Genomic DNA, 213,608 nt, shown 5'->3' on the forward strand with positions numbered 1-213,608 from the left:
AACCATATCCAGTACTACATCCAAAGGAGCATGGTCAGCAGGTAAAGGGAGGTGATCCTGTCCCTCTGCTCTGGTGAGACCCCACCTGCAGTACTGTGTCCAGCTCTGTGGCCCCCAACACAAGAGGGACATGGACCTGCTTGAGTGGGCCCAGAGGAGGGCCACAAAAGTCCTCAGGGTGCTGGAGCACCTCTGGTATGGAAACACACTGAGAGAGTTGGGCTTGTTCAGCCTGGAGAAGAGAAGGCTCCAGGGTGACCTTATTGCAGCTTTCTAGTACCTAACCAGGGCCTACAAGAAAGATGGAGAGACTTTTTACCAAGGACTGTAGTGACAGGACAAGTTTTAAACTGAAAATGGGTGAGCTTAGATTGAATATGAGAAGAAATTTTTTTACTGTGAGGGTGGTGAGGCGCTGGCACAGGTTGTCCAGAGAAGCTGTGGCTGTCCCATCCCTGGCAGGGTTCAAGGCCAGGCTGGACAGGGCTTTGAGCAACCTGGTTTAGTGGAAGGTGTCCCTGCCCATAGCAGGGGGTTGGAACTAGGTCATCTTCATGGACCCTTCCCACCCAAACCAGTCTGTGATTCTATGATCTGAGCACACAAAGAGAAAATAAAACAAACAAAAAAACCCTGTTATTAAACTGTTAAATACTGGGTTTTGCTTGCTAATTTTGAAAGTATCTGAGAATCAGGAATGAAGGAATATTTTAAATATTTTATAAAAAAAGTCTGATACAATTTATGGTCAAAAAGGTACTAACAGTGCTATTGCTAATGAAGCTCTAGCGCCATGTTAATATGCATTTTCTATAGAAAATTTTTGGAGATGGACAGTTGACTTTAAGTCAAGACACATTATAGATTACCTCTTACTGCAACTACATGAAAAGCTTCATATTGTACAAAATAAGCATGAGAGTCTTAAAAAAAATACCCCCCGCTGAAGTTGTCAACTTTTGTTGACTCAAATCTGTGACAAAATATTACTTTAAAAACTAGTGGTTCCTGATGCAGGGTGGCTGAACTCATCTCTTCTGTGGGAAACAGTTCCTGCAAGGAAGTCCTGAGAGTCAGCTTGAAAGCAAAATTGCAGAAGTTTCAGTGTACACAGGGACTTATGACTCAGTACCATAGGGGTGTTTGTGGAGTTAAAAAGAATCCCAGATTGTCTAATCAAACTTTTTCATGTCTTATTCTGTGCAAATGTTATGAGTCATGTTCACTTCAGGAGGTAAGTCGCTATTTCTGGCCATCATCGCAGGAAGAGGTTCCTCAGCCTTTGAGTGTATATATGTGTCCCAGTGATGCCACATTTAGATGGGCACTATTGTGGATGGTGGTGTGGAGCATTTGGTTCCTCAGTTACCTCATGGCCATTCCTGATAAGTACCATTTTTATTCTACATAGATTAACAGCCAGAATGTCTGATTGCTTTGAACATCTTGCACAGTAGTGGGCCCGTATGTCTGCAGTCATAATCTACAGAGTGCCCTTTGATTTCAAAGGGATAACCATATCTGAGTCAGGTTTAGCTGCTTTGGGGAGACATCCTTTGGGACAAAAGTGGGTGTGGAAGCCCTGGCACACTCCAGGAGAGCTACCAAATGAGAAAATTCATGAAAGTTGGAGAGATACTCTTTATTTGTAAAATAGTAAATGCTGTAAAGACAAGAGGACACGTGTTTGTGGAGAAAACCAATTATTTGGTCATGGCCTCACCTTGGTGACCTCGTTGTGTCAAATTATCATCAGTCAAGACAGTAGAAATACCTCTCTGAAGACTGTGGAACTGGCAAATGTACATCTTGCATCTCTGAAAGTGGATGAGGAAGCTCCAAAGGGGATGACAAAGGAAACCCTCAAGTCAGCCTGTCTAGGACTGAAAAAAAAAAAAGAATAAAAAGAAGAGAGTCTGGCATTCTTGGTAGTTTTGATTAGCCTGATATTCAAGCTGACTGCCCCAGAATAACCTCTGTATTATATGCTTCATGTGAGCACAGGACAGTTTTCAAACAGTTTCTCCATCAGGTTGAAGTGTTAAAAATAAAGGTGCTCGAAAGTGATGCTCCCGAAGTTAAAAGAACTTGTTCAGTGTGGCAGATCAGTCTGCAGTAATAAGAGGGTACCAGGGCAATAGTTATCTTTCACTGAACCATGACAAGAAATACTGTAAGAACCGGCCATGTTAGTGCTCCCAAAGTGTTCAAGTGAGAAGACAGGTAGCAATTAAGAATGTAAAGACCCTCAAATTGTAATGAGTAAGTGGTGGAAACAGGTTTCTCCATCTGAAAAGCTGCACAGGTAGGTATGCACATAAACACATTAAAAAACCCAGCACCACAAAACCAAACTGAAAAAAGAAGCCTTTCTCTAAGGCTAGAGAGCCTAAGGCTAAAACTGTAGCAGGGAATTTTGGCACCTGCCACAGGATGAGTCCAGCTCTATTAGCTCATTAAACAGACCACAGGTTGTTCTTTGGGTTCTGAAGCCAGAGTGTCCCAGCCTGCATCACAGAACTACATTTTCTTCTTCCCCCAAGAGTGATGATGTTGTCCTGGGTTCAGGAGTAGCAGTCATTTTTCTCCTTCTTGGTAGCTGGTGCAGTGCAGTGTTTTGACTTTCGGCTCGGGAACAGATCTGATAACAAGGATGTTTTGGTTTGGCCAAGGACTTTGTGAGCCTCATGCTCTACCAGGGAGGAGGGGAAGCCAGGAGGAAGCAGAGACAGGACACCTGACCCAAGCTAACCAAAGAGGTATTCCATACCACAGCACGTCATGCCCGGGATGTAACTGGGAGTGAGCCAGAAGGGCTGGGAGACTGCAGGGTTGGAGGAGGTATTGGTCAGAGCTTGGTCGGACTGGGGGGGCGAGTTATCAGTCGGCTGGTGGTGAGGTGTTGTATTCTCTTCCCTTGTTATTTTCTTTATCATTGTTATTATTGGTGGTAGCAGTAGTGATTTGTGTTATACCTTAGTTACTAAACTGTTCTTATCTCAACCCGTGGGAGTTGCATTCTTTTCCATTCTCCTCTCCGTCCCTCCAGGAGTAGGGGGAGGGAAAGAAGGGGGGGGAGTGAGTGAACGAGTTACCTGACTGGGTTTAAACCACGACAGAGGTAAAACTGTGTTTGGGAAAATAAATGGTCCCTGCTCCATGCCGTCCTCCAGTCCATGTCCAGGTACTCTCTGAGTGGTTGCCAAGAGTCACATTCCAAAACTGCCAGGTAACATGCTGACAATTCAGTTTTAACAGCTCTGCCTAGCAGTGCCCGAGTGCTCTGAATCATACCAGTGTAGATCCAGCTGATGAATCTTTCTCCAGGATTTTGGTACCTTCCAATCCAGCAGTGTGACCACAATGACCCTTCCACTGTAGGAGCAGGTACCTGCTGAGACATAGACTCACAGAAATCATAGAATGGACATCTAGCAAACTTCTTGGGATTCAGGAAATACGAGCTGCCAGGAGCCTGACAGTTACAGGAGCACTTGTGTGCAGGTAATCCAGTTTCTCTCCTTCACAGTGGCACACAGTGAAGTATTAGCCATCCTCTCCACTGTGCAGATTTATATTCTAGGGACTTCACAACTCTCTTGCAAAATTCTTCCATAGAGATGTCTGACTGGACCTGTTTCAATCAGCATTCAGCTCCTTGCCTCTGTCCTCCTGCAAGGGGAATGCCAGATGTTAGGGACTCTCTTACCTCCTCTTTGATACAATCCTGCTCAATAGTTTTCCTCTTCCAAGTGCTAATAATAGAAAAGAGAGGGGAAAGAAAAAAGAAAAAAAGAGAAACTAGAACAACTTTCCTATACAGAGATGGGCTTGAGCCTGATCTGAATGGGGAGGAGAAAAGAGGGAATACTTGTGCAGCTGCAGCATGATTTCATACTGTGAACAAATACATCACTGCCCAGGGCTAATGATCTGGCTCCAGTGCCTCCAAATCCTCTTGTAAGACTACATTTGCCGTATGCATAAAAGTGGCAGTCAGAGAGGCTTTGTTCCCATGGACTTTTCTAGGCATCTACCCTTTCTTCCACTTGAAGGCTGGCAGTGTCCTAACTCATATTTAGGGGAGATAATTTTTCTTCGAAATTGTATTTTGCTTAATTTCAGGAGGTTCTATTCATGTCCTTTTTTTTGGCCAGAAAAATATGGAACTATATGAATTTATATATGCAATCATTCATGAGCATAAAGATTCAAAAGAGAATGAGGGAGAAATACCACTTGTGACTAGGCATAACAATTCTGAAGGGGAAATTTATCCACATTTTATGGTTTTGTTTTTTAGTAAGAGGTGACATGCTGCCCTAGTGCTAACTTGTAGCAGGAGAGATTAAAAATTCTTGGACCATCAGTAGCAAGAAATCACAGGGCTGTACTTACAGAGGTCATTAACTGTCCAGACATCTGTTGGGTAACAAATTCTGCTAAACATAGATCATGAAATGGTTCTTGAATTATGCAGAAGATAATTTCACAATCCAGAAAACAGAGAATTCAAGCAGAGAAAAAGCCGTGTAAGACCTTCTATTGCTAGTTGGGGAGGAATTCACTATGATGTCAGAATTACAGGAAAGGTTGGTGCTAGTGGCAGTACTCTGCTGGACTGCTACCAGTGCAATAAGGAACAGATTTATACAGTGGTCACTGTAACAGTTACATATTCCACAGAGTAACTGACATTATAGCAATACTGGTTATATTAATTAGAGAGACACTGACAAAAGTGTCCAGATAACTAGGCAAAAGTAAAAATTCCAAATGTTTTAGTGAAAACTACTGTGAAGAGTGTTAGCACAGCAGTAATCGATTTCAGTCTAAAAAAGGGAGTTAGGAAATAATGAGTGGATGCAGCAATGGAAAAATTTATGCTACAGTGAAAACAGGCTAGATTATTCCAAACATTGTATAAATTAAAGCACAAGAGACACTAACTCCCCTTGAAAAAGGCATACTCTCCTATTCTCCGTAAGTTAACTGTAGTTGCCAGTTGGTAGAGGACCACAAGTGTGTCCAATTATGCTGCGCTGGACTATAATTTGGTTAAAGGGCTGTTACTTACCTCTGAAATGAGAGATCAAGTGGTATCTCTCAACCTTTGGAATCAGAAGCTGCTCTGGATTCAGGAGTTACCTATTAGCTGCTGCTGTCAAGCACACAGCACAACCAATCATCAAAAACACGGAGAGTGAAAACACTTGTCAGGGCAAATGAGTAGTTCTGGCTTTTTTCCCTCGGCCAGCTGAGGAGAGCAATATGAATAGCTAAGTAGAAAGAAAAAGAATTGGAGTAGAAAAAAACATAGTAACTTTTTTTTCTGAAGGAAAAAATAAGATAAAGAGAACCTGAAGTGGGAGATGTGAAGAAAAATAAGAACTGATAAAGGAAATTAAAACACAAGCCCCCCCCCCCCCCCCCCCCCAATATAATGAAAGTAAATGTAATGGATATAATAGTTAAAAGCCTGATTTTTTTGTCTTCTTTGCATTGTTAAATTTCATCTTCCTTCAAGACTCCAGTTATATAAATCACTGTTAGCTCTGTATTCACAACTCACATAAACCAGGCAACATGAATGCATATAACAGTGTCAAAGGCCTAGGAAAACAGAAATAACGGAAAATAGAAATACCTCAAAAGAGGAATGGAGCAGGAGAATCTCAGAGAAAATGCTACATTCATCATGCAACTTGTGTACACAACATACTTTGGCAAACCTAGAGAAGTGTAAACTTAGTGTCAACCTGAATTATGGAAGGGCTTTCCTGGACTTTTTATTTTGGACCCATGTTTGGAAAATAACCATAAACTATATATTGCCTTAAAAATGGCTTACCAACAGGAAAATATTAGAACGGATCCAGAAACATTCAAGGCTTTCCGACTGCAACATCATGAAATTGAAAGCCATCTCCAACAACAAAAGAACTCATCACTGACCTAAATAGCACTGCTTGGAGAAGACTGCTTTCATAAGATTACATTTGTAATTTGAGGTTCATTATAAACTGATCTCAAGTCAGTTCTCAGGTTTTCCTAATGAGAAACGCTTTTTGTAATCTCAGCTCAGTAAGAATTATCCTTCTGTGCTTTTCAAAACCGTGTTTTAAGTGTCCCTCCTTCCAAATATTTATAGAATCATAGAATCATAAAATCATAGAATCGTTAGGGTTGGAAAGGACCTTAAGATCATCTAGTTCCAACCCCCCTGCCATGGGCAGGGACACCTAACGCTAAACCATATCACCCAAGGCCTCCTCCAACCTGGCCTTGAACACCACCAGGGATGGAGCATTCACAACCTCCCTGGGCAACTGTCCTGGGTTCAGCAGTAGCAGTCATTTTTCTCCTCCTTGGTAGCTGGTGTAGTGCAGTGTTTTGACTTTCAGCTCGGGAACAGAGCTGATAAAAAGGATGTTTTGGTTTGGCCAAGGACTTTGTGAGCCTCACGCTCTGCCAGGGAGGAGGGGAAGCCAGGAGGAAGCAGAGACAGGACACCTGACCCAAACTGACCAAAGAGGTATTCCATACCACAGCACGTCATGCCCAGGAGGTAACTGGGAGTTAGCTGGAAGGACTGAGGGACTGCAGGGTTGGAGGAGGTATCGGTCGGAGCTTGGTCGGGGCTGGGGGGTCGAGTTATCGGTCGGCTGGTGCTGAGGTGTTGTATTCTCTTCCCTTGTTATTTCTTTTATCATTATTATCATTGGTGGTAGCAGTAGTGATTTGTGTTATACCTTAGTTACTAAACTGTTCTTATCTCAACCCGTGGGAGTTGCATTCTTTTTGATTCTCCTCTCCGTCCCTCCGGGAGCAGGGGGAGGGCAAGAAAGGGGGGGAAGTGAGCGAACGAGTTACCTGACTGGGTTTAAACGACGACAGCAACCCATTCCAGTGCCTCACCACCCTAACAGGAAAGAATTTCCTTCTTATACCCAACCTAAACTTCCCCTGTTTAAGTTTTAACCTGTTACCCCTTGTCCTGTCACTACAGTCTCTAATGAAAAGTCCCTCCCCAGCATCCCTATAGGCCCCCTTCAGATACTGGAAGGCTGCTATGAGGTCTCCATGCAGCCTTCTCTTCTCCAGGCTGAACAGCCCCAACTTCCTCAGCCTGTCTTCATAGGGGAGGTGCTCCAGTCCCCTGATCATCCTCGTGGCCCTTCTCTTGACTTTTTCCAACAGTTCCATGTCCTTTTTATGTTGAGGACACCAGAACTGCACACAATACTCCAGGTGAGGTCTCACAAGAGCAGAGTAGAGGGGCAGGATCACCTCCTTTGACCTGCTGGTCACGCTCCTTTTGATGCAGCCCAGGATATGGTTGGCTTTCTGGGCTGCAAGCGCACACTGCCGGCTCATGTTCATTTTCTCATCAACCAACACCCCCAAGTCCTTCTCCACAGGGCTGCTCTGAATCTCTTCTCTGCCCAACCTGTAGCTGTGCCTGGGATTGCTCCCACCCAGGTGTAGGACCTTGCACTTGGCATGGTTAAACTTCATGAGGTTGGCATCAGCCCACCTCACAAGCATGTCAAGGTCCCTCTGGATGGCATTCCTTCCCTCCAGCATATCAACCAAACCACACAGCTTGGTGTCATTGGCAAACTTGCTGAGGGCGCACTCAATCCCACTGTCTATGTCAGCGACGATGTTAAACAAGACTGGTCCCAACACCGATCCCTGAGGGACACCACTCGTTACTGGTCTCCAGCTGGACATTGAGCCATTGACTACAACTAAAACAAGACACTATTTTTCTCCACGTTGGTGCAAGACAGATTTGCTCACCATGGCATACATTCAAGTTTTCTGTAACAAATAGGTCTTATATCACAACTTCAGTGTGTGCATAAAAGTAGAAAAAAACGCCAACATTTCCCTTCATTTTAAGTGTATCTTTTGACTAACATGCTAAGCAAACAGAACCAAACACCTTGCAAAGGTGCTTGAGATCAGGGAGTAGAAATGAACAGATTTATTCCCTGGATTAAAGAGGCTTTATCAGGTTTCTTTTATTCTAGAAGACCAATATCTGTGCTTTATAGATGGCTTTTGTAAAGATTTCCAATTAGCTACTAGTTGAAATTTGATAAGTTTTCATTAACTGCTAAGTGGCAAAAGACAGGGCAACTGGTCTATATTCCCTTTGACACCAGTCATGCCAGCTGCTTTGCAGAGACCAACCAAGTGGATCTTTCTTTCAGAGCATATTTTGATTTTGGGCAAAAGATGGCAATGCATAATAATCACATTTAGAGTAAAAGCTGGATAATAAACTTCTGCAGCATGGCAATATTTTAAAGAAAGAGCTCCCAGCTCTCAAATACCACATGCAGGTGTGATACCTCAGTGGGAAGCGATTTAGGGATGTATGAATAATTCTGTCCTGTTTACCAAGACTATAACCCATTACACTGGCCATTAAAAAAGAAAAGAAAACAAGAAAAACACACCTCATTGTTTTGCCTCCCTGGGAAGTGCTTGTAGACTGTCTTCAGCTGTAACTGCTTTACACTCCAAGCTGACTGTAGCTGGAGTTGATTTCCCTTAGCTGCTCAATTAGTTAGATAAATTCTGCATGCCTGTGTCTGGGATCCATGGTAATGGAGTTATGTTGCTATGCTATAAAATGTGCGAGAGAGTCCAGCACTTCAGCAAGGATATGATTTCTGGTGCTACTGCAACTTCTTAGTGTGGGCAAGAAGGAGTGCTTGGAGGAACGAACAAAAGCCATCACTGGAACGATGACAAGGAATTGCTCAGGACAGCAGGTACCGGCCAGGAAAACTTCCCAGGGAAGGATGTAGCAACCATCTGAAAGATTGTTTAAAAGTGGTGGTGTGGGGAAAGAATACTCCAGTTCTGTTCCTGTCATCCTGAGGAGAGCCTGCATGGCAACATTGTGTTACAGGTGTTTGTGTGAAGGGCTGCATGAACTCCCTACCACACATGTGGGAGCTTTTAACCAGGGCTACAAGAAAGCTAAACAAAACCAGGGTGGCCTGCTACAAATGATCTCTCTCAAATTATAGATGTAACTATAAAGCCAGGTTGGATGGGGCTTTGATCAACCTGGTCTAGTGGAAGGTATCCCTGCCTATGGCGGGGGGGTTGGAAATGGATGATCTTTAAGGTCTTTTCCCACACATATTGTTCTATGATTATCTCTGGCCATCCTGACAAGAGAGGTTGGTTTGTTGTTTTTTCCCCCCTGGCATAATAAGCAAAGGTCTTCTCAGTCCCGTTGTTTTAGCAAATGCAGAAGACTTTGTCTGTTTTCATGGCCTAAAAGGCTGGAGGGAAGCTGAGAACTCTACCAGTATTTATCTGGGCAGTCTGTTGTTACCAGGAATCAAGTGGACTGCTGCTGCCTGCTACTACCAGCATCTCAAGGATGGGAAATAAGTTCAAAAAGAAGAAGGAAAGAAAGAAAAATAAATAAATAAATAAATAATCTCAAAACCACAGGTAAAGTCACCTTTGTATGCTAGACGGTGTCTTCTGTTCTCTTTGGGCCTTGACATGCCAGCTGAGAAACCCAAGAGAGGGAATAAATTTAAAGGCCCAGAGCTGAGATGGGTTTTTGTTCTTGACCAGAATTCTACCTTAATTGAAAAGAGCAATGTAACATATAAGTAAGCATGTATAAGAACTGCAAATCTATTTGAATTATCGTATGTGCTACCTTATTACAACTGTAATTTTGAAATGTTTGTTTTAAGCAGCTTTCTCCATGTCACATTTAATATTCCCCCATGGTACTAGATATGATAGAGGTCCTGCTCTGTTAAACACGGTGAAATACATATGAATACAACTCATAGCCAGGAAGACCTTTCAAGCTAAGGCCAGTAATACTAAGGGGAAAGCATACAGTTTGATTTTAATGACAGAAGCCTCCTTATCTTCTATTCAGGTGCCTTGCAACCTATCCATCACTAACTGACTGACTTCTGCTGTCACAGCACAGATAGTCCTCAGAGATTTGTTTTTCCTCTGAAAATAATCTTATTGTGCACTTCTATTATAACTTTATTTGGACGAATTTAAGTACTTCACAAATATTCACGAACTTGGTCTTCCAGTACCCACATTCAGCCTGTACAATTAGAAAACAATATATCAGCGTACTATAATACCCATTTCCTTGCATTTCCACATTAACTGTTCTTCCCTGGGATGGTACACTGCTGTTTGCTGCAGCTCCAACTCTTGAGCCAGGAAACAGCAAGGGATTTGGATTACTGGAGGGGTGGTAGGGAATACAAAAATCCCTAGGAAGCTTCAAAGGCTATCCTCTGGGTTTCCTGGTGGACGAACAATGGAAAGGAGGCTGTCTTTGAAGGTGGGCCAAAAGGAGACAGAATGCAACTTTCTTTTAGAGGTCATTGTTCTGCAGAGGGATGTAGTTTCACTGTGCTCTGGTGCTGGGGAAGCCAAACTACAGGCTTCTAAAAGGTGCTAGACAGTTTCAAAGGAAAACAGCTGCCTCTGGAAATGTTAGAAAAACAGGCATCCTCAGTCAAAGCCCTAGAACATAAAAACCTGAGAACATAAAAAACAGTTATCTTAATGGCACTTTTCTGAATTTTTTTGGTGTTACATCTTATCTGATCCCAGCCTTCTCAGTGATTACTCAGTCTAGGATGAGCTTTATAAGTTTAACTAAGGTACCTGAATTATAAGATTAAATCAGTTTCTCTTTGATAACAATTACAGAAAGAGAAAAATTAGGGTCAAAACCCACTGAACTGAAACTAGTAAAACCAACCAAAAAATCCCCCAAAATATAAGTGTTGTGTACTACATACACAGACAAGTGAATAACAAACTTTTATTTACAAAAAAAAGCATGTTGAATGCACAGAACTTGGCTAAAGGAAGACTAAATGGAATCATCAAATCAGAAAATCATTTAGGTTGGAAAAGACCTTTAAGATTGGGTCCAACTGTGAACATAATGTAACAGAAGTATTAAAAGATAATAAATTGAAACTCAGAATGCTGTATAAAGAGTTATACCTCAATGATAAGCAGCAACATAAAAACAGGAAATGGAAAATAAAAGACTTTCAAAGAGGGAAAAGTTCAATTATGACAATCTACAAGGCTGTGGAATGGCATTCTAAAGGAAGCTCTGATAAATTTACCTGTGTCATTAAAACTTGGACTCACCAAGATTTTGAACTATTATTTGTGAAACAAATTGAGGAGAAAGCAAATAAATAAAAAAAAGTTACACTGTCAATTTTAGTTCTCAGACCTGCTTGAAGGTCTTAACCATAACATCTTCCATTTCCACCTGCAATTTAGGACAAAATAAGGCTAACACTATGTGATGACAAAAAAATCTCACAGGTATCAACTGGGAGAAGAAACTGTTTAAGGAAAAAACCACCACAACAGCAAATTATGCCAAAAATGCTCTTCATCTTTCTCATATGATTTTTTTAGGTGCATTTTCATACGTCTATTTGATTTTTCATTTATTAATTTAGCCTTCAAATTTAAAGTGAAATTTGCATTTTAAATACTATCTTATTTGTCCCTAAATGGACACTGCCCATTCTGAAGATCATAAAAGGAGCATTCTTAGACATACATATACATTTGTATTTCCTCATGGATGCACAATAAATAACAAAACCAGTACGGAAGTATCTGGAATCTCTTGTATTGTCAGGACAGCGAAAGTATTCCTACAGACAAAGCTGTGCTGAAATGATTCATCCAGTTTTAGGAGAAAAGGTGGAACTGGCTCATTTAGACCACGCATGGGGTATAACTTTGCCCTCCATGTAAAAAAAAGCTGAAACCAAAGAAAGATGCATCTGTTTTCAGTGACAGCCTCAAGCTCTCTCCCTGCTCAGCTGTGTCAGCTCTACCAGTAATAAGCAGAAGCACTAATATCACTGGGTTTTGCTCCTTCACAGCAAATCTCCTGTACAGATTTATAAATCTGACTCTGATGGCAGCACTAGCCATTACGATTCTCACATCAAGAGGCTGATACACACTTAAGGCTTGGGTTGATTATCTATCTTTAAAAGAATCTTTCTCAATATTAATCAAATTGGCCTGCTCCCAGCAGAAAAGTACTAATGCCTACCGCAGACAACACACACCCAGCCTTGATTCTGCCCTATAGGGGATCTAATACGGATCTAATATAAGATGCACAGGAGCAGGAAGAACTGAATGTTCCAAACAGCTTCAAAGATAACAGTGAAAAGCAAATACACACAGAAAAGTGATTCTGCTTCTATAAATCCCACTGGAACTGTGTGAAAGTTTTGTTGTGGGATTTTCCCTTTAGTGATAATCACTAAGGAGACTAGGGGTACAGCAGGCCCAGCTGCTTCAGTCCCACCTTCTGGTAAGAAAATTACAGCCTACAGTTTGCAGTTTTCAAAGTTGATTCTGAATTCATGCTGGTTTTTGCCTAATTCTACCACTAAGAGATAACATGTAATCCCACCCCCCCCACCCCCCCCTTCATTTACTGGCAACAAAACTACTTGAGAATTCCAAATTACCCTCCAGGATTTATGTGAAGCCTCCATGGCCCAGGCTACCTTTTACCATGACATTTTCCTGGTACAGCAAGGACTCTAAAATGCTTTTTTTTTTACAGCACTTTGGAGAAGGAGCCATTCCAGAAGTTTCCTATTTTTAGGATAATCTCCAAGAAGATGCATGATGCTTAACACATAAAAGTAATGCTGATTTTATTAAGACAGTCAATGAAATATCAGCAACATATGAACAGGAGAGAAGGTGGTGTGTCTGAAGAAGGTGCCTATCTCAAATTTAAAAGGAAGCCAGCTAGAGGCCAGTATCATACACTCACTCAACATTATTCCCAAATGATGTTACTAATCCCAAAGCCTGATTTGTTAACGCAGCACTGCACTGCAGCCTTTACTTAACAGCTTGAATCCCACCACTTTATGGAGACAGTTACTACTCCAGTAGCAGCCAGTCTTGCTGACCTTAAGAGCTGCAACTTCTGTAGGTAGCTGAGGGGAAGAAAGGTGTTCTAAAACACCTCTGTAGAGGGAAAATGACTGTGAGCCAAGCCTGTCTGAGAGTCCAAATGTTTTATTGTGTAACGGGGGCTGGCATGCAGCTGGATTCCAGGGCAAACTGGCGGTGGCCTCTGTGGCACCTGCTGGCTTGCTTCCTCTGAGCAGGAGTTCAGACGAACCAGTAGAACATGGACCAAAACAGCACTGCTGTTGGTCACAAGACACACCATCACTGCTGGGGCTCTGACACTGAACTGTTGGAAAGATGCAAGCAGCTCAAGAGCCCCTGGGTGCACCTGGGTGAGTCTGGCCACTCTTACCACCAAAAGCATTTACACTGAGAAATACTCATAGGAAAAAATGGTGCTTCCAAAGAAACCCAGTTGCTGAATTTTAGTCTGCACTAGCTCCAAAAATGCCTTCCCAGCTCTCAGAGAATCTCCAGAGATTGGAGATTCCTTAGTGCCTTGAATGGTGAACTGGGCTGAAAGGAGGTGTCCCTGACTTCAGCCCAGTGCCTGAGAAGGGATGGCACAGGTCACAGGTGCAGTGCTGACAGGAAAGCCAAAATAAGCTGCTCACAGACAACAGAATGCATACCAATCTGTAATGGAAACAGGATTCTGTCCCTCCTTCTTCCTAGAGACTAAATGCTAATCATTCATTAGCCTAAAAAAAAAAAAAAAAAAAAAAAGCCCAAACCAGCTCTTGCCTGACAAGACATCTTGCCTGGATAACAAGATGAATCAAACCAGGACACTGCCAATTTTACCTTGAGAGAAGGAAGGAGCACAAATGGCTTCATACCTTCTAAAGCAGTGGCTGTGGGCACATATCGGCTGGATCAGGAGAAAAAAAAAATTATCAGTCAGATAGGAAGCAGAGCAATCTACTGAACAGATTATGCTAAGAAATGGCTCCAGAGTTACTGCTCCAAGGCTATGAGAGCAGAAACAGCAGACTCAACTGCTGGGGAAAAAGCAACCCAAACCACCAAATAAACAGCAGAAATCTTCGTCATTAATTGGTTGGAAACATTCCCCGATGAGACGATTTATAGGAAGTATATTTGGAGTGCCCTCACGTAACATGTATCAAAGAAACATTAGTGTTAATCTCTGGCTGTGTGCAGGGGAAAAGGTCACAGCTAGGGCTAGCCAGTACTTTGTTTTTCCTTTTACTTTATTTTTGCTTTTCTTTTTCCCTAGGCATCGAGTGAAAGGCTGGGCCACGTCTCTGGGAATTCACCATTAAATGATAACGAAACACTTTTCCACGTCCTAAACCCAGTGGATACTGCAAATGCTGCCCGCCTTGATCCAGCGGGTTTCAGGCTGCCCTGGCCGTCCCCGCTAGCCTGAGCGTCTGCGTTGGCCCCTGAGCGCCGTACAGGCCCCCGAAAAGAGGAAGGAGGAACGCTGGAGGAGAGGACAGGATCGGCCAGAGCAGGCGGGGGCTCCCCGCGGGCTGGGCACCTTCCCGCAGCCTCAAGGAGAGCCGCGGCGCCCGGTCCCCCCCTTCCTCCATCCCCCCGTGACTCACCGCCCGCTCCCAGCGGGGACACACCGCCCGCGCCGGAGTCACGGCCTCAGCAGCCGCGTGGGGGGCCGCGCTCCCCCGGGGCCTCCCCCGCTCTCTCCCCAAGCGCCGCCGCGCCCCAAAGCAGGCGACTCGGGCAGGGCGCTGCCACCATGGGCCGCGGCGCCGCAGAGCCCCTGCGCAACAGCTGAGCCCCCTCCTCCCCGCCCGAAAGCTGCCGCCTGAGGGACAGGCCTCTCCCCCACCTCGCCCGCCACTGCGCCTGCGCGGCGGCAGAACTCTGCCACCACCCACTTCCCTCAGCCGCTCCGGCTACCGAGCCCCGCCCCACCCCGGTCGTTTGAATATGCTAATGAGGCGGTTTACCGGGAGCCCTATGGCGGGGCCCAGACGTGGTCACGTGGCGCCGGGACGTGTCCTTCAGAGGCGGGCCCCGACCTGCCCAGGCTGCTTTAAAAGCGGGCAGAGAGCGAGGAAGCGCCTCAGTCAGAGACAGAAAGTGCCGGGGCGGTGGGGTTGCTGCTGCTCCGCCCGAAACTTCTGAGTAACATCAACAGGGGGAGGGGAGGGCGGGCGGCGGTGGAGGAAGGTGGTGTGGGGGGAAGGCTAGCAGCAGCGCAGCCCTATCCGCCTCTCCCTTCATAAACCAGCCTGTGTCGGGCTGAGCAGGCCCCTCACACAAAGGAGGGCAGGGCAGGCAGGGCTGTCCCCCCTTCCCCCCCGCCTCGGCAGAGGGGCAGCGGGGACGCGCCCTTGCCCGTGCACAGCACTCACAGCCACTTACTCCTCTCCTGTCCCCGTCTTCTTCTCTTCTCCCCTCCTTCCCACCCCGCCCCGCGGTTCTCCCCTCAGCCCCCCGCCCGCTGTCCATGTAGCCGCCCGGCCGCCGGCCCCTCCGCACTATGCCCATCTTACTCTTCCTGATAGACACGTCCGCCTCCATGAACCAGCGCACCCATCTGGGCACCACCTATCTGGACATAGCCAAAGGCGCTGTAGAGACTTTCATGAAGGTACCGGCTCTGCCTTGTGAGAGGAGGCGAGAGAGAGCGAGAGTGACTGCGCGGGGAGGGGAGGGGGAGGCAGGGCGCGGGGGGCTGTCTGGGCCGGGGGCGCGGGGCGAGGGCGGGCGGGAGTGCGTGCGTGTGTTGTGCGGGCAGGCAGGGACGGGAGGGCCGGGCCGAGCTGGGGGGCTCCGGCGGCGCCGCCGCCACTCGGCTCACCCTCTGCTTTGTCCCCCGCGCCGCAGCTCCGAGCTCGGGACCCGGCCAGCCGGGGAGACAGGTACATGCTGGTCACTTTCGAGGAGCCTCCCTACGCTATCAAGGTAACCCCCGCTCACTCCTCCCCACCCCCTCGCTGCTCCCCCCGGCTTCCTTCCGGCCCCTCCGCGCCGCCGCGGTCCTCTGCAAGCGTTCTCCCCCCCCCCCCCCCGCCCGATCGCGTCGCCCATGCTGCCGGCGGTCCGGGACAGCGCGGCACACACGGGCTCCCGTGGCGGCGGCGGCGGCAGCGCTGACATCAACATGGCCGACGTTTTTTCCCTGTGTGGTGTGTGCGAGCAGCAATGAACTGTGGGGGATATTTATTCAAGTTGGGAGAAGTGACAGCAACTCCAAGGAGAGTTCAGCTTGGAAGGGGCGATCTGGGGAAGCAGCAACTTCAGCCCGAAGAGTCTGGACTCGGAAGGGGACGGCACTTCCCTCAGCCCCGCCGGGGCGGGGGGCGGACCGACGTACCGCGTGGGGGTGGGGAGGGAGGAAGGGGCGGGGGGCCCGCATGACACGGGACGGTGAACCTGTTGGAGGTCGGCTCGCACCGCAGTTTGGCTTCCGTCTAGGAAAGGATGTGCGAGAGCGGTGTAAATAGGTGTGAGGGTCGTGCATCTGTGACTTCGCCGAGATTTGTCCTGTGGAACAATACAAAACCTACCTAAGTTGGATAGGTGGGGGGATCTAAGAGAAGTAAATCTTTCCAGTCCTTATGGAGCAACACTGAATGTTATTAATAACTTTTAAGGTGGTTTGTTAGCATTTGTAATGAGCTGCATGTGACAAGGATGGTACATTGTAGCCTCACAGGAAAGCGAAGCTCGGGTCTGGAGAATAAGTCTTCTCACATTTCTCTTTTCAGGCTGGCTGGAAGGAAAACCATGCAACGTTTATGAATGAACTGAAAAACCTTCAGGCTGAAGGACTCACAACTCTTGGCCAGTCCCTAAGGACAGCTTTTGACTTATTAAACTTAAATAGATTAGTAACTGGCATAGACAACTATGGGCAGGTAGGTTGACTATTAATAGGTGGAAAATTGTAAAACACAGACTTCCTAGAGAAAATAGGTAGTTTTCCTAAGTGGCATCTTCATGAAATACTCAGTATGGGGGCTTCTTCAAAAGTAAGCAGAACTCACAGTTGGAAGAAATGCAGTTGCTGGCTATAGTTCGATACCCAGCTTCCTTTTTCAAAACTTAAGTTATTCTTCAGTTTGCAAACTGTGACATAGCTCCCAAGTTGACATTCTCTTTGTCTTTTCTTTGTATGAAGACTGTGTTTCAGATCCATAGCTGGTGAGCCTGGTGGGGTAGTGAAAACTTTGCTTTCTCTATACACTGCTGTATACAGTGTGGGAGATGAGCCATTTGTCTAACAACATGGCATGTCCAAAAGTACAGAATAGAGCACAACATTTTCAAAACCTTTTCTTTCCAATGAGTTTATTGCAGCTTTTCATATATTTGTATAAACCTGCCTGTTGTATCAGTCTTGAGAAGCTGTGCTTTTCTAGTGTCTATATTGCAGCTTTCCCTTTATAAGCAGAACTTCATTTGAGGGGTGGGCCAGCATTCTCTTGCTCAGTAGTATGAGTTGCTAAAAGACTGAAACTGTAGGTGAAACATGTTTTAGGAAGTGTATCCAGTTCTTTCTGGCACTGGATCAAACCCTGGATTTTTTTATAAGGAACATTATTAGTATTGGGCAAAGTATATAGTGTATTTTTCACATGGGATGTAATAACTTAAATTTCCCAGTTTTGCTTGTTCTTATGTAATGCTCCCTCTACTATTTGAGGAGGTGTTACTGCTCCTGGTATTTAACATGGGAATAGGGTTTTGAAAATAAGTCCCCTTCCTCCCTCCACTTGTTTCCAAACCAGTCAGTTTGTGTGATAACACCGTGTTTGTTTGGGAAGGAAATTTCCGTGTCTCATGTTGCATTGTATGGCTTTGCCACCAGGTGATCAAGTGAGCCTAAATGTTTTTAAAATGCCAGTTTAGTGATGAAACTTTAGGGAAGAAAAAGCAAAGCTAGTTCCACACATGGTTGTGTTTTATTTTCTTGTTTTTTTTTCTATTACCATCTGCTGTCCTCTTTTACATCTGTGTGCTAATCTTTCCCATTTTCTGATGGTTTTGTTTGGTTACATGAGCTATACAAAGCTTTGTTGAACACATACCACTGTAGGCACACATAAAATACTTGCTCTTTCCCATTGCTACTGATAATTACAATATTCTAATTAAACCCATGTCATATAATTTCCTCCAAGTGAACCAGCTGTGCTCAGCTACTCAATCAAGTGGGCAGTTGAGTTGTCATACTGTTTTGACTCACTGGCAGTGTTCATTACTGCAGATAGCTGCTCTTTTGTCTGTGGAGCAATGATTTTGTCTGATCTTTTGGTTACAAGTCTCAGCCTGGGCTTGAACCCATCCTTGCCTATTGCATGTTTTTTGCTCTATTCCACATGTGGAACTGGCTGTTGAAGAGGTGTTCACATGTGCTGTCAGGTGACTAAATAGGATTTCTAACTCTTTTTTTAGCATCTTCAAAAATAGATGAATATATTGCAAATGCCAGGTCATCTGCTGCTGAAGTCACAGGCGCCATTTTGGCTGTACTAATCAAAGTAGCATTTTTTTGTAAACCAGATCAAATTCTGGAGCACTTAAATGTTCCTTTGGTGCTGGCAGGATGAGATCCAGAGCAGTTAACTTTCCTCAAGTTCACATTGGCCTTTGAGCATTATGTCACATTATCTTGTCAACTTGCTGTTGTTCATGTCTGCTACCTCAAATTTGCTCAATATAAATGGGTATTTAAAAGAACATGCTGTAAGAAACTTAAAAAATCAGGATAATGACAGTGACCAGAATGCTCAGTTGCATTTGAAATATTTTTCACTCAGAACATAAAGGGGTTATTCACTTTTTTTTTTTTTAAAGCAGCTACAAATGTTAGGACCATAAAATAGTAGTTAGCTAAAATACAGCAGACGTGTTTGAAGAGTGGTTGTCTTGGAGTGGGAGGAGAAGATAATTTTACAAAAAGACAATGTTTAGATGATCTTAGTTGTAGTATTATATAAAGTAGTAATAAATCCTAACTTTTCTTAAGCTTTTCTCTGGAAAATTTCTCTGGCTTAACATCTTTTGACTATCATGATTGTTTTTTGTTGTATTGACAAACTTTTGAGATATTTGCTAAGGTCCAATTGTTTCCTATGTAGAAACTGTAAAAGAGGATTTTATTATACGTACTAATGATAAGACATGATCCGAGCTTGATGAGGTTGTGTGGTTATGTCACAGAACATAAAGACACAAGCATCGTGTGTTGTCCCCCAGCTGAGTATGAACTGTTTGTTTAAATGGCAGCGTGACTCACTATACTTGATTTCTTTCAAAGTAGACCAGAGTTCTTCATCAGCTGACTTCCTGCACAAGAGTGATGGCTGAACTGTCATTCTGAAAGTGAGGAAAATCTCCTGCTTCATCTTTTCTTGCAACATTAATGTTTGGATTTTTAATATGAGTCTTTATCATACTGCTTTTTTAGTAAATAAGCACTGACTCAGTTGTTCATGAAGATTGAGTTACCAAGTGTACAGCTGTATTAGCTGGTCACAGTATCTTACATTCAGCTCTTAAAGAGATACTGTCAACACATTTAAGTTGTCAAGAACCTGGAAGACTTCGAAGTTTTTTCTGATACTAATGCTATGGTATGGTTTTATAAACCCTTTGTTGACCCTAAGGTCATTAGATCCATGTTTTTGTGAAAGATTTTTTGGCAGCAAAAGATTTTGGAAAGTGCACATGTTTTAAGGTGACTGTTCCTTTAATTTTTGCAGCACTTTCGGATAAATTCTGTATTATAATACTTGAGTCCAGCAATAGTTATAGGCTTTTTCACCTGTAGTATGCTTTGTGCTTGTTATGGTAGCAGAAGAATGAACCTTCACATAGGGTGTGAGGTTATAGCGTTTGCTAAAAATAGTGGTGCTCTTTGCTTTCTGCGTTTTTAAAGAAAGCTTAGTTAAAAATACAGGATTTGGATGTCTTCAGGAAAAAAGCAATTTAAACACATTAAATTCAGCAAGAGCTCACTGTCATATGACAAAAAAAAAAACCAACCATTGTACTTCATTAGCCCAGTTTGCACTTGGCTGATTGACTTTTCCCCAGTTCAGCTTCCCCATTGTTTCAGTTAGTCTGAAATACCAAGCCTTTTACTAGCAGATTTTCTGTCCTCTTGGAATACACTCTTAAATCTTGCAGCTATGGTTTGTTCAGCAGCACATGTGTAGTCACAATTTAATTAAATATTTTTGAGTGAGGCAAATGTGTTACAGTGGATGGAAAGGTTAGATACTAATAATGTCTTTCTGTGGAAACAGAAAACAGCTATTTTTATAGTACAGTAAAAGTGTAAACAAGTGGTTGAATTGGGCCATCTATGTACTTGAGTTATTTGCTGTTTGTAGTGAAGTTTCTAAGACTGAGCTGTGAATCTAAGGTCGGCAAATATATATCAGTGTTGTTTCGATGCATGCAAAGCATCAACACAACACTATCAAAACTTGAATCTGATGCATGCTTAAAATTACTAAAGCTCTTGATTCTCTGATGCCCCATGTATTTCACCTTGCCTTTTGTTATTTGTGCAATGAGGGTCTATTTTTTTTTTTTTTTCAGCAGTATTGGATAGAATGAGGTTTTGGAAGGATAAAATGTACTTACCTGAGCAGATTTCAAAGTGGTTCAGTTGATATATCAAGGTATTTTTCCAGAATTTTTCAGGCTGAAATTTCATTTTAGTGTCACAGCTAGAAACAGCACTGTTCAATAACATAAGCTTTTTATGAGCTTTTTATCTCACTAGGGTATCTTGCACATATTCTTCAGCATCATAATTATTGATATGGTAAAACTGGCTTAGAGATGAGTTTGACTTTTAAACAAAAGGACATGCTAAATTAGTTGCTTTGAAACAGAGAAACAGACTGTAATGTTTCTGTAATCCAAGTGGACTTGGGATAGGTTTTTTCATTCACAGCAAGGAATAAGGTCCTCTCTGGATCTGGACTAATATAAGAAACACTGTTTTGATGACTTGCCAGGCTGTGTGCAGTTTTGGTGAAAGCTTGTTTTTCTGCACTGTTTCATATACATACAAAAGCATAATTAAGGCATTTTGAGACAAACTAAAACCCAAATGGAATTCAACCAATTAAGAATATTTTAGGAACTGAAAAATAGCTAAGGTCTGGAAAGACCTATTTCTGACCTGGAAATTGGAAGGTGTCCTGTGTATAATGACATTGCCACAGTTTTTTATTTTGGTTTGGTTTTTTTTTTTCCAAGTGTTTTATTCATACTGTGTGTGACCATCAAACAGTACAATCTTAGTGTAATTGCTACTTTATAATTCTCTCTGAATATATGGTTAGACCCATTTGTAACTACAGTAGCAGTATTGCTGGTGTGTTCACACAATAAAACTTAGTGTTGGTCAGTAAACATCAGCATGCTTTCCCATGAGTGCTTAAGTACTGTAGTATTCCAAATATATGTAAATAGTATACCTAGGAGACCAAGTCTTAATAGGGCTTGCAGGCACACAGGAGCTTTGTTTTTAAGTAACACCTTGCAGACTTACTCCTTACTTATGTGCTTACATGTGTGTAAGATCTGCTGAGCTTAAAAAAAAACCCTAACAATCATACATATGAAATGTTGTTCCCTAACTTTGCACACGTTATGCTTTTGCGGTGATATGTTCTGCTTTCTTTAAACTGTTGAGCAATTTCATTTTTCCATTGTTTTTTTGAGACTTGCTGCTGGATTTCCTTGCTTTGAAAAGTCAAAATCCTTTGAGCATGACTTTTGTCTTGGCATTCTGAGGTCATAAGCATTGCACTGGAATGGCCTCTGTTGAGTGTGCATCCAAATTTGGAACCAAAGTTTAGGTTAGCATTTCCTGCTTTGTCATGCTGGCACAGTTGCACAGGGAGTTTGCTTCTCTTGCTGGTAGAGGCCGGGGTTTGCTCTTCTTGAGTAGCTCTCCTATTATCTTCCCCCTGCCCTTCTCCAACAAAACCAAATGTGAGAATTTAAGACAGTGGAAAGCAGCAAGTTTAAGCATGGTAATGGCAGAAATACTTATAGGAGGATTTCTTATAGTCTCCTGTTTTCTGTAGAATAGGAATGGTTTTCATGTAAACCTATACGCCTGTTAATGTCAAAGATCTGTATGTGAGGTGCTGGTGAAAGTCAGTCTTTCTCACCTCCTACATGACGAAATCAAGCATATTGCTTCCAATTTATACTTTTTAGGCTGTAACATTTAAACACACCATCTTGTCTACTCTTAAAATGTTGGGATTTTAGTTAGCTTTGTTTTATAGTATCCTTTAATGAAAGCTATGGCAGGCATTGCTGCAAGTGTTTTTTCATGTTATGAAGTGCAACTGCATGCCTTTCAGCTTTCCCAGCGCAACAAAGTTCATTGAAAGTCTCGGTCACATCAGACTTGAGTGTTCATAAAATCACTTGTCTACTTCTAATTTAGCATTTTTTGAAAGAAGAATTAAAAAGTTAAAACAAGCTTACAAAAGGTACTTGATTTTTTCCAATGAAAATTATTAGAATTAGCAGAAAGAAGTAAGATACTTTGTCATGTTCTGAATATCAAATAATCTTTGACTACTTTGAATCTTAAAGTGCTCAGTATTTCAATAAAATTGATTTGGAAGGGGCGGCCCTGTAGCATGTTCCTTGTGGCTTTGATTTTAGGGGTCAGGTGAGCACAGTCATGCTGCCAAAGCTTAAGCAAATTATATAGATGTCTGTTTCTGACTGATACTCTTGGATTTGCTAAAAGTCATCAGAGAAAGGCTGAGGACAGTTAGGAGTGCCACAATTTTATCCCTTGGTTTGACTTTGTATCTGGAACAGTTTAGTTGCTTCAGGCCATTATAGAGTCCTTAGATATATTAGCTTTATTTGGGTGCTTAAAGGTATGTGTTCCATAGTTGCAGTATTCTTGTCTTTTTGAATTGTATCTGCATCAACACAGTCAATTCTCAGGGAGGCAAAGCAAATACATGAAGAGCCAGGAGTTGGTTATCTTGTGAAGCCCAAGTATTTTTTATAACCCCCCCCCCCCCCCCCCCAGTATTTCCATTGCTATAGTTATTTTCTTTAGGCTAATTTTTACTTTTCTTACTGAATAGTTACATCCAGTTTTGGGTTTCTGTTGTAGACAGTCTATTTCTCTGATGTTTGAAGGGAAGAACATATTTGTATATGTGCCTGAATTTTAATTCGGCTGAGCCTCAGTTGAAACTATGATTGTCTTGCTTGAGAGTCTTGCCTGCTGTTGCTTTTTTTTCTTGTAGTTCATTCTGTACGTTTAACAGCATAGTGAGACTTCTAGTTCATAGAATATCCTCGTATGTGCATCTCCCACTTAAAGAACATATTAATATTTCCACTTCCTGTTGTGTTACTCAACATTGTGTTGTCTGTCCCTTTTTTCAGGTTGGTTTCATCTCTTGTTTATGCAACAGTTTGGAATTTAATCTCATTTGTGAGTGCTAATATCTAGCTAATGCAGAACTCTTATCAAACATCCAGTTTGCATTGTGTGGTTACGGTGCTGATTTTAATTGTCAAAAGTGTAGGCCAGTTTCACTCATTCAAAGAGAAACTGATACTGCAGATAGGAGTTAATGTTTATATGTGTATTTAGGGTAAATCTTCCATATGTATTGAAAGATCCTTGATTTTTTGAAGTGGACTAGCCTGTGAGCCATAAGAGATTTCTGGTGATCCTATGATGCCTACAAAGAATATCACACATTCATGAAGTATTTTATATGTACCAGCATATTTTTTACTATGTATATTCTGTATATTGACTACAAAGATGATTTCAGGTTATTTATTATTGCCTGTATAATTTATTAAAAAAAAAAAGGAAACAAAAATAATAGCTTTGGTACCATACAGTTGGCCCCTGATCAACTAGATTTTTCAAAAATACATTGCATAGGCAATTTCAGTCTTAACATTAAGGAGAAATCAAGTATCTGTTATCTAAGCACCTGTTTTTTTCATTCTAGAGGTAGTGTCCCAGCCTCAGTTAATTGATTTGCTCTACCTCACATAAATCTACAGTCCACTATAGATTTAAGCCTAAATTTTTCCAGTGGGGAAACTAGGTTAATGCCTACAGCTGAATTAAAATAGACGGTTAAAGAAGTTGATGGGTGCAAGTTACGACACCAGCCTTAGTCAAGAACCTTGAATGACTCAGACTGGAGCATGGAGTAGGCAAGACTTCTGGTTGTATGAGATGAAATCTTGTCCTACTCTAGTTATTCTAATATGGGTGGTAAGTGTGGATCTTGCAGCACTGTAGTGGTAGATACCTAGAATAGTGGGTAAGTAAGTGTTAATTATGTCTAGCATAGTTCCATGGTTCTAACATTGGAGGTCTTTTAGAAGACTGACCTAGCAGGAACTGCCGTGTAAATGACAGTGATTTAGGGGCATACACATTGAAGATAATGCTTACTGTCTTGTTGACTTTGCCAGGAAACTTTTACCTGTATAATCGCACTTGGTGACTGCTTAGTGTAGCCACTCCCATCTCCCTAATTTATAGTGGTTTGTTTCTTTTATTTTCTATCTACATTTAGCTGCTATTGATTGTGGAGAGCAGGATGTTAATCTGATTTTGTCTAACAATAATATATGAGGATAAATTACCTAAATACATTGTGCATTTTGTCAACATCTCCTTGAGCCAAAAAGTTACATTGAACAAATCCTGAATATTTATCATTCAAATCAGTTTAGAGCACTGACATTTTTTTTTTGTATGCTCAGCATACAGAATGAGAGTAAAGAGGCCACTGTTTTCTTCCACCATTATGCACCCACAGGTTTGAATCCCAGGATGCTGACTTGACTGTATGCATCTATATGTAAGACACATTCAGCCTAGTTGCCTACTCTGATCCTGAACTTAAGGCTTCCTGTGATCATTGTGCCAAACTTGCTTCAAGTTGTATGACTTCATGTAGTGAAATAAGTCAGTGATCGATTCAGATCCTTAATAAGCTGGACTGTGAACTGTGGTGATTCAAAATCTGTTTTAAAACAGCCAAGTTGCTCCTGATGTAGTGGTAATAAACTCTGGAAGGGAGTTGTGGGGAAGTCTTCGGATGTTATTCAGAAGAATTGGCCTATGTTCATGAGTCAGTAAGCTACTTTCAGTCAGCTTGTCAGTACTCTGGACTGATAACCCCTAAAAAGGTGGGGAGAATTTTGTATACAACTCACTCTTTGTCTTTCCCCCTCATTGTTTATTTGCTTGTTTGGTTTTTGTGTTCTCCCAAATCAGCTTGCTGGCAACTGTGACATTCATTACCCTTCTAGTTATAGGGAGAACAGAGGCCTAGCTTTGCACTGTGAATTGCACTGACTGAGCCAGGACCAGCTATGTAAAGTCATTGCTGTGAAGCAGAAAGGCTGCAGTAATTAGGGACTTGATCCAAGGTTTGACAAGGTCAGTTATTTTTGGAATAAAACATTCAGAAATATTTTTAGGAAATATGACCAAAATCATCTTTAAACCCAGATTCTTTGGGGTTGACTTTAAAGTCCTGTTTGGTGTGGATGTATATTTTAGATTTTTTTTTTCTTTTAAGCTAAATCTAACCTGTTTTTAGGAGGTTGCATTTGCTGTATTCAGTCAAATAACTTTGGAAACCACCAGGTTTTGTTGGTTGATTTATCCAATTTCAGATGATTCCAGTAGTGATTCATTTAATAATTTGTAACTAACTGATAAGTTGCATCTGTTTTTAAGTGACAATTTCTATTCACTTAAGGTGAAAGTTGTGATCACGGTTGCTTTGCTGTTTATGTATTTTAATTAATGTAAGGACAAGTTAAAATTCTTTCCTTTTGGGGATTATCATGTATCTGTCACATCAGTGCTACGTGTTTCAAATGTTTTCTTCACTTGCTGGAATTCGCTATGTATGGAGTCCATTCTATGTATGAACTTTGTTGTTTTTTCTTTGTAAGGATGTCAGGGTTGTGAAAGATTCAAGGACTGAATTGTTTTTGAAACTTACCAAGGACCTCATCTAAATTGGAGCACTTAGAAGTTAATCAAGAAGTTATCACTTATATAATACGTTATTTAGAACTCAATTAAATTTGCTCCTAGATGAAAGAAACAGGACAAACCTTTTAAACTGGTATTTTTGAAACTCAGTGACTTAGTAATGTTGGGAACTCTGTGATTCAAGCACATGAAGACATCAGTGTATCTTGATGTTTTAAGTTTGTCTTAGTAAATCCTACTATGTATTCATCATTCCTTTATTGTTCATTATGAATGTAGTCTACAAATGCTTTCTTGACACACATCCCGTCTGTTTTCACATGTGCGCTATTTGATATGGAGGTTTTGCACTCAAAAATAATGATTTCTTGCATTGAGACTCCAGGCTGCTTTGTGTTGCTTTTTTGTTGTTTTGGTTTGGTGTTTTTTCTTGTTTTTTTTTTTTCTTGCTCTTAGTTTGTTTTTGCTTTTAAGCACAAACTTTCTGACTAGAATTCCAATATGACTAAAGTTGCACAATTAAATAGTTTTTAAGCAGTACATTCAGTGCCAGACTTGGAAACCCAGAATGTGTGGTTACAAGCATCTATAAAAATGATACTAAGCACAGACAATTTTTTTTGCTGCACATTTCAAGATGGATATGCAATGAAATCATTGCCTATAGAAAACAAACTTGCAAGCTCAGGCTTGCAAGTCTGTGTTCTATATCAGCAAGCATCTGATGTGCTTAAATATATTTCTGTGATTTTCGGTTTTTGGACAAAGTTTGGTGCCTTTTGCAATTCAGATCATTGTTCTGTCTCTGTAGTATTTTTAATTATACAAGTAATATCTAACTGAATCTTGGATTCTTTGTAGGGCTTTCAGACAGGGCAGGATGAATATAAGATGACATGTTTAGAGCTTCAATAGTTGATTGAAGCTGTAAATGTTTTTTGTGATTTTTTTTTTTTTTAATATTTAAAAAAATGCTTAGGAGCAAAATACTGATGAGCAAATTGCTTTTCTATCCCATTTATTTTCCTGAATACCTTAACTTTCCTTTTCATAAATAGAATTTACATGGTCTGTGTTACAGACATGGTGTGATTTTTCAGTCATAGGTTGCTCCATTCTTATATTCTGCAACTGGTGTGGCAGGGAGTTTGATTTCTGGCTTGGCTTTGGGAAACGTCTGCTCTTTCAGTAGTCTTCTGCTTTGAAAAGCTAAGTTTCTTTTTTCTTTAAACCTGCAACTTACTTGTTCCAGTTGCCTGAAATACAGGCGGCTTCGGTTGTACCACCAAATCAGTGTCCTAGCTGCATGTGCAGAAATAATTTTATCTACTGCTAATCTGTAGTACTGGTAAGGGATGAAGCAAAAACCACATAACTGCCTTCTTATCCTCCGCAGGACATCCTGAATACAAAGCTGATCAGTGCATGTCTTGGGCATTGTAGTAACTCTTAGGTATTTGTAACATAGTTAAGTAAAGAGCTGTCTAGGACATGAAAAATTGCTTTGCGTATAGCAACCTTGCTGTAGCCTATAGGGAAGGACAGCTGTACATATCTAAATTTAAATTTTGGAATCTCCTCATGTCATGGAGGAAAGGACTTTTTTGGTAGCCATCCTTAATACAAAATCATTACATTAATACCCCGACTTTTGGAGTGTGAATGAGTGCAGGAGAAATAATGATTGCTTAAACAGTGTTTACTATTTCCTTGGGTAAAGATGGTGATTTAATGGAAGCATGAGTTTAGATCTTGATAAGTTCTAGTAGACTTTCCTAAAGCTCTTCTTTTAAGATCTTCTCCAGAAGATAAAGTAATAGGAGGTAGAATACTGTTTTTTAACTTCAAAACAAAAAGGAGTGTGTGTGTAATACAGTCGAATGTTTGTGGATGAGTCTTCCAAAAGATGGGCAGTTGGCAGCAAGAAAGGGAGAGTATATAGTATGTGCTATCCCTGGTGTCAGAACCCATGAACTGCTGGATTAAACGTAGAGTTAGATCAAGACGTTAGGGTTCAGTAATTGAATGCTTCTTATTTGTACTGGTACCATCATGTAGGGATTTTCATGTATACACAGTTTTAGAGAAGTATTTACTTGTTTCCTGAATATTTTGAGATAGCGTTCAAGGAAAGCATGCCTCACATGTTTTATCTCCTTTTTATTGGATCACCTCATACAAAGTGTAGATTTTATTAACTTGTGCCCCCTCTGCTGGCTGGTTTTCCAATTACAAAGTAAAAATAATGTAGGTGAGGTACTTTGATACACAGTTTTGGTCAAACATCAGTTTATAAAAGACCCTTTTATGGGGGTAAAACTACAGAAAAAACTCTGAGAGTCCTAATTTGTGAGAGTCAGCAATGGTGTTGAGAGTTGGTGCTTTCATAAGTGCATAGTTATTGTCTTGGGCTCAGTCAAGACTAATTCAGCATTTGTCAAACTTGTTTCTTTCCTTCATTCCTCAGTTGAAGAGACTTGGTCTTTTTACCCACCATGTGTGTGTATATTGTTTCACATACAGAGGAACTAGATCTTTATGGTTCTTGGGACTATGGAGGACTATAATTCAAGCTTCTAAAACTTGCTACTATCATCTGCAATTCTGGTAGCAGTCATTTTCCCCATAAGATATAGAGCTCTCCTCCTCTGGGTGTAGTAAGGGGCCTCCTCAAATTATCTTTAGCAGATGATTACCTGTGTTCTTCCCAAAACCTGTCTTTGCAAGTGAGGTAGTATTCCCAGCTGCCTAGCATGAGGGAGGTAGGACATAAGTCCTCCCATCTTTGATACTGCAGGGAGAGCTAAAAGGTTTCAGTGTTAGGACAGAGAATGTATGTCCATAATGCAGATGTTTGTGGACTAGAGCTTATAGTAAGAATCCTCCCCCTGTCCTGCAGTCCTTTGAGAAAAACACTGTGCATTTTTTTCTTGTTAGTAGTGTAATTCCCGGAGTAGTGTTGCATTAGGTTGTTTTATAAGATTCCAGTCTCTGACTGATCTGAGATCTGGCATCTATCTTGCCATTAATTAGGCATCAAGGGAGATTTCTGGTTTATGTTAAAATTTCTTTTATGACTTAAACTTCATAACAGAGTTCAAAACACTTCTACTGTGTAAAACTGGAACTGGTTAGTGTAGCTTTCATTGAACTTTCTTCTGAGGCTTCTGAAAGCAATCTTAAAGCATATTCACTAATCCAATATCTGATCATCTACTAGAAAGACAGAACTGCCACCACTGCAAAACTGCATTACCAGAAATGAGTTACCAACTAACTTTGTGCATGAAGCCTGACTTGCCAGAGGTCTTAATCCTGTACAGAATTCCAATATATTCTTCAGCTCTTACTCATTCATGCTAAAATTGCTAAAGTGTCTCTGACACCTAAGTGGTTCCTGTTCATGGTGTCAGTTTCTATTCTAAAACAGCTGTAACAAACAAGTATGGTCTCAAAGCTGGTTTTATCATAGGGGTTGGCTTAGTTGCGTTAACACTATGATGCAGTTCAGAGGTGCTGTGCTTTTCAGTATGGCCACAGAATCATGGAGCGCTTGTGGCATATCCTGTGAGAATTCAGGTTTATCAACGCAAATGTTCTGGTGGAACCTGATTGCCCTTGCTCTGTTTTCCTCCATCATATTCTTCCTTGTGTTTTGATAGATTAGAGTTTCCTAGCGTTTGCTAAATATTAATTAGGTGATATGCAGCATAGCTTCATGTGGGCAAGCTTCCACTTAAACTCATTTGGCCGCTTAACAACTGGTAGAAAGTATGTCCTAGTCTGCTGAAGTAGAAAGCATGGCTATTCCTGAGTGCTGTAGTGTGTACATACATCTGCATGACTACGGTGCATGTCTACATATATTTGAAAAAATCTTAAAGGTGAGGTAGTTTTTGTGAAGAGTTATGTTGCCAGTTATGAATCCACTAAAATATTATTGTGGTGCCTGTGTTTGTGACTTGGGAAACAATTGTGTGAATGCATAAAATACAATTGGTGCTTCACAACTATATTGATTGGTTCTGCAGGGATAATAGAAGGTAGTCAAAGCGGCTGATATGTGAGCTGGGACAAGTAAGAAGTTGCACTAGATGCTACAGTTCCTCTGCAGCTGACTATAAGAGGGTAGACCAGCTGTTAAATACCTCTGTATACTTGACTGATAATTTCTGCCTTGAGCAGTGAAGAGGAAAGTCTCTAATAAATGTTAAATTAATGTTTTAGACATTTCATAATTTTTCTAAAGGGTAACTTAAGTTCCCAAGGTACAAAAATTGAAAACTATGTTAGATTTCTACCTTCTGTTTTGGTTTGTTGAAATTCAAGCTGAGTGTTTTGGGTTTTTTTGGCATTTTATTTTTAAGCTGTTATAGAATTTTTGTTGTTTTGTTTTTTTGTTTTGTTGGGTATTTTTTAAGCCTTAAAGTTATTAATTATTCCATAATTCTGACTTCTAGACTTCATTTTAAACTACTGGTTTTGAACAATGGTTGCTCACAGTTTCTTGTGAGCATTTATGAGAATTTTGACCTTTCGAATTCTAAAAAAAACCCTGATTGAATCTAAAAAACTGATAGTGCACTTCTGTTTTCCTGGTCAGATGACTAAATTTACCAGCAGTTAGGCCTGATACTTCTGAAAATAAAAAGGCTCTGCTGAGAGATATAATGAATGGTGGATGAGCAATACAATTTCTGTTAAATTTTGTGATTTACTGCATTGTGAATGCATAACTTTTAGATGTGATTGTGATCTGAAAAATTAGTTTTTTTTTTTTTCCCAGTGATTAGTAATGTGTTCTGTTAAAAATATGTCAGTTTACATTTATTTTCAACTTTTAGCCTTTCTTGGGCATGAAGCTTTTGTACTACTAAATACTTCTTTTTATAGTAGTTGCATGCTGAACATGTCATTTTTAGTCTCTGACTTGGTGGTTTTTTTGGTCATGTTTCTACCTCAGCTGTTTCATAAGTTTTTCAACACCTCTGACTCTGGAATTAATATTAAAATATGTGCATTGAGGTAACAATAGTCTTAAATCAGTTTTCTCTTACTGTATGCGTAATATTGTATACTTGCACATCTAAAGGTCACAATAGCTCTTGAATTGCTTTACCTGCACACTTTGAAGAAGAAAGAATCTATGAATGTTATTCATACTGAAACTCATTGCTAAGCTCACTTGCCTACAAAAGTGAATTCTTAGTTTTGAGACTTTTAACCAAATAATAATGTGTCTTGATAATTTGATACACTTCTGACTCAATCAGATCAAGCGTCGCCTCCGAAAGCATCACTCAAGCTGGCTGTGCCTCTTTCTGTGACCCCTGGTGAGCGGTGTGGAACTCATTGGTGCTGTGAATTTGCTTTGTGTCGTCTGAGCATAGAACTGTTGTGGCTGACTGGAGAAATGGCAACCAGTGTAACTTAGTTACTTTGGGAGTTGGAACAAATAGTTGTGAAGCTGTCAAGTTGTCCAAAAGAGCGGGTGTTGTGTGTCATAAGTTAGCTTTAAGGCTTTGAGTCTCTTACAAGCTTGCTAGGCTAAAAAGGCACAAGCAGGATTGCCCTGGTATTGTTGCTGATTTTTAAATAACTTCATAAAAGAGGTGTGTTGGGGGTTTTTGTGGTCTTTATGCCTATCAGTCCTTGAAAATGCAGGTTGTAGGTGAATGAAAAAACCCTTTTGTATGACTTTACAATTTGGTGGTTGAATGGGATGATTAACCATTAAAACCTTAGGTACTTCATCCTTCTTCTGCTAGTAACCTTCAGAGTGAAAAGTGCATTATTGAAAGGAATTTGCAGTCAGATTACTATAGCAGCTATTTAGACTGAAAACGATACTAAGTGAAACAATTTGCCTACATGAGGCAATTAGCTGAAGTCGCTGTGGGAGCTAGTTGCCACTGAATTTTCAGCTGGAAAAAGAAATATTATTTATTCCAAAATTCTTGTTTAGAAGCAAATCTATTTAAAAATAAGGGTTTAAAATAAAATTTGAAAATACTTTTAAATTTACTGTAGCCTAAGTAAATTGGGACTCAAATTGCCACAGTTTAAATATAGTGGTTGAGTTTCTAGACTTTAAAATGTTTATTCACTATTAGTGGTTATAATCTGTCTGGAACAGAAGTGTTTATCCTTGTATGCTTGTTAGAATGTATATATAATATAGAATATACATAGAATGTTTTTGAACATGTTGTGTAGAAAGACTATATAATGCTAGCTTAAATTGTGAGCAATGCCCTTAATGTTTCCCAAGGTATGAGTATTGAGGCTGACCTGATCTTTACCCTACTTACTTTAAGAACTCAGGATTTCACACTTTGAATCTTATACTACCCTGTGTGGGAATGTAAAATGATACCAGCATTAGCTGCTGGATTATTTTTGCTTTTGAAATGGAAAAAAAGCTCATGATGATTAGTTAGTTGTCAGAGTAAGTTGTAAACAGGCATATTATTTACACCTTGGTATGCTGAGCTGATTTCCAGTGCATTTCAGCATACCTGTAAGCTGCCAAAGATCTGGTAATGCGTGCTCTGTCACCCACTGTTCTACTATGTAAATAATAAAATAACTAAAATAATTGAGCTGTGCTGAATTGATTTCCTATACATTCACAGTCCATGCTGCTACGTGTTTTGAAGCAGTTTTTCTAAGACATGTAATTTCAAAGTGTTTTAATAGTATATTTCTAGAGGAAAAGCAACATAAAATAATTTTATTATCATAGAATTAGATTCATTAGATTGAAATAAAGTTCTAAGCCAGTAATTGAGAAAACTGCTGCTGCTTAGTTCAAAAAGTTGGTAAGTGTAAGTCTTCTGGAATTTCATTTTGCCAAATTTACCAAAACATTTGAATTTTGAGAGCAGGTTGGGTAGGTTTTTTTTTGGTTTTTTTTTTGTTTTTTTTTTTGTTTGTTTGTTTTGTTTTTGTTTGTTTGTTTTTATTTGTTTGGGGTTTTGTTTTTTTTTTTTGAATATCTGACTTAATACTGGTTTTGTATGCCTTCATACAGCTGAGGAGTGGGGTCAAAAGAGTTAATGGTGTTGCTATAAAATTAATATAATGGAGATTCTTAGTCAAAAATGGTAAACCTCTATAATAGCTATTTTATGTGAAATTCTTCCTTGATGTATGCTAATTATGTTTCTGCTCCTTTAGGTGGAATGTAGATATATTCATTCATGTTTCTAAATTGCATGAGGCTGTGAAGCTAAGTGCAGCTAAATGAATTCAGCTCTGTTCACTTGTCTTAACAAATTCAGTGGTAAATAGTGTACTTTTGACTTGATTGCATAAATTCTTTCTAGAAAGAATAATGTTTACAGCTGTATTGATGAGTCAAGGAACTTGAGATTACTGTATTTTCACATCTAGTTAGTGAAGAAGAGATTTCAAGGGGAAACTTTGCAACAGGGCATTGCTAGTGTTTCCACAGTTATCCTGTAGGTGATAGATACGGAAATGTGGGTTACTTTGTCTCTGGCGTCAGAGGTTCTCAAGTCACTTGTTACTCTGGCTACAAATGAGTATTGTTCTAGTAGAAAGATGTTCTTGCTTTTGTAAATGTGTTGATGTGTGAGTTGATGCTTGAATTAGGATGTTGGTGATCACTGTACAGATAAAATGCTTGTGAAATTATAAAAGACTGAAGATGAAGTAATTTCTCCTTCAGACTTTTTTCTTTGAGGGGGATGGGGGAGAGGGAGCTGAAGCTTAGAATTTCTTGTTCATTATAATTTCATAGTCATTCTGAGTCCAAAGTGTTAAAATTTAAGGGTTAAATTTTAGATGGGTAAAATTGAGAAAGGTTATAGTTGAGGTACACAAAAGCATTTAAGATAGTGAGGATATCTGGGTAATAGGGGCTACTGGAGACTAAATCTTTAATAGTTAAATTTCAGGTTGGACCAGAGTATTGCATATGATAGTTTAAATCTAAAATCTTGTTATTTTTATCAATTGTCAATTTTTACAATAATTTATTAGCAATAGGATTAAAGTATTTTTATGTTCAGTATTCATGAGAAAATTTATCCTTTTCCTCTAGTTAGAAACTCAGATTTCAATATTATTTCAGTACAACATAATTAGCTTCCAGCTGATGTTTTGCAGTTGTGATGAAGTATTAGATGGCAGAATAACATACCATAACTGTTCTTCAGAATTAAATAAGGTGAAATATTCTTAGGAAATTATTTTAATTAAAATTGAGTGTATTTTGAGAGTCCTTAAATTCTTTTGACTAATTGTTTAAATTGGATTATGAACTAGCTGAGCTTTCGACGGAGAGATTGATCTTCCTTGTTTGATTTTTTTGCGTATTTTTTGTTTGTATTAACGGTATGCTGTTTTTAAAAGAAAACTTCAGGATTTTCACTAAGGGTTGAGAAGATACTGAGCAAATGAAGTTTTAATTTTTCTGTTGGATATAGTGAGTTGATCACAATAAATGTGGTGTTGCCACTTCAAATGGGATATGCCTCACCAAATATGTTAGAAATCATGAGGTGATATTTCTGTTCTAAGCACACAATCAGTAGATGATCCCTGATATTAAAAGGGTTCTAAAAAAATGCCACCTATTTAAAATGTCTTTTTCTTAAGACCTATTAGTTCTCTCCCCATATTATTAAATTGTAAGCATTTATGAGATTGTTTGTCTTCATAAGCAGAACTAGGCTGTGGGTGTGGTTGTATTTTTCTTTATTGTTTTCTGAAGAAGTAAATCAAGGCCTTAAGCTTGGCAATAGTAGAGTAGAACCTGCTAAAGTAAAGCTTGTGGTGGCTTTTATCCAGTCTTGTCTTTAACCCTGGCTAGAGTGGAGTGTGCTACCTGGCTTGGAGTAATTCATGTACATAAATTACTTTGGGATCTATTTTTTTCAGGAGGGACAGAAGTTTCTAATTTACTGACAGTAGGAAAAGAAATTCCAGTAGCAAGCCAAGGTGGTTTTGGGTTTGTTTTTTTTTGTTACAGCTAGACTATTTGAATGTCTTGGTGGCATCACAGAATGTCTTATTTGTCTACGTTTCTGTCTTAAATGGCAGAAATGTCTATAGAAAGCTTATCTATTTTTCAGATATTTATTTTTGAAGTCTTGTGTGCATGGTTGAACCACTTCAGTCAAAATGTAACTGGTACTATTCATGTCAGAGTCTTCCTTAATACATAGGGTACTAGTTCTTACCCTGGGGATCATGATCACAAGGTATTGTGCAAATGCTTTAGTTGTTCACACGGTAATTAAATCACACATAAAATCAACCCTGGAATAGGAGGAATTGGCAGTATTTCTGGTTTAAAGAGACTGTTGTTCCTCTAAACAGCTGCTGATTTGTCAGAATACTGCAGTATACATTGTTATTGAAGTTAACCATTTTTGCCGTGCTTTTGTATGCATTTATTGAATACAGAGATAGAAAGTGTCTAGCTTTACAAGGCCTAGTTGCAAAAAGACTCAGAAACCCGTAGTACATGAGAATAAATACCTCAGGCCTTGTTGTTTTGTCGGTGGGTATCAGTGGTTATTTAAGGACTGAATAGAAGCTTTTGAATTTGTTCTAACATTTTAAATGAAATGTCCTTTTTTTTTTTTTTTCCCTTCAGGGACGAAACCCCTTTTTTCTGGAGCCAGCAATAATTATAACAGTCACTGATGGAAGTAAATTAACTACTACGAGCGGGATACAGGAAGAGGTAAGATCTGACCTCTGTTTACAGTGATGTGTACTAAACCTTGTGTTAGAATACTGTATACAGTAGGAGCATAGAAGACTCGTAAAGAGTATGCTCATTAATAGCTTAAACTTGCATATTTTTTCCTTTTTACTTGAGGTAATTTTATGAAGTACTGCAAAAATCTGAATAGCTCTTTTTCCTTATCGCATATTACAGAAATATGTAGTACAACTGTTGGTCTGCTTAGTAGGCTTACTTTGCTATTTCTATCCAGAGAGTTCATGCTTTTCAACTCAACAAACAGAAGAAATGGATTTCTGTAAAGCTTGTATGTCTTTAGCTGGTCTAGATATAAGCTCTTTATGTGCAGACCCAAATTAATGTAGTGCTTTCCCAAAGGATGTGGTCACTAGGGAGTGTATAAAATATGTGGTTGTTTCACACTGGGCTCTTAAAGTGATTATAATAAAATTGGTAGTGTCCTTATCCAAGACAAGAGCTGAAGAAATATTTCTCAAATTAAGTCTGTAGATCAATTTAAAACAGTAGATCTTAACATACTGGAGTGAGTACCTGGTCAGACATCTTGCAGATTTGGAGCTACAGAAAATGTTGAGGCACTGAACTATTTTAACTTACTGGCTGTTTTGAATTCTTTCCTGAAAAAGATGAAAGAGGTCACTAGGGGTGGGGTTGGTCTGGCCAGCTCAGTACCCATTCCATGCAGTAGTCAGAAAAAGCAAACAACAATAAAACCCTAAGATCATTCCCTTTTCAGGGAAAAGGTTAATATTCAAAAGTCTGTCCTAAAGCTAAAGGGGAGGATCCAGACTTTTCCATGTGGTACAATGCGTTTGACAATATAGTCATATATTACTTACTCACATTTTTCCTAATGCTCTCTTATATCACATTATTACAGCATTTACAGAAGTTATTTGTATGAAAAGTGTTATTTGGATGCTTTTGTATTGTCTGACTTAGAGAAAGAAAGTTGAATGGCAACATAATTCTATGTGGGCTACTAACAAATAGCCATAGCCAGTAACTGAAAGGGAATGCTTGGATCCATGATACCAAGTGGGATGTCTGTATAAGACTTCACTTCCGTCGTATGTTTTTACCCACTAAGCTCTTTTCAGTTTAATCCTGTGAATGATTGGGTGTGATCCAAAATACTGAGTAGAATAGCAGCCTCATATTTACAGTGGTTGTCAGTGAGATACTGTTAATTAAACAGAGGGATAGTGTGACACTTTTAGAGCCTTCTACAACATTTAGTGCTGTTACCAGTAGAATACCGTTTTGTTTTTTTTAAGAGCTAATTGGGTAATGCCATAGCTGTGTAAGTCCTTTCTTGAGGGGAAGCAATTTGTCTGCTGTCAGGTGACATTGACATCCTGGAGTGAGAGACACGAAGATGCTCAGAGGGGCGAAGCAAATGACATCTGAATAGAGGCTAAGAACTGGGTTTAGCCTTTAGAAGAGAAGCCTGAGGGATGGGGAAGGGGGGAGTGTCTTACCACTACCTGCAACAACTTAGTGTAGGAGGGAGCCCAACTTTACTTGGAGGTACACAGGTCTGAAATGAGACAGCTGCAAATTGTACCATAGGATATAAAGAAAAAAATTTAACTTTGTGGGTGATTGAACACTGGTATAGGTTGTCCAGTGATTGTGAGATCTCTGTTATTAGAGATGCTCAAAACTGAGTTGGACAAGACCCTGAGCAATCAGAAGACTGTGGACTGTCTAACCTTCATGTGTCCCTTCTCATGTACACAGTTCAATGATTCTGCATTAGATTTCCTTTCATCTTGTTCATTTATCTGAAATGGTTTGGGTAAGAAAGCTCTATTCGCAAAGAGTCATGAACTCTTTGCTTACAGCAAGAGTCATTGTTTTCTACAGCCAGCAAGTTATTTTGTGTTCCTTTGTCTTCAAATGTGAGTACAACTTCCTCACCTTTGTCTTCCCAAGAAAACATTTTCTTATGGTTAGGCAACCATCTGGTCACACATTCACATCTTTAAATTGTTGCAACTTATGCTGAGAAAATGGGTTTTCTGGAGGCTGTTTTTCATGGTTTAAGGTGGTAACTCAGAACCACGCAGCTGCTTGCTCACTTCCCCCCATCCCCCCTTCCTCCCACCACTCCTGGAGGGATGGGGAGGAGAATCAAAATAATGTAACTCCCATGGGTTGAGATGAGAGCAGTCCAGTAACTAAGGTATAACACAAACCACTACTGCTACCACCAGTAATAATAATGATAAGGGAAATAGCAATGGAAGAGAATACAACTGCTCACCACCCACTGACTGATACCTAGCCCAGCCGAGCAGTGATCTAGCCCTTCCGGGTAACTGCTCCCAGTTCTACGTCCTGGGCATGACGTGCTGTGGTATGGAATACCTCTTTTGTCAGTTTGGGTCAGGTGTCCTGTCTCTGCTTCCTCTTGGCTTCCCCTCCTCCCTGGCAGAGCATGAGACTCGGATAGTCCTTGGTCAGACTAAACATTACTGAGCAACAACTAAAAACATCGGTGTTGTCAGTGCTGTTCCCAGGCTGAAAGTCAAAAACGCAGCTACTAAGAAGTTAAAAAATGACTGCTACTGATGAACTCAGGACACTGCTTTAACCTACTAAACTTAGGCTTAGCACATGAGTGGTGCTGGCTGACGAGTGTGTGCTATACTTGGAGTTTTAGTATCATGATTGTGACGTTGTGCCAGATCTGACACCTGCATGGTTTGATGATTAAACTGCATTCTAGAGAAGCAGATACTCTTATTAATGATAGTGGACTAATGACTTCTTCATAAGTGAGCGAACTTAAAGGCATTTTCTTCTGGAGGAGCTGATAGTGACCACTGCTCTTCCTTCCTGCAAGACAAAATGCAAGTTTCTTTGAGTGCTCTTCCATATGTGTTTACAAAGTATGTATTTCATACCCAGCAATAGATGTGGTTTGTTTTTTTCTCTCTTGCCATAGCTGTACTGGTAGGAATGTCCTTAACAGTACCAAAGAGCAGGGAAACAATCCAAAAGTGCTTCTGTCTTTCAGGGATGATCATCTACCTTAGTCAACATGTGTCCTATTGATCAGAGTTTTGATGTCGCTTGAATGTCCTTTACAGTTACCTCTCAGGTTGGACATGCAGAAATTGATACAGTAAATCACCCTGGAAATACAGAAGTCTGTTCTTGCTCCTCTGCTCAATAACAAAGCTTTTCAGTCACTTTGAAATATCTCTTCTGTTCTTTGGGTTTGACTTTGGAGAGGCTTTTCAGAGTCGGTGTTGGAAGTGATCATATCCCACTGGCTATGACAAGTTTTTACTTCCTATGTAAAAGTTCTTATGTGGTAAGGCAGTATATTTTTAGTTCTTTTAAAACTTGTGTACAAGAGAACCGACAGAACATTGGTTTTGTTCCATGTGAAGCCAGCGTGGAACCTGGAAGCAAGTTTTCTCAAAGCTTTGTCATTCAGATGGACATTTGTATTCTTACCAATGAAATCAGCTTTACCAATGTGTGAACACTGTCATTTGTCCTAGAGTGAAGCAGTCAAGCCTTTGCTTTGTGGAATTTAATATGGGTTTTGCAGATAAAGAGCCTTACCCATTCAGCACTGCTTTGTCTCTCATGGATGTAGTTCCTCAAGACTGAAGGTGGAAATGATGCAGTCTATGGAATTGTCATCTCCACTAGCACAAGTTAGTAGGATTTTCAGCCCTGTCCCGTCTGGCACTGACTCCAAATGCACCCGTGCCAATACACTGAAGAGGGCTAGTGCCAGTTCTACATTCAGTGTGGTATGTAGACCAGATTCTTCCCTGGATTCCCTTGTCCCAGTCATAACTTGAGGAAGAGATGAGCTCATTCTGTTGGAATACCATCATTAATTATTGGTTTTATGCTAGGAATTCCTCTCAGAGTGGCTTTCACTTCTGGTCTGATCCCTCAAATTTAGTCTTAGCCCTTTCCCAATCTTTCCTTTAACAAGTGTTTAACTGCTTTAGGGGATTTCTCTTTATTCCTCTTTGTTATGAAATAAAATGTCATACTTCAGTTTTGCAGCTGCTGAGCTATGTTTCTTCCTTCTACATGCCCTCTGTTTTAAAAGGAAGCATTAAACTCCTGTTTGCAAGACTGACTTGGTTATTGAGCTATCGATACATTCTGATGAATGGTCATGCGAATAAAAAGCATGGGCAATGCTGTTTGGCATCTTTATGTTGCCACTCTTCTGATCTTCCAGTTATGAGAGGTTCTTACAGAAGGAATCAGTGATTTTCTTGACTCCTCTTCCTAGAACTCTTTGGCATTGTCACATTGATTCTTCCCAGGGTTGGTCATCTTGTATCCCTGCTGTAATAACTGACAAGTGGCAAGGTCCTGCTTACTTTCAAGAGTAACCAGGAACTGTAAACGCTCCATATTTTTAATCGTTATTCCTCCAGATAAATATCTTGATTTCTAAACAAATTCTGCAAGAAATGCGTAGCAGCTCTCGTTAGAGAGCTGTATGTTCTTGTCCTTCCTTGTCCATGTTATTCCTGTAAGCAGCAGTTGCTATGATCACAGCATTTGGCACTGGGCCCCAGAGCTCGTGACATGAATTCTGTGTAACTATCAGCTCGGTGTGCGCTTGCTCATGGTTAACGCTAGTATCAGAATGGCCAAGTATAGCGTATCATTAACATGGTGTGTCAGATGACCTAGTGTGCCTCTGTGATCTGAAGTTAATTCCTGTGGAAGAAAAAACTGTGGCTTTCTGTGTTACAACTGCATACAATTGGATAGAAAAGATAGGAAAATAAAACACTGTTAACTTTAAGTAGAGTTAGTCAGTCTGTCAAGGGTTTGTTTTCTCAGCTGGGCTTGAATTTTGTTGCTATCCTTAGTCCTTCAGGATGAAATGCTGCATTTGTTTGGAATGTTAGATGTGTCTTTTTATGTGTGCCAGAAAAGCCTTCAAACAGGGTTACTTGTAGATTTTTTTTTTCTTTTTACTATTTTAGAAAAAGAAAGTCAACTTAGAGAAGTTGACTGTATGGATATTTTTGTGTGCTTAAGTGTGTAACAATCTTTTATGACATTTCCTAAGATAGAGCTGCCTGCAGTTACCTGAGTAGTAAACCTTAAGCAGTGCTAGTGCTGCCTATTGTAATGTGTAAGCTGTATGTGCAGTCATTGCCAGAATAGCTGTTCTCTTTCACCAACTACTGTGCCACTGCAGTTCTCTAATGCTTGCCTAGCTTTTATTCAACCTAGGGTCTATAGGGTTCTCAGGTTTTTGAGGATTTCAAGCTGTGTTGCTCTTTATGGTTGCATAAATGTATGTAGTAGCATGTACTCAGAATAAGCAGAAGGCCTGCTCACCAATAATAGGATTCATAGAATCATAGAATCATAGAATTGTTAGGGTTGGAAAGGACCTTAAGATCATCTAGTTCCAATCCCCCTGCCATGGGCAGGGACACCTCCCACTAAACCATGTCACCCAAGGATGTGAAGTCTGAAACTTGAATATCTTTACTGTCTCTTCTGGGAACTGAAGCGAAAAGAAATGCTCCCATGTATTGTGTGTCCCCGGATGGTATCTTCAGTATTTTGAACTAAAACTTCTGTGCAGTTCTTTCCAGACAAAGGCAACACAATGGCACATGGCAAGCAATTCTTCCGTGTATGGGTAGCCTTTTCTACTATTACATATTATCTATAAGTGAGAACTCATTTTGCATTTCAGAGTTGATTTTAATCTATGCTTTTATCTAAAGGACAGGCATGAGTTCAGTTGTGGGATATACTCAAGTTATGTAAAATCTCTGTCTTTTGATTCCTTAATATAACTACTGCATTAGTTCACTTGTTGGAGCTGAGTTCTTTGGAGTAGGGCATCCTGGCAGCTAGATTTTTTTTTTTTGAGCAACTATACCTAAGTTGTATTTCTTCCACAGGAGTCTTAGTTTAACATTACCTTTTCATTCAGGTGTGCTTTTTATCTTGGCGAATCAAGGAAAAGACTGGGCCTGTTCTGCAGAATACTGAACAGAAGAACGCTGCAGTGAAGCAGTTCTTAGTGCTGAAATTCTAAAGAAAATATTCTGTTCATTCTGAACTTTAGGTCAGGTTTAAAAAGTGGTTGTTCCCACTCAGTCTGTAACTTTCAACTTTGTGCATTACTTGGCCTTGAAATGTTTGAAGTGTTGATTAAAATACAGTACCTGAATCAAATTATAAGTATCTGTGGAGAGGTTATAAATATGTTTGTATGGAGTGAATTGCCATCACTATGTAACCTGATTTTCTTTAAAGCATTATATTCACAGATTTAAATTAATTTTCAGCTCCATTTACCTCTCAATTCCCCTCTACCTGGAAGTGAGTTGACTAAGGAACCCTTTCGATGGGATCAGAGGTTATTTGCTTTGGTTCTCCGTTTGCCTGGTATTACAGCACCAGAATCGGAGCAGATGACAGGAGTACCGGTGGATGACTCTGCAATCACACCTATGTGTGAAGTCACAGGAGGTGGGTGCCCTGGTTTCCTTTGACAAGTCAGTACTTTTGAAAATTAAAATTAATTCAATTTATTAAGTTTATTAATCACATACATGTTGTGGAATAAGTATTTCCAAGTTCTCATATTACCTGTAAAAACTCAGAACTCCAATATAATAAAATTAAAGACACTTGTTGCATTAAAGCTACAGACAGTTTAATGTAGCCTGCCTTGGAAGAGTGGGGATCTACTTTCCTTAGCTGTTTCTTAGAAGAGAAAACTTAATTTTTTCCAATACATCTTGATATCACAACTTAAAATTATAAAAATTGTTGTTTCTGCAGTATAGTTTTGCTAAATTCCTGTCATACTCTGATCTAAAGAAGCCAAAAGTGAAGGAAATGTGTTGGGTTGTTTTGGTTTTGCCCTCCTCTTCAGAACATGCAGAATGCAATGCAGAATTCCTGTAATGCAGATGTATAATAATTCTGCAAAATCAATACTTTTGTCTCCATCATAATTCATAACTGTTATTATATATCTTAATTATAATCTTAATTATAATTTTAAAAATTATATTCCAGATCAAACTCAGGCATTTATTTTATAATTTGTTTGTGAAAGTTTTTAGTATTATCAGATATTAGAAACATGACTTCTCTGTGTTGGAGAGCAAAGGAATTTAAAAAACGTTCCAAAAGGATTTCTTTCCACTGCTTTCTGATTGTCGTGTCAGGCTATACTGATGGGGCTTTGACTGAAATTCATGGACAGTTAAGTGTTTGTCACAAGGGGGAGCCCATTTTCCATGAATGCAGCCAAGAATTGGAGCTGAAGTCACCGAGGGGCTAAAACCTGAACATTTCCAATGAGGTGCATGTGACACTGTCACTGTGCCACTAGGCTGCCTTTCTGCTTAAAGACAGTGTTTGGGAGAAGCTTTAAAGGAGTGGTCCGTAGATAAATCAATGTGTACGGTGGGTGAACAGTTTTAAATGATCCAAGTTAAAATTAGGGATAGAAACCCTGAACAACTTTGATCTTGACTGTTTTATTCTAGGTCGATCATATTGTGTGTGCTCCCCAAGAATGCTGAATCAGTGTCTTGAGTCATTGGTGCAAAAAGTGCAAAGTGGCGTGGTAATAAATTTTGAAAAAGCTGGACCGGATCCCTCACCAATTGATGGTACTTGGCATTTTTTACAGTGTGGTATCAAATGGCAGGGATGACTATCAATATAACTTAGTGAACTTCATGTAATAGTTGCCAAAAGATAAAATGTTGTAATTTAAAAGACATTACTATAAAAAAGGACCTGTTCTGTCTATAAGGGTGTTGTACTTTATCAGAATTCTGGCTATAGGTGCTACACGCTATGTAAAACCTCTACATTTGGTTGTGTTGCTCAGGTAGTCTTAAATGCAGTTATTCATATCAAGGATAGTTCATGAATTTTAAGCAGTAGTTCCAGTTAGAAACGTAAAGAGCTTGATATGGAAATACTGTGGGTTTATACACATATCCTTCTGTTTAATGTAGTAAAGGGTCTGCATTAAGAGTTAAAATAGCAAATATGACTGTAGAGCCTTCACTAACTTCTAAATGGCTTCTAAGCTGGGTTCCTTTTAGGATGTTACTGTGAAGTGCTAGTGGTATTTTTTTTTTATCCTCCTTTGCTGCAATAAAAAGTCTAGTAGTATTAGTCATATATATCTTTCTTTTTTTGTATGCATGGAGATTTGAAGGTTGTCTGTTCATAATAACAGGAGGATAAAGAAACTGGTTATTAAGAAGGGCTCCAGATAATTGGCTTTTTCAGCTCTGATCCTGTAAACATTCAATGCTTATTTGGTTTCTCATGGTTTCTGGGTTTTTGCAGAAATGCTTACTGACAACTGTTTGCTATTCTTAGAAATAATATTAACTGCAGAAAGAGCTTCCCTAGGGGTAATATTTCTTAAACTTCACAGAAGTTATTTAGTATTCTGTCTGAGTTTTAACACTATTGTGACTCATAAAGCTTTTTTCTTCTGTAGATGGGCAGGTGGATATATCTAGACCCTTTGGACCCCAACCTTGGCACAGCTGTCACAAACTTATTTATGTCCGACCAAACCCTAAAACTGGGGTTCCTATAGGTCACTGGCCTGTTCCTGAATCCTTTTGGCCAGATCAAAATTCTCCAACACTGGTATGTACTGAAGTTAAAGCAAAGGACTGTGCATGGGGGAATATTTCAAGATTTCCTGTTCACCGATTTTTAGATGTTAAGATATGTGCTTCATTTTAGCAACCGTAAAAACAGTGCGACCCAAGAAGGAATGACACTTTTGAACCAGTTTTGCAGTTCAGTTGGATGAGAAAATAATATTACGGGGTTTCTTTTTAGTAACTTTAAAGCATTGAGAAACTGCCCATAACACATATGTCAACCTAGTACATGCCTACAGTGTTTCTGTTTGGACTCTGTTAAAATATCAAACCAGAAATATAGTGGCACTTTGATAATAGCCTATGAAATTCTATTGCCTCGCAGATGATACTAAGAGAGACAGTATTATCTTCCCAATTTCGAATCCCTGTGGTAGCTTTGTCTTCATTTTCCAGCAGTTGAATGTAATTTTATCTGCTGTTGTGCAGTGTAGTCACACCTTCAATTTATCCCAAGTGGAGAAACTCATCTTTTTTTTTTAAATACTGCCCACAGAATTAATTTTACTTACATTTTTCATAAAAATGTAGGCCACTGTCTTTTCTTTCGGTCTGAGAGCTAATCATTAGTATGTATTTTTGTATTTCTGCTAATCATGGAAGTCGAAATAATGAAGTTGTATAATTGTTCCCTATATTTTATGACAATTTGTATTGAATTTTTGTAGGGTTTTTTGATCTGAAATTAGTGTGCTGACTAGCAAACTGATTGGACTTTTAATAAATTTTTTTTATCTTTATTTAAAAAAAAAATGAAGTTCTTTGAAATAAGGTTGTTGAGGATTGATACAAGTATGAAATTTTAGTCATATTTACAGGTTTGATATTGCTGGTGTCTGTGGCCACATTCATTGAAGGACATGGATGCCTTCCTGAACTGCAAGTTAGCATATATCAATAAAATTAAATCTTCTATAGTAATTTAAAAAACAAAATGTCATTGTTTACTAGATACTAACAAGTTGCTCTGTATGAAAACTGTCCCTTGTGCTCCTTGTAATCACTGTCAGTGGCATATCTGCCTCCATTCACTGTAGAGTCAGTACAGTTCGCCTGCTGCTGCAGATTTTGATCGAGATTGCTAAAATAGATCTTGCCAAGTGAAGAGCTGTTGAACTCAATCTGCTAAAAACATGAGGTTGACTTGGTGAGAAGACGAGAAAAAATTCTCTCAGTTTCAGTGTGTATAGCTCCCATAACTGCATAAAGCACTGGGTTGTTGCATATGCATCTAAATTCCTGTTGACATCAATTGAAATTCCACATTTGAACCTTCCTTATGCAATGTTGGGGCGCTAAGTTTGCTGATAGTGTTGCAATACTTCTATTTCCTTAGTGTTCTGAAAATACGGTGTTAAAATTTAACATATGTTGTAACTTGTCTACTTAAGAGTCTGTAGTTAGATATTTTTCATTTCTTGCCTATTACCTGATCCACAATACAGTTTCTCAAACAGTGCTACCCCAACAACTGTTTTGTGAACTGTAGGTAATGATACTTTCAAGTATCATTGGGAGATCAACACGTAAAATGGCTGCTCCCATTGCTCTGAGGAGCAGTTGTTCTGTCCAGCCAAGAGTTATTTGACTTCTCAAGTCTTAGCACTGAACTTCTTTTGCAGCTTTTTTTATTCCTAGTATAACTGCTTCATGGCTTGGTCAAAAACTCCACCACAACTATTTACTGGAGGCATCTTCTTTGAAGAGAATTGCAGTTCCTGCAGTTGGTTTGGCCTCCTGTTTTGTATGCACTTGGACAGTACACCTTCTCAGAGTGGAGACACTCAAGGCAAGACCAACTTTATGGGCAGATAACATTTGGGTGGCCTATCCTAAAAGGAAGAGGCTGGAGCTTATAGATGTAGAAAAATTACTTTCAAGGTGAGATGATAGGAAGGTCCAAGAAACCCTGTATTTCCTTAGTTGATCTTATGTATTTATTAGCTACCTTCTTGTAAAGAGAGTAAATGGAAGGAGCCTTCCCAATTGAGCTCCTCCCCAGATTCTAGTGGCCTTGAAGGAGGCTCAGGGTAAGTATAAGAGCTTATGTTCCTCTCCTGGAAAACATTCAGTAGAAGATGTACAGCTCCAACCATCATCACACAAGAAATCAGCTTTCCCTTTCAGCTAAAGAAATGTCAACTATGTTGTTAACTTATACTTGAAACTTGAGGTACAAAGGTCTTTTCCCTTTGATTAATAAAAAGGTGAAAATCCAAGCACTTAAATTGCTTGAATTGAAATACATTTTCACCGGCTTAGTTCAAATGCAAGTTCTTCTAAAGCCTGGGGTGTTTTTTTCTAAGTTCATGCTGCTGTTGATCATTAGAATTCAGTTTGAATTTTATAACTGTTAAATTTGCCAAGAAGGAAAAGTGCTGGAGGAAGTCAGCAAATGCAGAAGTACAGTGCCTGCTTCTGTGGGAATAAAAATGGGCACGCCCCAGAGAAGCATTGAAGAGTTTTGTTGTGTTTTTTGTTGTTTTGTTTTTTTTTTTATTTTATTTTTTTTGTTGTTGTTTTTTGTTGTCCTCCCTGCAATTTAATTTCATTTGCAAAGTTTTTTATGTATATGCAAGAAGTTTTACTTGTGTACTCTGACGTTCTAGGCTTACCAGATAAAATAACTGGTGCTTATATAGAAAATAAGATTCTTTTAGATTTTGAGACAGTGCTAACATCATAAATGAATTGCTTAGGACTCATTAACAATATGTATGAATCCTGTATTGAGTTAGGCTCCTTAAATATGACTGTTTTCAAAGAACATGTATTACTTAAGTTGTCATAGCACCATTGCATTTTAATCATTGTGCAGACTTATTAACAGTGGAATGCTTATGTTTAGCCACCTCGCACATCTCATCCTGTGGTGAAATTTTCCTGTACTGACTGTGAGCCGATGGTAATTGACAAACTGCCTTTTGATAAATACGAGTTAGAACCTTCACCACTGACCCAGTTTATCTTGGAAAGAAAATCCCCTCAGACCTGCTGGCAGGCAAGTAGAGTGCATGCTGAACTGAAGTTATTTATAAAATGTTGTTTTTCATAGACTTTATTCTCTAATTAAAGTAGGAGGTAAAATTTCAGCACATATAATGTAATGTGGATTTTTTTTTATTTACATACAACATAATGTGTTTTATTGCAGGTATATGTGAGCAATAGTGCAAAATACAGTGAACTTGGTCATCCTTTTGGTTACTTGAAAGCTAGTACAGCGCTGAACTGTGTGAATTTATTTGTGATGCCTTACAATTATCCAGTCCTCCTTCCACTGCTAGGTAAAGACAACTTCATAAAAGTTTTCTTAGGTGGTAAGCAATTGAAAAATTGATCTCATCTAAGCAGATTTACTGCAACTAATGGCAGTATTAATCACACCCCTATAGAAAGGTAGCATGTTGAGCAATGTCATCAGTAACTTGTTTCACTTGTCACCAATTGACTACTCTGTGACTCAGACTCCGTGTGAGATGTTTTAATTAAAATATGCTTTGGTCTCACTTCTTCCATTATTTTAGGAGCCGTTTTTTCCCCATCAGTCTGTCTCAATTACAAATTCATTTTGATAAATAATTTATTAAGTTCATCCTTTGGCTTTTTTTTTAAACTTGTGTGTGTATATACTTAAGTCATATACATGTTAAAATACATATGTTAACTTCAGCATTGAAGAATTTGTTTCTTTGAGAGTTTCTTTTATTAGAAAAAATGATGCAGTGCTGCCTAGACACGTCTTTCATTTTGTCTCTTCTTTTTATAACCATCAGATGACTTGTTTAAAGTACACAAGGCAAAGCCTACATTGAAATGGCGACAGTCATTTGAAAGCTATTTGAAGACAATGCCTCCATATTATCTTGGGGTAAGATGACTTACTGTGTTAAAACTTCTATTTTATCATGTAACTGTAGTTATCTTTCCACTATGTGTATATTCCCTATTTAAAGTAGAATATGTATTAATAAAGAATAGCTAGACTTTGTGCATAGTGGTACTTGCTGTTTTAACTGGAGTCCTGTGGAAGTCTTGAGACTTGAACGTTATGACAGTTTCATCAGCTGTGACTCATATATAAATTATATTTCTGTTAATTGATTCTATATGAATTGCAGCAGTGCTTTAAAACAACAACAAAAAATGCTTCCCTGAAGGTCTTTGGTTTTCTGACTTTGAGGACCTCAGATTCTATTTGCAATGAATGCAAATGTTGTATACATCAACTAATGTAAAGTTAAATATGACTGTACAATATATTCATGTTTCAGCCTTTGAAGAAAGCTGTGAGAATGATGGGAGCACCGAATCTTATAGCTGACAATATGGAATATGGACTTAGTTACAGTGTCATTTCCTATCTCAAAAAGTTGAGTCAGCAGGTAATGTTAAAGCAAAAGAGCAGTAAAAGCTTATTCGAATATCAGGATGATCTTAAGATACTCAAGTTCAATGACTTTGAAGGAAGAAAGAGCAGAAATATCAAGTTAATAACTTCCCATAAGCAGTTAGCAAAAAAGGCATTTTGGTTTTCAGAATTGAAGGAAAGCTTAACATTTAAATAGGCTTTGTAGTCTGGACTATGAAGATATAGATATGGAGGTACAAATTGAGATTGGTTTGTTTGTTTTTTTTTTAAAAATAATATGTTTTAGGAGCATTTTTACTTGTACAGATGGTAACATAATTTTGTCCAAAAGAAAACATGTTGTCTTTGATGTTAAAGATGTTATAGTATTTTTTCAGAAAATAGATATTTGTACTTTGTGCATCAGAATCAGAAAATGTCTTTTCTTTGGCTTATGAAATGAAATGGAAATTGTTCAGTAAATACAAACTGGCAAAATTCAGAATCTCAAATAAGGATACAGATGTAGAAGTGGCAAGTGACTTTTTGAAATTGTTGTCTGTGTTCACAGTAGTGCCCTTATCTTTGATTAGTCTCCTGCACCAGCAAAAGCATTTCTGCCCTGCTACCTCTGCTTTTATTTTGTTGACCTGTGCATGTTAAGCTTTCTTGTTCAAAATAATAAAATGATGCAGTAGGCTTGAAACTTCAAGAAACAGCAGTGCAAATACCCATAACTTAGCTAATGAGTTCTTATGGACCAGCTTTTTCTTAAAACATTAACATATATGATTATTGGTAGAAGCAAACCTCTTGAAGTTTACAGTATATTCTGTTAAATCATAATCATACTGCTCAGTATTCTGTGAACTGATCTCTCAACTTAGGCATCTTAGACTCCTATAATGTAATAGCATGCACTGCAAATTGTACTTAAAGCTTTTCTAACTTCTGAAAGGCACTGCCAGTAGTACTCAGCAGTCTTAAAAAGTAAAATTCAGATTTTGATTAGTCTATAAATTTATGTGCATCTGTAAAACCAACATTGGCAGGTGTATTACTAAATTACTTTTGGCTCTCTGTTTAACTGTATTTTGCCAAAAATCTGGCATTTATGAACATGTTTGATTTTGGTACAAATCTGACATAATATTAGGGGTTAGATCTGTGTACTCAAACATAACTGGGTATTGTTGTGCATTTATTTATTAATGTTATGTCTATTCATATTGTGGTTTTAAAAAGGTGATTCCGTTGTGTGACTGATCACAACTATAGTTGTGGGAGAATCAGTCTTTTGAGAGTTACAGTGTTTAGCTGTTACTGTAGAAAAATCTATTAGACTAAACAGATTTGCAGAGCATTACTAGTCAGATTATGGCATTTTATGAAAATAAAAGCATTGCATGCATATTGGTGCTTAGATACCATAAAGGGCAGCAGAGGAGAAATATGCAGAAGACCTAGGCACAAACTGTTCACTATATTTAAAATTGTAGTAAGCATTAAGTGGTTATGTATTAAGCACTCCTTAAGCACTCATCCTGGTTATGGTCGTCATAGTTTATTAGCACATTGTTGAATCTTCTAGGTTGGAATTTAAAATGAATAAGTCTGACTAATCCTTTTAAGAGCATATTGTCAATTTTATTTATTTATTTATTTCAAATTAAGGCCAAAATAGAGTCCGATAGAGTCATTGGCTCTGTAGGCAAAAAGGTAGCGCAAGAGACTGGAATTAAGGTCAGAAGCAGATCACACAACCTGTCTATGGCACATAGGAACGATTTTCAACATCTGCTACAGGGGATTACTGGGGAAATTCCTCATAGACCTCTAGACCTCAATATGAAGGAGTATGCTGGGTTCCAAATAGCTTTGCTGAATAAGGTAAGCACCATTGTGTGTAATGTTGTTATTTTCAATATACTTCCATTGAAATGCTAGATATTGTTTCATGCACAGTATTAATTGGAACTTTATTTATTGGAACCATAGGATTTGAAACCTCAGAGTTTTAGAAATGCTTATGACATACCCAGAAGAAATCTTTTGGATCAGTTAACACGAATGAGATCTAATTTACTGAAGAGTACTCGCAAGTTCCTCAAAGGACAAGATGAAGGTTAGACAACAATTTATTTTTTGTCTATCTGTGATATGATTGGTGCTAAAAAAAAACCCTGAAGACAGTAACAAATAGGATAGTGCTTTAAAACTTAGTGGGTGTCTGATACTGCCATTAAACTCCATGGATACTCTAGGCTTTTCCTTAAGTAACTTGCTGGAAGAAAAAACGGGGAGGGGAGGGAAGATCGCAGGTTCACTGCTCTGTCCTTTGGTCTGTATGAGACTTGGGCTTTTACATAAGATTTTGTTCGCTGTTTTTTCCAACTGTCATGGGTATCTGAGGGAAAAAGTCACAGGGCAGTTCTGAACATTACAATCTTTCTCCATAGAAGTGTATTGCGAGCAGTGGAAAAGTAATCTTGTTCACTGGGTGCTGCCGGTGTGATCCTTTTGCCGTTCAGGCCGACAGCAAATAGTTCAGTAGTCTGCTAATTTATTCCTTTACCTTTCTACTATGTCTTCTGGTAGTGCTTTACAGCATCTAACAGATGATGATGAAATAAGTGAAGAAAATGAGAAGGGCAATGCAGGTGAAAGGCACTTGTATGCTACAGTAGTTCTGCCACTACTAAGGTCAGATTAACATCTGTGATCAAGTGACAATGTAATGTGACATGGTGAGAAGCTGCTCTTTAGGGAGGGAGTTAAACCACGTAAAACCTAATGTTATTTCTGCTATTTCTGTTAGTGTACATTTTGCTTGATCAAAGGCTTGGCAACTTTAAATCCATAACAAGTTTAGAATCAGGTCCTATGGATTTTAAGAATTGGTTGATTTCAGTGGCCAAAAATCACTGTTTCTGTGGGGAAATGCCAGTCTCAATTTAATTCTGGGTGGCTAAAACTGGAGAGAGTTATGTCAAAGCTGTATGTAGCATGGCATTGCTACTTTGCATGAATGTATCTTTTGTTTGTAGTAATGTTTTAGTTACAATTTGTTCCGTTTTTAACCCATCTACTTTGTTGAAAAGTTATGGGACATATTGGAAAACTAATATCCATGCATGACAACTATTGTTTATTTCCCTGTCATAATAATAAATATGCAAGGCATATATTTAAGCAAGTTTCCTGCACTCAAACCATGATGTTATAAATGCCAGTTAGACAAGAATAATGGCAAGTGTTGCATATCTATTTTATTAATGCATTTGATAAAAGACTGAAAACTGGAGTTGTGAAGTGGATATAGACTAAATTGTCATAAGGTGAGCAGTATAATGTATTAATAAACCCTTATGTTGTGGCAGACCAAGTTCACAGTGTACCTATAGCACAAATGGGAAACTACCAGGAGTATCTAAAACAAGTACCTTCTCCACTCCGAGAGCTTGATCCTGATCAACCACGAAGGCTTCATACATTTGGCAATCCATTCAAATTGGACAAAAAGGTAACTCTTTTGTAAAGCTTCTCAAAAAATGTGCTTGTGGGTGTGCGTGAGTGTGCGCTTCTGATTTGACCATTCAAAGAGCAATATAGTGGAGAAATACTTTCAAGTGTTTGGACAAGTACTGCTTACAAGAGAGCGTCTCAGATGTTTTTCCATCGCTAGGACCCTAAGGAAGGCAGTCTCTATTGGAAATCCAGTATTATGCCTCTGAATTATATTATAAATGAAATACGTTTGCCGCTGTAGTGTAGCTAATATCTATCTAATCATGTTTCCTTTACCAAACTTCCCCCATAAAAAGCTTTCCATAATTCTGAGAGCTTGGACTCTCCCTTCTGTCTGTATCTGTCTTTGACTTGACCACATTGCCGATATCATTTTGAGCTGCTCTTTTAATGCTTGAGTCATTTTGCAATTTACTGAAAAGAAAAGCTTGACAGCCCACTCAATTGTGTTGGCAGACTGTTGGTTGGATAAGGGCCTAAGCACATTGATTTGGTCTAGGAACGATCTGATCGACATTTAAGAGTTCAGTGCATAATGGTGTGTTGTACATAGTAAACAGCATCATATATATGGTATACAGCATGGTATACAAAGCATTAATTGTCTTTAATATGATGAGGGTTTGGCATAAGTTTTATTCTCCCCATTAATTTAATTACAGGGAATGATGATAGATGAAGCAGATGAGTTTGTATCAGGGCCTCAAAATAAACATAAAAGACCTGGAGAACCAAATATGCAAGGGATTCCAAAACGACGACGCTGTATGTCACCCCTGCTCAGAAGTCGACCACAAACTCCTCCAGTTGTGAATAATCACATTGGAGGAAAAGGGCCACCAACACCAATCACACAAGCACAGCCTGACCTTGTTAAACCTATTCCTGTTCACAAAAGTAAGTGAATCTTCATTATCTTTAGAGAGTTTGCATTTTAATTTATGCAAAAAAGTTATTTATCTAAAAATACCTTTGGCTGATTTCCCAAATATGGCTATTTTATCCCTCACTTTTGAAAATGAAGTACTTACCATCTGGAGTTAATTACAGAAACAGTTAAGATAGTCTTTCAGTCTCTTTCATATGAACTTCCCACTATAAACAGTGTGTTTCCTGTACTAAATGAGGGGACACTGTAAGCAGTTAGAAGGGTGTTCATCCTTTGCCTGGGAATTCAGATGCTCCAAAAGTATCACAACATGAACTTAATTTGAATTTTGCTGTAGCTTGGTGAATTCACTTCCCTTAGAGTGGAGTTGAGGCCCTGTGTAACAATATTGTTCGCTGTTCAGCCCTAAAGTGAACTTTGTCAGTTCAGTGTAATATGGGAAAACAGGCATGTCATAAAAGCACATTTTACAGGTGCTTTTTCTTTTGCTGGTAGTCCATATAGCAGTTTCCATTTTCATATAAAGAATATGCTTGTGATTTTTTTAAGCCATTAATTGCCAGGAGATTATAGAGATCTGCTCAGTGTTACAATTCATAAACACATTTTCTTATGCCTGGCATGTACACTAAAGTATATAAGCTGGAGTGTAATTTTATGAGACTTTAATACTGAACTGATTCATAGACTTCTATCAGATGATAATGTGAAACTGGCAAATGTATCTTTGTTTTTTTCAGCATCAGAAACAAATAATGAGGCTACAATAGATGATGTGGTTGAGAATCATGTTACAGATACACTTTCATCAGATGTTTTCCCAAATACTGTGGATTCAGAGTTTTCAACGTCCTCTTCTTTGTTCAATTCATTGGATCGACCAGCAGCTCATACAGAGGATGTAGGCCATGAACATTTAGGGAATAACATGAATGTTGATGGGTTTTTGGAGAATCATGAAGAATCAGGTAGTAAAGAACAAAGTACCGAAGAGAACTTGCCAATGTCTTCACCCAGCAAAGGGAAAAAGCCAGTGCATTGCAGAAGTTCCAGAGAGATTAATATAGAGCTAAGAGCACAAATTATGAAAGAAATCCGAAAACCAGGAAGGAGTAAGTATACAAAATCTTTCTTTCAGATGATTGGCATGAGAGTTAGACAGTTCATATTAGATCACTATTTTGGAAACATATTGAACCATGAGACTGGAGCAAAATAAATATAAAGCTGAAAAGATTTGTTCTTAAACCTCTGCTATAAACTTCCTGGATAAGTGATTAAAACATTGCTCTACCTATCAGTGTTTATGAAAGTCACATTTTTTTGTATTACTGATATTAAAATGAACTTGTTAGGTATTCCAGTAACTGCATTCCTAACTGCATTCCTAAATGCATTCCTAACTGCAATATCCTATATTTTTTGATGTTAGTGTTTATTAAACAGTATATCATTGCTACAGGTCTGGTTGATAGGTAATATATCCTAAAAGCTTACAAAAGTGAAATGAAATGTGTTGCATTTCACTCAGATCTATGACAACAGATATCTGTATAGGCATTTAAGTAACTGTGATTTTGCTCTTCTCTTTAAGAATATGAAAGAATCTTCTTTTTACTAAAGCATGTACAAGGAAGCTTACAAACCCGACTGATATTTTTACAAAATGTTATTAAAGAAGCTTCAAGGTAGGTAACTGAACTGTATTAATCTTCTAAAACTGCACCATGTACTGCCATACATAACTGCTTGACAACGATGCAGTTGTTTGAAACTTGCCATGGTGTTTTACACCACAAGTAAATAATTCCCTAGGAAATGAACAGAAACACATAAACTTCCTGATGTGTGCAGTTTGCACGACCTTACCTTTTTGCCTCAGATTTTGTCTTAATGTTAGCAACCGTAACTGCAGAATTGCCAGAAATGTAGCTGGACAATGGCATAGAAAGATAAGTTAACTATAGAAAGGGCTTCAGGTTCCAAAGTTCAGATGTGAGCATCCTGCTAATTTGAAAAACTTGGTAGAACTGAATGTTACTGTGAATTAGGCTTCCAGAAACAGTTGAAATTCATTATTCTGCATCAACTCAAAATCATGTCCTAAAATCAATTTTGAGATCCAGGTATGTTCCATAAAGATTCATCTTCAGATGATGCATTTCCTTGAAAGTTCTGTCTGAAGCTCTGGAAATGGGAGGTAGTTTGTCACTGGAGTAGAGAGAATTGCTGTGGATTTAAACCCCGTGTTGTTAATCCAGGCAGAAACTACATTACAGCATCCTTAGACTGACCATACTTGCTTGACCTTCTAGAGAAAAGAAAGGAGAAATGTGTAATTATGATTGGAACCTGCAGTGTTTGAGTTGAAGTGAACTAATAATTCCAACATCTTGCTTGGATCATAAATACAACTGTAACTTTGAGGCTTATTTCAGAAGGCCATGTAGGTCATAGTCTGTATATTATACATGCTTCCTCACTGTCTCAGCACACCAAAACAATACTGCTTCTGGAATCTGGGGCAGTCCTTAATGGGATTGGAATATTTATGCCTGTAAAGTTAGGCTCTTTAGATAATCTGTAATTCTTATCTCTGTTGCACAGCCTCTCTATTCCAATCATCCTGAGTTGAATCCCTACAAAATTTGGCAAAAGTTGAATATTGCATCAGAATTAAGTCCTACCTCCCACCATATCCAACAGTTCACTGCATCTGCTGGTAGAAAAGGCTGGCAATTCTGTTTCTGTTGAGTGTTGTTAGACTTTAAGTGTTACTGGCTGGAGTGCAGGAACAGCTTCATCTCTCCTTCCTCTTCTCTCTTAAGTTAGATTTTTATAGTGTGGTCATTTTATCTGACTGAATAACACTGTTTACAATCCCTGTGCAGTTCTCTACTGCTTTCCTTACCCAGGCAAGCCCATTTAACCAAGGTTACCTGGTCCCTGCAGAAAACATCTCTAGGCTGTCCAGAGTTGTCAAAGTCTTGTTTTGTTAACTGATAGCTGACCTTCGCAGTGCCACAGAATACAGTTCAAATTTGGGATGCCTGCTTTCTTTCCCTGCGCCAAAGATCTGTAAACTCTCAAGCATTTCAGCAACAAAGTGTGCGTATAAAACAGTCCTGGTTCAGTTTTGGAGATTAGTTCACTAGAGAGTTATGAAGAGAGAGGAGGATTTCTACAACAATCCGCAGTTTTCAGCTTCCTTTGCAAACTGACTACCTCAACAGTTCCTCTTCTGGTAGCAGAAAAGCTATCATTTTTGAGAGGCAGAAATCAAGATGAGGTAGATAATGGTTTGATGTTTTTTTTCTTACATTCTTCCATTTCTTCAATTGTGAAAATACTAAAGCTGAGGAGATAACACATCCCTATTTCAATACTTCGCTAGTCTGACAAAGGCTTTTCAAATGCTTAGTGACGCACATTTGGCTCAGTGCTTATAAAGAGTCCTTCCTGAACACAAGAGACACATCTCACCAATAGATGGCTGTAACTTTGGAGGATGAAGAGCTGTTTAGGAAGGGGCTAAAAAGAATTAGCCTAGGTAGTGGAGAAGTCTTTAGTATTTCTGCAGTTGGCATAGCAATCCATTTATGGTCCTAGCACTAAGAATAAGTTTATTTTTTTATTCTCTGCTAAACAGTATAGAGCAAAATCTGACAAAACACATATTAACATTCTCCAAATCAGCCAACTTCTCATTATAAGAAATTCAATTCCCGTTCAGTTATTCTTTAAATTAAGAGCTTTAAGCTAACAATACACAGAGCAAAGCCCAAAGTGTTTACCTAGGCAAAATGCTGAGCAATACCCACTTGTGATAAAAGTGTTGGCAAGAATTCATACAACCAATTACAAAATAGTAATGAAGCTTTAAGCGCAATAGCTACTCAAGGAAGTTCTATTATTAAGGGTACTAATATTCCTAGTAGAGTGAGCAGTTGAATTGTAGTCAGTGCTTAAATATGCTCATTATAATATTTTATGTGGTAAATTGTTTCTGCTGCCTTGAAAAAAAAGTTGTTTGCTGCAGTGTTCAGCATTTGGAAAGGAACTTTCAGTGAGATGTACTGAAGGGCTCGACATAGTGCACTGTAAACCCAAATTCTTGTGCCAACAGTAAGGTGAGAATAGTTAGCAATGTGTTTTTTCTCCACCTTCCATCATGTTTTAAGTTTGTAGGAATTATCTGCTGCTGACTTGTACAGCTGCTTCAGAGGGGCTTGAAGGTATTCTGGGAAGTAATGTTGCGCAGTCACTTGCACAGAATATGAGCATGCTAAATTTTCACTGGGTTTTTATATACTATAGCACTGCTGTTAGCTTAAGGCTTTTGCTAGAGGGAATAAGAACGAATAATTGTCTGTTTTCCAGGTTAATGCTTTTCATTAAGCAGGGAGCAGTTGTGAAAGCAATGAGGGAGAATGGAGGGGAAGCAGTAATTGATGTGTGGGATTTCCGTGGGGTTACTGAGGAGAACTGTGATGAGAAAGATGGGAAAGGGCTCAGAACACAGGTATTCACAAGATAGTATGCGCTTGGGAATGGGAGCTTGTTTCCCAATAGTTAAGCTGGGATTGTGGGGAGGTCTGTGGTCTGGGAATTAGGGGCAGATGCCATGTTTCTGTGAGACAAGAACATGGCCTGGGAGGCCTGGCTGGGACTAGAGGGTTTTGCTGGGGTTTAGAAAGGTCACAGGACTGAACTCAGTGTATAGTTCAAAATAGTACTAAGTTGAGAAAGTGGTGCACAAACGTTGCAAAGGGAGGGGAAGGCTAACTGGAAACAGCAAGGAGCTTTGTGTGCCAAGGCAGGGGTGTAAGCGAAGGTGACAAAATGGTCTGCTTTACAAATGTACGTAATCAATATGGAATAGAACTGCAGAGACTCTGGGTTTGGGTTACATCTTTGTTTTCTTTCATTTCTTTCTCAAACTTCTGATTTGTATTTTCTTGTCAGGAAATCTGCTCTGTACCCTATAATGGCCATTCCTTCACCAGTACCATCTTCACTTAACTTTGTTGAATGCACCATGAAGGCATGTAAATAATCCCTAAAAATTCTTGCCAGCTTTAAGTTTATAGTTCTTTTGACATATGTTTTACTTCTATACTTCAGAACTTCTAGAAACAGCAAACACGTGACTCTCTTTTTCCTGGATTTCTGAGGGCTGAGTGATGTTCAGAAACATGATAGAATAGATTGTGGTAAGCATAGTTTTGTATTAAATGGAAAAGCAAGTTAGGAGCTTACTAGAACTTTAAGAGACAACATATGTACCTATGATGAGATATATATCACCTCAGCATGCACAGGACCTAAAATAACAACTGAAGTTTCCAGGGTTCAATAAAAGGTTTGTGAATGATGTTTCATTTGTTACTGTGTGCTGCATCTATTATTATGCTTTCTTTTAAATGCAGGTTTAAAAAACGAATGCTGATAGAACAGCTTGAGAGTTTTCTGGAAGAAATCCATCGCAGATCCAATCAGGTCAACCATATCAACAGCACCTAAGAAAAAACTGCACATGAGAGAAAGCCACAGCAGGGCTCTGCTGTCCTTACTTGCATTCATTTTTGACATGCGCTTTTATCTCAAGTTCTTGTATCTGAAAGAATGAGAAGCTGCTCTATAAAATGAGAAAAGTATCCATCATCTTTTTTCTTCACTTCTGTTATTTTTGTAATGTGAAAAATACTACAAAAACATTCTTATTTAACTAAATGGAGAACTTCTTGCTTGTCGTGGACTTAAGCGTCACTTTCCCTCAGGTTCTATTTTTCTTAATCCAACCTTCAAAACTATCACCTCTTAAGGTTGAACTTTGCCAAAAAGTTGCTTTGTAATTTTCAAAAAAAAAAAAGGCAAAAAAAAAAAAAAGCACCTACATTAAACAAGGTAATGTTTTGTATATACAGTTATTTTGGATATATTATTGTAAGTTGTACAAATGTATTTTGAGAAATATTTAAGAAAAGCACTTTTGTTATTCCATCAATAAAATCTCTATTTTAACCTTTGTGTAGGATTGTGTACAGTTTTTATTTTATTTTGCCTTCACTTTCCACAGCTTGTATGTTCTAATATCAGTGTTAAAGAATGAAGAGCAATTTTGTATCACTGGATATTCTGTTCTTAATCAAGAGAATGAGCGAGAGGAAGCTAATCCTGAATTGCAACTACAGTAGGATGATACCTTGTGTACTCGTTGGTGACTTTGGCATAACAAAATGATATCCCATGTGCACATCTGCAGCAATGATAAACCCCACAGTTATATGAGGATACAATATAGTAAAGCAGACGTCAATAGCCTTTGAGGCTGCTGCACAGTTTTTCTGCGTCAGAAGTTTTTACGTGCTTATGAATGCAGAACAGCCAGAAGCTGCTGCTCCTTGGACACAAAGTATCACTTTATTGGCCACATTCTTCATCTGTGCTAGATGCTCTTAACTTCTGGGAAGTTTGCTGTGGTTCAGTGGGAACAGCTCCCCTCTGCTTTTCCTAGGGATCAGTGGTTTGCAGTCTTCACCCAAAAATCTTTATGGGCCTAGGTTTCCGATGTTTGTACCATGAGTTGCTGAATCTTGTACTAAAACACTCAGTGTATCCCAGTTTTTGTCAGGATGCTGGAAAAAAAGCATTTTTCTAGATGTTTTTAGCCTCATTCAGTGTTCTTTAGGAATGTCCATTCTATGCTGTATTCTCTTTAAAAAGTAAAATAAAAGGTAGTAAATGTAGTACATTTTTTAGTAATAATATTTATTTGGTCACTGATTTGAATAGGTATTTCTGCTTCCTACCTGTTCTGTCTGTCTTGAAATAGCCTCTGAACTCGATTTCACAGCATTTTGCTATTTGCTGGTTACCTTACTGTCTCAGCTGATTATAACTGAGTCTGGGACCAGGCTTTAATTTCAATTTTATTCTCAAGTTTTTTACTTTAGAACAGGGAAATAAAGATTATAACTTTTGCAAGAAAAAGCAATGTTTAAACCAGTGTTTTAATAAGTACATATAATGTAGCCTTTCATTTCATTGAAGGAAAGCGCGCCATATGAGCAACAGAAGACAGTTTGTTTGCCTAGTGTTTATTATGAAGGATTTGTAACTCTTCCCATAAAGAGTACTGAACCTGTAAATGAAAGCCATATTAACATTATTTCAGTTTGGGACTGCATTTTCAAAGTGTAGTACAGTTTAAATACATAAATTAAGCATGAAACTAGCAGATTTGTGATCATGCATTCCTTATATGGAAAAATCAGCTGCAATTGATGCTTGCCTTAGAATGATTTGAACATTTCTGTATTGAGAAACTAAAAGGCCTTTCCAAATATTGGTAGCCCAAATCAGAAATTTGCCAAAACCGTGCAACTTACTCAAACCATTGCCTAAGGAATTGCTTCTGAACTGAGCAAAACAGCCTAGTTTCATTTCGTTGTGTTGATACTGTAGTTTCAGGAGAGGTTATTACAACCCCTTGAATGAAATCACTGTTTCAGACTAATTGCATCTGTGGATCAGTTGCTTGTATTGCTGTTACCTTGCCTATCCTCCAGAGGAAATGTGTTCAAACCCAAAATTCAGATTACCCCCCCCCCCCCCAAATTATTATTTCAGGCAGAACGATGCTATTTTAAGTCCTAGAAAATATATTTCTGCTATTACTAGAAGACTGATACAGTGAAGACTTTTGGCCTTAATGAAGATTCATTGTTAAATTTATGGGGATAGTAAGTTTTAAGTACCTCTAAGTTAATAAAATCTATTACAAGCAGGCCTTATTTACCTTTTCCCCCTTTTCATATCCAAACAACTTGAGTCACTAAGTCTAAACAAACAAAATGACTGAATATTTTCAGTTTTCACTTTTTGCATTAGAAAGCTTAAATATCAGAAATGTGCTTCTGATTTTGAGTTGATTAAAAATTATATATTTTGTTATCATAAAAATCCTATTTTACAATCTGATTTCCTTCCTTTTTATATACAAAAATACACTGTAAAGTGAGCAATTTTATTTATCAAAATTCATTTGTTCTTAATCCTGAACAGTCTGTGGCTTTGGTTTCATAGATCAGCTTTAGTGCCTTTTTTTAGATTCTGTATTTGCCCAGTAAAAGTACTTCTATTCATTGAATGACAGTGATCACCAAAAGCATGCTTGAAACACCAAAGTAGTGCTTTTCTCTTGAACAAAATGCAAACACATCTCTTTTAAAACATAAGATCCAGGTTTTTAAAGCAGAGTGTTACATACACAGGTATTCACTGACTGAGAGAACAGTGGGTGTTGCTTGGCAGTGGAAAAGGAAAATGACTGTCTTTGGGCTTCTTGACAGGCCCCAGTGTCTTACTGAGTGCTATAAATGGCTGTATGTTCCCTGAAAATCTAAATAGATATGACCCCAGTTACAAGAGAAACTTGTGGTTTTGAAAGCTTTTTAGGAAAATACTTCAGGTGCAAATTTACTGCATTGCTAAGAATGGTTAAGAGCTGTTGGAGGTGGCCTGATACTCTGGAGGAGCAAGCACATGCTAAATGGTGCAATAATGCAGTTCTCCTTTATTGTTGCTAATGAGCTATATAGTGTTTTCCTTTGGCAGAGATTCTGGAGTAACTTGTATGATTGGACATTTGAAATTAGTCTATACATCTCATACTGAAGCAAGGGAGTGCTGTGATGTTTCACTTTTTCAGATGTGTTCTGCACTTCTGTTTGGAGTTTTTCTTGGTCTTGTTTTGGGGCTGGGGAAGTTCATTTGCCAGAAAAAGTTGTAAGATGCAAAAGAAATACAAGTTCTTGGGTTTTTTTTTGGTCATTTCTTTGCAAAAGTGAAGATACAAGTTAAGCTTTTTGCAGAGCCAAGTTACCTGATGACATACAGTGAATACCCGTGGCTTTTGATAACCTAAATGCTCATGAGGGTGCTAAGTAGCGAAGGGTCCAGATGTGTAAAACTATCATCTCCTCAAAGCTGCTGATATTCAAAATATGAGGGAAGAGAAACTCTTTCTGCATTTTTGTGAGCTGTAGCTAGGCAAAAGATTGTTGGTCTTCAGAATTTCTGAGTTATCCCCCTAGAAACTGCTAAGGTAGGAATTAATACAGGGTGTTTCAGGTCTTTGTGCCTAAAGGCAGAAGTCTGTTTGCTCTGTGCCATCTGTATATGCATGGATAAGTTTCATTTATAGGAAAGGATTTCTTTCTTCCGATATTAGTCTAGCTGATCTAGCCCATTTGTAATTTGAATTGCCCTGTGGAGGTCAGTCTCTAATCCTATGGCATTTAATCATAAAATGAACTAGGTTGGAAAAAGCCTTTAAGACCATCAAGTCCAACTCTTACCCCAGGACTGCCAAGTCTACCACTAAACCATATCACTCAGCATCTACACATTTTTTGAATGTTTTCAGGGGTGGTGATTCCACCACTTCCCTGGGCAGCCTGTTCCAATGCCTGACTACTCTCCCGTTGAAGTTGTTCCTAATACCCAATCTAAACCTTGCCTGGCAGTTTGAGGCCGTTACTCCTTGTTCTATCACTTGTTACGTGGGAGAAGAGACCAACCCCCACCTCACTATAGCCTTCTTTCAGATAGTGGTAGAAAGCCTTCTCTTTTCCAGACTAAACAACCCCAGTTCCCTCAGCTTGGGGATTTGTGTTCCAAGATCCTTCACCAGCCTCATTGCTCTTCTCTGGACCCACTGCAGCAACTCAAGATCTGTAAGATCTTTCTAGGCCTTATATTTGTAGTAAAAAGCTAGTTTAGCATGTACTAAACCATACTAAACCATAGATAAGAGAGGCTAACCTGGCTTCCCTGACTTCTATGACTATCATGCATTCTTTTTAAACTGTGTTCCTCATGCTTTAAAATCCCTAAGGCTACTGTTTCTGTAGTTGCTGAAATTTCCTGGACTGAAAAAGATGTCCTATTTACAAAGAACTTGTTAATTGATTTTGGTGAAGGATTCTGCTGCTGAAACACAGAGCATGCATACCTGTATTAGCTTCTCTCAGGAAAAATGTGAAAGGTCGGTCTGCCTTGAAAATAGGTGTTCGAGATCTTTTTAGTAACACCATTGCTGTAATGCAACACAGAAAATATTAGTAAAATGTGTCTATTTTCTTTCCATCTTCTGTACAGTGCCCTCAAGCTCTGATGTTTAGTACTTTGAGTTTTGCTCCTCTGCTTTAAGAATAAAACAATTTTATCCAGCAGTGAAATTGGTCTGGGTGAATGATCAAGGTAAGCGTTGTGAGGCAACGTGCAGGTGGTTTGTGTGTGTGTTGTTGAAGTGAGTCTGTCTGGCTTTGAAAAGGTAATACAATTTTTGTTGTTACCACAGCCCCAATTAATGCTGCCTCTTGGATTTCCACCTGAAAGAAAGGAAAAGAAATGGGAGAGTCCCATCTCTTGCCCTGATCTGCAGTTAAGGGCCACCAGTGTTTGCAATGTGCATGTGGAGTACATCTACAGTTGGCACAGACCAGGGAAGCAGAAAGGTGAGATATGGTTAACTATCACCCTTCTACTGTGCTGGTGTTTGAACAGCTTGAGAAACATGTTCAGCATCTCAAGAGAAGCAAGCAAGCAATGGTAATGCGTGCATAAACTACACAGGGGTCTAGGACTGCCATTGCCCTTCACACGGATTTTGCAGCAGCTCTGGAGCATCTGAGGCTTCCAAAAGGGAAGCAAAAAAGAAGGAGCTTTCCTTGATAAGGCTCATGTGACCAAAAGTAGAAGAAAAATGGGGATTGCACAGCTCAGTAATTTTAGTTTTATGGAAATTATACTGGAGAATTTCTGTTGAGATGCCATTCAGCTTGTGAGAGTCATTTATTGACTCTGAAGTCCATAGCTGAGATTTTATTCTAGATTTCCCCACTCAGCCAGCCCCAGCTGTTCACATGAATGAGCTTTTAGCAGAAGCTACTGCACATGAAGGTCACTGCAAAGTGTGTAAGAGAGAAGCCTGCCTTCAAGGAGACAAAACTTCCCCGTCGTTGCCTTTAATGCTATCAAAGAGATCATCTTCAAAATACAAAGCTTGTAACAGTTCAGGAGCTATAGATAAAATATTAGTAACCTTTTTTTATTTTTTGCTTTTATAATCTGAGCAAACAGATTTAACTGACAGAAAAATGTTTTATTTTCTCAAACTGGATTTTTTGTGGGCTGATAAAGCTGGATTTCACTTGAGTCTTTAGTGTTGGTCTGAGATCAAATATTATAGAGTTATTATGAGCAATTGCAAAGGCAAAATGGAAGTGTGTTAATTATAAAAGTTTAAATTTAGGTAGGAACACATTTAAATGCCACTATGCCTTAATAAATAAATAAAGACTAGTAGTTATTTTTGTAGTAATAAGCTCCTAAAGTGAGAAGTACAGCCTGTATATTTGATTTACCTGTAGCTCCTGATGCGTTTGTACCATCTTCTGTTATTTCAATCTCTGCTTTGTGAATAGCTTCTGAAATATAAAGATTATCTTGCTCTGCAGAAAAATACCAACCAAACCAAACCAAAACAACAAAAAAAAGCCCACCAAAAAACAAACAAAAAAAAAAAACAAACCCAGAAATGGATATTTATAGTTATTTTCTGAATTTCAGTGCAAACACATTTGTTTAAATAAGTAAATTTAAATTAATGTGGCACTGGAACAGGTTGCCTAAGGGAGCTCTGGCTGCCCCATCCCTGGCAGTGTTCAAGGCCAGGTTGGATGGGCCTTTGAGCAACCTGGCCTAGTGGAAGGTGTCCCTGCCCATGGCACAGGGGTTGGAACTAGGTGATCTTAAGGTCCTTTCCAACCCAAACCAGTCTGTGATTCTATTTATTAAAATTCAGAATGCTGTTACCTTTTTTTTCTGCAGAATCTAAGCATCACACAACTGTTAGGTATTTCAGCCAGGCAACTAATTCAATGACAACCTGAACTTCCCTAAAGGTTGGCTAAGCCAAAGGATTCCAGTCCCTTGGCATTTAGCTGGAACAGCAGCAACTGTGTCGTAACCTGATGCTGCTGGACAGATAGTATAAAAAGTAGAACAGCTGTGAATTGTGTTTTAGAGTTTCACAGAAGAAGTAGCACAATCAACTCAGAAGGCTCAGGTCTACTGGATCATTCAATGTAAGAGTTTAGAACTATTGGGTCAGCGATCATTTTTACGCAGTCAAGCCTCTTACCTGAAATGCCTTTAAAATTAGCAGTGATGGGATCAAATGCATCTCTAATTCCCAAGGCAGAAAAAACTGTCTTTAGATCAAAAAGGCTTTGGATACTGAACCTGAAATTAATAGAGAGATTTTATTTAAATGCAGGATTTGCAGTTTCATAGAGCTAAAAGGTGGAATAGATGCAGTTTATTTCAAGCCTTTGCATTTCATCTATTTCTGTATTAGCCCAATGCATTCTGTCTGATAAGTGTACTTTGCAGAAAAGCAAGTCATCTTAACCTGAAGACAATGACAGAAGGAATCCCTTGCCTTTATCTATTGCAATCAAACTGCCTCTCAGTGTTCTTGACACAGGAACTCTGCATTTCAACAGGTGTCCTCTTGTTAACAATCTTTCTGGCTGTAGCAAAGGGCCCTTTGAAACATTTGCCAAAGATTGGCTTGTAGAAAAAAAAAAATAAATTAATGTACTAATTGGTTTTCAGTGCTTCATTAACATGAGGAATGCATTGTGAGATGTATAATGTAGCCCTTCCATGCTGATCCATACAATAGGTACAGCCACAAAAGGGCTTCCTGCACCTGATGCCTCCTGCTATGTGATTTCATTTGAATAGATGGTAGAAAATACCTCCGGGATATGTGCATTTTCTAGCAGCAGCAAATGACTAAGACAGAAAACTGACGGCTGAAACTTCTGTGCACAGTTTTCTTTGTGCACAGAAAAATGGATATGACTGGTGGGGGGTCCCCAAATTCTTTGCAGAGTACTTCCGTAGTACACTCACAAGTTGTAAAAATAAGCTATTGTGTTTTCTTAAAGGTTATCTATTTATCCTTCCTTAAGCAAAGTGAAAAATGGAGTGTGGGAAAGAGTCAAGAACATTTCTCTCTTTGTAGATTCTTAAAGGATTGTTATACCCCAAACAAATGTTAAGTTAAATCTGTAGGATCAACTGAAATACTTGGTGTCTGAAACAGTGCAGAACGAACCAGCAAGTTTTGGCATTCCTAGCTCATCTCTTCATGGCTTAAGAAAGGGGTGGAGGTTTTCTGATCATGTGATGAATAATAAAATCAAAAGCACCTCCTTTGATTTTGCCTCGTACACTGCTTGTATCAGTGCTGTCACACAGAATTCTGACAACTGAAGTAGTGAAGCCACCTTGGAGTACTGACATTGCTTACCTAGGTAGAAAAATGTCCATCTTTGTTCTCTTTAAGCTGCTGGCCCAAATGGTTATGTTTTTGGCAGAAAGGTGTGACTCAATCTGGGACAAAGATGTTCTGTGGCTGGGAAGCACTAGGAACATGCTGAGTTTCTCCCCCAGGTAGGGTAATTCAACCATGCTGAAAGCCTCCAGAGCTGCTGTCTTGAACTGGCCTGTGGGTGGGCAAATACAGATCTTTATTTCATCATTCAGGTGGGTAAAAAACCCTAAAACTCACAACCTAGGCCTGGGTAAGCAGACAGTTCAGGACTGCAGCAATGGGGTATAAGAGGTTGTCTCTAGCGCATTAGCAGCCAGCTCAGGTTGCTATTAACTCACAACAGTGGCTCATCTGAACAGAGCTGATTGTGTGAAATACCTCTATAGAGAGAGATAGATACAGATACCCTAGAGAAGTCGTGGATGCCTCATCCCTTATTTGTTAATTAGAAAGAAAATCAAAGACTTGAGATGACTGAGTCAAAATATTTAGCGTTCCTTACTTGAACTAATTTGGAGCATCCCATAAGGATTATATATATTCTAAATCAGTATTCAAATATAGTTGACAAATTGCCTGGGAAAAAAGAATATGTAAAGTAGCTGCAGTACACTGCATGTATAAATAGTAATAGGCATGTTTAAACAGTAATGTTGACATTTTATTAGAGCAGTGTTAACTGTCCCCAGGCTGATTTGTTCTGTGTGGCCATGTTAAAGGGATAAACAGTGTTGTAAATGCCGCTATCTATAACAAGTCATTGCTAATCTTTCTTGGTCTGTGTTCTGGATCCTGATAGGAGACAGCTGTTTTCATTTAATAATGAAAGAAAGTTATCTCATGCCTCTCCATTGTTGTACTGGGCCTGTCTTTTGTATTAATTTCAAAATGACTTGTTAGACATGCTTCTTGCATTTCTAGTGGCAAAAACTGAATTGGCCCTATCAAATCTGACAATCAGCAAATTTTAAATGATCCCTTTTATCAAGGATAATCAAGTCACAGAAAGAAATAAAAAGTGAGATGAATTGAAATATCGGGTGTGTACCTATAGAGATTTCTCTCACCTTGATTTACCTTGGACCCATCAGCTGGAAAAAAAAATGGAGAAAGCAAAAAGATTCAGGTGTGGTCAACCTTGAGTTACCACCCTGAGCTGATTCTGTAGTGCACCATGCAAGGTATTTTTAGCAAGTCATAGAAATACTAAGAGTATTTTATTGAGCATGTATATGGGCTCATTGAAAGCATTATGGACATTGCTAGTAATTAGTTTTCAAGAAAGATTAAATTGGAAAAGTGCAGAAAAGAACTAGTAGAGAATTGGAGTATCTGAAGGGGTTGGCATCTTCAGCTTAGCTAAGAGGAAATTCAGAGGCAGCTTGGTGACTTGCAAATGCATTTAGGAGTAAATATGGAAGCTGAAGAGGAGCTATTTAACTGAAGGGATAAAGCTGGAGCAATGCTAAGAGATATAAATTGGTCTTGAAAAAAATTAGATTTGGAATTAGGAAGGTTTTTACCCAAGTGCAGTTCTGAAATCTAGCGTAGAAAGGAAAGGAGCTTTTTACAGTTTGAAAGATTGTAGGGCTAAATGGTTGAATTCCTGGTGACAGGAAATTAGGCCTACAACATGAGCCCTTCTGTCAGCAACCCACATACTCCAAGCCTTTGAAAGGAGCAAACACTATATTCACATATTACGCAAATAAAAGTTTGACCTATGTTTATACTGGTTTAAGCTTGTCCTGAGGTAATCCACTGATTGGGTATAAGGTCCATAAAACTTTCTCTCTGCTTTGTTGCATAATTTGGCCCTAAAGATCTCCAATTTTACCCTAAAGCCTTGGGGGCAGGCTGTGACCAGAGACAGGGGGCATGGGTGTGCAGTGCAGTGCAATGATATTATCCTCTCTCTGGGACTTACACACTCAATGAACAAACAGTGAAAAAGCTAAGGGGGTGGGAAATTTTTTACCTTTCCAAGCTGGGAAAGTAACACCTCTTAGTGTGGTACCTGTGGAAATTAAATAAATAAAACTTCTAAGTCATACAATAGAGCAAATCTGGATTAAGGACAGTTACCATAGTTAACTTCAGCTGTGTGATGCATCGTGGGCACTTTCAGTGTTGAGCCCTCTGCCGTGGTAAAAGACAACATCTGGGTATCCATAAAGGAAAACTTCTTTTGCCACATGTTTTTGAAGTACATGGTGCTCACCAAGGCAACCCGGCTGAGTGGCGACACAGCGCTCTCCAAGCTCATGCTGCACACATCCCTGTCTGCATGGAAAAGAGATGGGGAGGGGGACACATGTCATCCTACTCACCGAGGCCTGAAGGCCAAATCTGTGTGAGTAAATAAAGCAAGTTGGGACTGCTCTTCATCCCTAAAGGCAAGAGGCACAACTCACAAGGCACTGCTAAACCCCCTACCTTCCCCCCCCGCAACTGTACATGCACCTCACTGGGGTTTCCTGTTGATCCATGCTCTCCTCAGCTTGAGTTGGTCAGTATTGAGGGCTGAAGTTGTGCCAGGACTATGCTTCTCACTGAACAGCACAGATGACAGTAGCTCACTGCTCAGCATCATGCCCTGGCCCTAACTGCTTTTCTACCTGAAATGTGCCCATATCTTGGAGTAGCGTATCGTTAGCACCAGAAAACTCTCATGAAATGGATTCATGATGACAGGCCACTTTACAAGGTAACTAAGTCTACTGAAGCTTATATCCTAATTCTCCCCCTCTCCTATTCACTGGCCAGTTCAAATGATCCTGCTTTGGGTATCTCAGCAATTTTTGACAGTGCAATCCACTTTTAATTCACTGATATGTAGGTGAGCACCACAATATGAACTCCCATTTTAGTACCTGCTTCTAGAGCAATACTTTTCTACCATGAAGCTGTATCACTTATAACAGTTCATCTGAGAAGGATAGACCTCTTTTTTTAATAGTATCTTTAATGTGTGTGTTTAACATCACCTTGCATGTTGATGGCCAAATTAACACTCACGTAACTTAAGCTGATGGGGTAAATCAGGGATTGATTTGCTTTGTGGCTTCTAAAGACTTGCTTTTTCAATTATTTTTTTCATTAACACAGAATTTAATTTCATTACTTTCCTTGCTTGTGGAAAGTAAATTCTTTTTAGTTCACATTTTGACTTCCTCAACTCAGAGTGTGACTGCTGAGCTGATGGACCTGCACTTTCCCAACAGCAGCATGAAAGCATTCAATGGAGCAGACTCAGTCCCTGGGGAATATGGCTGCTCCTCATTAAAACTGAAAATACTGTGAAGGATTGCCATGTTAAAAATTAGAGGAACAAGGTCAAGAGTTTACCAGCTGGATACTGCAAATATATACTCTCAGATTCAGACTATTACAGCTCTTTCTTCACGTTAGAAATCAGCATTATGGACATTCCTGGCTCTCAGCCTTGGTTTGAACAACACAGTGTGGCAAAAATACTTCATACTTGGTTAAATGCAATTTCTCTCTTTACTTTCATTTTAGATTCTATTCATGTGCAGTCATTCTCATGGGTTGTTACATTACCTCCAAGGTTACCAGTGATCGAGTCCTGTATTTGAGCTGTGCTTCTGTTTGGGTCAGTGAAGTTGATCTGCTGCAGGCTGCTGTTTGCCCAGTGCACAGCACATGCAACAAAATGGGGTGAGAGCTGCACTCTGGCATCCACAAAGAAGGAACATGCCAGCTGAACCACCATGCCTTGGCTGGAGTCAGTCACTCCTTTGTACATTGCATGTAAGAACTCCTGCACACTTTGATCTGACAGGCAAGAGAGAGGGGAAAAAAATGTAATTAGTGTGTTGAGGTTAAGGAAAGCAGAGATTGCACAGCTCTCTCCAGCTCCAAACTCCAGTGCTGATGCTGATGCAGCACTGATGTTCCTCTGAAAGTTAAATCACTATCACAACTGAAGCACCCTTGACTTTATAGGGTATTACTGTCAAGTGCTGCTTTCAAGGATGGTGACGCACTGGGCATAGGAAAGCACTCTTTATGTTGCTGTAGAAATCACTCTAATGCAGATTATGTCAAGTGGCTGATTTCACATCAGGCTCACACTTCCATGCAAACACAGCCTTTACAGTTCATAAGGTAAGTAATTTTTTCTTGGGCATCTCTGAGCTTCCATTACACTCAGTGGATAAAGAACTGGCTGGATGGCTGCACACAAAGAGTTGTGTTCAATGGCTCAATGTCCAGCTGGAGACCAGTAACGAGTGGTGTCCCTCAGGGATCGGTGTTGGGACCAGTCTTGTTTAACATCTTTGTTGGTGACATGGACAGTGGGATTGAGTGCGCCCTCAGCAAGTTTGCTGATGACACCAAGCTGTGTGGTTCAGTTGATATGCTGGAGGGAAGGAATGCCATCCAGAGGGACCTCGACACGCTTGTGAGGTGGGCTGATGCCAACCTCATGAAGTTTAACCATGGCAAGTGCAAGGTCCTACACCTGGGTCGGAGCAATTGCAGGCACAGCTACAGGTTGGGCAGAGAAGAGATTCAGAGCAGCCCTGCGGAGAAGGACTTGGGGGTGTTGGTTAATGAGAAAATGACCATGAGCTGGCTTCAGTGTGCACTCGCAGCCCAGAAAGCCAACCGTATCCCGGGCTGCATCAACAGGAGCGTGACCAGCAGGTCGAAGGAGGTGATCCTGCCCTTTTACTCTGCTCTTGTGAGACCTCACCTGGAGTATTGTGTGCAGTTCTGGTGTCCTCAACATAAAAGGGACATGGAACTGTTGGAACAAGTGCAGAGAAGGGCCACGAGGATGATCAGGGGACTGGAGCACCTCCCGTATGAAGACAGGCTGAAGAAGTTGGGGCTGTTCAGCCTGGAGAAGAGAAGTCTGCGTGGAGACCTCATAGCAGCCTTCCAGTATCTGAAGGGGGCCTATAGGGATGCTGGGGAGGGACTCTTCATTAGGGACTGTAGTGATAGGACAAAGGGTAACGGGTTAAAATTTAAACAGGGGAAGTTTAGATTGGATATAAGGAAGAAGTTCTTTACTGTAAGGGTGGTGAGGCACTGGAATGGGTTGCCCAGGGAAGTTGTGAATGCTCCATCCCTGGTGGTGTTCAAGACCAGGTTGGACAGAGCCATGGGTGACCTGGTTTAGTGTGAGGTGTCCCTGCATGGCAGGGGGGTTGGAACCTGATGATCTTAAGGTCCTTTCCAACCCTAATTATTCTATGATTCTATGATTAGCTAGATCTAGCACCTCTGACTGTGACTGGCTGAGCTGCCAATGCCACAATACTGCCATCTCCTTTTCCTACCATTATCAATGCCACCCATCCCAGGAAAGGCATCTCCCTGGCTGCCCCAGGTCTGTCTCTGCTACCCTTGGCTCTGATGTGTTGTTTTGTTTCTTGAAGGATGGCATCCTGAACTAGCCTGTTATTGCAGGTGAGCCCTGGGAGTGCCAGATAGAGATGACAGGTTGCTTCATGTGTGTTAGAAGCAACTTTTCTTTTTATATGAACTCCAACAGTATCTTTTTTTTTTTTTTTTGAAGTACAATTATATTTCCCATTAATTTTATTTTTTTTTAATTCCTAGGAACCCTCAGATCCTTTCCTAAAAACACTCTTCTTTGGCCCATTGTTCCCTGATTTGAACACTGATTATTCCCTTTAAATGCAGTATTTTGCACTTGTCCTTATTGAATTATGTCCTATTCACTTCATCCATTTCTCTGATTTTCAAGGATCCTTTAAAATTCTGTTCTGGTCTTCCAAAATGCTTGTAGCAATTATGAGCTCAGTGTCATTCAAAAATTCAGTATTCTCTAGTTTGTTCTCTACCAATGAAAATAGTTGAATAATGTCCTGATCTCCTGTTCCTCACGGTAGTTCAGCGGTGGTAGCTTCTGTGATGGACACAAGGTTGAGGTGTAGGCCCAACAGGAGCATGAGTCCTGCAAACTTAGAGGCTCTCGTGTTTCTAAAATCCCACAGTTTCTAGGAGGCTCTTCCTCCATTTCTGTCTGTCATTATTTTGCTTGCTGTAATGATTTGTCATGGGATGGTTCATGCTGAGGTGACCTCCTGAGGCCTGGGACTTGCACCCAGACTGAACAATGTTTACAGGCTCTACATGAAATTAAAGGGAAGAATCACCCAGTTTCTCCAGACACCTGTGTGTGTAGGTAGGGATGGAGGGAAGTCAGACTGGACTGTTGCTTGGGACATGGGCAGCTTGGGGCAGCTAACGAGGGATGTCCATCCTGCCTGGACCAATGTGTCCCAAGCTGAGTGTCAGGTCAAGGGCAGGATCACTGTGAGCCTCTAACTGCCAGCCAGGTCATCAGGAGACTTACTGCATCAGTTCAGATTCTTGATGGGGTAAAGGGAGAGTTTCACATCCACCGGTTTCTATCACCTGAGAATCCAGTGCATGTTTTCTGACCTCACAGGAAAATCTTCTTCACAGAAAGGGTGGTCAGGCATTGGAACCAGCTTCCCAGGGAAGTGGTGGAATCACCGTGCCTGGAAGTGTTCAAAAGACATGTCGATGAAGCCCTTGGTGATATGGTTTACTGGTGGACTTAGCAGTCTTGGGGTAATGGTTGGACTTGATCCTAAAGGTCTTTTCCAGCCTAGTTGATTCTATGATTCTGTAGTGCTCCTTCAATAATGTACAGAAAGACTAATCACCCATGGGAAGTTTGGTATTGAAATTTAGATCTATTACTCTTTAAGGGATAAACTATTGAACTCCTTGAGCAGATGACAAGAAAACTCACACAGTCTGAGGTGTAAAGTGCTTTTCTCGTGTGTTTTTCATTAGTGCTGGAGCATTTGGCAAGCTCCCTCTGGAGGATGTGGGAAACCAAAGATGGTAAATTGGAAGCAGATGTTAACGTGAGGTGTGGTATCCTGAGCTTGTAACTTCAGTCATATCAAAGTGCTTAGCTAACCAAAGTCCTGAACTCTTACTTGGAGAACAGTTCAAAATTGCTTTAAAATACCTTCAATAAAATAAAGCAGCAAGGAGAAATCATGTTAAAGCATGTGATTTTGTCTGTGCTGTCTAGAGAAACATCCCTTTCAAAATGGTTCTTGTTAGTACTAGAATAAAGGTGAACAAGACTTCCAAACATTAAAAGATTACAAGTGCATGAAAGAGCGGATTCTCCATGAATAGTGAATGAACCATCAATGTTTTCATTGTTTTCAACCTGTTAAGTTTTTAACCACATCCTTCACTATTGTTCAAGACAGACCATCAGAAACATTAATGCAAATATCTAATGGAAGAAAGGAATTTTATCAGATATGCATATGTATGTGATTTAGTTTTACACATCTGATAGGAAATATGATCTTTTTGATGTATTTATTTGATTTAAACCATTTAAGGAAGTTTTCTTCTCTATCACTGGAAATGTGCTACTCTAACCAATTGCAATAGATCCCATCCTATTTTATCTTCACATTCATGCATTAATATTACTGAAAGCCAAAGCTCATGTGCCTTGTGCCACAGACAACTAAAATGGATATAAAACATCTGCTTGGTATGGTGTGCCACATGGGAAGTAAGGCAGCAAAAAAGAGCTATCAGGTCATTAACAACCCCTGCACTTCATTGCATTTTGTGTGGAGATGTGTGCCTGAATTTCACTGTGCAATATTATTTTTAGGATTCTTTCTTACTACCTGAACCCCTGATGAACAGAATTGTCAAGCAAGCTATAATCCCTGTATGAATTAATGTTATTTAAAATTACCCTACTGAATTTACAGAAACGGGAGTCTTATAGGCAAGACTTCATTGTATCAGTTGCTCTTGATAGAGATGCATTGTCCTTGTGTCAGTACATGCAGCTGTATCTGTATATATCAGCCAGAGGTAGCTCTTACCTCTGTGTGGTTTTGAATATCAATGCTATACAGAATGGTAATGGTGACTAAGGCAGTTACAGCACAGGCCAATGAAATTGCTGTAGGTTTTGTCTTTAGTCTTCATACGCTGAGAGTAAATCTCATGCCGAGAAATAGCAGTGTCATCTCTATACATAAGTTTTGTATGTAAGCTGCAAATTTTGAAGATGAGACAGTCATCTGCTTTTCATAAACATTGTGCCCATAATGTAAAATAGTTTTTGACGTGTGATGTGAGATGGTAGGATAATCCAGAACTAAAATGCAAACAGCATCCTTAAATTCAGCTGACTTAATGCTGGATTTTAAGACATCTGCCTTTTCCATATCTCTTCCAGATTCCCTGTGAGTTTTATTTTAGCCTGCTTTCAGGGAAAGATGCAACTGCATCTTCCATCTGTCTATGTATGTCTCTGCCAGTCTCCTTCTAGTAACTTTTCATCTTTTTGTCCAGTTGTAAAAACATTAGAAAAAGGTTCAAAGTCTTAAAGATAATTCAATTTCTATAGGTTTCATAAAATTTGTTAATGGGACAGGAGAGAAAACGTAAGTGGGAATGGAGAGAAAACAGCTGTCCTCTGCCCGGCACCTCCTCGCAGATGACACAGGGATGTCAGCACACAATGGACATGGTGGATCTCTGGGAAACCAGGACCAATTCTGCTGTGCGTGGAAGTAGCTTTTCTAAATGTAGTTGTATTTCAGTGCAGTAAAAGAGTAAGCACTGACCAAGAGAAAAGAGGAACAATAACATGTGTATCAACTATTCCCTTGAGTTTTCTTTCTCCAGCTGGTACCTGGTTATCAAAGATGGGGAAAACACTCCTGAACTACATCTTACAGTGAGACAGAAGACAGAAGTTTAGTATGACGTGTGTAATTGCTGTCTCCTTAGTAAAGCTGTAAATTTATGGCAAAATGTAAGACAAGAAGTATTTTTTATAAGCCGTACATTACCAAGAATGTTGTATCCTAGAGCATCCTGCAGTTCCGTAAAGGTATTTCCTTGAGCTCCAAACTGCAGAAGCTCCAACGAAACAGCCACACTTGCTGGAGAGACTACCAGATTGGTTCTGTTCTCTGCTTCAGATACATGTTGGTAGAGATTGATGGCAAATTCAGTCTTCAGCTCTTTCAGCTCGCCATAGGAGATGCAGTTTGCTTTGGTAAAGCAAGAAGCAGACAGGACAAAAGCAAAGAAGAAAACGGGCAACATGAAGGCGAGCTGGGAACACTCTCCACCAGCTAATCATACCTGCAATTAACAATACAGATTCATTTAGAAAATCAATAGGTTGAGCTGATAGAGGAACTTTCTCTTTCCATCAGTGTTAAGATATCACTTGCAATAGTAGTCATCATTGTTAAAATACTTGTCCAGGTCTACCCAGTTACGTCATAAAAAAATGAGTAGGGACATGCTGATGACTCTGCTGACTAACAAGAACTGAGTTTTCCAGAATGTTATACTGTATAGGATGTTTGGCCATCGCACTGTATGGAGACACAGAACCCCTTGGTTAAAAAGTTAGCTACCTGCACAGATGGTGGGACACCTTAGTGCAGTCTCCATGGTGCTGAGCACCCACAGCTCCCTTCTGTTCCCAGCAGAAAGGGGGTCACATCCAGCACGCCAGAAGTAAGGCAACCCCTTGTGAGGTGCAGGTATCTAGCTGGAGGCTCCAGTCTGGGTTTTAGATCCATGTTTGCTAAAGCCTGGATTCAAATCCCCCTCCCCACACCCTACCTCCACCATTATTCCTTCTATGAAATTTATCCCAGTAAAAAAGGTTATATTTACAAAAGGCACCAGTGCTTGCAGCACAAAATGAGTGCTTCGGAATTTGATGGGAAATCAAGCGTTGGTCAATGTTCTATTAAGAGACACTTAGATCCTTATTTAAAGGAATAATGCTAAAATGACAGAACAGCTTTCCTGACAGAATTTCACCTTTCGAACATTGTATGCAAGAATATATTAAACCACACTGCACCGTCTTTCACTTCAGGATTTCCTACAAATCTTTCTCCATGCCCTTTGCTCTAGAGAGCACCTCTAATGCCTTGTATTTACTCACAGTTAGCTCTGTTAAATTGTCTTGCCTTTCTGTGTTCTTCTGTGTGTCTGAATAGAAGCTGTCTATGTACTTCTTGTCTCCTTTAATAGGTAGTGGAGTAAAGACTAAGTCATGAGACTGTGTTTAAAGGGATAGTCAGTGATCAGAGTCTCTGTCGGCGATGTCTGTACCACTCTATCCAAATTCCTGTAGGCTACAAGCTCCATGGAGAGCCAGGCAAAGCAGCATGCCACTGACCAGCAAAACCAAGGCAAGGAACAAAAAGGTACACATGGAGATACAGTCAGCCACTTCCTTGCAAGCCTTGCTCGAGCCTCATGAGGCTTGTGACCTGTTGGTACCGAGCAAGACATCTCCTATCTCTCTTCCCACCCCCCTGCTTCTTTTGTATGAATTCCATTGATTCCTCTGCCACAAAGGGGAAGAGAAAGGGCTCTCTGTGTACCAGGCACACAGCTATTTTTTCCCCTCACTTTGAAACCCTACTCAGAAATCCCATGCAATTAAAATGTCTTTATTTGCCTTTTTTTTTTCTTTTTAATGCCATCCCAAATAGCAAGATTTTCATTCACTCTTTAGTTTCCAGGAGGAAAGAAACAACAAAGAAGTGCACTTGAAGGAGATCAAATAAGGAAGAGGTCACTTTGAATTGATCAGAAGCAGAAGAGCTGTGGTTATGACCACTTTGAAAGCAGTTGCAGCTGTTCATGGCTTTCTTAATGCAACAGGATCAAATCCTGACCATCATATTTGCAAGTTCAGCTTCATAGCTTCACAATTGCACCAAAGGCAAGCAAGGTTTCAGCTTAAAAATGAGTGTTCATTTTTATTGAACCTGCAGCTTACTGATCTTCTCAGAGTTTGACATTATATATACTCTTTGCTATTTTACAGCATATGTTCCTGTTGCTACTGGGAAAGAAGACATGGGGGAAAAGGTCACTGCAATCAAGAAATAGTGTTTAGGTGCTCCTGTTTCATCCTTAGCAGGGAAGGAGCAGCCACACAACTGAATCAGGGCCCAAATGAGAATGAAGCATTGGTTTTCCTTTGTCTGTACTTGTGCTTTTCCTCTTTCTGCTGTTTTGAGGAGATGACAGAATAGACACTGATCTATCACTGATCCCCTGGGATCCTTCTCAGGATCCTGGGGTTTAGACCAGATTCCTGCTAGGGCAGATGTAGGACAAGAACTTGTCCAATCCCAGTCTAGTGCAACAGGCAGGGATGTAGTTTTTGCCATGAATTTAAGTGACAGTATCCTCACACTGAATATTACATTTGGGCTTAAGAGTTTTGCTGAGTGAGGACCTCTCTGCAGAAGTTATCATTAACAGTATCCACTGGACTGAAGGTGTATTCAGAGGGAATGAAACAGATGCTACCAAGTGATTTCTTGAAGGGCTCTGAGCTGTCGATGAGTAAATTAACTCTGGTCACTACTGAGCTGTATTTGATGTGATGTTCCCAGAGGCCCCAGACCTGATAAGCCATTTCCTCTGTGCCCTGCTTGATACTCTCCCGTGGATTTATTAAGATTTGGAAGAAAGATAGGGGAACCCCTGAATGCTTAAGGTAATACTGTTAAAAACTGACATTCAATTCCCACTGGGCAAAAATGTTGCTCTTCAGTACTTATGGAAGAATCAGTTGAAAATTGGACCCAGTTTAAATGTGGTAGGGCAGCGTAATTTCTGTTGGAAAGGGGAGAAAGCCATTCTGGGTCATGTCTTATCACAGAGGAGACTTAAAAGCTTGGGTGTTTGCTTCAAACCCTTCCTCCCTGCACCTGATTTAGGAAAGGAAAGTTGTGGAGGAATCTGAGAAGCAAAAACAGTGTTAGTGGACAAGGAGAGAACACTTAAGAAAACTAAGAATAAATCAATGCTGTTCAAAGCGTGCGTGGGGAATAAAAAATGTGCTTTATGGATAATGAATAGAAAAGAAAATCCATTAGTAAAGTATTAGAAAGATAAAGGGCAGTAGAATAAGAGAGAAGGGTCAGTGAAAATACCTGTGCCTAAAAAATAAGTGATGAATTACCAGGGGATGGGTGTGAACATTTGTCATAATCAGGGTCAAACCCAAAATTCTCATACACCTTCAGGTCCGCAGCCTAGGTTTTAAGTTTTTCTTCCCCAAACTGGGATCCAAAGTTACTAACCGGCTGTCCGAGGAGTGGGGTGAGTCTGAAAACAGAGCTTATGAAGTGAGCTGAGGTGTCCAAGTGAGGGTAGTTAAAGGGGGCTGCAAACCAAATAGGTTCGTTACAGAAATTCCCTCTCAGAAACAGAGGTGTCCTGGACTTACCAAAGTGTTAGGATTGGGCTGCTGGGGAGAAAGGGAGTCCATCTCTCTTTATTTGCCTGTTTACGCATCACATCCTTCTTTGGGTCTTAATCTGGCTATGCACCACAAGGTAGTGAGGAAAGTACTGATAAATTTGATGGCAATCATTTTAAGACACTGAAAATGCATTTAAAGAGAAAATGCAATATGTTGGTCCCTGAGACTAATCTTCAAAGACAAAAAGGAGCAAAGGTAGCAGCTGTATTTTGGGAAATGCTTCTTGACATTGAGATAGTTTATAGACTGCCTATGAGGGAAGGCACAAACTGATGAAGTCTGGAGGAAATACAGCAGAGGGGTGGCAGGAGGCTGAAAGATGGAGTACTGTGTTCCCATGGAGCTCCTCTGGGCATCTACAGGAGAAGATCTGAAAGCTTCTGAGGGAGCCCAACCTGTTTGTGCCCTCACTGAGCACAGAAAAAAACACTCTTTGAGAAGGAAAACAGCAAAGATCTTCCTGATGTCTGAGCAAAACCCCAAAAGAGCGAGCAAAACTGATGGGAAGTGTTGGAGAGAAGCAGTAGGTGGTGACTGCTTTCACTGATGGATTAGGTCCTGCCTGCACCTGTGGTGTGCCAGTGCTGTTACTGCATGGGCCCTTGATGTCCTCCTGTGTGACCATTGTGGTGAGGAAAGGGACACACTGTTGAGACATCCCCCACTGCTCAGCACTGACAGGCACCATCAAGGCTCTGCTATGTCTGGTATGAAAAATACACAAGAGTAGAAAGGAGAGTTGGGGGAAAGAGAAATGGTCATAGACAGCTGTTCTCTAGAACTTCATCTTCGAGGTCTTCATGGGTCAGATTCTACTTTCAGGTACAGGACTGTGAATGCAAACCAACCACATCAGTTTGAGTCCTAGGGGGTGGGTGACTATGGGTTCCTCCAGGGAACAGGGTGGAAAACAGACTCAGGGCTGAGCCTCCATGGTGGTGGCATCAGGAAGGAAGGCGAGGAGCTTGCTCAGCCCTGGAAGCAGCTAGTCAGTCATAGGACTGAAATGAGAAATTAGAGGGAAAGGCACAGCCTGCACAGTCACTGCAGGCAGAGGGAGATTTCTTTGGAAGCCTTTCCTCCCCAAAAAACTGTTTCTCGATTCATCAGTCTGCGTTCTAATAAAACTGGGCCCTGGTTTGACGTGGCTGCGGAGAGGAAAGGGAGAGCAGTTCTGCTTTTGGGCTCTGGCCAGTTTGGGCTTCTGCTGCAGGGACTTTATGCAGCAATCTGGAACAGAATTTGACCCAGGGAGGCTGGAACAGAGGAAGGTGAGAGGACCAGGTGAGAAGCAGGTTTTCCAACTCAGCATGCTGTTGTTTGCTTTCCCATGCCAGGTCTGTCTCCAGCAATCTTCCTTTCACTCCAGCACAACCATGTTATCAGTAGGATTATAGTACATTTATCCCTTCCATAAGTGAGAACAGAATTTAACCTTCTATCTGCATCTGCTTTTTTCTGTGTGCTTTCTCTCTCTAACATATGTAACACTGGGGAAATCAAACTGAATCCAAGCCAGCTTCCTTCCTCTTACATCTCTCCTCTACAAGAAAGCTCACACTGCAAGTTGCCAACACACTTGCTCAGTCAAGAAGGTGGCTCTGCTGAATTCCAGGATAAGAAAGCTTTGCGTCATCATTTCATACAGAGTTTATTTCAAGAGGAGGCAGTTGGCTGCAGAGCCATGGAACACCCAGTGGAACAATTTCAAGTGAATTTCCTTACTGCTATCCACATGCCATGCAAAAACCAGCACTGCCTCTGCCTCCTGCTGGGGTGTGGGTACAAAAACTGGCTCTTCAAAGGGTGAACACTGTAGAGGATCACCTTCGAAGAAGTCCAGTGAAATCACTCATTTCCATAGGGCTTTGTTAAAGGATAAAGCAGCCAGCTGACCCTGTGATGGCATCTCAGACCGAACTCCACATGCTGGTATGGCAACAAACTCCTCCACAGGGCATGCCCTTGCTGAACAGATGAGCTCGGTGCCAGCACCTGGCCAGCCAGGACCTGCTGGGGAGAACACACAGTGCAGAGTCCCACAGTGGAGATCCATTCTGCAGGAGCCCCCAGACCCCTTCCCTCACACCCTCCTGCCCAGCTCCAGATAGAAATAGGGGCTGTTAGCAGCAGTAAAGGCTTTTCGACAGCTGCAGGCAGCCTCGCTGCCCATGGCTGCAAGAGAGGTAGCAGAAGCTGGCTGTCACCAAACTATGCAGCACTTGACTCAGTCCCTTTCAGCCCCCATGACTCTAAACCAGGAATACAACATTTTTGGGGGTTCATTTTCCTGTATCTCTAATACTGCAATTGGAATTAATGGAACAGTGATTTTACAGCATCACACGGGGAATCAGTGTTTCCTGCCCTGTGAGATGCGTAAGGGCACATGGGTGCCCTCAGGGATGCCTGGGCTTTTAGGCTCGCATTGGAGGACTGTGTGGGACACAGGTTTGGCTCAGGCTCTGCAATGGGGGCTTTTTGGATGAGTCCTCAAATAAACGAGGCCCGAATTCTACCCAGGGGCAGTTTTGGAGACAGTAAGTGGGAGCAACCCCAAACTTAGCCAGGAAGTAAGTTAACGATAGGTGTGAGCTATCAGTCAACTCCTTTTTCAAATTGCAGGATAGGTATTTCTAATGTGCTGTGTGATGTCTTCTGTAGTGGGCAGAATGGTGCCTTTCTCTGGTGGAAAGCAAAGCAAAGCCAACACCAGCTCCTCTTTCACTGAATGAAATTAACATTGTTAACACCGGTGAAGTGACACATTTCCACCTGCAGAAGTGTGGGCTGAATAAGAGCCCAAACCAGGTCAGTCTTCCAACTGATGGTGACTGTTCTCATTATGTGGTTTTCAATAGACAGAATTGAAGAGGGCTGAGAAACCACAAGCACAAAATCAATTCTTTTTTTAAGTTGATGAAACTTTGACTTTAAAAAGAAAGGAAGAAAAGCTTATCGAGGAGAAAGATTTTATACATACTTATTGTAATCCAAGTATCTCTCCTATGCATGTCTCACAGGGGAAGATGGCTTAAGAAACTCTAGGAAAAATGAGGCATGAGCTCCAAAGAGACAATCTCAGCTGTGTCTATATTTCCTGCAGTGTTGTATGAAGATCTTAGTAGTGAAGCCTCTTCCCTGTGCACTCCAAGTGTATAAGATCCTTCCTCAGTGCACAGATGACCTGTGACAGCTGCTGTCACAGATCAGCTACTTTGCTGCCAGCAGTATCTCAGAGGTGCTGGATCAGCACGTTCAGAGTTGACCTCCTGGTCTGTGAAATGCCATCTCTGCCCTCAGAAGTCACCCTTAGGTATCTGCGGATTTAAAATGCTTCTGGGAGAGAATCAGTACCCTGCATGGGGCCTGGTGGAAATTCACAGTCAGACAAGAGCTGCCACTGAGACAAAAGCGAGAGAGGGGAGCAACTCTGTGGCAGCACATTTTCCTCCCAGATGACTACATGAACTGACAATTAAAATACATTCACTGTTGACAAGGGAATATAAAGTATGTTAAAAGCTGATTTTAATGCAGATATCCCCCGAACGCTTATGTAACTGACTATCACAGTCTCCTACAGCGCCAAATAAATGATGCCAAGTAAATGCCATTGGAAGAGGTCCTCGTGAGCATGTTGCCTACTGCAATTTCTGCGACTGATCTGGCTGAACTGAGAGGGAACCAAGCAGAAGACAAAAGCATGAAGATGCTTATGAAATTGCAGAGCTGACTTCCCCTAAGAAACCTAATTTTCAGAAAGTGGGATTTAGTTGCATAGGGGAGAGAGATGAGATCAAATGGAAACTTACAGAGTGAATCATGTGGAAGAATGTTTTTTACAACGCAGGTCTGCATAGGAAAGTTCATCAGCTGCAGTTTAACCTCTCCTGTGTCCTGAATCGACCAGGTGGGCCCATGTTGAAAGCCACATTGCCAAACTGGCTTAGTACTGAACCACAGCTTGTATATCCTGCCTGTTACCCCACAGATGCCCTCCTTTCAGCCTGGGGATCAGGACAGAATACCAATTGGACCCAAGTGAGCAACACTTGACTGACCTTTGGCTGCTGGGTCTACACAGCAGGAATGGCACATCTCCAGTGAGTCCCTTTGTGGCTTTCATGTGTACCTCCTGTGCTCACTGCAGGCTGTCCTACCCTCTCACCCCAGCTTGTGATGTGCCTCTGAGCTGGGCAGAGAAGCAAGGCTGCTTGTATCTCTGTGTGTCGCACACAGTTTGTATCTGTGTGTGTTGCGCATAGCTTCTCATGCACCAGTTTAAGCTGTTTACAAACCCTCCTGCCCAGCCAGCCCCAGTCTTCCTCCCTGCAGGAGTTTCCTACTGGCATTCAATGCTTCTCTTCACCAGAGTGCCCCTCACATTAACAGGTGTGGGAAAGTTCAGCTGTCGCTCACAGATGTCTCTGTATCTTGAGCATTTCTCCTGACAGTATTGGCTTCCTTCTTCCTAAGCAGATTCCTGTACTTGTGCCATCCCAATACTGGCACAGCAGCACCAAAGAGCAGCAGGGCGAGGGGGGCCCCAGTTCTGGAGGGCCCGATCCAGGTCCCTCACGAGGCATCCCCACCAGAGCTCACAGCAGAACCTTGGCAGGTTTTTTGTGGCAGCAGCAAGGGTTAGGCACTACCACAAGGAGAGATGGTCCTGCTACACTGGGGCAGGTGGAGGAGAAAGGGAGGGTAGGAAGGGAGAGTGGGTGCTTCCTTCTCCCGCTGCTAGCAGAGCAAAACAAAACCTCTGTTCTTAGGAGCTGATCTGCTCTTGCAGCTTACTCCCCACTTCAGGTTATAATCCCTTCTGGTGACATCACAGGTATGGCTGTGGCCACCAAAGTGATGTCATCATGAGAAGATTATGACTGTAAATGAGGAATGTCACATGAAGAGATGACCTCAAAAGGAGCTAATATCCTGTTATTATGTAAATGCCCCTAATACTTACACAAATGTGCCAGTAACAAAAAATAAGAAAGAAATGTGAAGCAGATGTGAAGATGTGTGTAAATTTGGCATTTTCTCACAGGTCTGTAGATCCTTTATTAGTCTGTTTTGCCCCTGAAAATCTTCCTACTGTTGTCTCCATTTACATGAAGATCACCTTTTTAAATCAATCTCAGGATCCTTTTTCATTTAAAAATACTATTACATTTAAAATTAAGAGAAAAGCATAGAAGTTCTCCATCTTTTGACATGCCAAATAACCACTTACATGCTTAGGATTATCTAAACATCTCAGCAAAATATGTTTCAGTGTCAGAAATATGTTAAATAATTTGAACATATAAGAAGAGCAAGGAAATGTATCTTTTCTGTGTTGCCCCCAGGGCTCTGTGGGGAGTTCCATAGAGAAGGCTATCTCATTATTAGATGTTGTATTTTTATGATAAATAGGAACTAATAAAATGGAAAACTAGGTACAACTGTATCCCAGAAAAAAAGCTTTATTGCAGCTATAAAATTTATACCTCTTATGCTGAACTAAATTCTTAGAAGTTGGAAATAATATTCAGAATTCCAAGGATATTTTTTGTAAATGTCTTGTCTCCATTGTGCTGCTGGTTTATTATTTTCCATAGCCAAATATTTGTTACATTTCCTCCTGGACATTTTTTAATGGATTTTCTTGCTTTGATAGGATAAGAAGCATGTTTAAATGCCTCTAGGGGTAAATAATTTCACATGAAGACTTTCAAGCACAAAGTCTGGATCTTCATAGGTTTTTACATTATGCAAGTAGATGTTTAAGGTACTTAATACTTTCTAACCCCTGGTGCCCTTTTTACACAGAGACAGGCAGTCAGCAGGGATTAATCTGATCCTAATTAACAGCAAACTCTTCTGATATTTGGTCACTGCACAGTAGCGTGCTGCCAGGTACACAGAGGTAAACTGATCTGGATTATCTGCCAGTGCATGTGCTTCATGGACAGAGGTCTAGTGCTCCATGTTGTGGGTGAGTTACAGGCAGATACAGCTTAAAACAGCATGGGGAGACCGCTGTACAAAGCTGGAGTTGTAAAGAAAGGGGAAATCGCTAATCAGAAGGCCTCTTTCTAGTGACTGTCTATTGAGATTTCCTTTTTATAGATAGAATTTGTCAGTGTGGCACTGCAACAGGGCAGAAGGTAAAAAGCATGAAAATCCAAAGAGAAGATCAATTTCTTCTTTTTCAGGTGCAAAGGAACATGACTTTGCGGTTACAAGTTCTCTCTCTTTTTCTTTCCTGTGCACAAGCACCATGTCTGATGGAGCCTTAGGAAGGTGTGAGCGTGTGTGTCTTTTCTTGTATGCTGTCCACTGTGGTTCACATCTTCCCTTAACAAGGAGCCAAGCTCTGCGCTCCTCATGAGACATGGAAAGCAGAGCACTGAAGCTCTTCCCCAGCCTCATGGTAGCCCATAAACCAAAACCAACATGCAGCAAAGTGAGCAAAGTGGGTTATGAGAAGAGTCTTATGCTGGTGGTGGGGAGAAACAGCTGTGAGAGCCTGGCACTGTTGGAGCACTGCACGCACAGTGCTGGGGAGGAGAGGGATGTGTCTGCTTCTGTTGTGTGAGAAAGAGGAGCAACGGAGACCTGTGGGAAACACAGAGGCCACAGCAAAGCTCTCAGGCTGTCGTGATCGAGGTGTTCTGATGCAACCCAAACGCCTAAAACGGACTCCTACTCTCCTCCTTCTTCCTGATGCAGGGTCAATCATAGCCCACAGTGTCTTGCATCAGGAAAGTCAAAGCCTTTAGCTTACTGTCTCTGCAGGGTAAGTGCTATGTCAAATATTCTTACCTAATAGTCCAGGCTATGGGCTCATCCCATTCTTGTGACTGCTGGGAAGGACAACTGAGGAGACCTAGAGAGACAGTTATTCACAGAGATGAAGGGAAAATGCTGGGGAAAATGCAAGGTTAGTTTACAGCAGTGAGGATAAGAGCAAGGGGAAAGCAGGAGGTCCAAGGGTTGATCAATAAATACAGTTCACAATGGCATCAGGCTCTGGTAATTGAAGTTAATCAAAGTGCAGAAGAGAGCATTAAGGAGTTGATTTATAGTAGAGCATATGGGTTTCATGAGCTGCCGGTGTCCAATTGGATGTGGCCTGGATGAATTGGCTCAGAAATGGACCGCTTTGTGTGAATATGTTCCCCCCCTCCTGGTCACACACCGTAATTTTCCTGACAGCAGTCTTCTACAGAAATGTATGCATTTGCATTTATAGCAGGGCTTTTTGTTTTTTTACTTTTCCAACAAGGATACTGCCCTAGCACACATCCTTCACAGGCCTGAGCAGGTCTCTACCAACTCAGACTTGGAACTGGCATTTGGTTCCTGAACTAGGAGATGCAGCAGCTGGGTCCAGACTGTCCTTTCTCTCCCTAATGGAGTATTGAGGGTGGAAGGAATTCTCCTATCATCTCTCTCTGCTGTCCTTGAGAGAGATCTAGCTGCTAAGAATAAGCCAGGGGCTTTTCTCACTAGGAGGCAAAGCAGATTTATTTACTCTTCAGGGCAGAGCTCAGAAAATCATCCAGTGATTCCCTTGCCAGTAACTGGCCCTGTGCCACTCATTTCCCTCAACTGTGACGGCCTGGTGCTGTCTGCTGGCCATTCCTCAAACCCTCCCCACCAACCCTATCAATCACAGCTCAAGGACTCAGGCAGCTCTCTCAGGCTCTGGCATCCAGGTCTCACCCATGGCAGCAGCATTTACACTCTCCCAGGTATGAAAGAATCTGCCAGAAATGGGACCCTGATAAATAACTTGCTGATCCTGAAGTGGCTAACATTAGGCTAATTCACCAAGGAGATACAAAAGACTTTCTTCAGATACCATAGTGACCCAGGCACCTCTAATCCTCTGAGCACAACATGTTTCGCTGCCTGGGTTCTACTTTTGTTCAGACTGCTCCAAACAGGAGAGCCAAAAGCCAGCTCAGGCCACAGAAGTAGACAAGCACGTATTTGCATGAACAAATGCTGGTTTCCAGAGTAGTTTGTTTGCTTTCCATGCTCATTCTTCTTCTTTTTCCCCCTAACTCTGAAGCATGCCTCTCTGAGCCATAGCAATTCTTAGAGATCAAGAGAGTTAAAATAATCCCCAGAGTGGCAGCAATTTTGGGAAGTTGCCCTCTCTTGTATCAGTGTGTAGCCTGCTTCATATCCAGCCATGAGCTCTTTCTGACACAGTTGAAGTCTGGCAGGAGAAAGCAGCTAGCTCCAAGCTGAGCTTTCAGGGCTCTGATGCAGGCCCAGCTCTTACAGAAAAGATGCACTGCCTCTTCCTCCTTTAAACTGCTCAAATAAGCACCTAGCAAAATACTACTGTTTTGTTTAGGTAGTGTAGTGAGCAGTGCTACACTAAACCTAGGTTTGGTAGCACAATGTTATTCTCAGTTTTTCTCTGTGAAGACTGGGGCATCACATGGTTGAGGGTCTGGTGTGAAGCCATGCAGAAAGCATGTGTGCCGTTCACTAAAAGATGGCTGCTGGTGTCTCACCTGGAGTTGTTCTCTGTGTGCTTTTGTCCTGAGATACCTTTCAAGCTAGGACCCTCAGTACTGATATTCCCAGCCCCTGAGGTTGCATGTTTGAAAACTGCACATCTGTGCTCTTGAAGAAGACAAAACTAAACTGTTGAACTCTCTTGTTTCAGCAGAAACATTACCAGTAACAGAAAAGAAAAAGTGCCACAAAGCTAATTGCTCTTTCTGAAGGTCACTTTTTCAAGGACACAATGATGTGCTGATTTTGCTTGAGATGTGGCATAGCACATATGCTCACTGCGTAACTGTTGTAATTAAATGTAAAACATTTATTTCTCAATGGATTTGTTTCTCCTTGCTTAATGTATCTCTGTTGCTGCTTTGTCTCATAACAACTCTATTAATTAAGAAAAAGTATCAAAGGACCCGCTGATGAATGAATGAATGAATCAAGAAATTACAAAATTGTTGTTTTTTAATGTTTTCTTTCTTTTAGAGATAGAACAGCTACATCTGTCTGTAAGTGCTCTTGTCAAATAGAGGGGCATTTAATACTGCAGTTCCTTGGAAATAAGACTCTTCTTTTACTTCAGCATTTCAAGAAGACAAAAAATATACACAGTTTGTTTAGGGGAAAAAAGAAACAGCAGTTGTCACAGTGTCAAAATTAATTATTTGTGATCGATTCATTTGCCTTGATCTTTGTGACCCTCAAGAATTCCAAATATTTATCAGTCAATAATTTAAAATCCTCAGTATTGTGCACTGTGGTAGCTTAAAGGGGAAAGACATTGAACGGTCACATTGTAAAGAGGCTCAGGGTGCCACTGTTTAAACTTAGTCCCCCAGACAAAACCCAGACTTCTCAAGTATCCTTCCTCCTAGCAGGTAAGACCTCACACACTGTAGTGGCACTTGTACACACAGATCTGATGACTTGCCCCTGCCAATAGCCCCCATTTCCCTAAGAGAGCAGAGCAGCACTTAACTCCTTTCTTGGTGTGTGAGTGACTTCCCATCGTGCTCCTTCATCTGCCAGGCCCTGTGGCTCATGGAGCTGTCCCTGCCACATGCACACAGAGCACACAGGGAGATGTGCTGCACCAAAGTTACAAAATCTGCACATCTACTTTCTTGTCATCTGTCGTGGTTTAAGCCCAGCTGGTAGCTCACAGCCATGCAGCCATTCACTCACTCCCCCCTCTTCCTTCCCCCGCTCCCAGAGGGATAGGGAGGAGAATCGAAAGAATGCAACTCCCACGGGCTGAGATAAGAACAGCCCAGTAGCTAAGGTATAACACAAATCACTGCTGCTACCACCAACAATAATAATGATAAGGGAAATAACAAGGGAAGAGAACATAAAACTAAAAGGGGAAAAGAAAAAGAAAACAATAACCACAAGTGATGGACAATACCTGCTGACCGATACCCAGCCCAACCTGAGCAGTGATCTGGGCCTTCCGGGTAACTGCTCCCAGTTTATATACTGGGCACGACAGGATAAGGGGTAATGGGTTCAAACTTAAAAAGGGGAGATTTGCGTCAGATATAAGGAAGAAGCCCTTTAATATGAGGGTGGTGAGGCACTGGAACCAACTAAGGAAGTTGTGAATGCTCCACCCCTGGCGGTGTTCAAGACAGGATTGGACAGAGCTTTGCGTGACGTGGTTTAGTGTGAGGTGTCCCTGCCCATGGCAGGGGGTTGGAACTAGCTGATCTTAAGGTCCTTTCCAACCCAAACCGTTCTATGATTCTATGACATGCTGTGGTATGGAATACTCCTTTGGCTAGTTTGGGTCAGGTGTCCTGTCACTGCTTCCTCTCAGCTTCCCATGCCCCTCCTCACTGGCAGAGCAAAAGGCTGAAAAGTCTGTGATCGGAGTAAGCATGACTTAGCAACAACTAAAGACATCGGTGTTATCAAGCATTGTTCTACTAAGAAGGAGAAAAATGACTGCTACAGCTGAACTCAGGACATCATCCTACCTGCCTCCCAGGGGAAGTGTCAGCACCTTGGGAGGCTCTAGGATATGAAGTGTCCCCTTAGTGAACATCAGTGGAAGAACCCAGCACTGTCACATTAGTTACTGAACTCATTAGAAGCAGCTGATGCCCTTCAGCAGCACTGCACTCCTGTACCTGTAGGTTTTGCCCCATACAAAACACAGATTCCTGTGGCATCTTCAGTAAACCTTCCCAGAAAAATCAAGATTATTTTCATGGAAAAGTTGTTCAGCCCCTGAGACTGAAGTTCCCCGAAGAGGCTAGTTCTAAGAACCAGCAATAAGAGAGAGGACTGACTGTTATTGCTCTCGCCTTTGGAAGAATTCTCTTATGTAACTTTATTTAACTCAATTTATATACTTGTTTTCTATACAGAATTCTTCTCATATACCCAGAATCTTAACTCCCATATCACAGATTGCAGTCCCCTGTCTATACTTCACCTCCATCCATATCTCAAGTCTTTTTTTTTTCTCATGCCTATATTTATATGATTGCGTATCATTTTCAGAAGATTTCACACTTCTGAAAGTCCATATGGTTGTCAAATTCTTTTCTGATGCCATAATCAACATGGATTCACACATCCTTTCTTCTCCCCCCCCAAGTCTTTTTTGTACACAACTTCAATATGACTAACTCACTTCTTCAAATGATGCGGCCAAACTTACCACCTCATCAGAGAAGGCCTAGGGCAAAAACCTGTTCCAGCTTGCTATGCTCTTCATTGGTGTCAGGCTGCAAGCTAGCTGTCACTCCAGAGAGCAGCCAGGTTTTCTTTAGACCATCTACCAAAACTCACAGCATCAGAAAAAGTTCTGTTGACCTGGTATGTCTAACAGATAATGAGCCTCCAAATGCAGAAAAGAGCAGGCCACACTTGCAGCCACATCCTTGTCATGTCACTGAATGATTCCCAGGGATGCTGAAAGCAGAGTTTTGAACTCTGCAGTGTGCTAGAGATAAGGTAAGTATCAAATCCCATTGATTTAGTAAGGAGATGCTAAGGAGAAGAGTGGGCAAGAGGAAAGGAGCCTGGGCCTTGTCCTGCGTCATTCTGGACATAGTGCAGCCCCAGACTTGGGTCCTGTCTGAAGAGATGAGACAGGAGATGTGTTGGGAAATGGGGGAGTGGGCAGAGCAGAAGCACCTCCAGCCTTGCATTGGCCAAGGAGGGGTTAGTGCTGTAATAACAGTGATTTTTATGGGCCTGATGTTTTGTGAAGGAAACGGGTGAGCTGAGTGGAAAGAGGAAAAAAAGAAAAGAGAAAATGAAGGGAAGGAAGGGAAGGACAGGGAAAAGCAGTGTCCGTGGGGACAAGCAGCATGAATCGGTGGACACTCATCTGCAAAGGAAGGTGTTTAAACAGCAAACCAGCCTGTCAGCTCTGAGCAAAGGTTGTCCTGGAAACCTGGAAAACACTCCGTGCATTCAGGCCCTGTTGGCAACCTCCCAGCTTCAGTGTCCTCAGCTGCTGGGGCTGGTGGCTCCTCTACACCATGTCCATATCACACACCCATGCCTTGAAGAGCAAGGTCTTGCATGGCCCTGCGTGCCTGGAGCTGGTGCACCATCTGGGTTTGGGAAAAGGGTGCGAGGTCTCAGCTGGATATTACCTCTTTCCTCCTCTCCTGCCCTCTGGCTTGTCCCAGCAGTCTGAGGGTCCCCCTGACCTAATTAACAGCTCTTGTCTCCCTGTCTCCTACCTACCCCAGCAGTGGTTGTTCCTACCGCTGCCATAAGTAGCCCTGAAATGCCTTTTTCAAGATTTCTATCACAGTCTTTATATACGTGGCAGGGTGGTAACAAACATCCTCAACCCTCCTGTGGGAAACCCACAGTGCAATCAGCTTCTGAAAGAAAGCAAGGCAGCAAAGTGCTGGGGAAAGAAACTTGAGGGCAGAGGCTGCATTTCTGTGGCTTTATGCGGCACAACAAGGGAATGCTGGTACCTAGGCAAAATCCACAAGCAGAGCCACAGAGTTATTAATGAAAGCTTTGCTTTCTTGTGACCAAACTCACCCAAACAGAATGGGAAGAAGTGGGACTCACAACCATGGCATGACAAACTGTGTGAAAAAAACACTGCTCCTAATCACAGTCCAGTTACAAAACTAAATCTGCCCATGCAACAAGACATGTGAACTGCAAAAAGATGGCTGTTCATTCATCAGAGTAGGAGGAGTTATAAAATTGGTATTATATGTTGCATTATTCCACTGTGTCTGTCCCAGGAGGCCCTGTCACCAAGTTCATGACACCTGGGGAGCAGGAGCACTCTGGTGGCACTGCTAACCTCACAGGAAGCATTGTCTTGGCAGGATTTGGGTCATCCTGAGCAGGATATCTCTGTACCAGGAGGGCCAACATTTCAGCAAAGTAAATAGTGGAATTTATGACAGCCATACAGCTTGCCACCTTGTGCTCATGGGCCTGCTAGCAGCAGATGCTCAACTCCATCCTGAGCGCCGCCTGAGTGGTTGCCCAAGGGCTGCAGCCACTTCCTTGCCTGCAGCTCTGACACAGCAAAATGATAAGTCAGAGCTGTTTGGGTCTGTTTGGGTCACAAAGCTGCTGGGTTATTCAGCTTCCCAGCTTTCAGAGATTCACAGAATGACCTGGGTTGGAAGGGACCTTTAAAGATCATCCAGTTCCAGACCCCCTGCCATGGCTAGAGACACCTTCTGCTAGACTGGATTGTTGGAAGCCCCTTCTGATCTGAGCTTGAACACTTCCAATGATGGGGTATCCACAGCTTCTCTGGGCAGCCTGTTCCAGTGTCCTGCCTTGTTCTCATCATTAAAAAAAAAAAAAGTAAAGTTATTATTTCCAATCTAAATCTATCCTTTTTTAGTTTAAAGACATTACTCCTTGTCCTGGCCCTTTACCAGGGCCCCTACAGGCCCTGATATAAAGTTTCTCCATCCTTCTCATAAGCCCTCTTTATATACTGAAAGGCTGCAATAAGGTCTCCCTGGAGCCATCTATTCTGCAGGCTAAACAATCCCAAGTGTCTCAGCCTTTCTCTACAGCAGAGGTGTTCCAGCCCTCTGACCATTTGTGTGGCCTCATATGAACCTGCTCTAAGAGATCCATGTCCGTCCTGTGTGATGGGAAGGAAAGCATGGTGGCAGGGTGGAAACCCAGCACAGGCACTGTCAGCAGCTAACACTGACATGCAGGACACAGAGGATGCAGGGCAGTCTGGTCTTGTTGGCAGATATGGCTGGAGCAAGGCTTGCTTTCTACTGCACTGTGAAGCAAACTTCATCACGTTCACCCCATACCCTTTGGGGATATTTGCTGCAAAGTGCCCTGTGGACCGGGACACATCCCATGCTGTGGGGTCACCCCATACCCCGCCACCAGCCTGGGCTGGCAGCTCCTTGCGCTGACACTCGTGCGCACGGAAACCACGAGATGGCACTAGCCACTTTTGCAGACTAGCGGCTTCCCAGCGAGGAGCGCACAAAACCAGAGCGCACCGCATTGCTGTGATCCTGTCGCAAAATACAGGCGCTCCGCAGTCACGGAGATGTGAACTGGGCACTTTTACTGACTGGCCAGTGTTGGCTAAATCCGTTTCCACCCATTTCATCATGTACTAATGGTTAGCAGGTTTTATTTACAATGGGCAGATTGGAATCGTGGCCTCCACATACCAAGCTATTTCACATTTTATGCTTTATATATTCTGGAGAAAAGCGATTAAAAAGTGATTCTAGAGTGAGCCATGCTTAATGTGAAAGGCTGAGTCAAAGCAGAGACGGGTGTGCCTGTTTAATTGTGAAGCTCTCAAAGACTTCAGATGCCCTTTCTGTGGCCAAACTGAAGCAACACTGTTTATCTGTAAATTCCTAAGTAAGAGCAGGCTGAATATCGATCTCCAGCTCCAAGGCCAGCCTGTTTGAGCACTGTGTGACTTGTGTCCACACCCTTCAGAGCTGTCCCATCGGTCACAAACATACCACAAGCAGCTGGCCTGGCTTCCCTCCTGGACTGCTGTGGGATCCTTATGGCTCTAGGACACAATTACTCCATTTTGCAAGGGAAGTTGTTATCCTAAATAAAGTCAGGACTAAGTTACAGCCCAGCTGAGAGGTATTCTTACAGGATGACCCGGGGGGGGGTGGGGGGTGAGTTTCATGCCCTGTGCGTTGCCCAAGGGCATGGGGGAGGACAGGAAGATACAAAGTCAGGTGGGACAGTGTTGGAGACAGAGGGCTCTCTGTTTGATGTAGGTTCTTCGATAGTGGGAACAGTCCTTGGTATGAAGGGCACCAGACAGTGTTTTGGAGAATGCTGCTTGAAGAGGTCCAAAACAGAGCCAATAGGCAACTGAAGGATACAGTGTCTGAACCTTCTCCCTGTCCCTCTTCCATTTACCACTGTAGACAGTTCCCATCACAGGATTTACAACACCTTGCAGGGCTTTACACATCAAGAAGTTGGATTCCTTCCCCACATGCACAAATGCAGGGCACTTCCTCCCTGTTATCTCATAACCTATTTATTCCTGGGCTCAAGGCGACAGGATCCTTTCCAGGTACTGAAGTTACATTGCCCAGCACTCTGCAATGACTTCTCCTGGAGCAGAATGTACTCAGTTAAATTGTCTGGGTGAAGACTTCAGATAAATGTGACTATCTTCTCCTGAGGGGTATGAATACAGTGGTGTTTTATTGCCATGAAGTGCTGTGGAAACCCGAGGAATAATAAGAGATTCAACAGGAAATTTGACAAAACTGACATAGGATAAATCCTTTGGTAGCACAATGTAGCAGTTGGTCACACAGTGATCTGAACACAGCTTTTGGCTCAGGAAGTCTGGATTCTGTGTAAATTTAGCAATGTACATTATGCTAAGTCCTGGAAGCTGGGACAAGATGCCATAGGGAGGATTGCTCTGTACTCAAATGACACTTAGGTTCAGATGAGACACAATTTATTACCTGAACAGAAATAATTTTGTTTGGGTAAGAGTCAGAATGGTTTTATAAAGGGAAATCACTCCTCATAAATCTATTAGAGGCTTCGGAAGGCATCAACAAGTAGGTGTACATCTAAGAACAATTTTCCAAAGTGCTTCATCAGAGCCTTTTGAAGAAACCATGCTGTGATGGTTTACGAGGGAAGGTTATGCGAATAAAAGACTGATTAAAAGGCAGGAAACAGAAGGTAGAAATAAGTAGCCAGTTCTGCAGTGGAAGGAGGTTGGCAGTGGAGTCATGCAGGGATTTGTACTCAAGCTTATATTGTTCAGCATGACTTAAACCTGGAAAAAGGGGGACTTCATGAGCAGGGAATTTGTTGGGGTTATTAAGCATCCAAGATAGTAAAGATAATGGACAACTGGGAAAGTTGCAGAGTAGTCTCACAATACACAGAAATTGGGCAATAAAAAGGAGATCAATATAGCCAATTCTAAAATTAATTATATAAAAAAAATCTAATTTTACATACATGATAGTAGGCTCTGAACTGACTTCTACTGCTTGGGAATTGGACCTTTGGGCTATATAAAGATCTATGAAAGGGGAAGGTCAGTGCTCTGACACGGACAAAGCAGCAAGTCACATTACTAGGAAAGGAGCAGAGAATAAAATAGAAAACACCTTCAAGCCGTTCTGTAAATCCACCATGCATCTACATCTCCAAAACTGTACGTGGTTATGGACCTTCCAGCTCAAAAAACACATAGCAGAATAGGGAAAAAAAGTTATGCAGAAGAGTAACAAGAATGAACAAAAACATGGAATGGTTTTCCCTCAAAGAATAACCAACTAGATTAGGACTTCACATCTTGAAAGGAGAAATCAGAGGTTTTATAGAAATCCATAAAACCATGAATAGCCTGAAAATTGTTACTGCCTCTCCCTAAAGCAAACGTAGGGGGTATCAAATGGAGTTAGCAGGTGACAGGTTTGACAAATAACCTTTCCTGTACAACATGCAGTAGTTTCACATGCAGCAGTGGAACGCTCTGCCAGAGGCTGCTGCAGATGTTAAATGAGCTCAGAAAGCTATTGGACAATTCAAGAGAGGAAAACCATTTACAAAAGCACCATCTATGGCACCTCAGGCCTTCCTGAGCCACGCAATCATTTGTATAGCCTTTAGATGTGGTCTCATGAAGGCAGTTCAGGTGTCCAAGCTACCTTAGCGTGAAACTGCAGGACTCAAAAGCTTCTGTACAGGATCACAAGAGCTCATCTCCTTGCTGATACCAGCCACTGAAAACACCAATGTGTTCCAATATCCTGATTTCTTCAATAGTTAACACCCCCACAGTTATACTCTGTTTCCAAAGCCCTTTGTGAAATGGGACTGTCTTACCAAAGACCAAGGTAGCTCAATTGTCCTAGGCAGATGGACTGTCCAGAGCCGATGCTCATGCTGCTGAACCTGAAAATCACTCCTGAAAGACTTCAACAGTCTCAGGATGTAAAACCAGATGTGATAGATGTGATGAGACATCTGTGTAACTAGAGCTGCCATGGCTGGATACAGTTCTTTAGGAAATGACAGCAGATGGTGGTGGGCAACTAGCGTTCTAGGCAACTGAGTGGCATCACTTTGCAAGGGAACAGAGGATGAGACAGTCAAGAGCTCATGGGTCAGGAGAAGCTAACAGCAAGGATATTAGTGTGTGCATCTCTCACAACCCACTCAATCAAGAAGAGAAGACAAACAAAGGCTTCTTTGAGCAATTGGAAACTGGTTCAGAACAGACTAGAGCAGTTCCTGTCTTCTGTAACTGGAAAATGTTCTCAGAAAAACCTGTCTTCACTCACAAGATGTTTACTCAGAAGATGTGTCTGCATCTAGTAGCAAAGCTTGGAGGAGGAAGTTACTAATAACACTAGCAGACTGAGTCAGGGATGCAATAAGCTGGACATATACAAGTCTGTGAGACTGGACAGGCTACATCTGACAGTGCCAAAGGAACTAGCCAAGGTCACTGTGAAACTTCTATCAGTTTTGAAAGATTGGTGATCGGTGAAGTTATAGATGGCTGGAAGAAAGAAAATGTCACAACCTACTTAAAGACAGACAAGAAGGATGATCTGGGGAACCACAGGCTGATCAGTCTAACCTCAGTCCCCTGTAAGATTATCAAGAAATCCTCAAAGCCATTTCTACACTCAAAATGGACAAGAAGGTGAGCTGGCATGTATTTATCATAGAATCATAGAATGATTAGGGTCGGAAAGGACCTTAAGATCATCAGGTTCTAACCCCCCTGCCATGGGCAGGGACGCCTCGCACTAGACCATGCTGCCCAAGGCTCTGTCCAAAGTGGCCCTGAACACTGCCAGGGATGGAGCATTTACCACTTCTTTGGGCAACCCATTCCAGTGCTTCACCACCCTTACAGTAAAAAACTTCTTCCTCATATCCAATTTAAACTTCCCCTGTTTTAGTTTAAACCTATTCTCCCTTGTCCTGTCACTACAGTCCCTAATGAAGAGTCCCTCCCCAGCACCCCTATAGGTCCCCTTCAGATACTGGAAGGCTGCTATGAGGTCTTCACGCAGCCTTCTCTTGTCCAGGCTGAACAGCCCCAACTTCCTCAGCCTGTCTTCATACAGGAGGTGCTCCAGTCCCCTGATCATCCTCATGGCCCTCCTCTGGACTTGTTCCAACAGTTCTATGTCCTTTTTATGCTGAGGACACCAGGACTGCACACAACACTTCAAGTGGGGTGTCATGTAATGGTAAGTCATGCTTAACCAACCTGATTGCCACTTTTAATGAGATGGCTTCTTTGGTGGGTGTAGAAATAACAGTGAATATAATTTTCCTTGAATTTATCAAGGGTTTCAGCATAGTATCCCACAGTACCCTTGCAGCCAAATCAAGGAAACATGGAGTAAACTGGTGTACTACAATGTGGGTGAATAACTGACTGGATCATCAGGCTCAGAGGGTACTGGACAACAGTTTAAATCTAACTGGTATCCAGCTGTGACATTCTTCTGAGGTCAAAACTGGGTCTAGTGCTATTCAACATTTTTGTCTACGATTTGCGTAAGGTGTTGAAAAACACCCTCAGCAAGTTTCTAGATGCCCCTCCAACTGGGGGAGTGAGTGATACACTGAAGGGCAGGGCTGCCATTCACAAAGACCTTCACTACCTGGCGGAAGGTGCCAATGAGAACCTCAGGAAGTTCAATAAAGACAAGTGCAAGTCCTGCGCCTCGCATGGACTAACCTGGTACAGCAGAAGCTAAGCACCTACTGGCTTGGGAATTGCTCTGCAGAAAAGGACCTTGGGTCCCAGTGAATAGCAGGTTGAACACGATTAAGCAGTGAACCCTTGCAGTGGTAAGGCCAGCAACGTACTGGGTAGTATAAGCCAGGGAGTTGCCATCAGGTTGATGGAAATCATTCTTCCTGCCTACTGAGCACTCCTCAGACCACATTCAGAGGGCTGCATACAGTTTTGGGTTCCCCAGTACGAGAGAGAGATTGACAAACTGGAGAGTTCAGGTGGTCAGGGAGCTAGAGCATATGCTGCACAAGAAGATGCTGGAGTCTTTCAGCACCTGAAGGGGGAACTACAGAGAAGACAGAACCAGAGTTTCTCAGAGGTACACAGTGAAACAACAAGAGGGAAAGATCACAGGCTCAAATGTGTGAAATTCTGACTGCAGATTAGGATGCAATTCTACACCATGGCAATGGCTGAGCACTGGCACACACTGCCCAGTGATACTGTGAAATTGCCACCTTTGGATATTTTCAAACCTGACCGGACAAAGTCCTAAACAGATTTAACTTACAAAGCTTTGAGGTTTGAGCAGCTTTGTGCCTTCTTTCAGCAGGCACTTTGAACTAGACAACCTTCAGAGGCCTCTTCCAACTCCTGATGTTTCTACAACTCTATAACTGCCACATAAACATATATAAAACCCACAATGTTAAACCATAAACCATAAAAACTAAACAAAGCCAAACCCACATAGCTTTGCATATACAATGTAATGGTGACATGCAGGCATGTCCCATGATAGGAATAAAGAAATGTATAACAGCACACACTGATGGAAATAAGAGGGAAGGACTACTTTGAAGATCAACATACACGAAACAATTCAAGATGGGATTTAAGCATGCAAGATTACCAGTATGTGTCGCAGCTTCTGTTTTATCATTCAGCTTTACTGGAGCAAACGATTTACATCACCACAGTGAGAATCAGAAGATCTGGCCTGCAGAGGCAAAGCTGACCAACATAAAAACACTTTTGCTATGCTTATTTTGTAATTATCCCACTGACACACACTGCCAAGAGCTGGAGAGCTTGTGTCACTGCAGTCAGTTTGAAGCCCGGTTAAAGAGTTGGTGAGTCTGCAGTACTTCATAAATGAATATGTAGAAGATTAAGAGCAACTGACTTTTCATTTCTATTTTATTTCACAGAAGTAATGCATTCTGGGGTGAGAAGGAGTGAAATTTCAGGGAAAACCTGTAGTTCTAAAATGACATTGTTCATAATTTAACCAAAACAATAAGTACATGCTGTGAAACTTGTGCATGTTCTCTGAAGAGATCAGCCCCTTCTTAAATAATGGCAAGAGAATTAACAAAGCCTACCCTCAGTGAAGCACTCTTCAAAATCTTGCTTCCTTTATTATAGACAAAAAGTTTTCTGTACACGATCATCTCTGGTTTTCCTGACAGTATGACACTCAGTTATTGCAAAATTTGGTTACAAGCACCATGAATGTAAACAATTAAACCCAGTGGAGACAGCGTAAATTCAGAGTCTATGAAAGCTCATTTGGTTTTCTTCCCATTAGAATTAAGATGGTAAAATTTGGAGCTGAGATGCTTGTGGAGCTGGCAGTTAATGCCACACATGAGCCTCAGTCATGACACTTGAGGTACCCTGTGCTTGTTTGTAGAGCTCCAGTATCAGTGTTTCCTGCTGTGTCAGAAGACAGCACCCAGATGTGCTGAACCCTTTCCTGCAGAGGCACACCCTAGGCAGAAAGATGTTTCAAAGCCTCCTCTTCATTAAAAGCCCCAATCAGCTTTTGTCAGGAGTCTGAATATTGGCACAACGCCAGGATCAGGCATACATCAGCTCAAACCAGCTTTTGATTTCATGTTCAGATCAAATGTTATCTATGTTATTAAAAAATTGTGAAAAGACTTTTTATTTTTCTGTTGCAAATAATGAATAGTGTAATTTTTATCAGACTTTATCCTGTTGGTTGTCATATCTGGAAGTGACTAGTGTAGATAAAATGGCTGTCCCATAAATTTGCAATGTTATTTCATCGCTTATTTTTGTACTACCACGAATATGACAGAAAATAGGGAATCAAAAATTTAAATCTGTGCAGCCTGACTGTCATAGGCATCACTGCTTGTATGGTGAACTGCAAGCTGATGTGAAAAGCTGCTGGGCTGACCTCACAGTGTTTTACATGTATTTTGACAGGGTGCAAACAATAATGTGGAGCACAACTTTGCATAAATTGGGTCCACTTGTACAGAGGGGGTTTGACCAAAAGGCCAGGAAAGTCAGAGGAAAGGCTGTGTGGACTCTGAATGAGCATAGAGAAGTAAACACGTGCGCATCATGACAAATCCTTGATTGGTGCTGTTTCCGCTTCCAGGTATTTCTTAAGAGAACAGTTTACTCAAAACTGCAGTAAGCCTAAACAGCTTGGGAGAGTGGGAGAAGGCTGGTAATCTGTTCTTTTAGAGCTTGAATAGATTGCTCCTATTTATACACTGTGTTTAGCACAAAAGACAAAATCTACCTCTGGTACATGTTATGATAGCATCTCACAGAGAGGAGACTTGGACTTCAGCCTGATGCCTCTTTGTGGGGAGAAAACGACAGCAAATGGAAAAAGCCTTGAGGAGCAACATCCTGACTCTTGATGATCTCTCTGGCCTGTTCTGTTTTGGGGGTGGAGGTTTAATGGAATTCCCCCTCCTTTCCTATAAACCTGTACTTAGTTTCTCCCAGGCTTCCTTCCAGAATTGTTTGTATCAAACTGTGCATTTACTTAAATGAGCCAGGGGAACAGGAAGAAACTCTTCCACTTTTTGTAACTGTTATTTAGAGTATGTATGAGCTTTTTTCATTTTATCCCCCCCCCCCCCCCAAGCAGCAAGTCTTCTGATTAAAACTGCCTGGTAATATAGCAAACATTTTTTCTCCACAAATTTGTTTTTATTCTATCCACCACAATGTCATCATGGCAAGTCTTCAGCATCTGTATCTGTATATAGCTTACATCCAGCATTATACATACACATTTTAAAATGTTCATTTTCTCATTGGCTAGATCAGAGCTACAATCAGTGCCTCTTCTCTGCCAAAAATGTAACTCTTCATGATGCAATCTGTTTATACAACTTAAATCCTGGTGAAAGTACTTAGCTGTCACAGTAATAGCTTTTAACTTACTTTTTGATTTTAATACCAAATTAATTGGAGCAAAACAAGTTATCAAGAACACGTACTTAAAAATTTACTTGAAAATCCAATAAAATTTGAGTTGTTCTCTCTTTGGAGGGAGGTATCTGAGAGAGAAGTATGCTTGAACTGGAAATACAAAGAATAAGTTTCTGCATTAATTATTTTTAGTGGAAAAATAACAATCCCTTAAAAAATAAGGAGCTGCTATATATTTGGGACTGGTGATGTAGCATTGTATAAAAATGATGGGTTATCTTCCTTGATTTGAATTCCAAAAAGGTAAACTCTGTACTGCCTGAATTATAAGTGGTTTACTTGGGTTACCACTGTCCACAGGGTTCAGACAGTAGCCCAGATGGCTTCTTTCCAGCTGGAAAGAATATGAGTTGAAAATGTTCTGTAAGGTTTCCCCTTTTGGCACTTTCCTCATCCTGGACTATCATCAGATATAGTGGAGCTTCTTCTTCCCTGGGGAAGGAATGAAACTTCTCACCCCTCTCACCACTGCCAGCTCTCAGAAATTAGAAGGAACTGTGTGTGTCCTCACAGAAAACTTCTTGTCTGACTCTACTGGAGATGTGCTACTGGGATCTGCTGTGCTTAGAGCTGCCTTTGGAACTTGTGAAAGAGAAAGAAGACCCCTTTCTCCTTCCATCTTTCCTGAGTTCAGGGAATTTCTCAGAAAAGTTAAAGCAGTTTGGTATCAGAAATTACTCTTCCTTTTCTGCAAAAGAAAAATGTATTACTATGTGCCTCTTCCGGCATTGTCTTCACCATCAAGGGTCAGTCAAAGCAACCTTCCACCTTGCACTGCTGTGGAGAAGCCTCAGTGCTGATCATCTCCTCCAGTACAAAGGTACAGGGTGCAAGCTCAGACTACTTCACTGTACATAGGTTGGGGACACACATCTCTGAGGGATCTGAGTGTTTTCTTCAAATATTTAGCATTATCTGCTGCATCAGCTGCTCCTCAGCAAAGAACCTTCTTCAAGCTCAAGCTGGGCCCGCTGCTGTCATTCACAAGTAAACCACGTTTGCCCTGTAAGGTGTAAAGTAGAGACACCTTAGATGTAAAACTCTTCTTCATTAACTGATGAAACTGAGCAAACACTTCCATGATCATCCAGAGAACAAGGAGCTGCTTTTGAGGACTGTTTGTGCTGCTTGGAGAGAGATGCTGATGTGAATGAGCTGGAAGACCATTCAGATAGAGAAGGCATTGAAGAATCAACTGACTCAAAGGTATTGCACATGGCTGATACAGGCCTTCCACCAGTGGCTGCCTGTTTAGCCTTACTGACACTTTGTTTTTGTGGGGGAAGAGAGGCTTCCAAGTCATTGAAAAATCCATTAAGAGCAGAGTATGCGGAGACCACAGACAGGTCTGAGAAGGACAGCTTCATCCCTGTGTCTACATCAGTCTCCTGGGCACCCTCCAAGTCATCAATGTTAAGCCTGGGGCTGCATCTCCATGTTTTTAACCTAGTTTCAGGTGACCCAGTATTTAAAAACTGAAATGGTTCACTGAAATGAGAAGTCTCTGAGGCTGAAGAGGAGCTCACTGTGGGCAAGCAGAACAGCGACTTGCTTCGCTGAAATGACCACAAAATGCTGGAGGCACTGCTGCATCTGTGTGTGAATCCTTGACCACTGTGTCTCAAGTCCTGCTGGGAGAAACCAAGATAATGACCAAGGCTGTTTGTGTGATGTGCCTTGTCTTGACCCATTTCTTTTGGTTGTTCAGGGACAGATGGGTGGCTCTGAGGAAGAAAGGCTGGCAGTGTGGTGAAGCAGGAATCTGTTGACACAGATGGATATGGTTGCTTGCTCTGCTTTGCAGACTTCCTACACCAACTGCGTGCTTGCTGGAGCCGGGAGAGGGAGAAAAGAAGATCACATTAATACAGAATTGGCAGTCTTACAACCGTAAGTCTCTGTTTCTGGGTTGTTACTGCAAATAATTATGAAGCAGACTTCATTCAGTATGCTTGCAGCAAATGTTTCACTTCAATAACAAGAGAAAGTACTCTGCCAAAATCCCAAATATTTACATAAGGAGCCTTGAAGACAACAAGAATAAATGGTAGAGGAGCCCTGCTTTGTGGGATGAATTACACTAGCTCGGAATTCTCACTTCCTATTGACTTGTTCAGATTCATTCATATTCTGTGTCCCAACATTACTGCCTTACTGGGTAGCTGAAGATCAGAAATGAAGAAATGGGAGATGTATTTACCATCATTCTAATTTCTCATTTCTTCCTTACTGTGGTGCAAATGTTTTATTTTTTCCTCTGAAAGGACAAAAAGCCTTTAGCAAGCACCCTCATTCTCTGACTTCTCAATGGGAATTATTATTTCTTTCAACTCTTTCACATCTGGATAGCTGAGCAATGTGCTCTAGAACCAACCTGCTCTATTGACTACCTTGTAATGATTTTAAGCACAGACATCTAATTTGCTTGTAGCTACCTAGACTGTGAAGACCTAACCTGGTGGTTAAGACTTCAGTCTGGACCTGAATCTCAGCCCCAGGGCAGGATTCTGTTGTCTGTCCACCACAAACTTGAGCGTTTGAACAGGGAGAGCAGCTGTGACAAATGGGGAGCCAATATCCTTCTCAAGAAGCAGCTGGAGGCCAGGTGGCCTTCCTACGGGATTAGACACTGATGTGTGGGTAACTGTACTGAGGCCCTAGTGTTTGAGCAACCATAAGGTTATTCATCAACCCACTTATCTCAGTAAGGTTTTTATAAGTTTGAATTTTAAAAAGTTTAATTTAAAAAGTTTAATTTAAACTCTTCTTACTGGAATTTCTCACATAATGTCATCTACGTAGACTTGTGCAAAGCGTTTGACACTGTCCTGCACAACATCCTTGTGTCTAAATTGGAGAGACATCAATTTGATGGATGGACCACTCAGTGGATAAAGAACTGGCTGGATGGCTGCACACAAAGAGTTGTGGTCAATGGCTCAATGTCCGGCTGGAGACCAGTAACGAGTGGTGTCCTTCAGGGATCGGTGTTGGGACCAGTCTTGAATTCAACATCTTTGTCACTGACCATGGACAGTGGGATTGAGTGCACCCTCAGCAAGTTTGCTGATGACACCAAGCTGTGTGGTTCGGTTGATACGCTGGAGGGAAGGAATGCCATCCAGAGGGACCTTGACACACTTGTGAGGTGGGCTGATGCCAACCTCATGAAGTTTAACCATGCCAAGTGCAAGGTCCTACACCTGGGTGGGAGCAATCGCAGGCACAGCTACAGGTTGGGCAGAGAAGAGATTCAGAGCAGCCCTGTGGAGAAGGACTTGGGGGTGCTGGTTGATGAGAAAATGAACATGAGCCAGCTTCAGTGTGCACTCGCAGCCCAGAAAGCAAACTGTATCCTGCATCAGAAAGAGCGTGACCAGCAGGTAGAAGGAGGTGATCCTGCCCCTTTGCTCTCTTCAGACCTCACTTGGAGTATTGTGTGCAGTTCTGGTGTCCTTAACACGAAAAGGACATGGAACTGCTAGAACAAGACCAGAGGAGGGCCACGACTGTGATCAGGGGACTGGAGCACCTCCTGTATGAAGATAAGCTGAGAAGGTTGGGGCTGCTGAGCCTGGAGAAGAGAAGGCTGCGTGGAGACCTCTTAGCAGCCTTCCAGTATCTGAAGGGGGCCTATAGGGATGCTGGGGAGGGACTAGTGATGGTAGTGATAGGACAAGAGGTAATGGGTTAAATCTTAAACAGGGGAAGTTTAGATTAGATATAAGGAAGAAGTTCTTTACTGTAATGGTGGTGAGGCACTGGAATGGGTTGCCCAGGGAAGCTGGGTATGCTCCATCCCTGGCAGTGTTCAAGGCCAGGTTGGACAGAGCCTTGGGTGACCTGGTTTAGTGTGAGGTGTCCCTGCCCATGGCAGGGGGGGTGGAACTTGATGATCTTAAGGTCCTTTCCAACCCTAATTATTCTATGATTCTATGATTCTATTCTGTAATACAAAATGCTAGATTTCTGTCACAGAAGGGAAGGGTACTAATGGGTCAAAGTGCAAGATCTTATGTAGTAATCTCATCTATGGGACTTGTCAGTTGGAAGCAACCGAGGAGAAACAACCAGGTATCTAAGTCACTATGTGCTATTAAAATGAAGACTGTGATGAACATTATTCTGTGGAGTCCCAAATGAGTTAAAAAATATTAATGCATTATAGACAACACTGCTAAGGCCTCATCCAGAATGCTGCACATGACTCAAATTATGCCTGTGTGAAAAAGAAAAAAATCAAACTGACAAAGATGCAGCCAGAAGGAAAAAAAAAATATAAAATCTATCCATTAAAAAAACTGAACCACAAACTAATAAAAGCTTTCTAATCACAACACAAGTAGAAAAGTCTTCTGAGGCAAGTAATGGATAAAGATGGAGCTTGATCATTTTACCAAAGAGATTATATGACATGACTAAAAGGGATGAGACCCTGGTAACCAAGGAGATCCTTTGCATCCCCTGTCTCTAAAAGGACTCATACATTGCTGCTTCTAACATCTCGGTAGCGCACATCACATTGTCTTAGTGACCCAGATCTGCCATAAACATCTTCTGGTTTTTATTGCAGTGATTTTATAAGCAAAAAAGGATTTTCACATCTGCAAAAAATGTTTTGCTTATCCATGATTGCCTAGCTAGAGGTGATTTCTAGGACAGCCAAACCATAGGAGCTCATTTTGGCATTGTAGATGAATATATATACACCAATGTATCTGTAATGAGGTATGTTAGTTCATAACTTATTTCTGTATAATATAATAAGCTATTTTCCTCAATGCCACATGGAACTAAATGAATTAATGGGAAAATTAATTACAGTAGTGTAGCAGTTTCATTAACTGATAAGAAATTTAATGAGTCAAATAAAATGAGTCAAGTTGTCAACGAAACATTAACCAGAAATTACTTTAGACCTCTCACACAACATTATTTTATTTGTGTAAGATGTGAGTTAATTTGTTTAAAAAATTACTTTGCAACATAAAAGGCCTGTGCCTGGAAGAAAATGCCAGCTGGTTTTTAACTGAAGACATTTTTGGGTAACCCAGCAATAACAATATGATATGCTGAAAATACACAACCAAGTCATTGCACACTTTTGATGGGTTTGTACCAGAATTCACTTCTCATTCTATTTTGTTTATATTAACCAAAGGTACAATTTTTTTTTTCTCTGTGGTAACTCTGATACCAGATACACTACAGGGACTCAACCATTATGCTTGGTCAACAAGAAATCAACAGAAACACCCCCTAAAACTTCTCCTACCTCTTGGAGAGAAAATCCTGGATTGACTGAACATTGGTTATTTTCACACTATATTCTTGTGTTTTTGTAGACTTAGTTGATAATCTGGTAGATCAAATATCCAAAGAAACCAAGGACCCACACAAGTACAGTCTTCTTTTTCATGTAAAGGTAAGGAGGCCTTTGGGAGCACAAGCACCAGTTAACAGTTTGAACAAAACTGCACCTGAAAACACAAGGCTTTTGGGAACTGATCCGACACTTGCAGTGGAGAGATTTCTGCAGGCAGCACAAAAGCCTTGCCTTTACCTTGTGCAGACCATGCCATCTTTCTATATAAAGAGAATCATAGAATCAACTAGGTTGGAAAAGACCTTTAAGATCAAGTCCAACCTTTACCCCAGGACTGCCAAGGCCACCACTAAACCATGTCACTCACCTACATGGTTTGTGAACACTTCTGGGCATCACTTCCCTGGGCAGCCTGTTCCAGTGCTTGACCACCCTCTCTATAAAGAGAGGGCATATTTGTATAAGATAGCCATCAAGACATCATGGGTAGGATTTAGTTGTCTAGTTAATACAGTCAATGGAGTCTGGAGAGAAATTCAGCTTTCTCTGAAGAAAGTTCCTATGCTGGGCTAGCTGAACTACTTTCTAGGTCCTTGGTCAGTACTGAGTACATACCCATCAATGACAGTGAGAATGCAGACTGTAGCTCACACAAAAATACTTGGATAGACATTAGGTTTAGATGCCTACAGTCTGGAGCTGAACCAAATCCTGCAGAAATAACTCCCATGTGTCCATTTGGCTTTGATGTTTAGAGGAGGTATTTTGCACACCAGCAAAAAGCCTCATGCATGCAGATGATGGTAATTATTTGTTACTCTTATTTGCTGACATAAATTTTGACGTGTTAAAAAAAAGGTAGTTTAATTGGGTCTCTCAGGTCACCATTACTGAGAGATACTGGGTCTGATTCAGTTTTCAAATAGTAGGTATCTATCTGCTGTATCCTGCTTGGCCTGCAAGCACATGCACAGGCTGCTCCCTGTCAGAGATTTCAGTGTCTGGAAATGTGCCTGAGCATGTTTAATTTATTCATACAGGTAAAGCCTTTGGCAATAAAGCACAGATACAAGAATAGTTGTTTTGAGCTCTATCTAATATTTACAAACCCTCCAGTTTAAATCAGAAAGAAGTGCAACTAAATAGCTTTAAGTACCTGGGCTAACTTGGAACATACCTACACTAATGAGAAAAATTTACTTTAGATAAGACATTAGTTTTAGGGTTTTCTTATTTTAAAATTTTTCCTATCTCTTTTAATGTTCTTTGAACAGATAAAAGCATTTCATTTTATACAAAGTATTTGCTGTTATTCCTGCTCCTGGGTTACAGCTCCTGGTGAAGGCCAGTTGGCCTGGCAGGAGGTAATGGTGGATCAGCAAGGAGAAGGGGACAAGTACAATCTGACCTTAGGATGGCAGCCTGCAGTGCAGACCAAGAGACATCACTAATACAGCTTCTTTCTGACCAGCTCTGTTTATAGGAGGTATTGCTAACCTCAGTGCTTTTATGTTTAGATGCATTATGATATTGAAGATCTGTTTTCCAGTGCTGCTCTTCATGATATTAGCACAAAGAGGAAATAATAAAGGGAGATTTTTTTAATATTTTCATCTTAAAGCAACATAACTGATGACTTTCCTGACTGTGAAAATACCAGACTGCACAACTGCACTACAGATAGAGTGTCAGAAGTTCCAGCTCATGAAATACTACTGAATAAAGATTACAGGCTAATCCTGTATTGTAGGGAACTGGATTATGTGAACTAATAACTTTTCTATATCTACATTCTGTGACTTGTCAGAGATCACAGAGAAGATTCAATGATTTAGTCAGGATTAACACTTCGGCAAACTAGCTTCTAGTTCCATACTAAGGCCATTTACTGTGTTTCTTTGTACCATCCGGGCATGGCAAATGGAGAGCTGTGTTCAGCCTGCACATTCATGTGATCACTCCTCTTCATTTTAACCTTACAGTGCCACGAAGTCTGCTCACCAGAGAAACCTTGACAAGCAAGTGGGAGATGCTCATCTTTCACTACCATTTGTGCGATTGGATGCTGAAAACAGCAAGACCTATTTTTGTACCTTGAGGACAGAGTGATGCACATGCAGCTACTCTTTGCAGCAGAACAGCCTTCTACTGCCTCCTGAATTCTGCCCTTGGCTTTGGAAGAAGTTGCATCTGCTTTAATTTTCTGAATTATTTTCTTTTTTAAGTCCTTATCTTCAGCCTTCTCACAGCTTGCTTTCTGCACTGCCTGTTACCTCACTGCAGCCTGGCAGTGCTGCCACAGGGAGCATGAGACTGCCATGCTGCCTTGCCTGCATCAGGCACAAACGAGGCAGAGATGCCAGAGAGAGGGTCAGCCATATGAGAGGACAAAGACTCTACCCAAAATGACCTGTCGATTTTCACTGAAATTCCAGATACAGGGAGATTTGTCAGCCCCTGCCACAAACATGCACAGCAAACCTGGCCATTTACTGAGCAGATTAGCTTTCTAATAGAAGAGATTTTTTCATCTGGGGCTAATCTGCTGCTCATTTATAATCTCTGCACAAATCTTTGCAAAGCCTGGAGGGATTTAGAGTCTTTGTATACCACAATGGGCTGCAGAAGAATTTCATGACAAATATCTGGGAATGCCATAAACAACCTGCAGTGAACCTCACAGAAAGGCACTTTCAACTTCACTTGGGCTGCCTATGCCTGACACAAAAAATCCATGGGTGCTCCTGAAGTCTATTTATGTTACTTGCTTTTTCAGAAAGCAGATAGTGATCTCATTATGCATTATCTGCATTAAGTGTTGCCAGCAAGGCTCCACTGAGGTCAGAACCCAGCCAGCACAGCAATGACATCACCATCTTGAACCCTGATTTTGCTTGCCTTGCTCAACAAGAGTGCGATGTGTTTAACTGTATTAAAACCAGTGGGATTGACCCAGGGGGGAAAAGTCAACAGGAAAAAGTGGCAGAGGTTATTCATCAAGATCACCATAAGTCATCTTACTTGAAAGGCAAAACGTATTCAGAAGGGCAACATATCAAAGGCAAAATGTACAAACTTGATTTAAAATTGAATTGAACATGTTTGTAAAGCAGCATGTACAGTGTTTACAAAGCTAGAACAGGTGGGTGCCTTGTACTGCTAAATATATTAACTTTCAAGAGGTTTTGTTGGATGTATAGAGTCATCAAATATCTTCCTATGCCATGAAACACAACTGTGCTAACAGAAAAGACAAAGTACCTTTAGGATGAAGAAAATCAGCTAAAAATTCTCCTCCTATCTGAGTTAGTGACAGATTTGCTATGGCCAACCCTCCAATCCCATCACTAGCACTAAGAAGAACCAAATACCTACAGCACTAAAAGGAAAGAGAAAATAGAGTAGATAATTTTTAGAAACAGGGGAGTAGTATTAGACTTACAGATTAATTAAATCACCTGAAGGCCCTCTCTTGACTGAATCAATTTTTAGAGCAAAAGTTCACCCTTTCCATCAGTTTAAAAAGAATTAAAATTAATTTTTGTCAAGGAGCCTTTGCTTAGCCTTGATGCTTTTCTTGCCTTTCTTCCTCTTTGTGTTCAGATCTGCCCTATCTGCTCTATTAATTCAAGCAAGCTGGAAGCTCTCAAGATGGTGGTGGTATTTCAGCAAGAAATTGGTCATTAAAGGGTGAAACAGGTGCCTAAATATAGGTGATCGGTCCATTCTGGCATATCCTGGGGTGCCTGCCTGACATTCCAGGAGGGTACAGACCTCCTGTAGGTCCTGAGTCTAATCTGCCAGGATACTTCCGGATAGCTCAGGTACCTTTTGGGATGTAAACTGGCAGTAGGTCTTATGCTTAAGCACTGCGTCACTACCAAGGTGAGATATTTATTTGTCCACCTTCCTCTCAAGTTTGCCTGCATGTTTCTCCTCACACAAAGAAGCTAGGAAATTCTGCTAAAATGGTATTTTACTTTTCCTACCCTATCCAAAGACATTCTCATAATTTAAAGAAGCCATCTGTGCACTTTCTTCTCTCTGCTCACTATCCCTGCTTCCCAAACATGAATGGCCAAGCCAGTCTTATCAGTTATTAACCTTTCCTGCTTCCAATGTTGCACTGCCAGGAGTGCAAGTTCATTAGCACTTCAGCTGTCTCTGAGCGGATTATGCCCAAAAGCTGCCAGGAATTTGGACAAGAACTATAAAACTGGCAGTGTATTCAGTATAGCACTATACGGTATATTCTTAGCTACATTATTTATGCATTCTTCTGACTACTCTGACAAGAGTTCCCCAGAGCTCCTGCTTCTGGGCTTAGCACTGGTGAAGCAGTATGGGTGTTTTCCCACAGGATGCAAACATGCTTTTAAGCTTTGCTCCTGGTAAAGCCAACTGAAGCTTACCCTTTGCTCAGCTGGTATATAGCTGCACCCTTGGAGTTAACTTGCCAGCGTGGAAAAGCTCCTGTGACAAAATAATTTTGAAGAGATTCCTTGCAAATGAAGGAATAGGTTCTGTGGTATCAAACAGATTTATCCTGCCCATGAATAACTTTATTTTCTCTTGCACTGATTCTACTTAAGCCCCTTTGTAATTGCATTTGCAAAATGAGTTAAGAACATGCATCAATCTGGCTGGCCAGTATCCAGGTCCCTGTAAGCACACCAAGAAAAACACAGAGGTCACATCTCGTTAGTCTAATCATAAAGGTATGTTCAAACTTCAACCATTAAACACTGCCTGTAATTTAACAGGGACTTTTTTCTACCATTTTGGGTATAATGGGTAATTTTAATCTCTGAAAAAATGCAGTCATAAATAAAAATATTCTGATGATTACTAAGTGCCAACTGATATGTGGGCTGAAAAATAGTAGAAGGCAACTGTTTAGGTTTCATATAAATGGGAAGATGCTGAAATTATTGCCAACACTGTGGCACTGATAACACTGTTAATAGCAGCACTCAATGAGAAGTCAAAGGTCACTTTAAAAGGTAGATACCATAATTGTTTTGAACTCAGAATGAGTTAGAAGAATATAAGAATAAAAGAATATAGGGAGGCCATGGATCACCAAATCCAGTGCTTCCTGTAACCCATGATCCCATCATACAATCCCTTTTCCTTAACTGACCATCCTGTCTTGAATTAGGGTATTAACCTGTTTGCACGTGCTGGGTGGCTGTTACGTAGTTGGCCATCAACATCTACAACTGTCAACTTAAATCTATTTATCGACAGTATTTTGCTCCTGTACTAAAAGAGTCATTTAGTGATACAGCCTTTTCCCATTCCTGCCTTTAACCTTCAGGTATATTTTCCAAGCACAATCAGAGCTCCCTTCAGTTGGGAAATTCCCTTAGGTGACTTTACTTTTCGGTTTCCATTTGTGAGACAGTCTCTCCATTCCTCTGTATGTGGTGAGAGCCCTTCCCTGTATGTGCACCTCTCTAAAGTCACCTCAGGGTATACTAACTCTGGTACACACCAGAGACTGCACTTTTCTTTTACTGGCTTTGCTGCATTGGTGGCTTGTAGTGATCTGAGTACAAACAGGACATTTCCTCTCCAGTTTAGTTATACAGCTCCATTTCTGATTGAATAGACTGGTTTAAAACCTGTATACCAGGACCTAGTCCTCATGACCTCACAAGCACGTAACTTAGACCCAAAGTCTCCCCATTCCTCCCCCTGCCATTTTGCACATATTAAACTTATTTTGCTTTACTGCACTTCAAATGTGATAATTTCCCTTTCTGTAACATCATTCCTATTTGCAGCGAAAATTAATTGCACTTGGAGGCCACACTTAGCAGGATTTGCTCTCCTCTTTTGGTGCATATGGGTAAAATCTTATTCTGATGGTTTCTGCAGGGTTTACCTCAGCCTGCTACTTGACAAGTACCAATTTATCTCTGTGCTGCCTGGCCCCTGCTATTTCTGAAAATTTGCTGGTTTGAAATCAAAAGCCTTATTTAGAAGCCCTATTGTTTGTTTGTTGGTTTTTTTTTTACCCTTCCCTTCAATTTACCCCTGCAAGATCCCATAAACCAAAGTTGTATAACATGGCAGAAACCTCATGAAGAAGAACAGTGAAAAGTGGATGTAGGTGAGTGTGGTTGCTGTGTAGAAGTTTGGTGATGGCTTTTGTAAGCTTAAGTTTACAAGTAATCTCAGGCTAACACAGTGCAAGCAGTAACCCTAACAAACCAGGGACTGTCTTGGCAGACGGGAAGGGAAGCTGAGGTGCCTCCTAAGCCCTATACATGTGCTGTTCACCTCTGGCATGGGGTGTCTCTGTGGGTAGCATCTGCCAAGAGGCATTGAAAGGTTTCACCACCACCTGCATAGGACTCACCAGAGCACAGATGCGCCTTGCACCTGGATTTTCAGTCCCAGGAGCTACAATCTCAGAGGAACTGTGATGCAAGGGGCAGGACACACCTCTCTCTATGCTGGGTGGTCCATGCAGCGGTGGGATGGCATACACAATGCCTCTTCCACAGACACCGGGTCAGACAATTTGACAAGCTTCATGAATGCAATTCACTCTAAGCAAAAGTACTCTTATTTGAAATCTGAACAACAGTCTTCCAAAGGTGAGGCTCTGTGCTCCTAGATTTGAACAGTAAGCAGCAATAAATACCTCTGCAGTGTAGGAATGCACATTAACCTGGCTCTGGATTGCCACAGATAGCCCCTCTGCAGGACAGGCAGCTATTAAAAGCTTGCTGCTTGTTATCCCCTTTATCTCCCTCGGATGTGGTGTAGTTAAATAGAGCATGCTGATACATTGCCCAGAAATGGTGCCTACAGATGTCTTAACAAATAAATTCTCTTTCAGAACACGGTTACGAGCACTTGAGATTAGTTCAAAAGGAGAGTCTGTGGGAATGTCTCTCTCAGGCTGCTCTTCAGGGCACATTTCTTTTCCTTCACCACCTCTCACCCCATCCTGATAATCACTGTGCCAAAGAGATGCAGTTTGTCACCCTGTGATGCTAGAAAATAATGAGTACCATCAGGAATTCTGCTTGTCTTCCACAAAAGAAACCTCATAACTGAGAGCTATTTTATAAACCCCTGTCAGTTCTGTGCCCATATTTCTTATAAAACTACACCCATCAGCCATCATTTCTCCACTCAGGCTCATAATTCTTCCTCTCCTCATTCTTTTAAACAGCTACATCGTCTGACATCACTCTACATAAACTGAGGTTGACTGATATCTGGGTAGTATTATCATTGCTTTCCTGATTTCACACTTACAGAAAGAGGTTTCAAGTTCTTTCCTTAGTGGTGCTGTCCTGGGTTGCTCTCCTGGGATAGAGCAAAACCAAAAAAAGCCTCCTTTTCTGCTGCCATTGCAGGTTAAGCTTTCCTGCACAAAACTAGTAAACGTGCTTCTGTTTCCCTTTGTGCTAAACTTACCTGCAAAAGGATCCTATTTCCATCTTGGTCTTCTGTCTGCCACCTGCCTTCACTGATGGGGCTGCAAGGGTTGGGCAAGAGAGGCACAAGCTGCCCCACATCTTTTACTCTGAACTCCAGCACCGCTGACTCTGTTGGCATTGGCACCTGGCCCTTTGGAAGCTTTTTTAAAGAAAACTGAATGTCTATTTCCATGTTAGAATAGACAGGAAAAACACAAAAGTCTGCTTTTTTCTGACATACTGGTCTTTTCAGTATTAACTCGTACAGCTTCAAAATGTCAGCAAAGTTTTCACTCCTGCAGTATATAGTGAAGCGGATAATTTCTTTCCCGTAGTGCACTGGGCGAATGGCCCACAGAGGAGTCTCTGGAGCCAGAGTGTAAAAGTCCTGGCTGCATGGCATGTAAGGGAGGAACTTCCCATGCACTTGCTCTGTGTGGTGGTAATGCCAAGGTGGCTGCTGAAAAGTTTTGTGGAGCTGCAAAATCGGTTCCTCTCCATATTCTTCCTGCAGAAACAGGATGATGGCAAGGGCTGGCTGGGAAACACCAGCCTTACCTGGCTTCCTGTGCTTTTTGGGTGCTCGTCTTTCTGAGACTTGAAGCAGCTGGAGGTCTGGATGGATCCAGGCTAGAAGCTTATCAATGGCTTGCTGAAGAGTCTTGGATTCACCTGGGTCTGTGATAATATGTACACTAACAAGGAATGGGTCTTGTATGCCTTCCACTGAAAGGTCACCTGAGAGGATTAAAAGAAAAATATCCTTTAAGTTTTGAAGCCAAGTTGTTGACATTTACGTGATCCTTAAAGGAGAAAAGGTCAACATGGTCACACTGGGCTTTTTTTTCCAGCTCTCTCAAGGTCACCATGAAGCTCAAGCTAAAAATAATATGCAGAGACATGGCAACCACAAAATAATGAGAAGACAGAGGTTTCATCAAGCGTACCATAAAAGTTGCTCTTTCTACTGAGGTAGCACCCAAAAGACATTAACCAATGTGCACTTCTGTGTTCAAAAAGAGCTGCTCCATACAGCTGAGAGGTAGAAAAGACAAAAATACTGATGTAGAATTGGGGGTGGGGGGAGGGAAGGGACACTGATGATGTGTGGGATGATCAGGGTGGACAGTGTTCATCCCACCTTGGTTTAACATGTGCCAATTGGCTCCGGGCATGGTAATCACACCACTGAATTCTGCTCTATCACCTTGATGGTGGAGTTTTCCAGCCAGTTAAGAGTGTTCTGTGTCCTGGAGGCAACTGTTTAATAAGTAAGACAAAGTTTGTAGGGGGAGGTAATATCTTTTATTAGACCAGCTGATACAGTTAGGATAAAAAACAGACAGGCCTTCAGGCACACATGTCCTTCTTCAGGAAAATATATTACTTGCCCCTACAAATCCTTCACTGTTTATATCTTCAGACCATCAAGACTATACAGTTTTTATCAGATTAGGGAAGACTGGTAAGAGCAGGAAGCACAAAAAATTACAATTACTCAGGGGAGAAAAAGAACCTTCTAGTTAGCCTTGGGAATGTTCACAGGGGCTCTCTGTTGTTGTCCATAAAACCTCATTGATAGCTCAGAAGCCGAGCAATGGCTGGCTGGAGGGCAGAGGAGAAATTGTTGCTTCTGTTCTGCTGGAGCGGCATGCTAATAAAGCTGCATGTGAATGGATGCCCAAAACAGTTTAATAAATTATCCAGGTAATCTGGATATTTTTGCTGAAGTTGTTTCCCCTGTGTGGTGCTCTGAAACCACCTCCATGTCTGAGACCCTGAGCCTGGGCACAAAGCCTAAATGCGTAAAGCCTTAGAAAGGCTTCCCAAGCTTTTCATTGTGCAGACCACATTTAATAGGGGGATTGTCTCACAGGCTGTTTCCCCTGCTATTGGCAATCAGTACAAACCTCTCCCTCCTCCTTCCTGGCACCAGAATAACATTCCTGTGATACTTCAGCAATTGTTTTAATGGAAAAGCAGTATTACACAAGTAATGTATTTTAGTTGTCTTTCAATACAGAATAGCTACAAGATCCAGAGAAAAGCTAGATGCAACTGCATAGCTTTCCAGAGATGACTGGTAAACATACCATCAGCCTCAGTTTAGAAACAGCAGAAAGATATAGTATGCAGAGCGAATAGCAAGCATGCATTTTGCCTAGGGCAAATATAGAAAAAGCAAGTAGATAATAAAAATACAATTACATCACAGTTCTTGTATCTCTGCATGAAATGGGTGATGCAGAATGACTTTGTCAGATGGTTAATGGAAGAAAAAAACTGAAGCAAAAAAATAATCTGCGTCATTATATGGCAAAAGGCTTTGCTGTGGCAATTGTTACTGGTATGCAATACTTTGAGATATTCCCTGTAGATAGTCACAAGAAAGATAAAAGGGGTGTGTGTGGGGGTCTTCTCATAGTCCTTTACATAGGACAGCAGGACAGGAAGGGAAACAAATTGCAGAGGACAGTGATCTAATAAAAACAGAAAGAAAGCAATTGCTATAGCTATGCAGTCATTCATTTTCCAAGACTGGAATGGAAGATGTTCCGCTCTTTTCTCTCTCCGTTTCCTTTGTTATACAAATGCTACCAAAGCCTGCAACAAGTGAAAGCCTTGATATTTATGCATATAAATGACTGCAGCTCTGAAAGAAGCTCGGGCACAACAGTGTGAAGCAGAAACATCGTTTCTGTCAGCTTCTTGCTCTGCATTGAAAAAAGGAATCCCTGAGCATGGCTTTTCTGCCCTCCTGTTGCTCAGCATGGTGCTTGGACGCTGAATGGCTAAAGCATCTTTCAAAAGTGGAGCCTTGTGGGAGCCAGCCTCAGCATTAGTATTCTGCAGCCATTGCTGCCTGTGCCCATCAGCACCAGATGCTTGCAGAGCCAGCCTCAGCAGAGCACCAGAGCATGGCACAAAGCCATCCTCAGGATCTAAGGTTATATGTACAGGAGAGCAATCACCCTTTTTTTTTTTGAGCTAGAAGCAACTATGCTGAAGGCAGAAAAGTGTAACAAATCAGTACAGACAGAGCTTCAGTATCTATGCCAGTAAAGATGCTTTTACTGCAACACTTTTACACCTTTAATTATGTGGCTTCTGTGCTTATAAAATGGCAGCCCTTTCTGTTTTGGTAAGAAAAAGAGAAACATAAGAAAAGCAGAAATATGAGGCGAGGATCTAAGCGAAAGTTCCCCTGAAGTGATGATAAGTTGCAAATTGTTTCTATGTTACTAACAAGTTTTTTTTGCTACAGCTGACAAGGAAGGGGGGAAATTACACCATTTCTCATGACACCGTTCAATTTGCCCCTGGCAAATTGTCACAGAAGCAAATGAAAGCTTTGCATATGTATTAGCCTTCCTGTGTTACCAGTTAATCCCACAGAAAATATTAAAATGCTGAGGCATCCATTTGAAAATAAGCTCCACTGTTCTCACAGCTTTTACATTTTTTTCTTTCCTATGACAGATGGGGATTAGTTCTCTTTGTGTTGGCAAAGCATTAACATTGCTAAGAGGTAACTGCTACCAGTATTTTATAATTCTAAACTATCTACTCCTCTGTCAGGTGGCATTAACAACCCATGACAGGTTAAAGCAAACTGTCAGCCCAAATGCTGCAGGGCTGTCTCACCTGCTGATCCTAAAGCTGGAAGCTGAAGGTGTCCTGATATTTTATGATTGGGCGTTGACTGGGCCCTTTTCTATGTATTACTTTTATTTTGTTGCTGGTGCAATATTGCTGAATGGAGAAAACAAAGTCCTGTAAAACAGAATATCAGTCTTACCCTGTGGTTCTTCCTCCCTTCTTTCCCCTGCCTGGGAACCAGGATTTTTTAATCAGAAAGATAATCTGACAGAAAGCAGTGGGTGCTGTCAAGTTTGACTGTGCCAGCTGCCTCATTTCGTATGACTTCACTGAAATTCAAGCTTGTTTGTTGTGAGGACAGACAGGACAGGTACTTGTCTGTCTAGCCCAGTTGTCTATGCTACCTGCTAGGCTTGTAGAGAGAGGCTGCTGTCTCTGAAAAACCTGCAGAGAATGATCTTGCCTCCCTAATTCCTTGCCATCCCCCTTACTCTGTAGGAAGCAGTGGTGTCTTCAGAAGACAACTGTCTTGGCATCCAGAGCTACCCAGTCCTCCCCTGGCCAGAGGTGCCTAGCAAGAGGGCTATGACAACAGTGGTGATCTGGTGACACAAGGGTGAAGTGGGAAGCAGTGGGCCAAGTGCTCTGCTCCCTTGGGGTGGAGAGTTGAGGGCACAGACACCACCCAAGAGGTGCATAAGGATTCCAGTATCTGGTAACACCATCCTTGCTGCAGCTGGCCAGGAAGACAATGCTCCTGGCCCAAAGCAGGCACAAGCAGGTGTAACTTCAGGTCAGCAACCCTAGCAGTTGGGAAGTAGCTAGGCTCATCTGGAGGTACAGGGAACTGGAGCTACAACTCATTCTCCCAGGAGTATGCATGCATTTTACATTAAACAAGACGAGGCAAAATGTCCCTGGAAGAAATGAGCAGTTTTCTCCCATGACACCTAAATAACCCTAGCTTAGAGAAGCTTCCCTCTTGCATCTGCTTTTTAGCCTCAGGACTGTTGCACACCTGGCTCCAGCAGAATGGATACTGGGTTATCCAGCCGAGACCTGGTAGGCTGGTCCCTCTTTAATCTGTGAGAGGTTGTACTGCCGCTGGAGCTGCCCTGCATGAAGACTTCTAACTTCTCAAGGCAGTGCTCCAACCATTTTTTTTATTTCAGGAGAAGTCACCACCTTCAGCAGTCTTGACACAAATCTCATTTTCCAGGCTTCTCCCGTGGACTTGGCTGGAAATCCACTGACTGCCCAAAACCAGCACATAGCAGAGCTTAGGAAGCTCTTAGGAAATGTCTCTCGTAACCCTGAGTTGGTGAATCAAGATACGGACCTAAAGACCTCTCAGACTCACCAGGAGATACTTAATGAAGGGTTATATACAGGGTTAGGCAAACCTGACAAGTGTGTGAGCTAGGATGGAGGCTCTGGGAAAGAGAGATTTTGGGCAGACTGGATCCCAGCTCCAGTTTGTGCATGGGAAAGTGCCTTTCCAAACTCAGCCAGTATTTTAAATTTTCCAGCCACCAACATTTTCAATCTTCTGTCTGGGAAACTCGGAGGAAGGATTCAACCTATAAATACTTGACATCAATATTTTTTTTGTTGACCCGCAACACCAACTTCCATTTTCCTGCTGTGGTAGGCTGCTTCCTGGGAACCAGTGCCTGAACCAGTCTTAAACCATACAGACTAGATTTCTTTATCACTGCATCAAGAAGTAAGATTTCACATTTCATTTGACCAAATTGCATGATGCACTGCAAGAGATGTAACTCAGGCAATAGGAGAGGGTCAGAGTGAATGCACCAAACACCTGAACTGCAACTCCCATTGGGTAGTACTTTATTTTCAGGAAATAATTGCTATCAGGAAGCAATGAAATAATTCAAACTGAACATCACAGACCATATTATTTCATTGTTAATAAATAAAAATATTTTAACTGTGGGAATGAAAAATTACTGTATAAATAATGTCAGAAAAAAAGCACTATAATATTTCCTAATTGAAACTTCACAAGATTTCTGTTGCAAAGAAAATGTTAATATTTCCCTATTTCAGTCCTATTCCTTCCACAAAGAAATGTTAAGATGGTACCATTTCTCACTGAACAGGACCTTCACATTTTATCTGAATCCAAGGCAAGACTGACTGCTTTAGGTGTATTAATTGAAAGGTTCATGGGCAGACACAAAGACAGAGGTTATTTTCATAAACAAGGAGCATCACTGTATGGGCATCTGCAACAGAAGCAGCAACTGGACACCTCTGGCAGCAGCACCCAATGCTCTGATGAATTATGCATCATCAATAATCTTTTGAACAAGCAGGATGTGACAGATTCACCAGTTTCTCCATTCTCTTTCTCTGCTGTTTAATAGCATCTGACAAATGCAAGGCTGCAGGATAATTTGCTTCTCAGCATGCCCTGCTTTGCACACCACCTCAAGCTCATGAAGGATGTTCAGAAGCAGTGAGAAATGGGATATTCTGCACAGCACAGTGACAGGCTCTTTCACCTCCCCCCCATCAAAACAGCATTTTCCTGTAGAGCTGAAGCTGAATTTTCTCTAATGGAGATAGTGGTGCTAGGGTGCTCACAACTTCATCTATACTAAGGTAGTCTGCACAGAAGCCCAGCATAATAACAATCATGGCAAAATACTCTTTCAGATGGGTACATGATATAGCCTCTCTGTACTGTTATCCAGTTGTTGTAGTATTAATAAAAAATAAAGCTGGAAAATTAAGCCCATTATCTGCCTGATGGAGATAAAAAGCTTTCATTGGTACATTAATATGAACACTCTCACCTGGTATCATTGCCCTACAGCATGCAGGCAACCCTGTGGGAATGAATCTTATCAATAAGTAATACCTTAATGCCCACAGAGGCCCTGCATGATCAAGGAAAGGCAATGGCAAATCTCATCATGTGATACCTTTGGTGTTAGATGGTGCAGCAATTGCTAAACTCCCTGCCGTGCTACAGCACAGTGTGAATTCTCATTCCTTCCCCCACCAGCTACATTCCTCTGACCTGCTTAAGGGTAACCTTACATGGTCAGCTTAAGCTGCCATTGAAAGGGACCATCTCACTCCATGCACTCCACTCCCTTATGTTGGTGTGGCTACTTGTGTAGCTACACATCTTAAGCTGGTCATGCAACTTCACCCTGATATTTGCTCTCCTGTTTGTAGTCATATGGTCTATGGTGCCAAGATTGCCACCTTGGCTTGCTTTCAGAACCATATGACCCCCATCTTCTTCATAGGAAATATAACCATTATGGTCCAGAGTCATCCTATTGAAAGTCAGGCACCTGACAGATGTCCCTCTAGCAGTAGTCTGGCTGTTCTAGGCTCCTTCTGTATTCTGTAGTCCATTGGAGAGACATAATCAAACCTCAGATAAAGCCCATCCTCTGTCCACAAGTGTAGTGGGAACCAAGCAACTTCACTTCCGTCTTGGGCCCCTCAACCATGCAACTAAAACTGGAGGGAAGTTGGAAATTGGAAAGTTTTGTGTGTACATGCTTATCTTGAAGATCATTCTTGTTCTAGTATCTTATCTTGCTGTATCACTTTTGCAACGCATAGGACATGATTTTGTGATGAGGGTTATGGAAGGGTTATGGCTCTTGAACTACGTGATTGTCAAATCTTCCATTACATCCTCCACAACCAAATTCTTTGACTTCTTTAGTCAGGTTGCTGACTGCTCATAGCAAAGCAAAGGGTCCATGACTTCTTAGGTCACAGACACACTCTTCAGTCCCTGTTTCCCTCATCTCCTCATTCACAGTACTGCAGCTTTCTCACTTATCTCCTAGCTACCTGGCAGAAAAGAAACAGTTCACTATATATAAAGTCGCCTGTGGGCTGACTGTCCAGCTGCAGCTTATGAGAAGAGGTAGCTTGAACTCACATTACAGCCTTTTTTCTCCATGGAGACTAAAATTTGTCCCACTGCCTTTCATCCAGTTCTCATGAAACCTGTGGGAAGTTGGTGTCCCTGTGAAGAAAGATGTCACACAGTCACATCATGTTTCCCTTCAAAAACAGGCTAAAAAAGAAGTGATGCAAGTGCCACATTGTGTTTCTGGCTGTGTAATCCCATGTCCCTGACACTACAGACATTTTGCTGTGCCTGTGTCTTCTACCAAAGCTTTATGCAGCCTGTAGGCATGTCAAAGAAGAGGCTGTGCTTTAGTATATTAAATACAAAGCAAAGAAAGGGTGCAACTCTGAGAATAAGGTGTATGGGATCTTCACACAGACAAACTGTAGGAGTCCACAGTAGGTGCTTTCACACCATGGTTACAAGCAAGCAAATGGCTTGGCAATTCCTCACAAACACCCTATCCAGATAAGGATTTTTCTGCCAATGCTGCAGTCTTCTCCATGAGCTCTTTACTCTTATTGCGTGGCTCTCTTGCAACCTGGTGCTCTCCTCCCTCAAAATATGCTGTTGACGCCATACGTTACATTGGCAACAGCTGTGTGAGGAATGATCAGAATTTCAGGTTTTTTTTTTTTTTAATTATCTATTTATACTCTGGGAAGCAATAAAGTCTTACTTCAATATTCTCCTCAATTACAGATTTAGCTGCTAACTTGTAGAAAAGCAAAGTGTTGGTGTACTCACACCTTCAGGGATATTCTCCTGAATGTCAGCTATTCTCATTTCCCCTCTTCCTCACCACAGTTCAAGAGCTGTGTTGGTGTCTCAGTCTGTATCTGTGTCCACGACACAGAACAGATTCACATGATTAAGCATCTTCAAACTGCCTTCACTCTACCTCTCTTTGCCCACCTAGGGTATCAAACATCACACAGAGATTGATTCTCACAGGATACCCAATACCCATAACAGAAACAGCAAGGAAAAATTTTTTTATACCCTAAAAATACTCCTCATCTATGGAAAAGAGCTGGCAATTGCCATTCTATGTATTTCAGAAACACACTAGAAGAAATGATGATCAGAACACACTGAATAAGGAACTGAAGCACAATCAATCATGACCTGCTGCTCACAGGATTTGCCACAGTGATTTTGGTGATGCTACTGGCACAAATGGGCCTAGGCCACCAACATCAGACATGGGACTTGGTTAACAGCCTAAATTGTTGCTAAATTCAGTCTAGTGGAGAAATACAGGGAAGATGCATTAATTGTTAATTATCAACTATTATGTTAATTTGTTTTATTGTTATTTTATACTGTTCGTATAATGTGGATCAAGCTTTACAAAGATGCTTGTCTTCCCCAATAACATTTTCCTAAAGAAAGATATGTATTGTTGCACTTGGCAAGAACCCAGACGCTGATCTTCGCTATCAGTGTCAGACTGTACAGAGTTGCAATGTGTAGTAATTCAGCAAAACTCCCATCAGCAATCACCAATAAATTAAAAGCTGTACAATACATGTTAGCATCCAAACTACATCGAGCACCATACTGTTCAAAGTCATCACTGCAAGCACGGTATTTTCTTAAAATCTGACTGCTATGTAAAGCTGAGATTCTCAAAAACACGTTTTTTTTATAAAAGGGCAGAAAGAACATAGCCTTAAAAATACCCAAGAAACGCTGTACACTTGAGCAGCTTACAAATGTGGTCCAGCAATGAGCTCCATACCTCACACAATGTACTCTAGTTAACTGAGAGTGTGATTTTATGATGGGCTTAAGACAATTTAAGACTTCACTGCTGGCACTCTTACCCTTACTATTCCCAGCTAAGTGTTTCCAGTTCTTCCCATGTGTCATATCTAGATGCAAGTTGAAGCAGCTTTCCGAGTAGGCTGAAAAGAAGCCCTCAGACAAGCAGTAATCAGGATTGTGCCTCCTGGTAGCAGTCAGAGAACTGATCTGGCTAAAGATGTTAGTTTTCAGACAGACCTCTTCTTCTAATCAGTTTGCACTTTTGCACAAACCTTCCTGGTACCACAAAGAGCTGGCAGGGAAACCCAGCCAGAGAGAAGGCAGAAGCCACAATAAAGCATTTACACTCACGACGCATTTAAATAAAATATGGGATGGAACCCTGAGGCATGGTCAAGCATTGCCATGTTTGTGTCTCCATAGGCAATCAACAATATTAGCATCACAGCAGAGGAACTATTTGGACTCTACAGAAGTGGAAAAGTATTTTGAATCTCATAACCCTTTCAGCCATCAGCAGAATGTGGCTCAAAAGACCTACTCCACACCAGCTGGTGGAAAAAAGAAGCAAGAGAAAACATGCTTTGTTGTTGGTGCTGCAACCTCATCCCATACAGTGGCAGCCAGGAGCCACCTGGTAATTATTTCATGAACCTTTTAGACATTACAGATAAGAGATATTTTTTTCCTATACTATTAATCAACAAATATGTGGTACAAAGAAAAATGAAGCAGGCAGTGGACATCCGCTGCTCTAGAACATGGCAAGCACCAATTACAAACATCCCAGTTCCCCACTGAGCTTGCATAAATAAATTTTATTTATTTTTAAAAATTCAAATTAAAGAAAATACACCCTGATAATGTGCTGTGGCCACAAAGTGAGAAACTAATTGTTGGCATTGACAAAACAGCACTCATTTAGTAGAAACTGCCTTAACAGCTTCAGCCTTCACAAGTGTGAAGTCAGTCAGTGAGTCAGAAGGCTTTTCTCCTTCTGCCACAATTAATGCCTCTGAGTCAGGAGTTGCCATGGGATAGATTTATTTCTTTAGCTTCCCTCTTTGGGCTTTAACAATTCAGACAGATGTCTCAACAATTTCCAAATTATCCTCATCACCGAACCAGCTGGACTTGGAATGCCACTATCTCTCCTGCAACACCTTGCTTAAGGTAAAAGACCCATTAAATAGCTGCCTAGCTCCTTGTGGTTTTCTGGGACGGCAGATGTAACACTTCCAAAGAAGGAAATTCAACCCACATCACCTAATCCAATGTGACTTTCTCTATAGTCTTTCCTGTAAATTTTTACTAGAATTGTGTGGCTCTCGGTACCTCAGTATCTATCACAGATTTCCTATGCTTCTGGATCACACTTGATAATGAGAAAGGAAATATTTGCTTATATGGTTTTGATTACAACTATGCATGTTAAAATATGAGCTAGAAAAAAATTCAGATTGTCATTCCTACATGAATTATTATTATTTTTAACAAATACTCTAGTTTATATCTGCTGTATTTATATGACAACATAAAAACCTGACTGGATGTGGTCAGAAAATAACATACAGAACAACAACATCAGAGTTTTGATAGCTCTGCTCCAGTAACTGTTTACGGTACACTTTTATCCCCTTGATACAAAAATCCAAAGCCAGGACTAGGCCAGTAGGAAGTAATTTAACCCTGGGACACACAGTTTGCTGTGATCCCAAAGAGTGGAACTCTGATTTTAACAAAGAACAGAGATGCATGGGTACATTTAAACAGGAACTTCAGTCTCTACAAGGGAAGCGCATGCTTATGGTTAATGCCACACACTTGGCATACAAAAATCAAATCTAGATTTGATTTCAAGCACAGTTACACATCCATTTGTGCATGTTCTTACACATGACTGTGCCTCATTTCTTTTTTTATCTTCTCTCTCAGGCCACTGGCCATTGTTAGTCATGTCTTCAAGGGCATGTTTCCTCTCTACTCCTTCTGCTTCTAAATAACCATGTGCAGTAAGACCAACCTCAACATGCTATCTACCTACTAGAACAGCAACCTAACCTCAGATTCTTGAAAGGTAAAAGTGCAAATAGCAAGGTTAACTCAACACCAGCATCTCCAGCATGGTTTACAGGTAATGGTGCTTAGCAGCAGTGGTAGTTCCATGCCATTCCTGACATAGCCAAGAGTCTATATACAGCTCCTAAAAATCAGGATGCATCATGTGTGGATGAGACTGGGATGTTGGCGGGGCAGGGAGGGGGAATGGTACTGTGTGGTCAAATACCAGCAAACCAGGAAGAGAAGCAATTAGAGACTGGAGAGCAACAGGACCTGCTGATGTTGCTCTGGATGATCCAAACTGAGATACAGGAAATTCTGTTTAAACATAAGAAAAATGCTTTTTATTGTGGTTATTACTCACTGGAAGAGATTGTCCAGAAAGGCTGTGGGGATATTCAAAACAAAATGGGACACTGCACTGAGCAATGTGCTCTCACTGCCCCTGCTTTCAGCAGAGGTCTTGGATTAGACAGTCTCCAGAGATGCCTTCCAACCTCAACTTTCTGTGTTTCAGTGCTATACTTTTCTATGCTTTACACAAGTGCTTGCTCTTTCACTGTGGTGGAATTTGATGATAAGCAGCTACATAAACATGTTTCACACATCCAATGACTTCTAGGTGGCATGTAGCAATGACATTTTCCTGCTTCCACAACCTCAGTGGGAAACAGCATTGCTCTGTACCTCTAGCAGCATAAACTGGCCAAGCAAGATATGCAGAATATGCTCCCTGTATTTTCCATAGAAGCTGACACTTCAGATTTCACTGCTATACAAACCACATGAATCTGCAATATTGACAGATGCTTCAGGCTAAGAACTCTACATTATTTGGGTTCAATTTCCTCTTTCATTTTTCCTCATCAAAGATCTTTAATAAGACTTCCTTTTATACTAACAAACACCTTCTGGAAATGCATCATGATGCTGGCAAGTCTATTCTAAATTGTTTTTATGATTGTATTTAATACAGCTTGTTGCCAGCCATTGTAAAAGCATCTCAGTTCTCTCTGGACATAAACAATATAGAATAACAGAATCATAGAATAGTTACAGTTGGAAAGGACCTAAAGATCAAGTTCCAATCCCCCTGCCATGGGCAGGGACACCTCACACTAAACCATGTCACCCAAGGCTCTGTCCAACCTGGCCTTGAACACCGCCAGGGATGGAGCATTCACAACTTCCCTGGGCAACCCATTCCAGTGCCTCACCACCATTACAGTAAAGAACTTCTTCCTTATATCCAATCTAAACTTCCCCTGTTTAAGTTTTAACCTGTTACCTCTTGTCCTGTCACTACAGTCCCTAATGAAAAGTCCCTCCCCAGCAACCCTATAGCCCCCCTTCAGATGCTGGAAGGTTGCTTTGAGGTCTCCACGCAGCCTTCTCCAGGCTGAACAGCCCCAACTTTCTCAACCTGTATATCACAAGATATACCAAAATATATCTTTGTATGCAGTAAAATAATATAATTATAACCTTACACTTATTATATTGTTTGGAGAAACAGTAGATACCCAGTCCAGCAGTGGCTGGGTCAGAACTGATTTGAACTAACCTAACATACAATAGACAACTACATTATGAAATTTTAGCATGGTGACAAATATTTAAAAGCCCAAATCAAATCTAGCCCCTTTCCTGGTCCTGGTTACTTGTCATCATCTTTAACAGTTAAGTGAAGGCAGCCAGGTTTTTAAATGATACACAAGTAACTGGAAGCCATTTTTCCATACGCTATTGTTACAAGGCACTTATACATCTCCATAATACTGTAGATTCTTACATTCCTGTAGCTCCCACTATCTCTGCAACCAGGAAGGCTACCTCCTTTTTGTCAAAAGCTCCGTTAGTGCCCATTTTGACAGATGTGTCCTCTTGGTCTCTGGAGTGTTTGCTAAAAAAATTCTTAAGAATTAGAAATGGAAGAACTTCTGGAGATGCTGACTTTGCTCTCCTCTATAAAGGACCTAGTGCTCAGGCTAGCTCTATGCTCTGTTTTATTCAATGGCACATTTTCCTCTTCACATTTTCTTCCAACAGTACTTACAATCTAACAGATCAAATAGAGAGGGAAGAGGAAGATTCTTGCCAGGTAACATCACAAGCAGATGCTGGGGGTTTGGCAGGGAAGAGAAAAAGAGACAAACCAGAAAGAGCTAAAGAGAGAGGCAGCATATTGTTACATGCACATGGTATGGAAGTGTGTGAAAACTGTCATGTAACAGTGCCTTGGCAAGCTACAAGCACAGATGGGACATGTGGCCTAACACTCACCCCTCACAACCTACCTGATGGACTACACTGGCAGTTGATTGATCCTCAGGTCCACAAATGTGCAATTTCTACTTCTAATGAAGCCCTAGCATCACAGCTGGCTTCAGAGTAAACACAGTTACTTAAAATGAGGGCAGATAAATACAGCACTGAAACAGGAAAAGAATGTAACACAGCTTCAGGAAAGCACAGGTTTGCCTCAAATTCAGGACAGTGCTATCTTTTGGGCAACCATTTTTATCTTGTTTGAACATTGTCACTTGACTACATGCAAATAAAAGGACAAGGAGTAAATCTGAAAGAAAAAGGATGTCTTGGACTTGTTTGGGTACATACACAAACGCAGGTTTCAAGGGGCTTTTCATAAATAGCAAGTATTGTAGTGCTGGTGATTACCCATTGCCAGATTCCCATTCCCATTGCCAGATCCAGCACAAAGAGCAGACTCCACTCAGGAAATAAAATCTACCATCCAAAGTGCCATTAGGGCAGCCTCTTTCAATACACACCTGGTGCATGAAGGTAAGATACAGACTTAGCACCTCACCCTGCCTCTGGAATCAAGAGTAAGAGAAACCTTACCCTTACCAACCCTCCATAAAGACTGCAAGTTTTGCACACAGGGACTCTTTCCCCTTGTAGAGAAAATAAGAGTCCAAACCCAGCCCAGTGAGCTGATGCAGATGACACTGACAAAACATTGACCAAATCCCCAAACAAAGATTGGAAGTTATACTAGCAGAGGAACAGAACACCAACAGAAAAAAAAGCATATTGAAAGGAAACATGCTCAATAACCCACATATTTGTAAATCTGCCAAAAGAAACTATCTTGCGCTAAATTTTTAGAACCAGAAAGTGGGTGAAAATCCATGGGTTAGGAAATATTTGCAACACAGACATAAAATTTTAATATCCCAGATCTTGGGTTTACCATGGAAGAATATGAACAATCTAAAAACACCTCCAAAGGACTGAATCATTTCCCAGCTGGCAAATGAAAGGCAGGGGAGCATGGCAAGGCAAATTACCAGCTTTCCAACTACAAAGCAGGTAAGTGACAAGCCCTTTACCCCACTGAGAAGCACATCATGAACCACTGCGTGCTATAAGGTTTTACCATCTCAGGTGCTCTAAAGCCTGTCACATACTTGCATTTTATCCCATAGGGCCAGTTTTGTTTAATGACTTAGCTGGAACAGCATAAATGTGTATCCAGGCAGCTCCCTCCCAATTGCCTAGCTGAAAAACGTCAGGAGATGAAAATAAAATCACTTGCTTCCACAGTTATTTCTAAGACAACCTGGTTAAACTGGCTCCAGAGCTGACTAGATAAGGGATATTTCAAATGTTACAAATCACAAAATCTTCCTTCAAAATGCCCACTTCTGGTTTGGGTCTTTCTGAAGAGCCATTTTCATAAATGCAAAGATTATGCAAAGGAGGAAATAAGCAGCTCCCATCAAAACTCCTCCTCCCTTGTTGAAAATCATCCCTGAAACACATCTCAAAGCAATCTGAAGATAATTAAAATGTTGATGTGCAGAGACTGTTGCTTATTGTGCTGACCAACACTAATTAATTATTTCTTTGTGATTCCAAGTGTCTGTATCCATATGCCACCTATGGTCTTTATATCTTGGTATTATGTACCTTGGGTAAAGGTCTCTTCTATGTGTGTAAAGTGCCTCACACAACCTCCTCTCATATAGGATTAGAGGTCCCTGATGGTAATTGAAAACTGTAATTGAAAAAGTAATAGAAAATATGAGCAAAACCAAGCTTGATACATTTCCTAGATTAATGAAGAGCACACGAGTGAGCAAAGTATCCTAATAAAACAAAGGACACCTCCTGCTAGAGAACAAAGGGAAAAGTGGCTCTACACACCACGATTCAGGGAAAACAATGTCAAAAGTAATTTAGCACTTCTATTTCTTCAAATCACACTGCTGAACCTTTCAAAGCTGTAATAACTCAAAACTCAGCATCCAGCAGACAGGTTAGTGTGGCCTATTTACTCTGTTCAATGAGAACAAAGTGGCACACAGTCACCCTGACAACAGGCAGAGGTCGCAAAGCAGATAACTGCTGCATTTTCTTGCCGAAACAAACACACTCTGCACATTTGAGTACTCTTTCCCAAAGCACTCACTGCACAAAACCACAAATGTTAGATGGATGCTTCCAGTAAAAAGGTTTTTTGGGTTACCCAAAGCTGGGACACAAGGGCAAAGAAAAGAACTGGGATGCTGAATAAGACCCAAGGTCCAACCAACCCACCAGGCAGGGCTTTGATGAAGTGATACCCTGCCAATGATAACTGCTGCCATATGCATAGGGGGGAAAAAGTACAAGAAATAATACATGTAACAGAATGATCCTTCCATTGGCATCTAGCAGCTGATGAGATTTTACTTCTGACTGGGGGGGGGGGGGGGTCTTGTATGCTTTTGCATTGGTGCTAAGTCCTGCAGCTTCTTCAGCTGCTGTCATCGCAACACATGATAGAGACAGCTGTAGTTAATTCACCTGCTAAATCTTTCTTATCCTTTTCTTGGCGTGTTTGTGGAAAACTGCTGTCCAGTGGACAATTTAGAAGATTATTCATTTATTAAACACTGAAATTGGAGCTTCACTGGTATGACCAACTAAGACTCCTGTAAAACCAAATAGGCCTGTAATCCTTCTGGTTCAGGTAAACTCCACTTCATTAGAACAGGAGCTTCTGCTGAAGCAGCTGTAGGTAATGTAGGTAATGGAAATTCTTTGCCTTTTAATTTACAACAGTTTACTTTGTATTATGTTAGGGCCTAACAGTATCATTGATTAGGCTGCTTTTTGTGCTATGAATGATACCAGTTACTAAATCTTTTCCCCGAAGAAATTAAAATGGCCAAATCACCTTTTTTTCCTAATAGCTCTTCCTCAGTACTCTTTTCTTCAAATGCATCATGCACCCCATGACTGCCAGCCTGTAACATGAAAGCATTTTTATTTTACTGAAATACTCTTATGTAGCTGTTTCTGTTACTCCTGCACTGTCTGACCAGACCTACCACACAAACCCCACAAAATGCTAAATTAAACACTGCTACTTGTGAAGCTGTATCAATATAATTTGCCTTGGAAGCAGAAAAGAGAAAGAAGGAGACTGCCCCATCTCGTGAACTTTTGTGTCTTTGCTGGAATGATAATACCTCCTTGTACTGACAAATTACTGTGTTGAAATACAACTGTAATTCCCACATATTCTGGACAGCCACGGCCAGCAAGACACTGAGGTGACCACAGTTAACATGACACACTGTAGCTGCCACATATCCAAAAATAATCCTTACAGACATCTTGTTTAAAATAAAAACAAAGACTTACAGCTGTAATTTATGTTACCTTTAAATATCACCTTTATTTGTAAAATGGGCAGCAGTCATGCAAAGTTGGTAAGGGATTAAACCCAAAGTTTTAGATGAGAAATACCTCACACCTTGTCTTCTGTATTTCTCTGCCAAATAAGCACTTCTACAAGGCAAATAACTGTAAGTCACCACCCAGAAAGAGGAGGAAGCTGGCAGCGTATTCCTGAGCCATCACCCAGAAGTGTGAGCTGTGGGGGTGGCAGGGCACACATCTGGTGTAACTAGTCAAATCCAATATGCTTTTACAATCACAATTGCCTCCCAATCATTAAAAAAATTGCATCTGGCAGCAGGAATCCAGAAATCTATTTAAACAACAGAATTTAGGAAAAAGCTGCACTAAATTCTCTCTTTCTCAGACACACACACACAAACTGAGCAGATGGAGGAAAGACACAGAGCTCCCTGCTAGTCACATCAGCTCAGGAGCCAGACATTATGAACATTCTCTGATCCAGCTCTTGTTGAAATCAATAAAAGCCCTCCACCAAAGACCATGGAAGATGGAAAATAACCCTCTCCACACTTCAGCCAGAATGTGTGAATGAGAAAAAACTGGCAGCTTTCTTCCCCTCTGATTTTCATGGTGCTTAAAGATCCAGATTATAAAACACAATTTGTCATCTGTGAAGTTTTGTGAAGATCATGTCTATGTGTGAATCAGGGAGACAGACATCACCTTGCACTTTGACAAGAAAGAGATACTAGTAACTGTGCCTGAATAAGTATTATTATATTTTAAAGTGCTATGGACACAGTATGTCCTACAGCTAAGAAAATGGTTGGAGTGGACAGAGAGAGGACTGAAGAAATGCTCCTTGTTCCTTAAAAACCTGATTTTGTATTGCTGAAAAATAAAGTATAATCCAGACACCAGGATTCAACTTTTATCAGTCAGATAACCTGAAATTCAGCTGGCTGTTGTAAATGTCTCGAAAGACTGTGATGCTTACTAGAGCATCTATAATCTTTGATATCGGAGAATGCTTCACATATTTTACTCTCAAGTCCTTCCTTGCCACCAGCTTACAATAAGCATTCAATTATTCCTGCATCCCCCAGCTCTAGTGACATCCATCACTGCAAACTCAATTGGCTGGAGGACCCATTCACACCGGCCACATGGTGTCTATAGATTTTGTTCTCATTTTTCTTGCATTCTTGTGAGCTCCATTATTTACGACTTTACACATGGCTCATATTATGATCATCAATATCAAATCAGTTGAATTTTCTATATTGTTTCTAGACACAGACCAAAAAAGAGAAGGAATTTGGGCTTAACTGTGTCAAAGTGAACTTCATCATGACACTAGGTTGATATTAATAAAAATTAGCAACTGGAATAAAAGAAAATATGAGAATCCATTTTAAAAAAATATCAAAGTTATACTTACTGCTGGTAGAAGACATACGGCTGTACTCAGACCTGCAAGACAAAGATTTTGGTTAGACCATATTAAATCTAAAAGAGATCATGAAAAATGTACCAAATCTAAGTTACATGGCATATTAAAATAGCTTAACACCCATTTAGCATTATTTTTGTGCTAAGATAATAACTGGAACAGGATTTGAACATGGCTCAGAAGAACTGGCATCTAACATGAATTTTGAAAACAGCTACATAGAGTAAACTGAGGTTCTGTCTGATGGCTATTCACACTACCTAACTTTAGGCATAAAAATTAAAGCTCAGAAGACACTCTGTAAGTTAAAAATAGGCTGCTTCAGGCTCAGGCTGGGAGAAGAAGTCTACTAGGTTTTGACCCTGCTCTTCTTCCTTATGTCCTCTAAATGCTGCTTTGCAGATTTTTTCTTTCTTAAAGAGAACTCTACTTGAATAGCAAAATTTTTATTGTTCTTTGGTCACAACTGGCAGGGAAGACACAAAACGAGTACCAAATTATAAACATTCAGATGACAAAGCTTTTTGTTTTAGGAAACCCTTTTCCTCTTCAAGACATCTCTCAATAAAACCATATACCCATTGTTCTACTTCAGTGCACACTGGATTACCTGTGAGAAAATCAGAGCAGGTAAGTATTTTATGCAATGAAATTTTGCTCCTGCATATAACCCCAAACTCCTGAAAACCCCTTTCTGAGCTGATTAAAACATGGTCCATTTATGCCCTAAAGATTCAGAAATGCTAAGGTAAAACAAATATGCCATCACTGAATATTTAAAAAATGATTCATTTCCACTTTGAGGCCCTACCTATGAGTTCAGAGTGTGTGGTTTTGGAGATCACAGTCACACAGACTCCACGTCGCCATTCACTAGGTCCCTAAACTAGACCCCACTCAAAAGAGCTCTCTGCCACAGTTAACATCCTGCATGTATGCCTTGCAGTGCCCTAAACATAACAGGCAAACTCTCTGGGGAGCTGTAACACAGTTCTTGAATTCAAACTTTGTTTTATATGCATATTTGCATCAAGTTTGCAATATTGCTTTAAATTAAAAAACATGTGAGTCTTAACTCCCAATATATTTGTCTGGAAATAGATACCATCTAAGCATATTTTCAGGATACCTTCATACTCTAGGGTCTCAGACATCTAAGGAAATAACAGACATCAACCCCCCATAACTATGATGGCAGCTTTCAATTTTAGTATGGACATATCTCTGCAGAAGAAACAAAGCAATTATACTCATCCAAATACTTCATAGCCCTGTGCAGCCCTGTGCTTAGCAGTCAGTATTCTGCAGATCAGATGCTAAGGCTGTTGATTTAGATGAGAAAGACCATGAAGCATGATCCTGCTGGACCAGTGAAAGATCACACAATCTGAATTTCTCACAATACTTGTGAAAGAAAATCCTCCAATACCATCAAGTACCATGAGGCTATTGTAGTTTTTGAGAAAGGTCTGTAATGCTGGGGAGAGGCTTGCTGATGGGGGCTTATAGGTCTCTCACTCTCTACTAAATCCTGCACCGCCAGCCTCTTCAATAATGCCAGGGAGCATCTTCATCACACATGGCAGAGACCACAGAATTAGGTCATTAGTAGCCCCTCTCAGTCACTCCATATATACCTGCTAAGTAGCACCTCCTCCATGAACAAAAACCTATTCCTCAACCCACCTCCCACAGGACCCTCAAGTAGCTGGCAAAGGCAGAAGCAGTAATGACATGAGCAGAGGAGATCTTGCTACTGCTGGGACATGTACATACTGCTGGTCTGGCTCTGAGCAGAGACCAAGGGGAAGTGATCCCAGAGACTGGCTAAGTAGTGAAGTGCAGGCCATAAGGCTGCACAGTATTTGCACACCAAGTCCCATTAGTATCATTTGGCACCATGTATATTCAGAAGGGTGCAAAAACTGTGTAATGTGTCACTGTTCAGAAGCCCAGAGGCAAGCAATATACATCCAGCTGCCTCCAAGCATCCCAATAAAGGATTCATTTATTCTGCACTTCTGTTTGAAAACAGCCCTGGGCTGTCCTTCAATGTAGCTGTGCTCAGCAGCTGGTGGCTAATTCAATATGAATCTGCACTGTTTGGATTTTAGGTAGAAGCAAGACAACATTTTGCCTTTTGCTTACCGCAAGTAGAAGCAGCGTTCTGTTACTTCACACTCTTATTTTATTATCCCAAAGTGCTGCAGGCACATAGGACATAGAGAATTAATAAGTCCTGAACCAAGGAAGTGGCAATCTATGTACAGGCAGAACATGAAAAATGAGACAATAGGAAAAATAAATAGATGGGAAGCGAGAAAGGAGGTGATAACAGTGTGGAGACTAATTGCACAGACAGATTTTAATAGGCTTGAGAATCGTATTGGGGTTTTCATGTAATTCTAATAAGGTTCAAGGTAATATTTAATTCATGTTTGTTGTATAACAAACATGCACAGAATTAAAAAAGAAGAAAAAGGATAATTAAGCTCAAAGGCTCATGTAAACCTCAGATGCCAAAATGAGGACTGTACCCTCCCTCAGCTCCTTCTACAGTCAATAAAAAAGAGAGGTCTGAAGTGTGTCTCTCCCTAGCTGTTTTCTAGAGTTGAAGCCTACAGAAAACACATTCCTAATGTAGGACTCTCGGCTACATGCCTAAAACCAAATGGAAGGAATCTAAGTCTCTCAATATGCTCTTTGGGGCAACCTGAAGCACCTTTTTCCTCCTTTCAACTTTTTCTTTCTTAGAATTTGTTTTGAATCTAGTCCTTAAGAACAAAAATAACAGTGTTGGTAAAATCCTTAGTATTTTCAAAACATCAGCACAAACCAGTCAGATTCATGTCATGCATGTCAATTGGCTTACAAAAAAAATTTCCCCCCCTTACAATCAGTTATTTAGAATACTGAATTCTGAAGTTTCTGTAAGCCTTTTATGCTTTCTAGACCAGAATACACAGCAAACATTCCTTTGGAAAAGATCATGCATTAGAAAATTTAAGTACCGAAATAAACATCTCCTGAGTCACACAGACTCTCTGGCTATCAAGCAGTTTTGTTCCTTCCCATTCTTTCCATCCTTGTTTTAAATATCCTGAGTATTGGCTTCTATCAGTTCCCTTGGAAGAGGATTTTCCCATCAGGATAACTGAAGAGTTTGGTACTCATGGGCTTTAATAGTGGTAGACTGGGGCTGTACTGGACCTCAGGGGTTCCAGGCCAATTATGTGATCTTGCAGCAAGCTATTTCTTCTGGTAGATGTTACATTAGAATTAAAAGGAAATAGATATTCAGGACAGAAACTGAACAAATGGAGGCCTGTTCCCTTTATAGGCACATAATGAGGAAAAAGATGATCAGAAAGGGTATTGAAGCAGTGGGAGGTACTGAAAAGGAGGGCTCATCATTCAGTCAAAAGACAAATCAGTCTGCAAAGAATTTGTGCTCAATGGTCAGCCACCAGCAAAGAGGAGTTCTGAAATTGTCAAGAGACATTAAAGTAGGAATGTAGAAGCTTGAGATAAATGTGGGACCTTGATTCCCATTAGCACTGTTGAAGAATCAGGACTGTGTATTATCAGAGATGGTAAGACCATCAGGAGCACAAAAGATCCTAAGCAGTCCTCTGAGACCATCACACACTACGCAATGTTGATTATGAATACAGAGTCTCAAAATACCAAAGCAGGAGAAATAGCCCACTGAATACCAGTAAGCAGCTGCTAGTGCAACTTGCAGTTACTGAGTATGGTGTATATGAAACCACGATAAACCTGTTTCTTCAGGAAAGAAGGAGGGCTGTGCCACATCTCTGAATCACACAAGCAAGGTAGCTACACCAGTGTTCCACTGTGCTTGGGTTACCCCGGCATGCCGATCAACCACAGCACAGCATCATGTTAACATAGCTGCAGCAATGACATCTATGGTAATAAACAAACACACTCAAGAGAACTGTCCGGGACTAAAGCCAACTGCCATGAAACAGTTTGCACCTGTACCATTAAAACCTCTTGCCTTCCAAAACATTCCCAGTGGTCTGCTGGGAGTGGTCCCTGAGCAGTTGTAATATGGTAAAACAAGTGCCTGGCCCACAGTAAAACACACCCAAGTAGCTAGATGGTCCCATCCAAACTGATTCCATCAACCTTTCTAACCATTCAATAATATGGACAACTCTGTCCATGTGCTCAGGGACACATTCATACTGTTTCACACAGTGACATGCTGTAACTAAGGTTTCTGAGCCAGGGAGCATCTCCACATAGCAGTCTACCTAGACACAGGTCTCTCAAGTTATTCTAGCAAAATACTACACCACAATATGCAAGTCTCCATTGCCAGGACTCCTTAATCCTCCCAGATGAAATCGTGGAAAGTTTTCTAGCTCTTCTGCTGTGTGCATCCCTTTCTTGCTTAGGAATGATGGAATGGTACCTGCTGGATTCATATTTCCCATGCCTTCTCTGCCTAAAGTTGTTTAAGATTTCACTGTTTCATGCAGAAAGCTGTATTTAACAGCTTCTTTGCCCTCCCTCCTCCAAAAAGCACTCCATGGGGCACATGAGAGGATTTTATAGCAGTTAAACTACAGTGCCTGAGTCAGGAGATTTGGCTTTGTAGCTCTGTCTTGGGTTTCTTCTCGCCAAATTCCTGTGGTTCAGATTACAATCTGCGTCACTAATATCAATCCAAAGCAAATCCGTTATCTTCATCATACTTTTACTTGTGTAATGAAGATGCCTACAATGGAATAACTCAGAGAAGCTTGTCTCAAAATGCCTTTCTAGGGATTTCTAGTAGAGCAGTGAAGTCAGATGATGGATTCCCATCACTCAGCTCTAACTATTACACTTGGCAGCTTACTACCAACAGTACTGTTTCAGGCCCCAAATGAGACATCATCCTCATCATATAAGGAGGAAAGGTTGGTTGTCCTTCAAAAAGCATCTGATGAAGCAGGACCACACTATGCTTAAGTGAGCAAACCTACCTGCCTGCGTGCTCTGCATCCAAAGGGATGCATCAGGACTCAGGTGGCATGTACCTACACATCCAAAGCTAGGGGATAAGTCACCCTCCCAAGGTCCTCATGCTCTTAACTTAGAACAGAAGAAGCTTCATTTATACCAAACCTTCACAAAGCCACAGTTAGCTGAGGTGAACCTCACTGCCTGCTGGGGCCTAGCCATCGTAGGTGTCAGCGTTGACCACCTGGCCACCAGAATGTGATTCAAAGTCTGTTTCAACCTCAGTTTCAGAGCTTGGCCCCAGTGCTAGCAGATCTGCCTGCTAGCACTGCATATCTGCCTGTTCAACCAAACAGCTTCACCAAGTAAATCTGGTTAGAAATGGTGCCTCAACACCAATTTGTGACAAACAGCTTGACTTTATACTATTTGAACGTCAAGTCAGAGACAAGTTGTCTGCCTTTACACATCCGGAATGACGGATATATAGGAAGTGAAAGTCTCAAGGGAGAAAAAAAAAAAAGAAACCCCAAGGTAAAAATAGGCCTTAAAACAGGTTTCAGCAGCAGTGATTTGTATTCCTGAGTTTCTCATAGGTGGATGAGAAGATAGGTGACAAGAGACTAATGTGCCATGTTGAAGGATTACCATATAGCTGACAAAGTCAAAAGTGCTGAAACCACTTATGACTTTGAGCTAGAAACATGTGACATGAAAGCAATCTCTGACCCCAGTAAACAATCCAACTACTCACATGTATTGAAACCTCCATAATGCCAGCTCAGTGAGGTGTTATGATGCTCAGTCAAGGCCTATATGCTTGACAAATAGGAGAGATCTTTGCTGTAGAAGTAATCCTTTAACACAGCTAACATAACCAAACAGAAGTTTAGGAATAAAAAATTTAAGACTTTAGGTCCAAGAAACTACCCATTTTCCACATTTGCTACACCCCACTCAGGATACTGGTCCTGAATGGTCTTAGTTTGTCATTTTGAGTATTTCAGTCTCCCAAATCTTTATTCTTCTATTCAGAGTAAGGACAGTGAAGTAACAGCATTTGCATGGATTGTAAAAACAAGAAAATTTAAAATCGAATATTTTTACCACCCATTATAAGTAATTTAGTATTAATTTTTCCTAGTTACGATTTTTTTTTTTACCATTTATCTGCAGTTCTTTTAATGTATATGTTTGTTGTCCAATTTCTTTTTCTACATGTTTTGCTCTCTGTTTGCTTTCTAATTGAAGACCAAAGAAAGACCATTCCTTTTTCTTAAACCATCATGTTTTATAGTACAAATCCACTACTAAAATTATTACCAGAGAAAGCTTTCTGTCTCCCATACCTCTGAGCTAAAAGGCTTCAATAGCAGATGAAATGAGGTGTTTATATTCAAAAGCCCAAAAGTACATTTCCCAAGAAGAGAAAATTTGTACAGGCAATGTCTCTCAGATGAAGGATGGTCAAAGTCTTTCAAATATCATTAATAAATAGCCAATATACACTAATTGGCTTACATGTTTTACCCCCTTCATATAAGTATTGACAGTACCAGCTCAATCCATTCTTATTGGATTCAGGAATTCAAAATACACTGTTTGTTCAGCAGCTTCATTGCCAGCCATATTTACCACGGCAAATGCTGTAAGAGGAACATATTTTTCAACAGATTAGGAAAATGAAGGCTTCAAACTGATCTTGCCTGTAGCACTGAGTTTTGCCTGCTTTTGCAACTGGAAGCTGCGGCAAAACCTTAAGGAACATATGCCCTGTAGAGTACTTGATGTATTTGATTGGTTAGTTGCTATAAGCAGCTTCAGCAATACAAGCTCTGTAGAAGAGCTCACACATCATTACATACAGTCATCAAGATGACAAGAGCTTGCAGTGCCTGGATTTACTACAGTCACTATCCTCTATTGTTCCCCCAGTGACAGAAAGGGACCACTTGATGTAAAGCTGTTACAGAATTACTCTGATAGTTGTATTTTCTCTTACTGTAAGAGGATGATGGCTGAACTTCAAAATAATTCTTAATTTTTGTTTTAATGTTGGTAGGTTGTTTTTTTTTTTTGTTATTGTTGAGTAATTAGAGAAAAAAAAAACAGCTCAATTCACAATAGCTATGATGGGACTGAGAGAAAGCAGAAAGCAGATCTGGCAAGAGGGAAAAGCAAGTGTTGATAACAGTTGGTTTGGTGAGAAAGCTGAAATATAAACATTGTGAAAGAGACATATGCAATATGTTTATCAGACTAAAATAGCTGCTAAACAGAGCTAAAAACAATAATTGAAATGCAGAGACCCATTGCTTTTCAAAATAAACTTTGGTGTAAAGCACTGCAGTTATTAGTTGCCGTATACCATTGTTCAGTTTCCTCAGACAGACTCTTCCGCTAACCTACACTTTCCAGCCAAGCCTGGGACAGGGATGCTTCATAAAATCATCAGCTTTAGCACCTCACCACCATCAGGCACAAGCAGCTGTCATGCTGGTCACTGAGGTCTAAAGGATAATGTCACCAGCTGGGTCAAATCCTTCCATTTGTCCTTCCCATGGAAACCCATTTTTTTTTTTCTACTCCAGATAAACACAGCAAATTAAGAGTGACTTGATCCATTAAGGACTTTTTGAGCTTTGAACCAACCATGGATTCACAGTTACTTTGTCTTCCTTTTGCTCGTGTTTCTCAAAGATGACTAAAAAACCTTTTGTCAGAGTATCTGGAAAGGAGGCCTGGATTTCTTCCTTTAAGCTCCATGAAATATTTTTAAACTTTTACCATTAGTACAAGGTGACAGGAAAAACCTTCTCAGACCACAGAAGTGACTAAAAAAAAAAAAAAATCAATTTGAATTAATAGCTGGAAGTATGAAAAAGATCACCCTATTCCATTTCCACCTTTAAAAATAATTGTAACACTGACACTTCAGTTTTGGTGCTGTGCACCTGACACCACTTTGCAAGGAAGTTTTACAGTTTTGCAACAGTTGGACTAAAGACCAAAGGAGATAAACCAGACAAGGATCTGGGAGAAAAACAATGAGGAAAGCCAGAAGCAGGGAGAATGAAGACCTAGCAGAGAACAGTGCTAGCAGGAGTGGGCAACCTTTTATCCTTCTGGAGCCAGAGGAGAAAAGTCTCAGTGTTGCTCCCAACAAGATGGCACAGCAGTTCTATACAATAGGATGGAAAGCACATCCCTCTCTCCTCACAGAGATGGACTGAAGGTGGGAACAGAAAGGGGGATCACACGGATCATCCTTGCAGCAATATGGTATTGGGAGAAGTCATCCAACTTACAAACATAGTGCACCTCTACCATCAGGGTCACAAAGTCAGAGACAAAAAGTCATTCTCCTTGACTCCAATATGACACTTAACTACCAACAAAGTTCACAGCACTTCACAGGTCAGTATGATGAGTATCATGACAACACCAACTCAGTTTCAGGTTGCTATAAGTCTAACCTGCTTTCATAGGTGGATCTTTGATGGTCCTTTTGAGCAGTCAGCTTTCTGCCTGGTGCTGTCCAGGTGTCACTGACACAAGGACAGCATAGGTAGCTGGGCATGCTTCCAGACTATCCTCAACACAAGTTTTCCTGGGACACGGGGATGGTGTGGCACCCAGCCCCCACCAATGTGTCTACAGCCCATAAAGCGCAGCTCTGGGCCCCACTGCTGAGGCAGCACAACGTGCTCTGGGAGCTCAAACTTAAAGCCCATGGCCATGATCTCTTAGTATCTTTCTCCCCATGTATCGCAGGTGGAAAACAAGATGAAGAGGGACTTTTTACAAAGGTGTGTAGTGACAGGACAGGTGTGTAGCTGGCAGAGGGGAGACTGAGGTTAGTTCTTAGGAAGGAGACAAGCGAAGGAGGTGAATTCCCCGGGGGATCCCAAGCACGGCGATACCCGGTGGCAGGGGCACTCCCCGGGGTGCAGTCGGGATGCCGGAGGAAGGCTCTGCCGTGGAGCCCTAGCTACTGCCCCGCTGCTGCCGGGACATGCTCGGCGGCAGCCGCCGGCAACAAGTGCAGCGCTGCGGCCCGGCGGGGAGCTCTCCAGCGCCTCGCCGCCCCGGCCCTGCCGGGGGCCATGTACAAGCCCCGCACCCGTCCCCTGCCACTCGCACACTCACCCGCCCGTCTCGGCTCCCGAGTCCACGCAGTCGTCCTCGCCGCCGGGCTGCTTCTCCATGGCGGAGGCTCCACGGCCGCCCTCTCGCGCGGAGCGGCGGCTGCCGCGACCTGCCCCTGCCGCCGCCGCTCCGCCGTGTGAGAGAGGCAGCAGCCGCCGCCGTCCGGCCCGCCCCTACCGTCCCGGGGGTCGGAGCCGCTCCGCCGGGTCGGCCTCTCCCTCCGCTGCTGCAGCGGGCACCAAGCTCCGCTTCCCGCTCCCTCCGCCCTCCTACCGCAGGGGAGCCCGGGCGGAGTGTGGGGGGATACCGCCTGCCTCCACCGGTCCCTTCAGAAGAGCCCCGTCCTGCAGAGAAAACCGCGCACCCAAGGCTGTCGGCAGGCCACCGCGTTTACGTGCGCGTATACTATTAGAAACCACTGCAGCACCCTCATTCTATCACTTTTGTTTTTCCAGTTGGAAGAAGGACTAAAAGGTGCAGAGCCCCGTATCCAGCGAAAGTTAGCGGAGCCCGTTGGATAGATGTACTCGCTATCCCTCTGGTTTTGGAGTATCCGCTGTTGCTGCCTTTTACTTGAAGTCTTGCTGTGCTGAGCTTTCTGCAGTCTTCCCCAGCGCTGCCTGGCACTTGCTCATTACATCGGATACAATCATTTTGAAATTACACACAGAAGCGGGCAGGGGATGGATTTCCAAGCCCATGAGAATGTCTGTAATGATGACAAAAGATGATGTGATGCAAAAGAAGCATTTTGAATGCCGCCTGTGAAGAAATGCTGATATAGGAAAGCCTGCTGGTAGTGGGGCCATCATATTCAGTCATGTGAGAGTGCAGGGAAAAGTTGTAGGTGACCTGTGTTCTGTGCATGTCACACATGCCTCCTGGTTTTGTATTTGGAGATGAATACCTCTATGACAAACCTCTCTGTTTCTCCATCCCTTACATAAATACAGCTATTCACCCATGTAGATATGAATCAAGACCTCACACAGCCAAAACCAAAAATCAGTCTTTCCTGAACCCACTTGGTCATTCAGGCTGTAGCAGATGACAAGGGAAGGAGCAGAACTGATTTCTTAGCTTGTATCTCCAAGCAGGGAGACCATCTCTCTCTTGCTTCTGTATCAGGTTCAAGCACAAAACTTGCTGTTAGGAGGTGGTGGTATCACAATCTGGATATTGTGGGACAGTTACAGTAACAAGCCTACCTCAGAACTGGGGAGCGTCTCCCATTAATGTTTTCTGGCAAACATCAGCTTTGATGAATTGGAATTTTCTCTTCAAAAATCTCTAACTACCAAATCTCTATCAGTTGCAGAAGATGGCCACTTGCAGAAAGTGATCAGAAGTAAAGAAAGAAAAAGTTGTGGTTTAAAAAAAAATGTATTTTCTTCTACCTTTTATTATTTGTGTTACAAGAAAGAAGAAAAATAATGAAAACCTCAACATATGAGACATAAAATAGACTGTAAAATAAAAATACACTGCACAGGAGCGTGACCAGCAGGTCGAAGGAGGTGATCCTGCCCCTCTACTCTGCTCTTGTGAGACCTCACCTGGAGTATTGTGTGCAGTTCTGGTGTCCTCAACATAAAAACGACATGGAACTGTTGGAACAAGTCCAGAGAAGGGCCACGAGGATGATCAGGGGACTGGAGCACCTCCTGTATGAAGACAGGCTGAGGAAGTTGGGGCTGCTCAGCCTAGAGAAGAGAAGGCTGCGTGGAGACCTCATAGCAGCCTTCCAGTATCTGAAGGGGGCCTATAGGGATGCTGGGGAGGGACTCTTCATTAGAGACTGTAGTGACAGGACAAGGGGTAATGGGTTAAAACTTAAACAGGGTAAGTTTAGATTGGATATAAGGAGGAAATTCTTTCCTGTTATGGTGGTGAGGCACTGGAATGGGTTGCCCAGGGAGGCTGTGAATGCTCCATCCCTGGCAGTGTTCAAGACCAGGTTGGACAGAGCCTTGGGTGATATGATTTAGCGTAAGGTGTCCCTTCCCACGGCAGGGGGGTTGGAGCTAGATGATCTTAAGGTCCTTTCCAACCCTAATTATTCTATGATTCTATGATTCTAAGACAATCTTACATTGCATAAAAAGTGCTAAACTGGTTTAGTTTGCCATCAGTACTTTTTTAGCTATGTACACATTGCATAGCATTCATATCCTCCATTTCAAGATCTTTTCAAGCTTGCCAGTGCTCCATCAAGCTGTATATAGCAGCATAAACTAATAATAACATCTAGCATTGCTTAACAGGATGGAAGTAGCTCATGCCACTGCTGTCTTTACAAGTATATGGCTCTGGTTCTCTAAAATAGGGCTAGGGTAGGACTATTGTAAAATAAAAGGAAAGAACACTGTGGGAAGAGCTGTCAAGGTGTTGTTAGTAGGATTAAGTAGGCACCAAACCCAGAAATACTTATATTCATCAGTTTTAACTGGTGAATTCCTGGTGCTCTATCATGGAGAGATACTGGGCTTATGCACACTCCCATGGCCTCTTGGCATTACAGCAGGTCAGCACACTGTTTGCCTCTTCTTTAGAAGAAACTTTCAGCCTCCACTATTCATCAAGAATTAGGAAAGACTCATTGTATAGGAAAGTTGGCATCTATTCCATTTTAAATATCTGGCTAGGTTTACATGCATGTCATTTTGAAAGCAGAGAAATGATTTTTCAGTTTATGTGGACGATTTCACATAAACATTCCCATAAATACAAATTCCACACCTAAATGTAAGCCCCTTTAGTTATGATCCCTCTTCTGCCTTTCCTTCCCCCTGCAAGTTAGTAAAAGCTAGTTTGGACAAAATTGAGAGGGTTGGGTTTGTTCAGCCTGGAGAAGAGAATGCTCAGGGGAGACCTTACAGAAGCTTTCAGTACCTAAAGGGGCTACAGGAAATCTGAAAAGGGGCTTTTTACAAGGGCATGTAGGCATAGGATAAAGGGGAATGGCTTTAACTGAAAAAGAGGAGATTTAGATTAGATATTATGAATAAATTCTTTGGTGTGAAGGTGGTGAGACACTGGCACAGGCTGCCCAGAGAAGCTGTGGCTGCCCCATCCCTGGCAGTGTTCATGGCCATGCTGGACGGGGCTTTGAGCAGCCTGGTCTGGTGGCAGGTGTCCCTGCCCATGGCAGGGGGTTGGACATGGAGGATCTTTAATGTTCCTTCCAGCCCAAACCAGTTTGTGATTCTACAGTTTTATGAAAATGCTACAAGTGCTCATACAGAACTGCCCTGGACAGGTACCTACATAGTAGCTCAGAATGTACAAAACCAAACTCTTCTACCCTTCATGACTGGGAAACTGCTATCCAAACCAATTTACTCCCAAAATTAAATGCATGGGATTTCTTCTAGGACTTGGACCAAAATGTTGTGCCTAACTGTGAAAGTAACCATGGCATGAGCTGGTTGTCAGCTTGCTAGTATTTGAATTATCATATTCAGGTAAGAGGCATTAACTTGTTTTTAGAAGCAATGTGTCATAAAGAGACTCATCCAAGGCTAGAGAGAGGCAAAACTGAAACAACAACTTAGTCTGTCTCTTTGTCTTCAGTCTGTCTGTCTCTCTATCTTATTTATCTGTCTATCTATCTATCTATCTATCTATCTATCTATCTATCTATCTATCTATCTATCTATAGACATCTGGTTTGGGTAAATATTTATTATCCATCAAATGCAGTGGCCATGGAGTACCCTGAGCTCGAGAAGGAGATATCAGCACTCTGTGTTACCAGGAGAGGACAGACTTTGCTGTCTTGATGATTCTTAGTCTACACACATACGTTTATTTAGGTAGTGCAAAGGTCCCTAGAAGCAGGTCACTTCCATTTGCTTTTAAATCTGATTTCAAACTGAAATAAATTGACCCTAGCCACTGCTGAACTGATTTAAGATGTAACCAAACCTCCTTAAATATTTAGAAATAGGTTTAGTTAAATTGATACATTTCTGTGTGTAAAATTTTAGGTGGTCAGCTAATAGATCTTTTCCATCTCTGACTTTTATTATTCTAGTTAGTTATGTTTAAGCACTGGCATATGAGAGGGTCTGGAATAGATTTTATGCTGCATTTAAGATTAATTTATTCCATCTGTCCCAGGGAGGGAAAAAAAGAAACATTCGAAGGAAATATATAATTAAGATAGTAACTAAAGTTACCACAAACTCTGGGCTCTCTTATTTATATATTTGCCTCATTTAACTCCATTTTATTCTGGCCTTTCACATAATTATGGTGAAAAGTAAACTTCTCTTCAATAAATTCCAAGAATTTCAGAGGTTTTATTGAATGAGGTGTTAACTCCTGGCCTTTACTTAAATTTCCTCTGTTATCTGTGCTTCAGATTATATCCTGGGTTTGTTGAAAAAAGAAGTGAAGTTTTAATTACTTTTTTATACTTATGAGGCTGTGATATCAGTTTAAAGATAACACTGAAAATATTCCTAGGTTAAGTTTCCTCAAATTTCAATCCTTTCATTAAATAGCATTTAATAGTAGAGATTACAAAAACTCAGATGAAAAACATCAGAAGACACCTTCAAAGATGCCAAAGAAATAAAGCACTCTGTTGTTAAAAACAAACACCAAGCACATGAAATTAATGCTAGTTCTGCAGAAAGTTCTCTTGCTTCTAGTTGTGCAGGGCTGAATCTAAAATACGACTTTACGTTCTTAAAAGAGGATGTAAAGCAAATTTGTATGTTTGCATTCAAATCTGTTACCATGATAAATCACGCACAGTGGCTAATTAGGAGGTGTCTACCTTCCAAAGGAAACTTTCACTGTGTCCAGACTGTACAACGTTAGCCATTCATCAAAGTTAAGCATCGCCTAACTGCAGCCTCTAGTTGCCATGACTTCTGTCCTTGCAGAAGCAAATGCACACAGCAGAACCTCGTCCTCATCTCTCATGTAATGATCTTAGTAACTGAGAACATGGTGCAGGAGAGTGATAGCTGCAGCCCTGAGCTGAAGAAAGGCAGAGTGGAAAGCTGAAAGATGAACCACATGAGATCATACATGTGCTAAAACAGACGAAGCGAAAGCATCGATTTCCCTGATGAATCCACCCCGGATTCAAATTGCAATCTCTTCTCCCTGAGTCCTGCCTGCTGAGATATCATCTTTCCAGCACCAGTCATGAGGATGTAATGTAAGGAGAACAGCGTGAGTCTGGCTCTCCAGACCAAAGAGAGGTGAGCTAAAAGAAGTGACTCATTGCCCCATGTGAATGTCCTACCAATTCTGTTGTCACTTATGGGATATTTTGAGCTTCTCTGCTATATTTCTTTCTAAACAGTGGCAGAGCTTCTCTCAAGGTTAAGGAGAGAGTAGAAAAATTGAAATTCTGGTGTTAGGGGCACTCTGCAGGGGAAAAAAAAATCACTTGATTTGTTCTTTTCTTGCAGCATTTTGGATCTCTCCCTTTTTCTGTGGAATTCCATAAGAAAAAGAGACACATGACACTGGAGTTCCTTCTGGGATTATAGGATACATTAAATACTCCTAGTTTTTGGGAGACAGACCAAGAACCTTGCTTAGGAGAGGATTCAGTACCATAGACAAAGAAATTACAAAGATGCTAAAGGATGGGATTTTTCATTCCTGTCTAAAACTTTTCAAAATTGACTATAGTCATGCTGTCTCCAGCCTCTGCTACCTGGCTCTGGAGTCAGAATCTCACCCCTAATAAGGGGTTCTGGATTCCATTCCTGGTCCTTTGCATCCCACTCTAGATGTTGAATTAATGAACTTCTCAGTTTACAGGATCTGGGATTTGTAGAAAATCTTTTCTCCTTTAGTAGTCCCCATGGAAATTAGCACTCTGCAGGTCGAGACTTTGTTAACATTCACTCACTACTGGACTTCAGGCACTGGGTTGTTTTTAAAAAAAAAATTGTGGCGATTGCAGTTTTGGAAGCAGAAGGAGAGTTACGACTTGGCCTATAGCTCAGTCTTCATGCTAGGTCAGCCCTAACAGGCTGACTTTTAGACTGGCAAATGTTGCCAAAATATTTGTGGCAGTTTCTCACATAGACTTTTGGGTTGTTGGGATTTTAAGGGTTATGATGAGGTCAGTTTCATTTGTGGTAGGTCTCCAGCCAGACACCCAACCTCCTAAAATTCTACAATTTTGAGGTAAAATACAACTATGCAATAAAAGCTGTTTCTTCAAAGCACTGAGGCAAGGGTTTTCAGTGGAGTTTAAGGTAGTTTGGTTCCCAAGTCCCACTCTTTTAAGTTTCATTTGAAAACCACAGCACACACACTCCTACCAAAGTTCATGGTACAATGCAGCAAATATGTATTTTATAAGTAAATTGCTCTTTTTTTTACTTGAATTCTAGTATATTAAAATTTTTATTGAAAACTTCTAGCACTCAGTAACAACTGCTATAAAAACTTGAGTATTTGGAGTCACTTTCTGTATCATCCCAAAGCCCAGAACTCAATGGCAGTGCAAGGATGAGCAGAGCTGCACCCCATCACTGTGCAAGCATCTGGTTGGAGGCTTGACTAAGCTGGGCAATGGAAAACCCTCTTCTTCAGGGGAAGTAAAGTTGAGCTGACTCCATATGGTGGACTTTAAGGAATTAATGTTGTTCTCACGCTGAAAATGATCCTATTCAGCCAGGTCTTGTGAGTGGTTGTAATCAGTGTGTTTGCTGCATGTAGGTGCCAGAATCAGCACCGAGGCTTGGACTTTAAAACAGGGGCTCTGTGTCAAGCAATGATGAATCAGTCCCCAGGCTCTGTGAACTGATTGATTGATACTGACATCCTAGATACAGTACAAGAGGTGAGCCTTTATGTCAAACCTTGACCCAGCCCTCACTGGTGTGAGAGAATCTGGAAGAGCTTAATACCAGTTTGGCAGGCCTGAATGTGAAGCCTGGTGTACAAGGGCTACACGCCACAGTTATGTGAAGAGATGCGGAGGCCATGCAGGTGACTTGCCCCTTTTTCAGTCACGCTAGTCACACTAGTGTTACAGTCCACCTCTCCTTTGGGGCCCTGCAAAAGAGAGTGCACCAGCACAATTCAAACACTGCCATCTGGGACTCCACTGACACTGGAGAGGTGCTTTCAAGATCTCAGTGAACAAATATAGCCCTACAGATTTGCATGTGTTTTCAGGTACTCTTAGCATGCTTGGCCTGCGGCTACTCTGATCTGTGCTGGCTGATGGATGGAGAATGTAGTCGTCTTCTGTGAACTTGCTGATTTGGGAGGCAGTGTTTGTGCCAGAGTGTGTGGTTAGGTGATGCTTAAATGTTTCACAGAATTACAGAATCATAAGATGGTTCCACTCACTGTGCCATGGGCAGGGACACCTTCCACCAGACCAAGTTGCTCAAAGCCCCATCCAGCCTGGCCTTGAACACCTTAAGCAAGTTTCTTGTTTAAAGAAGTGCTAGCAAGTGTCATATGGAGCCACATGTAGAAAAAGTTTGCCAGAAGGACTTGATGTCACTTTTATGAGGTCAGTGAGACAGTCCTGGCTTCTGGTGAGCATCATGAGCTCTTCACATAGACTCAGTGAATGACCATCCTGTTCACAAAAGCATCCCCATGGTGGTAACCATGACAACTGTTATTAAGTGAAGTTTTTCATGAAATAGTGTGCTTTACAAGGAAGAGGAAACATGTATTTTTAAGGACCCATCCTGTACCCACTGTTTTTTAAAGAGAAAGGAAAAAAACCCTATGGCAGCAGCAGTAGTAAATATTGTAGCAACATTTACTCGTAGACCCTTCTGAAGGAGAAAATGGTCTTCAGGTTTTTTTTTGCTTTGGATATGGTCGTGACAGTAAAACATTTTACTCTGGAAAGCAGCTACGTTTAAAACAGTGTTGGATCTTCAAGGGAGATTTTATTTCTTAATTGTTCTACCACATTTTCAAAAATCCAGTTTTGAATTACCTGTGATACAAATTTTTAATCGCAAGATTGACAATCAGATGGTCCTATTAGGTTTAATTTAGTTTTTTACTAAAACTCTTCATCCAGTAGTTGTGAACTTCAGCAACTGATTTATCAAGCAATCAGCAGGAGTGCTTGTTCTATGCATAATCTAAGCTGTGGTAAACACAGTGAATTAGAACACAGAAATAAAACATAAATAATTTTTTCTAGAAGATGTTTGATTCTGTTTCCAATTCTGAGAGTAGATTTAATGGTGTAGAGGGAGACATTTCCTCTGGCAGGTGTAGGAGCTCCTGTGTCCAGTGGCTTTGTACAGCCTTCCTTTGCTCTGCTGAGGGGGACTGAGAATATAACTACTCCTTGTACTGATACAGTGAGAGAAGAAATCTTAAAATATCCCTTCTTTCATGTCAGAAGGGATATTTTAAAATTTCTATATATGATGTCTCTACCTATTCTGAGAATATTAGGAGGCAATGATTGCCAGTGAATTGTGAGTCAGGAGTGTTTTGCTTTAGAGGCATCATTACTGATGATCAGCATATGGAGAGACAGGTGTGAGAGAGAAATTTTATTTGATATAAATGTGTGCTTCTATTTGTAAAAACTAGCAAGGAATGAAAGCAGAGTCTTGTATAGGAACCACAGAAAGAGCAAGACCAGGAATTAATAGGAGGAGAAACGTTCTGCCCCAACATACGGGCCAGGCAGTTCTTTCATGTCCTCTCACAGCAGGCAAATTGCTGAAAGAATGTAAAGCATTCCAGTTTTCTGGTTGATCCATTTTACAGGGTGGCCTTTTCTGAGAGCTTACAGATCAAACTAAACCTGCAAACTGCATCATCCAGTGACCTGCAGAACCAGGATGTCTCATTGTGTTGCTAGCAGCAGAGCTCCTCAGCAAACAGTCAGCTAGAGTGAGGCTGCCCATCTCCCCTGTCCCTCACCATGCATGTCCTCCTCCTTGTCTCCTGGAGAATTTGAAGGAGCTAATTTGACTGAAAACATGCCCAGTGAAAGAAAGGAGTGGTTGGTCTTCAGCCAAATAAGTTTCCTGGAGAGATTCACCTTCTGCTTGCATCAATGCCATCAGCAAGACAACAGAGAGGGACAGAACAGCATGGCTGGCAGTGCAGGGTTCCTCCAGGGCAGAGGATAGGGCCACAGCAGCCCAGATTTAATCTGACTTCAGCTGCTGTTCTCCAACTGCACTGAAAGAGTTGCAGAACAATAACTGGACAATATAAAGATATGAAGGGCAGAAAAAATCTGCCAAAAAATTGGCCCAAAAATCCATTACCCAGAAAGGATTATTAGGAAAAAAATTTGGATGCTATTTTTGTGGTCTGCAAGTTTTAACTGAAAATTGAATAATTTATTTTGGCTTGTATAAATCAACTTTTAAAAAATAGGTTTGATGTTTAAGGAGCTCAGACATCTTGCTCTGGCATTTTGTAAGAAGTTCATAAAATAGCTTAAGACCATTAGTATTTGTTGTTGTAAACTCATTCTGTAGCTTGGGAGCCATCTGCTTATCTGCAGAGTTTATTGCCACTCATCTACCTTAGCGTTTTGGATGGCTGCCCATCACTGGAGCATGTGAATGCCTTTCCTTCAAACAGCAGTGCCTCCTGGATTCCCTGGCTGCTCTGCAATCTTCTTTTAGTAGAGACTGAAAGAATGGCTGTACTAGGCCATACCCATGATTCTAGTCCACTATCTGTCCCAGTCAGTAGCCAAAAGCAGATGTTTAAAAAAAGCATAAGGACAGGACAAACTTCTCATGATAATCCCTTGATTTATCTAAAGATGCAACTCTGATTTTTAAGAAGGCCAGGGATCATGAGAGTGTATGAAGTGGATCAGAGCATAGGTACACTTAGCCCATCTCTGGCTGTGATAACAGTTTGACTGTGAGAATACATGCCTGATTTTGTGAATGCTATACATTCTAGTAGCATTCAGGTAGCATCACATGGCTAGTGATGGGAAAAATTCTTAACAAACCAGGAAAGCTGTCTTTGCAGCAGTTTCACTCTAATTTCATTATGCCTGGAAAGCTGCACTGTGTAGGTGACAGGGCACCTAATGGTGGTTGTCTTCAGCTCTCATGTCCCTCAGTCAGAGTTTTGTGATGTAGCAAAACTTCTTGGTGAATCTGCCAAGACCTCCACACTGGTGCCTGTCAGCGCTGCTGCCTGGAGCTGGCCTCTGGTGATTTAAAAGTATTATAACATACACAGATGGGTGGTTATATCATCTCTGAGTATATTGATTTGATTTGATGGGGGAAAATAATTGTCTGGAAGAATAAAGGTAACAATATCAATCACCATGGAAGACATATTAAGAGACAACATTCCACTATCAAAGTTGCTAATTGCTCTCTTAGCTCCAAGCTGTTTGATGCAATAATGAAAGCCCAGATGCCCACAAGTGCAAGGAAATGTAGCTGGATTTAAACATTCTGCCTTTCAGGGACAATAAGAGTGAAGTGTATCTTCTCTCTGTCATGGTATAGGATTTGGCCTGGCCCTGCACAGCCCTGCCTAGTTCCACTGGCCCTCTGGAGTAAAAGTATCACTATGGCAGCAGGAAGAGGTCTAAACTCTCATTTCTCTTCTCCCCATTAATTTTATTCCTTCCCATAAAATTCCACGTGGCTGACCTGCTGGATATACAGGGGCTGTGTGACTTGGGGTGGGAGTGGTGCCCTGCAGTAAGAAGTTCCATACCCCAGGAGAATGCAAGAGCAAGCAAGCTGTATTCAAACTTTAAAAACCCACCAACCCTCAAAAAAGAAAGGAAAAAGCCAAACTATTACTGTACCCGATGTTATACTTACTATAACGGATCTTTTCGGAATACAATCACTGCCATAGTAGAACAGCTAAAATCTTTATAGGGTGAACCTAGAAATAATTATCCAAATAGAAGCATTTGCTCTAGTAGTTGGGATCAATTTTGAAGTGAAGGAAATGAAATAAATACCAAAAAATCTTTCTAAACTTACTTTTTTCTCTGATGATTGCTGGATTTTTCCCCATACTCAGGCCCATGCAACTCACTGGCAAATAGATCCTTTCAGAAAGCCCAGATGGGCAGTGCAAAGATGAGTAGAGAAAAAGGTTTCCAAAAACTATTCTCAAGTCACCTAACATGTAGCAGCTAAAAGAAAGACAATAACATGTGCAAGACGCTCTTAATCCAAATCCCAATAATGGAGTTACATGATAGGCTGTAGCCTCTTGCCTCTTAATTTATAAAGGATCAAATGGTATTAGAGACAGTCAGCTATGCATCATAAAGTGCTCATCACAGCATGGCAGCATGTAAAAAATGCCACTCCAAACAGAATAGGGAATAAATTCATCATCTCTCCTTTAAGTAGTTATTCAAGGAAGCTGATCAGCATGGTCTTGTATGTGAGGAAGGTTGGTTATGTGCAAAGAAATGGTGTGTGACTTTCATGAAATAGTTTAGATATGGATACTGGGCAAAATAGAAATGCATGAAACCCATGAAGCAGCTCATTGTCTGAAAACACACTGTTCATCTAAGGCAACACCATTGTTTGTATCTGTTCAGCAAATGGCACCACTATGCAAAAATGTTACATTTTGCCTATCACTGTATAGTATGTTATGGATCTACAGAGTATTTTTGTTATATGCACCATGGACAGGATTGTATGTTTGCAGCACTGATCTCATAAAATGTTCATTTTCAGCTGTTTTCCATGGTAGTGCTATAGGTCAAGTTACACAATAACCCTTAAGAAAAACTTACAAGAAAAAAAAAGAAAAAAAAGGTCTAAAAAAATTTGATTCCAAAGCTGTCAAAGGAAGAAGCAAGATACATGATTTTAAGCACTTGCATTTGCTCAAAGAATGTGAAAAGAAATTTTCTGCTTGCCCAGAATTTGTTTCCATAACTGCTGTCCAGAATTTCTATTCAGGGAGTAATGATAAGGATACTAAGTTTATTCACCTGGGATTTACCAGATAAAATCTCATCCTACATTTAGACAATCACTTTCAAGCCTATATATGTAAAGTTAGGGTTAGGTTCCCACATAAATCTGACAAGATTTTCAGTGCTTGATGTCCATGGGCAATGCAGATGCTCAGTGTTCTTCAAAATTACATCTCTTTTATCCCTCTGAATATGAACCATTAATTCAAATATTGATTGCAGAGGATAAAGAACGTCTCAAGTGTGTAAGAAAGTGATGGAGTGATTAACAGGGAAACAGAGGATCCTCTTATCCTATCCAAGGTTGCACCATTCCTCTATTTTGCTCCAGGTTTCATATATTTCTTCTTCTTTTTCTGGCTTATAGCCCTAAGAAAATTACTTTTTTAGAAGTGTTTTTTTTGTTTTGTTGTTTTTTTGTTTTGTTTTTTTTTTAAATTAACTGCCATAGCTTGATCTCTTTTAACACATCTACATGGTCCCTATCCTATTTGTTCCTCAAAAATCTACTTTTTTCCTGATACTCTCAAGAAACCACAGTGAAAATGCCTCTTACTACAAGTTCCAGCATCTGCCTGTTGTCCTCAGGCAGTCAGCTGAAGTTTGAAGAATATTTAATACAAGGCAGTGCAGGAGTACAGGAAAATCTGTACTGCTATAAACAAGGGTTATGTCATCTTCTCCTTCTACTCTTACTGTACATGAGTCTGTGTTGAATATAAGAGTGTAGCAGATTTTTGCCCAGAAAACTTAGTAGTGTTAACTTCTAGGTAAAAAAAAAGCCAGAGGCATTAACCACCAGCCAGGTACAAGCACAGGATAGAGGAAAAGTCTTCACTTGGGGAAAAGTTTAAAGGAAATGATTTGTCTGTAAGAAGGTTTGAAAGAGAAGAATGGAGATTAGCTATGCATGAAAGCAGGGAGCAGTTCATTGAGTGAAGACGTGTGTGCAGCTCCATTTTGTACTTTGGGGGAGCAGGGACCATACCAAACAGGTATCACACAGAACGAATTTTCCTTAATATTAGGCACTCTTCTGAGCATTGTTAGGTGAGGAGCTTAGCTGACCTTGTCATCTTCTTCTTTTGTCAATGGAGAAGGACAGGCACCTTCAGGGTGGTTCACATCGCATGGTGTCTCTCTTCATTGTTGAAGAAGCCTACACACGGGTGGTAGGGAAATGGCGTCCAGGCTTGTGATAGTATTCTCCTATATAGACAGATGCCTCCAAAATTCTTCATTCTTGAAGAAATTTTATAATGCTAATCAATAAATGGCAGTTAGTGTAAATGTCTTAGCATACCACCTATTTCTGCTGGAAAAAAAAATTTGTGTGGGTAAGATAATTTATCTGGTGGAGAAAAGCTTCTTTTAGTAACTATTATAGTTACTGTGGTTGCTATATCATGAGATCACCCACATGAAGAGGATGTTTATTGGATTGTTTGAGTGATTGCTTCCTTTCTTGCATTTTTGGCAAAGCTTTTGGGCACTGGAAAAAGTAAATGGACCAAAAAAGTCTTATTCGCCTCCCCACCCACATTGTCAGCCGTGATTATATCAGCCATGATATAATAACACATGTTTAAACATTTTGTAAGTAAGGAAGAATTTTAATGGGTGATTATAGTGGAAGCTTATGGTATAGCTTGTGACTTATTTTGCAGTGGCTGTAGAAAGGGTATTAGATGGCTCAGTGAACTGAGTGTGGGCTCTGGATCATTTCACCAGCCAACAAAAAATAGTAGTGGTTTACAGTCCAATAACTATACACTGATTTATCTGCTGTAAGTGTCCCATTGTAAGTGTAAATGACGAAAGACCACAGCCATATCTAGCCACCTAGTAGGGGAGGAAAAAGGCTGGACATAGAGGAAAGCCAAACTTCCCTCAGAGTAAGTGTCTGATTAAAGCTGGGTGTTGGTGGAGTGTTGAGGACACAGGAGTTTGTTGAGGTATATGGCTAGGTAATGTTTACAAAGTGCTGCGAAGATATGAAGAGCTATAAGAGTGTTGTCTTTGTTGTTTTGCATATGTTAGTAAATATAAAAGGCTATGAATCCTGCTGCTAATCTGGTCTCTTTATTTGCCAAGTGTAAGCTCAACTTTCAACAGAATCTGCAGTAGCAGAATATTTATTTAGTCTGGAACAGAGACACATTGCTATTTGCTTTTCTCACTATTTATACAGATCTGGTTATAAGAGGAAAACTTTCCATGTTATTCATCACATTGTTTTTTGAACTAATTTTAGGGCTGCTCTGCAGTTACATCTTGGCTTTCTTTTCTTTTTCCATGCAGTTAAGTAATGTATGAGGACCAGCCCTCACTCCACTACACTGCAGGTTAGCCCTTGTGCAGAAAGGAGCTCCCTTGATCCTGAGTGTCCTGCATGGGAAACAAGGGACATGGTATCACTGCAGCTGTTGCAGTAAGGCCATTGGGCATGGGCTGCCTGTCTGCTGCCCCTCACAGCACTAGGGACATGGTGCTGGAGGACTGTGGCTGTGCTCCAGGAGATCTCCCTCTCTCCAACGTAGCAATGGTTCTTGGAGAAGATTCATCAGCAAGTGGTCCAACTGCTGAAGTTTAGACATGCAGGCTGGGAAATCAATTGCTCTGGACTCCCATCAGTGAAGAGAAATAGGTCCTCTGAGTCATTTCCAGGAGAATTTGTTCCCTTCCAAGTACTGGTCAGCACACTTTTTTTGCAAGTATGTGGTATTTTAAACATCTAATTTCAGTGCTTAGAGTTAGTGAAATTCACAGCCTGTGTATGGACTTGCAAGGTGGATTTCATGCTCTGAACCAGAAAATTCACGTAATTAACATTGAATCATCCAGACAATAATGACCAAACAATGGTCAGATGTTGGGATACTGAGCTATATGTAGACTGTTACTCCATTTATTGATCATTTATTCATCTTCATGGGTCACTGATCATCTCCAGCAGGGTGGCCAAGGCAGATAGAAAGCAGCCACAAGAAAGGCAGATGTTGAGTGATGAGGTGCTACTGGTGTTTATCCAAATTCTATTTTGCACTAAAATCACTAGAAGCTGTATGCTTCAGGACTCCTGGATGCATTCAAGTTACAGTAAAAGTCTCCAGGAGATCAAGACCTCTTTTCTAAGAGCATCTATCTTTAAATGGTGGACTTCTTTTTCTACTGCTTTGAAAGTATGAATGGTCAAGAGAAGAAAGTGACTGCTTGTAGAGCATTAGAAATCCACTCTAGCTTTCATCACGTAGTGGGATCCTAGGTCTGTGTGCTAGAAAATTAAGTGCTTCCTTTCCCACTCTACAATTAAATGTCTTATTAGACTTCAGTTCCTGTGGCACTAGCAGACATCTTTGTCTGACATCTCTCCATCCATCACTGTGGAGGGAAGATGTCAGAAGGGATGTCTGTACCTGGGAATGAAACACAGTACTGAGATTCCCCAGCTGGTGGGAATACGCCCAAGCAGTGCAATTTACCAGTTCGAGTCCCAAATCACAGGCACTGAATTCATGTAACAGTGCATCTGAAACAAGGGTTGTGAAACTGGGTTCAGTGTCATGTGGACACAGACTGCTTTGGAACCTGAGCAGTGTCATATCCAGGTACCTTCCTTCCATCCCCACAGCACTTCTTGCTCATATTAAGGGATCCTCTGCAGGCATCTCTAGCTCTTTTAAGGCTCTGTCTGAGATTTTATCATACTTATGCAGCATAGCACATCCCTAACAGACTGCGTATTCTGGCCCTCAGGGCGAGGGAGAAATAAGTCTGACCCTTGCATGAGTTGTTGCATTGAGACCTCGCATTAGTCTCACTAATGAGAATGTTCTACCTAATCTGCTCCATTTTCTAGTACATCCTCGTCACCTCCTTTTCCACATCAAATAAGAAGAGGATTAGGATTGAGAGTAATTATTTTTTTTCCCTGTAGAGAAAATCTAGAACCAGTCTATAAATACCTGATGTCTGACTGTCCTAATGAAAGTAGGCTTCATGTCTACATAAACTAGGATCTTTCTCTTAATACTTAGTAATTTCCATATAAGCCACAGGCAAGTCTACATGAGAGAGCATGTTGTTCAAGGTCGAAATTGCCTGTATCCACACCTTTGTAGAAGAGAAGCAGTTATGGGACGAATGAAGAGATGTTACATCAATCTTGACATCTTTGATCTTGATCACAAACTTGAAGGGTGGCTGAGGTAAGCCATTATATAGCCAGGACAATGGTCAAAAAGGACAGAATGCTGCTCATTCCAGTTTTGACTTTGCTACAGCTGAATGAAAACACAGCTTTGAAGCAGGCTGATAGAAACTAAGCAAAAACTCCACAAAAATGGAAGTGAGGAGCAGGAAGAAAATGGAGAGAAAACTCCTATGCCTAGGAAGCTGTTGCAAGAATTTTAACAAGTTAGTGACTTTTCTAGGGGTGTGCAAGTTAGATGAGTTCTCGCTTGCAGAGACATCATTCTGGTCTCTTCTTATGTTCTTATGCTATTGCCTACATAAGGAAAGACTCAGACCTGAGGAGAGCAGCGGGTCATGTCTTTTATTAGACCAAGTTGCTTGGTTTTCTTTGTGAAAAGTTTTCTGCATGTGCCTAGAAAACCCTACTGAAATTTCTAGGAAGTGGGGGCAGTTTGTAGGACAGCTGCCTATGGGCATGAGAATGCGAGGAGAGCCTGACAGGTTTTATTTCTACAAAGTTCCTCCTAGCCACTGTTGTCACTGCCATTCTCTTCTCTTTGACAGCAAGGGCAAATATGACCATGGCTCTGACTCCTGGGCACAGAGCAGTCTGCCTGCTTCCCCACACTCCAGTGGCTTCATGCCATTAACCTAATTGTATCAGACGTTGGAACTAGCAAAGCCTTTGACTTGTATATCTGACTGGTAAAACTACATTAAACTTCATAAAATAGAGAAATCAAAAAACTTTTTTCTGTGGACACCTTTATTAGTAATTAAATTAAGGAACAGATTGTGAATCTACTGAATTTGATGCATGTCTAAGCAGCAGCTGGCTTATGAATGGAAGAAAAGATTTAAGCAGTTTGGCCCATCAAATGAACGTTCACATGACTGTGTTATAACTACAGATTAAAATAAAACTGAAATCAACTATGGATTCAAATTCTACTCATCAAAATGTCATTCTTACTTTTTCCCTGTACAGCAGGGTCCACTCTGTTTATGTGCGTTTTCCACTTGCAAAATCCAAGGCATCTGCAAATCGTGGAAAACTGAGAATGATTAGTATAACAAAAAGGTGCTATTTATAGCAGCTTACCACTTATTTATTATTTCCAGTTTTCAATTCAATGAACACAAGCCCTATCACAGAAGGCAGTGATAAAATACAGGGACTTCATCCTTCATTCCAGTCTGATACCATTGTCAGTGAAACTTCTGCTTCTTTTCTCCAAAGGGCTTTCACAGTCAATGGCACTTCTTAAAGGGACGCTGGCAACCTGAAGTGCATTTGGTTTCAGAAATTAATACAAAGTATTTTCAGATAGTGCAGCTACTCATGATTCCTGTCACTTGCTGCCTTAGGGCCTTTTTTTGGATTAAGCTATACCTTCTTCCCTTCCTTGTTCCCATATAGAAGATGTATACAAGCTGAATATTATTTTTTCATGCTATCATCCTGCAATGCTGAAGTTGAGGTGAGCTTAGCCAGAAACTCCAGCTGCTGAAGGATTTTCCTGGTTTTGGCTGGGATACAGTTAATTTCCTTCCTAGTAGCTGGTGCAGTGCTGTGTTTTGGATTTAGTATGAGAACAGTGCTGATAACACACCAATGTTTTAGTTGTTTTTAAGTAGTGCTTACCCTGATCAAGGACTTTTCAGTCTCTCATGTTCTGCCAGTCAGGAGGAGCACAAGAAGCTGGGAGGAAGCAGAGACAGGACACCTGACCCAAACTAGCCAAAGGGATATTCCATACCACAGCACATCATGCCTAGTATATAAACTGGGGGGTGTTACCCGGAAGGGTCTGATTGCTGCATGGGTTGTGTTGGGTATCTGTCAGTGGGTGGTGAGCGGTTGTGGGCTTTATTCGTAAAATCATAGCATCATAGAATGGTTTGGGTTGGAAAGGACCTTAAATATCATCCAGTTCCAGCCACCCTGTCATGGGCAGGGACACCTTCTTCTAGACCATGTTGCTCAAAACCCCATCTAACCTGGCCTTGAACACTGCCAGGGATGGGGCAGGCACAGTCTCTCTGGGGAACCTGTCCAAGTGCCTCACCACCCTCAGAGTAAAGAATGATTTCCTAATACGTAATCAAAATCTTCCCTCTTACAGTTTAAAGCCATTTCCCCTTGCCCTATGCCTATACCCGCTTGTAAAGAGTCCCTCTCCAGATTTTCTGTGGGACCCTTTTAGGCGCTGGAAAGCTCCCTTTTTTTGTTATCTCCCTTTTCATTACTGTTATTATTGGGTTTATTGTTATTATAAATACATCTTACTTAATTTCAATTATTAAACTGCTCTTATCTCAACCCATGGCTTTTATCTTTTTCTGATTTTCCTTCCCATACCAACGGGGGAAGGCAGGGAGGGAGTGAGCAGCTGTGTGGTACTTAGTTGCCAGCTGGGGTTAAACCACAACAAGGACCATGCCCTAATCCTCCACAAGGAATGAATGGAAATGTGTACACCAAGAAACTGTGACCAAGCCCAAGATTTTCCATTTCTTTCAGCTACGATAACCCCAGTGTTATTTGTGGTTACACCAAACCAACAATTTTCCAAGAAAAGTAATTTTTCACAGTGTCTTTCTGAAGTTTAGACATACTACATTTAGACATTAAGTAGTTTGTCCCACTGAAATAACATATAGGGTGTGGACTGGCTCATACACATAAGGCCTTGTCCTCATAATAAGCAATAATATTGTTTGTTAAAATGCAATTTCTTCACAGAGGTGATACATCTCCCCCTTCCTACCCAACCCACAAAAAAGACACCCACTAAAATCAAGCAGAACTATGAAACAGATTGACTGAAATGAACAGAAAAGGATTAATGGCATCTAGAGCAATGACAACACAATCCTAATCCCCAGGCAAAGCCCAACAGAAAAGAAATGCCTGTGAGGTCCATGAGAGGGTTGTTTTTTTGCAGTCTGTGCTAGGCACAATTCATTTGAAAATGGCAATGTGAAATTCCCAGGTATGTTATAACAAAAAGAAATCCATAGAAGTTTTTTCCTAACTTGTACTGATCTGTGCTAGTGTGCACCAAATCCTTGACTAGAGTGAATGTGTGTAAATCCTTTGAATTAGCTTATCTATACCAGCTCAGGGCCTAGATTTAAGAGCTATGCTTATACTGGTAGATGAAACAGCTTCATGGCATCATGAAATCATAACTAGCCTGCTTTTCAGCAGTTTTAGCCTGTATCAGCTAGTGCTCCATTGAACAGTACTTGTCACAATTTGGGCAGCAGCACAATCCTTCCAGCTGATGTAAAGACACATATTCTGGGGTAAAACCAGAATTTGTCTTTCACTACCTGATGTACCTGCACAGATGTAGCCTCACATGCCACTGGGTGATGTGAGCAACATCTAATCTTAACTGTTCTGCAGTTTAGTAGCAATACAGAAATAAGAGATGTAGTACTGCTTGTGAGAACAGTCACAGGGATAACCAGCAAGATTACATCAGATGTCTGCACATTATTAAAGAAATAACTGAAGAGCAACAAACAAGGAACTTCACCCCTTTGCCCCTGGAGCTTTCTAGGCTTATAAAAGAAAGGACTAATTAGAAATTCTTTTCAGAAATAGCCTTCTGAGTTACTAAGCAAATTTCTATAAACTGTGCTTCCTCTTTTCTTTGTCAAAGTATTGAAATGAGTTTGCTGTCTGCTAAAACTGTAGAGTTCTCAGCACCTGACTTGGCACTTGGGAGCAGAAATATCTCCCACTGATCTCTGATGTTGGCTAACAACCAACATGAGTTTTCTTCAAAAGCAAATCCTGAGTTCATAATCATGAGTATTCAGCAGTTCATATCCCATTGCTGAAAGTTACTAACTCAGTCAGAGAATGATCCCATGAGAACAATATATCCTAAACACCCTGAATTCCGAACATAAAAAATCACATTGAGCTCTTCAGAAATAAGATAAGTATTCATTCATAGGAAATATTCGGTATTTTCTTATAGTAACAATTGAAACCTCAATTTTTATTCATGTGGTGCTTACAACCAGAAATGTTGTTGGCAATTCAGAGTACATAGCCACTGTTTGTGTTATGTCCTGGAACCTCGGTGCTACGCTGGGCATCCCAGTGCTGCTGAAGGGAATAGCCTTCAACCAGCTCTGCAACCTCCAATACGTACCAGTGACTACCCCTGTGCTGAGATTGGTGGGAAGCAGTGATCCCATTCTCTTTCCTTTGACTATCATGGCTGATGCAATCTAGATTCACATTGTTAGTAAAGATTTATATAGCCCTAGTAATCTCTACAGCTTTATCTGAGAATGCCACCACACCTGCGAGGCTTATACGGTTTCATACCTTCCATGTATGAATCACTGATCTCTGGAAATGCCTGAGCCTAGCAAATTGTTATTTAAATATGTGAATCGGCGTAGATAAACACCTCATCAAGAAGCTCGCCTGCGCAATTGAATGGTCAGAAATCTGAGTAACTCTGGAGGTCAAGGCTTCCATCTAGTGGTAAAACTGAAAGGTGCAGAAGGAGCAGGTGGTTGGAGGGAGGATGGCTGAGGTCCTTGAGAGAATCCTCCTTCTTGTTTCTGACGATAGCTGACTGAGGAGAAGAGCAAGAAAATGAAACGAGAAAAAAAGCCAGGCAATCCACAGCATCTCCGAGGCTTGGGTCGAGCATTACAGTTCAGGAAAGAAGGGAATACAGTTCACTGTGGTGGCTGTTTTAAAGTCAGGCAGGACGTTCTTCAGATGAACTGGCAGTAGCGGGGTATACTCTATGAGCTGTGAGCACAACCCATAGCCTCAGGCATGGCAGAAAGCAAAGCCTGGTCTCTGCATGGTGATCTATAGTTTCAGATTTCATTTTTCCGTAAAACTATATCTCTTATGGACAGTGAGGAGAATGACATTTTCCAGATTACGATCATCCCGTCAAGAGCTTTTGATAATCTTTTTCTCCCACATGGTTTAGAATGGTAATCTGGCTCATAATCACTTCTGCAAGGATATGCCAAAAAGAAGAAACAGGGCCCTTTTTGGAAACTATAATGTCATTATAGACTCTGCAACAGCAGTGAACTCTGTACAGAAAGAGGTCTGTGACCTTGTGGAGGTAGCTTTTGCAAGATTAGCCTACCTCTTTCCCCTCTTGACACCTCCCAATCCCCCAGACACCCCACCCAGCCACCACAGAACAATAACTGATATCCAGGCACACATCCAGACACACTGTGAAGGAATCTAAGTGCATATTTCATAAGCACATCAATAACCATCACCATATTCACTATGAAAAAAATGAAGAACAGTGACACTGGAGTGATAAAAGATAGTGTTCTGCATACTGTTAAGGTCAATAAGGTGAACTGAAGTGAATTAAATTATGAACTCAGTTCCTGCTGCCTCATGTTTTCAGACAATTGGATTTCTCTTTATGCAGGAAGAATTATGGGTGATAGATTGCACTTCATTTCCACTGCATCAAATTTTCTGGATTTTCCTGTTGAGCTTAGCTCCAGTGAATGTGTTAAAAGATCCCCCATGAAGTCCTTGCTGACTGTGTTTTGACTCAGAAATTCAGTGACCTTTGCTTGCTGCCAGCTCTGACCACGATTTGATCTGCTATTTCAGCCTGTGCGCTTCTGTAACTACCACAGTTTCCTAGAGATGCTTTTTCTTAATAATGAGTTTAGAAAAAACATCACAAGAGGAATGAAGGCTACCTCAGTCCTTTCCATTCTCAAGTGCAGCAGCTGGTGGCAGGTGTCTTTGCAACTTCTGTGCAGCCACTGATTTAGAATTACATGTTTTTCCTCGTATTTAGATTCCACACAGCAGGTCAGCTACTGTGGAAGATGACATCAATTGACTGAAAATTCCTGGGAGGATATAAACAAACTCTCTTTGCCCCTACAAATAGCTACAGCTTGAAGAAGTATGTGATTTAACTGTTCACTGTTGATATAGGGGAAATGCTTTTTGAAGTTTCCCCCATCCTTTGAATGTGTCTCACTGAATACAGACTGACATGGCTGTGTTACAAGTGCAGTGGAAGGGTAGGTGGGAAGTGAGTAGAGGCAGAAGATCAGACTATCAGAGGAGAAAGAATTTATACTTATCTGTAACAGTATTTCCTGTTAACACTGGCAAATGAGCAAGAACAACATGGAATCTGAATCCTTCCACTTCTTTGCTGACCACTCAGAGGCAACCAAAACTAGTCCTGCTAATCCTGGCTAATGATCAGTAAAACCTCTTCCATTCCAACTGTCCATGGAGTAGTAACAACAGTTGCTGGAGCAGATGGCTGGTTGTGTGCACTTATAGTAGTGGTGGCGTTATAGGACTCAGTCCTTGTAAGGTGTCATTGAAGGTGTGGCTGGTTATATTGAAAGGTCCTGATTGGCTCTTTGTATTCCCTAGCAGGACCAAAGTTGTTCCAGTTAGAAACTGCTTTTGCAGGTGCTGAAGGAGATGAACTAGGAGATATGTTTAAGAAATGTATAGGAAAAAGAATAGTTCCTTTTCATTAATTATGTAGTGGCAGCAGGGGCAGAGGCAGGGCAGGAATACTGTGTGTTAGGCTGTATACAGATGTATTTTTCCTGAGTGACATCGTGATCTGAGCAGAAAAACAGTTAATATACTAAAAAAAATCCCGATTGGGAGTTCAAGATATACTTCTCTTACTTTCCATCCTCCCTAGTGTCACTATGATGTGTCACTTGTACATTCCCAAACTGCTTCTTTGCTTCTTCAATTAAACTACTCTCTGCCCTGTTTCACTGGGTTAGCAGAGTAGGAAATAGAAATGGGGATTAGGGTTCCACGGGCAGCTATGAGAATGCTTGCAGGTATTATGAGTGGGCTTTTTCTGGAGATGATAGATATGGTCTGGCAACTCTTTGACTTACCAAAAGTCCCATACTGTCCCCTGTCATAAATCCTTCTTCGGACGTTCTTTGTGGGAAGGATAAATAGTGCATTAGAATTTAATTTGACTAAGAAACAGATGATCCAGTTAAAGACCAAGACAGACAGGTCATTTAACCGTTTGACTTCTATAAACTAATTTGAAGAACCGGTGCTTACAACATTCATTCCTCATAGAGCTATGATGAAAGAATCTTAGCTGTTTATCACATTCTCCTTGCAAAGACTTAATCAATGGGTGATGGATGTAACAGGCAACAAGCTAGACATCACAATAATTCTTCAGACATCTTTGGAACAAAAGATTCAAGAGGCGAGACAATAACTAATTCAACAAAGAATAACAAAGCTTTGAAAGGTCCTAACAGTGTTTCTTCTAAAAGGACATGAATTCTTCCAATGAAAAAAGCAAAGCCAACTGGTTGTCCCTTGACCCTGTGTGACAGAAGACAAAGTTCCTGTGTCAAGCTTGTCACAGAGATAGAGTTTTTAATGACAGCAGGGTTATTTGAGGAAACAAAGGGAAGGAGGAGGCCAAATAGAACAGGAGATAAACGTGGTAACCTCTCATCCTCTGAAAATGCTGCCCAGCAACAGCTATAGAGATAGCCTAAAGCAGGGGGCGTTTCACTGAAGTGCATTTATCACTTTGTCATAGGATGCTCACAAAACTTTTCCTAAAAGTGATGCCAGAAAAAATAATAAATAATCAAAGAATTGACTGTTATTTCATTTGTGTGATCATTTCCTAAGCATTTCTGTGTACATGAATGACATTTCTTTATTTTTGCATGCCTGATAGGTATGCAGTCACTGCTTTGGTTGGTCCCAGTCAGTGCTTATGCTGCAAGAAAACCTATTCAGTGAATGCAAATTTTGCATGTGGTGAAAATTTATGGAGAATATGCAGGGTCTAAGTCAAATGGAAATACTCAGATTCAAATTTAGATTAGATGGAAAGATGATGCTCCATATTTACCAAAAATACTATTCATCCTCTGGCAGGAGCCTCAGTTTTCTGATTCAGCTGGTTTTGCTGGTCAGTGTTGCCTGGTTGACAGCACGGCTCAAGTACGTACCCAGAAAAAGCATGATCCCTGTTAAATCCGATGTAGGTGACACATCTAGTTTTCACTGTACTTATGTCTAAATCAGCTCAAATGAAAATCTTTAGCTGTATTCTTGGGGAAACTTATTTCTCCAGCTTCATGCCTCAGATGAGCAATTGTAGATATTTCAAATGTGTGATATCAGAGTTGCTCTCCTTTCTTATACTTTGAGAGCCTCCTGAAAGAGGAATAATACCAAGCAGTTTTGGGGATGCAGAACTCCTCCTGACTGCTATCTTATTGGGCTGAAAGAGAAGAAACAACCTGAGGAGTCTTCTTTTGATAACACGATCCATTCTTCTTGCATCTTCCCTTTTAGTCAATGAAAGGTAAGAGTCTTGTGGTATTTTACCTCTAATAGTGGGTGTTTCTTTTCACCCACCAAAGCACTGACATTCAGCACCCGATCTATAATTCGGGAATGTCCCAGCATCTAATCTTTTCAAGTGTGTGTGACCTTGGAAACAGTAAGTGTCACAACAACCACACAGGTATCAAACCTTGGGATGTTATTTTCCTTTAGTATTGAACTGTGGGCTCAGCATTCCTGCATTTATTGATTTTCTCTTAAATCTCCAGGAGATCTTGTAATTTTTTTGGTGTGTCTTTGTAGAACTTCAAGGGAACATATGAACTGGCATATAGTAAGGGACTAGTGAGCAAAGTGTAGATGCCTGTTCTGATGAATTGGTTTCTCTGTTTTCCTCTGTTTTGTTGCTCTCTCCAAACTGTTTACCCTTTTATGTATCTATATATACATAGCAGAATTCAACAGAGATTGACAGCTCTGATTTAATTTCTGAATTATCTAAAGTAACAAAAGGCTCAGGAACTTCACTATCCACTCACATATTTTGTAAGTGTGGATTTTTTGCTTTACAAGCAAAGTGTTTTTACTTTAAAAAATATAATAAAATATAGTATCCTGAATGAGATACGACTTTATGATAGAGAAAGAATACCTTTTCGTCTACAATTTGTCAAAGTTTTTTTTCTTTGGCGTCAGAGCTTTAGTTTGTTTCAAGGATGATTTGACATTCCTCTGCATCAGTCACTTGAGTGAGATGTAACTATCAAGTAGATTTATATGCTTGATATAATGTTATTCTGGAGATAGCAATGCATTTTGACAAACAAGTTATTGTGGAAAACTCAAAATATGTGTGACCATTTTTAATTGCATTTATCTAAAAATTTGATTTTATTGTTTTGTGTTTTTTTCTTTATTTTGGGGGTTTTTGTTTGTTTTCTGTTTGGTTTTGGTTTTTTTTTTGTTTTTTTTTGTGGGCAGGTTGTTTGTTTGTTTGTTTGTTTTTCCCCAACTGTACATTTAATTTAGTCAAACAGGACACATACATTAAATTTTTTAGCTTGATTTTCGTACCCATTCATGGTGGCTCAGAAATTGCCAGAATAGCAAGGCTAAATAACAAAGCAGTTTGGGGAGTGATTGGGTGGTGACCTATGGAACTTAGATCACTCTGCTAGGTACAGAGAAGGCACAAACACTGAAAACAGTAACAGGAAAAAGAGAAGTCACATAAAATAAAAAGTATTGAATAAAAGAAGTCAAATTCAAGTAGCCAAATAAACAAACAAGGTGTGAGCATTGCCTTGTCAAAGTTAGTAATCTTAGATGCCGTTAAATATTTAGTGTGGTCTGTTTGATTAGTGTGGTCTATTTGATCTGCCTCTTGCAAGCTTCTTCTTCGGGAGGTCTTTGTTTATGGTTTAATAGCTGCTCATAAACTTGGTACTTTGAATTAACAGACTAAATATTCTTTCATTTGCCATTTGATGAGTGTCATTGTGCAGAAGAAAATAATTCTTGAGTAAGACCTTGGTTTTTAATTAACAGCTTTCTTAAATAACAGTAGCATATTCAGTCCCCAGCAGCAACACTGGGGAAGAGACCTGTGATCTGTGGTGGCTGAATTATAATTGCTTTCTTATTTACTTGAACAGGGACACTTACATGTACATGGGGACCAGAATTTGACTATAAAAAAATAAAACACTACTCAAGAAACACGTTTCAATGCAAATGCCTTATAGGAAAATATCTTAAAAAGACACAGGGTATTCCTTTTCTCACAAAACACTCTAGAGACACTTGTGACCTTTAAATATATCCATTCTTTTTCCCTTAGCATTCTAAGTCCATGGAGCTGTTTGAATTACATTAGATACTCTGAAGAAAACAAACATTCATTTTTTATAATAGAGAGAAAGACTGTGCATAACTGATGAATAGAATAAGATAGCAATGTCTGAAACGACCCTTTATTACTCAAAATTAAATTCTGGTATATAATGCAGCTACTGTATTGTCTCATACATTTATTAATCCTTCTTTGTTCTAACACCACTGTGAAAAATGGGAACCACATATATGTTGGCACAGAATGAATGTGCCAACCTAGCTTTTATAAAAATTGGCAATGAACATGTTTGAAATTGAGAATCCTCTTAAGAGCCTGAAACCGTTAATCGAAATTAGTGAGATGTCATTTTATGTTTTAAGTGCCTAGTTGAGGGAGGATAGGAAAATCTATGGCCCACATAAAAAATTTTCCAAATCACATCAGATTTAGTCTTCACAGGTGTGTCTTCCATGGTTTCATGAACAGAAACTTGAGGTGATTTTGTTTGTTTGTTTGTTTTGTTGTTCTTTTGTTTTTAGTTGTTTTGGATTGGTTTTTACCCTGTAGCCCTTTGTAAGTCTAGATGAGCTTAGAAATCAATTTGCTATTGAAAGGCAATGTCTGATCCTATCAGCAGTTGCTTCGTGGAGTTCCATTGACCCTTCTGGCTCAACTCTTTGGCTATAATTCTTTGGACTCCCACTGATTTTCTTGAATCACAGGTTTTGTGACCATCAGTTCACTTACAGTGCCTCTCTGAGGCTCACTGGCATTGTAAAATGTTTATAAGCAAAGACCAGTATCCTCACATGTAGCAAATCTAAGCCATTTTTAATAGGGCTATTCAGGAAAACTCTAAATTTTTGCAACTAAGGTAAGGTAAACTTTAGTTTTACTAAGGTAAACACATTGTCTAGAATGACTATGACATATTTATCTTACTCATTCAGGACAACAAATTAAAATACCCTTGTAGCCTTTTGCTCTGAAAATGAAATAAATCTATAAATGGAACTATTTTTATTCTATGTTAGTACTGATGAACAGAAACTTTCCCCATCTCAGATGTGCAGTTTTGAGGAGAGATTTTTTTTTTTTTAATTTCTAATGGTCTATGCTAACATAAAGCCAACTTAATCTATTATCTAGCTGTGGGATTGAGTAGAATTTTGGAGATTATTAATAACGAAATACCTTTATACAAGTACAGTGTCTAGGCTGCTCTCAGATGCAGTGAGAATTTTTTATGTTTCTGCTAGTATTTTAATGCTGAAAAAGTGTCAGAAGTTAGCTTGTCTCAATTTTTAGCTATGTTATAAGGACGTTTCAACTTTATAAGCTGTGAAAGGAACAAAATGCATGGTTTAAGATGGCTGTGGTATATGTTTAGTTTCAGTAAATGAGAGTTCCTGAGGGAATGGATGCAAATTTTTATTAGAACTTATCTTTCCTGCTGAGATCGTAGAGCTGTTAGGATGCTCAAACCTCTGCATGGCACTTCCAGTGGCATTAACAGAAATTTTCTCAGTTGAGTCTGAAGAGTGATATCCGCTGTCTTTCAAAATAATTATTTTCTCAAGCATTCAGTGCTCGATCAGGATGAATTATGAAAACCCTTTTGAACATGGTAAATCTGGACATTACTGCTCATTTTTAAAACGTTTTGATTGTCTTAGTCATGAAAGCTGACCAAATTTGATACCTACCTATGTCTAAGTCATAAATCATGTTGTCACACAGTTACAAGTACTAGCAATGCTGAATATACCAATAACATTCAACGTTCTCAGTACCTTTCAACCAAAAAGCAGTCAACAAAACCACTGTATTGGATGTTCTTGTATTAATCTAAGAGAAGAACTAATGTTGAAAGACAGAAATTCATTGGTTTCTGTTTGCAGTATTTTGCTAGATTAGTGCTTTGGAAGAGTGTTTTATTTTACAGCATCCCTTACACAAGCCATCTTTGTATTGAGTGTAATAGAGACTGACATATGAATCCACTTTGCTCCCAGTAGTGCTGCAGTATCAGGTAGCTGTAGCCATCTCCTGGTTACAGGCGGGTGAAACCCAGGGTGACTTCTTTCATCAGCTGAACTCCACTCGACAGAAACTATTCTTTCCCACTCAGACTTTTATCCCTGACGAGGCTGGTCTCAACAAGCTCTTCCCAAAAAGCATCCCGTAGAAGGCTGGCTGCCAGGTTGCCTCCCTGCGCCCCCGGGAGGCAGCTGGATGGTCGTGGCGGAGAGGGAGCGGTTCAGCACCACGGTCAGCGCACGGCGCCCTCCGGCCGCCTGCGCCGGGCGGAGACCGGAGCGCAGGAGCTCGAAGGGAAGGTGGGAAAAGGAGGAATTTCTACCTCGATGCTGATGGTTTCCACAGGGAGCAGCAGTCAAACAAAAGGTCAAAGCATGCTATTTGACCTCCTGTACTATATTTTAAACCGACGAAAGAACAAAACTGTTTCAACAAATGAAGTTGAAAACATGCTTTTTCATTACCATCATGCTCTTCATAATGTGTTAGTTTGAAAGAAACAATTTGTGCAGCAATAGAGTTTGTTTTTTTTTTTCTCTTCATTTCAGTGAGTGGCAAAATTGTCTGTCTGCTGAGGGCAAGGGTAATAGCTGCTGATTACCAGATCTAGTGTAAAATTAAGGAGCTAAAAGAGAAAAGGTATAAAGGGGAAAAAGTGGCACACTATGTTCAAAAAGATCCATTCTATATTTCATCCCAACTCCCACCGAAGAAATGTGACAGACGACATCCCTTACTGTGAAGGCACCGGTTCTGCGGTGAGACTGATCCGCAGCACTTCTATGTATGTCCTTGGAGGTGAGCAGGAAAAAATAAGTGAACCACTAAAAAAATGCAGAAGTACAACCAGCATCGACTCTTGCTTCCAGCCAAAAGAGGAAGACAGAGACTGGATGTACTCGAAGACTCAGGACTGCTTGAAGTACTTACAGGACCTGTTAGCATTGAGGAAAAAATATCTTGACAACATCAAGAACTTGAAATCCATGCATATGGCTGCAGATTCCCCAATGTCCACAAAATCATCCAAAACTGGAAAGAAGTCATTTCTTCCACTTCCTTCCAAAGAATCTTCTAAGGTAATTCTAAAGAGCTTTTGTCATGTGCTTGGTCCTAGTCTACAAAGCAATTGATGCTGTATGTCCTGTGTTGATTTTCTGCTTCATTGGTCTCATGCAATTGTCATTTTACTGTTGCATCAGTTGAAATGTTGCTAAATACCTGAAACTCTTTCTGAGTAGTGTGAAATTAAGTATGAATGGTCATGGAAACAAATGTATATTCCTACTTTTGGGGTGTGTGTGTGTGTGTGTGGAATATGAGGAGCAAAGTGGCATGAGAGTAGGGCAAGTATCTGAAAACATGTTATGAAAAAGTGAGCTGTTCTCTCAATACTCTGGCAGGCTATTTAAATGCCTCTGAGTTCTCCATTATGGTTATTTAAAGCTGTTAATGACTGACAAGCACAGTAATCCCTAGGTTTACTGGCAGTCTTTTTATTGGCATGAAATTACTTACACAAAATAATTGTAAATTCATTGAAATAAATAGGAATCTTTCTGGCTGGTCAGATAGCTTGTCAGTGCTACATTTAGCATCAGTGCAAGTTCTACTGATGGGCTGTCAGGAACGAGAAATTCTTAACGGTTTCTTACTCTATCCATTAATAAGTTGACAAATCATTTTGAGACAGTATAATTCTTTATCCTTTACTGTAATGATACCACAAAAGCAAAACTGAAATATCATCTTTAGTGCAGACTAGTTCCACGTATCCTAGAAAGAAAAGCATTGCAAAGCTTTGTCCTGGTTGCAGCTTATAGATTGCATGTCACTAGACATTTCAGTGGTTAATTTGACTCTGGACTTGATGCAGTGAGGACAAATGGAAGAATTGTAACAGGTGGGGAAATCCATTCAGGTTACACAACCATAAACATGACTTTGACAGCAAACACATAGGTTACTCAGTGCAATCTTTAAACTGGGTAATAATGGGGATGGTGGAAAGAAGGGCTATTTGGCTGACTTACCAATTAGGCAAGGTAGACTTTCCCCAAAATATTGCCACAGTTAGATGTGTTACAGCAGATTGTCAGAATGGCTGAAGCTAAGCTCTTTTGCAGGCATTTTTTAACCAAATGACAAGGCTCACGTGTTTAGGACTAGATAGCACATTTTTCAATTTTACATTTTGATCTAATACCCTTTCAGTCAGTGGGATTTTTCATTTTGTTTTATTAGGCTTTATGTCATCCTTTCAGTGCACAGTGACTCTCAGAAACTAGGGATAATAGGAGGAAACAATATTCAGCTCAGTGGGCTGGAGAGTATAGATTTTATAAAGACATTATTATTTAGGCCAGAGAAATAGCAGAAGAGAATGACTGAGATATAGAAAAATGGCCTGGTGGTGCCAGGTGCCAGGAGACAAATCTCAACACTATAGACACAGTCTGTGAACTGACTTTTTACACTGTCAGACAATGATTGGCTTGAAGTAGCAGAGATTTACAGCATGCCAGCTCCGTGATGAGCTGAACAGTGATGTAGTGGAGCAATACATGACTAACCATCAGCCAGGTGGGAAAAAAATGAGCACAAATGGTACTAAAACAATGGACCAGGAAGCTGGGAGATACATTCTGCACAACTAGGCTTCATGCAGGTTTGTGAATCTCTGAGATTTGCCACTGAAAATACTAGTTAGGAAAAACAAATGAATCTCCTACAGGCTGAGTCTAAATATGCTGGCATCTGACTGTGGCCAGCTAGGTCTTATGTATGGACAACCCTGCTACTGACTGGCATGCAAACTCCATGAGCTGTCCCCTTAAGAACAGACAGGGACATGAGCAGGACATGCCACCCACAAGTCATTATCGCCAACACAAATTGCAGGATCACAGCTATCTAGCCTTGGCTTTACAAAAATTAGGGAGAGGTCATGGAGACTTCTAGAATAGCCAGAATCCTCTGCTCCCTCACTACAGATTTTATGTTGACAGATTACAAGGTTCATTTTATCACCAGGCTTGAATGGTTTTGTCCGTAACTACCTCTTTGTGTTAAATTGGCTGTCAGTGGAAATTCGCTTCTTTCTCCTACATGATGGATGATTAATAAGAAAGGACTTTGTCCAGACAACCTTGTCATCATGGGAGGTTTAATCCAAAGATGTCTAGGACCTGGACTACAGGCTGACTGCATGGATTCAAAATTTGCCACTTGGATCTACTAAGAGAAAAGAATGGAGGGGTGGGTCAAATGCTGGAAGTACATAGGCATTTCTTTAAAATGGTTTATAACATATAAGGGCTTAGTCATAATAGCAGTCACTATTTTCAGTAGATGTGTGGTAGCAGCTATCTTTTAGCACTTTTGAGGATTTCAATCAACCCATAATGTCAGAAGGGGAATAAGCTGCCTCATCCCTCTTCCTCCACAGAACAGGGAACAAGCTGGTCCTTCAGAGATGTGCTACAGCATGTATCCTTTGTTTGCATGTTTGAAAACCAAGGTAGCAATTTTCTGACTTGGTACTGCAAAACAATACACCTAGCTCAGACTGGCAAGAAAAATACGCAGCTCCTCATTAGGTAGAACACAGCAGGAAGTATTCATCCCATATGGACCTACAGAATTGCCAGCCAAGGCTTTATGACTGCTGCAACATTTACAGGCAGGCATTTGCTTTTTTCTCAAGACACAGGCTCCTAATTTTAAACCCTGTGGCTTTCCTGTGGGAATCAGCAGAGTGTTGAATGACTCATATTTTAGCACACACGATCCTTTTCCATTTAAAAAGGACTTTAGCAATTTAGATCTGTATTCATTTCACCTAACCTAGGCATTTTAATAAGATGCTTGATTTAGTAACCAAGTTACCCCACAATCCCTTTGCAGCTAAGAGAACGAGCTGCCTGCAGAGGAGAATTCAGCCTACCTAAGGCCTGACTCATCTTCTGAAGATACTGGAGCCATGCATTAATTACAGAAGGAACCCCGCATGACTACGTTTCTAATGTGTGTCTCATTAGGTGCCTACTGCTAGGTAGAATAAATTAGGCCATAAAGCCCATCTGTCACTTAGCCGCCTAATTAAATGGACTGATACTGGGGTTCTGAGGGATTTTATAACACCTGGCTGGCAGCGTCCAAGTGAAGGATGTTTGGTGTTGAGCATGTAACAAGATGGACTTTTGCTAAACTGCTGTCCCACTTTCTTTGATTGCCACAACCTGTGGAGCAGTCTGACCTATGTCCTTTTCTAGCTTGAAGTACAGAGTCAAATACAATGTTTTCAGCTTCCTTATACAGTTTGCTCATTAAGAGGTCATTGTGCCCAACCTTAACTAACCTTTTACTCCCTATCTGATCAACAGGCATCCATGGAAAGAAAAGGGCCACAGTCCAGTTCAGATGTAAGGGAAGCAATAGCTTTCTTTGACTCAGTTATTGCAGACCTGGATTCAGAGAGATGGCGGAGAGTTCCTGACATGGATCTGCCAAATGTGGATGTTGATTTTGATGGTGCAGTATAAGCCAGCCAAAATAAGATTATTTTTGGTGTGCAAAGGGTAGAGGGAGGAGTGGCATTGTAAGACCATGCGTGTTATTTAATGAACACAGTTTGCCTCCAAGTGTTGTTTCCCAAGTCTAGAACCATTGCATGCAGCATGTGAAAGTACAGTAATATATTGCTTGTTCCCTGCTGAAAGGGTACAACTATTTTATGTGTGGCCATTGTAACATGACCAAATGTAACATGCATAGTGCTGGAATAGTGCTTGCTTTCTGCTCAGTGCTGAATTCTTCATCTGTTTTTCATTTTTCTCATTGAGAAATGGCTGGATGTTTTCTCTCCAACCAGCAAAAAAAAAAAGTCATTTAGAAATAAGGCTAAATAATGGTACATTTCCACCAGAAATGATGGGATTGCCTGACTAAATGAAGATGTCATGTGAGCTTATCTTCTATCCTAGCATAATCAGTGGAGAGAAACTGACATTTCTCTCTTTTGTCTTAGGCTAAAGTGGATATCTAAAAGAGGCCTGATAAGCTGTGCCTTAAAAGTGTGTATAAAGGGACTAACTCTGACATAGTTGTGCATGTAAATTATCACAGGTAGACTGTTAACACCACATTATCTTATGTCTTTCAGTTGCTACCAGCACAAGTGAACACAGTTTACATTCAAACTGGATCCTTCGTGCTCCCCGGAGATACTCACAAGAGACTGCCCAGACAGCAAAGGCTGCAAACCAATCTCAAACAAACAGCCAGCGGGGAACCACTAACTCTAGGAAGAGGCTGGAAAGACATCCCATGTACTTGCCCAAAGCTGTGGAAGGGGCATATAGCACTTTAAAATTTAAGCCCAAAACACGTAAAAAAGAATATTGAAAGAATATTCCCTCTTCAGCTGAAGATAGAATATCTGAAATAGGACATCCAAGACTTGCTTTTGTTTTTTAGCCTCTGATCCATCTCTTACGCTGTGGAAGTGAACTGTGCAGTCACTGAAGGCTCTTTGTGTGGGACATATTTTAAGCCATGGCTATTTCAATGTTGGGCTCATATGAGGGTTTAACTCATTGAGTTCATTGTGCCTAACAATACTGCTTTGTCATTCAGCCTGGGGGGGGAGCTCCAACTTGACAAGCCTTTTTTCTGTGGCTGCTATTGAAAGCAATGATTCAGAGATTGCCTGGTGCAGTAATTTTTCTTTTGAGTTTAGTACAGCAGTTCAAGCAGTTCAGTGAATATGTTGGAGCTTTTTGCACCACTGCTTCCAACTTCAGAGCAGTGAAGCAGAATTTTCTCTTTTTTTGCATGGGAAAATTTGTATGTGCCATCATTGATTCTGTGATCTGAGGGTGTACAACAGCACTGAGGTACAAGCAAGCTGTGGTACAAGCAGAAAAAGCTGCAGTGAAGGAATCAGCATTAGAAACCTGTGTTTGGAGGAACTGCTTCAGTGTGAATTGAAAAAACAAGCTATCTTGTGCTCTGCTTGCTATTGGGAATTGTTCTGTCCTTGGATACATCAAGGGAATGCAAAAATACATTCAACCTTTTTTTCATATGGTTACACCACCTGTTAGGGTTTTTTCTATTTTAACACCCAATTGTTGAATCTAGACATCCCAATGCACACTAGAAAAGCTTAATGTCTTGGAAAAGAGCACTTTGAGAATAAATTGGAGCAAAGGTTGTTTTCAAATGCAGCAGACAATCTGCAGGCAAATCCACTGTATCAGCTTTAGATTATATCCAATATTTGGTAATCTGCTACTTCACCATTAAAGACTATACTGGAAGTGTTCCTCTTTGGGCTTTTTAGTCTTAGAGGTGGTACATCTTCCACGGCATACTCGGAATTGTTAAGACCTATGTCTGCCTGTTCCACTGATGTACAGCAATGTGCAAATGCATACGAAGTGACAAGGCAATAACACCCTGTGGAAATACTAGCCTACGGCCCTTCAGATAATGCAATACCATTTATATCACAGGCATCAATCTGAACCACAACCCCCAGCTCATGCTTTGCCTTAAGAATTTGCAAAGGTATTTGGGATCAAGCCTTTGCTTACTTTAATTTTTTCCATCTGGCGTTCAATTGGTGGTTCACTGTGACAGGTGGATCATGGCAGCATTGGTACGACCAGCTGGTGATTCACTGGTGAATTCTTGTTTCTATATTCAGTTGTTTTCACGCCCACAGGCTTGGATAAATTTCCTAAGGCATTAGCCATCAATATAACCCAACTGATACATCATAAACTCCATGAACCTTGTGCCCACCACACAGAACATTTGGAAGCAGTTCTTGCTGATTTATCTTCCTAGTCTTTGGGACTGAGTTAATCAAACAGCACCTCTGCCATGATGTGGAAATACCTCTCAGATCTCACTGATCTAGGACATTTTCTGTCATGAGATAGGAGAGTGCCAAAAAACCATATGTTTCTGCATTCAGAGCTGGCATCTCCTTTTTGATTAAAGCAGTCTGCTTTTTTTTTTTCTGGTGGTGTTCTAGAAGGGGAGGAATTGTTTCTGTAGCACTTTAATTCTGGAAGTACTTTTACTGCTCTTTGTCTAGTCTATATCCTCTTGAAAATGACCAGTTTAACCAACAGCATTAATATATATTCATGAAGAGATTAAATTAAGGTCTACATTTTGTTTTCCTTTTGTTGGTGCTTCTCTTGATTAGTCTGTATTCTCTGTACAATGTTGCTGCCTTTGTATGTCCCCAGTCCTGTCTTGACTGTCCTGAACTGAACATAGTGTCATCAAAAATGTTCTGCATTTGACATGACCATTCAAGGCCACTTGGCCAGGTCAGATAGCCAGAGCACAGCATGTTGCTCCTGACATGCCTCAAGGTTGCAGCTCTGTGTATGTGTGAGGGGAGAGGGTCAGTGCTCAAGCCTGCATGTTTCTGGCAACCTTATTACCCTGAAACCCCTCTCCAAGCAGAATCTCATCTGAAGTTGCCAATGAACATTTTTAGTAAGTGTGTGGTCACCGTTTTGCTACTAGAACCTGTAACAAGGATGGATTTTGACAGAAAACTTCACCGTCTTTTTGAGTTGCTATCATAGAATTAGGAGTGTGAATAATTAAAATACTGATGAAAGAAGAAGAAAAGGATTCCAATGGTGTTCTGCCCTGGGCTGTGCTTCATGTTCATAGTGCCAAGGTTATATGCATTGGAGTAGCTGATCGTTTGCTATAGTTTTAAGGATGCACTGTGATGTGCAGAACCAAACTGCTTCAGCATTTTTGACCTTCCCTGTGACTTCTGTCTGTCCTTGTAAAACACGTATCTCTGATCCTCTGTCTGTGACAGAGGGTCAGGGTCCCCCAGCTGTCCAACACTTAAACTCTAGTGTGAAATGTGTTTGCTTTTATGAATAAGAGACAGAGGAGGAAAATAAGAGGTGTAATTTCAATGTGAATTCTGTGATTGGTTTGTTTGTTTGTTTGTTTCTCCTTTTCCTAAAGGTCATTTCAAGCCTGCTATAATCTTGGTAAATTTTAATTAAGCAAGTAAAATAAAGCAGTTTTTCCCTGAGAACATTTTCTACCTCCTATCCCATAAAAGTAGACAATCTTCTTTCTCATTCTAGCATATTAACCCTTGTGTTCTCCTCACTGGACATGTCTCAGCTCTAATAGGGCTATGGAGAGTGGTCCTAGCATCTTAGGCCACTCTCTGGGGAGGTGAAAGCTGGGGGAGCTTTGGCCCATAAGCTAGGTCTTGTGTTACCTGTGTGAGAAAATGGCTGTTGAACGTAAAAGGAGCCGGAAAGAGGAAAGGTAAGCATTTCCATCTTCTGTGCTGTGTCCTCGGAGAAGGGTTTATTGTGGATGGCAGCGCCCTCTGTATGCTCTGAGAGGGAGCCATGTCCCTACCTAACATCGACTCACCCTAGGCAGTTTTCCAAGTTTCCAGGAGCAGCTAATTCTCCTTGGCTTCCCTGAATTATTTCCCCAAGACCTTTGGAGGCAGAGCTCTCTGCATGGACACTAAAGGAACCCTATTTACATTGGGTAGGGTCTCTAAATGACCTTGCTGCAACATGCAGTTATTTTCAGGCATTGCGAAGTTGGAATTAAGCACTACTTAATTAAGCACCTGCTATAGGTGCTCTGACAATGCAAATTGTACAGAAGAATTATTCATGACCAGCAGAGCTCCTCATGACCTAGATCCCTTGCAGAGATTATTACTGAGCTCCTTCAGTCATGCCCCCAGGCTCCCAGGCCCTGATAATGAAGAGTATCAACTAGGAGTAATATCAATCAAGGCCACTGTGTGTGAGCATTCCCCGTAGCACTGATCCCAAAAGCTCTTTCCAAGAGTGCACTGGAGTAATGAGCAAGACCTTTAGGAAGGTTTCTCTTATTTTGTTGTTTCAAATCCAGGTCAGCTGAAATACTGGGGTATTTCAGGTTCTTCTAGCTGCTGTCATTGCTGAGCACTAGCTCTAAACAGGCTCTGGATATGAATTTCTGTGATGCCACATCCACAGCTGTCCATAAGAAATTAAAGACACTGTGTACAAGAATCCAGTAACTGAAGAGAGATGAAGTCTGTTGAAGAAATCATGTCCCAGAGGAGTCAAAATTATTTTGTCCTTTTGTGTGCAGCAACTCAGTGTAATCATGATGCACATAAGTGAGCTGAAATTGTAAGCGTCTTTGGCAGAAACAGAAGAAATATATGTGCTAATGGAAAGTTGGCAGCTGGACAAGATGTACACTCTGGTTTGAATCTTGCAGTGCCATAAAGTTACAGTGAAGGCAGAAGGTGTCAGCACTATAGTAAGTAATGCAGAAAGTCCTCCAAGATAATGCTTAGCAAAGATGGATAGTTATGTGATGCTCCAGATTGAATGGGGTGTCTAAAAATACTGGATTAACACCTGGTGGATGTCCTCAAAATCTTCACTGCTGTAGGTCCAGTTTGCACTTTTGCTTAGGCTAATTCAGGAGACTGCCTGTTATGTTTTCATGATAGAGTGGCCCACAAGGAGATGCAAGTAGCACGAAGCTGGCCAGTCACCACATGGTGTGTTTAGGGGGCTTTTGCCACCTTTTAGACCTATAGCTCTGAGTTATGCCCATGGTAAAGTGGAACAAAGTTGCATCAAGTCAGTGGAACGACTCGTGATCTATCTTGAGTTTAACAGCTAGAAAAACCTGTTCTTCTAAAAGAATTTTGAGGGCAAGTTAGAACATGAGTCCAGCTGCTTCAGACCAAGCTGCAAAGCAGAGGTCAGAGTCTTACTTGACTAACAATAATTTAGCGCAAGGTCATAAGTTTTCCACTAACAAACAAACAGGCTTGTCGTATTAAAAAGTTATCTTCTCTTTTTTAAGGCAAGACCTGGAATCATCACTTGACTGTCTCCAGGATTATGATACCCTGACCCCCGTCAGAAGAAGAGGTGACCTATTAGAGAAAACTTAGGATGGATTTATGGAATTAAGAGATGTGTTCTACCCTTTTATTAAAGTAAGACTGAGAAGGGAGCAAGTCCTCAGCAAGAAGCCTATGGCCACTGCTAGGGACGAGCTGCAAGTACCACAGAAGTGAAATATGCGATCGAGCAGAAAACTTTCACTTGTAAGTGCTGGGGACTGTCATTTGTCTCAGTGCAACAGCTCTTGAAGGAGATTTCTAGGAAGGTAGCTAAAACTGTTCCTTGGCCACACGGTGGCAGTTCATTCCTAGCTATTCTGCAGCCCTCCTAGTTCTCTGGTCAGCAAGAGATCGGGACGAAAGGGAAAGGGAAGTGTTTTGTCCTGCTTCATCGACAAACGGTCAATGTGTGTATCTGTTATTCACTCCTAGGCTCCTTAATTCACAAGCATTTTGTTCGGCAGTTTCCAATTAACATTAGTTCTTTAAATGAGTTTATTCTTCTAGGGAGATGATTTCCTAAAGAATTAAATAACCATGACATCATAGAGGGCACTGAGACCTCAGTAAATTGTGTCTGAGATGCTGACCATTTGCCCCTGACTGTGTCTGAAAACAAATGGACAAAGTAATGTCATTGCCAGAAACAATGCACTCAGGCATAGAAAATATAAAGATGGATTAAAAACAATAAGCAGAGGATTTGAAGATTCAGATGTTCAATCTGGAGATAGGCTTGAGCTAAGAGTTTCTGACCTGATGCTGAAATTCCTTCCAAGGCCCAGGAGAATCAATAGATGAGGTTTCCAGCTTCTTGGGGTCTGTATTGCTGTTATTCCAAAATTTGTTAATCCAAGCATTTCAGTTAGTCAAAAGCTAACCTGCTCCCGCATCAGCTGCTGCTGTGGCTTCCAGGGGTATTTTTATACTTGGTGCATGCATTCTAAACTTCTAGAGGTTTTCATCTACAGTGGAAAAAAAGCAAAAACAGGAGTATGTCTTTGCACTGGTTATGACTCCACATCAGCAATAGGAGCTCTCATTAATTCAGATGGCTCTATGGTCACAAACAGTTCAGATTAATGAGGTTCCCTGCATTAGTAAGGCCTTGGTATAATATCAGAGCTGGGACTGCTCACAAACAGGCTTTTAGTCTGGGCTTGCTTGTGGTTTGATGTATGACACTGCACCATTTTTTTTACTGACAAGCAGTATCATTGTCTCCGGGTAACTGTATGGGGAGCAGCAAAGGGAGAAGCGGATTGATCAACGATAAATCACTCTGTGCTGTTTCTAAGTTGGAACTTGCTTTACTATCACTCCACTGTGGAGAGCTAATTCATCACATTATTACCCTGTAATAGCTTCACTTTTCAGTTTCCAATAAGCAGAATTAATTTTTGCCCCTCCCTCACCTCAATGATATAGGTCTTTGGAGTGCCAGGAAAGTGAGCAGTTCAGCGGAAGGGCTCCGGTGTGAGCAGAGCTGGCCTGTAATTACAGCTGAATAAACTGAAACGAGCATACTAGGGGCCAGATTTGCAGTCGCCCTTAGTGGGATTTTCAAAAGGCACGTAACTAGCATCAGTGGGAGTTCAGTGACTCTGACAATTGCACTGGTGCCTGACTGCTTTTGGAAAAGCTGGTCTGGAGCCAAGCTTGAGCGGACACAGCTCCATTTCCAGGAATTAAACTAGACTCACAAGAAGTCCAGAATTAGCCCAGTCTGTCTGCCTCTAAGCCCAGTAACTTTAAGACCTTGAGTGGCGTAATTCTGAACGAAAGAATTGTCCCACACGTCTGTCAGATTTCTGCAGCCCTTCCTGCTCTCTTCCTGCAGGGCTGGTGGTTGTTACTGATGCTCCCATGTAACCCAGGCCCTAAAGATTTGTTGGTAATGTACCTGGAAGTGCAATTACTCACAAACCCAGGACTTCTGTGAATGCCAAGTGGACTTGAGAAATTCTGCTGCTCTTATATTCACACAAGTATGTTCAAGGGCTCTTGAAAAAGGACCTGTATGCCAGGGGGTACTTGCACATGACATCATGGTATTTTACACAGACAAGCTGTTATGGAAACATCCCACCACACTTCCCATTCCTTAGAAGATGATTTCAGACTTGTTTTACCCTGAAGTGAGATACCAAAGATCAGAGTCTGATCCCCTTCACTCTGGTAGATCTGGAGTTTGTCTGTTGACTTTAGGAGGCTGAAGAGAAGCAGAGGATGGGAAGAAATGAAATAACCTAGAAAAGATCTCAGGATGAAGAGATTCAGTGCAAGTACTGCCTTTTTAAACACAGCATTTGGTCTTTCTACTTCTCATGTGGTATGATGCCTTATGGTGACAAAGATCAGCAGGACTTGCCAGATTCAGTTGGCATGCAACTTGTGGAGGGTACCTGGCCAGCTGAGGCAATGGACTGTACTTGGCTGGCTAGACAAACCCTGAGACACATACAGGCAGAGAGCATCTGAGCTAGCTTAACAGCAGCACTCAAAGAAGTAGAAGAGATAGATTTCAAAAGTGAGGCTTCTCTGCTACAAATAACACCACCACCACCCAATCCCAACATCTCCTGAGCAGCTTCATGTTTCACCTTGAAACACTCAGCCCAACAAAAATAACTTCTTCCTTTGTTTTCTTCAGAGCAGTATGCCCTGTTCTCCGGGGACAGGATATGTGAAAGTCAAATGCTGGGGGTTATATTTTTCTGCAGATCTCTCAGTCCTGTGTACCATGGGCTCTAGACAATCAAACCTGGTATATTATAAAAAAAGAAATGAAGTTTCTGTTCTGGTGTGCCAGAACAGCAAGGAGCAGAAGAAACTTGGTTGCTGCAAAGAGACAAGAGCACCTGCCTTGCAGAAGCTGCAGGCAGACAGCCAAACCATAGTAAGCTTCCTTCAGCATCACTGTTCAAGATGGAAATATGAGGTAAGACTTTGAAAAATGTCAATAGCAAGCTTTGTAAGTCAGATTAAAATGCCAATTGCTGTGTGGTTTTCCAAAACAAAACAGTTGCCTTTCACTCAAGTCTGATATGAGATCCATTAATTCCCCCTCTTTATTCTGTCAATAGGTAAACCATATTGGTTCTAAAAGGATTCAAATTATCCAGAGATTATTTTCTTGTAACTGTCTTTAACTACAATCTTGCTTCAAAATTTACTATGTTTTCTTTATGGAAACTTGAATTACTGATGTGTAGAATTTAGGACTGCAGGTCAAAATGAGCAGAGCTATTGAAAAAACAAATGTACGCAGAAATGAGGACATTGTTATTTTCTTTAGAGGCTTGCCATTACATTTTAACTAGCATTTCAAGAGCTCGTTTTTCCCCTTTTATTCCACAAGGTATAATATGTTAATGTTCACCCTCCCTTTAGTATAGATTTATCAATTCCTGTCTGAAATCTCTTATTATAGAGAACTTTGGTAGAGAAACCTGGGGAAAAAACTCAAGTAAGTATTTTATCCTTCAGATGAGAAGCACTGGTCCTGGATGGGGACTTTTGTAATGGGGCCAATGGGGCTTAAAATGTGATTACATGGTGAGGAGGATTATCAGTAGAAGTGGGGCCCCCACAGCTCTGCACTTCACAATTATAATTAATTCTGAGCAGTCTGTGCCAAAATTCAGTGCTGAGTCATATCCCTATAGAAGTTGAATGGTCTGTGTTCAGTGTAAATCAGGAAACAACTCAGAAGAGGCAAAACCATCCCACACTGGTGGTGACAGATGCATTTGTCCATGAGGTTAATAACACCTTTACCTTGCCAGGTTCACATTCCCCCTCTGGGTTTTCATGTGTGGCATATCTTTAAACAGACTTGTGCTAGAAAGAGGCGAATGGCTGACAGAGATCCACTTGGCTTGGAGGTGACCCACCACCTGTCTGTTGGATGGAGGAAAGCCACGAGCCAAAGCCACACTAATGCCAGTGGTCCTTTCGAGGGAGGTGGCCTTGACTGGAAGGGTTTCCTGAGCCAGTGAAAGGGCCTCTGTGCAATTAACCCTGAACTGTGGCGTGGGCTGGGAAAAACTCCATGAGGGGAAACTCAAGCGACTTGCCTCTCCGCAGCCCTGTTTCTTTGACAGGAAGTATGATTTTATTAACAGACCACAGAAAGTACATTTATAGCTCAAAAAAGCCTCACAAAGTTCACAGCATGTTGTTAACAGAGCCCATTACTTTTGGGGTGTGGTCTTGTTCAGCAGAAATTTTAAATAACAGCCTCGCGGCAATGGACATCCTAGCAATGCCAATCCTTGTGGAAAAATGAGTAGTGGGCTTTCTCACTAGTAATTTTTGAAACAGATTCAGTGGCTGCTAGGTAGTTTGCATGACACACAGCTCTCTTCCTCAGGAAAGAATTTCCCTCCCAGTCTGCGTTGCTTGCCTTAATTATTAATATGAAGACTAAACACAGACAGATGGCAAAATAAACTCTGTTAGGTTGGTGTGAATCTGAAGTTCCTTCCACCAACATAACTGGGAGCAGATATTGAGCCAAAACATGTAGAAAGCTCTTGAAGTGAGTCTGAGATGTCACAGTTTGCACAAAAAAAGATCCAAGAGTCAAGCTCTTGGCCTCTGGGGCCCATATATCAAACCAGAGTAGATGGTGACATTTGTAGAGATTTTCTGGCTCTCTTCAGCATGCACACACATGCTTAGGTTGGGCCTGACACTCATTTTTTTGTGGACCTGGCAGCTTGCTTTCTATGCTGAGCTGATAGTAGTTTTGTCTTTCAGATGTTTACTTGTGTTGTGCCTGCAAGCTCGCCAGAAACACTCACGCTGTTCTGCCTGTGCTCTGATTTTCTGCTCTCAGCCTCTGAAATGGGTTTGCACACAGTGTGTTTTATTCCTCCTTTCCCCCCCACTATAACTCAGTTTATTCAATGCTGCGTTATTGCATTAATATCAGGCAAACAGGAAGAAAATGATTAATTATAGATGTAGCCAAGACACAAGAGGATGAAGGAAAAGAGGACAGACTCATTTGAGCATTTTGTATTAGATATAAAGAAATGCATACATGTGAAGTCTTCTGGACAGAGTACATGGGCTCATATTCAACCTGTATAAATCTGACTGGAATGACTCTTAACAGCTAAAGACTTATGTATCTAGTGTAAGCCATGCTTTGGCTCCCTGTGCAGTCACCAGAGGCTGACAGCCATTCATGCAGGCTATTCATCTTGGGAGTTGGATGGGTAGGATGAATCACTTTCTGAAAACACCTTTCTCTCGCAGTCTATAAAAGAGCTCTAGGCAATTAGCTCTGACTACATGCCTGACTTTCAGCAACCCAAAGGTAGGTGAAATGAATTGCAAATGTTTTATTTCCAACATGTATGGATAGAGCAATTCAGCCTGCCTGCTACCCAGAGCTGCTCAAATCCAGTGCTCTTGATCATAAGTGGAAAGGAGTCACATACTTAAGCACACCGTGGGCAGTCTGAATATTCCTCTGTCCCTTCCTCTGCAGTTTTTATGCTGCTTTGATGATGCTTACAGGGCCATGAGAAAAGGGTTGCAAATTAGATCAGCCTCAGTATCTGCGCTGGGAAGATATCTGAATTTACTACTGACTGCTTTATGCCATTAGTGTCTCAGATCAAGAAAGCAGCTATGACAGAACCTGTCTCTGTCAGGAAATTCACTAGGTAGATAAGAGGGCACTAAGAAATGAGCATTAAATCCTGAATGTTCCCTGTGTAGAGGAAAATATTGTTTGTCACAACACAGTGGTATAGGTCAAGGCTTATCAAAACTTCGAATGATTTTAGGTATTCAACTTACAATACTTCGTGGTCAGTTCCTCTGAAGTATTTCAGACTGGGTATCCAAAACCTGTTTTTGAAACCCTGGTGTTAACCACTCCTCTAAACTCATTACATCTTTTTTACCTTCTCAGTTTTTCCCTGCTCCCTCTGGGTCAGAGACTGACTTTTAGCCAGGTGTTTGTAGCATCTGACACACCAGGACCAGGGTCTTGTCTGGGCCCTCTGTAAGTTGCTGAAGTGCAGAAGATGCAGAGGGACAGAGTGACAGCGGCTACACACATGCTCTGGGGAATGACTGTGGTCTTCTGCCTAGTTTTTTAATGAACCTTATCCAGAGCATCTATGGATCTTCTTTATCAATAGTGGAAGAGAAGAGAGCTCTGCATTCAGTTGAAAGTGCTTAGGATAAATAAGCATAAAGAGATAAGGCTTTCTAAAGAGATAAGGCTAGAGGACTACATTTCTTTTCTCACATGGTTTCTTTTTCCACTTGTGTTTATGTTTGAAGAACTGTACCTTCTGGAGAAAGCACAAAGAAACTTCTGCATGCCCCCCCTCAGCCCACCACTCTAAAGATCTCTTAATAGGGATTGACTCAATTTCTTTACTGTCCCTGGGAAATTGCTTTTATAGAATCAAGAAGTTTAGAGAATGCTGGACCCTGCTTTCTAGTCCTCCTGTGTTCAGCTGTATCACTGACAGGGTCATTTTCTGAGGGAACTAGATTGGATGATTTTGCCTGTATGTCACCTTAAGTCATTATCCTCTGTATTTTTCAGAACCAAGGCAGGAGTCAAAAACACCTTTATGACCTGATGATGTTACTTATGCAAGAAGACCGGCACAGTAACTAAAGACAGTTTCTTACTTCTCTATGGCTTAGAGAGCACTGACATCTATCCTAGTTCCTCCTGGCAGATCTTGCTGTCATACCAAGAGGTCAGATCGTGGCGTATCTGCCTGTAGCCTCTCTCTGAGGGAAAGAGGCAATCATTTCCCATGCCAGGGAAAGCCCTGTGAGGATTTTTCCTGCAGATGACAGGGTCTTTCACCTGGGTTTGGTGAAAAGACACGGAAAGGGTCTGTATATATACTCTGCTATGTCCCAGGCCTTGCATCTGATGCCAAAGTGACACTTCCAGCTGGCTGGATCTGATCAGTCTTCTTACAGATAGGCTTTGCTGAGCATCAGCATACCTGTGCAAAATGAAGCAGTGACATGTAGCCCCCATTCAGACCCAGACTGTAGACACTTCAGAAGCACTACCTCACATGTACTGTACCTGACCAGGTTGCTCAAACAGTCTTGCTTTAAGGAAACCTGTGATTAGAGGACACCTTCTGAGGAAGTGTAGTCATATGCAGGGATTCATAATACAAAATGCTTCAGTTTTTCAACTCTGAACTCCTCCTACTCCTCTCTGTTTTTTTTTCTTCTGAAATGACAGTGCGTTTCTACATGCTGGGCTTTGGATGAAATAGATGGGGAACAGTTACATGAACATGACAGCTTGCAGATTAAACCAGTAGGTAAAGTAGTGACACACTTCTTGGGCAGGCTGGGAATGCTATTCCCTTTACCAGGGCAATCAAAGCTAGAAGTGGCTTTATGAACAAAGCCTAAGCTACTTGTGAGCCGTATATCTGTGCATCTAGAAATGCTCTATGTTGGTTTCAATGCAAGATTTGCATTATCTGTGCTTTAAAGTGCCTGAGATCTGAGACCTTGGATGATATTTAAGACCTATCCACTTGCAAAGAGACAGCACTGGCTGTTCATTTGAAGATCAGGATTTATTTTCTGTATGTGTGTACGTATTACTGTGAGCATCACATTGTTTTGGGCAGTGGGAATCATAGTAGAAATTAATGGTTGTTACTCTTAGTTCTATGGCTTTAACTTGATCATAACCAAATAGCTGTGGTTATGCAGCTGGTGCCTGTATGTAGTGACAGATAAATAACACAGACAGAAAATAATTGAGATAGCATTTAAAGGGTCAGATGAACATCGTTATTTTTGGGTTTATAATTTCATGTTGGGTGTGGGAGACAAAAATTGCTTTTTCAGCTTTCAGTAATGTAATTATGAAATTGTCTGGTGCTTCCATTTCAGAAAACACCCATTTTCTCACACTTTTCACCCCCTACCAGCATACACACACAGAAGCTTCACAGTATGAACCATTTTTACTCCGGATGAAATTCTGAGCCAGATGTTGAACTCTGTTGTTTTGGTGTAAAATCTGGACTCATTATGCCTTGACTAATATTTTTTGAGATTTACAAAGTTGAAAGAACATAAATCATTATTAAATCTGGTTATAATTGTTCCTTGCATGGCATATTTTATATCCAATAATCCTGCTGATGAGCTAAGTAGCAGCAGAAATGCAGTTTGAGCCACAGGAAGAAGAGAAAAGGTGTTTCATCAATAAACTTTTAAAAACGGCAGGATGCAGAATAATTTCCTTAAACCATTAGGCCACAATATGAAGCTGTGACTGTTTTTAAATCACAGGTAACCTAGAGTCCGTTGCCAGAGTTCTTCAACAGTAAAGTGACAATGGAAATTTTTAATGAAGAGAAGACTGCAAAGGGGGAGAGAAGCATGTAGCATTCCTTGTGCTGCAAAAGTTTAACAGCTCAAAGTGGGAAACAAGAATGGATACAAATTCAGAAAATGCAGCATTTCATAAAGATAATAAGGTGCATTCAATGAGTTACAAAAATGAGGAAAATTGCTTACAATTTTCTCTGCGAGTTTGGAGGGTTTTTCTCCTACCAGTAATGTTTTAGAGATAACACACATTACAGCCTTGAAGTTTAAAGAGAGATGTATGAGTTGGATTGTCCTTTATCTTGCCATCCGTGTAGGGTCCGTGAGGTAAATCAAGGCAAATGACTGTATTTTATACAGGTAAATGACTGAAGGGTACTTCTCAAATGTGATTCAGCTGTCATACTTTAGATGTCTATTTTAAGATGAGATGAATTGCACTGCAGAAATGCCTGTTTCTTCTTCTTAACTATAAAGGGAGCCTGGGGTGACCAACTTAGATAATGGGAAAACATAGCAAAAATATGTAAGAGTATTAGGGAAAGGTCATATGAGCATGTAACGAAAGAGTGTATCATCACTCTTTCACAGACTGAAGCAAAATGAATATTGCATGCACCACTGTCATCTCATGTAAACATGTAAACTTGTAAATGCTTATATTTCATCCTTCGTATTATCTGAGTGTATCATCTTAAAACAGTCTACCAAGATGATTCATATCATACACCAGGACATGAGCACACTCACATATGTTCCTCTTTATGCCATTCCCTAGACAGCGCAAGATGAAGCTTCTCAGGAGACAAACAACTGTTCAACATTGTTGTGAAATTGAGAAAAGAAATCCTAGTGGGATATTGTGCAAAGTGTGTAAAATTAAGGCAAGGTGAGAGAACATCCTCTTTACCTCCTGTACAAGGATCAGAATGAATTATGGGTCTCAGCAGTATAGACACTTTCCCACGAGGGAGACAGCCTGCTGAATATAAATACTGTAGGCAGTGAGTCACAAAAGATGATGTCATTGATTTATGCAAGGATTGCAGAGTTTGGATTTGGTGGGAGAGGTTTTCTAGTCTAAATGCAGCCAGACCATGATATGCAGTGAGCTTATTTTCTTTCGACTGTAGTGAAGCTTTCGCTTAACTTCCATTTGTATGATGTGTTGGGTTATCTGCTAAGGAAAAATACGTATCCAGGATCTCCTTTGGTTTCTTTCAGTTGTTTTCTGTACATTTTGTCCTGAAAGGAGGCTGATTTTTCAGCAGTTACATAATTGCTGCGCTTACTCATGCAACTGGAGGAGGAGACAAGAATGATTTTCAGTTAGCTTTCCAGAGAAGTGTTTGAAGTGAAAAAATGCAACACGTCTTTGATAGATGGTGCCAGATGGGACACTGATGTTTGGAAAGATGATGAAGAGGAAGAGAAAGTTCATTCTTTGCAAAATGATAGCTCCTCAGATATTAGATATGAACTGTTGATGGCTGTCTACTACCACCACTAATGTTTATACATGCATACGCACATATATATCTCTAGGTATATATAGGTACACTGGCCAAAGACAAGATCTTAGTTTTAAGGATCCTGGATCTAGAACATGACAGGATTAATACACAGTATGTGTTTATATACGTTCCCAGATGTGCTACAGTTCAGTCTGGTTTTTTTGGACTGTCTTTGGCTTCTTTTTGAACTCTTAAACTCACAATTATTAAAAAACCCTCCAATTTGGTCAGCCACAGAATTTCAATAGGCTGAGGCAGCCAAGTTACTGCCATTTCTACCAAGCCACATGAACTATAACTATTGCTTTTCTGTGTTCATGAGAATATTTGTAATGAAGAAAGCGTTGTCTCAGAAGTCACTGAGGTAGCCTCCAGCTCTACACAATGAAGTTTTGTATAGCAATAAAAATCATGTTTGCATTATTATGTTCAGGATCTTTTTCTGGCAACATTTTCACAAAACTTGTATTCTGGACTTCGTACAGCCTCCATAAAACCTTGTTGTGGGCAGAAATTTGGCGTTAAAGAGCAATTTTCTTATGTTTTGCTTTTATATTCATTTTGGGAAATTAAAATTAATTTGATCAATGCTAGGTTGCATGTGACAGTACCTAGTTTCAGGCTGGCAGATTTCATTTCTTTATGATGCTACATGGCTCTCCCTTAGCACACCAAAATGAACCTGTTGCTTTTACTTTGGTAATGTTGCATTCACTGAGAATAAGACAACATATGTGCGTGTTGTCACAAGAACTGAAAAAAAATAGCTTTCAGCCTGCTTCATAGAAATATGCCAAACTACTGCATTAGCTGCTGTCTCTTTCCTTACCAGAATAAACCAGCCAGCCACATTTTTTATTCATTCTTTTCATGAAAGGTGTAAACCTTTCTGCAGGCAAAGTAAAATGAAGGTTCATTGAAATAGTTCAGATTTCCTTGAAAACCTGACAACAAAACTATTTTCTATTTTCCCCCAGAAAAATCACTCCATGGAAAAGTTTGACAAGTTTCTACAAATCAGATATTCTGCTTTGTGGAAAGTAAAAATTTTTTATTAATTGACTGATGCTCTGGGACCAGTTTATTATAGATAAAGGTTTTTGAAGGTACAAGGAGAAGGAAGGCTTTTTTTGTTTCAGCACCACTTATGCCACTCACAGTCCTCTCCCTGGTCTTTGTGTCTCTCTTTTGTCTTGTTATGTTCCTTTACAGAAAGCTTGTAGCTTATTTCTGATCCTGTTTATCCAGAGAAGCTTTGAGCTAAAGATAGAAGATTCAGCTGTGCATTTGCTTCCCACATTGTGTTTGATGAAACAGTAGGGCAGTATATTTGGGTTGACTGTGGAACTAAACCTTTGTTTTAGAGAAATAAGTCTATAAACTGGCTCCTTACCTGGTACATATTGCCCCAGCCTACTGTGAAATAGATGCAGATAGATAGACAGACTGATTTTTAATTTGTTTTTCAGAGTCTTTCTATTCTAATGTTGGAAATCAAGGAATACCACATTGTTGACTTCATGCATGTGTTAATGTATCTGGAAATGAAAACCAGCTTTGTCAGCATTCCCAAAGTGATATGTGTACTTCAGGACACTGAGACTAGGGCTTTGTGACCTTCACCAGTACTGTTCCCTAAGGGAAGGGGTTGAGACTAAAACAGAAGTCTGGCATCTTGGAGTCACAAATCTGTCAGAAATTGAAGCACAGAAGTTAAGAGTTTGGTCAGCCAAGGACCCTCCTATAGTCAGTGGGGAGAGGGAGATCTCCACGATAAAGTGCCTGACTTTATCCCTTGGCTACAGAGGGAACTTAGAATGACAGTTTCTTTACATTAAGTGTGATGATGTCCCTACATTAATCGGGCTTAATCGGGCATCAACAGTGCTCATATAAACATTGGCCCCCTGTGATTTTTCCTCAAGACGATAGTAGCAGCAGCCCCTGCTCCCAAAGCAAGGATGAGAAACAGGGCTGCGCATCATCCAGTGTGTCTTTTTTATCTTTTTGTTTCCTCTCTTACCATAATATCAGTCTTTCCTTGTATCCCCCATCCACACACGTCTGCAGACACACATTGTGGCAATATCTTTCTTTTCTTATGAAAAAGGTCCTTTTTTTATCTTTATTTATGAATTATCTTCCTCCCTTCAGCTGTGGATCAAGCAGTGAATATTCAGAAGTTCACATCAGGAATGTGGAACCCAGGGACCTGTTTAAATAAATATTTTTCCATCATCCAGGTACTGCTTACCTTCTACATTTTCAGGAGGAGGAAATGTATCATCAGCTTTCATTCTCAAAGCAAAAGGAGAAAATTCATCTAAATCATGGAGAAACAAGTCCATGCTGAAACTCAGAAGTATCTTTTTACTTCTGCCTTTGTGGGATGAAAGCAAGGAGAGAAGATTTAAGAAAAAAAAAAAGAAAAGAAAAACCGTAACAAAAAACCAACCCAAAACCAAAACAAAACCCCACCACCACAACAACAAAACCCAAACAAACAAAACCAAAAAAAAAGTCCCCAAACAAACACCCTCATCAAAAAAAAACCAAACCCAAGCAACTGAACCCAAAATTAACAAACAAAAGCTTGAGCAACTGAAGAGTTTGAGAAAATATGTTTTATAGAAAAAGAAACTTGAATGTGATACAGAATATTAATTCTTCTGGAGATCTTTTTCCCATTAGCACCCTCCATTCCCAAGCACCCAAGATCCTAAGTGTAATCTTCTGGTATGATCATATTCTCTTTGTGTTGGCATAGCTGCTGCCAGTGTGGGCTTTAGTGTTGGCTTCAGTGCGAACAAAGATGGATTGCCAATGAACACATTCAAAAATCTTTTCATTAGTGCATTATTACAATGATGTTAGCTCCGTCCTTGTTCTTAACAATTTCTTTTGAAACACCTTGTCCATCTTTAAATGAAGGTGACAGTGTTCGTAAAAATGTCTGAAAAACCTTCCAAGTGTCTTTGATGCTGCTCCATGAAACAAGTCCTGCATTCATTGTGTAATAGGGCAGGGACTTGAGATGACATCTTGCAGCAACGACATGTTTCCCAGCAGACTGCTGTGTGTACAGAACTCTTCCTAGATGGTTAGCAATGGTCTTCTATTCTGTGACCAAGAGCCGGATTCATTGGGGAACTGATTATCTACATCTAAGGCATGGAAAAAAGGAGAGAGCATAGTGTTGCCAATGAATGAGGTATAGCTTCTTCCATGGAGGAGTTCCATGAGAAGAAGCCACAGCTGTACCTCAGCCCATGCAGGAGGCTTTACTCAATTGGTTATACTAGCCTATTACTACAGCTTTCCTTTCCAAGTGTCTTGTTATGCTGGGACAAGTACTACTGCATGTGTCTAAAAATTATTAAGCATTGCTAGATCGTGTTGTTTCTATCATAGACTAATCTTTGGGTTGCAAAGGTGTAAAGAAATAAAAGTATGTGTTGGTAGTGTCATTGGCCCATACTTTTATTTAAAGAATCTATGATCTGGGTGGCATCCACGCAATACATGAGGTACTTGTGCTCCCCCAAGCTCTGCAGCTTGGCTTAACTATAGGAGCTGAAGATGGAACTCCCTGACATAGCACCTCGTGATGTGACAAGGAATCTTACCCTGATGAGCCAGTGACACCTAGTCGAGAGAGAACTTTCGAACCAGCTGGAGAGGAAAAAGGAAGAGCTCAGGATCTTTTCCAAGAATTTGGAGACAGAAGAGACAGAGAACTTGCTGTATGCCATGCTGTAGAAACACATCAGCTTAAGGAAGCTTAAGGAATCAGCTTAAGTAAAGGAAAAATGTGGATGCAGGTACTTCAGGTTCCTTTCTTTTCCTCTGCGTAAGGTCATCCTAGTATGTCTAGTTTTAAACTTTGCAATTCCCTCTGTAACAGTGTATTTACAAGAGCAGTCCCAAGGTATCCTTCTTCTCTATGGGATGAATTACAACACCCAGAGCTTACAAGCATCATCAGGGACCCTTACATCTATGATGATGGGGAACAGATGGCTGCGCATAAAGAACAGGCCTTGCCTGCAAACTCCAGCTATGAGAATTACATCATAAATCCATGCCTGAGTACCACTGATACAAAGCTTTTCAAAAGAGAACCTTGTTATGAAGAAGTAGAAGCAAAAGTAGTTCACAGCAGAAAAGAACATCGATGGCATGAGGATTAGTTGGTCTTCCATATAGAACATACCAACTCAGCAAAGTTCCATACAGCACTTGCTAAGCAAGCACTTTTTAGCACTCCAGACAGAGATGTCTGCCTAATTCTTGCTTAGCACACACAATTTGCCACCCACTTTGCATGTGCTTATTTGATTTAGAATTCTGAGTTTCAAAGTGTGACTGCACAAAATGGTGACCATTAGTTTGGAATTACTTCTGCAAATTCATGCCTTTAATTCTTCACTGAAAATAGGGGTTTGGAGAGATTCTCTGATTATGGCTAAACTGGGAGGCACAAAAGTGCTCCTAAATTCCTAGTGCAGGTCTTTATCTTCACCTTTCACAACTTCACAATGCACCATGTCCCTTGTCTCCCCACTCCACCTTTCATAGGCAGGAAAAATCACTTAATTGGGAAAGGAGCTGAGATATCTAGTTAGCAGGCAGCGGACTTGTCAGTCCAGGACTTCACAGCACACATCCACAACACAGCACGTAAGTTTTCTTTGGTCTCATCCTGCTGTGTATCATGAGCCTCTCTGTGGCTCTGGGCACTTAAACTTCTCTCTAAAGAGATGCAAGGTAGAAACGACTCAAATTCTGCCTAACAGGGATGAGGATATTAGAGTACTTATGTTGGGATGTCAAAAGAAACGTTGAAGTGAAATGGCCATACCATGAGTCAGTGTAATTCAGCTACCAAACAGGGAATCATGGGAACCTTTCCTATGCTTACAGGGAGCTTTTCTTCAGCTATTAAAACAATTATTAGAATTTTGGCAAGTTAGAGAAATCTGTTGTTAATGTCTATTACTGACTTAGTCAAATAAGAATAGAAGCCTTTATGAAGAAATGTACATCTAAGAGCTGACTTCTTCCTCAGGAGAATTTGATTCCTGCACAACACTCTTCAGTGATGTGACATTCACAAATACCTTCTCTGCCTGTGAGCCTATGCAAACAGTGAACAGACAGGACTAAATGTATTCCAAGTTTGATTGATTAGGCAATGTCTATAGAGTTTATAAAGTAAATGTTTCTGTTACTGATTTCTTCAGTGTTGGTTTGGTTCTGGTTTGGGGTATTTTTTTTTTGGGGGTGGGGGAGGGGAGGGGAGCGAGTGGGTTTGTGGTTTTTGTTTATTTTGTTTTTATTATGAATGTTATCCTCTCTAACCAAACAGAACCCGTGATGATTATAGGAAGTGGAACTGGCTAAAAATTTGGGGTTGATAGAGTTCCTCCAGAACTTAAACATTATCCCATGTAAAGTGACACTCTTTCTCTTTTCAGTGCTTTGAGATAAGAATGTAGAGATCTTTTCAATTTCCTTTTCACTTGTTTGTGTAAAAAAAAAAAAAAAAAAAAAAAAATTGTCACTAGAAAATCTTTGAAATCATAAAAATAATTGCTTATCCTGAATAAGGGTCATTTAATGCTTTCAATGATTTATTCCATACCTTGAAAGGAAATGGAAGTATCTACCACCTCAGGAGACTGGACCATTATCTGAGTCCAACTCACATCTACGGGACCTTTTCCACTGACTTCAGTGAGTCACAGGAATTGGGGACTTTCTGACTGTAGAATTTTCTGCTGTCAGGATGAAATAATAGGAGATGAATAGCTGGTGTCTGGAGGCATCAGTATCTATGCACTAAGAGTAGCCAGTCTTGCATTTGGTATGACAGTTGCCTCCCAAGAGACAATGAAACCCACAGTTGAGGAGCCCATTCAGGTAGGGATGACTGAATCCTTGCTTTCAAGTAGATGTTATATATCAGTAGATATTTAAGCAAGTTCCAGTGAACATCAACATACTTGCACTTCAGGTTAACACTCATGTTAAATGCTATGCTGAATTCAGGCTGTGGGGCTTTAATTTTGTATCAAGGAGAACTCTGCAGTCCAGAATCCAGTAATCCACTAAAACACACATTTAACAGTAGTCAAATAGTCAGTTCACTGAAAATTTAGAGAAACAGGTACTTAGAAACAAACTCTGTTGGTGTTTGTGTTTAGGGATAACTAGAAAGTCCTTTAGTAACTCATGCACAGACACAAAATAACTGATGGAATGGTTTAGTTTTTTGCACTTTTTGTTTGCAAGATCTCTTTATACAAGGGCATGTGTTAAATTGTTCATTGAAAATATGGAATTTTGCCATTCTTTATTGGCCAGCTCCAAAAGAGCAACATTAATTGTAAACGCACAGAACACGGACTTCAGCATGCTGGGTAACGAGGAGGAGAGAACAGTCCAGTGGGAGTTGTCCAAAGTGATGTTTGTCTTGGTTGCAATCGGGATGTAATCCCTTCTTCTCTTTTGTCAATTACTGTCACCAGTGTGACAGTCAGAAGATTGCATGGCATGGTGGTTCAGTAAGGATTGCTAAATATTCTAGGTAGTGACAATGAGACGTGATGTATCATATTTTCTTTTTGATTCATACTGTCTGATCAGAGTTAAGATCCACTCTGAACCAGTGCTGACTGAGGCTGTTGATGGGAAAATGCCGAAGTATTGCTTGCTTGGAGACAGTCAACACAGCTTCACAGAAAAAGAGTCGCAGTCTTCTCAGGAGCATCCACCTCAGCTCAGCACCTTTTAGGCATGGAAAAGGAAGTGCCAAATGGAGCAAATAACCTAATTATTTTCTTCCCCATCACTTCTGGCTAAAGCAGTCATACAAGGGCCATTTTGGTATTACCTGCCACAGGCTACTTTGGAGATTTCATACAGGATGGTGTAGCACACCCCCAGGATCAGTCAGTTCAATATGTGAGCCAGTGGAAAAAGGTAGGCGCTTCAGGGAACAATCTAGCATGTCAAAGACAGACATCAAGAGAAGCTGTAAATGGAGGTGTGAACAGTGCCACCCACAGACACACATCATGTGAACAGAATTATTTTCACATTACTTAATATTTCCACCCACCACCTAAAATCTAGGTGCTTAAATGGAGCAGCAAGATCCTCCTAACCCTCACCTTGTAAAAATCCTAGCAAATGCTTTACTCACACACGAGCCAATTGCTGGCAGCCAGATCCAGACCTCTCGGCAGTAGCGTGCTTCGCTGTCTGGACAGGTTTCCATGGGCTTGAGGTTTCTCACAGCAACAGAGTGTACTGAGTGAAGTAATAACTTGGAAAGGGTATATCACCCACTGCCTTCTGTGCTTGGACTTTTTGCTGGCAGGCTCTCCTTCTCTTTCTATTCAGGCTTTTACCTGGAGGAAGTTGAACTGCAGAGAATGTGGTGAGTCCTTCAGCACCTCAGTCTTGTGTTCTCTAGTGCTCTCTGCAAGACTGGTGCATTACAGCGGTGGAACTAAAAGGCTGGAACCAGGCTTTCTGTGAACGTGCAATAAAGTGAGAGTAAAGAACGGAGGGGAAAAGGAAACAAGACATATAGAGGGTGTAAAGATATTGCTTGGTGACATAAACTTGAGGTTTTTGCAGGTATATATATTTTGTGGAATAATTGAGGCAACACCTTTGAAAACTTGGTCATAGGGTTTATACTTTCCCCTACCAGCAGAATTATAATGAACCTATTTCCTAGTAGTTCTGATTCTGGTTTCCCATTTTACACTCAGGTTCTTCAGCAGGGATGTGTTGGCTCTGATTTATGGTTCACACATTTTTATTGGTCATGGTCTTCAGAATAATTCACAGCTAAAGAAATTTTTGGGACATCCAAAAGAGCAATGCTTAAAAATAAGATTTCCATGACCTACAGTGATTTAGTACCTGGCACAAATCCTAACCAGCCCCAAACTCAGCAATAAATAACAGCTTTCTTACTGTGGCATTACTTCCACCTCTAGTGAACAAATAGAGTCCTACTCTGCATTCCACACTCAGGCAAAATTTCTGTTGATGTTAGTGGGACTTCTGCCTCAGTAGTCTACAATCTGCTCTTCCATGGCCACAGTAGTGACACAGTGGATTGAAACTAGACTGCCTTGCTCCCTGTGTAAAACTAACATTCTAAGCTGGCTATCTTATTCCTAGCCACTTTGGGCATCACTTCGCATCATGCAGCCCAGAATGATTCTGATTTTATCTGCAGGAAAAACAACGTTCAGTTTGTGAGATCAAGTACTTTACATGGTGTTATATAAATGAGGAAAACCACTTTTGTTGAGCACCATAGAGTGTTTTTGACTTGTATGGTGCATTACTGACACATGCTCTCATAAGAACAGACATAGTCATTAAATACAGTCACAAAATGCCATTTGCTGTGCTGTGTGTATAACACCTTCACATATTTCACACCATCCATAGCTACTGTAAAGTGCAATAATAAACAGCAAAGTAAGTGTGCAAATGAAGTCTTAAATGCCTAGAGCAGATCCCCCCTGAGAAGTCTTGCAAAGCTCTTTTCTGCTCAAAAAATGAAATTGCTAGCAACAAATAATTTTTATTAGCACTGCAGAGCTAATGGAGCTGTAGGAGAGAACTCTGGATTCCTTTCTGATTCATGCCTCACAGTGGAATTGTTAAGTTCCATTTGTAGGATTTTTTATTTCTGGTGATGATGCATGAGCCAGAAAAGAGCAGAGGTCAAATGGTTGCAGAGCTGGCATTCGTGAAGAAGGTTTCCTGGTAAAAACTGAGCAAATCAGACCAGAAGCCATAAATATGGATCCTCAGGCTCTTTTCCTGTTTTCTTGTTTTGATTCATGTGTGAAGTTTGGATACTTAAATGAAATATGCCATTACAGGAAGCTTCACTGAGTCCCAGTCCTGCAACATGTTATGCCTGGGCAGGGTCCTACCCGGCGTACAGGGACAGAGGCAGGACAGCTCCATGTGGTTTAGCTGTGTATCTATGTGCTGTACCTCATGAACTAGTTTTTGAGTGATTTTCTGTTTCAGTGAATTCAGCAATTTAATATCTAGAGTATCCATTCTTTATCCAGTTTTTTGTATCCTTTCTAAAAATAAATGAGCTTTTGATATCTCTTCTAGTCCAGGAAGATCCTTATCAGAAGTACCAATCTATTGTATACTGACTGCTTGGAGGATTGGGGCTGACATTATTAGGTACTTTTATGCCGTGATATATAAGGACATAGTACACTGGGAGCTGTTTACACCCAGAACCAATTACAGCACAAACTCACCTAGAACAATAAGCTATTGCCTTGGGTACCATTGTTCTGGCCATCAAAACATACCCAGCATTAATGAGGCTGCACTGCCATTTCAGATTTTAATTTCCTTTTGGTAATTCTTGGTCCCCATGTTGCCGTAGGCTTCCTTGTCCTAACTTCCACATTTTCTTCTGTGCAGAGCTCTGCCAAATTAAAACTTCAAAACAGATGAAAGAAGAGAAACTGAAGAGGAAGTGAAAGGGAAAAGAGCCACATGTTTTTTGAGGAAGAATCTGTATGCAACTGAGGATGAAATCAAAGTCTCACTGCAGCCAGGCTGAGCAGAAAGGCACATACAGGAGGCCTGATGGCTCAATATAAAGCAGATAAAGCAATGTTGTTCTGAATTCTGGGAAAAGGTAGCAAGTTCAGTTTATTTTAAATTGTCAAGCAATTGTCAAGTAATTCAGCCATTCTTCTGAAAGCCCAAAGAAAATCCTTCAAGAAATTCAATTTATATCATAGTGTCCAGTTACACCTTCTTTTCCCCTTCCCTGTTGGCTGTCAGTGAGCACACTGGAGAATATGAAAATGAGATAGCAGGATGCCTTTTGAAAGTAGATGGAAAGGAAAAATGAAGCAGTAGACATAGAATTTGATCTATGCCTCCCCATGCTTGGGAAACCATACGTGTAAAACAGGGAAACATTGTCCTGGCCCAAAAGAGATAGTGACCAAGCACTTGGAACTGGAGGACATAAAACAAAACCTACGTGAATAGGATATCAAATGACATAAGAGCTGATGTTTTCTCTATCTCATTAACTTTAATACTTTGGAGAGTGTCGGTGGAAGGGGGAGAGGAGAGCCAACAAGCACTCAGAGGCAGGAATAGGGGAACGTGTCTTGAAATGGTCTGGGTATACCAGGAGATGGGCACACAGAAGGACATGGGATCAGGGGAAGAGCATTGCACTGGGTCAGAAGCACAAATAGAAACTTTCCCTGGGGTTAGGAGAGGGAAGTTTGAGGGTTCATTTAGGTCTAGAAACATGATTCAAATGGCTGGTTTTGAGCCCCATTTCCAAACAGAATTCCCCTGGAATATGCAACATGTGCTGTGCCCCACCTTCACAAGTGGCAGCCTATGCTTGCACAGAAAGTTGTGGGTCCCTGGGCCATCTACCACCCTCCATTCTGCCAGTAGGAGCCAAAAAACATCTGTGACTAAAACACCTCTGCCCCTTAGAGGAGGGGACTTTACTGCAACATGTGCTCCTTAGCGGCTTGTCTTTGAAATGGCCATGGATGGGGTGTTTGCTCCTATCCGGCAGTAAATAAAAAGAACAAATGTCAGCAACGTACCATGAAGTGGCCCATGAACCTCAGTCCAGATGAAAATGCTTTGCCTGTTCATTGGCTCATATATCACTCTACGCAGGGATGGGACCTCACCATAGAGAAAGAGTGAAATACTGACCGAGCAGGAGCATCTGTGTCAAAAAGCAAGTCAGCAGGATCCCACTTCCCATCTAGCAAGATGAAAAGGCTATTGTTTCTGGCAAAGACAATTTGAACCTCATGAGTGTGAGAACAGTTACAGATTTATGAATTCCTCCTCAATGCATGTAGCCACCAGCCTTTAGCCAGCACAAACGAGGAGCGCAGATCCTACATGTGCTGGGCGTGCAGGGGATGGTGCTGAGATCGAGAAGGACAGCTAAGCTCATTTCCCACTTTTGTGCCCAAATTACATATGGGAATAACAACATGAAGGTGGAGGAACACAGTCAGATCAAAGGTCTGTCTAGCTCAGTGTCCTAGCAGGGGCCAGTAGAAAATCCTTAAGAATGGGAAATGCAGAGACTGAGGCTGAGCTTGGCATCCTCTCCTGGCTTCCAGCAACCAGCAACTTAAAGGCTTTCTAGGCCTGGGGTTCTGTCCAGACCACCAAGTTTAACAACCATCACGAATTTACTCTCTAAATTTGTCTAATCCCTTTTTGGACTCCATAGCTCTGTGATAGCTCTGCACACACAAACACAGCTTGGCAAGTACACACACACTTTTGTATGGATGTGAGGGTCCAAGCAAGCTTGTGCTCATTTTAAAGGAAAATAAAACATAAGAAAGCCTGGCCCTTAAGAGTCTTCCTTCCCTCCTACTCCTCTTCTGAGTCCTTGGTTTCCAGGTTCCTTAGGACACTAGGTGTTCCTTCTTCCAGAGCCAGATGCTTGGGCAGGGAGGACAGCGCTGGGAAGCTGGGGCAGTGAGATGGCCCCTGTCATAGAGCACACCGATGGCAAGCAGCTGCTCACCACAAGCAGCACTGCTAGCAGTGAGTACATCAAAGTCATTTTAAAATGGTCCTGATACTTTTATACAAATGGAGGTGGGCTGAGGATGATCTGGAGAAGCCTAGTAGAGCCAAGTCATACTTCATCTGATTGCTATGGCAAACAGTGACCTGAGGGCCACATGTTTGGGGTTTTCTTTCCACATCATTTATGTGCTCCACTTTTCCTGATTGTTCTGGGAGTGAGGGAACTAAGTCCCTTCAAAACCTGGCCATTTGGCTTTCCTACTTGAGTCCCCACATCCCTAACTATTTACCTCTGTTTGAGAGACAGGAGGAGAGGTGGAAGCTGGGTTTGCATCTAGTCCCTTGCTATTCCTAGGGTAAAGACTCACAATTGCCAATGCCAGTGGAAATCTGTGCTCCAGTCTGGTGTACCTGCACAGCAGCAGCGGGATTTGTTAGTGGGGATTTATGCTGGTACTAAACCCAAACATAGCTAAAGGGCATTACTACCAGGTTCCCACCACAGCGAGCCATGCTAAAAGCCAGATTTCAAATTTTGCACTATGTAGGACACTTTAACGTCAGGTGAAGCAATTTTATTACCTGTTTTGTTAACACTGCTACCCTTAAATACAATACTAATCCGGTCTGGTCACAGCAAGAGTTCACACTTTCATGGGCTGATGACAAATTACTATGAGGGTCATTTACTTTGTGTAGAACAAACCATCACCTGCTGATGCCAAATCACCTCCCTCCAATAGCCATTTGCCCTGTGGCAGCCTCACTTTCAAGTCACAAAGTCACCGTCATTGCTGAGTTTGCAGACTTTGGAGTCTCCTAAGGACATCCAAAAATTACAATTGTCTTCATCGGGAAATGAAGGTGAATGAGTCACTAGACTTCCAAGGGAAAAAAGGGATAAAATAATGCAGGCGTCTTGTGCTTCTACAGTGTTGCTGCCTCAGTCCATCATCCTCACCTCTGGTCTGCTGGGTAACAGTCACAAAGCAGAAAAGCAGCATTCCCAAGACTTTGTGCTCCACTCCTTTGGTCTGACATGTCCCTTCAAGCTACCTCTCGCATTTGCCTGGTTTTATGCTCCAGCCCTCCTGTCTTCCTCTGTCTTCCATAAGCAAGTTTCTAGCACACTTTCACTCTAAGGTTTTTGGTTTTGCTTCTTTTCCTACGTGACATGTAGAACTTGTGATATGGCATGTGACAAAAGAAATTAGAAGAGAAGTAGCAGCCGTGTCAGTGCTGGATGCAATGAACAAGCCCTACCCAGGAGAACAAGTGAGTTCTGCAGGCATCTAAGAGAAAGACTTGTCAACTTCACCAGAGTTTTCTCCTGGGGTGGCTAACAAGCTAGATCTGTTCACACAGAGCACTGCTTGGAGATTTTCCTGGCACTCTTTTTAACACCTCTTTTTGTTCTCACTTGTTATGTGCCAGCATCTGAAGCCAGTTGGCTTAATGGAGAGTGTATGAGAGGGAACAATGAAGGGTGGCTTTCCAATCAGACAAGGACACAGAGCTTTAGCAATGGCAGCAGACATCCTAGGCTTAGCGTTTGTTATAACACATGGAAAAGAAGGAACAATAAATTGCAGAAAGCCTGATATTGAACACTTTAATGAAACAAGATGGTGAGGTTTAGGTCCAGGCTATAAGAATGCCAATACTGTGTAATAAAAAAAGCAAACAGAAATGTTCAGTGCTTTTGCCAGTGAGTTCCAAAATGAAAAAACTAAAAAAAAAGAGATTAAGCCTTACTGCTTATTTTTAAAGAATCAAGTGAGAGTCTAGAGCCTTTCTCTTTGGCTGCTAATATAATGTCATGAAACAGTGACTGCCCTTTAAAGGAGGAAAGAGCCCCCAAGCTTTGGTGTGCTAATATGACATTCGCTGAGAGACTACTCTAATAAAAAACACACAGGATGAGGGCAGGTGTCTACAGGCTGGATCTGGAGCCATAATTCAAGTCCTGTGCTATACGGAAGATTCAGAGGTAACATTCACCAAGGAGTTTGGCTCCCTTGCTTGATTTCATTCACAAGTGAAGCGCAGCACAAAGTTAAGCACAGGGAGCCAGAGATCCGGTAGTAGGCGGCCCATGTAATACTTTGGCTAGGAAACCCAGATTGTGTCGTTCTCTAAGTTCTGGAACAGCAAGTACCTAAGAGTTATTACTTCCAGCCATAGGAAATATTTTGAACCTGGGGTCTCTGTGACCTATGGAGGCCAGGAATACCTCTTATTAGCAGACTTAAATCCACCAAACCATGATGTGTCCTTCCCTTAGAAAAAACTTTCAGGGATCAGCAAACAGGGAAGAAAAAACTTGGGAGCCACAAATTTAATGAATTGAATAGAGCTGTTATTTCTGGCCCTGACACCTGCTTTATTCTCATGCTGATAGGCTATGTCACTCCTTGATGTTTGTGCACACCTGCCTGAATGGTCTGCCTGTGTTTTCTTCCTTTCCTGCTGCAGGCATTCCCAAGGTCAGACCCCATAAACAGTTCACCGTAGCTTGGTTACTCCTTGGCGAAATTTAGCGCCTTCATTGTAAGAGCACCAGATGCCTCACTGAGCTGCATAAGCACCATTTGATTTTGCTCAAGGGGAAGGAGACACAGAAACACAAAATGGCTTGGCAAAAATCATGATGTGAACAAGAGAAATCTGGGACTCTCGACCTCCACAACCGCTTACATTCTGTTAGGTCGTCCATAGAAAAGCTCCCACAAGCACTCCCAGGCCCATCCTTGGGAGATACGAGTGCTCATGGCTCCTGAAGTGCTGACAAGCATTAACTCACACTGTCCCATCTCCACTTCTAACCCCCCTGTCTGGAAACCAAGTGAAGGCAGTGCTGAGCTGTGCTTGTTATTATGTCCTGTTGTAGTTGGCTGTGTTAATCCCATTCAAACAAATTCCAGAGTTGTGTGCCCCAGCAGTGGTGTGCAAAGCCCACAAGAGGTCAAGTAGATGTACTTTCATGGATGTCATGGCCTTCACTAGGCTTGGCATTCAGCATCAGGGCATTTGCCTAGCCCAGGTGAAGGATACAGAGAACAGGGGACAAAGGGAAAATCCCAATGCCATTTCATCTCTTTGCACTTCTGAGACATGCAAAGAAGAACTAAGAGAGGAATAGAGCAATTGTGGGGCGGGGGTGGGGGTGGGGAAATGATGAGACTGAGGAAACAAGAGACCTATCAGTGACATTACAGTGGAACATTACAATTTCTGCATTATGGACCAGCTCAATGGGACAGGGGAGGAAGGCTTTCTGAGATGTCCCAGCTGGCCCAGTAGGACAGTTTGCTCATTTGTTTGAATTCTTCATGGCTACTCAGTGTTATCACAGCTCATGAGCTCCCTCTTGAAAGGAACAGCAAATGGGACCAGGTGTGGTTGGATGGCCACAGCCATATGGTGAATAAACAGCCAGTGACAGGAAATGGGCTCTGAGCTTTAGGAAGCAGATGTTCAGTTCTAGCAGCCTAGAACTTTTGGCTTTTTTTTAGGTTTTATGCCTGGTTGTGTCATTTCACATATGTGTTAAAAGAAACACAAGCATTAGTGTCTTCTGGCATCTAGTGTTAAGAGTACAATATCTTTGAAGGATAGTCCAAGGAAGTTCTCCAAGCTCTTCCATGATCTAGAAAATATTGCTAGGCCTCTGTCCATGAAGGCATGTTGTCTGTGTCCAAATGACACAAAGGGAGAAGATGAGTATTTCATAGATGTGGGATTTTCCTGCTCAGTAAATGAGATATGGTATACATGCACCCAGCAAATGTACTCTTGACCCTCCTGTGATGCTCTTAAACCGGGACCTGTATGGAGGCAAGGGACTACAAATTTGAGCAGAATGGAGTTGCTTGAATGGCTCAATGTCCGGCTGGAGACCAGTAACGAGTGGTGTCCCTCAGGGATCGGTGTTGGGACCGGTCTTGTTTAACATCTTCGTTGCTGACATGGACAGTGGGATTGAGTGCACCCTCAGCAAGTTTGCCGATGACACCAAGCTGTGTGGTTCGGTTGATACACTGGAGGGAAGGAATGCCATCCAGAGGGACCTCGACACGCTTGTGAGGTGGGCTGATGCCAACCTCATGAAGTTTAACCATGCCAAGTGCAAGATCCTACAGCTGGGTCGGAGCAATCCCAGGCACAGCTACAGGCTGGGCAGAGAAGAGATTCAGAGCAGCCCTGTGGAGAAGGACTTGGGGGTGTTGGTTGATGAGAAAATGAACATGAGCTGGCTTCAGTGTGCACTCACAGCCCAGAAAGCCAACTGTATCCTGGGCTGCATCAAAAAGAGCGTGACCAGCAGGTCGAAGGAGGTGATCCTGCCCCTCTACTCTGCTCTCATGAGACCTCACTTGGAGTATTGTGTGCAGTTCTGGTGTCCTCAATATAAAAAGGACATGGAACTGTTGGAACAAGTCCAGAGAAGGGCCACGAGGATGATCACGGGACTGGAGCACCTCCTGTATGAAGACAGGCTGAGAAACTTGGGGCTGTTCAGCCTGGAGAAGAGAAGGCTGCGTGGAGACCTCATAGCAGCCTTCCAGTATCTGAAGGGGGGCTATAGGGATGCTGGGGACGGACTCTTCATTAGGGACTGTAGTGATAGGACAAGGGGTAATGGGTTAAAACTTAAACAGGGGAAGTTTAGATTGGATATAAGGAAGAAGCTCTTTACTGTAAGGGTGGTGAGGCACTGGAATGGGCTGCCCAAGGAAGTTATGAATGCTCCATCCCTGGCAGTGTTCAAGACCAGGTTGGACAGAGCCTTGGGTGGCATGGTTTAGTGTGAGGTGTCCCTGCCCATGGCAGGGGGGTTAAAACTTGATGATCTTAAGGTCCTTCCCAACCCTAACTATTCTATTATTCTATGAGTCTAATGCCTTCAGATGTCCTCTCCTCAGGAGAGCAGAACCACCTCCTTTCAGCTATCTCCCTCTTCCATCTTATGGACCACATCTGATCTTAAGAGGCCTGGTAATGAGTATGCTTTGATTAGGGCCACTGAGAATTATTGATTTTCCATTTGTGGAGGAAACTATGCATTGAACTGAAACAGAAAAGAAAAAAAAAATCCCTATATTCAGCAAAATGAAACAATTAATTCTGTCTGACTGAAGCATTTGAAGTGACCCCAAACAAATGCTTTCCTTCCATTGCCTTGGGGCTTTAAAAAAAAGCAGAGGCAAAGACAATTAGAGGAGGAGGCTAGGTATCCTAGCCAAAGCTGTTGAAAGAAATGCTATCTTTTTCCTCACTCTGTTGATGAAGGTCTTAAGCAATAACAAGTAGGGGCTCATGCCTGGGATGTGTACAAATGGGCTTCAAACCTTTAGTTTGCTCAGTTCATACTAACTTGCACTGACATCTTATGAGAAGGTGTGAAGATGGGCATACGCTTTGGGTGTTGATGTTGTTCCACTTTCTAGAAATGGTAGCTGTGCAGGCAAGAGGAAGTAACTGTGTGATGAAGAGAACCTGAGGCTGAAGCTGAAGGAAGTGAGATCCAGCTGCATGCAGAGAACACCCATCTACTTGCGCCTGACATTGGGAATGACTGAAAACCACAAATGAGTCAGGACAGCTTCAACCAGGATGCTCAGGAGATCATCCTGATGGTGGGGAGATTCTGTTGTGGAGCCACAATGCAGAGCTGTCAATAAGTCAGCATGGGTATTTGAACTCAGCTCAGAAATATTTGAACCTATTGCTTGTGTACTGGGTTCTTAGGGGCAGCTCCAAAAAAACCCTCTGTTTGCAAAAGGGGCCCAAGTCCCCCTGAGAAATCAGCCCCTCCAGATGGAAATGGTTTGTATCAGAAATGTCAGCATGGAGCATGAATAATGCTGGTGGTCACCCACTGTTGGCTTTTGGCAAATTAAAGGTGTGCCCAACCCCTCATCCCGGAGCGCATTCCTTTTATCAGCATTGCCACAGACACAAAATGAAGGACAAGCATAACATGAGCCTTTGAATATACAGTATGACGGCACATTTGTTACCTAGACTCACTGGCTGCTAACCGTGTCATTTACTTGAGTTGCTTGTTCTGCCAAGTCCACATAAGTCATCAGGAGAAATGCACACATTTCCAATTTTTTACATGAATTAGAGTCACGGCACAGGCTTTATTATATCTTGCTTCTATGGAAAATACTTTACTTTTTCTTTTTTTTTTTTCTTTTGTTTTCTTTTATTTTGTACCTGTCAGTTTTCCTCCTACACATCATGCAGACAAATAAACAGCCCCACAATCTAGCCAGGGAGGTTAGCAGGCTTGATACTGTGCTGTGTCGAACTGAGCCAGTCTTTTACATATGTTATATATTCACCTTTTCTCTGGCATCTGCATTGCACTTGGGAAAACACTCGCACGCAAAGGGATGGGCTCTGGGGAATGGAGAAACATTATCTAGCACGGGAATACTCAATTAATTTTCAGCAAGCAGCTTTTATAATACATAACATACACTTAATATAATACACTTTGGTCTTGCGCCAGAGATTCTAAATGATTAGGCTGTATCAATTTACTCTTGAAACACTGATTAAAATCTCAAAACTTTCATAGCAAATGATGCATGAACCAGAATCTGAAATGTGATGATTGAAATATTGCAATGTCACAGATTCATCACACAGCCTTTCCAAATCCACTCTGTTTCAGCTGGCCCCTTAAATGTTCTACTCACACGTCCTAGTGATCAGCTTTTTTCTCCCACTCCCTCTCCCCCTCCCCAACCCTCTGCCTCTTGGAAAGATAATAGCCAGGCCTTAATTGAAGCAAACAGGTCATTAAAATAGTAATTTTGTAGACATTCGCAATGACAGACATTCATTCACTGCCAAAGACAAGCAAAGAATCAAGGACTGGTTATTCTACGCACATTAATTCTGCCATAGACTAAATCAAAGTTAAACATCCTCCTCCCTTCGTACTGTGAGAAATTTCCATTGGGCACAGAATTTAAACAAAGAAAACCGAAAAATAGCTATTCAGCTCTTGCCCTGCGAATTGTGCCTCCGCCTTGAGACAGGTCTTGACAAATGGTGTCACACCTTCTCTGAGAAGGAGGACTCTCATCTCCTGTTTCTGGGTGCACAGTCACATCTCATCGTTTGTTGCAGATAAGAGAGATCAAATCACTCCAATTACTTTTAAAACCTCTCTATAGAATGATTCTCATCACAGTGCCACTAAAATGTACTTAGTTCTCACTGGAATCCACAAACTCCAAGCCAAACTCCAAGCCTGCGGTGTGAAGCATGTTGTCCAAAAAAGACACCTAACCTAGGGACTATTGTACCAGAGGGTTTTTTTAAATGATATTTTAGCAGAAAGCCATTGCTATAAATCTAGTACTGGGTCTCACAAGTCTGTAAAGATAAGTACACTCCAAACTGGTCCTCTTCAAACTGTCAGTTCCAGGTCCCTTACATAGGTATCAAACTGCAGTGTCTCCAGCGAGAAGTGATAATGTGATTCAGAGAGTCTGATGGTGAGGGCATCCTGGCCTGATCCTGCCAAGGAGAGCAGTCATCACCCTCAAGGTAGGCATATGGGCCTGGACTCATTTAACTTCAGGCCAAGTTGCAAGTCTTATTACATTAGGATTTTTTCCCACAATCTGTAGAGGGAGGCACCACCAGACCCTTTGTCAGCACTCAAATAAAGACATGTTTCTGTCTCCAGTGACTCTGGAGGAAACTGTTCCTGACAAAGTGTTCAGTTAAATGCCTAAAATGAGGTGAAGCGATCTGGATGAGGCAGTAGCCCAGTGTAGCTGCCTCCACATGAACAGCCTATGTGCTTCATTGCCAAGGTCACTGGCAGGTGAGGACCAACATGTCTGGCCATGACTGGCATTGCATTAGCATCTAAGGGTACTAGGGGAGATGACCTCTGCTCCAAACATTTTTGGGGCCACACAAGGGAGGGAGAAGCCAGAGGGAAAAGCACATCACCATCTCAAGGTGCAGGGTAGATGCCTGGCTAGAACCAGCATCAGTCCCTGGAGGGCTACCCTCCTCCCAGCTGGCAGGGCTCTCTGCTATGCTTTCTGCATGCTTGAACCCATGTCCGCGAGCTCTCTTGGTCCATCACACACCACTGTAAGGGGACAACTTCTGTGCTCTTTTCAGAGCTTTTACTCTGCTTCAGCTCAAGCTGTATGCATGCATGAAGAGAAAAAAAAAACAACCAAACCCTAACTGAATGAGATCATTTTTCTCTTCTCATCTCAGACATTCAGCCTGCTAGCCAGGGTTACTGGAATAAAGCAGGGAAGCTCTTTTTCCATAGCAAGCCATCTGGTTGACATAGACTCACACTGATGCTAATCTGTTGGTTTCTTTCTTTTTATTTTTTTTTTTTTTTTCCTGAGGAACACTTCATCTGCAGCTGTAAATTCAGACCTGCTCCCTCTGTGTGTGGAGCATTCATTTTGCACACATATTTATTACTGCATTATGCCCCATTGTAGGTGTCAGGAAATCATTGTTATCCTTGGTGTGTCTACGTTGTTCTAATGTCAGGGATGTACTTTCAAATGGAAATTAAGCAATTATGTTTCACATGGGGAAACCTGACAGACGCATAGATTTTTACACCACTGGCAATGTCGCTGTCACAAAAGCGGACATTGTTCTCGTGGACTGTCAAAGAAATATAATGTATTTCAAGAGCAAAGAGGGAGGGGAGGGGAGCAAGGAGGGGGAACGTGGGGTAATTAACTGTGTGATTGGAGTTCATAGATCATGGAGCGGTTTAACTTCAAAACGCAGTAACGACATGACAATGAGGCTACTTAACTCATCCCTGAAAAGGAGGTTTCCAGTAGCCTTTTAAAGCACAAATAAAAGCATTCCACCCTGTCTTCACCTCCAGCCTGGTTTATAAACCAGGACGCTACTGTGTGTTTACTGTTTGCACTGATTATTTAGGAATTGGTTTAAGTAGCCACCAGGACAAGTACTATAGGAGTGAAAAGCCATGCTGGTTCCCAGTTTATTCAGCATCAGCCCTCTCACTGAGCTGACCAGGTGGTGTCCTTGGGGCAGGGAGCTGGGGGATCCTTTGCCTGGTGAGAACCGTGTGCTGCATGAAGTGCCATGCATGAAATAGGGATGGGGACTTTCTGCTTAGCCCCTGTGGCTCTGTCGTTGTAAGGCAGCGAACAGCACCAGTCTAGAGCCTCGTGCAGCACAACCAGCCTTTCCTCCTCCTTGCCTCCCCCCAGTGATTTCTGGTTTGTTACAGGCTTTATTCAGCAGCCTTTTGTATAACTCCCCTCTGCCCTTGGTCATTAGCTTCATGCTACTCCCTCGGGTGTAATAGACCAACAGCAGTACAAAGCCGGCAGCCAGTGAGCTCAGGCAAAGGGCTGTACTCGTGCCCAGTTGAAATCAACAGGAATCTGGGGCCCAAGGAAAAGAATGTCTTTAAAAATGAAGTCTTTCAAAAACATTTCAATCGAATGCTCACCAGTAAACACACACATTTTACAGCAATGGCTGTAAAGAACTACAGTGCAGTACATCAGAAACTAAGCATTCAGTTAAATGGATTTCTAGACAAGATCAAAAAGCATGCTCAGGAAGACTTAGTTGTTTAATGGATATTTTAGATGGGCAAACCCTGTAGTCTTCACTATGGCAAAATTCTTCTGATTGAGATTACAGAGGGATAACTGAAGATCAGGACTCTTGTAAGCCAAGAGCTGCATGAACATGGCTGAGGAAATGGGCCTCACCTCAAGGAGCTCACATTAAAAATACAAGGCATCACAAAACCACTGACAGGAAGGCAGAAGCAGAGATTTCTATTCTTCCCTCCCCCCTCTATGAGGCAAAAAAGGTAATATCCCACTCCAGGTCTCAGTGGAGTTTTGAAGCAAGAGCTGAACCCAGATGCCAGTCTGGGCTTTTAGGGTCCTCCTCTGATCAGTCAGGTCACCTTTACTTGTGTGAGCAGGGAATAAAACCCACAGTTGTTAGTTTGGGTGCACGTGTCCAGGGTCTGCTGTTCCACAAGATGCAGAGCAGAAACACTTGTTGGTACCAGGACACATCTTTTGAATGTGAGGAGACCCTGTCCCATCCCCACAGCCCAAGGAGCCTTGCTGGGAAACTGCCTGCTGCCATCCATAGCTCTCAGGCTGGGAGCCACTGTTGATGCCATTGGCTCCAGGACATGAACACTTCTGCTCCTGTCTTCTGCAGCTTCCCACTCACTTTTCCTATCCACTCACCAACCCTGGTCACATGCTCCAGTTTTAATTATTTTTCTGGTCCTCCAGGGAAGGCAACACTTGTTCATTAAGACACCCCCTCCTGTCCTTTCTCCAGTCTCATTTATTTCATTCTCAGCCCCTTGAAGAAGATCAACCACATGAAACTTGAAAGCATTCCTTGAGGAGATTAAAGATTGCTGGACAAAAAAGTGCTGCTGTAAAACCAGTAGATTAGCACTTTAGTAGATTAGATGTGGCCTCTTCAACAAAATCGACAAAATCGATGCCCCACAGGTTAGGTGGGAAAAATGAACAAACAAGCCCAATGGTAGAGATCCCTGTAAGTACAGAAGGTGCATCAGTATCAGCATCAGCTGGGTTTCTGACAAGCAAGGCTGGGATGGGGGGAGATGAGCTTTTTTGGCCCTCTGCAAATACATGTTTTGCAACAACTTGGCAAAATCCACAAAATTTTTCCTGGGAGTATTTGCAGCTGGTTGGGTGCTAAAGGAGAAAAACAAGTTAGTGTCACTGTCAGGACAGTGGGACACAAGTAACCCATATGCATGCTAATGCTGTGATGCCTAGGGGTAAAGAGCACAGGCCACCCCTGGAGGCAATGAATTTGAGAAAAAAGCATGGTGTGGGCCCAGTGTGCTGGACCACCCACACCATGTGCAGCATTGTGGTCAAAAGGGGGAATGTGATCCTTGGATATCAAATTGCAAAATCTCAAGTAGGATCCAGATATTGAAAAATTCAGACTTGAACCAGGAGAACAGGCAAGTAAGCCTTATAGCAAAGACTCCAATCTATTGATCTTCTCCCCAAAAAGCTGAACAGCTCAGGGTACAGAGCATGGTTATGTTCTCCACCCCACAAAGAAGGAAGAAAACCAGTGGCTAGAATCATAGAATGGTTTGGGTTGAAAGGGACCTTCAAGATCATCTACTTCCAACCCTCCTGCTACAGGTATGGACACCTCTCTTCATCTTCCCTGCCTCTTTCCAGAGCTTATATCAGTCAATAACAACTCTTCACTTGGACAAACTGTCCCACTATGCCTGTTATACCAATGGTGCTGCACTGTTGCATGCAGAACTCTAGTTCCTTCTGCTTGTTTCCCAAACTGACTGCATTTGTGTAGTTATACTTGAGGCAAATGTTCCTTTGCCCTGCTTTATCATTTATAAAGTCTTTCTTTTATCCAACATACTGCTGCCTCTGCTTTTGACCTTGTACACTGCTACCTCACTTAACTCATGATAGGTCATCATCACCACCTCCCTCCCTTGTCCTTCCTAATCCAGCTCCCTTTACTAGGTTGGTCATCCTATTGGCAAAGATGCTTTTGTTTTGCCTTGTCAGGCAGATCTCATCTCTTCCTACAAGGCCTCAATCCTCAGAGGGGGTCCCATGGTCATAAATGCCAAATTCCTGTGGACACTAGGTGTGCAAACAGGTATTGACCCACCAGAGCTATCTGTTCCTCCCAAAGCCCTCTCCTTCACTCATGGAGACCAGGTATTATGAGCTTAGGCTCTGCCAACCTATAAACATAAGTACATTAATACACACTTGATATAAACTCAATGCTTCCAAACCCCAGAACAGAAATTAGCTACACAACTCCCATTCTGCTCAATAGGATTTGTGTGGTTACACTTTGGCAGAGTTCAAAATACACACACATAGAACAGAACACACGGACGTAAGTACGAGGACATCTGAGAATGTCACTGTTTGCAGTCATTCTCAAGTCCTCTGGGACAGATATCTCATCTCTCAGTGGTCTTCAAAGCGAAGTAGGACTTTTTTGTACCCTGTAAAAATAAAGTCTTCCATACAGAACTGCTGAAAAAGGCCCTGGAAAACTCTTGACCCAGAATCTCTCTGATCCTTGCAAGTGCTTCTGGTAAACTCATTTCTGTGGTGGTTTTCTCTTAAAAAGGTCCAGTAACTTTTTCTTCTTGCCATGGAGCAGCATGACTATTCTAATGAGTTACTGCTTTTTACTAGTTGCCTGCTACCTCGTGGTTTTCACATACCACTGGCACAAATAAAGAAGAACATTTACTGCACAACTCCCAGACAAAATGAGATGATGGGAAAGTGCTGAACCCCAGTCCTCTTTGCTCCTCTGTGCTATCCAACCCCTCTCTCTTCTCTCTGCTCCTCCTACATCTGCTCCTTTATTTCCCATCTTGAACCATTTTCCCCCCATAATTTCCTGCGAAAAATTACTCTGATCCCTGCAGAAGATCAT

At 41.2% G+C, this 213,608-nt stretch overlaps 4 protein-coding genes and 1 long non-coding RNA gene across 14 annotated transcripts; 2 read left to right on the forward strand and 3 right to left on the reverse strand.

Annotated features, from left to right (window-relative positions):
* Positions 1–12,729: 12,729 nt before the first annotated feature.
* Positions 12,730–14,680, reverse strand: LOC134163790 (uncharacterized). The gene is made up of 2 exons (XR_009964847.1): positions 14,613–14,680; positions 12,730–13,598 (listed from the first exon to the last, which is right to left on the reverse strand). It is a non-coding gene; the product is annotated as an uncharacterized LOC134163790 (long non-coding RNA).
* Positions 14,681–15,035: 355 nt separating this feature from the next.
* On the forward strand, positions 15,036–64,801 carry INTS6 (integrator complex subunit 6). Of its 7 annotated transcripts, none has more exons than XM_062618939.1 (19): positions 15,036–15,129; positions 15,461–15,598; positions 15,835–15,912; positions 16,719–16,868; positions 35,640–35,729; positions 42,068–42,251; positions 43,283–43,408; positions 44,260–44,414; positions 47,283–47,435; positions 47,589–47,721; positions 48,211–48,305; positions 48,709–48,819; positions 50,460–50,675; positions 50,784–50,910; positions 52,166–52,308; positions 52,976–53,210; positions 53,943–54,314; positions 54,797–54,890; positions 58,632–59,230. In XM_062618939.1, exons 2-19 carry the CDS (start codon positions 15,488–15,490, stop codon positions 58,723–58,725), a joined length of 2,667 nt encoding a protein of 888 aa, XP_062474923.1. In that variant the 5' UTR covers positions 15,036–15,129; positions 15,461–15,487; the 3' UTR covers positions 58,726–59,230. The 7 variants fall into 7 exon arrangements, with proteins under 7 accessions (XP_062474923.1, XP_062474926.1, XP_062474924.1 ...); XM_062618938.1 differs by having other exon boundaries at positions 15,076–15,129; positions 15,438–15,598; XM_062618942.1 differs by lacking the exon at positions 58,632–59,230 and adding an exon at positions 63,569–64,801 and having other exon boundaries at positions 15,060–15,598.
* On the reverse strand, positions 59,712–101,377 carry SERPINE3 (serpin family E member 3). 4 transcript variants are annotated; one of them, XM_062618949.1, is made up of 9 exons: positions 76,620–76,989; positions 75,499–75,796; positions 70,181–70,414; positions 68,702–68,899; positions 66,593–66,788; positions 65,414–65,514; positions 64,635–64,721; positions 63,221–63,304; positions 59,712–59,840 (listed from the first exon to the last, which is right to left on the reverse strand). In XM_062618949.1, the coding sequence occupies exons 2-9, from the start codon at positions 75,755–75,757 to the stop codon at positions 59,833–59,835; spliced, it is 1,167 nt and encodes a 388-aa protein (XP_062474933.1). In that variant the 5' UTR covers positions 75,758–75,796; positions 76,620–76,989; the 3' UTR covers positions 59,712–59,832. The 4 variants fall into 4 exon arrangements, with proteins under 4 accessions (XP_062474933.1, XP_062474932.1, XP_062474931.1 ...); XM_062618948.1 differs by lacking the exon at positions 59,712–59,840 and adding an exon at positions 60,221–60,346; XM_062618947.1 differs by lacking the exons at positions 59,712–59,840; positions 76,620–76,989 and adding an exon at positions 101,239–101,377 and having other exon boundaries at positions 63,019–63,304.
* Positions 100,601–141,473, reverse strand: FAM124A (family with sequence similarity 124 member A). The gene is made up of 4 exons (XM_062618945.1): positions 141,306–141,473; positions 132,168–132,199; positions 113,726–114,465; positions 100,601–102,788 (listed from the first exon to the last, which is right to left on the reverse strand). Exons 1-4 carry the CDS (start codon positions 141,362–141,364, stop codon positions 101,988–101,990), a joined length of 1,632 nt encoding a protein of 543 aa, XP_062474929.1. The 5' UTR covers positions 141,365–141,473; the 3' UTR covers positions 100,601–101,987.
* Positions 141,474–170,326: 28,853 nt separating this feature from the next.
* Positions 170,327–175,122, forward strand: CUNH13orf42 (chromosome unknown C13orf42 homolog). The gene is made up of 3 exons (XM_062618911.1): positions 170,327–170,740; positions 174,047–174,194; positions 174,826–175,122. Exons 1-3 carry the CDS (start codon positions 170,327–170,329, stop codon positions 175,065–175,067), a joined length of 804 nt encoding a protein of 267 aa, XP_062474895.1. The 3' UTR covers positions 175,068–175,122.
* Positions 175,123–213,608: the final 38,486 nt, after the last annotated feature.

This window comes from Pezoporus occidentalis, unplaced genomic scaffold, assembly GCF_034315485.1.
Source record: "Pezoporus occidentalis ecotype Australia unplaced genomic scaffold, CSIRO_AGI_Poc_V1 ctg207, whole genome shotgun sequence".
Taxonomy (NCBI): Eukaryota; Metazoa; Chordata; class Aves; order Psittaciformes; family Psittacidae; genus Pezoporus; species Pezoporus occidentalis.

What these genes read in the sequence shown, in the direction of transcription:
- INTS6 (XM_062618939.1), top strand. Translation starts at nt 15,488, where the DNA reads ATGCCCATCTTACTCTTCCTGATAGACACGTCCGCCTCCATGAACCAG. An exon ending in TGCCTCCATATTATCTTGGG is followed by an intron (nt 48,306 to 48,708) that starts GTAAGATGACTT and finishes TTCATGTTTCAG; the next exon opens with CCTTTGAAGAAAGCTGTGAG. An exon ending in AATCCGAAAACCAGGAAGGA is followed by an intron (nt 54,315 to 54,796) that starts GTAAGTATACAA and finishes CTTCTCTTTAAG; the next exon opens with AATATGAAAGAATCTTCTTT.
- SERPINE3 (XM_062618947.1), bottom strand. Translation starts at nt 75,757, where the DNA reads ATGTTGCCCGTTTTCTTCTTTGCTTTTGTCCTGTCTGCTTCTTGCTTT. An exon ending in TCTAGGATACAACATTCTTG is followed by an intron (nt 70,415 to 75,498) that starts GTAATGTACGGC and finishes CTTGCCTGTCAG; the next exon opens with ATCAAAGTGTGCAGGAGTTC. An exon ending in GATCACTGGTAACCTTGGAG is followed by an intron (nt 68,900 to 70,180) that starts GTAATGTAACAA and finishes TTTTCCATGCAG; the next exon opens with ACAGGGATGTGTGCAGCATG.
- FAM124A (XM_062618945.1), bottom strand. Translation starts at nt 141,364, where the DNA reads ATGGAGAAGCAGCCCGGCGGCGAGGACGACTGCGTGGACTCGGGAGCC. An exon ending in TCGGGAGCCGAGACGGGCGG is followed by an intron (nt 132,200 to 141,305) that starts GTGAGTGTGCGA and finishes TTTGTCTTGCAG; the next exon opens with GTCTGAGTACAGCCGTATGT. An exon ending in GAAATAGGATCCTTTTGCAG is followed by an intron (nt 102,789 to 113,725) that starts GTAAGTTTAGCA and finishes TCCCGGCTCCAG; the next exon opens with CAAGCACGCAGTTGGTGTAG.
- CUNH13orf42 (XM_062618911.1), top strand. Translation starts at nt 170,327, where the DNA reads ATGTTCAAAAAGATCCATTCTATATTTCATCCCAACTCCCACCGAAGA. An exon ending in CTTCCAAAGAATCTTCTAAG is followed by an intron (nt 170,741 to 174,046) that starts GTAATTCTAAAG and finishes TCTGATCAACAG; the next exon opens with GCATCCATGGAAAGAAAAGG. An exon ending in TGTGGATGTTGATTTTGATG is followed by an intron (nt 174,195 to 174,825) that starts GTGCAGTATAAG and finishes TATGTCTTTCAG; the next exon opens with TTGCTACCAGCACAAGTGAA.